The sequence below is a fragment of the Cylas formicarius genome, unplaced genomic scaffold (assembly GCF_029955315.1).
Source record: "Cylas formicarius isolate icCylForm1 unplaced genomic scaffold, icCylForm1.1 PGA_scaffold_7__23_contigs__length_41026272, whole genome shotgun sequence".
NCBI lineage: Eukaryota > Metazoa > Arthropoda > Insecta > Coleoptera > Brentidae > Cylas > Cylas formicarius.
In genome coordinates, this window is record NW_026844352.1 from 40,546,722 (window position 1) to 40,773,420 (window position 226,699).

Below are 226,699 nucleotides of genomic sequence, written 5' to 3' on the forward strand. Positions count from 1 at the left end.
AGGTGGTGTTCCTCAGGGGACAGTTTTGGGACCATTGTTGTTTCTTATGTATATAAACGATATTGTCAATATTTTAGATGATACTAAAGCGGTATTGTTTGCGGATGACATGCAAAGAAAAATGAATGCTGATCTGAAGAATGCTTCTGATGATGAGATTAATTTTATATCTAGAATACGGAAAAATTTATCAATTGACACCAAAATCTTATTGTATAACAGCCCAGCTGCTCCCCACTTAAAATTTTGTTCCACACTTTTGTTCAATATGCGCCTAATTATAAATTAAAGCGTAACAGATATACGCCAATTCAAAGTATGTTGAGTGTTCTTAATTTCTTATCTGTAAAACAAAAAGTAGTGTTTAATATCTACGTATTTATTTTTAAAATTAAACAGCAATGTGTTCCCAATTATGTTTGTGAAAAAGTTACCTATTTCGGAGATATTCATTCTCACAACACAAGAAATTGTGGTAATTTTATGTTGAAATAAATGTTATTCTAGTCATGTACAAAACTCGATATTACATAAAGGCCTAAACCATTTTAACAATTTACCGTGTAAAAACTGTGATACCCTTGATAAATTTAAAAGACTTTTTAAGGAATTTTATATTTTATATTTAGAATTTATATTTCGTATTTTTTATGTAGCATAATACTAAATAAAGATTATATTACGCAGGAGGAAACCAGATTTGTGTATAGGGTGTTTTTTCTTTTGCATTTTCAGGCACTTAAAATGGCCACGGCTCTGGCGTTTTCCTCTTTGCTTTTGCTGTCTTTTGCGAACTCGCTACCCGTGGACGAATCGAAAGAGGCGACTAGAATTATTCAAAATCCATTTTCGCCGTTCTCTATTCCTTTGTTCGTTACCGACGAAGACGCGAACGGATCAAACGAAACGGCGAAAGAGGAGCGTCGAGAGAAGAGAGATGCAATTAACTGGATAGCCAACATCTAATTGTAGAATGTAAAATGTGCTTGCAAAGGAAAATGTTTATATTTAATGGCTACACGATAAATAAAAGATCAGGAGATCATGGATTTCGTCAATTCACGTTCCAAAGATCTATCGAAGCATATTTTGTGTACTCCTTATTGTAAAATACCCATTTTGGGATTTTTTTAAAGGACCAAGCTGTCTAAACAAATGGTGCCAAGTCTGTAGCAGAAGAGACTATTCATAATAACTACGTAATCTCAATGCTATATTTCTTAGGCTAGAAATAGAAGATATATTGGATTCAGATAACAGATAACATTGCTTTAATATTAAAATACATGTATATCATCTTCCATTATGAATAAATTTCAATTTTTATCTTTTGCTTGAAGATGGTAGACAATTGTCGAACTTTCACTTCTTCATGTTATGTTTTGCGAAGTGAAAAGCCCTGAGAAATAAGTCAAAATTTCTGAAAGAAATTATCTTGGAAAAATAAGTGGAAGCCAGAACTTCGGACTTAAGTAAGAGTTCTTGTGAAAAACAAATCAGGATGTCTGAAAACCAAGTGAAAAGCCCTGAGAAATAAGTCAAAATTTCTGATAAAATTTTCCTTGGAAAAATAAGTCGAAGTTCCTGAAAAACAAGTCATAACTTCCTACTTAAGTAAGAGTTTCTGAAAGACGAGTGAAAATTTCTGAAGAATAAATCGAAATTCCCGAAACGTATGCAGGAATTTCTAACTTAAGCAAAACTTTTGACAAATAAGCCAGAATTTTTGAAAAATAAATCGGATTTTGTGAAAATCGAATGCGAATTTTTGAAAAACAAGTCAGAATTTGTGAAAACCCAATCGGGATGTCTGAAAATCAAGTGAAAAGCTCTGAGAAATAAGTCAAAATTTCTGAAAGAATTTTTCCTGGAAAAATAAGTCGAAATTCCTGAAAAACAAGTCAGAATTTCTGACTTAAGTAAGAGTTTCTGAAAGACAACTGAAAATTTCTGAGGAATAAGTCCAAATTTTTGAAACGTAAGCAAGAATTTCTTCCTTAAGCCGAACTTTTGGGAAATAAGCCAGAAATTCTGAAAAATAAATCAGAATTTGTGAAAATCGAATGCGAATTTTTGAAAAACAAGTCAGAATTTGTGAAAAACAAATCGGGATGTCTGAAAACCAAGTGAAAAGCCCTAAGAAATGTCAAAATTTCTGATATAATTTTTCTTGGAAAAATAAGTCGAAATTCCTGAAAAACAAGTCAGAACTTCCGACTTAAGTAAGAGTTTTTGAAAGACGAGTGAACATTTCTGAAGAATAAGTCAAAATTCGTGAAACGTAAGCAAGAATTTCTGACTTAAGCAGAACATTTTAGGGATAAGCCAGAATTTCTGCAGAATAAATCAGAATTCCTGAAAAACAAGTCTGAATTTATGAAAAACAAAAAAAAGAATTTTTGAAAAAAAGTCAGAATTTCTGAGAACGGAAAAATTTCAGAAAAACAAGTAAGAATTTTTGAAAAACAATTCATAGTTTTTGCGAAACCAGTCAGAATTCTTAAAGAACAAGTCAAAATCCCTGAAAAATTTTTTGAGGAAGGGTTAGGTGCAAGTACTTTGATCTTATCGAATAAAATCTGGTGAGAACGTTTGGGAAGAAAGTCAGAATTTAAGGCACAATTACCTGAAGCTACCCCCACCGACCTAGTGTCAGTTCAACCGCCTTTTCTTTAATAGCGTTGTCATTTTTTATAGGTTATGTTGTGCATGCATTTTTAAACTACTCGTTTTCAGATGTTCATTTGACTCCAATAAAAAGAAATCTATCAAAAAGAGAAATAAGTGGTAAAAATTTATTTTTTTTTGTCGAGATCTATACATATCGATCGGTGCTGAGGAGTATAGGTGAATTTATTTGTGACGGTTTTCATTTGCGGCGGGCTCGTAGTCCGCCATGCCGAAAAGATTGACGTTTTCCAACGGCTCGTCATTCGTTTGGAGCGAGAACTGCTGCGTATTGCACGATATCGTGCGGCTCCGCCTAAATTCCTTGTCGTTTTGCTCTTTTATCGAACAGTACTTCCGTTTGATCTCTATCTGCACCTCGCTGTTCAGCAGACAGTAGACTAACGCTGCGAATAATCCCTAAAAAAAAATGGCGTTTATAGACCACTGATAAGGTCGCTATGCTAGAGTAAAGACCTTTAACTTTAACCATATCAAAAATGTTCATCAGAACCACAAACTAAGTTCAAATGTGCAATTAGATGTAAATACATGAACATGATTAAAGGAGTGGTAGGCAAATTATGAGCATCGTATCAACAGAAAGGACATCATCCAAATTCGAGAGGCCTCTATGGGTTTAAGCATTTGCAGCGTAGTTAGCCCAAAACTAATATGTAATTTCTGAGCTACAGGGTTATTCTGTTAAAGCCTTTAGTTCACGAGATATAACACAACGTTACATTTTTTTAAATGGAATACCCCATTTTTTAAAAATAAGTTTTCTAATAAAATTTCCTGTCAAACGATGTGCCATACACCTATTTTTATTAAGTAGTTAAAAAGATATCTGCATTTTTTATTAATTACCACAGTAGGCTGTGCTTAACTCTGACCTATGCAGTTTTACGGCCTCTATCTAGGTAGCTATGATCAGATAAAAACAATTGCCATGATACACAAGCCCAAGTGTGAAAAGTGGCGTCTTCTTCAAGCTACATGATAAGATGTTATATTGAAAGTAAGGAAAATCCACAGACGGCGTTAAATGTATATTTCCAGAGATATCCGGAAAGAAGGCCCCGATTTTACCAGGGAAGTTATAGTTTTTCCTAGTAAAATTTAACAAAATTGCAAATGTTTTGAATAAAAATTCTATTTTAAAAAAAGCAAATTTCCGACCTATAAATTTGCCTAATAATTACTAAATAGAAATTATATAGAAATTCCAAATTTTTCGATAAAAATTTAAATTGCCTAGATGGAAAATTCAATTGAATCAACCTCCCCCTTTTTTCAAAAAGTTTTTTTATTATTTTTTTTTAAAAGGGGGGGGGGGGTTAAAAACTTCCGCTAAAATTTAAAAAAATCCAAAAAATTTGAATTTTCAATCATTTAGATCAAATTCACCTTTTTTTTTTCATAGACTCATAAATTTATACCCCCTCAATTAATTTTTTACACAAATTTGAAAATTTTCCAACCCAAAGCTTAAGATTTTCCTTCAAATTAAAAAAAAATTGCAATATTAATTTCCTATTTAACACAATAATTTAAATTAATAATTTTGTATCCCTCTATATATTATTTATCATATAATAAATTTATATATTATTATTTAAAGTAATTTTTTATAGGTATATAAAAAGTATATTTATTAATATTAAAAAATATATAATTTAAAAAAAAATAAGTAAGTATTATTATATATTATTATATATACTATGTAAAATAAATAATAATCATTATTGAGTAGTTTTTGCTAGTACATATCTATTTCGTATATATCAAATAGAACTCTATCATAACAACTAATAAGAATTGAAAGATAAATAAGTAAGGTTATAATACCCTCAATTGTTCTTATGTTTCCTTCGCATACTTGAACTTGCAATAAATGTAAGTGTCTTTAATGTAACGAAATATCCTTACCTGAAATGCGGTAAAAGTTTGGTCGAAAAACAGCCATGTTACTTCCAGAATTTTACTGCGGTGCACGTAGAACGACGAAACGAGTGACAAAATGTACGGTATGCCGAAAAGCGGTATCAAAATCAATGTGGACTTCAATAGTTTCCTGAAAAATACAAATTATAACTAAAAAAACAAAAATAAATATACAGAATCATCCCGCGACCCCTAGCGTTTCCTCGAGGTGCTGAGAACTTTTTTCTAAGGTCATTTAACTTTAAAATGCCTTTAGTTTCGGTTAACGCTTCTTTTAAATTTTCAATGAACCCAAACTAATTAATTATTTGTGTGTGTGTGTGTTAATTTTCCGAAATAAACCATAGTCAAGCTCGTACCTGTACTTTTTGCGTTGTTGGATGAACGTCGACGTGAAGTGGAGTTTCAACACCAAGACCCTCACGATTATAATGAATAATATGAAATTTATCTAAAACCCGAAACCGTCATTAAGTTAGCGGCAGCAACACGGCTTCCTTACCACCACGGTCACCCCTACGGGAACGTCTATCAGTAAGGAGATGTGTTTGTCGTCCTTTTGGGTCCAGCACAATGTGTTTTCGAAAAGCGCCCTCAGTATCATCCAGGACGTGATGAAAAGCGCTGGCAATGCTGTAATGTAAAAATGTCAAACGGCAGTTGCGTTGTATGTATACAGGGTGTCCAGCATTGGAAATTGTAAAAGATATACCTCAAAAAATAATCTAGCTTTGTTTTATTCTAAATCGATACCTTTACGTAGGTACAGGGTGAAAAAGGAAAATGTTAGTTTTCGAAAAACCACAATATATTTGAAAAATGCTCGTAAAAAAAATAGGCCTACTATGTTGCATGCGGCCGAAGACAATTTTTTTTCTTACGCAAAATTGAATTTCGACATTTTCTAATTGCAAAAATAAGGTTTCGGGATAGTAGGCTTGAATATTGCTATTCGATTTTAAAACACGTTTAAATAATGAGTGGACAAGAAAGGAGTCAAAACCGTTTCCAATATCCCCACGCACATCATCTTGTACGGGACACCCTGCATATGCACGTCAGTGGCGTTCGCGGAGAATCCTGCCGGCTCGCAGGCAAAGTGAAACACTGAGAAGTGGGTTATGGAAATGCCATTGGCGTGCGCTTACCCCATCCTGTGACGCAGTAAGCCGTAGTACCGTGATTCTCCGAAAACAAATTCAGGAAGATGAGGTTGTGTAGGTACAGACCTTCCATCAGCATGAACGTGAAATTCGAAAGGATGAAATAATACCGAACGCTTATTAGTATCCGGCACAGCCAGCTCTGAAACCGACGAAAATTGTTTGTTTCTTATTAAAAAAAAAAAAACCTGAACGGTGCAGTATAAGTAAATTTTTGAAAATCGAAAGTGGTAAGGTTAAATTTTTGTTAAGCCCGTTTTGATTAGTTTATATCGCCGAGTACATGAAATTGGGATAAAGCAGTTGCTTAATGTAATTTTTTCGTCCTTTGCCGCGTTGAAAAAGAGGCCACTCTGTATATTAGCTACCAAAGACTGACAAAATCCTTCAAAATGTTAGTCATTTCGTGAAGGAGATGCCTTACAAGCAAAGGCTTTTTGCAAGACGGCATATAAGTCGAAGAAACACTTAAGAACCAGAGATTTGTTCTCTCTTCTAGTAAATTGGAGTGCATTTTCTAGCAGAGTCCCTGTTCCTGTTGTTCTTTTAGTATCCTCCATCCCAGTTTCTAAAAAAAGATGGTGTTTTTATAATGGAATTTTTTTGTTGTTATAATTTTCGTTTTTGAGATAAAATATTGACGAAGATGATGATGAAATCAGAGATACCAGGTAAAACTACGGAATGACGGTTCCATATCGTTCATCTATTCAAATTCGAAATAAGTGATGAATTGTCAGAACGCGAATGCGAGGGCAGCGCCAAAATTTCCGGCCTGAATATGAAAGAAACAAAGTAGAGTAACATTTTTTTATTATTTTTCAATATAACCTCAATACACTTATTACATCTCTTTATTAACAACTCAATCTCTTTAAAAAAATAATGTTTTGGTTTGTCTGCAAAATGATCTAAAACAGCCTCTTTTAACTCAACTTCGTCGTTAAAACGCCTTCCACGTAAGTCGTTTTTCAAATATCCCAACAAATAATAGTCGCTGGGGGCCACATCTGGACTATAGAGAGGATGATCTATCTGTTGGAACTCACACTCTAAAAATTATCGTGGAAAAAACGCACGCCTCTGGTCAGTTTTTCTCGGCGTTTTACACGTATGCAGTCTCGCAATTTATGTAATACTGTTGTGTAATATTAACCATTGACAGAGATATTAGTTTCTTTAAAATCTCTTAAAAGAATTCCTTCACAATCCCAAAAGATCATGGCCATCACCTTTGTTGTTGACTGGCAGACTCTGAATTTTCTTGGAGGTGCCTCACCATTACGACGATTCTCCATTGATTCTTTTTTCGATAGAGGGTCAAAATAGAGAACCATAGTTTCATCTCCCGCCACAATCGTTTCTATCACGGGCTTCGGTTCCGACCCACAGAGTCTCGACACGGTGTTGTTTTTTAATAGCCTAAGGGTTTTTAGGAACCCATCTTGCACTAACCTTATGTATACCTAATTGATTCGACGAACACTTGTATCAGAAACCTTAGGAATTTCTGAGATTTCCTTGACCTTTAAACGTCGATCACTCAATACCACCTCTTCCACAATCGCAACGATATCTTCCGTTATCACCTCCGCTGGTCGACCACTTCTTGAATCATCTTCAAGGGACCCCTGTCACATTCGAAAGAGATAAAATTTTTCATTAACATAACTGCTTATTACGAGAAAAACACTTAGGATGACCTGGTTCTGAGTAATTAGATTATTAGAGTAAGGAATTCTGAGAAGGTAAGAGACTCTATTAATTACAAGTCAGCCTACATTCTTTACTTTGTTGCCTGATGTGCCCTTTTTTCTTTCGGTATAGAACGTGAGAAATTCGTTATACAGAGTGGATTAATACATAGCTTTGTATGGAGACCTAACAGTAAAACAAATTTTGTTTTACTGTTGTTTTGTAATACTATTTTTATAAATCACAAAAGTAGCATTTTCATTGAGTTGTTGTTAGTTAGTTTAATGATTAATTGGCAACAATTCCCGCTGTATATTTTTTAAGTTTCCGCAGTACCTAAAAATTGTTTCAGTTCAAATATGGCCGTAACAAGTTTTTGAAAATTTTTTTAATTTCTAATCAAACCTGATTATTTTGATATTATCATATTTATTTATTTTATTTATTTTAATATATAAAAAAGGGGGGTGATATCTTCTCGCGGATTCGTTAAAAATTTAGCAGCGTTATTTTCTAATGACTTCACTAGTGTAAAAGTATTTTTCAACATTTCCAGTCAAATTTGCTAACATTGGACGATTGGATTCCTGCATATTTATTTATATCTTTATTTTTTTCCTCTTTGGGATACAAACGGATTAAACCCAAAATATCTAAATACATAGTAATATGCAAACTTTAGTTAACAACAAAAAGAAAGAGACAGAAGAAACGAAAAAATAAATAAATAAATAAAAGCGATGAAGTAAGATTTTTTTTTCGTTTTATTCTGTTTATTTATTAAAATATAAAGGACTACAGCGAAGCTAGAAGTGGTAAATTTCGACAGTTTTCGTATTTTTTTTGTATTTATTTATTTACTAAATAAATAAATAAATGTATTGAAGCGATGAGTTGAGTCTAGCTTAGCAAAAAAATAATACTTCAAATTCAAAACTACAACATATCCACCAATCTTACACAAAGGGAACAGAAAAAGTTTTTTTTTTCAAAAATGTTTGTAAATTTTTTGTATTTATTTATTTATTTCTTCCTTGCAGCACAAACGGATTAAACCCAAAACGCCCAGTGGATAATAATACGCAAAGTTAACAACATAAAAAAAGAGAGTGAAAAAGAAGAAGAAAATATATAAAAGCGATGAATTAGGAATTTTTGTATTTTCATTATATTCTATTTATTTATTAAAATGTAAAGGACGGCATCGGAGCTCTAACTGGTGATTATCAACAGTTTTCGTAAATTTTTTGTATTGATTTATTTACAAAAAAATAAATATATAAAAGCGATGAATTGAGTCTAGCTTAGCAGAAAAATAATATTTCAAATTCAAAACTACTACAAATCCACCAATCTTACACAAAGAGAAGGCAAAAAAAGGATTTTTTTAACTTTCTTTTCTTTTATTAATTTATCAATCAATTTTTTTTTTATTTTTGTATTTACAAAAAAAGGAAAATAAATACATAAAAGCAATGAACTGAGTCAACCTTAGAAAAAAAAGTAAGCAATAAAATTAATATTTTCATTTTATTCTATTTATTTATTAATAAATAAAGGACGACAACCAAGCTAGAGGTTTTTGTAATTTTTTTGTTTTTATTTATTAATTTATTTACAAAAAAAGAGAAACTGATTAAAAAAAGAAAAAATAAATACATACAAATCGATGATTGAGTCCGGCTGCAATTAATATTTCGAATTTAAAAGCGCAGCAAATCCACCAATCTTACACAAAGAGGAGGCAAAGAAAAATTGTTTTTTTTCATTTTATTCTATGATAGCCAAGCTAGAGATGGTCACTTTCGTTTTTGTAATTATTTATTTAAAAACCCCCCAAGTACATAATAATTTAGTTAACAAAAACATAAAATAACGAGAAAAATAGGAAAAATAAATACAGAGAAGCGATGAATTGAAACCAGCATAGAAAAAATTTTTATTCTATTTATTCATTAATATATTTTGTAGTATACTTTAAATAAGTTAAAGTGAGAACGAGAACATCCGGAGGGCTTAAATCCGGGGGTCGTGCAGGACATAAATATCAAGTTATTTTCACTGGAATTGTTCGCAAATATTACTAGGATGTTGAAAAATATTTTTATGATTAATAGAAATGAAATAACACCGTTTTTATTTTTTATCTCGTAAACGGAGCGATATGCGGGAAAAAATCGAGAGACGTAGTTTTAGTCGCTCTATCTCGGAGCAATGCAACTGGAGTCAGTGGCGGATAAGATATCAAATATTGCCGCTTCTTTTTTAAACACCCTGCATATGTATGTATTAAGGTGCTTCAAAACAATTTTTAATTTTTCCTCACCAAAGATGAGCCTTGTAACTCTAACTCTATTTTTATTTTAGTTTCCCATTTAATTGATATGGGAAAAATTCTTTTTTTCACTAAAATTAAATTTACGTATAACGTTCGCGATTTTGATGAAGAAAATGGATTGAAAAGTTTTGAAAATAACGACATTTAAATACTTTTGAATATTTTAAATTCCTTCTCTTATGCAGAATTGAAATTGTCATTTTTTTTTAATTCATTTTTGAGAAATTATGTAGATAGAAAATTATTAGAAGCTATTTCTGAAAAGTTCAAAATTTAGTAATTTTTAATGATAATCACACTTTGTTATACGATTTTGGAAAGCTTAAAGTCTCAACTTCAACAATACAAATTGGTTTTTTGTAAAAAATCGCCAACAATATACGTATATTTAATTTTAGTGAAAAAAAATTTTTTCCCATGTTAATTAAATGGGAAACTAAAATAAAAATAGCGACCCCTTAGGGTTACAGGGCTCATCTTTGGTGAGGATTTTTTTTATATCAAAAAGAAACAGTCGAGAGCTAAAAAAAAATTAAAAAAGTTTTTTGATATAATTACATAATTAAAATAAGCGTCGCCATCTTCGTCGTAGGTAGCGTCGTTCCGTAGGGCGGTCCCTCTGACGTACAGGGCGTCCTTCAAGATGAACATGAGTGCCCTCATGACGAACGACAAAAACAAATTCACGTGCAGCTTGTTTCGCTCGCAGTGTAGGCGTCTGAAAGGAAAAGCACTTGAAACGTCGATCGACGATAATGTTTTAACGGCGTGAGAAAATGGCGATAACGCTGAAGCGGCGCGAAATATTAAAATTAGTTCATATTCGGTCGTCTCCATATTTTTTCCTTATCTCGATCAGCTACTAAGCGAGCGATAAAGCAGTTTCAAACGACAATTAAGTTTACAAGTGAGGAGTTGCAAGATTGCCTACAACAGCAGCCATATTACAGCAAGCAAGAAAGGGTGAGGAAGAGCACCAAGAGGAAGAAGAAGATGAAGAAGTTTATCTGGAACCACCACCAATCATTCAACGAGCCCTTTATTCGGTTAAACTGTTAGAGAAATTTCTTATGGGGAGGATGCCCCTCCCGAAGAAATGGTGAAAATACAATCCAAAGTACGAGATGATCATAAGTTTAGATAAGGTTGGAAGAATGCTGATTGGATGGGGGTCTGAGAACTGGCTGAGACTGTTATTTTTTGCCAATGGTGTGATCAAAGCGAACTTCCAAATACTGGGAAAATAAATAGCCTGCTTCTAAACAGCAATTAATAATATGTGTAACGTATGGAGCGGTAGTATGGAGGGTCATCTGAAGCAATCTAGCAGGTACACAATCAACACCCGCAGAATTTGACTTAAAGTTTGAAATAATGGCTTTAATTGAGTCAATAGTTGCGATTTTAAATGCAAATGATAAATTCGAGTTGAATTTGCGATTTTTTTCATACCTGTTTAGTATTCCTAGAATCGAAATTGTAAGACAAATATGCCGATTTTTCTTTACTCACTGCACTTGTAACAACATTCCTTACTTCTTTATAAGCAATGTAGCCAGCGATAGATTTAGATTTTTTATATTTCGACAATATTTATTTTGACTATTATCGGAGATCATAAGGGGCTCATAACAAAGAAAAGCGCTCAGAATGTGTGAAATGTACCATCGAGATGACGTACGTATATGTATTCTGTACGCTTATGATAACTTAGAATTGCACTCTTTCAGTAAAATTAATAATAAATATATAAAAATTTATCGTAACTTACAATACCAGGCACCACAATAAATTATTTCATGAGTCAAGTCAAAAACTACTTGTAAGCAAGAATTATTATTTAGACTTGTGTCTGTGGTTATATTGATATGTATACAATAAAAACATAAATATGGTTGTGAAGGCAAATGGAAACAATGACTTGTTGTGTGATACTAAAAATAATTGTTGTTGTTATTTATACGCAAGTGTTGATTGCCTACTTGTATTTGTGACGTGGTTAGAACGATTTCTGTTTGTTTTATTAATTCTACCTATATGTCGCAAAAGATTAAATAAAACACTTTCTTAATTGTTAAATCTTAATTTTGTAGTGCCTATGTATTGGGACTACTTGCGAAACTACGCGTTTCACGCACGGAATGTCTCTTAGACATCTCCTACTTACTTGATATTAACGAATATGGCTAGAGCCATTGCCAGTGACAAGATGGAGACGCTGTATCCCACGTAAGCCGTATCTTTAATAATGGGCAGCCACGTTTCGTAGATGGGATCGATGGTTCCGTTACTCAGGCTGTTGTCGAAAATGTAGATGCCGCCACATTGGCTGAAATTGGTTCCCGATTCTCGATCGGGATCGACGAACCACGTGGAATTGTGGTTACACTGTTTGGTTACTAGCCCGTCCTGAAATACAACCCCTCCAGTCATCCGAAACAAAGTTCACGCCCCTTCCGTTAGCTCCGCCCCCCCCCCTCGAACCGTATATAAGCAGGTACAGAGTCGGATGCGAGCCAGTTTCAGTTCATTGAGCTGAGCTGTCTGCTGTCTTGATGTCGTCTTACCTGATTTTATAATTTGATTGATAATTTGAAGAGTCCTTTTACTTAATAACGATACCTTACGTCAAAATGTCAAAAGTCCACGCACACACAAAATTTTTAGAAAACATTGCAACTTGATTGTTTGTTCGGACGTCGTAGATCGCGATAAATATTCATGGGACGAGGTGTTTCCTCAATTTTGTGAATATTTCAGTTCGGCGATGGCGAAACCAACACCCTGACTTAAGTACGTTCATTCATCAAAGCTTAGATATAAAGGACGGGGCATTTTTTGTATTAAAATACTGTTTATTTTGAGATAGATCTAGCTCCGGGATTGCTATTTGGCCGTTTCTTTTTAGCTCTCCGGGCTAGAGACCTCGCAGATAGTGAGTTGTTTTCGGATGTGAGGTATATATGAGATGACGATAGCGGTTACGTTGATGATTCGACGTTGCCCGAGAAATTAAGATAAGATAAGAACGGACACGCAAGTGATTGATTAAATTTGTTTTTTTTTAAACCGTCCCGTGAGTGACAAAAATAACGTAGTTTACACGAAAATGACGTCAGAGCCGGGCAAAATATGTTCACCTTTCGGTTTCCATAGTAACGAAATAAATAGACTACCATTCAGGGGATATCTGACACATTTTGTCTTGCCCCAAAAAGAAGGCAATTAATAGCTGGAAAAAAGCAATCGTACACTGCAAATTGTGGTCCTTTATTCTATTCGAAGCATTACTAACTCTGTTCTTAAGAACTATGGCGTCAAAAACAATTTTTAAAAAGATCAAAGTCCAGCCCCTAATTTCATAGCTACTTGTATCTTAACTGACACACTATGATAGATACTGAATATATCGACATATTAACATGAATACAAAAAAAAAACAGTGTTCACTATCCCATTAACAGAACTCCATTTCCGGTAATTATCTTTGAATAACAGGTATAATTATTTCTTGTTTGACATTAATATCCAAAAATGATGTTCTGTTTTTTATTAAATAAGTTGTTAAATTTCAGCGTCGAAAAAAACTACATTATTTTTCGTCTGTTCTCCGTCCCGGACATTCGTGAAGTTTTTGAAGCCGGATTACATTCGATGGGTTAGAACTACAGGCTTCAATATTCAATAGATAATACTAAAAGAAACAATTTAAAATTATTTTCAATTATACAGGGGGACTCATGAATATGTGTGAAACCAAATGTATATATTTTTTAAATGGAACACCCTGTATATTATTGCCTGAGTAGATGCTCCCTTTTATATACTCAATATGGTCTATACCGAATGTTTGCGGATTTATGTCCCTTTTTCGTCAAAAATAAGATTTTGCGATATAATTATTGTTAACTTGAACTAAAATACTTTTTAACAGAATATACAAAAAAAATTTTTTTTGCTATTTTTTTAATTTCATATTTAATCTCATTTTTCGCGTACCCTGTATTATCACGTATCGCCCAATGAAGCAATTGGCAGATATTTTACGTCTTGCAAACGTCATTTCCCACATAAAAATTTAAAATTGTTATAAACGGTTAGACTTAGATATGGGACACATAATATGTCTAGAATTTTGTATTATACCAGGCGTTCCATTTAAAATTAGGAATTTGATATTCGACCACTACAAAAGAAACACATTGTGTAAAATAAATTGAAGGTTTGTAATATCCCCATTAACTTTTGTATATATAGGTTTTGAGATAAGGTAGTAGGCGCGAAGATCCCTGAATAGTACGCCACCGATGGTGCCGTAAATATCGCCGTTAACGCGTTTGCGAAGCCCAAAACGTAAACCGCGAAGTCGCGAACAGCTGTGTCGTAAACGAAGCGAAAACACGTCCGCACTTACTTTGTTCGTTGCCCGCCAGTACTCGTTGGTGCAGTTTTGAGTGGCTAGCGCACCGGGTTCCGTTTCCGGCCAGCAGTAGAGGCCGTCGAAAACCCTGCGGCATCCCTTCGCCACGAGCGACGTGTTCGCCAAACATTTACGCCCGACGATCGTCCTGATTCGTTCGATTTCCATGATATCGTTCGAAAGTTGCGCCCAAACTGATCGGGCACGGTAAAACAACACCAAGGGGGCGGAGATTTCGATATTCTTTATTTCGCTTACGTCGGTATTGTTTTGAGAAACATCTAGCCGGCCGCGATATTGCACGTTTTTAAACGGGCTACTATTATTTTTATATCGGTGCCGCTTCGTGTGTGTGTTTAATAAACAGTGCGCGTATGATCGATGGTTTCAATTGAACGTAAGTGATTCTGTAAAAAACTTATCTAATTTTCGCGGGACGACGATAGATACGCGGCGTCGGCGTTTTCCGGGCCGCCGCGTCTTTGTTTGTTTCGAACGCTCCCCTGTTTACAAAATTACCGTAATATGTTGACACGGCCGGACGGACTAATAATTTTTCGACGGGTTTGTTTATTTTTTCCGTGTGCTCGTAAAAGAATTGCGTTCCGTAAAAGTCAGAGTCGTCTATTTCTCTAAAACAGGGGTAAAATCAACCGCAGCTCGCGGTGGGCGAACGCCCTCTGCTAATTGGCTTTGCGTACGGAAAATCGTCACGGACCGCTAAGAAGTTCTTGATATTCCGTGCTGGATTCTGTGGTGGAGCATTGCACGCGGCGGTTTAACCTCCGTTCGCTCCCTATAGAATCCTTTGTAATCGTCCAAAAAAATTTTGAAATCAGTCTCCACTAGGTGGATTTAGTGTTTCAAGTGTTTAGTGAACGTTTTAAAGTGATAATCGTCGCCGATCCCTTCGCTTTTCCCCGTTCACGCCGGTATGGAGGTCGGATGGTCAGAATCCAGATATGTCTTTGGTACGCCTTCCAGTAGGTAATTTACTTGGACTGCCGGCCAACAAGACCTGAACACATAATCCGAAAGAGAAAAGTTTTAAATTGTATATTTCGAAGTATTTAATTGAAAATGGTGTGAGTGCTGGTAATTTTGCGGAGCGGACGAGCGTAGAATTTTTGCACAGTCAAGCGTAAACTTGAAACTGGTGTACAAAATTTAACTGTGAGGTTGCTAGGCTCCAACACTATCGTGCACTTAGTTGTACTGATTGCTTTGAAATGGACCTTTGTTCGCTTCCATATACCACACGACACAAATCTTAAATGTCTCCTTCCAGCTCCAGCTTACGAGATCAATTTACTATTTGGATTATCTTGGGATATCTGCTCCATCCCCAAACCTTGAAGAAATTTGATTGGTAGTTTATGAACCTTTATTATGCAAAAATAAATTTTAGTAATTAAGATGTCTTTTTTTGGTCGGTAATTCCTCCAATGAAAATTTAAATAATTAAGTATGATCATATAATAGAACACCGGTGCGCGCTATCTGTTGGTGCTCGTTGTAACCAATTAATTCCTCTGCCAAACGGGAGATGACAATACTAGCGCATCATCTATTGTTGTTTGCGCAAACTAATCAGTTCCGCCATTCGGTAAGAGATGGCGCCACTACACGGCCATCTAGTGGTGTTGGATCAAATTACTTACGTGCCAAATTTATCGAACATGGCATCGCTGAGGCGTTAAACGCAAGAATCGCCATCCGTTGGTGCTTGGCAAGTGGCATCGCAAAGGAAACGACCAGAAACTTTAGACATTTATTACATAAACGTATATATATAGCTCTGCCATAATGCTTTCGGCAAAATTCTTCCCGGTGGAGTGCAACAAGTGCACGAGAATTCTCCGAATAGCAACTGGTTGCCTCGCTACCTTTTTGTTTAGATTGTTACATTTTGGAAAATTATGTATGCACAGATCAAGACTGCAATTAAAATTTAAAATCACAGAACGATGTATATCCTCTTCTTTTGAATGACGGCCAAGTAGTCAACTGCAAATGGACAGGAACTATGGTTTAGGTTAATGAGCCAAAGTAAAAGTCAACTTCAATTAACCATGCCCTAGCAAAATAAAAACGATACCTAGTGCATTCTAGCGTTCTACGTTCACAGATGGCAACCGCACGATACAAGTCAACCGGACATTCTTTTACGACACACGACAACGCCATTTCTTAACTTCCCACATACCTACATTCTTATTTAGTTCTAACCCGCAGAACATAATTCGGTAAAGTTAATAAACTCCTATCTAAAATCTCGAACGAGAGCTTCAAAAAATGGCTTTCTTTGCCCTTTTAACTCTTTCTGTGGTTTTTAGCACAACACAGATGAGGTTGGTTGCGATGCATAGTTATTGGCCATGAACGAAAATAATCTGACTATAATATTCAGCTGAAGTTTTCGATTATGAGTTTAAGGTTATCGATAAAATAAGATACCCCTATATGTATCATAATCGACACTCATAAAAGGATATTCCTGATGATGTGTGCAAAAAGAAGGCATGGAATATTATTTTTATTTGTAATACATGGTCTGTGGATTTAACCTAGAAATTTTGGTGTTTGATAAATTACCGTAAAGGCGCCAAACCGGCCGATATAACAAGCGGAGCTTAAAGGCGAGAATGCCGCATATCGGCATTGACCGTATCGTTAGCTTCAGTAGCGAAGATTCCGCACACGCGGCTAAAAACTTATTATCGAGCGACCCCGCTAAAAAATGGAAATGCAAAACGGCGGGCGAAAAAAACGCCATCGTCGTGTTGCAATTCGAACAACCCACCGTTATCACCGGCGTGGATATCGGAAACGAGCACTCTGCTTACATCGAAATTCTCGTCTCTCGTTCCACCTCCGACGATTATAAAGTACTCTTGGTGATGTCCTCATTCATGACGCCGTTGGAGTCCCGACAAAGCCAGAATATCAATAAGGTTTAGTAGTAGCCCCGTTATTTTCACCAACGTTACTGACTCTCACGTTTGACCAGGTTCGAATGTTTAAAACGGAAGATTTTTCAGATCCGGAAAGAAACGAAAAGTGGGATCGAGTGAAAATCGTCTGCACACAGCCTTTCAATAGACACGTGCAGTACGGTTTATCATTTGTTCGCTTCTACGCGAGCACTGAAAAAGATGAAATGAAACCGGCATGTTTAACCATAGGAAAGTTTGTGGTTCGACCGGAATCGCCAGATAATATCACGGCGGGTAGTTTGTTTGCCCGGAGGAAGGAGCTACAAGAAGAAACACTGAAAGGTGGCTTACTGGACCTTTACAAATTAATTTGAAAAAAATTCCAAAATTTCTTTGATTGCATGTTAATCGATTTTGCACATAACTGTGTGTAAGTGACATGGGGTACTCCGCAGGCCCGATCTTGGGGACCCTGCTTTTCTCGATACAGTGTTTTAAACTAAAGAGAAATATGTAGGGTTATGGATTCAACAAATCATGAAATATTGGTTACCTTCACCGATCTTACTTAATTGTCTAAAAAGCTTGCATTGTTTGATTTTTTTTAACATCTTATCATTACGTAATTACAAAAAAAAGGTTAAAAATATGTTTTTAAAAATGATAACGATTTTTTGGAAAACTTCTAAATCGATCTACTAGTAGATTTTTTTAAACGACTTACCGTTACTTAATGACAAAAAAAGTTAAAAATGGTTTTTTTCAATAATAAGAACGATTTTTTCAAATTTAGCGCCTTTTGAGTGATGCTATTACCCTTTTTTTTTTTATTTATTGATGATTAAATTGTTAAGCTTCTTGCTTGTTCGTTAATAATAAAGTATAACTACCACAAAACTAAACCAACGTATTAATTATTAACTAAAGGTCCTTTTCTCTGAAAAAAAAAAGACTGAATTAAAAACAAAAATTATATTTAAATAAAACACTTTTTTCAACTTAAGAGAGATAATATTTTTTATGTGTAGTTTTCCGCGTAGTATAAAAATTAATTTTCAAAATAGGGTGAAATGTTATTTTTATTTCTAGGTGCGGCTGCTATTAGAGAAGCAACATTATTGGCGCATATGGGATCACCAGTTAATAAAAAACTAAAACATAACCTGCCCACGACTCCAAAGTTGAGGCCCGACCACTTAGGGGAAAAAAAATCTCCAAAAGCGAGAAACCGTGATGAGTTATTGTACACTAAAGAAGAGGACGAGAAAAACGATAAAATAGACGCCATAATCGAGAAAAAAATGAAAGAGAAGGGGGAGACAATGCAAAAAGAGAAGGAGAAAAAGCAAATGAGTGGGAATAAAAAAAATGTCGATAAAAAAGAGTCGAACAAAAATTCAAGTGACGCGGAAACGAGCAAACGAAGGTTACAACCTCGGGACGATCACCCAAAGTCGAAAAAAATGAAAAAGACGCGTCAAACGAAACCGTTCGCAAAATTATTGGACGGTGTCGTTTTGGTAATAAGCGGCATACAGAACCCGGACAGGGCAAATTTACGCTCTATGGCTTTGTCAATGGGCGCCAAATACAAATCCGACTGGGACAACACCTGCACCCACTTAGTGTAAGTTATACATCTATATATTTACGATTTTAAAACAACAAAGTCGTTTCTTGCGCCTCCAGTCCTCTTGGACTATTTTTTGGTCATCTATCCTTCAGCATTCAATATACGCGGCATGTCAGCTTCAACCATATCAAAAATGCTAGTGTCTATTAATCTTTGCTTCATCTCATTGTTACTTATTCTATCTTGCACTGTTAGTCTACAGCAGCGCCTGCAATAGTCTATTTCCCTTTCCAACAATCTCTTTTGTAAATGTCCAGTTCTATCATAGGTTGTGATACTCTCTATATTCCACTATCTCTTGTAAATTTGTTTCCCATGTCTCGCATTCAACATATGTGGTCATACTATCTCAAACTTTCAGCATCAATATTATCAACAATACATTCTTTGTTTCATTGTTATCTATCTTGCAGTGCTTTTGAAAGTATCCAGTCATTTCCCCTGTCATAGGTTCTTTCTACATCTCACTCCCCAACGATTTCTGTAGCTCCATTCTTCTTGTGGATTTCTTTCCCATGTCTAGCATTCAACGTACGCGGCCATACTATGTCAAACTCTCAACACCTACAACATCAACAATACATTCTTTGCTTTATCTCATTGTTATCTCTCTTGCAGTGTTGGTCTACTGCCAGCGTCTCTAGTTGCTCACTTCCCTTTCCAACAGTACTGTCATAGGTTGCAAAACTCTCTACATCTCACTCTTGTAGATTTATGTCTGACACTCAACACACTATTTTAGACTTTCAGCATCAACAACATTCTTTGCTTTATTTCATTGTTACTTATTCTATCTTGTAGTGTTGATCTACTGCGGCGTCTCCGGTAGCCCATTTTCCACATTATAAATCATACATGTTTTCCTTCTCGAATGTGGTTGCTAATTTCAGGTTCACTAGTGCCACTTTTGACTACGTTTGCTTCCCAATCCCCTGTTATAAGAACACCTCATGCCTTGTTCGCCTCGGCAAGTTTCCTGATGATATGCAGGAATTTACCATTACCATATTTTGACCAATGTTTTAGGACTTTCTATCAGTGAATAAGTTTTTGATAGTTTCTGTCAGCTTTTCCAAGTCCTCTATAATTTGAGCATAATTTCTTGTCGCCTTTTTTTCTGTAAATTCAGTCTAGATGATTCAGTTGAGGACAAAAGCAAATAATTGGAATATGGAGTTCATTTTTAAAGTTCGAAGCTAATTTTCTTTTGGCCAAGGGGCTTTCTTACCTCTTCCGTGATTAGATTTTGTACCTACGATATTACTCTCATCTTGACTCTTTCTTATCAATTCTGAGCAATTTTCAGCAACATAAGGCTGACTGGGACTGTTTCTTTTCTGTTTGTCCTCATTGGTTTTAAAGTTTCCGGCTTCACCGGGTCTACTGTGATTTTTTTGCGTTTCGGACATCCTCGTATTATATCATCATAGGATCAGCGAGAATTCAATTTAACGCTACTTGTAGTCGGCATGCTTTTTCTTTTTTATCAATTGTCCGTTTCTCTAGGCTAGGTTTCAATTTCAACCAGGATTTATCCTCTTGGACTATTTATTTTTTGTTGTTTTTTTAAAATATATTGCCAACGGAATGAATGCTTTTGCCTTTTGCGAGGAACTATCTGTGCCGCCCTCTACATGGTTTGTCTAGTTGATGGTATCTCATCGTGGTGTTTCTGTTTGAGTTCGAATTTTAATACAAATTCATCTACACCACTGTATAAATGTATGCAGTCCTCTGGTTTTTCCCTCCATCCCTCATGCGTATTTCTTGACACATCCCTCATTTTTACATTTAAACAGGTGCGCTTTCGCAAATACCCCCAAATTCAATCAAGTTAAAGGTAAGGGTAAAATAGTTAAAAGGAGTTGGTTGGAAGATTCTTACAATGAGAGGAAAAGGCTGCCTTGGAGGAGGTACGCTTTGGATAAGGCAGACGCTGGAGCAGAGAGCGAAGAAGAAATTTGGGAGGAAGTAAAAGACACTTTAGAGCCCGTCACGTTATCAGATAGCGAGTTGTGAGTGATCGAAACAGACTTCCCAATGTTGTGCTATAATTTTTTCACAACTTAGAGTAGAGGAAGGATCGGATACTGAAGATAGGGTGAAAGACATACTAGCAAGGCGCCAGGGCGAACCGCCGGACATTTTCAAAGCCGATACCGACTTCGAGGCCACTGACAGTGACGATTGCCTCGACGATCGTTCGTTAGAAATTAAAGACGTCCTATTAAAAGATTTTTTTCGAAACAAAATTTTTTATATAGACAGCGCGTTGGACGAGGATTATAGGAATAAGATCAAACAGTACGTCGTGGCATATAACGGGTAAATATTACCCAATCAAGTTGCTTCCTCGTCCGAGCGTATAGTTCTAGGTTGTTGGTGGAAAATCTGGACGCCTCGATAGAGATAATCATCACGCGTAAAGATAACGCCAACGTTTTTAAAGATATGTTACCGAATGCGGTTTGCGTGTCGCCCGACTGGATCTGGCGTTGTCACAATTCGAAAAGCGTCGTCGAGATGGACGAGTTCATACTATAATTTTGATTAATTTATATAAATAATTTTTCATAAAACGATGTTTCATTTCTCAACCACGACGTAACAAAGATCTAAAAACATCACTACTTATTGGTATTCAAAATTTTATAATACAAAACGAGATCCGAAGGGAACTTCCACAAATAGTGCTTGACAGTTCTGAGATCCATCGAATGGTCCACAACCTAGAATTAATTAAAAAAAAAAGTGCTTCGTCCATTGCGATTATGGTTCCATCCATATAGCTACTAGATATATATATATATATATATATATATATATATATATATATATATATATATATATATATATATATATATATATATATATATATATATATATATATAAAAGCCTCGAACGCGGACACTTTTGGAACCACCATGGAAATTTGAACAATTAGAGGCCTTTTTTAGTTATTTCTGTCACTTACACTTCTTCAGTTATTCAAATTAGATGACTTATTGAAATCAGATATCTCAAGGAACTGATGGTCATTAGAGGTATTAATAAGGGAATTAATGTCTGAGGAAACCTTTAGAAGTGTTACTATTAGCTGGGCGTAATAGGATTAGTAACGGAACTAGTGGTATTACAGGTTTTAGTAAAGTATTTCATACGTATTGGAATAGGAATAGGAATTAATAAAGATCAGAGTTGTTAGTTATGTAATAATGATGTACTAGGAATTAATGTAAACATTTTTGAATTGGGGAATTAGTAGGCATTAGTAGCTATTGGTTAAGGAATTGGAGCTTAATTGACGTATTAGTAACGGAAACAGTGGGTATTAGAGGTTTAATAATAATTAATGTATATTGGAGGAATTAGTTATCAAATGCATTACTAGGAATTAGTATACAAATTTGTGAAGTTGAAAATTAGTAGGTATTACTTATGGAATTAGACCGTAGTAATACTGGGTATTACAGGTATTAATGAGAAAATTAATGTGGATCGCAGGAATTAGCCATTTAGAATTGGAAATTTAATGGAATTACTAAGAATTAGTATACAGATTTTTGAACTAGGGATTAGTAGGTGTTAATAAGGGAATTAATGTATATTGGTGGAATAAAATTGGTGTGCAGATTTTTGATCGCGGTTTACCCCCCACTGAGTATTATATTGTCTAATAGCTATATGGTTGAATCTATGACAACATATTCAAAAGAGATCTTGTTATTATTTAGAGGGTCAATAATCAATCAAAAACGTGTTTTGGTGAACAATTCTCGAAAATCCCACCTGATCGTCGCAAGTTAACTGAATCTGGTCTACAGTATAGCCGTTGTTCGAAGCCGCCTGAACGTCACCATCGCCGTTGGGCGACGTCGCCGACCCCTCCCCCAATATTTTGTCCAAAATGTGCTCCGCCACTTTCCTACACTGGATAAAGTCGTTCGCAACCAACCTGTCCGGCTGGAAAAGAAAATGGATCTAGCACGAGTCCTACGTTCCACCGTAATCGTTACTTTTTTAAGTCGATCTTGCTTTAGCAAGTGAGACGGGACGGTCGAATGCGGTTTCAAATAGAACTGCAGTTTGGTGAATTTATTGGTGCAATTCTCTTCTATGTTCGAGACCACCCAATTGGGCACCGTCTCGTTTAAAAGGGCGTTCTCGGTTTCACCCGAGGTGTCTCCGACCAGTACGCGGTATAGGGTCCTGCCGCCCACTTCACTGAAATAAAAATTCGTTTCTGACAAACTTAAAAAAAAAAGATGATGTTACGAGATTTTGTTTTTTCAAAGAAACAGGCTACTGTAATACTACTTAGAAAAGTTTTGAATTCCTCCTGCGTCCGTTATTGTCGAAAAAAATTATCATTTACAAGATGGCAAAAAAAATGCCTTCTAAAAACATCATAGTGAAGTTTTTCCAACTGGTCCATGTAATGTTGTAATAAGTAATAAAAATAATGACCTATGGTGGGGGAAGGAGGATTAATTATAATGGTTGTGTTGAAAAACAAAATTTAGAAAATATTTACAAATTGTTCCTTAATCGTCACAGATCCCTGGAGGGTAGGTCGGTAACTCACTTACGAGGGCAGCGGCAAAATTTCCCGGCCTGAATTTCAAAGAAACAAAGTAGAGTAACAACTATTTATTATTTTTCAATATAATCTCCCTTAACTTCAATATACTTATTACATCTCTTTATTAACATCTCAATACCTTAAAAAAATTATTCTTTTGGTTTGTCTGCAAAATGATCTAAAACAGCCTCTTTTTACTCAACTTCGTCGTTAAACCGCCGTCCAAGTAAGTCCTTTTTCAAATATTCAAACAAATAATAGTCGCTGGGGGCCATATCTGGACTATAGGGAGGATGATCTATATCTGTTGAAACCCACACTCTAAAATGACAGCTTGTACAACACCCGCATAATGGACGGGTGTACGATCGTGCAAAAGACGCACCCCTCTGGTCAGTTTTCATCGACGTTTTACACGTATGCAGTCTCGCAATTTATGTAATAATGTTGCATTGACAATTTATACACTTTTTGTATATAAATTAGCACTAGTTATATTCCAAAACACTATTTTTGTGATTTTTGAGATTACAATAATAAATTGTGAACCTTCATCTTTATTGCCAAGTTTTTTTTGTATTGTAATCAAAGTTTCTTTTTTATACTTTTGCATTGACAATATATACGCTTTTTGTATTTAAATTAGCACTAATTATATTCCAAAACACTATTTTTGTGATTTTTGAGATTACAATAATAAATTGTGAACCTTCATCTTTATTGCCAAATTTTTTTTTGTATTGTTATCAAAGTTTTTTTTTTATATTTATGCATTGACAATTTATACGCTTTTTGTATGTAAATTAGCACTAATTATATTCCAAAACACTATTTTTGTGATTTTTAAGATTACAATAATAAATTGTGAACCTTCATCTTTATTGCCAAGTTTTTTTTGTATTGTAATCAAAGTTTCTTTTTTATACTTTTGCATTGACAATTTATACACTTTTTGTATATAAATTTGCACTAATTATATTCCAAAACACTATTTTTGTGATTTTTGAGATTACAATAATAAATTGCCAAGTTTTTTTTGTATTGTAATCAAAGTTTTTTTTTATACTTATGCATTGACAATTTATACGCTTTTTGTATATAAATTAGCACTAATTATATTCCAAAATCCTATTTTTGTTTACCATGTTCTAAAATAGTCTTCCTAAATAAAAATCACATTTTTTCAGAATTAAGTTTTTTGGACCCTCATCTTTTTCCCCCTGTGCTCTTTGACGACTCCAGGACTGCGTCCTGGGAAATGATCGGTCCTTTATTACCTTAATATCAGAGGTATGTGTTTGGGGACGCTGAAATACAGTTTGTTGTCCGGATCGGTCTGGACGCCTCTCCAATGCTCGAACAACGCTTGCAACAGTAACTTTCCGTAATTCACTTTGTGATCGGGCTCGGGATGATCTCTAATTCCGGCGTCTTTGGCCGAAACCCAGGCCGAAAAACAGTCGACTTCTTCCTGGCCCAGGTGTATGGTGAGCATCTGGACGAAAAAAAAAAAAGAATGCTAAAAGTGTGAAGTTTTTTATTTCAAGACGTTTGCAATACCCCGGTTTTCAAATCCACATTGAACCAGTTAGGGACGTACACTAGTTTTTCGCTTTCCCTCGCCTTTATCTCGTTTTGGTAGTTCACTTTGCCCAAATCGTCCACTTTGCGCGCCTAAAACGCCATTGGAAAATGAAGCTATAATATCGTAAGATTAAGAAAAAAGGATTTAAAACTACTCTGCGTGTGTTTATATACGGTTTGAGGGGGGCGGAGTTATGTGTATGTGTATGTGTATTCAATAAATATACACATAAATATTCTAAATTTGCACATGAAAATTTAACCAAAGAAGAAAAGAAGAAGAATAGGAAATCAAAGTGTCATCTCAAATCAACATGGAATCATAGAAAACCATGAACAGCTAGTTTTAGTATAGTATGCTTTCTTCGTAATGAAATCAGTTTAGGTTTGGATAGAATCTGAACCACAAGATAAGGTTTTTTGGATGTTTTCCAGTCTTTTTCCAAAACAAAACAATAAGAGATAGTTTTAATAGCTTTAACAGAGGTGGGATCCTTGAGGGTCACCCTACACCAATATTTGGAAGTTTTTTTTACAAGAATCATATGAAAAACCTTGTCGAAATTTTAGTGACATCTGTTGTCGCATTATTTTTATTTAAACAAAGAAGAGTGGAAAGTTACACATATTAATATCATCAACATTTACGCTTATTTGTTAGTCGAAAACGTTGGTTCGTCAATCTGTCGAAAGTTATTTTGTAATCAAAACTTACGTAATTCACATTATTGCATTAAAAAAAAAAAAAAAACACTCACCCTCAAAACGTCATAGACGGAAACGTTTTTGTTAGAGTCTTCAGTCAGAACGTGGCGTTTATCGTTTAAGACGTGGGCCCTAACTATGGACGCGTCCCCTGGAATTAAATAAATCGGTTGAATGGGCATCGGCAACGAATCTTTCATTTGTTTTTCGTTCGGCAACCTCCAACATCTGATATTCGAATTCGAAGTGGAAACCTGAAAGAGGATCAATTGTTATTCTGAAAAAAAAAAGAAAGGGTAAAGGCACCACTATAGGATCTAGAAAGTGTCGAGCGAAATGTTGTAACGGTTAATTTTTTTCTTCATTGTTCTTTATTTTTCGAGTATGAAAAAAGATATTCTTCGCGTTTTTAAATAAAAAAAGACATTTTCAGTAGTAAAAATCATGTTTTTCAAATAAAGCCTTCATTCGGCTTTAATTATTTTTCTTTATTACCGTTTTTTTAAAATAACAAAAGTCAAGCCAGAGATGTCAGAAGTTATTGCGAAAAAAACAATTAGTACGAGTATTAATGTACAAATAAAAAAACTAACCAAAACTAACCAGAGCGATTTTTGAATTTAACTTTTTGTTCGATCTCTTTCAATTCCTGTAGTGTTGCCTCATGTATGATATAACGAAAAAAGTTGCGTAGGAACACTAAAAAAAACTCACCCAAACTGCCGTTTGGTCCGCGGTGAAACACATTTTCAAAATTGGTGCGTCCTCGGTACATACCAACTTGGTGTTCTGAGTGTTCTTTAGCTCTGTCATTATCACCTAAGATATGTCTGTCAAACGCTTTACATCTCGCTATTTTACATGTTTACCTTTTGATCTCTGCCCCCGGAGATAATGTACGCGAAATTCTCGGTAGCAAGCAATGCCCACACGGAATCACTGTGCACCATGATCGTTTGGGTACACCTAGAACGAGTTATACGCTGACATTTTTACGCTAGCACTGCTTTTTAAAAAAATTGCCACATAACTGCTAGAGATACAAATGCCGTGTCTGTGCTGATAATACATTATCTCAAAATATGTCCAGATCCCGTTAAATCTTCACGCCAGAGAACTAAACGTCTCTTCTTTCCATGTTTCTTTAAGTCATCTCTGACTATTGCATCTATGCAATTTTTTTTTGTCTGTCCGTTCTCCGTTCTCGTCTTTGTCTGAAAAATTCTTGAACCAGAAGGCGCAGAAGAAACGACTCCATAAGCTTTTATTCTTGACAATTTTTCAAAAATATACAGGGTGCGGAGCGAATTCAAAAAAACTGAAAAATGGGTCTTCCTATTATTGAAAATTGGCAATAATTTCAAATCTGTGTTTTAGATGTCAGTTTCTTTGACATGACGATATAGCCCATATAGGCAGTGTAAATTTTTGTATTTACGGTTTTTAAGTATTGTACAGGGTATTCGCGATATTACATGCAATATTAAAAAACATAATTAGTACTTCAAATTTGCAGCTACCGACTTCAGGGAGAGAAGTAGAGAAGTCTGGACCAGCATTTAGACTCTTTAAATTGAGAAGCAATAAAATAACGGGAAGCTTTTTTTTTATTTTTTTTTAGGTTATTTTGGCATCTAGAAAAACAGCTTTTCCTCCAAAGCCATTCATCCGATTCATAAGCTGTTCGAGTTATTTGAAATAAACCAAATGAAAACCACTATTTCTCTCTCGCCCTCAATTTAGACGCGATGACGTCATTTACAATTACCACGTACTACATGGATTCGGAAAACAAGTAGTTTTTTGAAAACCATTTATTTACTCCATTGGAAAAATTCGGATACCAGGAAACTAAAAAGATCCAGGGCTATATCCTCTATTTCGAACATTGTTGGAATTATATACAGGGTACGTCGTTTGTGGGCAAAAAATTCTAATGGATAATAGAAATTGTGGGTGAATTATTGGCGATACATGAAAAACTTTTAAAGATGTGATAATTTGGTATGAACGGTATGCAATTCAATTACCAGTACAAATTTTGATATTTACTGAAGTATTACATCGATTTTGCGAAAGTTCCATAGTGGTCCGCAGGAGCACGATGAAAAAACAATGCGTCCCTCTAGGACAAGAATCCGCGAAGCGCCTTGTATTTAAAAAAAAAAAAGGTGATTCGCGCTATTTGCTACGAACTTGCCCCGCTCACCGGCGATTTTTCGAAAGCAATCTTGTTCCTTTCCTTGTCTGATATTTTGACGTTTGTGAGTTCGCAATTTTGTCCATATTTTTCTTCGTAACCTAACCAATTCATCTCCTTTGCTTGGTACTAATATCACAATCCGGATTGAAGAGCTTAGTTTAATAATTCTTGTTGCTTTGAGGTTAGGTCGGTACATCTATACTCTGTTCTTCCGTTTGTAAGTAATTTTTAATTGTGCAGTGTTTATCTAGTACTGCTACATATTTAATGATGGTTTTTGCGTTGCCATCTCGTTACTGCAATAAATTATCCCTTTCCTTATCTGCTATTTGATGTTTGTGTCTTCGCAATTTTTTCAATAATTAACAAGCAAAAAATCATCAATTATTACTTTAGTCACGGTTTTTGTCTTATTGCTATCCGTATCAAAGGCTTTTTCGAAAATCTGTTATGGGTTTATATCCTCTAAGTCCCTTTCTTATCTCAATCTGATACCTGTTATTGAGGATTTCTTGTGATAATTTTTGTTGTACGTTATAGAGATTTATATAATATTCTTCCGTTATTCGTATACTTGTTTGCTCTGGTATCATGTCTATATTTTTTTTTATTTCTGTTTTTTTTAATAGTTTCAGCTTCTCCGTATCTAATTTGTAGCTGTTCTCAATTTTCTTTTATATTTTTTGTTTTAATTATATAATTTTTAACATAACAGTGTTTTTTTTTTTTAATTAAAACCAGAGAAAATGGCACACTTTTTCGATTTTGAGACAAAAATTAAAATTTATTGAAAAGCGAAAAATGGCAGAAAAACAGACAAAATTTCCGCTCCATTTGACTTTTTTAATCATGTACTATACATAACGATTGATATACATGATGTCTCGTTAATCGATCGACTCTGTTTTCAGTATTGCAGTGTTGCCGATTCTATCGTAAAGTAGCGACAAATTGGATTTGTAATTTGTGACCATTTTTGTAAAACAGTATAATCAAAAATTACCAAATTTTTGCAAATTCTATATACAGAAGGATCAAACATTTCGAAATCCACTGTTTAGGGCTTTCCGAGGTATATGCACAAAAAAAAAACAATGCAAATGCATCTCTTAGTAGCTTACCTTTGTTGCCCTATATTCCACACTTTTATCGACCCGTCGCTGCTTCCGGATATACACTGCGTACCGTCTTTTGACACAACCAATGCCTTGACGGTTGCAGAGTGACCTTAGGAAACCGCCATTGCAAAAATTAATTCATCGAGAACCTTGAATTACCTTTGAGCTTGCACGACTTTACGCAAGTCCTCGGGTCCCACAGCCTCAAAACTTTCTCCGTCGATCCGCTGGCTATAATGCTACCGGGCGGGTTCATGGCCAAACTGTAGATGGATTCTTTGCTTCCGATTAAGCTAGAGGCTAAAAATTTTATTCGGCATTTCGACGGAATCATTAGATCCATCAACGCTTACTGGTAACTGTGTTATTGCTGGCGGTTAAAGCGGTTAAGGTATTAATATCCCATAAATAGATAGACTTATCGAACCCCGCAGACGCCACTTGTTCTTTATCTTTCGCGTACGCTAACGCCTTCACGTAATCCTTATGCGTCCTCAAGGTGGACATACAAAACCCCTTATAAGCGTTCCACACCTTAACGGTGGTATCCGAACTGGCCGATATCACTAAAATTTAATACGCATTACAGGGGCTGAGATCGTAGGCGTAGATAAAATAACTATACAATGCCTTCCGCCACAGCAGAGGACGATATCATTAACCCAATCCGTGTGATGTTCCATTCCGTGGAGAAACTTCTCGTGTTCATGAACTCGAATAATAGAATCTCGTCCGGCTGAATATAGCCGATCCAGCTGTGGATCGAACTGCAAAGCATTGACGCCGGATCGATGTTTTTTCTCTTCAGGATCACATACAACCATCGATACCTAGTCACGAACTTCGATTCGGCTAATGTTCATCATGGCCGCGTCTTTCTTACCTGCACTTTTTTCCTTAAATTTTGACCTGTCTTTAAGTTGGCCATTGCTTAATTCGTTTGACCCATAACAAAGTTTTCCTGGATTAAAAGTTGTCTAATAGCCGTCTAAAACATTTTCAAACGTCAAAGAATAAAACTCAAAACATTCAAGTGAGGTTTGTGCGGCACCCTTCTTCTTTTACTTCCATTGTTCAAGATCGGCATGATCAATCACAAGACCAGGCTCGCTTGATAATAATAATAATAAAGTTCATTCACATTCGGGATTTACAGGAACAGAAATACGAAAATAAAATTTAACAGTGTTAAACATTTTTCTGTACACTGTTTATAAGCAGGTACACAGCCAACACATTGACAAATTTCTGAAAGAGAGCTATGGTTCTTCTTAATTTCTATTGGCCACATAATTTCTAGGATCATCAGTCAGTTTTCGTGGCAAATTTTATATTTGTTAAATATTGTTACACATAAATACATAAAACTAGCGAACAAAACGATTTACTTGTAAAACTTTGTGTTTCACGGCAATCTACCATTTTAAATATACAAAAATCAACAAATACTTATAAACTAGAAATCCCTATTTTTGGGTATATTAAAGAACGTATTAAAAAACAAAAAATCTATTAGGCATACGTAGCAACTATTTATAGGTGGTACGTAAATAATAATATGTATTTATATGTACCCTCGTATGTAGATAATATAAAAAATACATATTACTACATATACATAAATCTTTATTTTACTATTTTACCATACTTTCTAATTTTTTTCTGCTGGTATCATCTTGAAAAGATTTTCTTTTTAGGCTAACGTTTTATTTTGCTTTTAAATTTCTGAAGTTCATACGAATTATCGTAATTATTTTCAGTAAAATGAACTGAGCAGACATAGCTTTTATCTGGATTAAGTTTGTCCTCTCTTCTACATCGAACTATCCTTGCTTTCCGAATAGGTCAGGATACTAGATCTTTCCCTTTGGGAAAGCGATGAAAACTACATTTTCGAGAACTTGCTTTTTCATCAAACTAGTTGTTATGGCTCCGCTCCTGTCAAATAAATTCGTGAGTCAAATTCCGTTTACCGCACTTGTTGCATAATACACCATTAATTGTTCAAAGAACACAAAATACAATGCATTGACAGAATACACAAAAACTGTCGCTTACGTCACAAGCGACGATGTGCGATTCATAATTTTGGCGAACGTATGTCTTATGGGATTGGGCAATCCTATTAGGTTTACGATTCTTGTTATAAACCGATCTTTATTGTATGTGTGAAATGTCAAAGTGAATAGCGATAAAAATCAGCATAACCTCAAATAATGTTTCGACAATATGAAAACAATATTTCTAAGTATCTTAGTATCAAGTATATTATGCGGGGGAACCACTGAAACAGTAACTTTTGAGGACTGCAGCAAGTTGAAAATGGGTCAGTTTTTGTGTCCAGATCCTTCTGTTAATGATTTAGTAGATCCAAAAACTCAGCAGATTCGTGGTTGTACTAAGGAGAATAAAGGAAAACGTGGGTTGTTTTATAGTTTTTGCCTTAAAAATCATGTTACTGTTCTAGTCCCTTGCATAGCAGTCGAAGGTATTGTATGTTCGGAATCGCAAAACAGAACATTTACTAAAGAAGTTAATTGTAAGTGGACGTAAGTACAAACCCGATATTATAGGTTACAATCAATTAATAATTACAGAAACATGGTTTTTGACAAACTTTTATGCAGGATGATAATTCTCTATGAATTAAAATAGCCAAAGTAAATTGATTTAAACTGGATATTTGCAGAAGTTTGTCAAAAAGAAGTACGAAGCAGTTCTTTTTTTTTATTGATTTTTAGGAATGGATATTCTTACGAAACTGCTCTGCTGCTTTCAGTATTTTTGGGAATGTTCGGAATAGACAGGTTTTATCTGGGATACCACGCTATAGGTTTAGCCAAATTGTGTACCCTCGGATTCATGTTCTTAGGTCATCTCGTAGATATTATATTGATAGCTACTCAGGTGGTCGGACCCTCTGACGGGTCGGCATATGTAATTCCATATTACGGTCCTGTGATAGAAGTGATAAGAAGCAACAATGAAACTTATAGGTTAAAACAAGATGACTGGTAATATAAACTTATTAATTAGTAAACTCAAATGATTTTTTTTGTAAATTAACCATTTTTGCAACAAATTGTTAAGTGTATAATTAAAAAAAGTGTAATAAAAATAAGAGCATCTTTATAGTGTTTTACTGGTAATATACCTAAACCTTTACAAGATCCCTAAGTCGTAATCCTCACGTTACTTATGATTGGTCTAATCATATGTTACCAAAAAGACATCTGTATAATAGGAATTAATTAATACGGTGTGTTGATAACTTTAAGAAAAATATTAAACATTTTTGCCTGTAAATTATGGAAAAAAAATTCTCTCAGACTACACACAGCCACCAACCTTGATCAAAGCACAGAATACCAATCGCAGATGGTTAGGACTAGTCCATGACAAACGGTAAATATCTCGATCTTGGCCTTAGAGGAAAAGAGAATAATCAATCAATATAACACTTAACAGCGCCCTTTCGTAGCCGTACTAAATTCAAGCTTAAATTATTAACTTTCACTTTATCTTCAAACCAAACGCGCGGAACATACGGTTCAATTCAATTTCAAGTTTGAAAGCTACAATGTGAAAAAAAAATGTTGAAATAGATTTAAACGTTTTTTACAAGCTACTGCAATATTTTCAGTGTGACGCATTACTTTAAACCGCCATAACAGTACTTTAGTACTTCGACACAAATTATAGATGGCATTCGTAACAGTATACGCGACCTTCCCCTCTCTCTTATACTCTTTGCTTGAAACAAGTGACAAACATAAAAATCAAAGGATCTGTCGACTAAATGCACAAAAAAACTAATGAATTGAATGTCTAACCACTGCGTCGAAAGTTTCATCCTTATCATGAGGCCGGCAAAACTCGCAACTTATATCAACACACACAGGGAATTGTGTGGCTCTTTTAAAAATTCAATTTGATTTTATTTTCAAACCGTGGCTATATTTTTTTGGCAGGGATTTCATTGAATTGTAAGGATTTAAGGAATCGCTTTCCTTTTTGTTTATATTTACAAAAAAAAAATTAAATAGGTAATTCGATTTACCAATCGTTTTGTACCGGTTTAAATTAGTGATTCAATAAATTCGCCAAATTAAAAAAAAAAAAAAAAAAAAACGTACTCAGTATAAAAAGTATTTTATTCTATATTACATAATCACAATTATTCGCATAATTCGCCCCAGCTTTTATATGAAAGTTTTATAGTTTTTTCTCAAGTTTTCGAAATTTTTTTAAACGGATCACCCTGTATATTTTTTTTAAACCGAGGAACTCAGAACATTTATACGATTATTTCTTTATTTTCCAAAACGGAGAATAACAGACGTTTGTCTGCGCGATTCAATATACAGGACGTCCAATTTAATACGAATAAATCATCTTTTTTATTATTTCTCTCTTGACGGTTTCGGAAAGTTACGAAAAAGTTTCCACGCAAAAACTTCCTTTTCCGTCTGTTCGTATAACAAAATTAGGGCGACTCTTCCCTAGGGATAACTTTAAACTTGAGCTCACCGTCCGGCGCGTACATGAAGGTCACCTTGTACCGCAGGGGTTCCCGGTTAAACTCCAGCCTGTAGGATCGCACGAGCTTAAAAAAAAAACGACCGATTACACGACGACGGGGTCTCGAAAAGTGTAATAATCGTGTCTCACTTTGGCCAGCAGCACTTGGATTTCCAAATCTGCGAAGCGTCTGCCTAGGCACATCCTTGCCCCGTAACCGTAGGGCAGCGACGCGAACGGATGCGTTCTATAATCGCGTCCCTCTCCCTTCATCCACCGTTCCGGTGCGAATTTGCAAGGTTCGGACACGTATTCCTCCATACTTCCCGTCACTAGCGTCGGAAAAACGACCTGAACCTAATACGAGGGACAAACTATCACCTTTAGTTTTAAAACCGCACGGCGATATCTTCGCTACCGACCCAGAGATGGTGCGTTTTTCAATTTGAAAATCGCCGACGACTTTCTTATTGACGAAAGTTATGGAACCGGATAAAAACATTATCGGGGCATTTTTTAAGGTAAATGCAGTGGCGTACTCAGATTTTGTCTACAGAATACAACTTCCTTATTTTATAGACGCCATATCGGTTTGTCGGTATCTGCGATGAAAAAAGGCGGAAATTTAGCAGACCTTGCATAATATGCTCAAAAAGACGTCACTTTAATGAACACTGGAACTTTAAACAAGATAAGATCAATTTAAAAAGTAGTTATAGTTATTTTAACCTAACAAATTTTAACAAAACAAACTTCGCATTAAAAAAGGGGACTCAAACGTCACTATTTCAGTTGATTTTTTGGTTAATATATTACGAATTTTATTTTTTACGATTAATGAGGCAGATATGCCGTAAGCCCGTCGGCAATCGCCGAATTTAGTTATAAATATAAAGTGAACTGATTTAAATTTTGAAATAAATTATCGAGCTTACCCCTTTGGGGACCCTGTATCCCAACAGGACAGCGTCTTCCTGGAGTGTCCTCCCGTTTCCTATCACGGTCGAATACATTCTAATCAAAATAAAAAAAAAATCACAACCCAACAACCGAAAATAATACAGCCATTTTAAGAAATTAAATTGACAATTTACTATTTAAGAAAACGATGTTTTTTTTACGTTTCTGTTTTTTATAATTTAATCTTTTCAATGTCGAACAATGTCCTAGATTTTCAAGAAATCTTAATTTTTTTTCAACATAACCTCAACTCCGTACAAAAAGAGGTAAAATATGAGACTGAATCGTTTAAAAAACTTGAAAATTAATAGTTATTATAGTAATTGTTATTGTTATATCAAAATTGTCGATAACTTCAACAACCACGCCTATATATACGGGGTGCTCAAAAAAATGACCCATAAATGTAAGAGATAGAAATAATAAATATAAAATTTGTTAAATACCTGCACAGGTAAATTCTTTCCATTCTATAATTTATTACTGCCGCGATTGTTTTTGTGGAAAATCACTTTCGGTAAAAGCGAAAGTACGTTTTTCCATTTTTATTTTTACCGAATGGTTTTCTATAAAAAAAAGACTACTCCTTCTGGAAATTCTTATTTAAATTGGAGCTACCGTATATGGATTATGCAAAAAAGGAAAAAAGTTTCATTTGAAATAAGAAAGCCGATCTCACTTCCGGCAAAACCGGATGTGCTATTCAATTGTTTTGCGTGTGTGCATAACCGCACTTGATTTCTGAAACAACTCGGAATTTCATATTTTTCCATTCAAATTTTTGCTTTCTGTCGCAATTAAAAAAATATAAAGTAAAAGTAACATATAAAAAACACGATTTTCCAGACAGTGCGAAAGAATATCCAAATATCTTATTTTTTCCCCCTTTTCTTAGACTTTTTTTTTACTTGGAAATTTCGGTTATTCTTAATTTTCTGTCGGCAAAAACAATTACAATTAGGACCAAAATAAAGTGATTGCCCTACCGCAAAATATTAAGCAATACTTTTTCAACTTACCTGAACACTTCCTTGACGAACGCTTTCAAATAAACCATCTGGTCCAGTTTGCGGGCGTCCAGGGGCTCGTTTTTATCGGGAAGTATCCGTTTCAGTTCTCGATATAATTTTTCTTGTTCCGCAGGCCGCGTGGCCAGCTGATAAAGGATGGAACACACCGCCATAGATATCTGCAAATGTACATCCAACAAAATTTCGAATTTATCTTTACTTTTATAACTAAAAATCTTAGGAGACTGTCCGAGGGTGAATATTTTGAAAAACAATAAAGTTATATTTGTTGGTAGCTTATAGTTTTTGTATGTAGTATGCAGTAGTATATATTATTTTGTATCATCTCAAAATGTAAACGTACTATCCAACTTCTGTTTGTAAAACATAAAAGAAACGAAAAAGAAATAATCCATGGTTTTCGTTTTACCGTTGTGTTGCAAATGCCGGTGAGACTGGCCGAGTGATTCTGGCCGCTTGGCCATAGTAGTAAAGAAGAAGAAGTGCTGCGACGACATATCTGAACGCTTGGTTAGTTTTCTGTAGATGTTAATCGATTCCAATTGTGATTTGCAATTAATTCCGCCGTATATGTTAGACACAGCTAAAGAATGATAAATTGGTCTATACCTTTACGAATTTTGAATTATGGTTACGCTGAAAAGCATCGGACATGATTACCTTGTCTAAACGCCTGGAGCGATGTATCTTATTACTTCGTCGATGTCATCGTCGGTGTTAGCCGAGGTATGTTAATTATGATTAAAATTCCGACCGGATTATAATGACCCTGAATTTTTCGCGTCAATGTCTTTCGGATATGCTGGTCAAAACAAACTGATGACGATCTGATGATAAACGAGAACAAATACCGACAACATTAGAGCAAAGAGCAAAATTTGTTATTTTGAACAATTTAAAATTTAAAATTATTTTAAAATATAGAAGTGACGAACAAAACGTACATTTTTAAAAAAATGAAGCATCCTATTTTTAAATTTTGTTCCGTTCCGTGTCCCGGGTTTAAAAAAAAAAATGCGTGTTTTAGTCGTCGTAATAATTCGTGGTTTGGTCTACCGAAGGGTTTGGAATAATCAACGAATTTCAGGGCCGCCGCTTGACCTTTTTCCGCTGCTCTGTGACATTTAAATGACGGATTTAAAAGAAGTACAAAATATGTTTGCAGATGCTCCGTAATCTGATCATTCACCAATTTTTGGATGACTTTTGATGATACGACCAAAACTGAAACTATCCCGCGGCACAGTTAAAGACACCCTTTATATAATCCAAAGAAGATTAGCCATATTTTCTACGAGTTTTGATTTGCGGCTAATAAGTTACTCTATAAGAGAACAATTTTTTTTAGATTAGATAATTGAAAACCCCTGTATATAATCGAAAAAATGCTTTTCGTGAAAATATTTTTTTCTGCAAGCCAAAATAATCAAAAAACATCAAAATTAAAAAAAAAATACTTGGCGATATTTGACTTGACGTGGGTAGCTGCAAATTTGAGACACCTATTACATTATTGAATATAGCATAGAATATCCCGTACACTACGTGACAACTTTAGTTTTAGCTGTCCATACGGCCATGTTATAGGAGCCTTTTAGTTATGGTCACTTATAATTATAGGGGGACCCAATTTCCCTTTTTTTGCACACGCTGTACATTTTTGAAAGATATGAAAAATAAAAGTTCATAGAATTTGATCTTGCCGATCTTTTCGTTCAAAAATTTTTGGCAATCCCATAAACGGTTTTCGAAAATTGATTTTTTCTTGGATTAAAAAAAAACTTCCCGGAAAAACTTCAGGAGATAAAGATATTACAGACTTCACAAAAATTTCACAGATTTCCCAGGGGTATCAAGGTTTTTAGAAAGATATATCACAGATTCCATAAAGATTTCACAAAATTTCCCAAATATTTCACAAAGATATCACGAATTTCACTAAGATTTCACAGGTTTTAGGTAAAGATTTCTAAATGATTTCACCGATTACACAAAAATATCACAAATTTAGCAAAGATTTCACAGGTATAAAAAGGTTTCGCGGATTTGATAAGTATATCACGGATTTCACAAAAATCACATATTTCGCAAATATATCACGGATTCCACAACGATATTACGGGTTCCGGAGAGATTTCACAGATTTCACAGATTTCCCACATGGTTCAGCGATTACACGAAAATATGACAAATATAACAAAGATCTCACAGGTTTGAAAAGGTTTCGCGTATTTCATAAATATATCACGGATTTTATGAAAAATTCACAAAGATATCACTGATTTCACAGATTTCACGGATCACACAAAGATATCACGCCAAAGAATATTCATTTTTTATGAAACTAACCAATCGAATTAACGAACTTACCGTATCGATCCCCACCAATATCAGATCCAGCGCAAGGATGTACGCCGTTTTCGGGTCTTTCTCGTTAGCGAGTATCCTCTCTATCAAGGACAAGTCCTCGTCCTCGACGTCCCTTTTCTCTTTCAGCCTTTCCATCGCCGCGTCGATATGTTTCATGCAGATCCTGGAAAACGAAGAAAACTAACATATGAAAGGAAATTTCGACGAGCGACCTTACTCGACGAAGTAGTCCATATTTTTCACGTAACGCGTCCACAGCGAGGTCGGAAAGTAGCGCCAAAACGGGAACCTCAGCTCCATGATAGCGATGTTTCGCAGCGCGTATTTCGCGGCGTCGATAATTTTCAACGCCTCCGAATCCGAGGACAAGTTCCGATCCAGGCAACCCAACCTCACGTCCAGAGATACGCGGCCTATGCCTGAAAAAGGACCTCAGTCGCGAAAGTAAAAAATGCAGAAGCGTTCGACTTACATTCTAGCGCCCATTTGTGGATCTCGTTGTCGAAATCGGCTGGCGTTTCTCCATTTTCGTCTCGCATTTCCATCATTCTGCAACGGAAAATGGAAAAATGTGCACTAAAATATAAATAATAAGTCAAAAAATCGAATGAGAACTTTGTAAATTTTTCAAAGAAACTTCCACCATTCCTAAAACTTCTGGATTCCTGCTGCGTGGGTTGCTGTCGAATCGACTCCGAAGAAGCCATCAGGATGACTTTAATTCTAATAATTTTTAGAATCATTTAATGTAATGGAAATGTGGAAGTCGTTTCAGAAGAATGCGGAGTAAATCGGAAAAATAAATAGCCGTGAAATCTTTGTGACATCCTTTGGAAGATCTGTGAAATATTCGAAGCCCGTGATATCTTTGTGTGCTCCGTGATATGTTCCTAAAATATTTGGGAAATCTGTGAAATCTTTATGAAATCCTTAATATCCTTGTGAAATCCGTGATATCTTTGGGAAATCTGTCAAATCCGTAATATTCTTGTGTGTTTGCGAAATATTTGAAAAATTTATGTTGTCTGTGAGACGAATCTGTGAAATCTGGCGTTAATTTGTGAAATATTTGAATAATCCACGAGATCTCTTGCGAAATCCTTGAAATCTTTATGTTGGCTGTGAGACGAATCTTTGTAAAACGCGAAATGTGGAATCCCCGATATCTTTATGAAATCTGTGAAATTCGTGATATTTTCGCGTTAATTCGTGAAATATTTGAATAATTCAAGAAATATCTTGCGATATCCTTGAAATCTTTATGTTGACTGTAAGACGAATATTTGTGATATTCGATATATCTTTTGCGAAATCCGTGATATCTTTATGAAATCTGTGAAGTCCTTAATATTTTTGTGTTAATTCGTGAAATATTTGAATAATCCACGAAATATCTTGAGAAATCTTTGAAATCTTTATGTTGGTTGTAGGACGAATATTTGTGATATTCGATATATCCTTGCGAAATCCGTGATATCGTTATGAAATCTGTGAAATGCTTAATATTTTCGTGTCAATTCGTGAAATCTTTGAATAATCCGCGAATTATCTTGCGAAATCCTTGAAATCTTTATGTTGGTTGTAGGACGAATATTTTTTATATCCGATATATCCTTGCGAAGTTCGTGATATCTTTATTATTCGTCTTATCTTTATATCAAGCGGAAAGTTAGATCACCGCCTGAAACTGGTAAGATTACCCTGTACACAGATTTATTTGTTACTTTTTGGCGACCATAACGTTATCCCTAATTTTCTCAAAATATCCCATCGTGTCAAAACCTCATCCGCTCATAAAATTCTTCGTAAATGTAGTTTCGTTTTACTTCGAGAAAGAATTAATTTCATTTTGAAAGGTTCTTACATTTTCGTGATTTTTTTAAAAATATTCTTTCTCTCTGGGGAAAATGTAAAATCCACTGAACTTACTCGTGTGGGTTTAGTTGCACTCTTGCCCTTGCAACGTACATGCAACTATATATTTTTTGAATAAAGGTTTAAAAACAAAAATCAAAATGGAACCGTAAACAAAGATTTCAAAAGGGCGGGACACACTGTGTATGGCATATTTTATTTTTAATTCAAATGAAAATTGAAAATAAAATTAGATTAAATTTCTAAAAAAAGTGATCTGAAAATCTGACCACAAATACGAAAGGCACTCGTAAAACCTATAAGGCCGATTAGCTTTTTTTTTTGTTTTCTTTTTCCGATTGACAGCTAAAACGTCAAATTTTCTTATGGAAATCTGCCGAGACCATCTATTTTCGCACTCACCTTCCGATGAAATCCGACGTGACTTCTTCGATGGGACTTACGTATTTCATGACGGTGCTCATTTGCAAAATCGGTTTTTGCACTTTCGTCCTGAATGTTTTCCACGGCTCACCGTGTCTGAAAATGTTTCCGATGTCAACGTCGAACCCTATGAATGTACCGTGCGTTCAATTTGTCTTGATAATATTTTAAGGTACACAAAACAACGAACACGAACAATTAAATTGTTCGTGTTCTGTTTTAGGTTTCGGATAAACATAGCCGTTGTTCAGTGCAATTTGTTTAATGATATTAAGTTTTTTGTTGCAATTTTCTGTTGAGAGTGGCGTATTAAGAAGTCTGTGTATAAAAGAGTGAAATTCAGCCATTTTGTGTATATATAGGTGATTTGAGCTGTTATGTATGATTGTGTCCGTATCATACCACTTTTACATTACGGACACAGTCATACATAACAGCTCAAATCACCCTTGTACATACAAAATGGCTGCATTTCACTCTTTTATATACAGACTTCTTAATACGCGACTCTCAACACAGAATGCTAACAGCAATGTTGCCACGTTTACCACTATTAATAAAGACGTTCTCAGAATTGTTGGCGTTTTTGAACATAAGAAACTTTTACGCGCCGTGTGGATCTCCTTGGAAGTTTAATTTTAATCGGTTTCCTTGGGCGCGATGTGAATTTATGAATACGCGGAACTGATTCGATTTACTAACTGAGAAACTGAAACATATGTTATATAAGAAAATAAAGCTTACACTCCGACGACTCCGCCATATTTGCCGAAAAAATCCCTCCTCACTTCGCTCTTGTACTTGACCAAACACGGCATCGATGGCCTGAAGGGGGTGGGGCCTTCGTTCCTGTCGAAACAAACCTATTGCTTTTGGACTTCCCACAAGTTTTCCACATAAAATTGAGGAAATACCTTCAACTGAACCGTAAAACCGTTACGGTAACTTAAGAATATAAACCAAAACAATTCTTATCCTTCTTCCCGTTGAAATAGGCGCCTAACCACAGATTTTTTTTTGCAAGGGAGACGTACGAAAAATAAATATGTCGGAAATTTAAGATAATTAAGAAAACGCGAAGCGTCTTTCTACCAAGTTTAAAAAAAAAGCCAAAAGTTAAATACAAAAGTTAATCGAGGCATTACTAACCTCTAATTTATTTTAATGTTGTATATACAGGGTGTTTATTTTTTCGTGGGCGAATATCAACTTTCCTATTTAAAATGGAACAACTTGTATACTACTTCATTTTTGAATTCTTTACAAAATTCTAGCGTGCTATACCTAAGTCTAACCGTTTTTGACATTTTTAATGTTTTATGAGAAAAATGACTCTTTCTTCCTTCAAAGTTCCATATATTCTAAAGTGTTGGTAAATCCATTTTTCTGTGCGCCTCCGTAAAAGCCAGGGTCCGGTTTTTATCGTTCAATAATAATAAATACATAAATCAATAACGTGTTCAAAACATATTTGAAGTATGGCAGTAATCAACAACCAACCCCGTGCCCAAGGGTGCAGCGTTCCAGCACTTGTTTTGTTTAAACGCCGTCATAGCCACCTCACACTAACTGAACTTTGATGGCAACGGCACATTAGTTGTAATAGAAAAATGTTTAAAAGGCAATATTTCAAAAAGTAAAAATGTTAGGCATATATAACCTTTTATAAAATTGAATTAATTTTTAATGTTAAATATGACAAGATTTTTTTGGCATTTCTTTAATTTCATTTTTAATCTTATTTTTCGCATACCCTCTCTTAATATGTATGGAAATTTCTTATTAAATCCGTTAATGAAATCCTTTGTCTACAAGAAAACTTACTCATGTGAAACAATGATGCCATCGGCAGATATTTTACGTCTTGCAATAAAAAATTAAAAACGTCGAAAACGGTTAGATTTAAGTGTAGGACGTTATACACAAAATATGTCTAGTATTTTGTATAGAATTCAGAAATGAAGTAATATGCCAGATGTTCCATTTAAAATAAAAACGTTGATACTCGCCAACGAAAAATGAACAATCCTGTGTATAAAACATTAAAATTAATCGAAGGTTTGTAATACCCGAATTAACTTTTGGCTCCTTCCCTACAGTTTCTGAGATAAGGTAGTGTCCCAAGACCCTATACATGGTACATAGCTTATTTCAACATATGCGTATGAAGTAAATTGTTCAAAGATTAAATAAAAGTAAACCATGTTTAACTTTTCACACATCAAACTTAAAGATGGCAAAGAACAAAAATTAAAAAGAAAAAAAAGACAAATCGTCAAAAAACAAACTACCAACTTACCAACCAAACTTAAATGTTTTAGATAGATAGGAAATAGATAAAATGTTAACTCGTAAAAGTAGAATAAAACTTTTAATGAATAAAACTTAAGAATTTAACGAAATTTGCTGTTATTGCTCGTTTTGGTTGGTTAGTTAAATAGCGAGAATTACAAAATGGCCGACGCGTATCCCCAGCGCCTAAAAAATCGACTTGTTTATAGTTTTTACACCCTATGTAATCGCCCCAGTCGCGTGAACGTCTCGTATCACGTCCTTACCTGTAAACCTTTTCGATTTCGTCTGCGTCGTAGATAAACAACAAATCCGGCCGTCCCACGAGTCCCGACAGTTTTACGATTTTGCCGTACTCTTTGTAAAACAGTTCGGAGAGCCTCGCGACGTCCGAAACGTCGTATTGGCCGATCACGGGCAGCAATCGCCAGGTATTTCCCAGAAACGGGATCGGCTTCGGGCCGGGAATTGCCGAATACGGTTTGACGAATTTGTGCGAATTCGACGCCTCGCATATCGCCGTCGTCGCTTGGGAACTCTGCCTGGTCGCGTATTTGCAAACGTCAACGCACGCTCTGTAAGACTTCGTCATCTTCGTTTAAGCCTTGGAAGTTTCTGGAAAGACAAGGAAGACAAGGAAACGGTTAATTACGCTCTTTTTTTTTTAAGAAACTTTCACAGACCACTGTAATACTATATACTACAAACTTCTGTGTTGTGTTTCTGCGTGATAGTTTTTTTTTTGTTGAGCTATCGAATCGATTTTGTAGTCTTTATTAAAATGTGTTACTTTTAATGATTGCAGAAGTTGTTTTTTCGTGTAGCTCTCTTCAAAATATAAATCATTTTCGTACAGAAATTCTTTAATTTCTTCTTTACTTGAAGAAATATTTGCAATTTTTCTAATTTGGGCTGAACAGTATTTGGCGATAGGTTTCGCAACAGGTCATGGTAATCCACACTTGAATCTTTGACATTTTTGGCAGTATCAATGCCTAATCAAATTTAAAATTGTCCATGTACGTTTCAAATAAAAATTTCATTAATGCAGAATAAACATCTTTCGGGACGGGTTTTACCACGAAGGTCTGTAAAATTCTTAAAACGTAAAAGCAATAAATATTTTTGGACGTATTATAACAGCCAACCACAGAATATAGACTTAGACAGTAAGCAAACAACTTGGGATGCAATGCACAGAACACAGAAACTATAACGGTATTTTGAAACGTTGCATTTTATAAACGTTATTGACGGACCGTTTTTTGCTGTCTTAAAATACGCTGTCGGTCTTTAAAACCATCTGAAATATATTTTTTTCTATTACGCTTTAAAAGCTAAAAACTTCACCACGACGTCTCATCCGTCATTCTTCAACGTCGTTTTTGTTTACGCAATTGAAAAATGAGAAAGATAATAAAAGCTATATCCGACTACTTACTTTATTTGTTCAAAAATCTTTCAAAATCCTTTTAAAACACGCGCGCATTGTTCGCCGAAAAAATCAACTGAAACCGGTCGGCCTCAGCACCGACGAAGAACTGCGATGGCATTGTCCCGATTTCATTCAGAACACTTTCCCCGAAAATAACAGGTGGTGGAAGGAGTTTCTTCATCGGTGCGCGCTCGAGCATACTTATTATTTAGTAGGATTCACGATGAACCACCGTTTAGCAAGCATGTGAGTCTTTACGTTGGTTCGTCAAAGAATTCCATAAAAAATGAATTATTATTCCCACAAACTTAGCGGGTTACAACTCGCCAAAACTAGATGGCGCCGCGAGCTGCGATCTTAATTTTAAATGTTTACTTATATCTCGCGTTCGTATAAATAAAACACAGGGCGTGTAATGTCAATCACAAAAAAGGCGAATAAAAGCAGTATAAACACAGCGTCTCGTTTATTTTAAATCTCGTAAATACAATTTCTATTAGTTTCCGATTGGTCGGCACCGTTAGAAAATTAACATTAATTTATGCGTTTCGTTAAGGCGTAGATGAAAAAACCATAAATGGCCCCTTAACATTTTTATCAGAAAATTGTGGCGTTTTGTGGCACAAAGCCTCTTAAAATTAGAAGCAAACGGAGCAACTCCTATTACTTTATTCTCGATATTTTGCGGAAATTACTGCCTTCTTACTTCGTCCTCGGGCGAATGTAGAAAAGCTTGTCTGGGCAATTGATGAAGCGCCATCAGGAATTTCAACTTAAGCAAAATTCTACGAGATGTTAAAATAATTACTCTGGGGAAATGTCAGTAATAAGTTTTTTAATATAGTTAATGAATAAACTTGGATAAAGGAACGAGTCTTTACCACACGAAACATATTAATGACGAAATTGTTGGGATTATTAATATTTTAAATGGGCAAATCGACCACGGACACTCGCCCATCATAATGAAATCTGACAGCGCCGCGTAGAACTCCACCCTAAGCACCAAGAGGTTAAGTGTTCCTAATAAAATTTCGTTACGGATTTTTACGCTGTTTTCGATTATGGAAACGGAAAATAACACTAGCAGCGTAAATTTCGTGCCGTGCCTGCGCTGGGTGAAAAGGGGCGCCGCAAGCCCCAATCCCGCCAAAGTGAGCACGTTTGACATAACCTTAAAGATGTTTTTCAAATTCCATCCCAATTCGTAGGTTCAGTTATCGAAAAACGAACTGGTTGAGATTATTAAGGACACCAAGCATAAGTTACGGTATCGGCTTTACTATTTATCGGTATAATTTTCATACACGCTTTAGAGTTACAGACAACCGCACTGGATCGGAGGATGTTGCGATAGAAGATGCTTCCGACGAGTTTAATTTCGAATCTTACGACAACGACGGTAACAGGGTAAACTAAATCGAAATCGAGGAATTGACCGTTGATTTTAAGACGAATCAGCGGCTCAAACTTTGGGCATCCACACTCTTGCTGAGCTCGAGACAGAGGCGGAAGAGCACTTTTCAGAGTCTGACGATTCCGAGCGGGAGGATGACGTTTTTAAGCCGAACGATAATCTTATTTTAGTGGGACACGTGGAAGGAGACGCGAGTATTTTAGAAGTGTATGGTAAGTAAAATTTTTGGGATGTATATGAGGTGTTTGTTGCGTAATGTGTCCAAAATTTGTGCCGTATTCAAAAAAACATGCACAAAGTTAAATAATTACAGACTCGTCAGGATAAACCCAATTGTATCCAAAATCGATAATCGAGAATTGACTTTATTATTATTTTCAAAATAATAATTATATATTTAGTAGTTATGTTGGAGAATTTTTGTATTTTTGATTTCACAAATTTCAGATTTTACAGATTTCTAATTGTAATTTCTAATTTGTAAGGGATTTTTTTTTCATTTTATAGTAACTAAAAAACATTTAAAGCAAAAAATAATAATAAATATCCTTAAAACCTTGTTTCAAAATGAGGCAAAGTTATATAATAAATAAATATAAAAAAATAATTAATGTGCACAATTATTGTGCTCAGTTGTTGGATATACTTGGTTATAATTTTAATTTTATATTAGTATGCTTATTAATAATAACTAAAAAATTTCCAAAATTGATTATTAATTTTTTTTTATTTCATTTTTGTTTCAATACCTAGTTGCTTTAGCTCCAAATAACTTTCATTTAATTTTTTGATCGTTTGACAAAAATCGTCATTGAAATATAAACGATATTTTGGTACGAAGCGAAATATACAAATTCAAACATTGATTTTTGTATTTTATATTATTTTTGAAAAAAATATGTTATTGTTAAGTTTCTTGATATGAAACAAACGCATTTTTGAAGATTGTTTAATTTAAACCTGATTGATGGATAATAGGAGATTTTTAAATCGCCACAAAATGATATTAAATTTTAGACTTTCATATTCAATTCAAACGTGATTAATCGATTAAAAATTACGACTTTTTGTATTTACTCGCTTAATCGATTAAAAATTATGCCTTTTTGTATTTAGAAATCCCAATTTTCCATTCCTTAAGCAGTGCATCTACATAGTGGTATATTTTACATATTTAATCGATTAATCGATTAGAAATGATACCTTTTTGTATTTAGAGACCCCAATTTTCCATTTCTTAAGCAGTACATTGACGATTTTTGACCGATTCAAAGGTGATTAATAATTATGACTTTTTGTATTTAATCGATTAATCGATTAAAAATTATGACATTTTGTATTTAGAAACCCCAATTTTCAATTTCTTAAGCAGTACATTGACGTAGCAGTATATTTGACGTATTTTGACCGATTCAAACATGATTAATGATAATGGCTTTTTGTATTTAATCGATTAATCGATTAAAAATTATGACTTTTTGTATTTAGAAACTCCAAATTTCCATTTCTTAAGCAGTACATTGACGTAGCGGTATGTTTTACGTATTTTGACCGATTCGAACGTGATTAATAATTATGACTTTTTGTATTTAATCGATTAGAAATGATGACTTTTTGTATTTAGAAACCACAGTTTTCAATTTCTTGCGCAGTACATTGACGTTGCGGTATATTTTACAAATTTTGACCGATTCGAACGTGATTAATAATTATGACTTTTTGTATTTAATCGATTAATCGATGAAAAACGATGAATTTCGTATTTGGAAACTCCAATATTCCGTTGTAGTGTATAATGCGGAGGAGGAAGCGCTGTACGTCCATCACGACATTTTTTTACCCGCGTTTCCATTGTGTCTCGAATGGTCGAACTTCGAACCTAACCAACCCAAAGGGAACTACTGCGCCGTGGGTTCCATGTCGCCCGTTATCGAAGTGTGGGACGTCGATATCATTAACGGCGTCCGGCCCGCGTTCACGTTGGGCAAGATGGCGAACAAGAAGAAAAAACGCGACCACGTCGGGCACACGGACGCCGTTTTGGCATTGGCGTGGAACAAAATGTACGAACACGTGATGGCCAGCGGTTCGGTCGACCAAACGATTATACTGTGGGACATGGAGAATCTCGCGCCCAGTAGCACGATCGACGCTTTCAACGATAAGGTACAGTGTTTGGAGTGGCACAAGTTCGAAGGGCAGACGCTTTTGGCGGGCGGGTGCGATAAAAAGGCGAAAGTTTTCGATTGTCGTACGCCTGAGGAGCATCAGACTTGGACGTTGGACGGGGAGGCCGAGAGGCTCGCTTGGAACCCCCTGCAGCCCTTTAGTTTTCTGGCGGGCACCAGCGGCGGCTCCGTGGAATGTTTCGACTGCCGGAAGGGTAATTTTTTTTGTGGAAAATTCGAACTTAACTATTTAGGAAAAAAAGACGACTTGAAACGTTTTTAAATTATATAAAAAAAGCCATTAAAACTTTTTTACAGTTAGTTTTGTGATTCAGTGGTAATTAAAAAAAAAATGCGAAAAATACAATTGAAACTTTTTTTTTTAAAGAATTTTTGTAACTTGTTAAAAATCAATTAAAGAACTAATTAATTAATTAGAAAACTATCAACTTATAATAAGAAATACACTCGAAACCCTTTTTTTAAATAATAAGTTAGACAAAAAAACACTTTCTACCTTTTTTAAAACAATTGTTTGTATTTCGTTGTATTTAAAACAACCATTAACGTGGAAAAAGTGCACTTAAAATCTTTCTCTTAAATAATTTTTGTAAACCGTTATTAATTTATTAAAGAACTTATTAATTAATTAGAAGACTATTAACTTATAAGAAGTAATACACGTTAAACTCTTTTTTGAATAGTTATTTAAAAAATAATTTTTGTATTCCGTCATAATTAAAAAACTATCGGCTTAAAGAAAGATACACTTAAAACCTTTTTTTTTAAATAATTTTTGTATTTCGTCGTAATTAAAAAAACATTAATGTGGAAAAAGTGCACTTAAAACCTTTTTTTTTTAAATATTTTTTGGAATCCTTTATTAATTACTTAAAGAAGTAATTAATTCAAAAACTATTAACTTTTAATAAGAAATACACTCGAAACCTTTTTTTTATTAATCTAGGCAAAAAAAACACTCTCAACCTTTTTTAAAAATAGTTTTTGTAATCCCTTATTAATTAATTAAAAAAAAACAATTAATTAATTAGAAAACTATTAACTTATAAGAAGAAATACATTTTAAACCCTTTTTTTTAATAATAAGTTGGACAAAAAACACTTCCAACTTTTTTTTAAAATAGTTTTTCTATTCCATCATAATTAAAAACTATCAGCTTAAAGAAATACACACTTAAAACTTTTTTTTTTAATTTTATATTTCGCCGTAATTTAAACAAAAAATCTATTTAAATCCATTAAAAAAAGACGTATTGTATAATAGTTTAAAACTTTTTTTAAAATAAGTTGTGCAGTGCGCTGTAATTTAACAAAACTCACTTAAAACATTTTTTAAAAATTATTTTAGCATATCGTCATAATTAAAAAATCTTTCGACAAAAAATACAATTAAAACCTATTCATATTTCGTTGTGATTTAAACAAATAATACACTTAAAATATATTTTTTAAATAATTTCTGTATTTCGTCGTAATTAAAAAACCATTAACGTGGAAAAACACACTTAAAAACTTTTTTTACAATAATTTTTGTATTCCGTCTTAATTAAATAAAAAACACACACTTAAAAACCTTTCTTTAAATATTTATTTATGCCGTATTAATATTTAAAAAAATACTCTAAAAATAATTTTTGTTTTCCGTCGTAATTTACGAAAAAATAAATAAAAAAATAATAAATAATAAAAAAATTAAATATAAAAAAACACTTAAAAAGCCTTTTTTAAAATAATTTTTGCTTTCCGTCGAAATTTAGAAAACTTAAAAAAAAAGATACACCTAAATCTTGTTTAACATATTTTTTATATTATGCCGTAATTAAAAAACCATTAACCTAGAAAAAAATACACTAATAATAATTGAGACAAAACAAATATATACATAACCTTCAATTTTTTTGTAAAAAAACTTGGAAACAAAAATTTTAAACTTCTTAATAATTTTTATACTAGGTCGCAACTTAGAAAAGAAATACATTTAAAGCGTTCTTTTTTTTTAAATTATTTTTTATATTCTATCATAATTAAAAGGCCCTCAACTTTTAAATAAATACGCTTTTAAAACATTTATTTTTGGAAATGTTGGAAAGAGAGTGTCATTAACGTCAGTGAAACAAACATATTTTCTTCACAAAAAAGGGCACATTTAGCGTCTTTAGATACGAATTTCGATAATAATAAAAAATGGCCATCATAATTTTTTTAAACAAAAACCACATATGACTGACTGTCTCATCCCTCATTTTTATAACCTTACAAATCCCAAGTTTATCTATCACAGTAGAATATCTACCGTTATTCTGTTATGCTTTTTAGACCACTGCTATAAGTGAAACTGTGTATTTCTATTGAATTATTGTGTATTCCTTGTGATTTTCTACTTAAATCGAATAAATATAACATTCCCATATGTTTATGAAATGTATTAAGAAGAAGAAGATTACCGAGATTTGGGTTTTAGGTAAACTTTGGGGCGTTCCGGCACATAATAAAGAAGTAACGGGATTAACAGTAAGTGACCAATGTCCCGGGTTGTTAGTCACCGCCTCGCCGGACGAATTGGTAAAAATATGGGATATTTACGAGGGACAGGAACCGAAACTGGTGTTTGAAAAAGTTTTTTCGATGGGAAACCTGCACTGCGTCGAGCTGTGCCCCGATTCCCCTTTCGTGATTAGTTTGGGCGGCGATAAAAAGTCGAACAATTTTACCGTATTCGATTTGAGAAATATCGACGAAGGTAAGTTTAAGAAGTTGTAAAATATTTTTACGAAATAAATATGCTTTATTTCTAGTGACGAATACGTTCGGATCGAGGACACTTATTCGGTTGGAGCCGGATGCAGAAACGCAATAAAAGTTGTTAAATCTATTATGTGTGATTTTATTTCTAGATACTGATATTATAAAAGAAGACGCTAGTAATATGAAATAATTTATAATAATTTTTACTGCGACAATATTTGTAAGCAGAGTTACATGTTTCCTTTTTTATTTCGAAACTAACAAAATTATATATACAGGATGTCCGTAAATGACGTTTTTAAAAGGTGGTTCTACATAAATAGAAATGGAATATTTTTCTCTTTCAAGAAAAAGAACTTTAAATAAAACGTCTTTTCGTTGTCAAAAAAAGAAAAACAAATTTATATCCCTAATTGGCAAATAAATCTAAAAAGTTTATTATTACCTTCAATATTTTTTTTGTCTAGAACAAGAATTTTTAAAAGTTGAGCGCCCTGTATCTCGAAATGACGCATTTCGAAACATAAACAAAACCGTGCAAAATTCGTGCCCTTCGCTTTGAAAATAAAAAATTGAAAAATCTCCGATTGGAACTACATTATTCTCTTCTCTCAAAGGAATTGCCCTTTTTTTATTGAGTTACGATGTTCTCGCCTCGGACTACTAAAAATAAAGTGGTATTCTCTGCTGATAATGCCAAAAGCTTCTTCTTTTTAATGGTATGGTGAGGGCAACTGAACAACATAAAATTTTAAATTGTGAATGAGGTTTTTAGGTTATGTCTACTTAGTAAATTGCCGCTACAGTTTTCCGGATATTTGAAAACTTTTAATTTGGCAAATGACCGTTATTAAACAAAATTAAGAGTAAAATATGAAGCGTCAAACAAAGGACTTTAATCATAAATGGTTTTAGATCAATGTGTAAAGATACCATTTTTACAGAAGCCACAAACTAGAATATCTCTAGAAAACAACAGAATTTTTATCTAGAACCGAATGTTTTCATTAAACTATTAAACACTTCAAAACTCCCAGAGTATACTCCCTTCGTTTTTGAGCAAAAAAAAGATTTATTGGGTTTTATTTTTTTTATCGATAATGAAGCGAGACATGAAAAAAAAAAAATATTCAACGTTACTTTCACACACCCTGCGTAGATGATTTTTGTTACTCACATTGAAAAATCATAAATGTTACTATTAAACAATTTATTTAAACAAAAGGCAAGTAAATATACAAAACCGCTGCTCAAACCAATATGGTCCATAAAGTTCCTGATAACCTTTTAGTAGCGATATTTTGTAGAATAATCTTTAGGAGACACGACTAGACCTCGGCCTTTCCTCGCACCTCTATATACTGTTTCGATGATATCTATCATTTCCTGCTTGTCTTCTAAAGGCCAGTTAATTTTGTTATTATTGCCCGTCCCCAGATCTATCATTATGTGCTTATTGCGAAAGAAGAACATGACCGTGCAGGGATCGTACAATTCGTACCTACAAACAGAGAAATTTAGATCGGCAAACTATGAAACTCGGAGGCATTTTACATTTTATTGAAATCCGGAACTTCCGTGATATCCACTAAATATATAACCGCAAAGTTCTTTACTTTCTCCGCTATGCTGTACAACACTTCGTCCATTTTCATACAGGACGGGTCCCAATCGTGTCCGAATCGAATTACCTGAGGAATAATTTTAGTAACAAAACAAAATTTTATTTAATATCGCGATATTTACCACCACCCTATCCTCTTCCGACAATATGGCTTGGTCGACTTGCCAGCCGTTGTGTAAATGCGCGAGCATATAAGACATCCTGAATTTGCTGTTTAACGAAAATTGTTAACAAATTTGAAATTGGTGTTATTTAAAAAACAAGCAGGTTAAATACGACACCATTGACTAACGTCTAGGAAGGCAGTGAACGTGGCTTCCGTCAGTTCATGGTTAGAAAAATGTGTGCATTTTCATAACTAACAACTTAGCGCTACGCACTATAAGAATGTTTGACTAGGACTCTAAAACAACTGGCAACTTCCCAAAATACATTTTGGGTTGCATTTTTTTTGGGTAATTTTGTTCTTCAATAAAGTAGGGAGCCAACTAAAGAGACTAGCCCATTACTGGCACCCGTTATTTCCGTTATCCACCGACACGCACATTATGATTTAGTTCAACAAATAATTATCTCCATTGAACAGTTCATTCGAATTTGCGATATCGATCATAAAAGATTTCTTGGGAACAAAATTTTGAAGTGGTAAAAAACTCTGGTGTTTAATTTTTCTTAAACTGACCAAAACTCTCACTAGGAGTGTAACCCAAGATCAGCTGATAATGTTTTGGCAAAGAGCGTTGTAAACATTTACATCCGAATAACAATTGCAGCCAAATCGACAATGGAAGCTGTAAAGTCTAAACAAAAACTTAAGGTAAACTGGATATTTTTGCTGATACAATACCGAAATTTTTATTTTAGAAAAAGAAACGGGAAACTCAGAAGGCTGAAATTCTCGGAGAAAATGCAATCGAAAAGGCTTTATCCGAAAGTTTAGAGCCCCAGTCGTTCCCCGATCCTGCCGGAAATGGCACGAATATAGTTCCGGCCAGTTCCCCAAACGTATTCGTTCAAAAGAGTGATAATATTTTAGCGACAAACGAAACAATAGAGAAAAGTGACGATGACCTACGGGGCAGATCCACACAAACTAGTATGGAGAAATTTTTGGACATGAACAAACAAATTTTGAAAACGGTCGACGACATCGGCGTGATCGTGAGCTCTTGCGGCCCCAAATCCGGAGAGACGCGGCGGGACGTCGAAGCCACGGCACTTCTAAATACCAATAGGATAATTTTAAAAACCGTGGAGGACAGCGACGTCTATAACAAACCTTCGGAGCAACTGAAACAGTTTCCGTATCAAAGGCCCGAGATAAAGCCTTACACCGAGCAACAGCTAAGCGCACTTTATCACAATAGCGAATTGGACTCGTTGGAACAGTTCCGCAGTGACTTTCTCGAGGCGGAACTCAAGGGCCTTGCAGTGAAACGTCACCACCTCTTCGAACTGTTGACGAATTATTTAAAAGTACGCGAAAAAATAACAGGTAGGTGGGACTTTTATGTAATTTCAAAATTGACCAAAGAATAGTGAGATTTCGTTTTAGTCGTCATATGTAAAAGTTTGGTGAACTATTATAAAATTAAAGTAGGGGCACAAATTTTGACGCACAACATTAAAGTAAAATAAAAAATAAAATTAAATTGGAACTAACAAATAATCAACTATGATCACTCCCTGACACAATAGGGATTTTGGGTTACTAATTTCAAAATTTCAGGAAAAAAATTATGCCTTAGCTTTCTATAAATTAATTTGTCCTTGGTTTTGACTGAACCTGAAATTCTTAATGTACCTCTGAATTCTTAATTATCAAAAAAAAAGACAAATATAAATATGTATTTCTTCCTAGTCTATAGTCTTTTGGCCCTTAAAAAATCTTCACGACAAATATCCTGAATTCGCACTAACTATGGCATTCTACATTTCGCAAAACGAGGGGATGCACTAAATAAACATTAACCACGTTGTACACAGCGACTGAGTGGAACCTACAGCTTTATCTAAAAGTCTTAACCAGCTTGTCGTCATTTTTACGACCAGAAACACAACACCAAACACTTGAAAAAATCAAAACCCCAAGAGAAAAATTCGTTAATGACGCGCGACGCTGGCGACAAGCGGTTGTTGCGTAAACCACGGTAAATTTGTTTTCCGTGGGTTAAGAATAAAAGTCGGGTAGGGGTAATCCTGCGTTTTGGTAGACGGGAAAGTTTCAACTGTGAACGCCGAATGTCATCCGGCATTGCCAAATCGCTTTGGTAAAACTACGATGTTTCGCGGAGAACTCCGGTTCCGATCCGAGAACAATTCGCGTTGATATCAAAATTAGCAGTAATAGATAATATTTATGTACATTAGTTGTTGGCCTTTGAAAATTAGGATTATTGTTTAAGAGTACTATAAAAAGTATATAAATTTATATCTAGGAAATAATAACTGAATATTTGGCAACACGGGGTGAAACAATTGCATAACGAACTGTGGCCGGGTCACTTACCATTTTAGTATCTATGGCCCCGTCCACTGGTCGATGTATAATTCAAAAGATTACTTTATTCAGGGAACGATTTGGAATTAGAACAGATCCGAAAGGAATATCGACATTTGCAAAATGAATTGTGGACGATCGAGTCGGCCGAAGTTAGCGGACGGGCTGAGTGCGACGACGGTCAGATCGTCACGGCGACTCACGCTTACAGGAAAAGTATCTTTCACAGGTCCATCTTTCAAAGCGTTGTCCGCATCCTCGGGAACGTAAGACAGTTGCTGTACGACAATCACGTGCTATTTTCGTACTCGGCAGAGGACCTCAGACTGCAGGTAGGATTCAACGCGAAAGTACATCTCCCTACATGGGCGGGCGTGAAAACTTTTTAAACAAGCGGAATATAATATAATTTGGCAAGTCGTGGTCGAAATTGACCCTCGTCCGTATGCGTATCGATCGAGTTGAAATTTAACTTGTTGGGCGGAATGTGCAAATGCAATGCAATGCAAATTTCTCTGTGTATCTGAAACAGTAATCGGATTTGCGGCTTATAAGTAGAAAACATGTGCAAATGTTACGAAACAAAAATATTTTTAAATTAATAATAATAAGAATTTAATTAATATTTATCATAAATTTTTTTACGTACTGAAAATTGAAATGAGCGAAATTTTTGTCAAAAATTCGGAATATTTTTCCCATTTTTGATTCATGTTGCTTTGTAGTAACAGATTCTGTTGTTTGGAATCAAAAGTTGAAATTGTGGGCAAATTTTATTATTATCAATTTTATTCAGATCGCTATGTGAACGGTCTAAAGGTCTTTTTCTATCCCAAAAATATCCAAATAATTCCTGCTAAACATTAACATGTTAAATTTGTTAAACTATCTAGCACGCTTTGTTTTATGATAGGGTTAAATTGTCTCTGCGCGAGAATATTGTCTATTGGTGGAATGGTAGGAAATAAGTTTTGATCATCGAATGAAACTAGAATTGCGGTACGAGGAATTTTTATGTCTTTAATCTTGTTAATTAGTTCGAATGAATCTTTGATAGGATATCTAGGTTTAAAGGCAGTATCGTGTTCTAAAATTTTAATTAATCTTGTTGAAAATTTAACTGATGGTGCGGTTTGTGTAATTTAATTAAAGAATATAGCTTTGGAGTTGGTATTTATCCTTGTCATTGAACAGAGTTGAATCGGTAATTACTGTTATGATTTGTTTTTGATATAATTCGGTGAGATCATATTGCATATTTATAGGATACCCACGTAGTCCACTGCTTGCCGAAATTTTCATGGACAATTTAGACAATGTCATACATAAACATTCTCTGAGTAAAGGATTTGTCTCGTGGTGTAAATACGTAGATATTGTTTTTCTAGACTTAACTATTACTAAACTACAGAACAAGTTAGATTTTTCCATTTATGATAAACCCTCACACATGGATAATAAATACATAATAACCCAAATCACCCTTACACACACAAAATGTGTGCCTTTTATGCTTTTATCAACAGACTACTTAATGTACCACTTCCTACAGAAAATTTTGAAAAAGAATTTAATATTATAAAACAAATATATATAAGATTATAACTAAAAAATAGTTTCAAATGACTGTGAACTCTATCTATCCCATATTAAATACCGAAAACAAAATTTAGAAAACAATAAAATACACAGGAGAACCTAGCAAGAAAATTTCGAAACATCTACCATAGGACATTTTCTAAAAAACAGTAAAATTAAATTACGAAAAACTTAAAAATCCGGAGTCTACAGGTTGAAATGTGGATCTTGTCCCAAAATTTATATCGGACAAACAGGTAGATCCTTCGAGAAACGCATTAACGAACATAAAAGGGCGTATAAAAATTAAAAGTCCTGTTTCTAACTATGTCATTCATATGCTATTCAGAAATGCACAACTTTGACGATAATTTTGATATTTTACATAATCATTCAAAAAGCAAAAAAACTAAATTTGTTGGAAGCTATGGAAATTTACAAAATGGGATCTTCGAATTCATTACTTAACGGCTTATTGAATTTAAATGCGTCTCTGTTGTTAAATTTAACAAAATGACAATTGTTTCGACAACACGGTGTTGTCGAAACAATTGTCATGTCATAATACATAATTGCGTGAAAATCTGAACTTTTATTTCTTATTTATTTTGATAAATGGATTTTCATCGAGTAAAAGCCACCTCAGTTCAATTGTTAAATTTAAATTTATAACCCTATACCTGTAATTAAAAATCTATTACTACCTGTTTTTATGTATGTGTCCGAATATAGTCATATTTTGTATCTGATAAAGGCACGGTGTTGCCAAAACAGCTGTCATAAAGCGTTAAAAACTAAAAATCTGAACTTTTTTTTTTTTCTAATTTAATTTGTAGAAATGAAAAATTTTAAAAACGCACAGTGATGATAAAATGTTTTGGAACTTAGTCGATGAAGATGAGGATCATATTTTAAGGAAATTTGCGCTAAAAATGTATTCATATTGTGCAACAACACACAATTGCGCGTCTTTGTTCTCAAATATGAAATATTCGAAATCAAAATACCCAACATAGCGTAGTGACTTTCATTTAGATAATTACTTTTTACAAAACTTCTGGATCCTCCTGTATCGGTTTTTGCTAACTTTTGGCCAATCATCCTGTTGGCTTTTTCAGAGCTTGACTGAAACTGGTTCGTATTTTACTTTGTGATGTCTGTTCATAGATATAAGAAAGTGAGGGATGTTAAAATCTTCGGTTTCTATAAGTTTGAGGACATTGGAGTTAACACGGGGAAAAACATTGTTACGACGAATGGCAGATTTCAGTTGGTGCCAAACATGTTCAATGGGATTAAATATACAGTGGTAAGGTGGAAGCCTTAAAACTGTATGCCCTAGATTTTTCGTATAATTGTCACAGACGTACTCCTTTTGTAGATTCAAGCTTTGTAGAACCTCAATTAATTGCTTTTTGGTATAATCTTCGTGAAAATATATGTCGTTATTACACATGTACTTTTGGATTGTTGCTTTTGTGTCACATGAGGTAGGGGTTTTAGTCAACTGTCTACTGTAATAACTTGCATTGTCTATTACAATTACGCTACTAGGAGGAATGTTTGGAACTAGTTTGTTTTTAAACCAACTTTCAAATAAATCAGCGGTGGTATCTTCATGGTAATATTTTTCGCAGACAGAGAAAGTCCATTTGGAATCCAACCATCTTTAGAGCCAGCATGCAAAATAGTTATTCTTTTACCTCTTTTTGATGGCGCGTTTGTTTTACACTTATCAGTTGACTCAACACATCCCTTTTCCGGGGTATAAGTTTCGAAGCAGGTTTCATCCAAGTAAATAATTGGCCTTTGTTGTTTTCTGTAAATCCTAATTTTTTCTAGATATTCCAGTCGCCATTTCCGAATTCTAAAAGATTCCATTAAAACATGCCTTTTGTCAATTTTTATTTAACACCAGTGTCATCTTTTTCAAGCCTCCTAATTAAGGTATCTAATGTAGGCACGCTTTGTTCCTCGTATAACTGGTAAATTTTACGCCGTATTATATCTTGATCACTTTCATCTACACTCGAGAAAATGTCAGCATCGCTTCTTTTTTTCCTCGCTGAAATGGGATTATTCACAATTTTCCATAAGTTGACGTTGAAATTGTCGGCAATGTGGCCGTTTCTTCTAAAGATGCTTGCTGGCACTACGTTCAATGAGAGTCAAATAAACATTGTTTATAACTTCCTTAGTCTCAATAGAATAGGGGCAGGAGCATTTCCTGAGATACACTAGACTCGCACATATTTTGCATAATTCGCACACGATTCAACACACCCTGTATTACACACGAAATAAGAATGATTACCAATAAACTTAAACTAAGTAGTATACCAAACCAAAGAATATTAAACACAGGCAGGTATAAAATTATTTTCTATTACAGATTACAATTTTACCTGAATTTAAATTCTGAAACTTTAGGTGATAATCTTAATCTTAATGACCACCCATGGATAATTCCATTCAAAAGCAATTGGTCACTTTCTTATATCTATGAACAGACCATACCTGCTTATATATTGTTTGAGGGGAGCAGAGCTAAATGAGAGGCATAAACACCGTCTCGGATGACTGATTCCTATATTGGTGACCTGAGTCGCGGTTAAGATTGTTATTGTTGATTAAATGCTTAGCATCTCAAATGGAATTTTGTTTTTGATGGATGGATGATGTTGAGAGATTTTTGGACAAGTGGTTTTCACGTTATACTTCTTTAGAACTTTTGATATGTGGTCAGTGATATTTTGAATGTAAGGAAGGACCACAGTGCCAAGTTTAGGATTGCTTTCGGTATTGCTATTGGAAAGTTGTGGTGAAGTGTATTTTGTGATGGAACGCTTAATATCTTTAATGTTGAAATTATTAGAGAGAAGAGCGGAGGTAAGGGTTTTAATTCTGGTTTCAGTGACTCGAACCGAGATGGTTTTACGGCCCTGTAGATAAGAGAGTTGATAACCGATGATTTTTGGGCCGGATGGTGGATGGAAGGTATCGGTCTGTGTGCATAAGTTTTCTGTAAAGGTATTTAAGAATGGAAGATTACTATTAGTTTCCAACTCAATGGTAAAACGTATGTTAGGGTGTATAAAGTTTAAATGACTAAGGAAATCTACTAGAGTCTCCTGACCACGAGGCCACATAACAAAAGTATCGTCGACGTAGCGTTTCCTTAATTTTGGTTTTAGATGAAAGATGTCGAGAGCTTTCTTTTCAAAGGCTGCCATAAATATATTATTCATAAGAAAAATAGTGAAATAAAATATAGTAATAAAAATAAAAATGCGATCCAGTTTCAGTCAAGTTCTGAAGAAGCCAACAGCAAAACCGACGCAGGAGGAATCCAGAAGTTTTGTAAAAAGTATTACAGTAGAATGTGGAAGTTTCTTTGAAAAAATTTAGATAATTATTTAATTTATTTTATTATTTATTTAATTATTAGAAATTAGCTGAAAATATCTGAATCATATGTATCATTTTGTATGACACCAACCAAATAAAGTTATAAAAAATCCGTTTTTTTTTAATGCCTATTAATACCTGTTGATTGTGTGTGAAAGATGCGTGTTGCGCCCTTAAGGACAAAACGGAAGAACAAAACTGCAAAACAAAAAGGAACCAATGTCACGTGACCAGCTTCATCACTAGTTGCGACCGTTGTACATGCGTTTACTTTCTCACGTTCCAGATCGATTTGTTTGTGCATTCGGTGATTGCAAATTGCGTGTCCGCCACCGGGATAAGCGCGAATACGCCGGTGTCTCTTTCGGTCGGACGCGAACCGCCCCATTTGACCGATCGCATCGCCGAAATAAGGCTCTGCATCTCGATCCTGTTCGCCTTTCAAAGGAGACTCGTGCGCGACCCGACGTTTTCCGACGAGACGAGGGCGTGGCTTAAACAATTGGTGGCCGTTTTGCTACGCGTCGCCAACTATCAAGATCATCTGTTTATTATCAATCACATATTGCGGTAAGTTACTGGTTAAAAAAAATTACTACTAATACAATATACAACTAAATAAATACTAAACTAAAAGTTCATATTTTCACGAAATTATATATTTTGACGTGACAATTGTTTCGACAACACCGTGTCTTTATCAAATATAATATTTACAAACTACCTGCTACTATTTATAATGAAATTTTGTTGCGAATTATAATCTAATATAATTATTCATCAGGTGTCCCGCTGGGGTGGGTTCCTGGGCATCGAGTTTTGTCCAGGTGCCTTTAGATATACGTTCCGGACAATCGCCATTTTCTAGTTACGAGGTGAACCATCTGCTGGCGATATTGGCCGTTATTTTGAGTCCGGTCGAAGAGCGTGAGAATTTTTTAAACGACGTGAGTTAAAATAATGCCGTTTTAATTTTTTACCTTTATCGATCCCCGCACATTTTCGGAAATATTCGATTTTATGTGACTGGTTTTTGAAAAATCGTCGTATTTATAAAAACGACCGCACCTGGTAATGTTTTTCCACTCATTTAATGAATTTTCGCGATTTATGTAATATATATATATATATATATATATATATATATATATATATATATATATATATATATATATATATATATATATATATATATATATATATATATATATATATATATATATATATAATAATAAGCATTAAAACTAAATAACTATCCGGAACGATTAATTAACACCATTTTCAAAAAACGTATACACCTATTCTATAACCAAACTAAACAAAAAAGCAACACCCAACAAAAACAAAAAAAAAATTATCTTTCGCTTCCTTATATACCCAGTATGTCCGAAAATTTTAGCAAAATTTTTATGAATCACAACATTACTATTGCTCACAAAGGATACAATTTGGTAAAAAACATTTTCAGTAAATTAAAAGACAAGATACCGGACGAAAAGAAGAGTCACGTCATTTACGAGATACCTTGCAACGATTGTGAGGGTGTGTACATCGGTCAAACAAGCCAGTATCTTAAAAACAGAATTAATGGTCACAAATACGACAAAAAAAATACGACTGCCCTGAAGAGTCATTGCGCGGAAACCAAGCATTCTTTCAACTTTGCGAAAGTAAAAATTCTAAAAACCGAAAATAATACAAAAAAAAGGGAAATTCTGGAAATGGTTGAGATCCAAAAAAATAAGAACTCTATAAATTCGAAAACAGACACCAACAATCTCAGTAAGTTATATTGCAACATTCTGAAATAAAACAACAATGGAAGTAACAACATAGGGATATATTAATATAAAATTATAATATATAAAAATAATTTAAAATAAATAAAAGAAAAAAATTATAAATTAACAAAAACACTCTGTATATCCTCTGAACCTTGCACCAAAACAATCGTGCATCGTACGATGTTTTTACAGTAACGTCGACGCGAGCAAACCTCGCGTATCGGTATTATTATTATTATTATTATTATTTTAAACTCTTATATATATTTTAACTGTTTCGTTAAATTTGTGTGTATTAAACCAAGCATTCTTTCAACTTTGCGAAAGTAAAAATTCTAAAAACCGAAAATAATACAAAAAAAAGGGAAATTCTGGAAATGGTTGAGATCCAAAAAAATAAGAACTCTATAAATTCGAAAACAGACACCAACAATCTCAGTAAGTTATATTGCAACATTCTGAAATAAAACAACAATGGAAGTAACAACATAGGGATATATTAATATAAAATTATAATATATAAAAATAATTTAAAATAAATAAAAGAAAAAAATTATAAATTAACAAAAACACTCTGTATATCCTCTGAACCTTGCACCAAAACAATCGTGCATCGTACGATGTTTTTACAGTAACGTCGACGCGAGCAAACCTCGCGTATCGGTATTATTATTATTATTATTATTATTATTATTTTAAACTCTTATATATATTTTAACTGTTTCGTTAAATTTGTGTGTATTATGTGTGTGAGTGCCGTATACAAATCATTTTTTGTTGGACTTTTATCTTTTATCAAGGGTATGACTTTTTTATTCTCATAGTTGGAAAAAACCAAAACAATAATATTTCTAGGCACTATGACAAAACCAAACGCTTTTAAAGTATAAACTTTCATATGATGCTACCTCTTCAATTTTAAGATTTGTGTTTGTCTCTTTTTGGTAAGGTTCTTTGTAATTCCGTTGTGTATATGTAAAAAAAAAGAACTGTACTATAACATAATTTTAGACTGTACCCCTTTCTGAAGAAGGTCATAGAAGACCGAAACGTCAATATATGGACAAAAAAAATTTTAATCGCTTTTAATACAAAGACCTATAACCCAAGAACCAAAAGCTAAACATATATATATATATATATATATATATATATATATATATATATATATATATATATATATATATATATATATATATATATATATATATATATATATATATATATGTATATGTATATATATATATATATATATATATATATATATATATATATATATATATATATATATATATATATATATATATATATAGATATATTATTCAATTCCTACATGAATCAATTTTCAATTCTTTCGGGATTTACAATAAAAGGATGCTGGTCACAAAAATCCTTTCGCCGCAACTTCCCAAAGAAAATAAAGTTCTTAAGAAACATAGAAAGGCAAACAAATTAGGCAACAGTGGGAGGCAAAGAAATAAAAATAATATGCCGTGCTGATGACGCAGTCGGATTTACGACCAGAGTGTAGAACAAGTGATGTCCTTCAAATAGCAAATGGCGTGAATCACCTTTTTATTTTAAAAACAAGGCGCTTCGAGGATTCTTGTCCTGCTCCTGCGGACCATTATGGAACTTTCGCAATGTTATTTTATTGTGGATTCACCCTGTATAAAGTGTCCTTCATATCTCGTCGAACTTCAAAGTTACGGCACACTTCAGTAAATATTAAAATTTGTACTGGTAATTGCAATTTAAAATTATATTTTTTCAAATATCTCGCGCCCCCTGTATTATAGACGAAACCTTAAACTAACTCTCATATCAAATTATCACATCTATAAAAGTTTTTCATTTATCGCCAATAATTCACCTACAAAAGCGGAAATTTCTAGGATCTATTAGAATTTTTTTCAAAAATAAAAAAAAAATACTTCGCGTTATTTTGTTGCTCCCAATTTAAAGAGTCCAAATGCGGGTCCAAACTTCTACTTCTCTCCCAAGTTTGAAGTCGGTAGCTGCAAATTTGGAGTACTTATTATGTTTTTTAATATTGCACGGAATATCGCGAACACCCTGTACATTACTTAAAAACCGTAAGTGCAAAAGTTTAAACTGCCAATATCTAAAACACATATTTGAAATTATTGCCAATTTTCAATAATAGGGGGACTCATTTTTCAGTTTTTTTGGAATTTGCGGCGCACCCTGTATATTTTTGAAAAATTGTCAAGAATAAAAGTTTCTGGAGTGGTTTCGGAGGCTTATCGTGTTTCATAGCAATGTCCAAAAAACAGTCGATCAGGGCTATTTTTATAAGCTTATGTGCCTCGTGGAGGGTTAAAAAGGACACAAATTTCAATTTTGTAGTTCCGAAAACCAAAAGACGATAATGGAGAACGGACAGACAAAAAAAATTTTCGAAAGTAACAAGTGATAGAAACCTAAAGAATGAAGTAATACCTAATAGGTTTAATTTGACGAAATAAATAGTAACTAGAGCGGAGGACACAACCACTAAACGGCTCTTAAGAACAACGGAAATGCGAACCCTGAGATCAATAACAGGACGTACGTTGTGCGGTCGGGAGAGAAATGAACAAATAAGGGACGTGTGTAATATTCAGGATGTAGAACGATTAGCAAAAATTGCAAAGGAAAAGAAACCAGACACGACCCGATCTACTTGACGACTACCTATAAGATGGTATGGAAGCTGGTTCTCAGCGTCCCAAATACTCCTGGCAAACCCTTGATGATAAAACACAGGACCCAGTCCTAATGTAAGAACAAGAAAAAGAAGAAGCACAGAAATAGAAGCGGCCAATCTTAACGGTGATTCAGTAGGTCTTTAACGTTTCTTTCTTTTAGCTACGCCCTCTCAGACCGTATATAAGCGCGTACAGAGTTGTACGCGAGTCAGTTTCAGTTAAACTTTGAAGAAGCCAATAGTCCTGACGGAAGAAGAAGAAGAATAAACATAGAATTAGAAATATTTAGGGAAACAGCGGTGATTCACTAGGTCTTTATATTTCCTTTGTTTTAGCTCCGCCCCCCTCAGACCGTATATAAGCGCGTACTGAGTGGGACGCGAGCCAGTATTAGTTGAACTTCGAAGAAGCCAACAGGACTGGCAACAAATCGCATAACCTTTAAATATTTCCTAAACCGTGCGGAAATCGATAACGATCCTTATTTTTCCCACTAAATCCTAAAGTGCCATAAAATATCGAATATCGAATAATTCAAAAATTCTCTTAAATACAAAAAACATCCGTTTTTACCGGTACGGGTAGCGATTAAAAAAGAAGAGAAAACCATTTTTTTTATTTCTATCCAGATTGCTCACAATAAAGAAGGCGCGACGGACGCGTTGTGGATAATAGTGGATTCCGACGGGGAAGAGGACGACCAAAATGCCGGCACGTCTTTGAAAGAGAACGATCTAGTATCGCTATTGAACCAATTGCCTTTGGACGACATGTTTAGAATGTTGCTTTTGATCGGCAAGAGGGACGATCAGGTACCCGTCGTAGCGTTTCCCATTGAGTTACTCCCGGTGAAAGTTGTTATTTTAGGACTTTTACGATTCCAGTCTGGTGTCGGAACACCATTTGGTTCGTTTTTTCGCCTTCGGCACCATTTTGCTTCGATTGATTCACCGCGGTTTGCAAACGTACAATCAGCCACGATACAATCAATTCTCGAAGAGACTGAGCCGATTCATCAGGCACGTGGTGCAGTACACCACCGACCAATGGGAGCAGTTTTCGAAGGTATCCCCCCCCTATCCCTCAACGGGAATGCGGCCCGAGTCCATTTAATTAATTAATTAAAAAAATTACTCACGAAACTTTGATGGTTTACCCGGTTGCGTTTATTTGTTTTTCTGTTAAGCTCCGCGCTAACACAGTATAACAGACGAATTTTTAATTAAAATAAATAAGAACTAAAAGTTCAGTTTTTCACGAAATTATATATTTTTACATGACAATTGTTCGGACAACATTGTGTTTTTATCAAATGTAATATTTGCCAACTACCTGATACTATATATACCGAAAAATGGCAACAAAAACCTTAATTAAAGTTTTTGTGACAATTTAAGTTCAATAAACGAGAGGTATTTAAATCTAACTTAACGTTAAGCAATGCATTTGAATGTCTCATTTTGTTTATCTCCATTGATTCGAATAAATTTAATGTAATGGCTCCAGCAGTTAAACTCTCTACAAAATTAGTAAATATTTTTAAATTCCACACAGATTTTAAACCAAAATTTGCAATAAAAAATTCTTTCGAATTAACCAACAAAATTAAAGATATCAAAATCCCTTCTAACGCAACACTATTGTCTTTTGATGTACAAAACTTATTTCCCAGTATTCCACCTATAGGTGTGATAGATTTAGTAGATTTCACCCTCACTCGGAAACAGATTAACCCATTGGTGAAACAAGATTTATTAGATTGCTTAATAGTATCTTTAGACCAAAATTATTTTGAATTTAATGGACAGATTTACATCTCTAAGGAAGGTTTGATTATGGGAAACCCACTTAGTCCTTTGTTAGCCGAGACTTTTATGGATAATTTGGAAAATATCATACTAGAACATCCTTTAAGTAAAAGTTTTCTATGGTGGTATAGATACGTGGACGGACAACTGAATTATTTTTTAAATTACATTAACTTATTACATAATCGTATAAAATTCACTATGGAGATTGGACAGGATAACTCTATTAATTGTTTAGACTTAACTATTACAAAACCGCAAAACAAATTAGATTTTTCCATTTACCATAAACCTTCACACTCAGACACAGTCATACACAACAGCTCCAATCACCCTTATACACACAAAATGGCTGCATTTCACTCTCTTATACATATACTTCTTAATACGCCGCTCTCAACAGAAAATTACAACAAAGAACTTAATATCATTAAACAGGTTGCACTGAACAACAATAGGACAATTTTTAAAAAAACAATAAAACGAAATGTCCAAAATCTCAAAAATCCGATGTCTACAGGTCGAAATGCGCATCTTGTCCTAAAATTTATATTGGACAAACATTTAGATCTTTCAAGAAACGCATTAACGAACATAAAAGAGCGTTTAAAAACAATAGTCTAGATTCTAATTATGCTACACACTTATACACAGAAAAACACATTTTTGACGACAATTTTGATATTTTACATACAGCCACAAAAAATATAAAATTAAATTTATGGGAAGCCATGTAGATTAACAAAATGAGACATTCAAATGTGTTGCTTAACGATTAATTAGATTTAAATACCTATTTTCATTTTTCGGTATATATAGTAGAAGGTAGTTTGCAAATATTATATTTGATAAAGACACGGTGTTGTCGAAACAATTGTCATATAAAAATATATAATTTCGTGAGCATCTGAACTTTTACTTCTTATTTATTTTGAAAAATGGTTTTTCATCAAGTAAAAGCCGGCTCAGTTGAATTTTTAATTCTGTACAATCGCTTTCCTGCCCGTACCTCACGCACTCTGTATAATAGAGGCAAAAATCGTAGCCCTCGACTAGAACTGAAATCACGCTCAAACCGAACGGCGCCGTTCGCTAAGATTTGACAGTTACTACCGATGATTTACACCGAAAAATTGAAAATTTCAGGTTTTCGCCTATAACTGACACACCCCTTATATATATTTGACTAAACTGTACGTTCACGTCGTTTCCCCTATTCTAACGCGTCTTCCGGTTCAAGATTTATTTCGATCGGACATATCGTTTTCGAAGAATTATTCGCGTTACGGAGAACAGACGTCCAAGAACAGAGAACAGAGAGGTGAATCGATTTCGCGAATGTCGAAAAGAAATGGTAACTGATTGTAGAAATAGTAATAGAAGTTTAGAACGATACGAAGGCAATGAAGAAAAGATCGATGAATCACACATTCAAGAGAAGATCGAACGGAATTCAGGCTGAAGGTATTGTGCTGGACCCGGCACCTAAAAAAAATAGCAAGGTGCTTTAAAGATGGGTAAAGTAAATTTATTTATTTTTTTACAAAACTGCGTCGGTGTTTGTTGGGGCAAAAACCACCAATAATTCGCTTTTAAAATTTGAAAAATTGTTTAAACGTTGCTTCTACTCTACACCCACGTGTATACGGTTTGAGGGGGGCGGAGCCAAAGTAATAACACTAGTGAATATTGGTGACTTGAGTCGCGGTTAATACATTTTATCCCAAGCATAAAAAAGAATAAACAAATCCTTTTTTGCTCTGAAATTATTTATTTTGTTGTCGTTAAGAATACATTACATGTGTAAACAAAAAATTTAAACGTACAAAAAAATACTGGTGCGTAAACGAACCTCTGGGATAAAACATTAAATAATGTTTTGAGGCGCATAAGATGTAACATATAATATATACATAAATATACTCAAATTCGACAGAAAATAACCAAAAGTACAAAGTGATACAAAAAAATAACGCATAATATTTTATGGTTCGCCAGCGTACAGACTAGTCGTACCAGTTCCAGTCGGTGATCCTCTGACTTTTTGCTTGTGTTCGACTCAACAAAAAGAAGTTTAGTAGAAAGCATTACGGTAGCCTGTGGAAGGTTCTTTGAAAAATTTATTATCGAAGCATCTTGAATTACGTCTAATGCAATCAGGGACTCGGGCCATTAAAAAAAAAAAAGCCTCACCTAAGCTCGAACCCTTTGCAATTCGAAGGCGAACAAAGTGACGGACGGCGCGATGCTGGAAAGGATCCAGATCGAGTACGACGCGTTCTTCCTGAGGGCGATTTTCTACCTGTATTCGTCGCAAAAGTTGGGGGCGTGGCAGTTTCTCGCCGTCGTGCCCTATAACGTGGCGACGATAAAAACCCTGTGGAAAATTTTCTATTTCCTGCACAATTCCGACGAAAAGGCGGACGACATCTTGAATCCCCAAGACTCGAGCGATTACAGCGGACTGATATGGGAGAGAGCGTTGAGGGTGCAGTTCGAGGAGAAACTGGAGCGATTAGAGGACGCGGAAATCTACTATCTGCTCAATACGTTCGCCAATATGGCGTTGGCACGGGGGGATCGCGACGTGGATTTCGTCAGGGCCGCTGTGCTCGATCTCCTGCAGGTAAGTTAAATATTCAAGTCAACGACGCATAATAAAACAGAATGTAACATTTCTTTTACTTGCACCTCTTATACGCTCCCAAGTTGATCTGAAAAGACTGATTTTTTTATTGGGGGTTTGTTTTCCTTTGCTTTAATCGCTAGTGAGCCTAATAGTGATTATAAATTTTAATTAGCATTATATATCTATTTCTCATGGTACGAGACTAAACCCGTGCTGTGGAACTCTCGAGTTATTAGATGATTTAGTACAATAATTGCGTAAAGCATTTTTTATTTTTTCAATAAATACTTGCATATATAATACTAATGTTTCGATTTGCAATGGCCCTTGCGAGAGACAACTAGTTCTAAAAATACTCTGACTTATTTTTCGGAAAATTGACTTAGAAACTTTTACTTGTTTTTCAAAATTTCTGACTTTTCAGATATTTTGACTTATTTTTCAGAAGTTCTAAATTATTTTTCATAAATTCTGACTTGTTTTTCAGAAATGTAGACTTGTTTTTCAGATATTGTGACTTGTTCTTCAGATATTGTGGCTTGTTTTGCAGATTTTGTGTGACTTATCTTTTAGAAATTGATACTTTATAAATTTAACTTAATTTTCAGAAGTACTAACTTGTTTTTTTAAAAATTGGCACTTAATTTTCAGAAATTTTGACTCATGTCTGACTTTTTTTTTATAGATTCTGACTTATTTTTCAGTAACTATAATTTATTTTTCTGAAAGTTTAACTCGTTTTTCGGACATTGTTCCTTGTTTTTCAAATGTTCTGACTTGGTTTTCAGAAATTTAGACTTATTTTTCAGAAATTCTGACTTGTTTTTGAGGAATTCTTACTTATTTTTCAGAAAATTGACTTTTGTTAGAATTTCTTGTTTCTTGGAGATTGCGGCCTACCTTTCAGAAAATCCGACTTGTGTTTCAAAAAATCTGATTTTTCAAATATTTTGACTTGTTTTTCAGAAATTCTGACTTAGATAAGAAATTATGACTTGTTCTTCAGAAGTGTAGAGTTGTTTATCAGATATTGTGACTTGTCTTTTAGAAATTTGGACTTTATAAATTTAACTTAATTTTCAGGAATGCTAACTTGTTTTTTAAAAATTTACACTTAAAGTTCAGAAATTTTGATTTATGTCTGACTTGTTTTTCAGAATTTATAATTTATGTTTTATAGATTCTAACTTATTTCGCAGTAATTATACCTTATTTTTCAGCAATTTTAACTAGTTTTTCGGATATTTTTACTCTATTTTCAAATTTTCTGGCTTGTTTTTCAGAAATTCTGACCTATTTTTTTTCGAAATTATAACTTGACTCATGTTAAAAATTCCTGAATTATTTTTCAGAAATTCTGACTTATTTTCTGGAAATCCTGACTTGTTTTTTTTTTAAATTTCTAACTTGTTTTTCAGAAATTCTGTATTATTTTTCAGAAATTATAACTTGACTTGTGTTAAACATTTCTGAATTATTTTTCGGAAATTCTAATTTATTAAAAAATATGTTTTACTATAATTAAGTAAATTTGTAATAAGTCAAAATTTCTGATTTAACTCAAAAATCTGACTTATTTTTCGGAAATTCTAACTTGCTTTTCAGAAATTCCTGAATTTTATTTGCACTAATTCTAACTTAGTTTAAAAATTCCGAATTATTTTTCAGAAATTCCGGTTTACGAAAAAATGTTTTAGTTTAATTAAGTAAATTTTTAATAAGTCAGAATTTCTGTCGCAAATATGACTTATTCGTTAAATATTTTTCTAATTAAGCTAAAACATGTATGTTATTTTTGATGGACTTTCGTTTTCGTAATATTGAAAGGATAGCTTTTGATTTTCGATTAATTCTTTAGATATATAATTTAAAATGCGTTGGGTATGTTACGTGCTGGAAAAAATCTGTTAATGTGGGTCCGATGAAAGAGACCAATAAAGCACATTTCGTATGGGCGTAGGTAGGATTTATTAGCGAAACGACTCGAGACAGTTGTTACAAGTCAGCACGAATCCTCTTGACTCACTTAACATCGAAACACCCGCATCTCCTCTCCGAAATATTGGCGTCTGTTAAAGATAACATCGACCGGATAAAATCTTTGGCTCTGTACTTGTACGAAGAGCTGCCCCTGTCAGTTTGGACGCTTACCTACAATGATTTGGAGATAATCGCTGGGTGAGAACTTATTTTTTTCTGCCAATAATTGCTTTTATTTACAAATATTCTTGATTCCTCCTCAATCGACGTTTGGTCAATCATCCCATCGGAGCTGAAACCGATTTGCATTCTATTCTATATCTGTTACGTACTGGTTGTGGAGGGCGGAGCTAAATCAACAGTCATCAACAACAATTTCTGAAGAATCCGGAAGATTTGGGGAAGTTTCTTTGAAAAATTAATAAGCCCTTGAAGGTCTGACTCTTTCCTTACAGAGACCATAACATTACTATTTTTCTTAATATGATGGGTTACATATCAAAACCTCACGTGATTATAAAATTCTTCGTCAATCTAGTTTCTAGTTTCTAGCCAAAACTGATCTCAATACAAGCGAAACTGTAAAAATCCTTTAAAAAATCCAACCTCCAAAATCTTATGAAGGAATGTAAGCTTTTGAGAAGAAAGCCCTCTAAAACCAAAATCATGGGCACTCTACGTTGATGATACTTTTGTTATTGGGCCTCAATAATTATGACAATTCCCATTCGTAGATATTCTCATGAATAAAAAAAATCTGACCTAACATTACAGTTTAGAGTACACTTAAGCATAGAGACTGATAAAGTCTGTTCATAGATATAAGAACTGATACGAATTAAGGAAAGACCCGGGCAAGCTGTAAGATTGAAATAAGGCCGAACAGGTCCGTACTTTGCTTAGAATTTAATTATTGGGAGTTTTGTTAGGAAAGATATTAAACAATATTTATTTATTTATGTATGTATTTATGTTTAAATCTAAAATAAAATTTCAAATAAGTTTTATTACCTACTTAAATTACTTAAAATTATTCACATAATATATCAGTATCACTATCGCTATCATCGCCTGTTCTAATTATTATTTTTTCTATATTATTTGCAATATGGATATACGATTGTTCTGCTTTTTCTATATGTTTAACAAAATTTGCCCAACTTTGTGGAGGGATGTTAAAAACTTCGGTTTTCTCTAAGTTTGAGGACATTGGAGTTAACACGGGGAAAACATTGTTACGACGAGTGGCAGATTTCAGTTGGTGCCAAACATGTTCAATGGGATTAAATATACAGTGGTAAGGTGTAAGCCTTAAAACTGTATGCCCTAGATTTTTTGTATAATTATCACAGACGTATTACTTTTGTAGGTTCAAGCTTTGCAGAACCTCAATTAATTGCTTTTTGGTATAATCTTCGTGAAAATAAATGTCGTTATTATACATGTAGTTTTGGATTGTTGCTTTTGTGTCACATGACGAAGGGGTTTTAGTCAACTGTCTACTGTGATAACTGGCAATGTCCATTACAATTACGTTATTAGGAGCAATGTTTGGAACTAGTTTGTTTTTAAACCAACTTTCAAATAAATCAGCGATGGTGTCTTCATGGTAATCCAGAGAAGAATCTTTAATATTTTTCGCAGACAGAGAAAGTCCATTTGGAATGCAACCATCTTTAGCGCCAGCATGCAAAATAGTTATTCTTTTACCTCTTTTTGATGGCGCGTTTGTTTTACACTTATCAGTTTAGTCAATCCAACCCTTTTCCGGGGTATCATAACTGTCGAACCAGGTTTCATCCAAGTAAATAATTGACCTTTTTTGTTCTCTGTAAATCCTATTTTTTTCTAGATATTCTGTAATTCTATAATCCTGTTCAAACATCATCACTTATCCAAAAATTCCGGCAGTTCGTGCACGATGTTCCCGCCCCCCCCTTTAGCTCCGCCCCCCTCATACCGTACGTAAGCAGGTATAGGGTGGAGTCAAATCAGTTTCAATTCGCCGGCAGTTTCTTCTCGAAAAATTCAAAGCGCCTTTATTGTTGCGCCCCCAAGGTTGCTGCTGAATAGTCCAGTGGCGTCCGACGAGAGCAAACTTGCGAGGATGATCTTGTCCCGGTTAAATTGGGACTTGCTTCCGTACGAAATGCATTGCGACACCGCCCTGTTGGTATTGAAATCCGTAGATCAGGAGTTAGGGTATCTGCAGTGGGGGTGGCAGACGATTTTGAGGCTGAAGCTCCACATCAGCGACAAACACTTTAAGGAGTTCGGTAGAGTTCAGGAGCCCGAGAGGTTCGACATTTTAACCAAGGGTAACCGACTCGCTCGCTCACTTGGAAATGTCATTTTTACTATCCGATTTGAAGGAATCAAAGAGGGACGACCGCTGGCCAGTTTCGTGTCCGTCTTGATGACAACTTGGGGCCACCTTATACCCCCGATATGCACCCACGGCATGGATCAACTGATCCAAATCCAAAACCATCACAAACACGAGGCGGTGCTGTTCGCGTTGTACCAAATCGTGCCGCTGTTTATGTCGAGCCAAGAGTGCCTGGTCAATCTGGAGAAGTATCAGCAAGTGTTGGTCAATCTTTTAAACGCGGACAGGGGTTACATTTCCATGGCGAAGAGTTTGCTGGTCGGTCAAGACACCGTTTTGCAACAGTTCGGCAATATGATCGAGACCCAAATCGCGAACTATCGGTATTACGAACTAGACGGTCCCCGCCCCTTGGTGCGCCATGTCGGTTCGACGCTCGGCGGCCGGGTAAAAATTTCAAAGTTTCAGGTACGATTGTGGATGAACTCTTTGGTTTCGATGCCTAATTGGAACAGCGACGGCGGCGTTCTATACTTACTGGACGTGTTAATTGGGAACGCGTTTTTTCACAAGGACGGTCTCGAAGTGGTTTACGAAATCCTACGGAATTTACACCAGGTAACGGATTTCAAGTTATACAGGGCAGTTTTTATCGTGCGAAGCGAAAATAAGAAGTTAACCTTACCATAGAAGCCCAAAATAGCTGTCACTCTAAAAATTGAAAAGATACCGAACTTTCGTTTCAATCAGTCAATCAAGTTGTTATCTAATCTATATACGCACTAATTTCTAGCCCTTCAGAAGCTCATGTATTTAAAGGTATATTAAATAAAAATGTACCTTATTTAAATACATTTTTCTAGTATTTAAAACAATTTGAATACAAATATCCTTAAAATGTTAAATATGAAGTTGCAATTACAATTAAAACTTGTATCCAAAGTCCTATTACCTATGTACCTGTTACTTTTTAGACTTTCGAAGTTCTCTAAACTCAACGAACCCGCGATAATTTTCATTATTAACCGAACTTTGAAGCAAATTACATTTTTCTTGTATTTTAAATGTAATTTAAATATCTGCCAAAACCAGATTTTTATTACGGGAAATTCGCGCAATTGTAATAAGATGAGATAGTTAGATCAGACGCAAATCTGCATTGGAGCTAGAGGAAAAAACGACTATAATACAATAATACAAAACTTAAATTTTTAATGAATATATATTTTTTATTTTAGTCCTTACACTTTCCTACTGTTTCATTGTTAAATTTATGATCTAAAGTATTTGTATTTAAATATTTTTAAAAATCCATTTTAATAATTCGGATGTCTACAGGTAATTAAAAAAAATATTAAAATTTTAAAGTGTATTTAAAATACTGTTAAATACATTGAGAACGCATTCTTTGGCGGAAAAGTATTTGTGTTTGTATTTAAATTTAAAAATGTATTTTTAGCAACTCTGGTTCTCTAAAATACTTTTTAGCGCTAATGTAATTGTCGGAAAAGTATTTGTATTTAAATACTTTTAAAAATGTCTTTTTAACATCTTAAATCTTAAATAAGTGCTAATATAATTGACGTTGCACTCAAGTACAGTTTCAAAAATTGTTAAAGTTGAAAACTTTGCCGGAAAATATTTGGATTGTATATATTTCTAATAAGTACGTATTTCTACAGAGGGTTAAAAATTATATTAAGATTTTAAAGTGTATTTAAATACTTCTAAAAATGTATTTTTAATAACTCCGGATTTCTGCAGATGGATAAAAAACATATACTTATTAAAATATTAAAGTGTAAGAATGTATTTTAATTAATCCGGATTTCTTCACGGGGGTAAAAAATATATTAAAATTTTAAAATCCATTTAAATACATTTAAAAGCTTGCAAATGTATTTGAAATACAATGAATTGTTTTGCCATAAAAGTATTTGTATTTGTATTTAAATAATTTTAAAAATGTATTTGTAATGTTTCAGAATTTCTACAGAGTAATAAAAAAACGTAAATGAAAATTTTAAAGTGCATTAAAGTAGTTTTAAAGACGTTCCTAACGTATCTGAAATGCAATACATTATTTTGCCATAAAAGTATTTGTATTTAAATACTTTTAAAAATATATTTTTAATTACTCCGGATTTCTACAGGGGGATAAAAAATGAATTAAAATTTTAAACTCTATTTAAATACTTTGCTAATGTATTTGAAATACAATAAATTATTTTTCCATAAAAGTATTTGTATTTGTATGTAATTTTTGAAAATGTATTTTCAATGACTCAGGATTTCGACAGAGGGATTTAAATACGTTACTAATATATTTGAAATGCAATTAATTATTATTATTATATTTAAATGCTTTTGATACTAATATATTTGAAATACAGTTTATTATTGTGCCAGAAAAGTGTTTGTACTGAGATATTTTTATAATATATATGGTTTTGTACGGGACGATAAAAAAATATAGATTAAAATTTTCAAGTGCGGTACACCGACAGAGGCGGGTTCGATATTCAGCGTGTTAAAATGGGTGTCCGGCGTCAATACGTCGAACAGTCTGATTGCCAACTCGCTGGCTCCCTATCCTTGGCTCGCTTACGTTTTTCTGGAAATCGAACACCAAGAAAGGGAAGTGAGAACCGGGTTATGGAGGGAAATACTGATCGAACTGTCGAAGCAAAAGGGCAAAATAAACGTCGATCACGCCATTAAGGTCGATTTTCGCGCAGTTTGCATTTAAAAAATCGAATATCGAATCCTTTTAGAAAGCTGCTGGGACCGTAAAAGTTAGTCCGTTCACATCCGGTTGGCTCTGTATTTACCGATGGGCACAACAAGCTCTGGACACTCCGATCGATCACCAGCTGTTGCCGCTCATCTGGCAAAAATTTTTCACACTCTTCTTGACCAGGATAACAACATCCACTGGGTAACGTTACCTAGAAAACATTATTCAAAAAATTAGAAATATTCCAAGTCAAAACCGTTCTAGTTAGTTTTGGTTAGTTATTTAAAAAAAAATCTTCTATCTTCTCTGTAAACCAAAAAAAAAAAAAGATTGGGAATGTTTTTTGCCAAAAATGGCTTTTTTTAAAAGAATCTTCCACTGACTCCCACAATATTGTTTGCAAGTCTTCCTGAGTCGATAGTTTGATTAAAATAACAAATAAAAATAAAAAATAGTAATTTTATTTAATTAATTTAAATTAGACTTAATTCCCTGTAAACAAAAATAATTTGCAAGGTTTTTTTTTTGGCAAAAAACGCCGGTTTTTTTACACAATCGTCCCCTGACTATTGCAATTTTATTGACAAATCTTCTGGATTTGTCCTCGGTGGATAGTTTGATTTAATAAAATAAAAAAATAAATTTAATTCATAAATTTCAATTAAATCTTGCCTATAGGAAAAAAAATTGGAATATGTTTTGTCACAAAACGCCGTTTTTTCTTAAACAATCTTTCCCTGACTATTGCAATTTTATTAACAAATGCCTTACAAAAAAACGGAGATTTCTACGACTATAATATACGCTACAAAGATTGTTTTTCCGTAAAAAAATAGACTAGAATTTTCAAAATAATATTTTACGAACATCGGTATTAGAGTCTACAATAGACTGTCCTCAGAGCTAAAGAGCAGTAGTAATGTAAACATTTTTAAATCCAAACTAATGCCTTTCCTCCTAGAAAACTGTTTTTATAATTTAAACTAATATTTTACCCATTAATATTTGTCATCACTGTATTGTTGTGCTCTGTCATATTAATGACCAATGACGGGTGACCACTAACGAATGACAAATGACGCATGACGAAAGAGGAATGACCAATGACGAACGACCAATAACGAGTGACGAAAGTGCAATTGTTCATTGACAATTAAAAAAAGAAAACAGCAATTTTAGGCCGGTTTTTACTTATTCACCTAAACCATTATTTGGGAATTTGCAAGGCGCAAAAAACGATACGTTTCAGACTATACGTTCTGAGTCGCATATCGAAAAAAATTACGTTTTAGTGCGTCGGAAAACGCTTGCGTCGGACCGAAATTCTTCGACGGCCTCGTCAACTTCGCTTACCAGAAGAGAATCAAGCGACGGCTTCAAGAAACGGTCGAACACTACGAGAGCGACGACGGGAATTGCGACGGCGATCCGGACGCGAAGGAATTGCGCCAATCGTGTCGCAAGTACTCACAGTGCGAGTCGCGTAATTTTCCTCCGAAAGAAAATCGATCCCTTTTGCAGACTATTCCAGGCGTTCCTGTTGTGGTTGGACGAGCCCGGGCTGCGAGAGAACACGATACTGCACCGCCTGCCGCCGCAGTACGAGCCCGGCCTCTTAACTCTAATTGTTCAAAACGACAGGGTAATTAATTATTTTTATTTATCTATTTAAAAACCAGAACAGAAAAACGAGAAACTGCCACAATATTTAAAAATCTCTTAACGGTAATTGCTTTTATACGGTCTGAGGGGGGCGGAGCTAAAGAAGAGACATGAACTGACGACTGATTTCCATAATGGTGAAAGGTTGGATAAGGATGTATGTAAAGTGAACCTGAAGAAGGAGCGTTAATGAATTTTGATGAAAAGTAAAGGCCTGGGTTGCGGTTAAGATTTCTGTGGATTTTTTTTGCTAGAACAATCGATGACGTGCAAGAAATTTTCTTATTCGGCCTCATGATAAACTATTTAAACTCTAAACACAAAAACATACGTTTGTCAATCGTTTATACGAACTCCCTAAGGTTCATTGTTGGTTCCATTGGTTCTCCACCTCATAGGTTCTGACATTTAAACTTTGACACTATAAAGTCGAACCGTAGGAATAAATATTCACTTTTCCATACTGTGCACAGTATGCATTGAAGGAAAGTAAAGAGCAAAATCAGGATCTAATTTGTCCTGAAGTATTAATGTCACACGACCTCAAAGGAATCAAATGGAATCAAAATTATAAAAAGGACCTAAATTGCGGTTAAGGTGGTTCGATTGTCTAGAGATTTCTATTCATTCTTTGAATTTTCTTAGCTAGAAGAATCGACGACGTTCAAGAATTTTTGTTATTTTTCCTCATGGTCAACCATTTAAACTCTATACTCCAAAAACGTACGTTTTAGCATTGAATTGGATACTAATAATAATCTCTTAATGTAAAATTAGTTTCCACATCAGGAAACCCCAGTTGCCACTGTGGTCTTTCCTTACATTCATCCGACAGCCGCAGATCCGGAAAAACCATTAAAAAAAAACAAAAATTTATTATTTAATCTCCGAATCATGCTTATGCATTTTCCTTTGATACCGTACTTTAACGAAACAAAACTACACGCTTGTTTTGAACCTTTTTTTTTTCAAAAAAAAATCTTCTGTTTGCTTCTTCAAAGCTGTACCTGCTTACACACGGTTTGATTTCGCCCCCTCCAGACCTTATATAAGTAGGTGCAGAGTAGAATGCTAGGCAGTTTCTGTTAAGCTCTGAAGAAGTCAGCATGGTCGATTCAATTTGCACTACGTCGACGACAAACATTTAATTTCAGGTATTTCTGTGATAAACAAAACAAATGAACAATCTTTCTATTGCGGTATAGATTAGTATATAACCATAAATAGCTGCGTTCAGGCGTCACAATAACTTTATTGTGAAGAAGAATTGATTTTAGGTATAGTCGTTACGCCAACCTATAATTGACTGAGTTGATATATATTTTTTTACCTTTTAACTCATCAAACACAAGTTTAAGATTAAGTGAGTTCGTTCAAGGTAAAATTAAGGGAAAACCACATTAAAAAAAATCCCTTAAGGAATGGAAACCGTGAATAAGCGATAGGCTTTTGAGTTTTCCTTTTTTAATGTGCGTTCAGAGCCCGTGGTATCAGTATCTGGACTACGAAAAGTTGAGGCGACAACGTGAGGCGTGTATAAGGACGTGGAGGGTCGCGAATTTCCGCGAGAAAACCAACGTAAACCGGCCCTTATTGAATCCCGGAGGTAATTCGGAGAGCTCAGATCCGGTCGAGAGGATTTTGCGCAGGTAATATGGCATTATTTTTTAAAACGGAAAATGATGGATTAACGTATGGTTTCAAACACGAATATAGTTTCTTCAACAAGACAAGTCCTTCTTAGTAAACTTCTTTTTGGAAAAATTTCCGTTATGGTTACTTTTAAAACTTCGCCAAAATGTTAATACGTCTCCATCTAATTCTTCACGCCTTGGTTTTCGAAGCCTGACTTCATGGGGCACCTTTTTTAATATGCTTGGCATGCTATGGACTCCAGATACTCTTGAGTCCACTCCAGCTTAGGCAGTGCGTAGCTTTAGACATAGCTCTGGCATTAGTTTCGAGGCTGTTGGTTCTTTTAAAAGTAGTTATTATAGGTTAACGTCGTACGACGCTCCGAAACCACCTCCGGATTTGGTCCAGAGGGCGCCCGTCATGCCGCCCGTCGATTTTGCCGACAAAGATTCGATGTTTCGAAGTCTCGAGCCTTGCTTCAAGACGTTGAAACAGTTCGCGCAGTGAGTACCGTATGGTATATAAATTTCAATTGATTTGTTTCTTTTTCACGAACAGTGCGGCTAATAAATCGCTTTTAAAATTCGAAAAACCGTTTAAGCGTGTCTTCGCTATTCTACTCTACACCTGCGTATGTACGGTTTGAGGGGGGCGGAGCCAAACTAACCGAGTCGCGTTTATATATAAATTTCAATTGATTCGTTTTTTTTTCACTAACAGTGCTTCCAATAAATGGCTTTTAAAATTCGAAAAACCGTTTAAGCGTGTCTTCGCAATTCTACTCTACACCTGCGTATATACGGTTTTAGGGAGGCGGAGCCAAACTAACCGAGTCGCTTTTAAGAATGTTTGGTGGTTGCTTATAGATTTCTGTGGATTCTCTGGTTTTTCTTTTGTGGAAGAACTGATGACTTGGAAAAACTGTTGTGCATTTTAACTCTATACACCAAAACGTACGTTTATCAATCATTTATACGAATTCCCTGAGCTTCATGATTGCAAAACAAACGGCAAAATTGGGCCTGTAGTTTCATTTTCTCACGACCCAAAAGTGTGTTTCCTTTTTCGGAACCAAAATCGGAATTTCTAAGCGACACATCAAACGATGCCAATTGTATATTCCGACTTCAAAACTAAATCAAAGAAAAGAATTAGGTAGACTCCTCCCTTTTTGTGTTTCCTAAATTTTCGTTTGATAGTGGTTAAGGCGACGATCGATGTGATAGAGTGAACTCCTCAAGACATACCAGAAGTATAATCAAATTTACAAACATTATCAGAGAATCTAAGCTCTCAGTCAGTTTCAACATAATAACTTAGTTTAACAAGTCTTTGCGAGGGTCTAAAATCCGGAGTTTATAGTTTTGCACCTTGAAAGCGTAGATTTCATTGGATAAAATAACAATGTTTAATGATTTTAGAGAAATGAAAATATTAACTCAGAGTAGCTTTTATAAATATATTGGCAGCACGAGATTTGTCGCCATATATTTTTAAGAGTATTTTTATTCAGAGTTAAGGGCATGTATAGGGTCCAGCACAATAAAAATTTCTTTAAAAATGTTTTTGCATTTTCGGTTTATAGTAATCACACGCTAAAACTGTCGGAGCACAAGGCGCTCGATTGCTCGTATCAAGAATTGGCGCCCCAGCTATATAGATCGGTCCTTAACAAAGTGAAGAAGAAGATACCTTGCAAGGGTCGTAATCAAACAGTGCATTGCTCAGGGGCAGCGACCGTTGTGCTAGAGATGCAGGTAACTATCTTCTTCCTCTCAAATTTGTTAGGTTAGTTTTGGTGAGTTGGACCATTTCTACTATTGTAAACCAATATATCCATACTAGAAAACGACAAAAATTAAACTTTTACTTGCTTGTGGAAAATTGGCCTTGAAAGTGTCATTTCAGCTAAGTAAGAAAAAAGATAACAGTCAACATAACCTCAAAATAATATGAGTTGGTTGCACTGGGAAATGACACTTTGAGATGTCAAATAAGTTGGTTTAATGCAAGGGTGACAGATGACATTTTTATTGGTGGTTACTAAAACAGCGCCACCGTACGGCGGCCCGGAAAACTATGTGCGTTTTTGACCTACCAAAACCGGCTCTTGCGTTCCGTGGTAGTATTTGACTTTGACGCTCGCGGTAGAAGGTCGTTGTTTATGTCGAGAAATTGGGGATGAGGGAATTTCGGCGAAAGAAAAACGTGCCGTTTTTAGGAGGCGCGTGTCAACGAAAGGATAGAACACCAGATCGAAATCAACCGGAATGCGTACGAATCGCTCGTCGCTAAGACTTTGGAAAAGGACTCGGCGAGTCTTTGCGGCGCTTCTGTCGCGATTCAGCGGGCCGTGGGGCAAGTAACACGTCCGGTTTCGATTTTTGCGACATCGTTATCGGTTTTCGTGCCCGTTTTAGAGCGCTCCGGTGTCGAATCGAGGCGGACCCTTCGTCCGCGGAGATGGGCGTGCGACTCTTCTACCACATTCTGTCCCTGTTCGACGAAGAGACGACGGCGTATCCGCCGACGAGAACGCTCTTCGCGATCTGCTTGGAAAAACTCGGCCGGAGTCACATTTACGGCGTCGAACGGGAGATGCCCGGGTTGCTGCGTACGATCTTGACGGAACCCCGGCTCGCGTGTTACCTGGCGCCCCATTTTTCGCCCGCCAACGTCGGCACCGCCCGCATGCTCTCCATGTACGTCACGATTTGCGACGAAACGGACCGGAAATGCGACGTAGTATTCGCTCTGCTATCGAAAGTGAGTAGTAGTGAGTCGTGGAGGCTGTTTTACGTTTCCCCGCAGAGATTTCGCGGAACGAAATGAAAACCGCATCATGGAATCTATAAAACATCTATAAGACATGACCTCAACACCTCAAATCGTATTATCCAAAGAGAAAATCAACCGAAACAAAAACAATTTTTTGTAGCAGAGGATGTTTTACAATTTTTGAAAATTATTTGTTCATTCACATTTGCCTCGATTTCGACGTACAGGGTGTTGAAATTTATGGTGTATTGTTTTTTCTCTAGGTGGATGGCGTTCGGGTCATTTAAATTCAGTGTTAACTTACAACGTTAAATAAAAACGCATCTTTTTTTTTTTTAGTTTGTGACTACAACACGGTACTCACTTTTAGCTGATATATTTATTGTAGGTTATCACTAAATTACAGATTATATAAAAAATATGATGAAATATGTTCGTGGTCATCTAATTAATACAAAAATTTCATTATTTGATTGTTAAAAATTTCAGATAGGGACCTCAAATGTCATTAACCAAAAAAAATTTTTGAAAATTCCAATTTTTTTAAGGGTTTATTTATTAGGATGCTTTGAAACTAGTCTTTTTATTTATTTATTTTTGCGTATTCATCTATTTTAATGTGAAAATAAATGCCTGAAAGGATTTTACGACAACTTCAAAGCGTCAAGAACGAGAAATCAGTTTCAAATTTGCTAGAACCATACAAACTCTGCACTATTTCATCAACTCCTTGTTTGTAAACAGTCATTTACCAGATGCGTTTTGTAAGTCTCAAGGTAGATGACGCCTTGCGCTTTTGAAGCTTGGCGGGGCTTTTGAATTGGTACAAATCTAACCAAATGGTCATTTTGCCTGTTGTTTCGACCCAAACTATTAAAATATGCTAAAACTCGTTTTATGTCTGCACTGGTTATATTTCCCTTCTTTTTCGTGAGACTAGTCGTAATTTTTTCATAACTTTAACCATCTTTCCGGTTTTCGTCCCCTTTTTCGTGCCGTCACCGTCATTTTTCCACTCATCACTATCGCAAGACATTTTTTGCATACATACGATCTAAACAACCAAAAGTGCACATATTTATTCTTATTATTATTATTTATTCTGCGTCGGTTTTTGTTGGGCCGAAGTTGCTAACGTTTCGCCAACCATCCTGTTGACTTCTTCAGAGTTTGACTGAAACTGGCTCGCATTTTACTCTGTACCTGCTTATATATTGTTTGAAGGGGACGGAGCTAAATGAGGGTCATAAACACCGTCTCGGATGACTGATAACCTGAGTCGCCGTTAAGATTGTTAGGTTGCTGATACATAGAATACATGTATCAGCATGAATACATGGAAGAATTTTAGTTTTATCGAATGAAATTTTATGTGATTGTGTTCTGCAACTGCTAATATTTGTCTCAGTCTTAAGGCTCTTTCATGTTCTTTCAGCCTAGTTGATACATTTCGTCCGGTCTCTCCGATGTATTCTTTGACTAACCAAAGCTAAAATTATTGCATGTAATCCGAGAGTCTATAGAAATCTATAAGCAACCTAATAATCTTAACCGCGACTCATTTCTTTACCTGTCACTAATATCAGAATCAGTCATACGAGACGGTGTTTATGTCCCTCTTTTAGCTCCGCCCCCTTCAAACCACATATAAGCACGTACAGAGTAAAATGCGAACCAGTTTCAGTCAAGGTCTCTGAAGAAGCCAACAGGATGATTGGCGAAACGTTAGCAAAAACCGACGCAGCAGTTTTGCCTACCAGTCTATGACAAACAATAAACAACTACGAGGTTAGCGCCAAAATTTTCCAGTCCGACATAGATGCAACTACAATATCGCGAAAAAATGAAGAAGTCTTGCGTCAAATAGTTTTTATTGACAGCATTTTAAACAAGACGTGTCCGAAAAAATGTCGCAAATAACGCAAATTGAGTATAGAGCAGTCATTTGACAAAAGAAGATGGTGTGTACGGCCAAAGTTCTCCTTCGTATTCTGTAGTGAAAGAATGGGCAAAACGTTTTCGAATGGGATGATTCAAAAACTGGTCGACCAGTGAGGGTCATAACGGAAGATATTGTTGCGATTGGTATTGAGTGATCGTTTAAAGGTCAAGGAAATCTCAGAAATTACTAAGCTTTCTGATACAAGTGTTCGTCGAATCCTGCATGATCATTTAGGTAGGCATAAGGTTACTGCAAGATGGGTTCCTAAAAACGTCTTTGCTATTCCAAAACAACGCCGTGTCGAGTGTTTTTGGAACTCTGTGTGTCGGAACTGAAGCCTGAGATAGAAATTATTGTGACGGGAGATGAAACTATGGTTCTCTATCGAAAAAAGAATCAATGGAGTGGCGTCGTAAGGGTGAACCACCTCCAAGAAAATTCAGAGTCTGCCAGTCAACAAGAAAGGTGATGGCCACGATCTTTTGGGGTTGTGAAGGAATTCTTTTGATAGATTTTAAAGAAACTAATACCACTGTCAATGGTAAATATTACGCAACATTAGTACATAAATCGCGAGACTACATACGTGTAAAACGTCGAGGAAAACTGACCAGGGGCGTCTTGTTGCATAAGCTGCCATTTCAGAGTGTGGGTTCCAACGGATAGATCATCCTCCCTATAGTCCAGATATGGCCCCCAGCGACTATTATTTGTATGTATATTTGAAAAAGGACTTACGTGGACGGCAGTTTAACGACGAAAGAATATATTTTTTTAAGGGATTGAGTTGTTAATAAAGAGATGTAATAAGTGAATTGAAATTATATTGAAAAATAATAAAAAATTGTTACCCTACTTTGTTTCTTTTATATTCAGGCCGGGAAATCATGGCGAAGCCCCCGTATTACATCTTTCGACCTCGCTACTAGCTCGATTGTGGCGTTGCTTGATTTTTTCCCTTCGCCCTTCATTTTAGTTCGAAATCGATAAGTGGTTGAACGCGAGACAACCGAAACTGAGCGAGAGGACGCGGTTTATCGAGGCCGTAGTCAAAGGACTAACCGTTTTGGGCTACGACCCGCCCGTAGAGACGCTCATGCTGCACGGACTTTACCGTAAACACCTGTTGATGGGTAGGTGGGGTAAAATCCGGGTCGTTATGTCACTGGCACCGCTCCGTTTTTCCAGTTTTCGAACACCAATTTCCGGAACATTACGGGGAAATTCTCGTCCGTCTTTTGAACGCTAGCGACGGAAACTCCGAGTCCGCTTTGATCGCCAAAACCGTCTGGCTGGATGTGCTGAACTCGTTGTCCAAACCCGCGAGGATCGACCCCAAGACTTCGCTAAGGTACGACCTCATTTATTGTTTACGTTTAATAATAACTAAGTGAATCTAATATCTTAATAAACCAGGTTTTTTATCGACAAAATTAATCATACGTCTTAGATATAAATGGTAGATTCTAAAATTACCTACAAATATAGGAGGAAGAGCAAATGGCCACGAAATTACAGATAAAGACACAATTATAATCCTCGTAAATCCCTTTAACATCATGTACGCATCAGGAGTTATTCCAAGACAGTTCCAGAGAATACAACGATAGAAAGAGTAAGAAAATACAAATAATTGGGAACATGGCTATACGAAACAATGGAATGAAATCAAATGTCACGTAGAGATAGCCAGAAGTGCATTTGTAAAAATAAAAAAGTTTTTTTGCAACAGTGATATAAATTTCGAGTTAAGGATAAGAATGCTTCGATGCTACGTTTCTTCAATGCTACTTTGCGGGTCGGAAGCATGGACACTGAAAAAGGCAGTTATGGATTTGGAAGATGGTGTTATCGGCGAAGAAACAGAACAAGAGGAAACAATTAACTCTCTAAAAAGAAGGATATTGGAATACCTTGGCCACGTGATCAGAGGACCTAAGTATGCCTTGTAAACGATTTTTGAAAAATGGTCTTTTTTGTAGACTCTTGCACACGCGATTTTTATATTTTTTTTAAATACTTCCCGACTCCCCCAGCCCCCCCCATTTCCAATAGGTTCCGTCACGGGGCAAAGCTGCATGGATGTGCCAAATATGAAGTCGATTACTTTAAATTTCGGACACATCGTGTTTCATAGCAAGGTTCAAAAAACAGTCGAAAATTGCGGAAAAAAGATGGATACCGTCGTTGAATCAGGGCCATTTCGTATAAGTTTATGTGCCTCGTGGAGGGTTAAAAAGTAGGCAAATTTCAATTTTCTAGCTCCAGCGGTTCGAAAGTTATTCAAGAAAAACCAAAAGACGAGAACAGAGAACAGACAGACAAAAAAAAATTTTTTCGACCTTGATCATTTCTGTACCAACGGCGATTCCGTAGGACTTACCGTTACCGAGTTATGAAATTTTTATACGAGCGCGGATACTTTCGAAATATTCGATTTCATCAATTTTCGAAAGTAACAACATTAGAATAGCCATAATGATACCCAGCCTCCGTTAGGAGAAGAAACTAGAAGAAGTAGAAGAGAAAATAAACTAAAAGACGATACTGGTTATTTGTTTCGCTATATATCACATCAAAACGCTAATTTTACCCTAAACAGATCGGATCGGAAATTGGGATTTCGGGGTAGTTTTCCAAAAGAGGGGGTAAAGTTTTGCAATTGCAATGTACCTGGTACGTTTTAAGTATATGTTTTTTTATTCCTTTTTGTTTGACGTATGTCAATCATCTGCGATAGTAACATTAATAAAGTATTCGTATTCGTACTCTTGCCCTCTCCTTTCAATAGAGATCAGCTCAGGCAGTACGCGCAACATCAGAGTCTCCTTCAACACCAGGAGCTGCTGGACACTGTCGAATTGCTTTCACGCCATTTCACCAAAGAGCGCCTTCAGTACGGTTTGTACGGGTTGTACCCGAAATGCCGCAACTATATGGACGTGTACGTGCTTTTGGTGGGGATGTCCGGCCACGCCCTGATCGTGAGCATGCTGAACACGCATCAGGGCACGTTGGGTGACAAGTTGTGCGAGAAAATTTGGCCGTATATAAGGGACGTGTTCGCGCCCTGGCTCGTGCCCTACTCGATGCACAACTTGAAGGATAACATGGCGGCTTGGATACAACAATTGGCCGACGATCGGACGGTACTTCTTCCATGGATCCCGTCCGATAGCGGCCAAGCCCGGAAGATGTTGGACGCGTTCTTCGAGTGTGTCACCTTCGTTTTGCACACCCTACCGAGTAAGCACCTTTTTTCCCCCCCATCTGATTCGGTAAATTCGACGCGACGTGACGTCATCGCCTGCGAATGTGTCCGACTTAAAAATATGAGAATGTGGCAAATTCGCTCTTTCAGATTCTGGCAGCGAAAAAATTTCAGGGTGTAGCCTGTCACATATTTGTGAACTAAAAAAAATTATTAGTAGCGGGAACCTTGACATAGCAACCATATGTATATTGATAAACTTCCAATAACCATAGTTCATCCGAAAACATGAGTGTTACATCGATCAATATCACCAATTTAAACACACGTACATGTTGTTTTTTCTCAATTTTTACGTTTTGCTATCTATCTACCTAAGCTAGTAAAAACAACCTTTACCTTTCTAGCAAACAACAAAACTTTGGAAATGGCACTTTCGCATTCAGTTTCTGGTTTATACTAGTGAGCGAAGAACATTTCATTGCTATAGATCGTAGGTAGTTAGTACTTCCATTTTGGAGCCATCACGTAATCATTGCTGCTAAACTCTGTTTTTCGCCTCATATTTTTGCATTCCTTTTTTCTCGACTTTCACCATGCCACAAGAATTTGGTCTTTGACTCCATACGTATACCCACGATGAATAAAAATTTTCACCATCAAAAGAACGAAGAAAAGAAAACAAAAATTGAAATGCACAATTTCTTTCACCCTGTATATATTTTTATATATACTCTAGTAGACTGAATTCTGCCTTTTTAATAACATCCTATTAGTCCGTACTGTTACATTGTCTGTAACTCAAATAAAGACCTTTATAATTGTTATCATATTTTTCTAGTGTACTATGAAATGGCATTCATATTTTTTGAATTATACTCAATAATAATATAATATATTAATCAATATAAGAAATATTTTTGAGTTGAAAATTCTGTGATAGTATATTAAACGCTTTTACCGATATGTTCACTTTTTGACTTTACAACCATAATTACGTCGCAATTATTTTATTTATTTACTGAACCTTGTCTTTGATTTTTTAATGTCTTCTTCGTGTGTTATAATGGCATCAGTAGAGCAAGAAGAACGAAAAAATGCAATTTATCTAGTTGTTTCTGGCTTTTTGTCTCTCGTTTTAGTCTTCAAACGAAATTACAAAGTATGCCCCCACCATTTTTGTCGTCAAATTCAAACACAAATTTTTTCATCTTTCAAAAATTTATTCTAATTAAATCAGATCCGATTTCGTTAATTTCGAGCTTTAAATCAACACACCTTTTACGACTTTTACGACGGTAATTTTATTAGTTTGTATGTATTTGTGTAACTGAACAGCAATAAATAATACCAATGTGAATTATTATACAAACATTAAATAAATAGGAACTTTATAAATATTGATATCCTAATTAATATACAATAAATATACAATAAGTTTAGTAGACCGAGTCTCGCTTGTTGGTGTATATTAATATTTTTTATTATAAATTAAAAATTCAATTTAATAATATTCTTCTGACTCGTTCATATTTTCATTTATTATCTTTTTTTTGTCTTATTTTCATCTTCCAAAGGTTCGATCCAAATCTCATTTTCACTGTCAGATTCCATTTCATACTCGCTACTACCCTCTCGAAACTTTTTTTCCCTATAAATCCTGCAGAATACCCTTAACTTTCGTCCCGTTTTCAGCGTCCACGAGTATCCTCAGCTATTTGTGGCAGTGGTACGTAGCCTCGTTTGCCCACGTCTCCGTCAAAGATCACGTTTTACTGCCGGTACATCAGTTGTTTGCCACATTCCCGTGGCACAATTTTTGGCCCTCCGTTACCGACTTGGAATGTATGCTGAAAGTGAGTTCGAATTATAGTCTGTTTGCTAAACAGCTTGCAAAAGGATTTAGAAAAAGTTATCTTCGGTTAGGTTGGATATATTATTTTAAGTTCTTTTTAAAGTTATAATAAAACTCAGACATTAAAATGAAAAATCCTGACTTTGACAGAATTTTTCAACATTGGGCGCCTAGATCACAAAACCTTGCACACCTAGATTTTTCTATCTGGCACGGACCATGACGTTTGACACCTTGCCGCAGGCTTCGCTTCTTTCCGTAATGGCGTCATAAATTTCAGGGCGTAAAATCTACACAACTCGAAGGGCTATGATTGCCATTTTGTATTGGTCATTTCGTAATTATTAAGTTCAATTGAGTCTACAAATATTAATCAATATCAAAAAAGAAATTTATCAAAAATGATAACTTATATACTGTAAACTGTGATTTAAACAGAACTTAATAAATTGTAATATAGTAAATAAGTGAAGAATGATCCTATTAGACTGTTTATAATTTCATAACTATTATGTCCGAAAAACCCCTTTTACAATTTGCCGTTAACTTTTTAAGATAAATTAGTGAGTTTTAAACAAAAATTTGTAGATAGATATTTTGGAAAATTTTTCGGAAATTAAAAAATCTCAATATCACCCTAATGGTTGGCATTTACCCTTCAATTTAAGTAAATGGAATCTCTTTTTTTCTTCAAAGAAACTTCTACAAGCCACTGTAAATAATACTATTTACGATCTTCTGGATCGATTGTTACTGAACATCCTTAATTTTTTATCATTTGTTTTGCAACACCCTGTATATAAAACTATATTCTATAATCAATCACGTGAACAATTATAACGAGAAGTTGATTAAGTTTGCACGCGTTGCGAATAGGTCGTGGATCAATACTTGCCCGATTGTCATTCGTTTCTCGGACACGTTTTCATTTCCGTCCCGTGGACGAATTGGTTCGGACACTATGCGGACGCCCCTGTCCAAGTGAAAAGCCGGATCCATCATTGTTTCCTCAACTTAACCGTCAAACTGATCAACGAACCGAAAATAAGGGCGAACTATTCGGAGAAAGCGAAGGCTCTGCTGGTGCAAGCGGAAACTTTGGACTGGCCGACGTTAGACCCTGTCCTCTATCAGCACGTCATGGACTGGCTCGTTATGTCCTACGAGGCGTCCATCATATTCAAGAGGGACCCGCTTGACCTGGATTGCATATTATTGCGGTAAGCGACCTGATTAACATATAACATAAGTATACTATAGTTAATGGAGATTCTTATAAAAGTATAATGGAAGTGACCAAATTTTAGCCCCATATAAAACTTTTACTAATTGATTTGCAAAAATTAATAAGTTTTCGTTAATTTTAGATTGACTGTTTTATTGTTCTTATAAGATCGCTGTAGCATTTCAATGGAGAATCTTATGAAAGCATAATGGCAGCGATCAAATTTTAGGCCCATATGAAACTTTTGCCTACCGTTTAATTTGCCATAATTGATGAGTTTTCGTAAGTTTTGTTCTTATAAGTTTTATTCTTATAAGACCCGCCGTAGCACTTTAATGGAGAATCTTATAAAAGTGTAATAACGGTATAATTAATAAGTTTTCGTTAGTTTTAGATTGACTGTTTTATTATTTCTATAAGATCGCTGTAGCACTTTAATGGAGAATCTTATAAAAGTATAATATCGGTATAATGAATAAGTTTTCGTTAGCTTTCGATTGACTATTTTATTATTTAGCTTTTTAATGGAGAATCTTATAAAAGTGTAACAACAGTGACCGAATTTTATTCTCATATAAAATTTTTACTCACCATTTAATTTTAGTAATTGGTTAGTTTTCGTTAGTTTTAGATTAGCTATTTTATTATTTTTATAAGACCCGCTATAGCACTTTAATGGAGAATCTTGTAAATGTGTAATAGCAGTGACCAAATTTTAATGACATTTAAAACTTTTGCTAATAATTGATTTGCAATAATTAATAAGTTTTCGTTAGTTTTAGATTGACTTTTATTATTCTTATATAAAACAGTTATATCGCTGAAATGGAGAATCTTATAAAAACGGTGACCAAATTTTAGTCCCGTATAAAATTTTTACTCCTGAAACTATTTGCAATAATGAATAAGTTTTTATTAGTTTTAGATTACCTGTTTTATTTTTCTTATGAAACAGTTATATCACTGAATTGGAGAATATTATAAGAATTATATAAGTATAAAAACGGTGATTAAATTTTAGTGCCATATAAAACTTGTACCCTCCATTTTTTTGCAGTAATAAGTTTCGGTTACTTACTTTTAGGTTACTTGTTGTGTTATTCTTATAAAACCGCTATAGCACTTTAATGGAAAATCTTTTTAAAGAACAATAACGGTGATTAAATTTTAGTTCTAAAAATATTTGCGATAATGGATAAGTTTTGGATAGTTTTAGATTACCTGTTTTGTTATCCTATAGCACTTTAATGGAGAATCTTATAAAGTTATAATAACGGTGTTCACATTTTAGTGCCATATAAAGCCTTTACTTTTCATTTGTTTGAAATAATAAACAAGTTTTGGTTAGTTTTAGTTTACGCGTTTTATTATTTTTGTAAGGCTTCTATAGCACTTCAATGGAGAATCTTATAAAAGTATAATTGCGGTGACCAGATTTTAGTTCCATGTAAAAGTTTTAATCTCATTGTAGAACTGTAAAAACTTTTATAAAATCAACGGCTTCTTACAAGCACTTGATAAATATTTTGCTATAAAACGTTTAGCTGTTATAAAATGACAGGGCGGGCGACTTAGCGGATCTTCCTGTTTTACACGTAACACGTGAGGGGTCTTTTCTTTATTTCCAGTGAGAAGTTCTGGTCTTTGGAATGCTTGACCCATAGCTGAGAAAGCAGTGTTAGTTTCATTAATAATAGTTCCCGGGTAATTATATTGTGTGACTCTTTGGATTCTTGTTTGGTTTATGTATAGATTGGCCCCATTGATGTCTTGCTTACTTTTTATTAGAAGTTTGGTTTTGGCGGTGTTTATATCAAGTAAAACTTGCATATTGAATAAGGCCTCTCTTGTGTCTACAGCGTTCACCAATCCTAGATCCTATTATGAAAAAGTAATCGCCAGTATCTTGGCCCGAGCTTCTTTGGTTTGGTTTATCGATTATAGATTTCTATCGATTCTATGGTTTCTGCAAGAATTTTATCGAATAAGATTTTATTTGGTTTAATGATCGTGTTCGGCATCAGCTGATGCGTTCAATTGTCGTAGTCTTAAGGCTTTTACGTCTTTGAGCCTGGTTAATATTTTTCGTAAGCGGGAATCATGTTATTCCTTTGGCTCCGCCCACATCAGGTTTCAGTTAAGTCCTGAAGACATCAACAGCGGCGTCAATATGGATTCTATGGATTCTTGAATCGATTACATGCAAGAATTTTAGTTTTACCGAATAAAATTTGATGTCCGGTTTCGTGATTGTGTTCGGCAACTGTTGATGAGTTCATTTGTCGTCGTAGTCTCAAGATTTTTATGTTCTTTGAGTCTGGTTGATATTTTTCGTAAGTGGGAATCCTGTTCCTCCATCAGACCGTATATAAGAATGTATAAAGTAGAGGCTCCGCCCGCCTTAGACCGTATATAAGCAGGTATAAGATAGAGGCCCCGCCCACCTCAGTCCGTACATGAGCACGTATAGAATAGATGCGGTTTCATTTAAGTACTGAAGACATCAACATCAACTGTCGCTATCGGCATCGATATTTTATAGTTTCTTGGCAACTGTCGCGGGTTACCACGCGACCTGGCCGGAAATGACGCCCGCGCTGCTCGCCAAAAGGCAAATCTACGTGAGGACCGTGGCGAAGCTGCTGTCGATATACGCGGGCAGACGCAAAAACGCGATCGCATCGCGTCAGAACGAGATCCATAACGTCGTCTTCGACCGTTTGAACGAGTTGGAACGCGTCGTCGATACTCGCGACGAATTCGACACCTTGCTGAGAGAATGGACGGCCGTGGTCAATATCGACGGCGTAGGGGTCGCCGCGACTCAGGCCTTCGTCAAATGGATTAAGAACAAACCTAGCGACGGGATGGCGCTGAGGTCGCTGCTGCGCACGCTCGGCCTCTGCGTAGACGATCCGAAGTGTCTGGCCGAACTCTGCGAAGCGACGTTGACCTCTTACTTCTGCAACGTTTGTAAGTAATAACTCGATCGATAATATAGGAACCTTTTGGTTATGAGAATTAGAAATACACTCGAAATGTTTGTTCGGAAAGTGGGGATGGCAAATATAATATTTATAATTTTTTCTAATTTTTTTCCCCTTTTCTTCGACTTTGATTAAGTATTTCACGGTTTTTTCGAAGATTTCACTGATTTTCAAAAACATTTTTATATGTTTCTGTCGTAATTAATAAAGTGTTAAGTTAGAAAGAAAATTTTATAATTTTTTTATTCACGTTTTTCCGTTTCTTCAATTTTAATTAAGTATTTTTTTTCATAGAGACGTGTACACGTTTAACATATTAAGTTTGGAATTTCGATTGTTCGTCAGGATTTCACGGGTGTTCTAAAGATTTTACACATTTTGAAAAATAATTTTTGGGTTATGTGGATTTTGTTTCCGATTTCTCTCGTGATTAAAAAACTGTGAAGCAAAAATAAAAAATACACTTAAAATCATTTTCTAGAAACTGGAAAAAATGTATTGTCAGTGTCAGTGGTTAATATAAATTTTATTTTTATTTTTTAATGTTTTTCCTTTTCTTCAATTTTAATTAAGTATTTGTTTTTCATAGAGACGTACACGTTTGACATATTTAGTTTGGTATTTTGATTGTTTTCCAGAATTTCACGGGTTATCTAAAGATTTCACAGATTTCCAAATAATCTTCCACATCAATCGATTTTGAAAAATAATTTTTAGGTTATGTGGAATTAAAAATCTATTACGTAAAAATAGTTTTTCAAACAGTGGGACGGTGTATTGACAGTGTCAATGTTAAGTTATTCAATATAAATTTTATAAATTCTATGAAAGCGGACATATTTTTCAATTTTTTTTTTGCTTTTTTTCTTTTTCTTCAATTTTAAGTAAATTTTATTCCTAAAAAAGTGTAACACTATGAGTTAGGAATTTCGATATTTCACCAAGATTTCCCGGGTTCTTTAAAGATTTAGTTTGCAATTTCGATTGTTCGTCAGGATTTCATGGGGTTTCTAAAGATTTCACAGATTTTGAAAAATAATTTTTAGGTTATGTGCAATTTTTTTCTGATTTCCTTTTCTTCAATTTTAATTAAGTTTTTTATTCAAAGAGACGTGCACGTTTGACAAATATGGCATGGAATTCTGATTGTTTGTAATTAAAAAAACTATTAAAAATAAAACATTTTCCTTTTTTTCAAAAAGTGCTTTTCAATTTTATCAAAGCCGATCTATTTTTGATAATTTTTCCTTTTCTTCAATTTTAATTAAATAATTTTCTTTGTAGTAATAACACATTTAGTTAGGAAGTTTGATATTTCGCAGATCTTTTATTATATTTGGAAATTTTTTTGTAAAATCAAAGCGGACATATTTTTCATTGTTCCTTTGTATTTTTTATTAAGAATTTCTATAAGTCTTATTTGTTTGTCAATGAGAATCACAAAACTAACCGAAACTAAGCAAGTGGATTTCTTGAATTCAACAATACCAATGCTTAGGTAATACTTATGTAGTTATTAACTGCTATAATGGGTGATTCCGCAGAATATTTTTTGTTCTTGTCATTGCTGCGAATTTTCCTAAATTACATACATTTTTTGAAAGTATCCTATCAATAAAAAGCGTGTTTCGTGTCTACTGATCGTGGTTTTGACCAAGGCACACGATTCGTGACCAACATTCCCTTCAGCAATGGCAATCGTTAAATTTTCGCTAATTATTGAGGTTATAACGTTTTGTTTTTAACCGATAAATTGAGTTTTGGTCGCGGTATTGCAGTCGAAAATTGCGCGGAACCTACGTGGCAAGAAGTTGTCCGTGAGACGACGATACAGTCTTCGAAACGAACGGAGTTGGAAGAAGTACTCACGACGAGCGGCTCCGTGTTGACACTGAACGTGATGCTGATGCAGCGCGCTCAGAAGTGCACCGATAAGGAGGCAGTTTTGAACACGTGCATCGAATGCATCGAACGTGTCAAGGTTAAGTACGTACATATTTCAGCACTGCGTGTGTTGCTGATGCCTCGCCTGTTTGCTAAAACTGCCCCTTATTCTATCCTGTACCTTCTTATATACGGTCTGTAGGGGGCGGAGCTAAAGGAGGGGCATAAAAATTGTTTCGGATTTCAGTATTGGTGAAAGGAGTCACTTTCTATTCACCCTCATTCAAACTTTCGCCATTATGGAAATCAGTCGTCAGTTCATGTCTCTCCGCCCCCCTCGGACCGTATATAAGAAGCTACAGAGTAGAATACGATCCAGTTTTATTGGAGCTGCGAAGAAGGCAACAGGATGATGGCAGAGGATCTAATAGCATTACAATAACTAATTTGTGTGTTGTTTAGATTTTTTTAAAATTTTTTGATTGAGGTTGTCGTTTTGTGAGGGAAGCGACAGTACATACTTGACACTGGGTTTTTGTACGTGAAAACCGTCGAATCTCCCAAAACTGTCAGCGCCCATGTTGATTTTAAGTGACAGTTCTTATTGGATTCAATTTACCACTCTCTGCATTTTTTTAATGATTTGTCCGGTGGAGGTTGTGCGGTATTCGTCTTTGTCTTCTTCTTCTTTGCTTGGCCGCGACTGCTAGGATGAGTTGGCCATTGGACATTATTAAATTTAGTACGTGCAAATGTTAAAGTATTAACTTTGCATGAACGATTCGTCGATTACCAAGACCGAAAAGACCGAGTTTCTGCAACATTTTTCGGAAAATTGCACATTTGAAATAAACCGAACGAGGAACAACTTTTTCACATAAAATTTTTCGACATTTTTAATAATCCTAATTTTTTATATATGTATATATTTTTTAAAATGTTATTTCTGAACCTTATTAGGTTAATTTTGAAAAAGCCAATAAGAATTTTATTATTTTATTGATTTGTTTACGTCGACTAACGAACTTCAACTGTCGTTTTCCTACCAACTAATGCTAATGACACACGCCTGTCACAAAACAAAAAACTTGACTATAACCTTCTTGCTTAGCATTTTCGGTCTAGGATATTAAATTTTTCCTACATACATACATTGTGTCCCAGATTACTTGTAATCACAAGCTGTTAGTTTTTCGTAAACAGAATTATGACATTTTGTTTTGTTCCCCGAGATACAGGGTGAAATAGAAATTTTGCCCTTTTGGGGTGGTATTGTGTTACAAATACCCTGTATGATAGAACAACTGTAAAAACTGCAATAGGTAGTGATGTAGAATCCTTTTTTTTCTCCAATAAACCATTTTCGAGATGTAGCTCAAGTATAGTATTTTCTAAATGGAGCTGCCCCTATTTGTGATGCCAAAAATTCGTTCTTTTGATGTATTATATGAAAAACGCAATTTAACCGTAAAATTAATTACCACTTTTAATTCAGTTTAAAATTTATATTTTTGTTTTTTTCAATTGTCTCTGCGATTGTCAAGATGATCTTTCATTAATTAAGATCTATCCACTATAGCGGTGTTTACCTTTTTTCGATACCCAAGGTCACAATATTTGGTTTCGAAAGTGGAGGGCCTCCAAGTATTTCTCCTTTTAGCGAATCGACTGAACCAAAGATCCCTCTAGTCTGGTTTACAATTTTACGACTCGCCCTGGATCATTGCGACAAAGACGAAACCGGATCGGCCATTTTGCTTTACAAATTCGCGCAAATTTTACTGCATATGTCCGAGGACAAGTCCGGGAGCCGCTGGGGGCGGGGCATCTTAAGTGCCATCGGTATGGCGAGACAGGAGTGCGTAAGCGTGAAGTAAGCCGTCCAGAGTACTAATTCGTTCGAGTTATATTGTCACCCCGCCCTAGTTTTAGATTCCTTTGCCGGGCTTTGGGCGGCTACATTTTAGCCCAGTTGCCCGAGATGAAAGGCCATCCTCAGACCGTGCGACGGACAGGGAACGCCCCATGCGGGGCGGGACAACCGGGGGGAAACACCGAATGTTCCAAAGTTTTGATGGTACTGGATTTCGGGCAGTCGCAGGGTAAAATCAAAGACTGCGCCGTATTAGCTCTGAATCAGGTAATTTTACGTTATTACCAGCGCAAAGCCCTTCAATTTACTTTCGAAATTTGGTCTGTAGATTCAGGATCCCGGCAATTCCCTTCGCAACAGCAAAGCGTTCTTGTGGCTGCTGTTGAAGCAATTTTACGTGAAGCCGTATTTGAGGGACATCGGGTAAAATCGGTGATGTGATATACGAATAAGTTTATTGTGTTATTTTGCAATTTAAATAAAACATCAATGAAACGACCCGATTAATTTTCTTTGATTTTTATTTTTCAAATCGAATACTAGCGAACTTAGGCCTAACATAGTGATATAGTGAGTTAACAGAAAATAAATTTATCACAAGCCAATGTAATCCGGATTACCAAATAACATATGGCGTTGTAGGTATATTTATGGTATATATATATAAAAAAAGGAATATGAAAATTTTCCGCGACCACGAGTTACAAGTTCAAATAAAAATCGAATATACATCAGGTACAAATGAACTAATCGAATAGGGTTTGCACTGTACATTTCAAGTAGTTTTCCGGAGCCAATTTTTCGATGACAGACAAAACATTATGTGGGAAAACCGCCAATTTAATATTTCAATGTATAAAAGAGCTCGCTGGTTTTGTCAATCGGCTTTTCGTTGTTGTTAGTTGCAAAGACATTATATCCACACGAAATTAGAAATATCAGAAATCACGTGCGTTTAAAATGCGGTCTTCTATCTAATTAGGCCTAAGGATAATCCTCTGTATATAGGCCCCATCTTCTTTTATGCCGTTTAACATCCGTCTTGGCAAAATAATGCGGTCTTGGAATTCCACGGTCTCTATTATTCCATCGGTTATATTTTTGGTATGCTTTTATTATTTACAAATCTTCTGGAATCCTGTGCAGTTTGTTCTGTTCCTGCTGATATAAGGTCTGAGGTGGGCGGAGTTATAGGAGGGTGTGAACATTGTGACTAATGTCCTCCGGCCCCTCAACCAATATATAAACAGGTGCAGAGTAAAATGCGAGCCAGTTTGGATGATGATGATTGGCGAAACGTCAGCAAGTTTGGTTTGGATTGGTAAAGAGACCAAGCAGAAGGAACCCAGTAGATTTGCGAATAATATTATGGTAGCCCGTATAAAACGACCATATACATATACATCCACACAATCCTTTATTTCTTTTTAGTTGGGATAATGTAGCGTCTACGTGTCTTAATCCCTCCGTTTATCAATACTCCATGTTTGTTCCATTAGTGTAATAGTTTTGGTTAGTTAGGAATTTGAGAATCGCGGGCGTTTGCAATTAATATTTTTAGAGTTAAAACTACCCGAGCTGACATCTATCGATTTTTGTATGGTACGCTTGGATATAATGCCTTTGGGCGTGTCAGTGATTGTTAAAACCCCGAGATGAAAATTGCGATTATTTACGACCACCCAAAATGTAACTACTACTACGTTTATTATCGCAGTACGAAAATGTTTTATAAATCTCAGCTTCAGCCTAGGCAAACTGACTAGCTAAAAATTTTACAATGCTGCAAAAGACCACATTCACGATCAACACTTCCATCAGCACACCTTAGATATACGACGAAGGAAAAATTTCAATTAAATCACAGTCTCAATAATCCGTTAGCGGCACAGCTCTAACCCACGCTGCCGCTGGCACCACTGCTGCCGCTCATTTTCCTCCCGGGAACGCTCGACATCGACTTGAACCCCACCGAGGTGGCGCTCATGTAGAATTCCTCTTCGTCCGCTGAAGAGGGCGCGGGTGACGGAGACGGAGGCGAAAAGATCCGGTCCTCTTGGTCCTGCAGCATCTGTCGGAAGTCTTGAATCGATTCGTTCAAGGACCACAGCTGGGAGAGGAGCGAGAGGTCCTGCTGCCTGAGACTGTACTGTAATGAAAATCAAAGGAAATGAATAGGGGCGTATCTGATCTATCTATCATTCCAACATATAGTTATTCGCGTTCGTATGTAAAATTTATTTTGGGAGGTCTGCAAAATAGTCAAGAAGTGACAAAGTACTACAGATCGCTGATTATAAACAGTATATATACAGTTTAAGCGTAGAAATCCCGATACTCGATAACGGTCTACCTTTAAAGATACACTGAATTCTCTCATCAGAGAGTCTCAGGAAAGAGCATACAGAACAAAGTCAAGAGAAAGAGCGTATCAAACAAATACCCTGCGAAGGAACACACACAACTCACAAATCGTCCGAAGCTCAGCTATATAAGCCTTGTAGCTTTAGAATTAATTAAAATAAGTGGTGTAAACAAAAAATAAAGATAATTGACTTGCGAGAATCTTTTAGTATCTCTAGTTTGCATTCTACTCAGTACCTGCTTATATACGGTCTGAGAGGGAGGCGGAGCTAAAGGAGGGACGTGATCATTGTCCGGTTTTATATGCTGGAACACTACAAACTCCTGGTGGAGGATGTTCAGAGAATTTTGGACAACTTTTGATATGCGGTGTGGGGTTGTATTTCTTTAGGTCTGATTTTCTATCGATAACAAAATTTAAGATGGGAGATTATAAAACCTATGTTAGGACGTAGTTCCAGCGGTTAAGAAAAAAAATTCTCGGATTTTTCGTTGATTACGTGCAAGAATTTCAGTTTCGTCGAATCTTATCCTAGCCTTGACGCTCTTCATGTTCTTGGAGCTTAGTTGATATTTTTCGTATTCCCTGCCGCCTGGTATCTGAAACTGAATTTTGTCGTTGACGAATCAAATATGTTGAGAGATTTTTGGCCAAGTGGTAAATCCTGGGATGCTACAGAACATTATGGAAGAAAAAATTAAGGACAGAAGGTGTCAAGGGAGAAGAAGAAACCTCGTGGCTCAAAAACTTAAAGGAATGGTGTGGTGCGACACCAAACCAACTATTCATAGCAGCTGTTAACAATATTAGCTTAGCCATGATAATATCCAACCTCCGTTAGGAATATTTCTTAAGAACTTTTGATATGTGGTCAGTGACTTTTTCAATGTAAGGAAGGACAACAAACAGGGTTATGGTTAAGTGTATTTTATGATGCATTTCCATAGTTTTGGTTTTAGATGGAAGATGTCGACTGCTTTCTTCTCAATGGCTCCCATAAATATATTCTTTCTTTCAAAAATTAGGACTCCAGCGAATAAGGCGAGTTATGGATATGCTGATTATAATATAATTCTAATCGATACGAGGAAATTGACCGCCTAATAAACCGCCGCGAGTCAAATCGCCGACGGACCTGAGCGTTACTCGGTGACCTGGAAGTCCGCTAACAAGATAATCTCCCGATTTAATCGCCTTTAAATACGATTACAGCGTTAATCATTGGACCGGATGTCCCACTAATAGCTCTCGTTTTTATTTCGACAAAAACGATTCCTTCTGTTGGATTTGGGAATTTAATTGAAACTGATTTTTGTTTGCTTGCAAGAAATTATATATTTTGACATGGCAACTGGTTGGACAACACCGTGTCTTTATCAAATGTAATATTTACAAACTACCTGCTACTATATATACCGACAATAAATGACAATAAAACCGTATTTAATGTTAAGAGGCACTTAAATCTAACCGATCGTTAACCAACACATTTGAATGTCTCCTTTTGTTAATCTCCAATAAATTTAATTTTTTACTTTTTGTGGCTGTATGTAAAATATCAAAATTTGCGTCAAAAATGTGTTTTTCTGTGTAGCGTAATTAGAATCTAGACTATTGTTTTTAAACTCTCTTTTATGTTCGTTAATGCGGTTCTTGAAGGATCTACCTGTTTGTCCAATCAAATTACATCGATTTTGCGAAAATTCCATAGTGGTCCGCAAGAGCACGATAGAAAAACATTGCGTGCCTACAAGAATTTAAAATAAAAAAGGTGATTCGCGCTATTTGCGACGAACTTCCCGCTCACCGACGATTTTTCGAAAGCAATCTTGTTAAAATTGCTAAAGTTATAACCGTCCCAAAGAAAGGGTGTCCAAGTAGCATTAATGATTTTAGACCAATCAAAGATTATTGAAAAAATTGCAGCTAAACAACTTCGTCAGTTCCTATGCGATAACAAAATCCTCCCAGACACTCAATCTGCTTTTCGACCTCTTCACAGCACTATTTCTGCCTTGCTTCATGTTACTGATGATTTATTGAGGGCAGCGGATTCTAAATTAAACTCTTGTCTCATACTCTTGGACTATAGCAAAGCGTTTGACACCTCGGATCATCACCACGTATGTTAAGGAAATAGGACCGCGTATGTTTGTGTGTGGCTTAAGGAAATATGACCACGTATGTTTGTGTATGGCTTAAGGAAATATGACCACGTATGTTTGTGTATGGCTTAAGGAAATATGACCACGTATGTTTGTGTATGGCTTAAGGAAATATGACCACGTATGTTTGTGTATGGCTTAAGGAAATATGACCACGTATGTTTGTGTATGGCTTAAGGAAATATGACCACGTATGTTTGTGTATGGCTTAAGGAAATATAACCACGTATGTTTGTGTATGGCTTAAGGAAATATGACCACGTATGTTTGTGTATGGCTTAAGGAAATATGATCGACCACATGTCCCCTAAAAAGTCTTCTATTTAAAAGATAAGCTAGTTTTTCGCTCCGAAACCTATAATGAAATATTAGGGAGAACACTGTGGCTCAACACAGGCATGTGTACACTTCTTTGCCTTATCCATCTTGAAAACTATTTCGGAAGAATATTAAAGGCATGTTATTAGATACATAAAGTGCTGATTGGGTTTTTCGTCTTTTAATTAATCACAGAGTTATTTCTATTATTACGTTCTTCTGTTTTTATTTTATTTTTCTATAGTACAGGTTATCTCGTTACAAATTGTATTGTCAAAAAGGTGTATAATATATAGATTAATTGTGTTGGGTTAATGTTGAGTAGCTGACTTCGTCCTTGGAGAATTTAGTGTGTATTATGTATATCTTTTTTTTGTAGAGATGATCAACAATTTTTGTCTGAACCATTTTTGCTGTAAACGTATTTTTGCAAACTTTCACCACAATAAAATGTTTTGCGCAAGACGTATTGATAGGGACGGACTTTTCACAACTGATATTTTGAACATTCATAGCGATTTATTAGTTTTACGACCATTATGGGATCTTAATGGGCCAAGAAAAGTAGCGCTTGAATATTCCGATCGTTTTCGTTATTATTTCGCTATAAAAATGATCCGAATAGCAAACGGACCGACGAAAAACTATTTGCCAGAAGCGATTGCGGTATTATCCGTGCCTCGGTTCAGCTATAGAAGGAAAAAAAATCAACCTGTTCGTCGGTGTGGGCAACAGTGAAAGTTCTCCGACATTTCGGTTTTGCAATAACGCAAAGGCTGCGCGATTTTCAGCTCCCGGCGGATAAATGTACCGTTTTGTGGGAGTAACGGTGTACGACGCGCATTGTTCTCGCTCTGGGAACCGAATATATATATACGTAAATTAGATTTCCATCTCTGAAAATTAAACGCGAGACTTCTGGGTCCTTGGTTAGTTTTGATTTTATTACGTTCTGCGTCGTAAATCGTTTTTTCTTTTACAATCGCTGAACATTTAAAAACAGACTTTTAATTTATTAATTGACAGATATGCACCTCTACTGAAAAAAAAAATGGTGGACACCAGAAATCGACTTAAATATTCAGGAAAGGGATCGGTTGCACAGCAATAGGATTTAATGAATATAAAGCTCCAAGAAACGAAGTAAGCGACTAAGCAAAAAGAAATATACTTTGAAGGCAAGATATCTGCTGTAGACGCAAAATTTAACAAGTACAGTCGAGACTCTATATGACGAATTTGAAGGGACTGCTTTCTTTTTTTCGTTATAAAGAGTTATAGGCGCTTAAAAAATAACAATACGCATATGTGTTCCATAATATTTAATTATATACTTAGGAACATTTTATATAAATATTTAAGAACTACATTTAGTGTTTCAAATAATCGGTTATTTTCTTGTGAATTTTTTTAGTATGTCAATACGTATCTCGTATATTGGCTTGTATTTTCACCATTTCTTCGAGACGGGCATCTTCTTCTTCCTCTTGGACAAATTTTCCATTAATATGCTAGATGCAGTCAACTTTATTAGTAAGGCTTGGAAAGAGGTGACAGCAGAAACAATTCAACACTCCTATCGTCATGCAGGACTTATTACCGGGACAGAATGCGAACAAGACTTGGAAGATGATCGATCAGTCACTAAGCGAGTGGATAAAGCAGTTTCAACCAACAATTACGTTTACAAGTGAGGAGTTGCAAGATTTTATGGTGATATATCAGGACTTGCCTACAACAGCAGACTTGACAGAGGAAGCCATATTACAACAAGCAAGAAAGGGTGAGGAAGAGCACCGAGAGGAAGAAGAAGATGAAGAAGTTGATCTGGGACCATCACCAACCATTCACCAAGCCATATATTACGTAAAGCTGCTAGAGAAATGTTTCATGTATCATGGGGAAGATGCCCCTCTCGAAGAAATGGTGAAAATACAAGCCAAAGTACGAGACGCGTATTGGCATACTAAAAAAATTCAAAAGAAAATGACCGATTATTTGAAACATTTAATGTATAAGGTTGTTCGGAAAGTCATTTCGTTTTTTCCCGTCAGAGTACTTCATTACGTTTCTTCGAAACCAACTTCACACTTAAGCCGCATAACCATTATATGTCTTCAGAGCTGATATTGCAAGGCTTGTGTGTGAAAAAGTTCTATTAATTCTACGCAGTAGTTTTAGGGTTGGTGCCCTTTTAAATATGGAGAGCAATAAGCAGCATTTTCGTCATATTTTACTTTTTTACTTCAGAAAAGGTAAAAATGCTGTCCAAGCGAGAAAAAAATTGACGGATGTATATGGAGAAGGCGTGTTAACAGTACGCCAGTGCCAGAACTGGTTTGCAAAATTTCGATCCGGCAATTTTGATGTCGAAGATGCACCACGGTCTGGAAGGCCGGTCGAAGCTGACAAAGATGCGATAAAGGCATTAGTTGATGCAAATCGGCGAATAACCACACGAGAGATCGGTGAGAGATTAAATTTGTCGAATTCGACTGTTTATGGCCATTTGAAAGGCATGGGCTTAACCTCGAAGCTCGATGTGTGGGTGCCCCATGTCCTTACGGAGCGAAATTTGTGTCGTCGCGTTGACGTGTGTGATTCGCTCGTCAAACGTCAAGAAAATGATCCATTTTTGAAGCGGATTATTACTGGGGACGAAAAACGGGTTGTATACAACAATGTTAAACGCAAGAGGTCATGGAGCAGAAAAGATGAACCGGCTCAAAGCGTGTCAAAAGCCAACATTCACCAAAAAAAGGTGATGCTCTCCGTTTGGTGGGATGTCAAAGGAATCGTTTTTTTTGAGCTTTTGCCGGACAATACAACGATTAATTCAGAAGTCTATTGTCATCAACTGGACAAATTGAATGATTCACTTAAAGAGAAGAGGCCCGAATTAATCAACAGGAAGGGTGTAGTGTTCCCACCAGGATAATGCGAGACCTCACACAAGTTTGGTCACTCGCCAAAAACTTTTACAGCTTGAATGGGACGTACTGCAACATCCACCATATTCTCCAGATCTGGCGCCTTCCGACTACTATTTGTTCCGGTCCCTGCAAAATTTTTTGGATGGCAAAACCTTTACCTCATATGAAGATGTCAAAAACCACCTGAACCAGTTTTTTGCCAGCAAGGACCAAAACTTTTATGAGAGGGGAATTATGTTACTGCCAGAAAGATGGCAAAAGGTGTTGGACCAGAATGGCCACTATATAATTTAATAAAATATTTATTCATTATACGAAAACTGTCTTTCATGTTCCCCAAAAAAAAACGAAATGACTTTCCGAACAACCCAATACTTCTTAACTATGATTGGTACAGTTTGCTGTAACTTTGAAGTTCGGCGAGACTCGAAACACACTTTATACGGGGTGTGTGCACAATATAATTACATCGATTCTGCGAAAGTTCCATAGTTAATAAATAAAAGAAATACAAAATATTCTTCTTTTGTTCGTTCTTTGTATAAGCGCAACTGCTAAAACTGCCACTTTTACGATAAGTTCAAATCAGTTCATTAGTCTCGCGAAGAATTTAATATTTCCTTAAATTATAAACATTGAAAAAAAAAAAAAGGAATTGTTCCAAAAAGTTACAATAAATGAAATTAAAATTAAATTTGCGTAATTGGTCTCAAGTATGGCAATTAATTATGCGATATTTAAAAGCGTTGTGTGTGTGTGTACGGTATATAACGGTACCTGTGTGATAAACGATAGCGTAGGTTTTGCTAATATTTGTAATATATTTCCCGGCATAGCAGGAAGAGCTACTCATTTACTGTTATTATTAGAACGCATCGGATCCGTAGCAAAGAGTGGTTTTATGTACAGAGCGTTATGTTTAAATCTACTAGAAACCAAGAAACCATCCTTGCCATCTCAAACAGCTAAAGAAATTCGATTTGAAACAGCAAACACCCTTAAAATATCAAAATTTAATAAAACTAATGTTGCAAAGGTTGAAAAAATCAAGATATTCTTACAGACCGATCATATTTTCCTCACCTATTGTCGAGCTCTTAAGTTAAAACAATTTACAGGAAAAACTGACAGCTTCGTGCTTAATTCTATTTCGTTTCATTGAATAGTTAAAAAATCCAAACGATGTTTTGGATGGTTAAATCCCTCTTTATTAAAACCCTCAACATTATTTCTGATATATATTATTATATAACTAACCAAAGTTAACCAACCTCTCTCATCTTAATTGAAAAAAATGCTTGTGTGGAACATATTTTTCTTGTAACGGTAAAAATTTGATTGAGAAGAAAGCCCTTGACACCATCCGTGTAGTTATTGGGCCTAATGGTCAAGAATCTTCTTCTTCTTCCAATGCGTATCCATTAATGGATGTTTGCGATAACATTTTCCATTGCTTCTCTGATTCTTGCGATATGTATCAACGTCTGTACATCATGCAGGCCAGTCCACTGTCTGATGGTTCGAAGCCACGACATTTTTTTTCTTCCGATCCCCCTCCTGCCTTCGATCTTGCCTTCAATCAACAGTTGTAAAAATTGATATTTTTTGTTTCGCATGATATGCCCCAGATATGCCATTTTCTTCTTCTTAATTGATTCAAAAAGTTCACGTGGTTTGTTAACACGTCTTAGAATTTCATCGTTGGTCAATCTAGCCGTCCAGGGTATCTTGAGAGTTCTGCGGTGTAGCCACATCTCAAAGGCCTCTAATTTGTTTATTGTAGTTGTCTTCAGTGTCCACCCCTCCATGCCGTAAAGGAGCACCGACCAAACGTAGCATTTCACGAATCTCATTCTTAGGTCAAGGTCAAAATCGGAGCAGGTTAGCACTCTTCTGAACCTCAAGAAAGCTTGTCGGGCCTGTTCTATACGGTATTTTATTTCGTTGTCCGATGTCCAGTCTTCGAAAAGCCAGGTACCCAAGTACTTGAATTTGTCCACTCTTTCTATGGGTCTAGCGTTAAATGTTATGGTGGAGTTTTGAAACGTGTTTAGATTCCTGGATATGATCATGAATTTTGTTTTTTTGGTGTTAATATTTAAGCCCATTGATTTACTCTGTTCTCCTATTTTATTGACCAGTTGTTGTAGGTCGTGTATATTGTCAGCGATTAGGACCGTGTCGTCCGCATAACGAATATTATTAATCCAATGGTCAAGAATCTCTACTAGATATTCTTAGCCCTTTAAACTCTATACACCCCATTAGAAAATGAGACTTTCAAATGTATTGCATGTTCAATCAATTAGATTTAAATACCTCTTCATTATTAAACTTAAATTTTCACAACAACATTAATTAAGGTTTTAAAGTTTAACGGTGGGCATTTTGAAATTCAACTGTCGTTAGCGTTGTATACTGTTTAATTCCCGATTATTATTAATATTTTTTATTTTAATATGTATTTATGCTATTTAAATTAAAAATGTTAATTTGTAACGTACTGTTTTGAAAGATTTACCGCATTAATCCTGCAGGTTAATAATGCTAGTCTGCATTTCCGCTTGCCTTTCCCTAACAGAAATGCATATCGCGATACCCATTATAACCTTTCTGTAAATTAGAAGCGCGGGCAGAGAATAAAAAAGTCGTTAACACCTGTCGACTTAAAACAAGAGTAACAATTTTTGTGGATTTGTGATTCTAAGGCCTAAGGCAAACTGTTCTATTTTGCAATATCAGTCTAAATAAATAAAATACAGGGAAAATAAAAAAAATGTATTAGGTAAAGTGCCCTCTAGTGACGGACTTCCGAAACACTTTTATTTTATAACGACGACTTTTACTACATCAGGGCTGTGTATAAAATACCAACTTATTTCGCTGACAATTAAAGCCACTGTGTTATCAAAAATTCTTGAAAAATATCACGGCAAAACCTGATTTACCGCAAAATTCCGTTCCATGCATATGCGGCAAAGAATCCGTTGGAGAAACCGGACGAAAAATATCAGCTAGACTCAACGAGTAGACCGTATAGCAATAGCAACGAAAATTATTGAACTGTGAAATCCTAACCAAAACCAGAGACTAGCAGCGTTTATTTCCCATGAAAAATACGATAGTAATCTTGGAAAAAGCAGTTTCGAATGTCTAAACAATAGGTTGTTTATCTATTAAAAAAAAATGAGCAGAATGTTATTCATTCGAAGAATCGGTATACACCCTGTAAGTTTACGCCGAAGCATCTCGAAAGTAGATTTACATGTAAAACACCGCGACAGAGGCCGACGGGAACGAATTTATTATGTTTGTTCAAACATATTATTAATATTCGTGACTCATGCCTTTAAGTTCGTACGCTGGATCGGTGCCGTCGTACATATTGAGTCGACAGAATGGACGATCGATTTTGAGTCGATAACAACCGGATATTTCGATCGAAATTTACGATGTTAACCGAATAGTGCAAAGGGCCGATGATTCATAGTTTCATGAGATGCCTCGGGTGAAGACCGGTAAAAAAAACCCCAAATTTTTATCTAAAATATCCACATTCAATATTCAAGGTAAAGTGTGTTCATAGATAGAAGAAAGTGACTAACTGATACGACTTAAGGAAAGACCCAGGTCCGTACTTTGCTTAAAATTTAATTATTTGTAGTTATATTAGGAAAGATACTAAACGTTTAAATCTAAAATAAAATAAAATTACAAATTATTTTTATTACCTTTATTATTATTAAAAAATATGTTTTACTATAATTAAGTAAATTTGTAATAAGTCAGAATTTCTGATTTAACTCAAAAATCTGACTTATTTTTCGGAAATTCTAACTTGCTTTTCAGAAATTCTTGAATTTTATTTTCACTAATTCTAACTTAGTTTAAAAATTCCGAATTATTTTTCAGAAATTCCGGTTTACGAAAAAATGTTTTAGTTTAATTAAGTAAATTTTTAATAAGTCAGAATTTCTGTCGCAAATATGACTTATTCGTTAAATATTTTTCTAATAAAGCTAAAACATGTATGTTATTTTTGATGGACTTTCGTTTTCGTAATATTGAAAGGATAGCTTTTGATTTTCGATTAATTCTTTAGATATATAATTTAAAATGCGTTGGGTATGTTACGTGCTAGAAAAAATCTGTTAATGTGGGTCCGATGAAAGAGACCAATAAAGCACATTTCGTATGGGCGTAGGTAGGATTTATTAGCGAAACGACTCGAGACAGTTGTTACAAGTCAGCACGAATCCTCTTGACTCACTTAACATCGAAACACCCGCATCTCCTCTCCGAAATATTGGCGTCTGTTAAAGATAACATCGACCGGATAAAATCTTTGGCTCTGTACTTGTACGAAGAGCTGCCCCTGTCAGTTTGGACGCTTACCTACAATGATTTGGAGATAATCGCTGGGTGAGAACTTATTTTTTTCTGCCAATAATTGCTTTTATTTACAAATCTTCTTGATTCCTCCTCAATCGACGTTTGGTCAATCATCCCATCGGAGCTGAAACCGATTTGCATTCTATTCTATATCTGTTACGTACTGGTTGTGGAGGGCGGAGCTAAATCAACAGTCATCAACAACAATTTCTGAAGAATCCGGAAGATTTGGGGAAGTTTCTTTGAAAAATTAATAAGCCCTTGAAGGTCTGACTCTTTTCTTACAGAGACCATAACATTACTATTTTTCTTAATATGATGGGTTACATATCAAAACCTCACGTGATTATAAAATTCTTCGTCAATCTAGTTTCTAGTTTCTAGCCAAAACTGATCTCAATACAAGCGAAACTGTAAAAATCCTTTAAAAAATCCAACCTCCAAAATCTTGTGAAGGAATGTAAGCTTTTGAGAAGAAAGCCCTCTAAAACCACTCTACGTTGATGATACTTTTGTTATTGGGCCTCAATAATTATAGCAATTCCCATTCGTAGATATTCTCATGAATAAAAAAAATCTGACCTAACATTACAGTTTAGAGTACACTTAAGCATAGAGACTGATAAAGTCTGTTCATAGATATAAGAACTGATACGAATTATGGAAAGACCTGGGCAAGCTGTAAGATTGAGATAAGGCCAAACAGGTCCGTACTTTGCTTAGAATTTAATTATTGGGAGTTTTGTTAGGAAAGATATTAAACAATATTTATTTATTTATGTATGTATTTACGTTTAAATCTAAAATAAAATTACAAATTATTTTTATTACCTACTTAAATTTAATTATTATTTGTTCTATATTATTTGCAATATGCGATTGTTCTGCTTTTTCTATATGTTTAACAAAATTTGCCCAACTTTGTGGAGGGATGTTAAAAATTTCGGTTTTCTATAAGTTTGAGGACATTGGAGTTAACACGGGGAAAAACATTGTTACGACGAATGGCAGATTTCAGTTGGTGCCAAACATATTCAATGGGATTAAATATACAGTGGTAAGGTGGAAGCCTTAAAACTGTATGCCCTAGATTTTTCGTGTAATTGTCACAGACGTATTCCTTTTGTAGATTCAAGCTTTGTAGAACCTCAATTAATTGCTTTATGGTATAATCTTCGTGAAAATGAATGTCGTTATTACACATGTACTTTTGGATTGTTGCTTTTGTGTCACATGAGGTAGGGGTTTTAGTCAACTTGTCTACTGTGATAACTTGCATTGTCTATTACAATTACGCTATTAGGATGAATGTTTGGAACTAGTTTGCTTTTAAACCAACTTTCAGCGGTGGTCTGTCTTCATGGTAATCCAGAGAAGAACCTTTAATATTTTTCGCAGACAGAGAAAGTCCATTTGGAATCCAACCATCTTTAGAGCCAGCATGCAAAATAATTTTACTTCTTTTTGATGGCGCACTAGACTCGCACGATTCAACGCACTGCATTACACACTAAATAAGAATGATTACTAACAAACTTAAACTAAGTAGTATACCAGACCAAAAAATATTACACAGGTAGGTATAAAACTATTTTCTATTACGGACCACAATTTTACCTGAATTTAAATTCCGAAACTTTAGGTAATAATCTCGTTGCATTGTACGTTAATGACCACCCTTGGATAATCCTATTCAAAAGCAATTGGTCACTTTCTTATGTCTTTGTACAGACCAAACGCGTGTTCAATTAACTTGCGAAATTTTCCATTGCAATTCGCTTCCGTTCGAGCTTCGGTTGTCTTATCAGGTGGCGGAGAATATTTTTACGATAAAACCCGAAACGGGGACGACGACTTTGATAATATAGTTTTTAACCTTTTATCTATGCTAGCAAGCTAATTGCTTTTACTATAATATAACGTGCAGTCGTATCACACGTCTCCGAAATAAAATCGGTCAATTTTTTTTTACGTTTAAAGACTTCCGACATCATTAAATCTCGATTATACCCGGGAAGGTATACAGTTATAGTCGTTACGTAACTTCAACGGGCGAAGAAGAAAGGACAGAGACGATGGACTAGTTTTAACTTCGCTTCAATCGCCAACGGCGGAGGTCGTGGTTTCATCGACCGGTCCTATCGTCACAATTTTAATTGAGTTCTTAAGCAATATAGCGTCAAAACCAGATTTACCACTTGTCCAAACATCTCCCGACATCTGTCATCCGTCAAAGACAAGGCATCCTGACTTGCTTCTATGAAACTCCGTCTTAGGTCAGAAATTCTAATTTGCTTCTCAGAAAATTCTTAGTTAAGTCAAAAATTCTGACTTGTTTCTCAGAAATTCTGCCTTTTTTCTTAGAAATTATGACTTGTTTCTCAGAAATTTTTACTTGAGTTAATTCGGGCTTGTTTCTTAGGAATTCTGTTTTGTTTTTCCAACATTTTGACTTGTTTCTCAGAAATTCGGTCCTCAGTCTGAAATTTTGAAGTGTTTTTCAGAAATTTTCAGTTGATTCTCAAAAATTCTTACTTAAGTCAGATATCCTGACTTGTTCCTTAGAAATTATGACTTTTTTCTCTCAGGAATTCTGACTTGTTCCCCAGAAATTTTTACTTAAGTCAGAAATTCGGGTTTATTTCTTAGAAATTTTGCCTTGTTTCTCAGAAATTGTTACTTAAGTTAGAAATTCAGCCTTGTGTCTCTGAAATTCTGAATTGTTTCTCAGAAAATTCTTACTTAAGTTAAAAATTCTGACTTGTTCCTCAGATATTCTGCTTTTTTTCTTAGCAATTATGACTTGTTTCTCATTTTTTACTTAAGTTAGAGATTCGGATTTGTTTCTTAGAAATTCTGTCTTGTTTCCCCGGCATTTTGACTTGTTTCTCAGAAATTCGGTCTTAAATCCGAAATTTTGGCGTGTTTCTCACAAATTTTCACTTGATTCTCAGAAATTCATACTTAAGTCAAAAATCTCGACTTGTTTCTTAGAAATTATTCCTTTTTTCTCAGAAATTCTGACATGTTTCTCAGAAATTTTTACTTAAGTCAGAAATTCGGATTTGTTTCTTAGAAATTCGGCCTTGTTTCTCAGAAATTGTGATTTATTTCTCAAAAATTTGCATAATCAAATTAAAACCCATATTTTATTTACGGTGACCTTTCAGCTCTTTCTTAAAAGATAGGGACAAATACGAAAAAATAACTGAAATAGTGGTATGCCAATGGTTTGTATCAATTTTGGATCTCGATTCTTCTCAATTCTTTTGGCTAAATTATAATTGGGTACAGTATATAGTGTATGTCTGGCTGATGTCTCGTAACGCTAAGTCGCACATCGTATTCTTCGGACCGTGGCCGACGTTGGGACTAGTCCCATAAAACCGACCATTAAATAAACAAATTACGTTTACGTAAGACTAAGCACGAGTAGCCAGGATCATTAAGGTCAACCCCATTTTCTGTTTTCCTTTATGTAACTCCTTACAGCAAAGGTAATATTTTTGCGCTTAAAGAGGTCTAACGCACATATACGAGAGAAATTAATGGTTATACCCGCTTTTCGTTAAAAACTGTCACGCTAAAGCGCAAATATAGGAAAACGGAAGATCATAATAATCGTAATTCGCGTTACGTCAGAAGTGGGATTCGTTGCAAACCGCTCGCTGATGTGTGCGAGAATTTGGAACGTTTAAAAATCATTCGTCTACGAAATATATCTGACCTTTTTGAGCATTAACAGCAACCACTTCCGAAAAATTACTCAAAATGTTTTCATTAATTTTTTATGTATTATTCTTTGGCTCATAAACAATCAAAGCTACATGAATTATGTGGAAAATATGGGGCGGAATTCGAAAATGGATAAAAAAATGCGTTTTACTTACAGAAAGGAACTTAGTATTGGACATCTACTTTTTGATCCACCATGTATATTTTCTGTTTGCTGTGAAAAATTATTGTTATCATTTTTTATGAAAACATTTAAAATAAGTTTTTTATATTTAAATTAAAATATACCACTAATAACATATCATACGGCATTTTAGTCACAGGGTTGATTAAGATTGTTCACTTTTTAGATTTTTTTTATTGATTAAAACGTTCATTTTTATTGATTAAAACATCGGAAATTTACAATATTCCATTATTTACGGAAACGAGGCTCTGTTGAACTCGCGTTGATAAGAGTCCAGCTACTCGTGTTTCGTCGAGCGCATCGCGTCACGCTAGGCGAGATAAAGTAACAAGCAACCGCTGCTCCTTTTCTTTCGATCTGCACGGCCAAACGGGAAATCAAATATATAATATCTAACACATAGGACACTTGCTTTTTGCTTAGCGACTTTTTTTTTTGGAAAATTCGAAAAATTTTGCTTAAAAGTAGATGGTGGCAACGTCTTAACCCGAAACAATTGCGCTGAGTGGTAACTGTATTTTTATGACCGATAATTAGTTCGGATTTTTGATAAAGGTGGTGTCAGTATTTATTAAATGTCAGTGAAGTCCATTTGACAAAGGGAAAATTATTACAAACGCCCATTTTTATGCGAGTTCAAACAAAAATGTTCTCAGAAATCCTAACCAATAATGTCGAGGTCAAATTCGATTTATTTACTTTTCGATGTGGAATTGACTTATTAATATTCTTCTTCTTGTTATTATTATTATTATGCTAAAAAAATCGAAATCGTGAGTTTCTTTAAAAAAAAAATGTCTCATGATTGAAACAAAAAATGTCAGAATTTCCGAGAAACAAATCAGAATTTCAGAGAAACTAGGCTGAATTTCTGATTTAAGTAACAATTTATGAGAAACAAATCAGATTTTCCGACTTAAGTAAGCATTTCAGAGAAACAAGGCTGAATTTCTGATTCAACAAACAACAATTTATGAGAAACAAATCAGAATATCCGACTATAAAGTAAGAATTTCAGAGAAACAAAGATCAATTTCTGATTTAAGTAACAATTTCTGAGAAACAAATCATTATTTCCGAGTTAAGTAAGAAGTTCTAAGAAACAAGTAAGAATTTCTGAAAAACAAATCAGAATGTCTTAATTACTTAAGTAAGAATTTCAGAGAAACAAGTCACAATTTCGAAGCAACAAATCAGAACTTCTGACTTCAGCAAGAAGTTCTGAGGAACAAGTCAGAACTTCTGAGAGACAAGTCACAATTTCAGAGAAACAAGGCCGAGTTTCTGATATAAGTAACAATTTATGAGAAACAAATCAGAATTTCCTACTAAAGTAAGAATTTCAGAGAAACAAGGATGAATTTCTGATTTAAGTAACAATTTTTGAGAAACAAATCAGAATTTCTGACTTAAGTAAGAATTTATTAGAAACAGGTCATAATTTCTGAGAAACAAGTCAGAACTTCTGACATAAGCAAGAAGTTCTGAGGAACAAGTCAGAACTTCTGAGAAACAAGTCACAATTTCCGAGAAACAAGGCTGACTTTCTGATTTAAGTAACAATTTCTGAAAAACAAATCAGAATTTCCGACCTAAGTAAGAATTTCTGCGAAACTAGTCGTCGTCGACTTCTTATATGATGATAACAATAAAAAATGAATAACGATATTGACGAAAATCTTCATTTCGTTTGGACTTTGTCTAGTTTGTGACAGGGCACTGTTGTTATTACTAAAAAACATCGTAACCTCCAAAACTGGACGTAGGTTTCGCAGTGCCTGCAGGATGTTTATTAGATTCTTTTAACCAAATGGTTTTGCTTATAAACCTATAATCTCTTACAATAAAACACCGAGCCGTCATCCTAATTCCCTTTGAATAGTTTCCACCGATATCCTGCTTGCCGATTAAACATTTTATAGCGACCCTTATCACGTCGTCTTGTCATGACATTGTTTTCTACCGTTTTACATTCGAAGGTGCCCGTCGAATTTCAATCGACCACATGCGAGAGAAATTTTTACACGAACGCGGCTACACGGTATTTTCTCCGATTTTGTTTTTGTTTTTCGATCGGTTACGGAATGTTTCGACTTTCCGTTAGACGGTTAAACGATTTTCGACAATACGGTTCGATAAGTCGTTGTTCGATAGACCGGTAAGTTACCATAACATAAAAAAAAGATTACGCTTTTATCTGCTAGTTCATATTAGTTCTTTCAAAAGGTTCCGACTTCGTCCTTGCCCCACGTATCATCCCAAAAGGGGGAAAGCATTTGAAATGTAACAAACTGCCATCTCAAACAGCTAATGAAATTCGATTGGAAACCGCAAAAATCATTAAAAAATCAAAACCTCCTAAATCCAATATCGTAATCCTAAGAGCAGATAAAGGAAATGCTACGGTGGACGCGGACACAAATGAATATCAGGAAAAGATTCAAGATATTCTTACAGACGTTAAAAAACGTCATCTATGGATCGCGACCTTAAATCTGTTATTAAGGCTTCTTCTCTATCAGACTCCGTGAGAAAATCTGTCACTCCCCACCACTCTAAAATTCCTCGTCTCTACGGACTTCCAAAGATCCACAGACCAGGATTACCCCTTCGATATATTGTCAGCACCATTGGTTCTCCAACATATTCTCTAGCAAAATATCGAGCTTCCTTATTAAAATCCCTTACAGGGAAAACTGACAGTTTCGTACTTAATTCCTTTCACTTCATTGAACAATTAAAAAGCATTACATTAGATGCACAAGATATTCTAGTTAGTTTCGACGTAGAATCCCTCTTTACCAAAGTTCCAATTCCTGAAACTCTCTACATCATTTCAGATATATTCTCACCTTAATTGAAAAATGCTCGTCTGGAACATATTTTTCCTATAACGGTCAAATTTTTGAACAAACGTCGGAAACAGGTACGGGTTCTCCAGAGAGGAAAACTCTCGGCACCTTTTCGATCCTCACATTAGGCAAAATTTTTTAAAAAATCGGCTCACGTTGACGTTTCTGTTATTGCTGCCGTTTACTTTTACACAGGGTGTTCAAAATTAAGCCGCAAACTTTCGCATCCCGCTAAAGGCTACTAAAGGCGCAATATACAGGGCGGACCATTTGGAAAATTAAATATCTGCGATAAAATGCTGAATCTGACAACATCGCTCATTGAACGAAATTAAACAATTAAAATGCCAAAGTAGGTGCCTGTATAGTACAAAAGCGGACAATCCTTAAATATAAACAACTTTTGAATTGTTGCAGGATTTTTTTTTACCGAAATATTTATTGAGACGTGTGAGTATAAATACCTTTGATGCTTTTAAGTTCTTTACCGAATAATACAATTTTTAATATTTATTAATATTTTGTGTAATTAAAAACGGTTATTAAAGTTATTAATTTTTAATTTTTACCCATTAACCTTCGATCGAGGTATGTATTATAATGTGTGCGACATAAAGAAAAAAAAAAACGGTACATTAATAAACAAACTAAAGTGAAACGTGAGCCTGGTTTTTACATCAATCACGTGCATTGGATTCAAATACACACACACACACACACACACACACACACACATACACACATTCATTAAACTTGACATTAAAATAGGAAAGGCGGGTAATGCGTATAATACGTTAGCACGGAATTAAATTTGTATTCCACGTTCCCGAATCGTACACGAGCAACATTCAAACGAGGTACGATTTTATCGGACCGTTTTATTAACAATTAATTAATAATTGCTGCTTATTTATTAAGGCCGTGTTATACTTACCGCTCAAAATAAATTATTGGTTACACAGTGACAATAGACGTGAAGGTCGTTGTTATTTTTTAGGGTCCGCGAAAAGCCATACTTCGGGACACACCATACACGTGTTTAATCTTAGTTTCGTATTAGCGCGTTTCACATGTCTTTAACGATTTGTTACGAACGTTACTGAACATATAGAGACGATGCAAAATCAATATGTTATATTTTAATATACAGGGTGTTTTCTAATTGAATGTAAATTTTTGGGTACATTTTAAAAAGAAAACTTCATATGAACAATGTCCTACAGGTCTTAATTTTTAAAAACTTTTTTTAACTTTATTTTTAACGCAATGGGCCTAATTGTCGACAAAATAAGCTGGTATTTTACACACAGACATGATTTAGTAAAAGTCATCCTTACGAAATAAAAGTGTTTCAGAAGTCTGTCACTAGATGGTACTTTAGCTAGAATATTTCTTTTATTTTTCCTGCATTTTATTTATTTAGACTGATAATAATAAAACAGGTTGCCTTAAGAAGAATCACAAATCCTTAATAATTGTTACTCTTGTTTTAAGTCAATAAGGCTTATCCTTTAGCCATAAATCTATTGCTATATTCTTGGTCCGAACTTTACCTGTAAATGTGGATGATATCAATGATCTACGACAAAAAATAACGGTTGCGAAATCATTAGAAATAGGCCGGGCGTATTTTTTCGTGTTCGATTGTATTCCTTAAAATGTATAAGGAAATGTTTAAAAATGAACGGTGGGTATTTTGAAAATGAATTGTAATTAACGTTGTATACTGTTTAATTCTCGATTATTAATAATAATTATTTTCTTTTTTCGTGAGCGTTTCGTACAACGAACGTTTTCCTTATCACAGACTAATTAAGTAGGCCGTGAACCTTCACAAAACAAGCCATTTAAGTCGTCTTGTTACCATGGAAACATCAACAACAATTTAGTAACGTTTGTTGTCAGTACCATTTTGAGAATGTTATATTTATACAATTTAAAAGTGGAGGGGAGTTTTTTAAACAAATTAGCTTTCGGAACTAACAACACAATAGAAAATTTTTAAAAAACAATAAAATGAAATGTCCAAAATCTCAAAAATCAGGTGTCTACAGGTTGAAATGCGGATCTTGTCCTAAAATTTATATTGGACATACAGGTAGGTCCTACAAGACACGCATCAACGAACATAAAAGAGCGTTTAAAAACAATAGTCTAGATTCTAATTATGCTACACACTTAAACACAGAAAAACACATTTTTGACGACAATTTTGACATTTTACATCCAGTCACAAAAAGTAGAAAATTAAATTTATTGGAGATTAACAAAATGAGATATTCAAATGTATTGCTTAACGATCAACTAGATTTAAATACGTCTCCATTATTAAACTTAAATTCTCATAACAATATTAATTAAGGTTTTATTGTCATTTTTCGGTATATATAGTACCAGCTAGTTTGTAAATATTACATTTGTTAATGTCACGGTGTTGTCGAAACAATTGTCATGGGAAAATATAAAATTTCGTGAAAATCTGAACTTTTAGTTCTTATTTATTTTGTTCTATTTTACACTATCAGCCTAGAATACAGGGACAATAAAAAAAATTTCTAGGTAAAGTGGCCTCTAGTGACAGATTTCTGAACACATGTATATACTTCGAGACGCACTATACCTAGGAGATCGCGTCGGGTGTAAAAATCTACTCTAATTACGGGGCTTATTGATAAGAGAAAATGCGGCACCGCATGATTAACGACCGACGACGGGATCGCGCGGTACGTTCGCGTCTAACGCCGCTTTCTATAACGTCAACTTTGTAAATAATACCTTATTTATTGAAAACCGCGGCAAAAGCAAAACGATGGACATAATTTATCCGACGTTAGTTCGCGTCGTGAAAGTGAATTTTCCATTTGTTTCAAAACCGCAACCGAACAAGTGACGGAGACGGTCGACGTTGCTTCGAAATAATTATCGACTTGCGGATCGATTCGAAGGGAAAGCTCTTCGAGTACTGCATCTAGAAGATAAGATTTATGAGCGCATGGCAATAAGTGCGACACTGTTTATTGTTGTACTAAAAAAAACATATAATTTTATTTGACCGCCCTGTATATAGTGACAATTGAAATAATACGAAAAACTCGATAGATTAATGGTATTTTTATGTAGATAGGGTGTCCCGTTCCTTAAACTTTATTTGACCGCCCTGTGTATAGTGAGAATTTAAATAATACGAAAATCTAGATAGATTAATAGTATTTCTATGTATCTAGGGTGTCCCGTTCCTTAAACTTTATTTCACGGCCCTGTATATAGTGACATGGTTCAAAATTTAGTAATTTTTAAATGACTGTAATTAATTTTTTTTATGTTAATCATACTTTGTTATACGGTTTTGGAAAGCTTAAAGACTCGACTTTAACAATATAAATTGTTTTTTTGTAAAAAATAGCGAACATTATACGTAAATTTAATTTTAGTGGAAAAAGAATTTTTCCCATGTTAATTAAATGGGAAACTAAAAAAAAATAGCGACCCCCTAGACTCAAGCTACAGGGCTCATCTTTGATAAGGACTTTTTTTCATATCAAAAAGAAACATTTAAGAGGGCGAGAGCTAAAAAAAAAATTAAAAATTTATTATAGAGTGTTCCCACTTTCTTGTGTCGCCCATTGTGTTCCCATTTAGACGATAGGTCTCAAACTGTACAGTGTGATAATATTTTATCTGATCGGTTACATATTCCGGGGTTCCGCAAGGTCGCATCTTAGGACCCTTATTCTTTCTCGTTTATACGTCGTTGTTGGGCAAGTTAGTTAGTTAATATTAGATTTTAAAAGTAGTACCCAATTTTCTTTAGACGAATTGTAAATCAATTTCAATTGTGATTAATAAAATCATTTTACTATGAATATTGTGACCTGACGAATAAGACACAGTGATAAAGAGACGTAGTGAAGAGTGATGACGAACAACAAAACTATGGCTGCCATCAACAAGAATCAAAGTGACATAATAATAATAATAATAATAATAATAATAATAATAATAACAATAGTAATCAAGAGAACTAGAGAGATGCTAAAAACTATAACAAATTTTTTATACAAAATGGCTTGCCGACTAGCAGACCTCCCTTTCGACACCTAAACGAGCACATTCTTGCGGATAAAATTAATTCAGCGAAATGGCTTATAATTGGACCGTACGTCAATTATTTTATAGCGACCTTCGCAGATTCGTGTCGACAAAAATCACGCGAGCTCGAATTAAACGCTAGCCTAGATTCCAGGAACGACATTTTGTACATTTGTTAAGTAAATGAACGCTCAAATATTTTTTTTTTACACTTTCTCAATGTCGAATTTATCGGCACGTTTCTCGGGTCGACAAATCAATATCTGGGTGTAAAAAAGAAAAATACGTCAACTGGTTGACATTTGACATATGTAGGTCATGTAGGTAGCCATAATTTTCTTCAAGTGTTCTTCAATTTTCGCATTGTTCTGACGCTTTATAATAATCAGATGGACTACTTCCCTCTAAGAATGTTAGTTATAGCTATAGTCAAATCAGATCTTATAACAAGTCAGAATTTCCGAGAAACAAGTCGTAATTTTCGAAAAATATGTCAGAATCTCCGACAAATATATCGCAATATCTGAAAAACGTCATAATTTATGAGAAAAAATTAAGAATTTCTGAAAACCATTCCAAATTTTCGAGAATTATGTCAGAATTTATGAGAATTATGTCAGAATTTATTAATGAAGTTGGAATTTTTGAGAAACAAGTTAAGAATTACAGAGAAATATGTAAGAGTTTCTGAGAAGAATGTCAGAATTTATGATTTAAGTCAGATTTTCTGAGAACTAGGTCAGAATTTTCCACAAATATATCAGAAATTCTGGGAAACATGTCAGAATCTATGAGAAACAAGTAGGAATTTTCGAAAAATATGTCAAAATCGCCGATAAATATATCGAAATTTCTGAAAAGCGTCATAATTTGACTTAAGTTAGAATTTTTGAGAAACAATCAAGGATTTGTAAAAACCATGTCAGCATTTTTGAGAAATATGTTAGAATTTATTACTGAAGTCGGAATGTTTGAAAAACCAATAAAGAATTATCAAAAAATATGTAAGAGTTTCTGAGAAGTATGTAGGGATTTATGATTTAAGTCGAACTTTCTGAGAACTAGGTCAGAATTTCCAAGAAATATATCAGAATTTCTGAGAAACGTCACAATTTATGAGAAACAAGTCGGAATTTTCGAAACACGTCAGAATTTATTACTAAAGTCAGAGTTACTGAGAGACAAGTAAAGAATTACCGAGAAATATGAGAAACTTCTGAGAGACATGTCAGAATTTATGATTTCTGAATTTCTGAAAAACAAGTCCTAATTGCTGACATAAATCTTCGTTAATTCATAAAAAATATATATAAAATGGAGGAACTATAACAGACCAAAATATTACGGTTGATGCCTCATACAAGTGTTCTTAAACATTTTAATTTTATTTTAATTTTTTCATTAATTTACATAGTTACATATAACAAAAGTTGCCAGTTTCATTGAAACTTATTTGGGCGTTGTTGAAAAATACTTAAAAATCGAAGAGGTACGGGGAACAGTAAAAAAACTAACATTTAACAATTTTGATAGTCGTAAAACTTGAGGACCATTCAAATATCAAAAATTTAACTTATTTTTGTTCAATAATTATAATATATATGTTATTAAATATCTTGCAAGTTTGTGTAGTGTTTTACGAGAGTTAGACGAGTGGTGGAGGCAAATAAATTACCATAATAATTCTCGCGAAAAATAAATATGCTTTTTGTAAACAGGATAAATTCAGAATTAAAAAAACAAGGCAAATCGAACTCCGATGAAATTGCCGTGTTCCTGGATTCTTGCTCGTCCGGACAAAAAATGGCGGCCATTACAGACGTCTTCGCCGTCAGTAATAATAGTTCTTTTAGTAATTGTGGTTCTAAATTGCCGTCGACGGTTCATGTTATGTTAAAAAAAAATTCGCCTCAAGCCGTGGGAAATTGACCGATTATTATGAAATCGAAAGAAAAGCGACTCGATTCCTAGCCAGCGTCAACACTCTGTATGTTGTCGGATTTTAATATTATTCAAAAAGAAAGAAAGAAAGAAATAAATTGTGAGTATGAGATCAACACGATCTTTCGTCTTATCAAAAAAACAAATTACCGGAAGTACCACTGAAAATTGTATTTTGCAGTAGTTTTTATTATTCCACATTCAATTTAGCATAATAAATAACCCGTAAAATAAAACAAAATATATTTCAAATATTTTTTGTTATACGGTGCAAATTTAGTTTCGACTTTTTTCTTTTCCTTGTTCTTCTTCTACCCTACTTCGATTTTCCAAGACCGCTCAGCAATGTCTGTGACTTTTAAATTAAAATCCCAAATATCCCTCAAAAGTATTGGAGATACGTAAAAACGCTGCTTGACCGTGGGACTTTTAAGGGGATATTCATGCGATGAACTGCTACAATATCCAATTTTCAGTGTAATACTTCCTGTAAAATCGAAAGTATGTTTTTTTATTCATTTTTATCAAATTTGTTTCTATAAAAAATACTCCGACAATTTTTGACCAAGGAAAAATAAATATTTTTTTATTATTATCTTCAAAACGATTAGAGCTATCGCAAAAAGATAAAGAGTAAATGCCACTTGGATTTATCTGTGTAATACAAAAATGGAATAATATCTAGGACCGGAAGTACTATTCGTTTGTTTTTCATGTAAAAATCTAGCCATACTTTGGCACCTGTACCGCTTGGTTAGTAGTTTCATTGTCACCCGGTATATGCATATATATTAAAAAGATGAAAAAACGGAAAAATATACTGGGTAAGTAAATCAATCTCACTTCCGGCAAAACCGGAAGTTATATTCGATAGTTATACATGTCAAAATGTACTTTTATTTACGTTACTCCTTAAAAATTTCAAATATTCCGATTTTTTTTGGTAAAAGATTCTTACCATCTCCCTCCTCAAAATGGCGAGCTGCGCGTCCAGGTTGGTCATTTTTTTTCCGTGTCCTTGCTGGGCACCTATATGGGTAGGGGTGATTTGGGGGCCCTGATTGGACGACCGCATAGAGCTTGTCCGCACGGGGGTCGGGGGACTCTGGTGGCGCTGATCCAGAAAATTGAATCCCGACAACGATTTCGGGAGGGGGGGCAGGCCGTGGAGGTGGGACATTTTTGTTATTCTGAAAGTGACGCGTCGAAATAAAAAAATAAAATAGGGACCAAGAAAAATTTTTTTTCAAAAAAACTAATTATTTTTTGAATACTTTGAATGTTTTTTTTGATTTTTTTTTTGTACTTTTATTTATGAAATAATTAGTTATTTAAATCGAATAAAAAAATAATAAGCTTCGCTTAGTTCGTTATATCAAACAATTGCTTGTTTGATTTGGATAGATTTATTAAAAGCAAATAAAATAAAATAAAAATAAATACAATTTTTTTTAAAATACAACGCGTTATTCTTCAAGTGACGCCTTGATATTAAAAAATAAAATAAAATAGGGAACAACTAAAAATTTATTTCAATAAACTAATTATAATTTGAAAATTTTCATTGGTTTGCTTGATTTTTTTTGTATTTTTATTTATGACAAATAATTAGTTATTTATCGCCTGTTTGATTTGAATAGATTTATTAAAAGGAAATAAAATAAAATAAAAATAAATATAAAAACAATTTTTAAAAAAATACAACGCGTTATTCTGAAAGTGAAGCATTGAAATTTAAAAAATTCAAAAAGGAAATAGCTAAAAATTATTTTAACAAACTAATTATTATTAGAAAATTTTCATTGGTTCGTTTGATTTTTTTTTGTATTTTTATTTATTGCAAAACAATTATTTATTTAAACCGAATAAAAAATAAATAGGGTTGGCTTAGTTCGTTATATCAAACATGATTTAAATACGTTTATGAAAAACAAACAAAATGGGCGGAAATACAAATAAAAATAAATAAATAATAATAATAAAATAAAATAGAGACCAACAAAAAAAAATTGTTTCATTCAAATTATTGTTATTTGAACATTTTTATTGGTTTGTTTAATTTGTTTGGTATTTGTAAAAAGTAATATTGTTCGCTTAGTTCGTTATATCAAACAATGGCTTGTTTGATTGAAACACATTTATCAAAAACAAATAAAATGGGTTGAAATACAAATAAAAATAAATATATAAAATAATAACAATATTTTGAAAGTGACGCGTCGAAATAAAAAAATAAAACAGCGAGCCACAAAAAAAATTGTTTCAATAAACTAATTATTATTTGAATATTTTTAATGGTTTGTTTTTTTTTGGTATTTTTATGGCAAATAACTATTTATTTAAATCATATAAAAAGTAATAGGGTTCGCTTAGTACATTACATCAAACAATCGCTTGTTTGGATTAAATACATTTATTAAAAGCAAATAAAACGGGTTAAAATACAAATAAAAATATTTAAAATTATTTGAATATTTTTATTGGTTTGTTTAATTTCTTTTGGTATTTTTATTAATGGCAAATAATTATTTATTTAAACCATACAAAAAGTAATAGGGTTCGCTTAGTTCATTATATCAACCAATAGCTTGTTTGATTTAAATACATGTATTACAGGCAAATAAAACGGGTTTAAATACAAATAAAAATAAATGAAACAACAACAACATATAATTAAATTAATACAATTTTATTATCATCATTAAACAATTTCGGCAATGTGTTGGGTATAATAAAATGGTTGTTGTTGGTATTGTTTCTCTTACAACTCGCTCCTTGTGCAATCTGTGGGGATTTATTACATACAGTATGCATGGTACAATTCCACTTATTTTGCGAAGCCTAGTTAAATAAGTTCGCACATTCTATATGCATTCACTGTTTACAGCTTATTAAGGATTTATAACGTAAAACTGATCGTTTTTATAGCAACCATTTTTGTTACAAAGCCCTTCACATCCCGACGTCAAGTCGGAAAAGAAAATTACGAGGTGTAACGTAAAAGTGCAAAATCTGCCAACACCGCTGTTAGGATTTTCGCGTGTTCCAAAATCCCCAGTTTTGGCAGTTCCGGTTGTTTTTTCAAAATTAAAAAGGTTTCAAGGAACCAAAAAAAAAAACGTCTTTTAAAAAACCTTCAAGTTGTCACTTGAGTTTGACTGACGTTTCGTAGATTTCGATCATTTTTATTTTGGATCGGGCAATCGAAAATAAAACTCTGGCGGTGAATTCTGAAACAAATTTCGCAAAAGTTAACAAAAAGCGATACATAAATTTGTATTTTCAAGTCTGTCTGTATTTAAACGTCGTATTTTTTGACAGTAATAACTAAATATTTGTTATATGTATAACATTCTCATGCTATTTACTATCAATGTACATAATAGGTGCTCCTCTGCACTTTATTCTTTGTAATAATAATAATTTAAAAATTTATTACGCAGAAAGCAATTTCAAAAACTGGCTTACATATGGCAAAATAAAACTGTTGAGACGATTCCCATTAAATGAAATGTTAACAGCATAAATTTTCTTACGTCGGGTTACCTCATCCGATTCGGATCGTGAGGAATGTAGGGTACGAGAATAATATTATATACGACTACGGTATATCTCGAGTTGCATTTCGCAATTGAGGAGCGAAGAATGCCTCGGGATACACGACACGGAAAGGTTAAATAACAGGGAAAAACATCGGACGACCTTGCCTTTATGTAAAGCCCGGACCACACGATACAATTTGTACGTATTTTCATTGAAGCGTTTAATGACCGGAACGATTTTTTTGTTTCAAATAACTTATTATGGAAAATTTTTTTTTTTCTTTAATTTAGACCAATGCATTATTTTGTTGAATTCAAGAACAAATTGTTGCATTGTAATTTTTGTCGAGAGTTTGCTATTTATAATTAACGCTTATTACTATAACTATTATTATTAAGTATTACAAATTAATCAACTAAGAAATAATAAAGCAATTTGATTCTGTGTTTAGTACGAATTACTATGATATAGTGGGTAACTATTATCGTTACTTATATTTAATAATCCTTAAACATTATAATATTTAAAACAAAAAATAATTTTGTGCTATATTCAATCCATAGGATAGGATGCGTGCATGCACACACAGTCAGGCGTTTATATATTTTCCCTTGAACCCTGCTCGCAACTATTTTTTTCATTTTACATTTGTCTATTTTAATTAAAAAAAAAAAGGACATATCGTACTCTGGGCACAAGATATGGCAAATGGATACGCAAAAACGTATGGATTGCCTTATCTAATGATACTCCCAGAAGAATTGAAAAATGTGTCAATATCAAATAATAACATTGTAAATGTAATAGCCCTGGATCTCCCACGTTTCCAGGTAAACGATCACGGCCATTTTGCATACGCTCGTGTGTCTCGTAGGCTCCTCGATGGGAGCCGAATTTCAGTCCCCCTCGGTTAAACCGTTCGAAAGATATTCGCGTTTTCATTAAGCGTCTACAGAGAACAGAAACGGGGGTAATAGAGAACAGACTAAAAACGAAAACGTCCTCGTTTTCGACGCCGATCCCGCCTGTACCGATAGCGACGATGTCGAACGCGCCGTTTCCGAGAAACGAGTTTGGTTAACGATAACATATACTTTCGAAAAATTCAATTGCATTGATTTTGCGAGACGGTTTTCTTATTTTTGCTAGTGCCAATAGAATAAACCAATGTCGAGCAAATATTTATTTTCTCACACTATACAGCACTATGAAATAACGTTGTCGCGTCTGGATTGAAAGCAACTTCCATTTGGATCTTTTCAAATATCTCCAGCAGGGTACGTGATAGACGAAAACCGCAAATACAAAAATTGTAGCCCTCGATGTGGCCTATAACACAGTTCAAACCAATTGGTCGAATTTTTCACGAGTTTTAATTTACGGCGAATAATTTACGCAATTTTCGTGTGGTTTTTAAATTTTTGAAAATATTTTATGTCTTCCCCAACCAGGCTCGATAGTTTCCGTTAGGAAATTAATTCTATGCGTTTTAACGCGATACCTTCAAATGTCCTATCGAGCTTACCGCACAGAGAAAATCGTTAAAAAAATATGAACGCCGCTGTACGATGGCGGCCATTTTCCATAGGCTCGTGCGTCTCGAGGGTTGCTCGATAGGAGCCCAATTTCATCCCCCTCGGTTAAACCGTTCGGACGTTATTCACGTTTTTATCGAGAGAACGGAGAACAGACGCCGGGGGAACAGAGAACAGACGAAAAACGAAAACGTCCCCGTTTTCGACGGCGACGCCGCCAGACGGTTACGAATATCGGATACACTATTCGCGGCCCCGCCTACCTGTCGAAATCCAACCCCGATCCCTCTTCTTTATGGCGAGCGCTTCGTGCGTCCTCTATCGTGATGTGACAGCTCGACATTTTCACCTCTTTGCCCTCGTCGCTCACCCCGTACCAATCGTTGGTGTGTATATTCTCTTCGTTCTTTAGCGTCGCGTCTTCGACGCCGTTCATGCGTCGCAACTCGCTAATCAGCAGCTCGTGATTCAGGCGATCGTTGAATTTCACTCTACGCTCGTCGCTCGAGGCGCTCTTGTTGTCGTCGTCGCTGATGACGATCACGGTGGACAGGTTTTCGCACGAAACGTCGTCGTCGCCGACCGTTTTGTTCGATATCACGATACGGTTGCGCCCTCTGTCGACGTCCAGCACCGACGCGAACATCTCGTCGATGAGCGTGTTTACGTGGTTACGATCGTCCACGATTGCCGCGTCGCTACGTTTCGGTTCGCCTGAAACCAAAACGAAAAACACTCTACGTATAGTACGACCAAAAATATGGTGCGTTTATCGCTTCGACGTTTCAAGACCTTCGACAAATGTTTATTAATTGTTCATTTTAACGCCAAGTGATATGTATCGTTTAACCTAAATTGCAATATCGTCGGTATACGAGAGAAAGTGCAAGTAAAATATTAACAGTTAACAAATATAAAATTGACACCAAAATATTATTGTATAACAGCCTAGCTGCTTCCCATTTATAATTTTTTTCAATTTTTTTTTTTATTTCGGAGATATTCATTCTTACATTACAAAAAATTGTGGTAATTTTATGTTGAAAGAATGTCATTCTAGTCATGTACAAAACTTTATATTACATAAAGACCTACTCTTAATAAATTTAAGACTTTTTATACGCCACGCATTGTCCAAATTGTGATTTCTGCGTGCTTAGCTTTTGGTTTCCGTTTATCTGGAAGTTTATATTTTATATTTACAATTTATATTTGGCATTTTTTGCGCAGCATACTGCCAAATAAAGATTATATTATTATTATTAACAATTTAATTTTGTTGTTACAGTGTATATCTACGAGTGGCATAAAATATCACAAAGCGTTCAAATTAGAGTGGAGTACAAATTTTGACGGCGGTACGACGAAGGTTAAAGGTCAAAACTCGTATACTGGCGTGTGACGTCACTGCGCACTCACCTTTTTCCGCCGCCGGCGGCTCCTCCTTCGCATCGGTGACGACGACGGCGGGCTTATCCGACAGTTTCGAGTTGACTCGCTTCAGGCTGGACGTTTTCTTCACGATTTCGTTCTTAAAACTGTCCACCTTCTTCAGTATCGCCGCCGTTTTCGATTTTTTTAGGTTATCCGATTGGTAGACCACCGGACGCGAGCTGACCTTGTTCAACGATATGGCGCGCTCGCAAACCGGAGGCGGTTGCTGCGGCTGCGGCGCCTGTTTTTTCACGCCGCCCGTCTGATTGTCGACGGGGCGCCGCGACGCCGGCGGGGGTGGCGGCGGGGCCGCCCGATTCGGCGGCTTCGATTGACTGTGGGATAACGTGTTTTTTTTTTTTTTTTTGGTGATCGACCAACGTCTTTCGATTTTTATACCAAGGCTAAATCATACAAAACGATACACTAATCCTAAACCTTTTTGATTTGGGCAGTTTCCTTTGGGTCAAAGCAATAAACAAATTCCAACAGAAGAAAAAATAATTAATAACTAAGCACAAATTTTTACGAAATCAAACGAGGCCGTAACGACATTTTCTCTGGGATTGAAGTTGAAGAAAAAAACAAAAAAATAAAATAATTCAAAATCTGGAAAATTATTTATAAATCTGTGAAATCTTTATAGGGCCCGTGAAATATGGAAAATCTTTGTTAGTCGAGCACATTCCTTTACCTAAATGATATTTAAATAATAAACAAATTAATTTGAAAAAATTCCATAACACCAATAATAATAATGCCTTATAACTGGAGGATTTAAGGGCAAAAAATTATTCAACAATCTTTTTCTATGAATAAAATTATCTAAAGTTGAAGAAAAAGAAAAAAAAATACAGTTTTGAAAAATTATGATTTCTGAAAATTAAAATTTGTTAATTTGACAGTTTCCCACCAAAAAAATATGACGCAATTCAAAAATTTTTCGAATAACCTAAAAGATATTCGTCGCAATGTGGAAAATTATTTATAAATCTGTGAAATTTTTGTTATTTATATGGGAAATTTTTGAAAAGCGGCGCTTCCATAGTGCTCGGCGCTCTGTCATAAATAAATTCATTTTGTTTAAACTAATGATGAGCAGTGAAATTTTCTTCCGGAATCTTAAATTTATAAAACAAATTTATCTCTTACGGTTGATTTTTAATCCATTTTTTAATTAAAAGTGCTTAAAATTTTAATTATAAAAAAAATGTTAAAATCAAAATTTAAAAAAATCGTTTGGGGGATAAATTTTCCATCATAAGTACTTATAAAAAATATATATAGAATATTTTTTTATGATCAAGTGGTAAATGGGGGGCCCACTTGAAGTGATCTTACTCATAATAATAACTAATAACGGAAGTAACGATTTAACGATAAAAAATTATTCAACATCCTGCGTTCGTTTTTTGAATTCAAGGAACTCACTCTTTTTTTTTATTTTTCTATGAATAAAATTACATTGTTAACGTTGAAGAGAGAAAAAGAAACGAAGAAACATATTTTTGAAAAAAAATATATTATTAATTTTTATCAATTTAATACCTTCTCAAAAAAGAATTATGTAAACAAGATATTTCGAACAAAAGGTCAAAGTGCAAAGGTTTCACAAAACCATGAAATTTCACATTTTGAACCAAAATAACACAGAACAAAATCCCTTTTCAAAAAGTGGGAACGTTGCCAATATTCAGCGTTGATAATGGATAAACACAAAATCGATTAGTTAGAAAATTGTCATTTAATCACATAGTGGTATTTTAGAAAGTTTTGCTTCGTGTATTACTTAAAAATAGTTTATTTAAAGAAATGTGCTCGAAAATCGCGACAAATTCCGTGAAACTAACTGACTCCTATCAATTTTTCGGTAAGCGTTTAATTTTTATTATTTCGCCAAATAAATCGAATGCCGACGATCAATTAACCATTCAGTGGTAATATTTACATTGTGGGATATCTTTGAAGTATTGACGGATCGTTTCAAAAAAATGCTAGAAAAACGTTGGTCCCCTACCCGTTTTGTTTTTACCCAACGGTCACGACCTTTAATTAATTCTCATCTATCCGTCACACACAAACTACAATAAGCTGATTCACGTTGAGTGTCCCATTACAAGCGCAGTAACAAGGCACAAATTGATGTGTGTTTTTTTTCATATTTTGATTGCCCCATATAAAATTGTGTTGTGACGCTACTGATCTAAGTATTGCAACGAAAATTTAACCACAGACTAGGGAGATGATGCACTACGCTTGAACTGAGGTGGCTTTTACTTGATGAAAATCCATTTATCAAAATAAATAAGAACTAAAAGTGTAGATTTTCACGAAATTATATATTTTCACATGACAATTGTTTAGTTAAAACAACAAATGAAAGTTAAAAATGTTCCTCTTAAAATGCTCGTCTCATCTGGCATCAAAATAACAAAGAAATATCAAAATATTTAAAAAAAGGTAGCTGGCTATGACATCCCAATTTTTTTTGACGCATTTGACATTTCTGTTTTTTTTTTGTTAGTATATATTTTATTTGTATTTTAAATAAGTTAAATTTTTTCGCTAACAATGCCCCAATATTCCGCTCAGGAACGGCTAAACTTGTATGAATGCTACCTGACCAATGGTAAAAGTGCAGCCTTAGCATTAAGGGAATATCAAAGAAAGTTTCCGGGGGGGGGGGGGGGGGGGCTAAAATACCAACAAAAACAATATTTAATAGAATTATCCAGGACCTGTCAAATCACGGTGTTCTCAAATATACAAAAAACTGGGTTGGACGTTTTTATTATACTTCATTGAATTTCCCGAAAATACTATTTCAACAGTATTTATAAAAGGCAACAAAATAAAATCTCACAATTGTTTACCAATTCAATCCGACCGTGATTTTGATGCCAGAGGGACCGATGAGGCGACTTTTACGACGTCTGGCATGTACAATAAAAAAAATGCCCCTATTATTCAACAGAGAATAGATTTTTAATGAAAAAAAAAAATTTGCAGGGCCACCGAAGTGTTAAAGTGTGGTACGATATTATAAGGGATAAAATTGTTGGCCTCATTTTTTTTAAGTATTTAACAGGACACAGTTTTTTAATTTTGCTTCAAAATACAATAATGTCAGAAGTAAACAGCTTTATATTTCAGCAAGATAGAGGGCGGGCTATGTTGCTGAAACATAAGGTTCATGTTATCATCAAGTGATATATTTTGAAGAATAAATTTACAAAATATAATTATATATTGAACATATATCACCATATTTAAGTTTTTTTTTAGTTATTTGTTTCTGCCCCCAAAAATGAGGAAATATACAGGGTGTTAAATTTAAAATAATAAACTTGATGCCGGGGGACTCACGTTTGGGACACCCCGTATCAAAAAAATTATAATATTTTAAATCTTCAGGACAGTCCAAGAAACTTTTTTAGGAAACTTTTTTTTTGGCACACATTTATAATAATAATAATATATATTGCTCAAAACAGGGCCATGAGAAATAAACTGCGATATAACAGATATATTGAATACTGAATTCGAAAAGTACTTAATTTTTTAAATTAAATTAAATTAAACAGCAGTGTGTTCATATTTATATTCAAAAATTTCAAGGTTGTATTTTTATGTAGTAAAACGCTAAATGAAGATGCCGCACTGTATGCAGAGCGCCCCCGTTATGGTAAAAACAAAACGTCACACGCTTTACGTCATATTTACCTGTTCGGCGGCACCAAAGTGTGCCGCGTCTTGGCCAGCGCCTCCTGGACCAAACTTTTGTTCGGTCTAGGGGGCACGGGCGGCGGCGGCTTGTTGATTTTTTGCGGCGCCACGTTGTTCGGACGCATCATAATCATTTCCGGCGTTTTGTTTTCTTCCTCGCGAACAACTCACATGTCACTTCACTCGTATGATTCACGGAAAATACCGCCCAGGGAACGACGTTTTCTATATTTAAGATCAAGTGTGCGGGGCGCTCGACACAGACCACGGAACCGCGAACCGATCAAAGTAGGCGAACGACTAACGCGAAGGTGATCGAGCTACGCGGAGCAATCGACAGGTGTTCGGGTGGGGGTGGGGCGAGTTTGTTGTGGAAAGTGCGCCAGGTAGATTTTCGCATTGCGAGCGTCACGCGAGGCCGCGCGTGTCTCTCGCAAAAACTTACCCGCGACCGAAACGTGAAATGCCGTTTAACGGTTCTTACTTTGAGAGAAATAGTTGCGTATACTTGCGGTTTCGATTTACATTTTATTTGTTGTTAAATTTCCACTCCTGTCTGCACATGGGACACTGCTGGTTGACCGGTTGCGATTGTAGCCACTTGACGATGCAGTGCATGTGGAAACAGTGCGAACACTGACCCCAAACCAAAGGGCAATCGTCTCCCGGCAGTTTGCAGTCGGGACAGCAACCGTCGAACGGCATGCGACAGATTCCGCAGTTGTCGTCATTCGCTATCCATTTCCAAGAAGCCACCCCAGTCCACTCTTAAAACAGGGCACGATTAGAGTTGATCGTTTCGTGCCGGGCGTCGCGGGCTTACGTTTAACGGTCACTTTCATTATTCGAATTATTCTGATTAGGAGTACATGTCACAAACACAAAATAGCCACCCTCGAATCTTTCGGTAACCATGGAAAAAATCGATAAATTGCGGTCGAGTGACGCAAGCACGGATCGGATGTGAAAGTCGATCCGCGCAGAGCCACAGAACAAAACGCGCGACGTCCGCGATAATTATTCATTAATAACAGAAATATTAATACGCCGCTTGCGTTTAATGAAGCTGGAACCAAAAAAAAAGAACGATTTTTCCTGGTACTTCACGTATCTAGTAGATATGGCCGTATTTATACGTTCACCCAGCCCTCATTCTTGGTGGCATTTTTAGTTCCCTGTTGCCAAATATTCAATGATCATTTTATAGCTTGCGTTCATTTTGCCTCGAATTCCTCAGTTTTGGGAATTGATGGACTATGTTAGCATTAAGAATCTGATTTTCGTTTATCTGTCACAGTATAATTTCTGTCGTTCACGATCCAACAAAGATATGACGGATCGCCGATTTAAATTAGTCCGTCGCGCGCATGACGTCACGCAGAGCTAAAATTTTGAATTAGAGCGGAATTCTTGTTTATAGGTTAATGTAAAAATCAAACTTATCAGCATTTATCAAACTAAGATTTTTGGAAAAAGTATTTAAAATAAAGTTTTTAAATTAGTTGGGCCTTCCACTGAACACCGCATTTTGATAAAAAAAAATAAGCCAAACCGCAAAAAAGCATCCTGTCTTTGTTTGTTGTCACATGCCTATCTATTACTGTTATATTTTGAAACGTTTGATGTTTCTAAGATAAACATATTGTTCTCGCATATAAAATTGCCATTGCTGTTTGCGTTATTGGAATAACTAAATAAAACGCAACCATTAAAAATCTGCCATATTTTTTTTTATCTCGCAAACGTCTTGGAAAACTTGGGTAAAATTTTAACGCGGATGACAGTTAAATTTTTTGAGCGAATGGCCTAAATACATTTGCCCCGGCAGAAACGCCGGCTACGTATCTCCGTGCGGTAGTTCAAATAAACACGTTTTGTTTTTGTTTTGAATTTGATTGATAGATCGAAAGCAATTTCAGGACATTAACATTTTTATAGCGCACTTAAAGTTAAACAAACAAGCGGCACTGCCATTTTAGGTTCGTCGGAGTTACGGATAAAGAACGTTCGTTTGGAAGATACATTTCAATTCAGGTTTGGATTTCTTTTGATGTTTCTGTTAGGCGCTTTGCCGCAACACCTCGTTTCGTATTGTGCATTCATTACATAACTTGAGCCACCGTTTCAGGTGAATTAAAAATGGAGGCGCAAGAAAACACGAAAAAAAGCCGTGTCGACTTGAGCAGTTTACCCACAAGACAATATCTGGACCAAACCGTGGTGCCGATCCTTATGGGGGCCCTTTCCTATCTGGCTAAGGAACGCCCCCCCGAACCGATCAATGCACTCGCCGAATTCCTACTCAAAAATAAATCGTCCTATGAGGCGGGGGGGACTTCTCCTACAACCGAGACGACTGAAAGCAAGTAGATAAGGGGATTTTTTTTTATTTATTCGGCACGCGAGATTGTACGTAATAAAAATTTTCACCCGAGTAAACGGCGGCGTATTTTTTCACAACTCCGGCAGAAGGAAATAAAATATCCAAAGTGGTAATGGTATTTTATTGGACATACTTGGCTTAACAACGTAATAAAATCTTTCATTCGCTAGAAACAAGAAAATATCGAGCGTTTCGAGTGACGAAATTACACAAAAAAAATCCGATAAAATGTAGGTGAGTCACATTTTTTTTATCACAACACTATGCAATGCTTCAAGCAAATTTTTCTTTATACGGTTATTGATTTTTTTGTAGTGAATGTCTCGAAAAGGATAATTGTTTGCTTACATAGTAGCAACACATATTGCAGTTTAAACAAAAAATAAATACGACTAGAAATTAAATTTTAAGAATGTTCGTTTTTTTTATATTTGCAGCATTGTTGAGGAAAACGATAACGTAATATTTTTCCCTTTGATAAGTCCATCATTTATCACAATATACACTTAGAAACACCTATTCATAGCTGAGTACCTTTAACTAACTTAAAACAGTATGCAAAAAGTCATCTTAATAACCTTCAGTTTAAAAAAAATAAGTCTTAACTAAAATGCATACCGTTTTAGCTTAGAAACAAAACATACAATTTTAGCAGAAACCCAACAGTCATTTCGGGACTGTCTAACTACTGAGAACGGTTATCATTGCTACAGCACTTAGTACAGTCGAAGCAACATTGCTAGCTTTTCGAATTCCACTGCCATCTGGTGGTGTTAGCGAGCTGACTTTGAAGCGCCCCGATTTCGTCCAGAAGCTTCCTCTTTTCGTCCAAAAGTCTAGAAACCTGCATACGCAAAAAATAGGTCAATCGTTAGGGGTGTGAAACAATTCCACCAATGGTCGTATATTCCCAGAATTAAAAACATCGATAAAATTTTCCGAAATATCTTTATCCTTACCTAAAATGTGAGAAGAATTTCACGCGAAAAAAAAGTTGGATTTGGGGAAACATTTAATAAGTATGAGATATAAAAAAATATTTTGAAGTGTCTGAATTATTTTTATCCTAACCTAAAAAGAGGAAAAAGAATTTTAAGCTAAAAAAGTTGAATTTAGGGGCTTAACTGTTGCCGTATTTAAGTAGTGTTAGATATAAGGTTTAAGTACTATGAGATATACAAAAGTATTTTGAAATTTCTGAAATATTTTTATCCTATCCTAAAATTGAAAAAAAAAAGAACTTAACGCTAAAAAAAAATTGGACTTCAAGTTTTCAAGTTTCAAGTTTCTGAAATATCTTTATCCTAACCTAAAAAGAGAAAAAAAAAAAAGAATTTAAAGCTAAAAAAGTTGAAACAAATTTAACGCTAAAAAAATGGATTTAGGGACTTTACTCACGTATTTAAGAAGTATATATATATAAATATTCTGAAATATCTTTTGTATAACCTAAAAAGAGAGAAAAAAAAAATTAAAGCGAAAAAAGTTGAATTTAGGGGCTTAACTGATGACGTATTTAAGTAGTCTGAGATATAAGGTTTTAGTATGAGATATAAAAAATTATTTTGGAATTTCTGAAATATTTTTATCCTAACCTAAAATTGAGAAAAAAAAGACTTTACTTATCTATTGACATATGTAAGAAGTATGAGATATAAAAAAATATTTTGAAGTTTTTGAAATATTTTTGTCCTAACCTAAAACGAGAAAAAAAAAGAATTTGAAGCTAAAAAAGTTGAATTTGGGGGCTTGACTGTTGACGTATTTATGAGATATAAGATTTTATGTAGTATGAAATGTAACAAATTATATTGGAATTTCTGAAAAATTTTTATTCTAACTTAAATTGAGAAAAAAAAAGAATTTTACGCTAAAAAAACTTGGATTTGGGGCTTTACTTATTAAAAATTATTTTCAATTTTCTGAAATATCTTTATTATAACCTAAAAAGAGGGAGAGAAAAAAAGAATTTAAAGCTAAAAAAGTTGAATTTAGGGGCTTAACTGTTGACGTATTATGAGATACAAAGTTTAAGTGGCTTGAGATATAAAAAAATATTTTGGAGTTTCTGAAATGTGTTTATCCTAGCCTAAAATATGAAGGAAAAAAAATGACCTCCAAAAAAAATTGGATTTGGGTACTTACTTAACTGTGGCCGTATTTAAGTACTAAGTGGTAAAAACCATTAAAAAGTGAATAATAATATTTTAATCAGTTTAAATATAAATTACATTGGCATCGTCTGAAATTCATCGTAATCCAGGGTCTAGGAAGAAAAAGATAGCGTATCGAACTGCGTTTTGCTTCTTCGAATTTCTAATCCACTTGACCAAAACCTAATTAATAATTGCAGAATAAATGATAACACCCGATATTTGATAACGGCCAAGCGAGTCAAAACGCCAGTTACGGTGTAAACGTACTATTTATTTATTATTTGAATTGTTTTTTTTGGGGTTCCTTTTTCAGAAAATTATTATTTTTTAAATTTTAATATAGGGTGTTTTCTAACTGAACGCTAATAATTTGATTTGATTTTTCAGTCTTTTTTAACACGAAAACTTTTTTTTTAATTAAAAAAAATTAAGCGCCTCTTCTCTGCAGAGAAATTCGTTTTTATTTTTTAGTGAAAACCGTGCGGCAGTTTAAAAAAAATTATCTGCTCATAAAGGAATGCAAATGTTATTTTTTCTTTTTGGAAATCAGTGAACAAATAATATTTTGGTGAATTAGATCTCCACTGCACAGGCTTTTTATTTGTGAAAAATAAAATATCAATCTAAAACAAAATGTTTTAGTGTCCTTCAGAAAAAAAAAGTTAGAAGACTCTTCTTTTTACTTTTACTTTTTTAATGAAATAACATAACATCCCAACAACAAGATAAATAAATTATTTAAATTTATTTTATTTATTTAGGTGTACGTGTAGATAGACAATTACTTAAGTAAGAAATGCAAGTTTTCTTTTTAAAATGGACGCAAAAGTCGCCCCCTTACATTATTGACATTCAATTAAGAAACACACTGTATATGTGGCATAAACAATCTAAATTTTAAAAAAAAATCCAAATTAAAGATTATAATAATTATATAAATTTTACATATTTTTTTCAAAATAAAAATTTCTAATCGCAAATGATTTCTTTTTCGCCTAATACATTTTTTACCGTATTTTCCTCTGTCTTACCTCGTCTTGAGAGGATTTGAGGAAACCTCTGAGCACGTCAGTTTCTTCCTGGGCTTTCCTCAAGCCCCTGTTCTCCTCCGAGATCCTTTCGAACGCGAGCAGCCTCCTTTTCAGTTCTTCGTTATCGTCGAGCAGCTGCGTCACCTTCGCGTCCTCCGTTTCACCGTTGCGCCTCGCTGCAATTGGATAAGATAAAAAATGAAACGGGAAAACTAAGCCGGAGTGAACTGTTTCAGACAGTTAAAAATACGGTCATACAGAATGACCTCAAGTATTTTAGAAAAATTGCATAAGATTGTGATAAGCCTATAGCTGGTTACGTGATTTCTTTCTCCACTTTTAAAAATTGGACAGGGCCTGGATTCCTTCCAACATCGCGGATAAACTTTGGAGGTTAAATATTTTAAGTAAAGGATTCGAAAAGACGCTAATACAATCTTTTACTAAAAAAGAAGGAATTCCATCGGTCATTTTCTTTGCGGCCTTTATTATTTCATTCTTCTCAATATATCAGCAGGTACAGAGTAAAATGCGAGTCAGTTTCAGTCAAGCTCTGAAGAAGCCAATAGAAGTTTCGTAAAAAGTATTACAGCAGCCTGTGGAAGTTTCTTTGAAAAAAAAAAAAAGAGAGATAAACGTTGTAAATCGCGACATTAGTTGTGAAAAAAGACCCAACCTGCTTCTCCGCCGGATACGTGGAAAACTCCGTCTTTTCCGCGAGTGATGTGGACGACGTCGACGTCCAAATCGATCGGAACGGAACCCGGTGAGGTTATGTTCACCGGCGGCCTGTCTTCCACGAGACGCAGCTGGAGGTTTTGCACCAGCAGCTGCAGCGGAAGCGGAACGGGAATGATCTCGTCTTCGCTGAGGTCCGCCAGTCCCGTGACGGTGCTCATGTTCAAACTCAAAATCAGATCTCGGACTTCGATAGCCACCATGTCTTCGAACACTCGCGCCATGACCTCCCTCTTGGTGAGATCGTGGTCCGGCAACGTCCTCGGGTCTTCCAACGTCAAGGTGTGGTCGAAGCGGAGCTTCACTTTTGCGGTGGAGCACGTGTTTTCGGGATTGTCGGTCCAGCCGCGCGATCTCGTGCTAAATTTGCCCTGGGTAAAAATTATCTCCGCGGTTAGATGGATTTTACCCGCCGCACCGGAGGGTCAATTAATTTGTTATCGTTATTCATTATTTACGCGGAAATAGAATTGTTCCTCAATACTTACTTATAAGAGGCTACCGTGCATTCGCATCCAGCAACACCTATTTGCGAAACATTTAATTTGCTTTTCTAAAGGACTTTGGGTGGCCTTTATTTTTTTCTAGATCGTTCAATTTTTTGAATGTTTACGAAACGACGAGCGACAAATGGAGGACACAAAAAGGCATTAGTTTTGGTTAGTTCAATTTTTTTCATGTTTATGAAGATAGTCATTTATTAGTTTTGGCTAGTTGCCCTTCATTTTTTTCTCCTTCGTTCAATTTTTTCAATGTTTCTGAAACGACAAATTCAATGGAGGGCACAGAATGGTATTACATTTGGCGAGTTAACCTTCATTTTTTCTATAGTTCGTTCAACTTTTTGAATAGTTACGAAACGACAAATAGAGGACACAGAAAGGCATTAGTTTTGGTTAGTTAATTTTTTTTCGTCTTTATGAAGCAATTCATTCATTAGTTTTTTTTTAGTTGCCCTTCATTTTTTTCTCCTTCGTTTTTTTAAATGTGTATAAAACCACCAATTCAATGGACACAGAACGGTATTAGCTTTGGTTAGTTGACCTTCATTTTTTCTCCTTCGTTTAATTTTTTCAATGTTTATGAAACGACAAACTCCATAGAAGACTCACAAAGCCATTAGCTTCGGTTAGTTGACATTTGCTTTTTTTTCTTTGTTCAATTTTTTTCGAGTCTATGAAGAAATTCAATGGAGGGCAGAGAAAACCTTCATTTTCTTGCTCCTTCGTTCAATTTTTTGAATGTTTATGAAACGACCAATTCAATGGAGGTCACAGAAGGTTATTAGTTTTGGTTAGTTGACCTTCATTTTTTCTCATTCATTAATTTTTTTTCATGTTTATGAAGAAATTCAATGGAGGGCAGAGAAAAGCATTAGTTTTGGTTAGTTGACCATCATTTTTTTCTCCTTCGTTCAATTTTTTCAATGTTTATGAAACGACAATTTCAATGGAGGACACAGAACGGTAATAGATTTTGTTAGTTGACCTTCATTTTTTTTTCTAGTTCGCTCGTTTTTTGAATGTGTACGAAACGACAAATTCCATAGAAGACAGAGAAAAGCATTAGTTTTGATTAGTTAACCTTCATTTCTGTCTCCTTTAATTTTTTGAATGTTTATGCACAAATTCCACGAAGAACAGAGAAAAGCGTTAGTTTTGGTGGAAAAATCGTGACCACAATATTTTTTCGTTTCGCATTAAAAAAATCCTGTTAAAAAAGTGAGCAGATTTAGGAAAAAAAAATGGAGCGGCTTTGAAAGGATATTATTTCAGGGGTAAATTCATTTCGAAATTTTTGGGACGGGAGCTAAACCAATCAACGGAACATTTATTCGTCAAATTTTTATATCGACCTCGTTATTATTTCCGAAAATGAAATATTTTACTAGCATTACGCAATAAATTGTTAATTGTAATCAGCGTCTAAATCTACTACATAAAATGAATGACTTGAGAGCATACTGTGCAAAATGATGGAATAGGAAAGTTCATTATTACGATGATTTAACAACAAAACAAACAACATTTTTCCGAAAACTACTAAATTACTACAAATTATATTATTAAACAAATGCAAGCACTTTTAACAGCAAAAGTTTAGGCACATTCACTCAAATAGGTTTTGACTAAAAAAGGGGCTTTTGTTAATAAAATAATGAGCGAAAAAAAAAGGTATTTAAGAAAAAATAATCCAGCGTCATGAAATGACCAGTCGAAATAAATTATGAGAAAGTGGGGGAAGCAATCGCACACACATACACACTTTAAACCGGTTTTATTCTATTAGTAAGTTTTTTTCTTGACACACTTTGTACCTGCTTATATATGGTTTGAGGGGGGCGGAGCTAAACGAAAGTCATATTGTTCAAGGGTTGATTAGTTTTATGGCTCTACAAACAAGAGAGTTGATAAATATTCATGTCTCCGATTAGCTCCGCCCCCCTCGAACCGTATATAAGCAGGTATAGAGTAGAACGCGAGCCTGCTTCGGTTAAGTTCTGAAGAAGCCAACAGCATGACTGGAGAACCGTCAGCAAGCAGAAGATTTTTGTATAAAATATCTATAATTTGTCATAACGAAACCGTTATTACACTGAACTTTTTTAATGTCACTGTGCTTAGAATTTTGCTCGCTACTGTATATATTCAAGCAATGATCCGACGCACATCTAAAGCATCTAAACAATCTAAAAGCGTAAATATTTTACGTCAAATACCTTCGTGGCGGCCTGTGATACAAACAGCAATTCAGAGACATGCAAAAGAGTAAAAAAAAGACATAACATCAAATGTGATAAAGAGAACCTGAAAAAGTATTTTTATATGTGTGTGTGTGAATGTATGTGGACACAACCTCTACAATAAGGCACAGAAACGACAGAGCTACCCAAAGTCTTTGGTAGCTGGAGACAGAAGTAACGAAAGGAAATCGGTGGAAAATGTCCTAATCTTATTCATTTTGAGGTGTGTGTGACTAAGAGCGATGTTAAAAACTCCTAGCAGCGCCCTCTGCGCATGGAATGCGGTAAAAATTGACAAGACATCAAACTCTCTGATCAACCTGAGGCAGATGTCGCTTTTGAATGGTTAATTTTAGTTAACTAGTAAGTGCCTCCAGAACTTCAAATTTGGATCGCGTAGGAAACGAATGCTGCCTTAACGTGATGACTCATACGTTAGTAGCTATGCGCTCATATATCTGTGCGTGTTTGTGTGTGCGTGTTTGTGTGTGTGTGTGTGTGTGTGTGTGTGTATATATATATATTGAAAACATCCAGCTCAATTAAAATGAATAGCGGACGATCTACTCACTTGAAATTCGTCCCAGGGAATGCTGGTGCAATCTTCGCTGGCAACGTTACCGACTTGGACTTTGATGGACGAAGAGTAGCCGCAAGATTGTTGTAAAAATTCCACTTTGTTTAATTTGAAAGTCGACACGCACACCTACAAAACGGTAAACGATGTCGCCGACTACTCACACTGCCGACTCGACAATGTCGGGATCGTTTTAACGGTAAAAGTGGGCACATATTTTCGTTTTTAAGAAAGCAATAACTTCTGCGCGAGTGTAATCCGCAATTAAACAGTTTAAACGATTAAATTTATTGTTGTTGTTCAAAATAACCGGGCGGTGGTAAATAAAACGATAAAAATAAACGTCTTAACTATTTACAAATCTCCTGGGAAGAATCCAGAATCCTGTATCCGCGTATATGCAGTTTGAAGGGGGCGCAGCTAAGCGAAAGGCAAATTGTTGAAGGGCAAGGGCCTCAGATGTCAGAAGCTCACCAGGTCTTTTCTTCTGCAGCTGCTGGTCAAGCTGTGGTCGCTGGGTGACGTCATAACGCTCTCGTCCTCTATAACCTCGGCCGCCTCTTCGGCCTTCTCGTACTCCACCATTTCGTCGATGTAAAACATCCAGTCGATGCCCCTGACGTCTTCCTCGTAATTAACCATGACGATTTGCTCGGAATCGCTAGACGCGTCGCTACGGATCGACAGGGTATCCGACATGTCGTCCGGGCTCGATTTCAGAGCACTATCTATCGACGACATTAAACTGGAAAACCCTTTTTTCACCGACGTCAGACCTGAAATTTACGAGATCGTGTAGCGATGAGCAAAAAATATATACCGGGTGTTCAAAACGCTGTTTTTTATTATAAATACGGATTCTACGCCACCAAAGCTAAGTTTTTGATTAGATTTTCTGTAGGTGGCACGGTAATCGCAAAAGAAAACGTCTTGTCAAGAAATACATGCGCCTTCGTCGTAAAATATTAATGAAGCTGGCGTTTTGAAGTTAAGCGCCAAAGCTTGATGGGGGTATAAGGTACGGTGAAAACTCCCTTTAGCGAAACTCTGTATAACCTAAAACTCTGTATTACAAATAAAAATTTTTGTACTATTAGGTCTCCATACAAAGCTATGTATTAATCCACTCTGTATAACGAATTTCTCACTCCCTATACCGAGCACATCAAGTAACAAATTAAGGAGTGTAGGTCGACTTGTAATTAATAGTCTCTTAGCGTCTCAGAATTCCTTACCCTAGTAAAAAAATATATCTCTAGATGATAAAGTTGCTTTAATTCGGGGAACAGGACGGGGAGAAAAGAAAAGTGATGTGGGACGTCGATACGGACTTACACCGTCGACTGTATCCACGGCTACGTTTACAAGTGAGAAGTTGCAAGATTTTATGGCGATAGATCAGGATTTGCCTACAACAGCAGACTTGACAAAGGAAGTCATATTACAACAAGCAAGAAAGGGCGAGGAAGAGCACCAAGAGGAAGAAGAAGATGAAGAAGTTGATCTGGGACCACCACTAACCATTCAACAAGTTAAGCTGCTAAAGAATTTTTTTATGTATCAATAAAAATGACCGATTGTCTGAAACATTAAATGTGGTTCTGAAATATTTATATAAAATTTTCCTAAGTAGATGTTAAAAAATGTATTATTACAGAACACATGTGCGTATTGTTATTTTTCAAGTGCCTATAACTCTTTATAAAGGAAAAAAAGCAGTCCCTTCAATTTCGCTATATAGAGTTTCGACTGTATTTTAATTGGTTCTTTTTTTCGACTACAGCGCCCCGTCAATAAAAAATATTGGGGGGGGGGGGGGGGTTATAAGTTTTCCAAACTTTTTCAACACCCGGTATGTACATATGGAGCCAAACCCGACTAGCATGCACGAAAACAATCTACAGTTTGGGTAGTTTAAAAATACAATTTTCGTAAATGGGACGAAAATAATGTTTAATATTGTTTTTTTTTTGCAAGGCTGCGTTAACAATTTTATCTACATTTTACATTAGCGAAATAAGCGAAAAAACGATTGTTTACTAATTGGCAAAATTTAACAAACAAACATTTTTCCGTGTAGCGTTTAACACCCAAATTGAACTAATATTAAATTGGTAGTAACACACTACGTAATTAATGCAAAGAAAAATCGAACATAGTGATGAAATTTGTACCACCAAAAAACAAAAGATTGTATTACAGTCCCGGAAAATTTTTACATTTCCCACGTGAAAGATCTATTTTTAATTTAGCAATTAGCAATAATGCATAGGGTGATATATTCAAAATAATAATAAATTAGAATAACTGAGTAAAGCTGGCATTCCTGAAAAATAAGTCGGAATTTCTGATAAATAGGACAGAATTTCTGAAAAACAAATTAAAATTTCTGGAAAATATGCGAGAGTAAAATCAGAATTGCGGAAAAAAAAACAAGTCAGAATTTCCGAAAAAATAAGTCAGAATATCTGGAAAGACAAAGTTTCTGGAAAATAGGCAAGAATTTCTGAGTAAAGTCAGAATTTCTGGAAAATAAATGAGAATTTCTGAGTAAAGTCAGGATTTCTGAAAAACAAGTCACAATTTCTGGAAAATACGAAAGAATTTCTGAGTAAAGTCAGAACTTCTGAAAACCAAGTCAGAATTTCTGGAAAATAAATGAGAATTTCTGAATAGTCAGAATTTCTGAAAAACAAGTCACAATTACTGGAAAATTGTTAACAATTTTTGAGTAAAGTCATAATTTCTGACTAGATAAAGTTTCTGGAAAATAAGTAAAAATTTCTGCGCAAAGTCAGAATATCTGAAAACTAACTCATAATTTCTAAAAAATAAATAAGAATTTCTGAAAAATGGGTCAAAATTTTTGACAAACACGACAAAATTTCTAGAAAATCGGTAAGAATTGGCAAGTCGGAATTTCTGGAAAATACATTAGAATATCTAAGTAAAATATAAAACATAATTTCTGCAAAATAGGTAAGAATTTCTGAGTAGTCAGAATTTCTGAAAACGAAGTCGGAGTTTTTGGAAAATAAATGACAATTTCTGATTCAAGTCAGAATTACTGAAGAATAAGTCAAAATTTCTGACAAATAAGACAGAATTTATGGACAATAGCTAAGAATTTTTGAGTAAAGTCAGAATTTCTGGAGAACAAGTAAGAATTTCTCGAAAATAAAAAGCAATAGCATTTGAGTCAAATCAGAACTCAGAATTTTTGCTAAAACATGTCAGATTTTCTGACAAATAAGACAAAGTTTTCGGAAAATAGGTAAGAATTTCTGGAAAATAAATGAAAATTACTGAGTGAAGTCTGAATTTCTGAAAAATAAGTCAAAATTTCTGACAAATAAGACATAACTTCTGGAAAATAGGTAAGAATTGCTGAGAAAAGTCAGAATTACGGAAAACTAAGTCAGAATTTCTAGAAAATAAGTATGAATTTTTGACATTAACACTGTCCTTAATAAGTCCCGTTTCGATTCGCAATGTCCCTTACGACAGACTTATGTCAGAAATATTGATTTAGATAAGAAATTATGATTTTTTCTAGAAAGTCTGAAAAATATTTCAGAAATTCTGACTTAACTCAGAATTTATGACTGGTTTTCCAGAAATTCCCAATCATGTCAGAAATTCTGGCTTGTGCTTCAGAACTTTTCACTTATTCTTCAAAAATTTGCCCCATTAAACTAACACCTATATGTTATGTTTTGGTCACCTTTCAGCGCATCTGTATTTTATTAAATTATTTTTGGTGGTACAAATTAACACAAAAAATATACAGGGACATCGTTATCACAGTTTATACTGTAATAACCTAATATCACAATGCCAAGATATGTTCAAAGACAGAACAATATACCGGGATTTGTTCAAAAACAAGATGGCGTCGTATATTCGGACTTACTAAATGCGATGCTCCTGTACATATAGAATATTTTGAATATTTTTCGGAAAGGTAAGACACAAAGCACGCCAACAATTAAAGAAAAAACCAATCACCAACACGTATTCTATGAAGCGACTAACCCACATTTATATTACTTTGTATGTTATTCCCGAATTGGTTCTGCGGCGGATTCTGGATCTGAATCGGTGGGCCACCTTGCGCTGTAGCGATTAATGTTCCGTTAATCGAGTCCGTGGTCGAGTATTGAACGGCTTCGGTGTAAGAAACCGACCTACCGGAGTTCTCCAACTGGGGGATCGATTTTATACTGTTCCTCAATATACCTGACCGCAAAGAGACGGAAACAATTGGCGCGCGGAAACGGGCGTAAATATTTTCTCGCGGTAATCCTGCAGTTTACGTTTTTAATGGCAGATCTCCAACATGATTTCCATTAATTCTCCTCGCGACTTTGACACATTGATCGCGGTCATTTCTTATAAACTTATGTGCCTGGCAAGCTGCTTAAAAGGAGCCAAATTTCGTCGGTGTGACTAGATCCGTTCGGAGGTTATTCGCGTTTTTATAAAGCGTCGACAGAGAACAGAGAACAGACAAGTGAGAACAGAGAACAGACGAACTGACCAAAAAATGAAAACGACGTTGATTCCGACGTTGAAGTTTCAGTACTTATAGTTCTTTATAGCATTTTCCATAATTTCTTAGATCGCGTCCCTCCTGCGTGCCATCCATTATGAAAAAAATACACCCTGGCTTGCGGAGCTAAGTTTCTTTTAAATTATATTTAAAATAAAAAAAAAACACTTCATACTTTTTTTCCTTCATTTTCAATTATGCTGTTGCCATACACGTAGAGGTTTTGGTGACGATCCCCACCTAACAATTTAATTCATTAGGAAGGATTCTTACTTTCCGAGGCTAGGTTAGGTCACAACACCACTGGGAAAAAAACCCGATGGTTATTGGAGGTCCCAATGATGGTTGGCACATCAAAATCGGTAGAAGTAGATGAATCCATTTTTTTTTTTTTGGTTTTTGGATACATTTCTCAGTTTGTTATTAAATGAAGAGGTTATTTTTCAATTTTAGCTTGTTTTGTTATACCTACATGTCATTATTTGGTTAATATTTAATAATTTTAAATATGTGGAAATAGAGGAAAATCGGATTGATACTACCGTTGTTTAAAAAGGTAGATAATAAGAGAACCAACAATAATCCTGACTATGTACGCCACTGTTTAAACAAACAATTCAAAATACACTATCAGAATCGGCTCTGGAAAATAGTGCCTCGTGGCCTGCTAAAAAGAATCCAAATTTCAGGTCCCTCACTCGAATTGTTCGGAAGATATTCACGTTTTTATGGAGCGTATACAGAGAACAGACGGGGGGGGGGGGGACAGAGAACAGACAACACCTAAAAGGTTATGATTTTTGTTTGTCGGACTGGAGTTTCATTTTGATATTATGATTATTATGATATATATATAATTTCATGGTGAAACTGAATAACTACAGCAGTTTCATTCGGCGACCACGGTTAAAATTTACCAATCCACTACGTGCGTAAGTAGCAGGATTACCCTTTTTGGTTTACCGAGCCGGCTTATACCTTGCGTAGTGACCGCGATATCGTCGATGCTGGAAAAATCCGGAACGAACGATTCCCCGTCGCCTCCGGAAGACTCTTTTCCGGGACTTTGGGGAGGCATCACGAACGTCACCTCCAATTGGGGGATCAACGCGCCTATCGCCATAGAACTGTTGACGTTAGTCTTAAATTAACGCGGATTATTGATCGACCCGTCGATTGAAACGGAAACGGTTCGCTCACTTTCAGTATTCGATCGGAGTCCATAGTTAAAAACGTGGTCAGTTCCGACGCCTGCTCGGCAAGTCTCAGCAGGAACAGATACTGATAATGGTTGATTTGTATGCTAACCAAGTTCGAGATGTACGCCAACGCGTGTATATCTGAAAAATAAGGTCAGGAACTGCGATGAAATAAAACTTTTTTTATTGGGTGGTATATTTATGATGCCCCTATGCCTTATATCAATAAGTACGAGGAAAAAAAGTTCAATAAAAAAACAAAAACTAAAATTGGGAGTTTTCATTATGGATCCATGGAAAATTTCGTACGCTGTCTTTGGTTACTGAACACCCTGCATACATAAAAATACTAAAAATAAAATACACAATTTTTGTATTTAACTTTTTTTCCTATGTGTTGCACTTATTCAGGTAAGATATGGGAGCAACTCAAACGTATCTTTGACATTTGACAGAAATGACTCGACTTTCTCAACCAAATTGACACGGAAAACATTTAAAATTTATATAATTCCCAATTGGTCGAAAAATACCATAAGGGTGTGTCTTCTACTTCTTGCTTTTATTGGGCCAGTCTGCCATGGATACTTGCCACTAAGGTAAGTAGATGCATAAGGGGCGTTCTGGAACACAAAATCTCGACAAGGGAGTTCTGGTCCACATACGCACGTGTGGAGTGACGTATTTTGTCAGAATTCTCCTTATATGTTGTTCAATGTTGTAGAATAAGAAGAAACTATATATACATATATAAACTTTGTGTCTATTTTTTTTACAACATTCATTTTAGCTTAGTTTAAAAATTCATTTGCATTTGATAAAAGTCAAATAACGATTTGTCGATATACATAACAAATGGTAATTTGACTTTTACCTATTTGTTTTCGAAACATTTTCCACACAACGGTAACGCAAAAAATTATCTCTGCAACGTATCTCTGAAGATGGCCCGTGATTTTAAAAACGAAATGTTACGTTTTACGCAAAAATAAAGCGAGTTACATTTGGTAATTCAAATGAAAAGAAAATCATTCCAAACGGTGAACTGATGATAAACACGTCATCCATATCTTCGTGTTGAATTTTGAACGTTTAACTATGGAATAAAAAGAAATTATTTAGACTAGACCAGTCCTTTGACCCCTCCCTTTTCAGACCCTATGTAAGCAAATATAGAGTACAATTCAGTTAAGCTCTGAAGAAGCCAAAAGCTGTCTCAATATTTGTGCTGCTTTATTGCATGAGTGTTTTCTAGAAGCGATAAACAATTTCCTAGTTTTTTCAAGGTAAAGGTCACTATAAAGATGTAAATTTGCGTGATCATTACTGAAAACTGATAGCATGTCTGTACAGGTCTGAGTTTCACAATAACTTAATGATTTCAACATATCAGATGCATAAATAACTGCCCAAAATTGAACCTCGAATCACTCCAGTCAAAATTTCAACACTTCACTTTTTGAATAACCGTTCGTAATGAGATGCGCACACATTACCTGCGTTCAAACTATCGGCGTTTTTCGTTTTGATGGTACTATTGGGATCCAAAGTGGCGTGGAGCCAAACCGTAACGGGTACCGCGTCCAGGAAGGGTACCGGTTTGTTGGAAGCGTCCCCACGGGCGCCGCAGAAATCGCCGAAAACGGGATCCAAAGAAACGTACCAAATGTCTTTAGCCTCCACCCATAGCAGTTCTTTGCTGAGCTGCCGAACCTACGAACGGTACACGATCAATTGACGGTTCTGGTTTACGATCGGGCTCAAGAACCAAGTTATCCATGGAGGAAATATCCAATTCCTTGGGCTCCGCACGGACATTATCCGCGGCAGATATGTGGTCAAGGAATTTCTGGGTCACGATGTAGAAATCTCCGGGGCGAGACGGAAAATCGCTACCGAAAAAAAGGGAACCCATGTGGAAGGAGTCCACGCACTTAGCTACAAACGATTAGGGTTAAAGTGAATTTTCGATTGTTTCGGTCGCGTATACCGAGGTCGGCTCTAGAAGAATGCTCCAGCGTTCTAACGTTGGTGACCGTCGCCCTAGTTACTTGAATACTGAGACATTTAGGCCTGTCCCGCTGCGACGGATAGTCCAAATGACTCTCGAAATTAACCTACGATGGTGAAAATAATGGAGATTGAGCGGAAAACTGGCTCGCATTCCTACTCAGTGCCTGCTTATATACGGGCTGAGGGGGGCGGAGCTAAGAACGGCTAAGAAAACGAAGGAGGGGTTGTTTGCCAATAACAAAAGTATCATCCACGAACACAATCAAATTCAAAATCAAACACCAATTTAGGAGTCGGTCATCCGGAAAATTTCCATGCCCCTTCTTTAGCTCCGCCTCCTTCAAACCATACATGGGCAGGTACTAAGTAGGATGCAAGTCAGTTTCAGTTGAGCTCTGAAGCCGGGGCAGTTTATTTTTTCAAAAATTGACATTCGTTTAATTGTACCCTCCCAATAAAAGACTGAAGATATGAGGGTTTTATGATTTATATCGATCTAAAACCAATGTAACTTTTCTAACCCTAAAGAGTTTTGAATATTTTATTAAAATTAGATCGACGCTATAAGAAGGAAGATTTTTATGCGAACAACCGCAGACAGTTTTTTTTTGACGAAACATGACGATGTAAACAAATTTGGATGATCCGTGAATTTTAAAAAAACAATATAGTTAATTATTTTTATGACGTACCTGAAATGCCGAAAAAAAAAAAAGTTCGACAATTTCTTAGTATGCCTACTGAAACCTTGTACGTACCTTTGGTAGAATAGACTCGATTTTGACGTCGACGTATGTGTAATTAGAAGTCTGTACTTCACTTTTGGCCTGCGCCAATGACTGGTAGAGATTCAGGCCGAACGAATTCATCCACAGGATGGTGTCGACATCGAAAACGATTTGAATGGGATTAATTTGGACGTAGAACTTGGGGGCGGGCACTACGAATACCAGAACCCTCTGTTAAACGCGAATAATTACGGCATTAATGAAATCTTACGTGGGAAAGGCATGTCGCTGGGATAATAATAATGGATATATTCGGCGTGTACGATGCTGGCTTCCTTTGGCAACGACATTCGATTGCGGTCTCCTATAAACAATTATCAATGTCGGTCGTTTCTGTAGACGGCCTTGAACGCATTTTTTTTTTCGAAATTGTCAGATAAAACAAACACTAGTGTCACGCCCGCCGGAACGACTCTGCGCAAAATGTCCGACATTGGGCAAAAAATTAATCTTAATCTTCATCATATGGTCTGAAAGGGGCGGGGCTACGAAGGCCGCATGAACATGGTCTAGCATGACTGATTCCTATGCTTTTGATATGCGGTCGGTTATGTTTTTTTGATATTATGGGACGCGTAGTACCTCTAATGTGGATATTATTAGAGACAAGAACTAGAACAGGTTAAGTGGGAGCGATATTAGAAGGACACCAGAATTTTTTAGAAACCCACGAATATTAACAACAATACTATATGAAAAAAAAAAGTAAAAAAGACAGACAAAAACTAGTTGCTAGTTAACTCTAGAAAGCACTTAGCAGGTATGAGCTCTTAATGGCAAAATTATCCTCACTACAGTTTTGCATTTTCAATATAGTTATTGACTGAAACATCATTATTCTTATAAAAAGGTCCGTTGTGGTTTATTGATTACTCGAACCATTTTGAAGATATTTGCATTGGAATCCCAATGGGTACTTATATTCATAGCTTTTAATAAATCAATTAATAACAAGAAATGAATGAATAACAGAAATACCAATTTTTTTAAAACTAACAGTAAATTATAAAATTTGTGGAAAAAAAAAGTTTTGTTTTAAACGAATCCGTTGAGAAATATTCAATTTACAGTAAAATTATAAAAGAAAATATAGCTAGAAATTCGATTAGGAAGAAATATACTCCAAAGCGAATTGTAAAAAATAATTTAAAAACTGTCATTTTATCAAAATAAACTCCAATTTTTATTAACGTTGTGAAAACTCGTCAATTTAATGAATACATCGAAAATATTTATTAAAAACTGTGAATACAAGTACCCAATGGGATTCCAATGCAAATATCTTCAAAATGGTTCGAGTAATCGATAGGCCACAAGAGACCTTTTTTGTAAAGCGTTAAATTTCCTATAAGAATAATTGAATACATTTCACGATAATTATTTTTCAGTCAATAACAAAGTTCAGAACAAAAAGTTATTTTAAAATCTTCAATCTTTGATTTATCGAAAAAGAATAAGAAATCATTTTTTTAGAGCGTTCATATTATCAACAAAATTGGCTTAAAGATCTACTCCTATTCTGTACCATTAATATTAAGAGCTAGAGGTATGGTCTGTTCATAGATATAAGAAAGTGACCAATTGCTTTTGAATGGGATTATCCAAGGGTGCTCATTAACATACAATGCAACAAGATTATTATTATTAATTACTGTAATTAATTATTAATTAAGGTAATAATCTTGTTGCATTGTATATTAATGACCACCCTTAGATAATCCCATTCAAAAGCAATTGGTCACTTTCTTATATCTATGAACAGACCATAACTAGCAACTAGTTTTTATGTCAGATCCAAAAAACAATAATCGTCTTTTCTAGACCGACCTTAATTTACACATACATATACTATTTTAGTGTAGGAATCGGTGAATCCAGGCGATGTTCATGCCGCTAATGTAGCCCCGCCCCCTTCAAAGCGTATATAAGCGGGTATAAAGTGGAATGCAAGCGAGTTTCGGCTAAGCTTCTGAAATATCCGGATGATTTCCAAATAGTACTTGGAGTATTGTTTATTGGTAAAACCGAATGTCCGACGGTTGACATAGGATCGTTCCGCAGTGGCGGGATATCATGCTACCAACTATCAGAAAAAAATCGTAGCAAACACAAAAGAAAAAAATTCGGGGGGATACAAAACAAAGAAAAACCATAACCATGAGGGGTTATTTTTCGAAAATGTCGGTGCTACCAAGGGCTAAGTTACGATTCTATCGGTACCTGAGGGATTTTTGTCTCTCCTCTTTTGTTGAGCTGAGAAACGAAATAGAAAGTATACAATAGACACCCAGACCCGAGAAACGACGCTACAAAGGCTTACCGCTAAGGAATTCCTTAAGCTGTTGTTTTTTCCCCGAGGTGGTCACCCTGTATATCGCGAAATCGTCTATCCTAATAATGACGCAGGTCGTCATCAACTTTGCCAGTTGCAACTCTAACCGTCCCTTGATTTCTCTATGACTGGGACTGGAAGGCTTCCTATGTTCGGGACTCGCGGGATTAAAAGCTGGGGAATATTCGGTTTGAGGGGCCTACAATATTCGGTAAGTCACTCATGAAAGATGCTCCAAATTCCAGAGGAAAAATTTGAGGTTATTTTTTTTGGCCCAATAGCGCGTTCAGAAATAAATACGGCCATTGACGGTTCGTCAATTTCACAGTGTTCTGTCAAAATGTGTCCATATCTAACGATTGTGTTCGAATTTTTACTTACGGCGTAGCTAAAAAGGGCTTTTCCACGCTATAAATCGTGTTATAAGTGACTCAAATAAAGGCCATACAATCCAGTGAAAGCGGTATCTCAATATCTTTATCCTAACCTAAAATATGTATCAAACAACGCTAAAAAAAAAAGTTGAATTTTGGGAAAATTTGCCAATTTACGGGTAGTTATTGTCCAGAGTGATATATACAATCAAAATCATGCATCATTATGGATTTTTTTGCAATACGTCTCAAGGCTAATATTTCGAGGTTATCAAATATTTTGTATTATCACTCGTACTGGAATTATTCCCAAAATCCAACTTTCTTTGGCACTTCTTTTGTTAATATTGACTATCTAACGCCATTAAAAAGCCGCGCTTTCCAAACAAAAAGGATTTGAATTTTTCTCAACTTTTAAAATCGTCGAACGTCTAAAATCGGAGATTACAGGTAAAAATACCAATTTTTTTTATTCTGATTTGTTTTAGTGTCAAAGTTTTTATTTGAAAAAAAAAGTTTTTTTTTTTATTAATTATTCAAAAGTTGTCTAAATATGAAGAGAAACAAAACAATGTGGAGACAGAACTTCGAAAAAAAAATTATTTATTAGTTTAATAGTATATTTAATTATTTTTAATTTTAACACCGACATTGAGAGAATTAATGGTATTTCTTTAAAAACACGTTTTCGAATTTGCGAATTTCGAAAAAAAAATTGAAAATAAAATTTTTAAACCCGTTTTGAAATTGTATGAATTTATTTATTAGTATATTTGATTATTTTTTCATTTTAACACCGACCCTGAGACAACTTGAACGAAAAAAATCACAGAATATTAAAAAAAAAACGATTTTTTTAAATTTATTTACATATTTATATTTAATTAACTTTTATTTTAATACTGATACGCGGTATTAAAAAAAAAAGATTATATAACGGCGTATTTGTTTAATTTATTTTTAATTAAAAAAGTAAAATTATTTGAAAATCTATACGTTAGTGAAATCCGTGGAAAAAAATCAAAAATTAAATTTTATTATTTATTTATTTAGTAGTATTCTTAATTATTTTGTATTTTAATCTCGACACTGTGGTATTTTTTACATTTTTTCATTTTAACACTGACCCTGAGACAACTTGAACGAAAAAAATCACAGAATATTAAAAAAAAACGATTTTTTTTTTAAATTTATTTATATATTTATATTTAATTAACTTTTATTTTAATACCGATACGCGGTATTAAAAAAAAAGATTATATAACGGCGTATTTGTTTAATTTATTTTTAATTAAAAAAGTAAAATTATTTGAAAATCTATACGTTAGTGAAATCCGTGGAAAAAAAATCAAAAATTAAATTTTATTATTTATTTATTTAGTAGTATTCTTAATTATTTTGTATTTTAATCTCGACACTGTGGTATTTTTTACAACTCGTGCAATGTTAGTGAAATCCATGGAAAAAATCAAAAGTTCAAATTTATTTATTATTATTTTTTATTATTTATTGTTATTAATTATTTTTTTATTTTAATACCGACTCTGAGAGAACTTGAACGAAAAAAATCAGAGATATAACGGCGCATTTGTTTAATTTATTTTTAATTAAATAAAAAAAAATATTTAAAAGCATATTTAAATATTTTTTATTTGAATCCCGACACTGAGACAACCAGTAAAAACTTTTAAAAAGGGGTTTTGAAACGGAATATTTTTTAAAATATTTTTAATTAAATAAACTTTCAGTAAAAATTTTTGACAATCTACACGATGTTAGTGTAAAATCGGAAAAAAATCAAAAATAAAATTTTATTTATTATTATTTTTTATTTATTATTATTTATTTTTTATTTTAAGACCAACTCTGAGACAACTCGTGGTATTTTTTTTATAAAACAGCGTATTTTTTATACATATATTTTATAATTAAATAAACTTTTAGTAAAATTATTTGGACATCCATGCAATGTTAATAATATCCGCAAAAAACAAAAAAACTTACTTTGGGCACTCTGCTCAAAGGCGCGTGTTGCGTTTTATTCCTGTCGAATAGGTCTAGAAATTTACTTTTAAAAGCGGCTAGGGCCTGTTCCTGCCACAAGGAGTGCGGGACTTGGGACGCGTTGTACGTCGGCCAGTGCTTCCGGTCACCTGCGGAAACAACACGACACGATTTTTCTAAAAGTTGCCGCCGTTCCCAGTCCCGTACCTTTGGCCAAGTGATAGGGATAGAAGTCGACCTGAAATCGCCTGACGCTAATCTGCAAGGCGCCGCCGTCTTTCAGGTTCGGATGGCCCGATCGGCCTTCTGAAAAGGAATACGGCGAAACCCTCTTAGAGTACGGGATTGGGGCTCACCTCCGGGATCGTCGCACAAATGTAACACAATATGATTGGACATGAAATGATAGGAAGTCTCGATTACGTCGTACTGCGAGAACATACGACCCGACGGCTTGGCGGGCCTCTGTCCGACGTTCGGACGGCACTCCTGGGGCAACTGGGCCTGGTATTCGGGCAACTCCTGCCAGAAAGTTAACATCAGTTTAAAAAAATGCAATTTTTATAATTCACTCACGTCCAGTTTTCTGGCCGCTTTCGCTTTCCTCGTAATCTGGGTGGCCTTTTGTATCAAGCCCGTTAGAGAATCCAGAAAATGTAAGGCCGCTTTCAACTGGGAATCGGTGAGCACCCACAGCAAATCGTCCAGTATTATCACTAACCTCGACCCCAGAATGAAACAATCTGAAACACAGAAACGGGCGTCAACGCAATTCGACGGAACACGGAACACCCCCCCGGAACCGACCTGACAAGCGCTTCTTTATGGTTATTCGGCACCGGGCCTGGTTCGTCAACAACCGCAACGGGGTCAAATTTCTATCCCTCGTTGATTTCGCCTCTATCCTCACCGTTTGCCACTGCAACTCTTTGAAAATCAAAATCTGACCCTTCTCGGGGCTTTTCAGTCTCGTCAGGGGCAACTCCATCCTAGTAAACTTCGGTGTTACAGATTCGACCACTATTCTCTGTATCTAAAACAGTATAATAAATTTTCCGTCTTTACTCAATCATATCCAATATACCAACCTGAACGGTAGCGATAAATGCCGGACTATTGAACAACACGTTCACCGTGTTCACCGTCACCGTTATTCCGTCTATGACCTTATGAATAAAACTATATTTTCCGGGAGCGTACGAGAGCGCTCCCTGAGGCGACACGCATCTCAACTCTTCGCACGTTTCGACCGTGATGTTCACTTCGTCCAGGGACTGAAACGTAAATTCGCACTAGACCATTCAATAAAACCATAAAACCTACTAAATGGATCGGCATCGTTTTCAACTTAGTCCACGGAATTCGGAAGGTAACTCTGTTGCACCAAGCCTTGGTGAGCCTGAGCCACGAGGGCAATTCCAACAGGTCCGTCAAAACCACCTCGTTCAACTCCAAGTTGGACAACTCGCCTTCCCCTTTGAAGGTGCTCAGGTTTATTTTATCGGAGGAGAGATTTTTGGTAAATCTGAAAGAGGGCGTGAAAAGTCCCGCAACGTGACATCAAAGGTCACACACACTCACCGGGACAAATGTTTAAGTAACTGGTTTTTTATAATAGAAGCCATCCTTTAACCAGAAAATAACATGCGATGGGATCGAAACAGATATAACACCGAGCAGCTGTTTTTGAAAGCTGCTCTGGGATATACTCGCCACCGCAGTAACATTTTTGGTCGGTTGGGGATTTGGTCGGATTAGTTAAGTAGGGTTTAAATAAATTAAAGCTAAAAAAATCGTTAAACGCTAGTCCATTTATAAAAAAACGATGGTGTTCTTGTATCGTGAAACCAACAAGATAAAATTTAGAGTCGGCGTTCATTGATTTCTCGTAATATTGGATTATGCCTAATGCGGAAGTAAATTAAATTAGCGCGCACGAAAAGGTTTCCTCCAGAACGGCCCCCATTTTACGAACATTAAGTATATTTTTCGGTTCCAGCCCGCAGGCAATATTCAGTGTACGTGGGTACGTTAATAATCAATATTCGTAACGTAATAAGCCCTGTATTGATCTACGTCCGAATTAGGACAAATTCAGAAACGACCTAGGGAACAGTAATTCCCAATCGCGATCAAAATATTTTCGTGGAAAACAAATACGTTCCCGATTTATTTCGAACGTTGTCCGGAAAAATAGCGCAAACTCCGCGGGATATAGCAATTTTTTTCGCGTTTTGAAGAAGAAGAAAATTTATTGACGCGTGACGTCACAAGAAGTCAAAACGTCGGGAACGCGAAGTAAATAAACATAATTTTTTTTGCGGTTTCGCGAAAAAACGCATCTCGGTTTCGGTTGCCCGCGCGCGATAGCGTTCCGCGGGAGTTGTTCGAACCGAGTTCACTCATTAAACGCAATTTCAGGATCGCTGGGATGTAATCGGAGAATCGAAATTTCCATGCGCCTTGGACAATCTTCTATGTGAACCAAAATGACCAAAAAGTTCGAATTCGACTGGCACATTGCTGTTCCCGAGCCTTTGTTGAGCGGTTGTGTTGTCGATCGCTGGACCGAAGAGAAAGATAATGTGGAATACGAGCAGAAAGCTACGTTTAAGGTCGACGAGTATGGTTTCTTCATATACTGGAAGAGTGATGGACGAGTGAGTTAATTCGTCACTATTTGGTTGCAACTGTATTATTTTTCTACCTTAGGACGGCGAGGTTATAGAACTGTGCCAAGTAAGCGATGTGAGGGCCGGCGGAGTACCCAAAGACGCAAAGCTCCTTAATAACTTGCTTACCAAACATGGCAACAATCTGGACGATAAATCCCTTACCATTTGCAGCGGAACCGATTATATAAACGTAAATTATCAGCACATTGTTTGTCCTACGCCCGAAACTGCCAAGGTAAGATGATAATTGTATTTTGTTTTCTACAAATTTTAATAATATGTGCTTCACAGTATATTTGACAAAAAAACAGGATTTTTGTTTTACCTTTACTGTAATATTTCTTATCGATTATTCATCCTCCTTGTATCATAAAAAAAAAAACTTCAAACTTTAAATAATAATCTAGTTAACTTATAGAAGCTGATATATGAAATTTTTTTTTTTTTAACAATTTACTAAGAAATTTTCTCACCTTGTTTAAGGATTGGTTGGAAGGTTTAAGGCAAATCACTCACAATGTAAAAGCTAATAATATATGCCCTATGACGTGTTTAAAGAAACAGTAAGTTTAAAATCTTATGTGTGCATGTCGAAAGCTTAGCCGAATTGCTCATTTTGTTGTGAGGATTTGTGACGTTTTTCTCTATTTTTGCAAGCTGTTTTTTTTTTTTTAAATTCAATAAATAACTTGTTTCGCATGCTTTCTTTGTGTTGCATGGCTTTTCTACCCTAGATATGGCAGCAGGGCCTGCGGCAAATCACCCACAATAATAAAATGGCGAACATTTGCCCCAGAACTGCCCTCATGAAACAGTAAGTGTTATCGTTTTTTTTATATATATAAAAATATATATTGATGGATCTACGAAAGCGCTAAAAGGCCACCAAAAATAAAATATAGGTTTTAGTTTAGTTTAATTAGGTAACCTTTTGAGGAATAAATGAGAATTTTTTACTAAGTCATCATTTCTAAGAAACATGTCAGATTTTCTAAAAAACAAGTCAGAATTTTTGATATAAATGGGCACACAATTAAAACATCAGAATTCTGGCATTTGTCCCAGAAGTTCTGGCTTAAATAAGAAATTTTTAGCTAAGTCAGAATTTGTAAGAAGTAGGTTCGAGTTTGCTACTTTTTTAGCAGAAATTTTGCCTTGTTTTGCAAAAATTCCGATTTAAGTTGGAAATTCTTAGTGAAGTCAGAATTTCTGAGAAATAAGTCCTAGCTTGTTACTTGTATTTGCAGAAATTGTGCTTTCTTTAGCAGACGTTCTGACTTGAGTTAGCAATTTTTGCTTAAGTCAGAATTTCTGAGAAATAACTCCAAGCTTATTACTTCTTTAGCACAAAATTCTTCCTTCTTTCGCAGAAGTTCTAACTTAAGTTCGACATTTTCGCTTAAGTCAGACTTTCTGAGAAATTAGTTCTAGCTTGTTACTTGTTTTGAAGAAATTGTGCCTTCTTTGGCAGACGTTCTGATTTAAGTTGTCAATTTTTGCTTAAGTCGAAATTTCTGAGAAATAAGTCCGAGCTTATTACTTCTTTAGCACAAAATTCTGCCTTCTTTCGCAGAAGTTCTGACTTAAGTTCGACATTTTTGCAGATATCAAAATTTCTGAGGAATAAGTCCGAGCTGGGTATTTATTCTGTTTGTTTTCTCAAAAATTCCGGCTTTAGTTCGAAGTTCTTACGTAAGTTGAAATTTCCAGAATCCAGAATCCAGAATTTGTTACTTGTTTCACATAAATTCTGACTTAAGTCAGAAATTCATACGTAAGTCAGCAGAAATTCTGCTTATTTGCGCAATCAATCTGACTTAAGTTAGTTGACTGAAGTTTTACGTAAGTTAGAATTTCTGGAAAATGAGTGCAGAAATTCTGCCTTCTTTCGCAAAAATTCTGGCTTGAGTTAAAAGTTCTTACTTAACTTGAAATTGCAGAGAAATAAGCCAGGATTTGTTACTTGTTTCGTAGAAATTCGGACTTAAGTCAAAAATTCTTACTAAGTCAGAATTTCTGGGAAATGAGTGCGATAATGTTACTTGTTTCGCAGAAATTCTACCTTCTTTATCAGAAATCCTGGCTTCTTTACAAGAATTCTACCTTAAGTTAGGAATCTTTACTTAAGTTGGAATTTCTGAGAATTAAGTCAGAATTGCTGAAAAACAAGTCAGTTTTTCTGAGATAACGTAGATGCATATTGCAAAAATTTTGGCTTTAGTTCGAAGTTCTTACATAAGTTGAAATTTCACAGAAATAATCCATAATTTGTTACTTGTTTCGTAGAAATTCCTACTTAAGTCAGAAATTCATACGTAAGTCAGTAGAAATTTTGCCTTCTTTGCGAGAAATCCTGGCTTCTTGCGCAATGATTCTGACTTAAGCTGGGAATTTTTACGAAGTCGGAATTTCTGAAAAATAAGTTCGAATCTGTTATTTGTTTCGCAGAAATTCCAACTTACTTTTGAAGTTCATAACTCGGAAAGCGAAATTATTTTAGTTGGATGCGACTCGGCTTCTTGATAGACCAGAAAGGTCAGATTCCCGTGAAGGTAATCGCGAGAACCTTCGCTTCCGGCCGTACCGAGAAATTGGTGTACCAATTTCTGGCCGAGCTGGGCCTGCCCAGCGGCAAAAACGACGCCATCGAGCCCGACGCCTTCACCTTCGACAAGTTTTACAGTCTCTACCATAAAATCTGTCCCCGAAACGATATCGAGGAACTCTTCAGGACCATGTGAGCCGTTAATGTGGTCGTTACTAGCCTAGGGACCGCGGTTGAGTTTTTACAGAACTGAGGGCAAAGGCGATCACATGACCGTCGATCAGCTGATCAATTTTCTAAACGAGAAGCAACGCGATCCGCGTCTGAACGAGATCCTCTACCCGCTGTACGACGAGAAAAGGGCGACCGAAATTATCGAAACGTACGAGCAAGACGAAACGGCGAAGTCTACCAAGAAAATGACCAAGGACGGTCTTATCAGGTATAGGGGAAGAATCCGGAGAAGTGTTTCGCGATCTTGTATTAGAAGTTTTGAGAAATAAATCAGAAATGCTTAAAAACAAGTCAGTGCGGACATAAGATTGCGAATTAAAAAATCAGAAGTCTGCCTTCTTTGCCTCAGAAGTTCTGACTTAATTGAAATTATTACTTAAGTCTGCGAAATAAGTCCGAGTTTGTTAATTGTTTCGCAGAAATTCTGTCGTGTTTCGTAAAAATTCCGATCTAAATTAGAAATTCTTACGTAAGTCGGAAATTTTTACTTAAGTCAAAATTTCTGAAAAATAAGTCTGACTTTGTTATTTTTTTCGCAGAAATTCTGCCTTGTTTCATAAAAATTTCGACTAAAGTTATAAATTCTTTTAAGTAATTTGGAATTTTTGAGAAATAAGTCAGTATTCGTGAGAGTTTCTGATTTAAGTGCGAACATAAGGGACATTGCGAATTAAAACATCAGAAGTCTGTCTTCTTTCGCAGAAGTTCTGACTTAAATAAGTAATTTTTACTTAAGTCAGAATTTCTGAGAAATAAGTCCGAGTTTGTTAATTTTTTCGCAGAAATTCTGTCTTTCGTAAAAATTCCGATCTAAATTAGAAATTCTTACGTAAGTCAGAAATTTTTACTTAAGTCAGAATTTCCGAGAAATAAGTCTGGGTTTGTTAATTTTTTCCCAGAAATTCTGTCGTGTTTCGTAAAAATTCCGATGTAAATTAGAAATTCTTACGTAAGTCGGAAATTTTTACTTAAGTCAGAATTTCCGAGAAATAAGTCCGAGTTTTTTAATTTTTTTCTCAGAAATTCTGTCGTGTTTCGTAAAAATTCCGATCTAAATTAAAAATTCTTACTTAAGTCGGAATTGTTTTTGCAGAAATTGTGCCTTCCTTCGATGTAAGTTGGAAATTTTTGCTTAAGTCAGAATTTCTGAAAAATAAATCTGACTTTGTTATTTTTTTCGCAGAAATTCTGCCTTGTTTCGTAAAAATTTCGACTAAAGTTATAAATTCTTTTAAGTAATTTGAAATTTTTGAGAAATAAGTCAGTATTTGTGAGAGTTTCTGATTTAAGTGCGGACATAAGGGACATTGCGAATTAAAACATCAGAATTCTGTCTTCTTTTGCAGAAGTTCTAAGTTATATAATTTAGAATCTCTAAGAAATAAATCCTAGTTTGTTACTTTTTTAGAAGGCAGTTTGCTTTGTTTCGCAAATATTTCAATTTAGGTTAGGAATTCTTACTTAAGTCAGAATTTCTGAGAATTAAGTCCGAACTGGTAAATTGCTTTGCAGAAATTCTGCCTTCTTTTACAGATGTTCTGATTTAAGCTCCAAAGTCACAACTTCTGAGAAATAAATCTTAGTTTGTTGCTGACGGTTTTATCACGTGATATATGGAGGCGCGTCTGGGATGGAGGAATATTCCGCGATCTTGTGTTAGAACTTCTTATATAAGTCGAAATTGTTTTGTGGAAATTTTACCTTCTTTCGCAGAAGTTCCGACTTAAGTGGGAAAATTTCTGAGAAAAAAGGCCGAGTTTGTTATTTTTCTTCGCAGAAATTCCGCCTTGTTTGGTAATAATTCTGACCTAAATTAAACTTTTTTTTGCAGAAATTCTGCCTCCTTTCGCAGAAGTTCTGATTTAAGTTGGAAATTTTTGCTTAAGTCAGAATTTCTGAGAAATAAGTCCGAGCTGGTTATTTATTTTGCAAAAACTCTGTTTTCTTTCGGACATGCGCTGACTTAAGTTGGAAATGTTTACTTAAGTCACAATTTTTGAGAAAATGGTAAAAGTTTGTTACTTTTTTAGCAGAACTTTTGCCTTGTTTCTTAAAAATTCCGACTTAAGTTAGAAGTTCTTACGTAAGTTGGAATTTCTGAGAAATACGTCAGAATTTCTGAAAAAAAAGTCAGAATTACTGACTTGTCAGGTTTTCTGAGATAACACGTTCTTACAAAAGTTGAAATTTCAAAGAAATAGGCCATAATTTGTTACTTGTTGAGCAGAAATTTTTCCTTCTTTCGTAAAAATGCCTATATCAATTAGAAATTCTTACGTAAGTTGGAAATTTTGAGAAATAAATCGGAATTTCTAAAAAGTAAGTCAGTATTTCTGAGATAAGTCAGAATTACTGACGTTAGTGCAGACATATGGAACATTGCGAATTAAAACTTCAGAAACTCTGTCTTGTTTCGCAGAAATTCTGACTTAAATAAAAATAAGAAATAACTAAGTCAGAATTTATAAGGAATAAGTTCATATTTGTTACTTTTTTAGCAAAAGTTTTGTCCTGTTTCGCAAAAATTCCGATTTCAGTTAGAAATTCTTATTTAAGTCAGAATTTTTGACTCAAGCTGGAAAGTCAGAACTTCTGAGAAATAAGTCCCAGCGTGTTGCTGACGTTCTTATCAGGTATATAGAGAGGTTAGTTTCTTTAAACTTCTTTTCTTCTATGACCAAGATTTTCCCATTGCTCAACATAGGTGAACAATTATTGACATATTTATATGAGGCTTAAGCATTTTAATGCAGAGCATTGCGACCTATATGTAGTCTCGGTGAATTTTTCTTGATGTTTACGAAGATTTAACAATGAAATAAAAAAAAATTAAAAACCATTTATTGACACATGAAAAGTGAAAAATTATATATTGACAAAAGTGACGGGCAAACTAATTAAGGTTGAACTGTTTTTTCCCACTATCTATCCAACCTTCTTCATCTTCTGACGAAACTTTACTCCTCCTCGTTGCCTTTTTGGAAACATCATCCAGTTGTTGTCAAAATTATCTTTTTTTTGTGTATCAGAACGTTATCAAAACCGACATTCTCATTGCCATTTTCTTCAAAAACAACCTCCTTTACCTTATCCTTTTTTTACGCAGATGGAACGCCCGTATACTATGGTATTTTTTCTATACATTCTACTACTTGTTCCTATACCAAAGGCGTGACTTGTATGTCGAAGTGACGTTTGTAATGCAAAACACTTTTTCTTATAATGTAGGCCCTATTAACTTAATTTTGTCCAATAATGTTAATAACGTCCAAACATTCGCGCAATATTTGTTGAAGGTATTTGATGTCCGACGAGAATGCACCCGTATTCCTCGATCGTCTCGACATCTACATGGACATGGATCAGCCCTTGTGCGCTTACTACATAAACTCCAGCCACAACACTTACCTGATTGGACGGCAGTTCGGCGGTCGGTCTTCCGTCGAAATGTACCGTCAAGTTTTGTTGGCCGGTTGCCGATGCGTCGAACTCGACTGTTGGGACGGTAAAGTTCCTGAAATTTTGTTTAGAAAACAAAATATTTACTAGGACCAACTTAGTACCTGCCTATAAACGGTCTGAGGGGGGCGGCGCTAAAAAAAAAAAAGAGAAGGGAAGCGCGTGTTCGGCAACTGTTGATGAGTTTATTTGTCTTAGTTTTAAGGCACCGTCCCCCTCAAACCATACGTAAGCAGGTACTGAGTAAGCGCATAGTTTGGATCAAGCTTTTTTGTTCATTGAGTTGAAACCTTTGTGTTATTTTCAATTAACTTTCCTAAAGAATTGCGACCGTCGAAAGTTTTAAACATTTTGAAAAAAAAAAAACATTTACCTTGGAACTGATAACCGATTGAACCACTGTAATAGCGTTTCGTAGAGATATACTCCCCCAAGTATGGTATTAGAAATTTGAAAACAAAAATTGTAGTTAAAATGGGCTTTTCCTTGACAAAAAAGAAATTTTTCATATCATTAGATAGTCGAATAACTCCCCAAAAACCCGTCGAAACCCGCATCTCAATATCTTTATCCTAATCTGAAATATGTATAAAAGAACGTAAGATGTAGTTGGATTTTGGGAAAAAAACTTTTTTGGGCTTGTTCTTAATGTATTATCTAGAATTTAAAAAATAAGACTCTAATTTCAGAATAAAATACTAGACTAATCCTAATCTAGTGATAAGTTTCGGTTAGCTGACCAAACCTAATTATTTTAAATTATCATTTTAAATATCCCAAAATTGCCAAGCAAGTCAAAACATAGGAGAATGCCATTCGAATGTAAGGTAAAAAATAATAAAGATAAGTGATAACATTCCGTAAAATTATTGTTTCCAGAAAAATAAAAAGCAAACTTCCATCGAAAATTAAAAAAAGTCCACTTCCGCCAAATGTCTTTTTTTTTGCAAATTTCAACTTATGCGAAAGTCGCGGTAAACATTTTGTTTTCATAAGAAAAAGAACATTATCGTTTTAATTCAGTGGCGGTTTGCAACTCACAAAAACTGTTTAGGTGGATTTTCGTTTGCCGTGTGTTGCGTAATCGCATTTTTTTTTGTTAGTTGGTGTTTTTAAATATGAATTCTGTTGAACGTTTACTTTCGAAGCCATCCTGTAGTTGATCATTCATCGAAAAAGCTGAAATAAAGCGACTTGGGAGGCCTATTCCATATTTAAAAATAGTACAGTCTGTGTCTAGCAAAAAACGCCCTTTTTTGTTGCCCTCGTTTGTTATTCATGAACAAAAAATGGTTTTACCGTCTTAAATCATTCAGAAGCATACATCGTCAGTAAAAAAATGTATATTAAAAAAATCTATATCATTTGAAAGTTAGTTGGGCCATCTTCATCTAATGCAAAGCGTCGTAAGCTGGAATATTTATATGTCATATGTCAAACAAAGGAACGATTCAGCTTTACGGGCCACTTGATAGCAGCCATTCTTTTTCTTTTTCTGAAGAGTACGGCCAATATAGTATTTGTTTTCCTGAACAAAGATTTAAAGAGACAATCCAAAATCGAGCAATTTATGCACACAGAAGAATTTAAAGCAATTTCGGGACTCATTCTCCTTTCTGATTTTATTCCTCAAAATACCGAGCTAAGTGAAACTCATAAAAATTTGAATAACAATCCCTATGGCGTCGGCTGAAGCAGTAAGGTGCCTTTCAACAATCAAACATTTTTAAGAAACACCATGAGCCAACTTTCAAAAAACTTTGCCTCATTCTATAGCCGCCCCTGCAACCCTGACATTTTTATTATACGAGCCGCCACTGTTTTAATTGGTCCCGAGTATCGTTCAACTCCAATGTCGTAGGCAGGGGGGAGGACGAGGAACCTATCATCACACACGGTCGTGCCATGTGCACCGACATCTTGTTCAAAGACGTCATTTATGCCATAAGGGACACCGCTTTCGTCACGTCCGACTATCCCGTCATACTGTCGTTCGAGAATCACTGCTGCAAGACGCAGCAACACAAGCTCGCGAAATACTGCGATGAGATCCTGGGCGATTTGCTACTTAAGGAGCCTCTCGAGGACTTCCCCCTGGATGCTGGCGTTCCCCTTCCGCCCCCGTCCTTCTTGAAGAGGAAAATCCTGATCAAAAACAAACGTCTGAAACCGGACGTCGAGAAACAGGAATTGGAGTTGTTCAGGCAGGGCCAGTTCGTCATAGAGGACGAGGAGAAAGAAGACGCCAATGCCAGCGCGGATCGACCTATCCCGCCGGATATTTCGGCCGAGGTCTGTAGCCGCCATTATTAAACTTTCTTTAGAACCATAAAATCATACTTAAAACACGAAAAAGGTGATACTATTTACGAATCTTCTGGAAACTGGTTTGCGTTCTACTCTGTAGAAGTTTATATACGGTCTGAGGGGGGCGGGGCCAAGTGAGTGGCTCATCTCAACTACCAAACACCGTCCTAAATGGTGCAAAAGGTTCTAACTTTGTCCTTGTCCCATGTATTATTCCATATTAGATTTTAAACCAGAAATCTAGTCGATTGACACCTACAAACTCTTTCTTTGACAGAAGTAAATATTCATTCAATTAAAAGCAGGTTTTAAGGGGGAAACTGGTTTGCTTTCCACTCTGTAGCCGTTTATATACGATCTGACGGGGTGGAGCCAGGTGAGGGACTCATCTCTACTACCAAATGCTGTGGTAAATGTAATCCGAAAAATCTTTTGATGCAAGAGTTTCCAGCTTTGTCCTCGCCCTACTTATTATCTCATTTTAGATTGTAAACACAAAATCCAATCGAGTGAAGCCCACAAACTGTCAATTAAAAGCGTAACAGGAAATTACTTTGCCGCTTATATACGGTCTGAGGGGCGGGGCTAAGTGTGGGACTCATCTCAACTACTGAACCCCGTGGTAGTTTTTTCCAAAATTTATGAAAAAACTTATTATACTAGGCTCCTTCAGTGATGAAGAATCTCATAGTTATATAGAGTCAGTTCTTTCCTCTATAGGAGTATTTTTATAATCTATTCAGGAGAGGAAACCATTAAAATTGTTGGACATAAACTTAGATTTTAACCTATTCGTAGCACTTTAGCATCGGCCGAAGGTCACATTACTAGATCGCGTAATAACTTGCGAGTTTCCTACCATGAAAGGCAACTACGTAATGCCTATCAAAATTTACAATCACTCACCGAACTCTTATTACCAAGGACAGCAAATTGAAAAACGCGCTAAAAAAATTATTACTGAGTAAAACAATATACTCCTTGGATGAGTCCTGGCAAAATGGATGAAGGAATAAGTGAAAGAAATCATATTTTTGTGTGCCAGTTTGATTAAATAAATTAACAAATAAATTTCTGTCATAATCAAAGTGCTCAAACGGCTAATAAAATCTGATTTGAAACCACAAAACTCCTTAAAAAGACCACGCCCAAATCTAATGCTAAGATAAAGAGTACAGATAGGCGCTTATCTACGGTCTGAGGGGGGCGGAGCTAACTGAAATATTCATTCCAATTACTAAACACTGTGGTAAACGTCTCGTCATACCATTTTCCTGAAAAATCAGTAGGTCTGTAGGGACCAATATATATAAAAAAAAAAACAGAAAGGATAGCAAGAATATGAGGCAGTGACTTTGCTCTGCGTTTTTTCCAAAAAATAAAAAAGCTTGTCATGCTAGACTTATAAGTTCCATAACGTGTTTGAGGGTCAGTTCGGCTTCCAAAAAAGGGTATCATAAAAGTTATAAACTTCATCATTCAGAAAAGCTTAATGATTCCACTCAGAGTAGTTCTCAGGCCGCTCCTTTTCCTGTCGAAGACATGAATATATGGCTCTTGTTGTGACAAGTTCTGACATTCAATAGTTGAGTGACAGCATCAGTTCTTTTCTCTTATAGGAGGATTTTTATCTCTTTTGTTTTGTGGTAACTGAGAACTTCTGTAAATAGGGAGGTTATGTTAGGAAATTATTTGTATATTTTGTTCAAAACGTGCACCACTTATAAACGCATCCAAAGCTCCAAATCTTAATAAGATAAAATACAAATTCAGGCTGTTCTTACAAAAGGAGCCTGTCGTCAACTGTTGCGGTTTTTTTGTAACGTCTCTATTTATATCCGTCAATTATTTATATTTGTACGTTTCGGTTTCTCGTTCCGACTGACTGACGACAGTGTACGTTTTTTGCCGTTTGTTAAGTTTCCTTGCGATTTACTGCAGATCCCTGCCCCCGACGCCCCGCCGGGTGAAGGCGGCGAAGCCGCCGCCTCCGCATCGTATACCCCTTCCACTACCAACGTTCACCCTTGGTTAAGTTCGATGGTGAACTACGCACAGCCGGTGAAATTTCAAGGCTTCGATGTAGCCGAAGGTGACTAAAGTAGCAGCCCGTGCCACGCGAAATGTCCGCCATTTTCGCGACTCGTTTCAGAGAAAAACGTCCACCACAACATGTCGAGCTTTTCGGAACCGGCGGGCCTGAATTATCTAAAAACGCAGGCCATAGAGTTCGTCAACTACAACAAGAGACAGATGTCCCGGATATATCCCAGCGGCGCCAGAGCGAATTCGTCAAATTACATGCCGCAGGTGAGTCCGCACGGTATTTCATACTAATTTCTGATGGAAATTGTTAAGCCCTTTAAAAAAGTTATAAATTAAAAGCGTTAAAAAGCCACCAAAAATAAAATATTGATTATATTAGGTTAATAAGTCTCAATTTCTGAAAAGCAGGTTAGATTTTATGCAAAATAGGTCAGAAGTTCCGGAAAATGAATTTCTAGAGAACAAGGTAGAATTTCTAATATATATAGAATTTCTGAAAACTAATTTGGAATTTCTGGAAAAAAAGTGGGGATTTCTGAAAAGTAAGTGAAAATTACTGACTTAAGATTGAATTTTAATAAAATAAGTAAGAATTTCTGGAAAACGGGTTAGAATTTATGAAAAATAAGTCAGAAGTTCGGGAAAATGAGTCAGAATTTCTATAGAACAAGGTAGAGTTTCTAATATATATGCCAGAATTTCTGGAAAACAAATTAGAATATCTGAAAAATAAGCCAGAATTTCTAGAAAGCAAGATAGAATTTCTGATATATAATCTCTGGAAAGTAAGTTAGACTTTCTGAAATATGTCAAAGTTGTCTGAAAATAAGTTACAATTTCTGAGAAACAAATCAACAAAACTATTGATGTCAGAATTTCATGAAAATAAGTCAAAATTTCTTACTTAAATCAAAATTTCTGGAAAAGACGTAAGAAATTCTAAAAAAAAATCAGAATTTCTAGAAGGCAAGGTAGAATTTCTAATATGTAAGTCAGAATTTCTGGAAACTAAGTTAGACTTTCTAAAAAATGTCAAAGTTGTCTGAAAATAAGTTACAATTTCTAGAAAGTATATCAGCATTTCTGACTTAAGTCAGAATTTTTGAAAAATATGTCAGAATATCTGGAAAACAAGTTAACAAGTTTGAATTTCTAAAAAATGTCAGAATTTCTGAAAAACAAATGGAAGTTTCTAAAAAACAAGTCAAAATTTCTGGAAAATAAATCAATATATCTCTACTTAAGTCAGAATTTGTGATAGATAAGTAAGAATTTCTAGAATATCTAATTAGTAAATCAGAATTTCAAATAAGTCAAAATAAGTCAAAATTTCTTACCTAACTCAAAATTTCTGAAAAATCATTTAGAATTTCTGGGGAAAAAGTGGGGATTTTTGAGAAATAAGTCAAAATTTCTGGCTTGAGATTGAATTTTAAAAAAATAAGCAATAATTTCTGGAAAACAAGTTAGAATCTTGAATTTTTAATAATTCAGTGCTTAAGTTAACAGAATGTGTCTAAAATTTGCAATTATCTGCTTGAAATTTGAAATCGTGAAAATGTTATTCTATCATCGCTGACGCAGCGATGGAAAAAACCGTAATTAAGTAATACCAACGAAATCCGTGATTTTTTCAAAAAACATTTTTTTTGTCCAAAATTTCTCAGGCTTCGTGTTCTTAAAATATTAATTATTATATTAATTAAAATATTCATTATGATTTAAATATTGATTATATTGATTAAAATTTTAATTAATTAATTAAAATATTAATTACATTTTTTTCTGCAAAATAAAAGTATGTCAAATTTGACTGACATATTTCTAAAAATATTCAAAATAAACCAGTGACTAGGGTAGGGTATAATAGCCGGGTAATTAAATGCCAATCCCGTTTGCCCGGCATGCTCGCGTTGACGTTTCCGATTATTTACAGGTGTTTTGGAACGCGGGCTGTCAAATGGTCTCTCTGAATTTTCAAACGTCAGATTTACCGATGCAACTGAACCAGGGCAAGTTCGAGTACAACGGCAACTGCGGCTACCTGCTCAAACCGGATTTCATGAGACGACCCGATCGCACCTTCGATCCGTTCGCCGAAATTCCGGTAGATGGTGTCATCGCCGCCCAATGCTCGGTCCAAGTGATCGCCGGTCAATTTTTGTCGGATAAGAAGGTAAGCGAAAATAATGATACGGATTTTCGGCGGCTTCAGCGTTTATAATTTAAATAATAAATAATAAATTTTTGCGAGACCGACCTTGGACAAAAGATAAATTTCGCAAACGGTGGTTTTGAAGCGACAGTAATGTTCGGTTGTGTACTTTGGCGGCGTGACCTGTTCTGTGTGTGAAGATGTTGTCGATTTATTCGTGCAGACTGTTTTTCGAACGTGTATAGTGAATTACTGAAAAATAAGCCAGAATTTCTGGTAACAAAGATGGACTTTCCGAAAAACGTCATAATTGTCGGAAAATAAGTGACAATTTATGAAAAATAAATCAATATTCCTCTGACTTAAGTAAACCACATATTGGCATGTTCTTACGCCAACTGCATTTCCCCCTTTAAGAGTTCCTACATTCGTATTTGATGTTTAACTGTAGCCAAAGAGTTCATTAATATAAACTAAAAATAATAATGGACCCGTAATGGAACCCTGTGGAAGTCGGCGCATTATATTTCGTAAATTTGACATTTTATTACTGCAAAAAACCGCTTGCTTTCTATTGGTTAGCAGTTTTTCAAAGGCCTTGGAAAGGTTTAATGTGTTATGCTCACCGCCTTAAGGCCCTCAACTATGCCACCGACTCTATGTAATAGTGGTCGGGTGGTGGAACGTCCCTTTCTGACTCCAAACTGATTTGGACTTATCAAATTATACATATACAATTTCGGTAACGCTCCGAAGAAAACAACATTCATTCGTCAACAACCAACTCAGCAGCGACATAAAAGTTTTGTAAAAAAAAACTTCTAAAATCAGGAGGGTAAGTTTACAAACGTTTTTACGATACATAGTATGTTTACAGCACGTCTAAGTACCAAAAGAGAAAAAAAAATTATAACATATATATACATAAGATTAGATAAAGTCTACAATAGTAATAGGTATAACAACGCAATACATAACATATAAAAACAAACAGGAATAAAAATGAAAAGAAAAAGATGTGGGCACCATCAAGAATCGTGTAATCAGGTAATATCTTTTTTCCTCTGTATAACAACAATGCTACCAAAAAAAAAGATTTTATTTGGGCTTTTAATTTTTTTAAATAGCAATCTTGATTTAGGATTAAGTTGTTTAAACTTAGGTCACGAGAATTTTTCATGCTTTTAGTGTATTTAAACTTCCTAGTTCGAAGCAAATTTGAGGGGGAAGTCGGCTATTTATCATTAACCTCAAGATTCTGATACAGCGGTTGACAAAGGCCTCCAAATCCTGCGTTGGATATAATTCCGATCGCTCTTTTGTGCATACGAAAAAATTTTCAGGGAATCTATTGAGTTTCCCCACAGTATAACAACGTACGACATAGCATAGCATTGTAGCTCGAGATTAGATAATCCTTTCCGATTAAATTGACACTTGAGAGGTGCTACACACTACCGAGTGAGTTTTATCCTCATTCAATTTTTGGCGATTCGCTGTAAACCACATATTGGCATGTTCTTTTTAGAGTTTTTACATTCGTGTTTGATGTCCATATGGCCAAGGAGATCATTAATATAAACTAAAAACAATAATGGACCCCGAAGGGAACCTTGCGGAACTCCTTACATTACATTTCATGAACGTGACATTTTACTGCTGCAAAAAACTGCTTGCCTCCTATTAGGGAGACAAGAGGACGATATCTCTAAAATTATACATATACATATATATATATATATATATATATATATATATATATATATATATATATATATATATATATATATATATATATATATATATATATATATATATATATATATATATATATATATATATATATATATATATTGTTTATATTTTGTTTTTTCTTAGACCTTCTCTATATTTATGTTTAGCTTTTGGTTCTTGGGTTATAGGTCTTTGTATTAAAAGCGATTAAAATTTTTTTTGTCCATATATTGACGTTTCGGTCTTCTATGACCTTCTTCAGAAAGGGGTACAGTCTAAAATTATGTTATAGTACAGTTCTTTTTTTTTACATATACACAACGGAATTACAAAGAACCTTACCAAAAAGAGACAAACACAAATCTTAAAATTGAAGAGGTAGCATCATATGAAAGTTTATACTTTAAAAGCGTTTGGTTTTGTCATAGTGCCTAGAAATATTATTGTTTTGGTTTTTTCCAACTATGAGAATAAAAAAGTCATACCCTTGATAAAAGATAAAAGTCCAACAAAAAATGATTTGTATACGGCACTCACACACATAATACACACAAATTTAACGAAACAGTTAAAATATATATAAGAGTTTAAAATAATAATAATAATAATAATAATACCGATACGCGAGGTTTGCTCGCGTCGACGTTACTGTAAAAACATCGTACGATGCACGATTGTTTTGGTGCAAGGTTCAGAGGATATACAGAGTGTTTTTGTTAATTTATAATTTTTTTCTTTTATTTATTTTAAATTATTTTTATATATTATAATTTTATATTAATATATCCCTATGTTGTTACTTCCATTGTTGTTTTATTTCAGAATGTTGCAATATAACTTACTGAGATTGTTGGTGTCTGTTTTCGAATTTATATATATATATATATATATATATATATATATATATATATATATATATATGTATATGTATAATTTTAGAGATATCGTCCTCTTGTCTCCCTAATAGGAGGCAAGCAGTTTTTTGCAGCAGTAAAATGTCACGTTCATGAAATGTAATGTAAGGAGTTCCGCAAGGTTCCCTTCGGGGTCCATTATTGTTTTTAGTTTATATTAATGATCTCCTTGGCCATATGGACATCAAACACGAATGTAAAAACTCTAAAAAGAACATGCCAATATGTGGTTTACAGCGAATCGCCAAAAATTGAATGAGGATAAAACTCACTCGGTAGTGTGTAGCACCTCTCAAGTGTCAATTTAATCGGAAAGGATTATCTAATCTCGAGCTACAATGCTATGCTATGTCGTACGTTGTTATACTGTGGGGAAACTCAATAGATTCCCTGAAAATTTTTTCGTATGCACAAAAGAGCGATCGGAATTATATCCAACGCAGGATTTGGAGGCCTTTGTCAACCGCTGTATCAGAATCTTGAGGTTAATGATAAATAGCCGACTTCCCCCTCAAATTTGCTTCGAACTAGGAAGTTTAAATACACTAAAAGCATGAAAAATTCTCGTGACCTAAGTTTAAACAACTTAATCCTAAATCAAGATTGCTATTTAAAAAATTAAAAGCCCAAATAAAATCTTTTTTTTTGGTAGCATTGTTGTTATACAGAGGAAAAAAGATATTACCTGATTACACGATTCTTGATGGTGCCCACATCTTTTTCTTTTCATTTTTATTCCTGTTTGTTTTTATATGTTATGTATTGCGTTGTTATACCTATTACTATTGTAGACTTTATCTAATCTTATGTATATATATGTTATAATTTTTTTTTCTCTTTTGGTACTTAGACGTGCTGTAAACATACTATGTATCGTAAAAACGTTTGTAAACTTACCCTCCTGATTTTAGAAGTTTTTTTTTACAAAACTTTTATGTCGCTGCTGAGTTGGTTGTTGACGAATGAATGTTGTTTTCTTCGGAGCGTTACCGAAATTGTATATGTATAATTTGATAAGTCCAAATCAGTTTGGAGTCAGAAAGGGACGTTCCACCACCCGACCACTATTACATAGAGTCGGTGGCATAGTTGAGGGCCTTAAGGCGGTGAGCATAACACATTAAACCTTTCCAAGGCCTTTGAAAAACTGCTAACCAATAGAAAGCAAGCGGTTTTTTGCAGTAATAAAATGTCAAATTTACGAAATATAATGCGCCGACTTCCACAGGGTTCCATTACGGGTCCATTATTATTTTTAGTTTATATTAATGAACTCTTTGGCTACAGTTAAACATCAAATACGAATGTAGGAACTCTTAAAGGGGGAAATGCAGTTGGCGTAAGAACATGCCAATATGTGGTTTACTTAAGTCAGAGGAATATTGATTTATTTTTCATAAATTGTCACTTATTTTCCGACAATTATGACGTTTTTCGGAAAGTCCATCTTTGTTACCAGAAATTCTGGCTTATTTTTCAGTAATTCACTATACACGTTCGAAAAACAGTCTGCACGAATAAATCGACAACATCTTCACACACAGAACAGGTCACGCCGCCAAAGTACACAACCGAACATTACTGTCGCTTCAAAACCACCGTTTGCGAAATTTATCTTTTGTCCTTATATACCCAGTATGTCCGAAAATTTTAGCAAAATTTTTATGAATCACAACATTACTATTGCTCACAAAGGATACAATTTGGTAAAAAACATTTTCAGTAAATTAAAAGACAAGATACCGGACGAAAAGAAGAGTCACGTCATTTACGAGATACCTTGCAACGATTGTGAGGGTGTGTACATCGGTCAAACAAGCCAGTATCTTAAAAACAGAATTAATGGTCACAAATACGACAAAAAAAATACGACTGCCCTGAAGAGTCATTGCGCGGAAACCAAGCATTCTTTCAACTTTGCGAAAGTAAAAATTCTAAAAACCGAAAATAATACAAAAAAAAGGGAAATTCTGGAAATGGTTGAGATCCAAAAAAATAAGAACTCTATAAATTCGAAAACAGACACCAACAATCTCAGTAAGTTATATTGCAACATTCTGAAATAAAACAACAATATTTCTAGGCACTATGACAAAACCAAACGCTTTTAAAGTATAAACTTTCATATGATGCTACCTCTTCAATTTTAAGATTTGTGTTTGTCTCTTTTTGGTAAGGTTCTTTGTAATTCCGTTGTGTATATGTAAAAAAAAAGAACTGTACTATAACATAATTTTAGACTGTACCCCTTTCTGAAGAAGGTCATAGAAGACCGAAACGTCAATATATGGACAAAAAAAATTTTAATCGCTTTTAATACAAAGACCTATAACCCAAGAACCAAAAGCTAAATATATATATATATATATATATATATATATATATATATATATATATATATATATATATATATATATATATATATATATATATATATATATATATATATATATATATATATATATATATATATATATATATATATATATATATATATTACATTCATTCGTCAACAACCCCGACTCAGCAGCGACCTAAAAGCTTTTTAAATAATAAAAAAAACTTCTAAAATCGGGAGGGTGAGTAAGCAATCAGTGGCGTTTACGAACGTTTTTAGGTGGGAACTTACGTGGAAGTGGACATGTACGGACTTCCTACGGACACGATCCGCAAGGAGTTCCGTACGCGATTGGTACCTGCCAACGGTCTGAACCCGGTGTATAACGAGGAACCTTTCCTGTTCCGCAAGGTGGTACTACCGGACCTCGCGGTCCTGAGGTTCGGCGTATACGACGAGAACGGCAAACTGCTGGGCCAAAGAATTTTGCCCTTGGACGGTTTACAGGTGACCCCCCGCTCGCCGCTCCTCCGGTATATCATATCTATTGTTTTTACCGCGTACTCAGGCCGGCTACAGGCACATTTCGCTCCGTACCGAGGCGAATTTCCCGATGTCGTTGCCGATGCTGTTCTGCAACATCGAACTGAAGATTTACGTGCCTGACGGTTTCGAGGACTTCATGGCAGCGCTGAGCGACCCGAGGGGGTTCATGGGGGCGCAGCAGAAACAGAACGAGCAGATGTCTTCGATGGGCATCGAAGTACGTGTCAGAATAGTAATAATAATAATATAATCTTTATTTAGCACATGAAAAACACAAGATATAAATTCTAAATATAAAACATAAAATTCCAGATAAACGTAAATCAAAAGCTAAGTACGTAGAAATCAGAATTTGGACTTAAAAGTCTCACAGTTACACTTTAATTTATAATTATGCATATTGAACAAAAGTGTGGAACAAAATTCTAATTCTAGATATAAAATTAATCTTTTTAGAAAATTTATTCATTGTGTAATCGGCATGAAACGTCAAATTTGAGACAAATATAACACCCAGATAATTAATTTCGTTTTCATAAATTATTTTTTTGTTGTTAATATAAATGTTTACATCAAAATTTAATTTACTCAATTTATGTCGTTTACCAAAAATACAAAATTTTGACTTGTCGGTGTTTATACAAAGGTTATTATTGCATAGCCATTCAGAAGCCTTCTTCAAAATCAGCATTCATTTTTCTTTGCATTTCATCCACATTTTCACCCACAATAAAAATCTTTTTTTGTGGGTGTTTTTTTTTTAGTATCATCTAAAATATTTACAATGTCATACTTATTACAAAACTTCTGGATTCCTCCTGAGTCGGTTTTTGCTGAGTCTAAATGAGAAGAAAGCTCTTGACACCTTTTGACACCTTGACAACCTTAACCGCGATTCAGGTCTCTACCTGGCACCAATTTCGGAATCAGTCATCCGAGACGGTGTTTATGACCATCATTTAGCTCCGCCCCCTTCAAACAATATATAAGCAGGTACAGAGTAAAATAGGAGCCAGTTTCAGTGAAGCTCTGAAGAAGCCAACAGGATGTTTGGCGAAGCATCAGCAATGTCGACTCAGCAAAAACCGACGCAGGAAGAATCCAGACGTTTTGTAAAAGTATTACAGTAGCCTGTGGAAGTTTCTTTGAAAAAAAAATATATTTACAATATCGTTTATATACATAAGAAACAACAATGGTCCCAAAACTGTCCCCCGGGGAACACCATGATCTACAATTATGCAATCAGATATGCAATTTTTATATTTCATTTTTTGTACCCTATCTGTTAATACGCTGTTCTCTTGATACCCATTTTGTACAATTTTCTTAACAGTCTCTTTCTACTTATTGTTTCGAAAGCACGCTTAAAATCCAAAAATACAGCCAACACAAATTTACCATCCTCCAAGGCCCTCCAGAAATCATAACAGACAGTAACAACGACAGATTCACATGAATGGTTGGAGCGATAGTGATTAAAACAATTTATCGTTATTAGAAAATCGTTATTCGTTTTTTTTTTCAGGTAACGGATCAAAAAGCGGAGAAGAAAGAGAAAAAAGAGGAGAAGAAAATCGGTTAGTGCATTACGTTTATGTCTTCTCCGCCAACTTGTGAACCGTTTTTGATCGAGACGCGTTTCGAAATTAAAGAATTTCATTTTCAGTTACTGCGGCGTAATTAACAGTTTATAAGTTGAAAGGAAATCAGATAAAACTCGTAAGGTTGTGAAAAACCACCGCCGGCAACGTTGGTGGATAAAAACTCAGGTCAGTCTTGAAGAAACATTTTTGAAAAATCTTAAAACTAGGGGGATCTCAAATATTTACCAGACGTCGACAGACTAACAAAATTGAAAACAAAGAGAGTTAACTCTTATAAAACTGAAGACAGGGTTAACAGAGTTAATAATACATTTAACGAGACGTGGACAAACTTACAAAACTGAAAAAAAAACTGAGTTAATTGTTACAAAATTGAAGACAAACAGAGTGAAATCTTACAAAATTGAAGACAAACAGATAAAGTTAATACATTTATTGAAAAAGACGTGAATAGACTTACAAAACTGAATAAATAAAAAAAACAATTAACTCTTACAAAAATTCTTACAAAACTGAAGACTATAAAAAAATTGAATTCTCTCAGGCATTTAACGAAGAGAATTGCAAACTTGAGAAAAAACGGAGTTAACTCGTTCAAAATTGAAGAAATTCAGAGGTAATTCATACAAAATTGACAGAGTGAATTCTTATCAAATTGGAAAAAAACAACAGAGTTAATTTTTACAAAACTGAAGACTATCAGGGTTAACTCTTACAAAAGTGAGTTAACTCTTACAAAATTGAAGATAAACAGAGTGAACTCCTACAAAATGGAACACAGAGTTAATTCTCAAATATTTAACAAAGAGGATTACTAAATTGAAGACAAACATAGTGAATTTTTACAAAATTGAAAAAAAAAAAACAAGAGTTAATTCTTACAAAACTGAGGACTATAAAAAAATTCTCTCAGGCATTTAACGAAGAGAATTGCAAACTTGAGGAAAAACGGAGTTAACTCGTTCAAAATTGAAGAAAATCAGAGGTAATTCATACAAAATTGACAAACAGAGTGAATTCTTATCAAATTGGAAAAAACAACAGAGTTAATTTTTACAAAACTGAAGACTATCAGGGTTAACTCTTACAAAAGTGAGTTAACTCTTACAAAATTGAAGATAAACAGAGTGAACTCCTACAAAATGGAACACAGAGTTAATTCTCAAATATTTAACAAAGAGGATTACGAAATTGAAGACAAACATAGTGAATTTTTACAAAATTGAAAAAAAAAAAAAGAGTTAATTCTTACAAAACTGAGGACTATAAAAAAATTCTCTCAGGCATTTAACGAAGAGAATTGCAAACTTGAGGAAAAACGGAGTTAACTCGTTCAAAATTGAAGAAAATCAGAGGTAATTCATACAAAATTGACAAACAGAGTGACCTCTTATCAAATTGAAAAAAAGAACAGAGTTAATTTTTACAAAACTGAAGACTATCAGGGTTAACTCTTACAAAAGTGATTTAACTCTTACAAAATTGAAGACAAACAGCGTGAACTCTTACAAAATTGAAGACAAACAGAGTCAACTCTTATAAAATTCATGACAAACGGAGTTAACTTTTACAAAATTCAATTCTGTCAGGTATTTAACGAAGAGAATTGCAATTTTTTTTTTACGAGGAGGACGTGGACATAGTGAAGGTGAAATTCTTAAATTTTCGAAACTTGTCTCGATTAAAAAACGTTTTGTAAAACATCCTTTCTCAAGTTGATGGATAAGTTTATTTAGTCATTTGAAAATTGGAAATCAAAATATCGTATTAAATCAATACGGAATCACATAAAATCATCAACAAAAAAAAAAAAAATTTCAAATTTCCATTCAGTTTGAACATTTTTACGACATAAAATTAGGATTAGCACTTCTACACTCCGTATTTCGCCGCTTTAATTTCGGAACACCCCGTACGGCAAAAGCAAATTTCTCACTTGCCTTCGATATTTGCAAGCGAAAGAAGCGAAAAAAAAAGATGCATCGTCGCCCCTTTTCAGAGCCGATAATTTTCGAACCGATCACGATAGAGTCCATAAAACAGGACAAGGGCTTCCAGAAGACAACGAAGAAGCACCAGAAAGAGTACGACGCGCTGAAAAAGAAGCACAGCAAGGAAAAGATGTCGGTTCAGAAGGCGCAATGCTCCGCGATCGACAAGCTCATCAAGGGAAAGAAGTAAGGAGTGGTGTTGTCGATTCGAGGTCTGCGACGATAGAGTTCGCGTTTTGTAGCAAAGCTGACCTCGCGAATGATCCCACTGTCCGCAAGCTCGTTACGGAACAGACGCTCGAATGGAGTTCCCTAATGGAGAGACACCGCAAACAGGAATGGGAGTTTTTGAGGAACCAGCTCGACGATCAGAGGGACGTTCTTAGGAAGCACATGGAGCTGCTCCAGAGCCAGCAGATGAAGCAGCTGGAGGCGAAGCACGACCAGGAGATGAAAGAGATGAAAAGTCAACAGGCCAAAGTGGCAGTGGAAACGAGCAAGGAAGTAAGTCCTCTCACCAATTCTACCCTCTGATTTCTATTTTGTCTTTGGCCTTTCTTTCTCTCCCTATTTTTCCAATTCCCGCCGTTTCAGGTTCATTCCAGAGGTCTTTTCGTTCTTCTCCCACTCCCACTCACTCCCATACTGCTCAGTAACAATTTTCAGTAACCTCCCACTTTGGCGTTTCTGGAAATCTCTTTACTGTTGAATATTCGTCCGTATTTCGTCCGTCACATCCAGCTAGTTATACTTTTCCACTTCTTTTTTGTGAGTTTTTGAAGTCTCTGTGTGTGTGGTCTTTCCTGTGATCGTCATCCTTCAAAGGCTTTAGGCCAAGTGTGATGTGTAGCTGTGTGTGTGTTCTTCCAAAAAAACGTCAGCAAGTCCGTGCTGATTTTTCAGTCTCAGAAAATTCAGTACTTGAAATTAGTAAATTCGTAAAATTAATCAATGTTTTGGAAAAAACGTCAGCAAGTCCGCGTCCACTGGTCCACTTTCATTTTCCATTTACGTCGTAGATCGCCAACGATAAGACGTTGAAAACGAAAAAGGACAAGGAGCGGCGCCTGCGCGAAAAGCAACAGAACAACACGAAAAAGTTCGTGGAAGAACGTAAGGTGGCGCTCGTGAAGCAGAGACGCGAACAGGAGAAACTTCAAATGACGCACGATAAGCAGCTCGAGATGCTGTCGCACGACATCCAGAAAATGATCGACATGTATAAGAACGAGGAGATAGAATACGACATGTCGTCGAAGAGCGAGTTTTTCGCCTGACTAGAGAGGTTTTTGTACGGCGACACGTTCGGACCGAAGCGGTCGGACAGCGCGGACGAATTGGACAGTTGAAACCGGTTAGTTTGTCCCGAAGCGATTCTGTGAATTCCGATCAAGCCCTTAGAATAGGTAAAAGGCTAGGGATGAGTTGTTACCTTAATCTTCATAGTTGGCCTTTCGCGGACGCGTCTCTTAATGCTCGCGTTATCCTCTATCTTTCTCTCTTCTAGAACGGCGAGATGGTGACGAGCAAAAAAAAAAAAACGAACGATACGGTGTTTTTCATTTCATCTAAGATCTGACATAGACTATAGAAATTCTGGTATTTATATATATATATATATATATATATATATATATATATATATATATATATATATATATATATATATATATATATATATATATATATATATATATATATATATATATATATATATATATATATATATATATATATATATATATATATATATATATATTTCGGTGTCGATGTTGATTTGATATATGACTATAAATACGCGGAGTTCCCCTAACTCGATGGCCCATCAGAAGGAATAAAAAAAGGAAAGGGCTTGCTGCCATAAGAATGATTGGTTATTGTTCAGCTTCTTTTTTTTATGGAAAAATTCTACGTAACATTTTGTATGTTTTGTGGGTTCGGGGAACCCCAATTTAAAAATTTCAAAGAAATATTCTTCTAGGTGCGCCACCCAAACTAATAGTTCCACTTCTTAGAGGTCCACCGATACGGTCTGTTCTAAACAGTGACTAGGAGAATTAAATAACTAAAGCTAAAGTTAAAAATAAATGTCGTATATTCAGAATACTAGATGTGATGTTATGTCGTGTAAATTTTAACGCTTGACGCGCCGTCAGCCGGCTCTTGCCTTTTTTTTTTACGACCCGACCGGATCCGGGTGTGCGCTATGCCGTATGGCGGAAAACACAGTTACAGAAAGTTAAAAGTGATTCACTATTGAAAAATCGGTCATTTTTACATCTCAAATGCCACAAGAAATTTGAAAATACTATTTACAAATCTTCAAAGGTATCTTGCGGTAAATCTGAAAGATTTCAGGTTAAAGAATTTTTGTAGTTAGAAGAAAACACTCAAAAATATTGTCGAAGCAATAAAAAGCATTACATTGAAAGGTGTTTTTTAACATTTGGCAGAGGATTGAAGTCTTAAATTACACTTCTTCAGTCGATTTGTCTGTCAAAGCTGTGTGCTAGGCTTTTTCAGAGCTTACCTGTAACTGGTTCGCGTTCTACACTGCGCCTGCTTATATACGGTCTGAGGGGGGCGGAGCTAAAGTAAGAACGTGAATATTGTCTCGGATGACTGATTATATTGGTGAAAGTTGGAATGAAAAGTGAATCTTAACCACTCAATTCACCCAATCGATCATCCGAGACGACGACGTTCGTGCCCCTCCTTTAGCTCCGCCCTCTCGGACCGTATATAAGCAGGTGCAAGTAGAGGCAATGAATGTTGAAGTGAAATTCTTTAGTGCGCGAGGTTTCTCGTGCAACGAAAAGTAAAAGTGGATGAAATTCGTGCCCTATATCGTCGAATATTATTATATCGTCAAAAGAGATAATTTTAAAAACAGCATTCAAGTGCAAACAATAGAAAAACTTTTTAAAAAATCATATGAATGATTTTATTGATTTATTTTTCGGATTTTTTTTTGTGCGACAGCCGGCTGGCAACGTCGCCGAAACGGCGATTCGTTTAAATGTTACTATAACACACGCCCTCGTTTTCAATATCCTGCCTTACAGGAAGAATTGTGATAGAAAATATCTTAGGAAATCGTTTTCGTTAGTGCTAATTCTGCGATGCCCACGGACTATAAAATAGCATCGTCGCCCTGAGGATTTTCAATTATTCCGAAACGTTGACCTCGAACCATCATCTCTCCATTATCGACTATTGCAAAACAAAATAATGAACGGACCATTTTTTTTTAATTTACCGAAATTTTAATATGTTATAGTGCCAGTTTTTCGCCAGCTTCGCATTTACTCTTTCCATACATTATATCTAGTACATGCATACAAAATGTGTATTATTTATAAATGTTAATGATAAATTAAATTTAAAAAAAAACTTAAATGCAAAGATGAATTGGAAATCTATTAAAATGGAATTGTGTTAAATATAATTTATATTTTCATATTATGAACAAAAAAAACTTATACTTTCTTATTCAAAATTTTGTTCCCACCTAGAAGCGACATATTTCTTTCTATTCTATGATTAAGGTTAAAAAAATATTACATGTTTTTATTTAAAGTTTTATTCTTCAAGATGCTATTGAAATATTGCGAAAAAAGTGTTGTTTCCTATTTTTAGAAAATCTTTTGTAGATTCGGTTTAAAACTTGGTATTCTGGATATTATTGCCATTTAAAATCAAATTTATAGCATAGATGTCTTTGGTTGAACCCGTTGACACGATTTTTTCTACATGGTGGTATGGTTAAAAAAAAACCTTACACGTTATATATTTAAAAAAAAATTGTATCTCTTCAAGATTCTGTTGAAATGTTGCGAAAAAAAATGTTGGTTCCCATTTTTAACAAAAAAAATTCTAGATTTTGCCTTCAGACATTCAAATCTATAGCATAGATAGACGACTTGTCTTTGTTGAATCAGTTGATGAAACGATTTTTCTGCACCCATCTCGAAATAAGGCATTTTGATATATTTCGTATTCAGTTTTTTCGATTCTATAATTGCCAAATAGTTAAAAAAAACCTTACACGTTTTATATTTTAAAAAAAATTCTGTCTCTTCCAGATTCTGTTGAAATGTTGCCATGGTTGCTATTTTTAAATAAAAATTCTTGTAGAATTTGCTTTCGGACTTGGTGGGTATTATTTTCACATAAATTGAAATTTATAGCGTAGATAGACTTGGTCCTTGTTGAACCAGTTGATGAAACGATTTCTTCGCAATATTTCTATACCCATTTCGAAATGAGGCATTTTGATATATTTCGTATTCAGTTTTTTCTATTCTACAATTGCCAAATGGTTAAAAAAACATTACACTTTTTATATTTAAAACATTTTTTAGTCTCTTCAAGATTCTGTTGAAATGTTGCCAAAAAAAGTGCTGGTTCATATTTGTAAATAAAAATTCTTCTAGATTTTGCTTTCAGACTTGGTTATAGCATAGATAAGCGTGTCTTTGTTGAATCAGTTTTTTCACAATAATTCATATTCACGTATCTCCGAAATGAATCATATTTGATATTCATTTTTTTCTATTGTATAATTTCCAAAACGTTAAAAAAAAATAAACTTTTTGAGCCGTAACTTATTTACTTATTTTAGTCTACTGAATACGCCATAAAAGTTTCTCCATTATAATTCGGACCACCCTGTATAAATAAGAAAATTTACCACCCCCTAGATAAATGTTAAGTCAGACATTAAAATAAATATATCTGGTACTATACACATCAAAATATTCGGTTACTTTACTTGCAACTTTTTATGTCCAAACAGCTTTATTTCGTTGCCACGATGCGAGTTTGTCTTATGTTTTTATGGGCTGTGATCGCGTGCAGAGAATACGAACGAATTTTTTGTTGTGATGGTTCGGCCCCATTTTTTTTAATTATTACCGAAAGGTTCGTTGCGCAATTTTCGCAGTCCGTGCGACCTGAATGTGATTAATATTTTGTTAAGTTGCTTTTTTATTGTGTTAGACTGTTACCTAATAGTTGTGGAGTTTAGTCGATAAAGCATTTATTCTAGTTCCAGAACTGCTTGTTTCATTTCTTTGACCTATTTTTCTTCCACTCGAAATCAACCGAAATCCAGAAGATTCGTAAGAAATGGTACACTAGCGTGAAGAACTTTAAAGAAAGTTAGATGAAACTGGTAAGATTATTCTCTACGTTGACTTTTTTGTTACGTTGATTTACTTAAAATATCCCACCTTATCAAAACGTCGTCTGCTTCTTGAAGCTAAAAGTCTGCGTGCATCTTCTACATATTCTGCATATTCAAAGATTTGAAAAACTAACCTAGACTAAGAAAGGTATTGCGTCATATGGCTCTTCTCTGTCACTCCCCACTGTACTAAAGTACTAAGATACACAAACCATTCTTTCGTCTTTTCTCTATATCTCCCATCTATAAATGTAAAATGTTTAATATGTACAACCATTGAGTTGGACCTCATCCTTAGATATCTTTATTAATAGAGAACCAGACCTTCCTTCCTTACACTGAAAACATTACTGACCACGAGTTTAACAAATACAATGTCAACACCAGATTTGCCAATTGAGAAACGGAAAGTCTTTTAACAAAGAAAAATCCGAGAATCGGGAGCCTCTAAACAACCTTAACGCTTCACGAATATGGCCGACGACGATATTCGAGACAAAGCTCCGCCCCCGTATACAATAATTATTGACACCTTTGTAAACAAATTTTTCAAACATCATATTTTGTCACCAAAAAGGAAATTTTGTGTTCTATGTCATCTGTCAACTAGCTTCCTTCAACCACAGTGGAGACTGAGATGGTGCGGTGCCTTTCGTAGATACTAAGGTTATAAGGAATGAGGACGTTAGTAGTATGTTGGATTTTAAAAAAAAATTGAAATTTTGTTAACTGAAACTGGATCGCATTCAAATCTGTACGTGTTTACGGACGGTCTGAAAGAGGCGGATCTAAACTAGACAGGTCGACATTTTCTCAGATGACTGATTATATTGGTGAAAGGTGAAATTAAAAGTGAATCTTAACCTTTCAACTCAATCAGTCAATCGTCTGAGATAACGTTCATGCCCTAGTATAGCTCCGCCCCCTTCAGACCGTAGAGTAGATCCAATGATTGTTCAAGTGAAATGTGAGGTGTTTTGCCAAGAAGTTTCAGAGTCCAGCAGATTTGTAAAGGGGAAAAAATAGATATCTTTCAAGACGGGCTTTTATTAGAGTTATATGTACAAAAACCGATACAAACGTGAAAATGCAAGAAGATATAAATCCTAACGGTAAACGAGTCTCGTTTTTACGGCACCAAATATCACTCAATCCGGATTATTTTCATTTTCGTGAATGTTGAACAGTTTGGCGACCTCGTTGAGGTCGTCGTATTTCCTCTGATCTTTGAGCACCTGCCTCGCTATGGACATCCGGTTGAACACGTTCCACAACACGATGCCGACGACGACGTCGTCCCGCAAGTAGAACACCACGCCTTTTCCGAAATCTTCGCCTTCGTTCTTTTTGGGCGCCAAACTTTTTTGGGTTTCCTTCAGTTTTTCTTTCTCCTCGTCCGAAAGGAACTTTTCGCACTCCTGAGGCAGCTGGAAGAGAACGTAAAAGTAGCCTCGCTAATAAAGAAACGCGCGACTTGCGAGACTGCAAGGCATGTATGTCTGTCCCAAAGTATATCGTCTTGGGTTTTTGACGCATTTAAGGCGTTTTAAAAACATTACGTACATTAAAATTGTCTAAAAAAAGTACCTTTTTATCGAAAATCTACTCGAGATTAATTACTAAGTAAAACCTTCAATGTATAAAATGTACTCTACTGCATAGGTATTGCGGCGTTTATAGTCTAGATTTTTCTTTCGGGTGTGAATTGTGGGATGTTATATTTTTCATTACGAACTACTCGTTCTAGATACTCCGCTTTTTCTGACAGTTTGGGGGTCTCTAAATCTCATTTTGCAAATAATAACTCTATCGACGGCGACAAGGCTGATAAATATTTCTGTTTCATTCCTTCCAGCTTGCTTTTCAGCTCCTTCTCATCACATTGAACTACTCAGTAATAATTACTCTTTAAGAGAGGCTCCGTCAAAAGCGAAGACTTTGAGACGCGCTATTTTTTTTTTGAAGAAAAAATAATATTAAAATTTTAAAAAATGTTAAACGGCACTTTTTTTAGTAAAAACGCCAAATAATTATCGCCTATTCTATACGTCTATATAGTAAATAAAACAACATTAAACGATCGTTCGAAAATACTAAAAATAGTTTAGCACTGTTTGTTGTAGACAGTTATAATACGACCAAAAATATAGTGCATTTATTGTTTTGACGTTTTAAGTATTTGACAGTATTTTATGGTCCGTTTTAAATTTGGTTAAGCATTGATACTGCAGGGTGTTTTCGAATAAGTAGAAGCGTCCATTTCGTTCGTTTCGTTTCGTTCTTAAAAGTGTAATCTAAATTGCAATATGTATATATTCTAGTAAGTACGTATTTATGTACCCGGTTCTCGAGCTTTGACCTTGCGAGGTTGTTTTCACTGGATAGTTCAAAGGGTAAGGATAAGTACCTGTACCCTATTTATCTTACAGGTAAGTTTCAAAATAATCATTTTTGTCTTGTGTGCCTCTCGATTAACAACATTCTTCTTCTTGTATTTTTGTTTTCGACATAGTTACGTCATAAGAACACAGATAAATATTTATTGGAATCTTCTAGTTTCCTGTTTTTTAACGCTTTAAAATGTGGAATGAAGCGGATGTTCCCTAGTTAGAAGAAGACGAAATAGAGATGCTAGTCGAACCTAATTTAGAAGATGAACCACCTCAGCAAATAAAAAAACGGATCCATTTGTCTTCGCATGCCAAACAAATTGTTTTGAATGTTTACAATTTTATATGAAATTCGGAAGGGGAAGTGGGAGCAGCAATACAAAACAGGTGACATGACCAAAGTTCCGAAGTCAACTGTAAAAAAAATCGTTGCAATCGTTGGAGTAATAAACAGTAGGCAAAGTTAATGACGGGATCGGTTGGAAAAGCACTATATTTCTGGTCGAAGTATATATGGAGTCATAATTTTTCAAAATTCCAGAATACAAAAAAATGGAATGTTTTTATTTGAGAAAAAAAACTTACGACACACGTGGGGATTAAAAAACGTTATTACCTGTCTAACGAAAATTGAAACATCCTGTATATATAACGATATAATTTTTATAACATAACATATCTTACATTATTTATTATAATTCTTATCTCTTGTGAGATAGGCTTTTACTTTTTACTTTTGTACCAAAATGTAATATAATTCTGCATTTTTTTCCATAAGTTTTTACGTAGAAATATATAATAACCAAGTAAATTCGGAGGCCACTCACGTTTTCCGTTTTGGATCTGTCGCCTTCGTTCGATTCCGTCACGACCGCCCGCGGGGTATCCCCCTCGGTCGCCTTAGCGAAGACCCCCACCGTAGGCAGAGACGAATCGACTACGCCGATCGCTTCGTAGCCCACGTCCGGCCCCAGATCTGACCAGAACATGCTTTGGTGGTGGTACGGTTTGCGCGCCCCCGCCATGTTTTCGCCGGCCAGCCGGCCGGAAACCACCGAATGGTCGTGATGTTCGATCCGTCTACGGCCGAGTTTCGGATCGTAGAAGCAGGCGCAATCTCCGGCCGCGTAAACATCGGTTCGGGCCTGACGAGAGAAAAGAAATATTCCAGCCCATTACGGAGAACAGAGAACAATGAATCTTCAAGTGGATGTTGTCGGTATCCCTTGGCATCTCATTATTTACGACAATTATATTGATCAGAATTTCTTCATAACTTCATTATTTGATAAACATGCCCCTTTTGTCGTTTCTAAGACCACCAAAACCTATGCCCGCCATTGCACCTAGCTTTTACAATTGAAATACGGGGGTGGCTTGCTCTACCACCCTGCCAAATTTGAAGTCAACAGCTGCAAATTTCGATAACCAATAGCATTTTTCAGCATAACACGACATAAATCGAACGCCCTGTGCAATATGAGAACACTTTAGGTCTCTTTATGAACTAGAGTGTCATGTAGAAGAAACCGCATTTTACTTTCAAAACTAACTTCAATTTTCAGTTATTTGGAAACACCGGCACACCCTGTATATTTTCAAAAAATTCTTAAGAATAAAATTTTATGTGCATCAATATTCCGCGTCCCGGTGGTTCATGATTTATTTGGTTTTTGAAAAAAAATGCTTTTGGAATTTTCAAAAATACTTCCCATTCGGCGATCGTTCTCAATTACAATATCTTCCGTCACGAGCCTAGTTTCTATACTTTTGCAAAATCTCAAAGCGGTAGATTCAAATTTCGGACACTTACCGTGTTCAGTAGCAAAGTTTAAAAAACAGCCGAAAATCCAAAAAAAAATGGACGCCGAGGTCCGATCATGGTCATTTTTACATGTATTGTGTGAATCGTGGACGGTAAAAAAGGACCCAAATTTGAACCCCCCACTTTAATCCGTTCGAAATTTATGGCCATAAATGAGTTCGGTATACAGAGAACAGACGGACAAACTTTTTTTTTTTTTTTCGAAAGAACGAAATAAATTGAAGGACTAAAGAAAACGGATCACCTGCAATTCGGTGTTCACCAGATAACCGCCCAGTTCCGGGTCGACTTCCAAATCGGACATTTCCGCTAGTTCGGTGTTTGGCTCCACCCCACAACTGACCAAAACGAAATCGATCGTGATCGTTTTACCGCTATTCAAAGTCAGCTGAACCGCGCCGTTGACGTCCCGAATTCCCACGATTTCGGTGCTCGGAATGACCTGAAACGTATAATCCGCTAGTTATGTTTAACGGACTTGTAATTTATTGCTCAGGAACTCCGTATAAAGTGTATTTCACACAACTAAAATGCCACACTCTGCGAAAACTCCATTTAATCGAAAGTCGATAGCAAAATACAATTCCTGGTTACAAGCCAAGACGCCATTGTTTATTTTTATCTACAGTAAGACTGTGAGATGGCGCCACTAATATTATCACGGAACATAATATATAAATCTTTTTTGAAAATTGACACGAGAGGTTTATGGTCACTATTAACTGTGATATTTTTCAATTTCGCTATATAGAGTTTCGACTGAAGTTTAAAAATATATATTTGTCTTAGAAAAGTTGAAATATGCACAAAAATCCCATATAAAATATCTCATTAGCGCGGGAATTTCATAATAATGGCTAATAATAATAATAATAGCTAAGCATCTTGAGTATTTACGGGATGAAGTTCTAACAAGATTCAACGGGGAATTGCCTTTTTTGTTTAAAATTCTGTCTGTGAATAAACCTTTTTCCATACAGGCACATCCGTCTCATTTACAAAGACGCAAATCATAAGCCACAAATGGCGATAGCTTTAACATATTTTGAGGCATTATGCGGGTTTGGACTTCTAGAAGAAATTAAAAGATATGTGGAAGGTAACGGATCAAAGGGATCAAACATGTATTAATTTTATACCATTTTGGGCCAAAAACAAAAACATTGTCTGGTCGAAAATTACTTTCTCCTTTTCAGCAACACGACACTTTCACACAAATCATACATTTATCATACAAATATCATTAAAAAAATAATAAATAAAAAAAAAAAAAACGGAAAATTCTATTCAGAGAAAGGACTTACGTTTACCCCCTCCGCCCTAACCTTCTCGGTGGTCCACACGCTGAGATACTCCGGTAGGATTTTGCCCATGTTTCCGCTTTCCCTGAATATCTGGTAGATTTCCTTCGCTTTTCGTTTATCTACGGACGCACGGTCAGCGGGGTTTTCACAAGCTGGCTTACCTTACCTTTCCTGCCGAAGGCGCAGGCCAGCTCGCTGCCCAAGAATCCCCCCCCGACGATCGCTATCGATTTCGCCTTTTCGAACGCTTCGTGAGCGTCTTGAAAATCGTGGATGTTTCTGAACAGTTTCACTCTATCTTTGAGGTTTTCGTCCGTGACGGCCACCCGGAATACGGGGGGCAGCCTCGGCGTGGCCCCTAAATTTACATACCTCGTGAAATATATTATTAACGAGATTGATTTCGAAAAATCGTCGATGGGCGGGGCAAAAAAAAATGGTAGCTCTCAAGCCTATAACACTGTTTAAACCAATTGGCCATATTTTTCGCGAGTTTTGATTTACGGCTAATAATTTAATGGCGAAAAGAACGATTTTCAGTTTCCTTTAGATTTTTGTATATAATTGAAAAACCCTGTATACAGGGTTTTTCACTTAAAACTCCGCACGCCAATAAGTCCAAAACGAAAAGAAATATTTAATTTATGTAAAAAGTAGTCAAAGTGTGGGGTCAAGTAGATATTTCCTAAAGTTTAAAAAATTCGACGCCCGCAAAGAGCTGGGCGTCGCGACGCGTCGAAAAATTATTCGATTGCGGAGACTTTGGAAATACGCGCATACAAAAGTACATATTATTTAAAAACTTTTTTGTTATTTACTCAAACTTATTTACTTTACCCGTTTCTAAGTTATACCGATTATTTTTACAAGTATGCCATGAATGTTAGTTACTATGGCAACCATTGTTATCGCAGTTGTTTTAAGTGCAATTACAAACGTAACTTGTTATTGCTGTATCAAAAAATTGTCACATTTTGTCACAAGAAATATCCAAATTTGTTCGGTTAAAAAAAACTAAGAATTATTATGTGAAAATGGTGCAATTTAGCACTGAGGAAAAAGTAGACATGTTACTGGTGTTTGGAGAATGCAGATGCAATTGTAGAGAAGCAAAAAGAGTTTACGCAGGGCGTTATCCGCATAGAAGAGTCCCCGATGCAAAAACCTTTTCAAGTTTATGTAAAAACTTAAGAGAATATGGCAGCTTCATAAAACCTAAAAGAGATAGGAACAGGACGGCCACAAATGATGAAAATACTGCTGCTGTAATTCAGCAGGTTGATAATAACCCCAAGATATCCCTATCAGATATAAAAGAAAATACCGGTGTTACCATAAGTTCTTCGTGGAGAATTCTACATAGAAACTCTTTGCACCCGTACAAAAGTAAACTAGTTCATAAACTAGAACCAGGCGATTATGCTAGAAGAATGTATTTCTTAGCGACATTGTCCGATTTGTATAGCCAAGATGCAAATTTTCTCTCGAAAATTTTATGGAGCGACGAAAGTCGATTTCAAAATAATGGAATCGTTAATAGACACAACTGTCGTTTTTGGTCCGAAAACCATCCTCTTTGGATTACAGAAAGAGGTAACCGACGAATTTTTAGTATCAATGTTTGGTGCGGCATATTAAATGGATTCCTTATTGGACCTTACTTTTACGAAGGAACTTTAAATGCAGATCGCTATTTAAGATTTCTTCAAACTACACTTCCGGAACTATTAGAAGAAGTGCCTCTTGACACTAGAATGAATATGTGGCTACAGCAGGATGGAGCGCCTGCACATAATGCCCAAATAGTAACGAGGTATTTGAACAATCGAATAATTTTTCGACGCGTCGCGACGCCCAGCTCTTTGCAGGCGTCGAATTTTTTAAACTTTAGGAAATATCTACTTGACCCCCCACTTTGACTACTTTTTACATAAATTAAATATTTCTTTTCGTTTTGGACTTATTGGCGTGCGGAGTTTTAAGTGAAAAACCCTGTATAATGGAAAAACGCCTGAAATAAAAGTTATGCTCCCGAATCTCCCCCATTTCGTGGTTCACAAATTTTGCCGATCGGGTTAATAGTTTTCGAGAAAACATTTTTTTCCTGGAAGTCAAAATATACCAAAAAAAATTTCATTTTTTTTTTAAATTCTTTGCGAGATGTGAGTAAGTCCTTTTTCAACAAATGAAATGCGGGTGTGGACTTTTACCCGCCTGCCAAATCTGAAGTCGATAGCTGTACCTTAAATATAAAAGTTTTAGCTGTTTATGCGGGCTATATCACTATATATAACTGACATCCGAAGCACAGTCTTTCAGTTATAATAGGAGGTCCCATTTTTCAATTTTTTTGAATTTGCGGCGCACCCTGTACATTTTTGCAAAACTTTCAGGTATAAAGTTTTATGGAGCCGAATCTTATACGTCTTCACATTCAAGAATATTTTTAGTTGCGTAAACCGTTTTCGAGAATGATATTTTTCTTGGATCTTTGCAAATGGGGTTTTTATTTTTTTTAAATACTTCCCGACCCTACCAACCCCCCCAATTTCAATAGGTTCCGTTAGGGGACCAGGCGCTATTCGTCTGCCAAATTTTAAGCCGACAGCTTCAAATTTGGGACACTTATCGTGTTTCATAGCAACGTCCAAAAAACAGTCGAAAATCGACAAAAAAAAAAAAGATGGACGCCGAGGCTTGAACGCAGCCATTTTTACGTATCTTATGCACCCCGTGGACGAATAAAAAGGAGCAAAATTTGAAGAGTGTAGCTCACACCGTTCGGAAGTTATCGTCGAAAAACCCTGGAACAGAGAACGGACCAACAAAAAAAAAAAACGTTTTTTTTCCCGATGCTGATTCCATCTGTACCAACGGCTAGACTGTAGGATGCACCGTTATCGAGATTTTTCAAAAGTAATAAGATTGCCAAACCAAAAAAACCCAAAAAAAAAATCAAAAATGTATCCTGTAGAATAGGTAAAAACGCTAAATGCAAAAAAGTCGATCTATATTTTGGTGTAAAACAAATTGTTTTCTGAATCGCAGTTTTCTAGTTATGATACATTTTCATTAAAAGGAGAACCCCATTTTCAGTTTTTTTGCGAATACCGCACATTTTCAAAAATTGTCAGGAATAAAAGTTTATAGCGGCTTATACCGTTTTCGGGAAGTGATTTTTTTTCTGAGATCCATGCGAACGCGGTTTTTAAATTCAACTCATTTTTTAAAAAATACTTTGAAACAAATATTTAAATATATACCCGGACACAAATGGTCCCGCACTTTTTTCCATTAGTATTGCCGTCTCCCTGATATGGCGACTCAAAGAATTGAAAAAATTATTTTATACACTTCCTGTGTAAATCATGCAATTTGTAAATGAAAAAATAATTTAGCATTCATAACAATCCAGTTTTATTCTTTTTCTTCTTCCTGTTTAACTTCTTCTTTTATTATTCTTGTTTTTCTCCTTTTTTTGCTGCTGCATACATATATGTTGTCCCAAAAGTAACGCATCATATGTCCCATCACCGATATCGTAATTATCCTCGTCTAATATCGATTGAATCTTGACAATTAGCACAAAGCAGTCCGACCTTTTTACAACCTTTATACAAAATCTTGTGTAAAAAAAAAAACAAGAATACGCAAATGTTTTGCAGTTGATATCCCTATAATTTTAATAATCGATTCGGATCGGAAAACTGTGTTATAAGGAACATCATTTGAGAAGTTCAAAGAACCAGCGGCGAGCGATTTAGCAACAACAACGTACCTGTGTACCCAGCAGAAAAAAGAAGAAGAAGAAGAAAAGAACAATAGAAGTGCCGTTAGAATGTTATGAATCGGAGGATTAATTACAGTAGCCAGTGAAAAAAAAAATCATGTCACCTGTTGCGATAAGGCATTTGTCATACTGAATGGCGGTCCCGTCGTCCAAGTAGGCGACTTTTTCCATCACATCGATACGGGTGACGGTCCACCCGCGGGCTACTGCTACGCCCCCGTTCTCGCTCTGCATCAGGTCTTTGCAGTTTGTGTAAAAATCTTCCGGCTCGTAAAACAAGCTGAACATATTTAAACAACTTTTTAATCGGACGTCAATTATAACGGACTATTCGCTACCTTCTCTCTGAACCGTTCCACTGCCTAAACATTAAATTTTTCACCGAGCCCTCGTCCTCGTTGAACCAGATTTCCTTCGAAAGGGGCGGCCTCATGTACGGATAGAAAGATTCGTTGGATATCATCAACACCTGCATGACAAAAGGCAATAGGAAATAAGCGCGAATGGGAAATTACCTTGGCGGTGGGCTCGCTCGATTTGATAGCTCTGAACGCGGTGAACGAGGCGGTGCCTCCACCGATCAACAGGTACGGAACCGCTTTGGGAATGTCCTTCGATTCTTTCGGATCCCTCACTTCTATAATGGCTTCTAAAAACATTCGCCAAGATCAACAAACCTCGAAACAGTTCAACCGTAACCGTACTTTTGACAGATTTCGACTTTTTCTGTTTCGCCGCGGGTTCCTGCACTTTGTCGCGTCCCAGTACCACGAAATAGAGCTGAAAACCGAAAATACGCGCGATCCAACGTGACAATTAAACTCACTCACGGCTCCGGCGGCAACGGCCGCGACAATAAGTCCGATTATAATTTTACTTCGCCCTTTTTCGTTGCGATTGTTTCCATCGGAAGATCCATCCGGCTGCGACAATCCCCCCAAATCGTTTCGGCACTCTTGTATCGACGGAATTCTCTGGAAGAGAGCGAAATTAAACGCGCAAGTTCCTATAAGAGACAAGCTACCTTTTTCGGTTCAGAAGGATTAATGTCCACAGGCTTGCAGTCTTTCAAACGAAGAGTGTCGCTGCTCACCTTCTTGATTTCATCTTTACTGCAGTAAAATTTTTTCGATGAGATGCTAGGACACCGCCCTTAAAGCACACAATGAAATTGAGCGATACATTGAAAAAAACTCACTTTGCGGCGGACCATTGACGAAACCACTCGTAAACGCGGAACGAGTGGGGAGCAAGCACGTCGCTTTGGACAAGTATTTCGCACGAAACATGTCGCCGCAATCGGAAGACACGAATTACAGCAATCGCTTCATAATAATGTCACATTGTCACGAATCCTTAACATTCGTTTATTATTGCGCGCGTCTGCCATTCTAATTGTAACTTTCCGTCTAGGCAACTTTCGTTTGGCGAAAATAATATAGCCGTCCAAATAATAACTGAAATCAACTGCAATCCGCCTAAATAAGTTCCTAAATTTTAGTTGAAATAGGTTATGTAGTGCCGCGCCACAGACCAAAGACCGTTGCCAACTTTCAACCCGTCACTAAAATCTGCGCTTTCCAAAATTGCATTGATTAAATATTTCTTTTATCATTAAAATTAGTTCAACGGACGGGTAGTTTGATTTTAATTAACAGTGACATTGAAATATATTTCAAAATTAGATAATGGAACTTCAACTCACCAATTTGGGTTCAAGGGTGTTGACGTTTTTAGGCATGGCTCTAGGGGACTTATTTGAAACCAAAGAAAATCCGTTGGTGTCGGTGTAGGCATTGAGAAACTGGAAGCGTTTTTATATTTGGAACATACATTTATTAACGAGGGAAACTAATTATTAAAACACAACTATTCGTTTAACCAATCTGTAAGGTACGTGCACACCTTGGGATTAATTAATCCAGTGCTGGCGCAACGATTGGCAATCAAACACACGCCGCAAGTTGTTTTCACTATTCCTTGCGGGGGCAAAAATCGATTCACGGCCTTGTAAACGAACGAGCCATTGGGAGCGACGATCCTTTCCGCATTGTTGTCTAATACGACCGTGTAAAGGATACTTTCGATGTCGGTAATGCTCAGGGACACTTTACTTATCCCCAAATCGGAAATGAATTGATGCACGTCTCCCGCGGTCGCGTAACTACGATTCCTGATAAGGAGCGGGCCTCCGCCCTGCGTCAAAGCGTCTTCGAATTTTTGTACCAGATATCGGTGACATTGTTGATTAAGCACGTCGACAAACTCCGATTCGAAATCTTGGTCTTGGTACCACGCACCTCCCGTGACCGAGCTGTCCGGCTCCAGTTCGTAAAGCATATACACTTTCTTTTTGCTGGCCGAGACTGACTTTACCGCCTTAATAAACTTCTTGGTCTCCAAGCTTTTAAGCACTTTATTGAGCTGCGTCATATTTAAGTTCGACTTAAATCGGATATCCCTTATCCATATTCCCTTATTACCGGCTTCCTCGATTATCTTGTACACGACCTTCTCTTCGCTATCGGCGCCCTTCGACGCGACCTTTTGGGAAGGGTCTTTGTATTTGTACAACAGACTGTCCTTGGTTTGAAAGAGCTCTAAGATGCCGCTCCTTAAACACTTGTTAATGATTCGGGTAATGTCCGCAAGCGGTACGTCTGGCAGGTGGTCCTTAAGGTCTTTATTAGATACTCCTTCCGGTTTAGACTTGGCTAATTCTAATAGTTGATTTTCAACAGCACCATTTTCAATAGAGTCGCCCATTTCTCTGGTGACGGAAATTTCAATTCTTTCTACCGTAAAATTGAAAACGCACACATAACCCAACAATCAATCTTCCAGGCGATCTTATCTAAGGCACTCGAATTTTTAGAAAGCTCTAAATTTTCGACTGTGGCCCGACGTTGCCGTTCAGACTTTTAATTTCGTTGACTAGATAAATAAGCGACGTCATTGCAAATGGGTGTCATTTTTATTCGAAATGCTTACTAATATTATGTCCATTTCCATTGTAACGTATCCACGTTTCGCATAAAACAGTGGATTTATTTAAAAATTGAACCCGCCCCTGCTGTTCACATTTGGTTCGGTTATAGTCCTTTTTATAGCGGCGACATAACATTCGCACATCGAAAGCGCTATGTTTCTTTAGAGTTTTTTCAAATTTATAAAAATTGGGTTTTCAACAGAATAACACGATTCTTCTTCTTTCTTTGACGTTATCGGGCCAGTTGTCTTTAAATACTCGTCCATGAAAACTGAATTAACGAAATACTCATTACTAGCCAAAAATATTTAACAATGGTGGATCGTCGTCAAACATTTACCGCATTCCATCAAAAACCTTTTCAAACTAACCTTTCGTGTCGAAATATAGCGAGTAGTTTAGGTAGTCCGTTGTCGAGTTGGGTCGACGCGAGGGAAGTGATGTTCCAACTTGGCAACAATGGCTCAAGTCAAACGTGAAACTATACGGGCTCAGCTCTTAAAATTGCGGGCTAAATTAAAACCAACGTAAAAATAAACAAGATAAAACTAATACAAACGTGAAGGAAGAACGATTTTGACTGTAGCAAAATCATAGTGTCAGTATTCTTCTTTTTTATTTTAGTCGGCAAATTGGACACTCGTCCATAATAACTAGATTTTTTTTCTGTTTTTCTATAAAGTAAGAGTTGTTGTATTAAAAACTATGCAGTAATTCTACAGAATAAGACAAGATAGGTCATTTATCCTTGTTTTAATATGGACAGTGACAGTTCCAAAAGACTTACGAAAACTGGAATAATCTTGTTCTTGAATAAGCAGTCACTCATTTGGGCACATATTATTTTTTCTCGAATTTTTAATAAACAAGTCAGAAATTTTAAGACACAAGTCAGATGTCAGAATTTTCCCAAAGTCAAAATTTTTAAAAACTTCTCAGTTTTTTAGAATTCAGAATTGGAAATCAATTTGTCATAATTACTGAGGTTTTCACTATAGCAATAATGTCATTGTATCATTATTCTTTTCTTGGATTTTAGTGGGCAAGTCTACGCGGGACACTCGCCCATAATAAGTGACATATTCAAAACTAACCAAACTTTACTATTTCTATACAAAAGTGTTTAGTCAATTTCTGTTGTCGAGTCGATGAGAAACAAGTGACGTTACACCTTGGCAACACCGGACTCGAGTCTTCTTGGAGGAAATTAAGACCAACGTTTCTTAACCACTCTACTTTATTTTACTTGAAAACTTACGCTCCGAATATTTTACAGATAATCGGCGAAAATGTTTCCCAAGGGGCGAAATAAATATAACACAATTAATTATCCTTAAATATCACAATACGATTTTAATAAGTACCTAGAGAGTTATCCGAAAGGCGTTTGACGTTTGACAGCGATCCAGCGGATTCTATTTGTTTCGTTTGTTGGTAAGTATCCGACAAAATACTGACCGGCAACATCGGATCGCTCTCAAACGTTTAACGCCTCGCCTCGAACTTAATAACGAGGCTTGTTTTTTTCTTCGTTTCTAACAACTGCTTTTGATCTTTCGCCTCAGGCTGCAATACGCCAAAAACCTGAAGAGGGCGGCGTTCAAGACCATGTAACCGACGTTGGCCCAAAACGGCAGTTTGTCCATTCCAATTTCGTTTAGTATATCGGACGGCACGGTGTACAAGCAAATTTCTTCCTCTTCGGGACAAATGAGGGCGGACCTGTTATGGCCGTAGGCCGCCTGCATCAGTCCATCCATGCAGTAGCTCATGTAAGAGAAATTGGTGAGGAAATACATGGCCTTGGACATGTGCGGGATCAGACACAGGAATCCGGCGAAGCTGAACATGAGGGCGGTGGTGACGGCGGCGAAGAAAGTGCCATTCTGCAAGGACAACGGTGCAAAGACGGCGTCGAGTTTCGGGTTTTTGCCGAATGGGTACAAGTAAAAAAGAAGTTCTCTACAGTTTGTATGGTAATCTGTATTTGGAGCTCAGTAAGTGTCAACGGAAGATTTTACCGTTTTTTTTGCCTGTATTAGTACCGTTTAGCTGCATAAGATTTTTAAACAAATGTTTTTGGACATGATTAATGACTCACACAGAGATAATTTAAGGTTGGAACCCGTTATTCCACGATTTGGAGATTCTTAAGTAATCCATCAAAGTATCAATTGAGTCAATTGACATGTTTTTGTGAATCGTAGATTAGTATCCATCCATACCTCCAGATTTTCAGTTTTGTTAAGTTTAGATAATTATTGATAAAGTATGTGTTCCAAATAATTTGGTCTCTGACTTATTGAAGATATATTGAATACAGAATTGAATAAATATTTCAAAACAGAATAAACTTGGGAGATGTATATTGAAAAGAAGAGAGGTCCTAAAATCGAGCACAGAAAGGGTGGCAGATTTACTATTGTTGCGACGCTCTGTCAAAATAAGAATCGTAAGCTATCCTGTAATACAGTTGAATAAGACAAGTTCAGTCATTTAGTAATCACAGTGACAGTATCAGTAAGATACTAATTCTCTTCCCAGAAGCAGAAAATAGGCAAAATTTTTGAGAAATAAGTCAGAATTTTTGAGAAATAAGTCAGAATTTCTGAAAAACAAATCAGAATTTCTGAGAATAAAGTCAGACTTTGTTACTTAAATCAGAATTTCAGTAATACGTCAGATGCATGTCAGAATTCTTGAGAAACACGTCAGAATTTTTGAGAAACAAGTCCGAATTTCTGAGAAATAATTCAGCATTTCTAAAAAACAATATAGAATTTCTGGCATAAGTCAGAATTCCTGAGAAGCCTGACGGAATTGTTGAGAAACAAGTCAGAATTTCTGAGAAACCTTTGCGGATTTTTGAGAAACGAGTAACAATTTCTGAGAAACAAGAATTTATTAAAATAAAAGAAAATTGTTTCGACAACATATTTGATAAGGACACGGTGTTGTTGAAACAATTGTCATGTGAAAATATATAATTTCGTGAAAATCTGAACTTTTAGCTCTTATTTATTTTGTTAAATGGATTTTCATCAAGTTTCAGATCTAAGTCGGAGAAATAATTCAGAATTTGTAAAAAACCAGTCCGAATTTCTGTCATAAGTCAGAAGAAACCGGAAAAATTTTTTGAGAAACAAATCACAATTTCGAACTTGGTGAAAAATTTTGAAACATTTTATAAATTACTAGTAATTAATATAATATAATAATACACCTACCTTCAATAGAGAAGAGGCAAAAGAGCCAGTCCATCATATTTTACGATTTTAGGTTCATAATTAGCTCTGTAAAATCGAATTTGTTTAAAATATTAAGCCCATTAAGTAGGTATTAGGTTCGAAAGTAAAGTTGTACGAAGATTTATGTCAAAAGATGGCGTCATTTATTCTAAACGATTAGGATCAGCTGTAACGTCAATACCAAACTCACTACTAACGTTGTGTCAACTACTTAGTGGCGGAAGCTTTAGAAATGAACGACGTTAAGGTTGGCAACATCCGCACCGAAACATTTTAGTTTTTTTAATATAACAACGAAAATGTCTCCATAATCGTTTGAATTTCTATTACTTATTCATCAATTTTTGTCGTTATGTTTGTGGTATTTGTTTTTGAGAACAAATTGATTCGCTTTTTTTTCTCTTGAATCTAAATTTATGGTTTATAATCCACAATTTTTGCAACAGTGTTAACGTTCACTTACGATCGGATTCACGAGCGTCCCAAACATCAGCCCCATGGCCGACGAAATAACCCCGACCATCGAGAGCATCACAAACACCATGAGAAACCTAGAAATTTCCAGAGGCTGTGAGCTGATGACGTAGGACATCGATTGGTATATCAGCGCGAACAAAATCTAAAATCGGGAAAATTTAGAACACCCGCCATTTTACAAATGGCCCGAGACTCACCTGCATCGGAATATCGGTGACCATATGGGCGATGTAATAAGTTTTGAGCTTGTACCAACGATTGAAATGCTCTTTTTTGATTAGGGACAACTCGGAAGGGTCTGAAAGGGGCGTGGCAGAACAATATAGTAAACTCCGGACTTTGATTTACTTCGAAAATAAAAAATTTATTATCGGTAAGAGCGCCCTCTGACAGCGCGGATAGAGAACAGGCTGGCTAAATAGCTAAATACGTTTTCAAACTTACATCTGAGAACTGAGGGCATCAGCGCCGTATAGCTGACGTAGACCACGCTGCACATAAAAAAAGACACGTTCGTTATGACTTTTGACGCGTCGTAACCGCACTTTTGAAAATTCAGTCCCAAGAATATCCCTACAAGAAAGTGGAGAAGGATCTTTAGCTTCGACACGGTCTGAAAATAACAATTAAAACATTCAGATATTTGCCGCTCCGTCCGTCGCCGTTCAAAAAGTGCAGCCCGATTAAAAACTGTCACATTCTAAACTTTATAATTGAACTCTACTAGTTGCTGGTTTGTAGTGTATTAAACTAGGCGCACGTTTCTTAGTAAGTTCAATAACTCGTTGGAGGTAGATCCTCACAGGAGGCCAATAAAAACATAGTAAACTTTATAATTCGGAAGCGGGATGAAAGGTATACTGGCTAAATAAATAAGAACTAAAAGTTCAGATTTTCGCGAAATTACATATTTTCACATGGCAATTGTTTCGATAACATCGTGTCTTTATCAAATCGCATTTGAAGAAGAAGAAGCAAGGTTGGGAGAAAGATATGAACACGCGGTTTTCACTGACTTGTGAAAAATAACTTTTTTTCCAAATTATGTCAGAAAACCCCACCTAGTTGAAACGACACGGAGTGTATCAAAATATCTCTTGGCCTTTTAGAGATATATTTAAACAAAAAGGATTTGAATTTATCGCAGCTTCAACGGTGGTTGAGGTTAGAAAGTTTTCTAATTTTCACAATTACGCCGAGCTGACGGCCATTTCAGACAGTCGAATATAATTTTTTACCTAATATTGCTATTTACTTTTACTTATCATTAATAGAAGCTGATAGACGTACCCAATCCCGATTCAAATACACCATCTGTTTCCTGAGCAATATGAAGAACCTGGTCAGTTCGGATGGGCTCTGGTACGATACATCGTCTTCGTAGTAAACGACGCCCGTGGGGGTGGCGATGACCTCCATTTCCTTTTCGGTCAGCTGGACTGCAAAAAAAAATCGTCCAGAATTTATCATTATTTTCTAGATAAAAAACGCGTTACTTTCTTCCGATAGAATATTCGATCTCCACTTGGGATCCGACGCGGCTTTTGACAGCAGTTCTATCGAATCCCCGTGCTCGCCAGACGTCACCTCCAGTACTACAAAAATAACATTTTTCCAAGATCGAGTTATAAACGCTTTAATACTGTAAACTGCTGAGTAAAGGTTCCCATACATATTATATTACTTGTTTCTCAAAGCGTCAGCAATTTGTCTGTATAAAACCACGGTGCGAACCACGTCGCTAGCTTTTTTGTCATCTCGCTTGAATAAAGTTTTTTAAAAAATCAAATTCGTTTTCCACGACGAAAACTGGCGCAGTCGGTAGGATTTCCGTGAAACAAGCATTCCAAAATCGACACTGTTTGGTCTCTCTCAAGAGTTTATTCGCGAAATCCGAACAACACAAAAAACTGTTCAAGTGGGTGCAAAGTGCTCAATTGGCCAGGGGAAGGAACAAGCATCGTCCACAACCCTATTGGTGCGAAATAAGGAACAAAAATCGTCCGAATTTCATACGTAGCCCAGGGAAGAGACAAGCATCGCTCATCCTATTGGAAAACTAGATTAAGAAACGAAACAACCAGGAATGAAAATCGTCGTTCTCTCACTGTTAATGTAAGTTTTTCTTTTGTAAATATTTTTCTGATTCAAACTGGAAAGATTAATTTCTCGTTTTGAAACGTTAGAGTTAAAACCTAGAGTAGCTTCTGTCGATAATTTTAATACATCATCTGATTCCGATTCCGATTCTGACATTAATTTAAACACAATGCCGGATACGGTGAATCTTCAATTAGTTAGGTACCAAGCGGATAACATCCCTCATTTCGACGGCAATCCTAAACAAATAAATCGTTTTATTAGAATCTGCGAAAATTTTCTAACTAATCATCAAAATGTAAATAACCCAAATGCATCAATAAATGTTTGTTTAATAGATACAATAATTAGTAAATTAATTGGTAGAGCAGCTGATTTAATAGCTTCTCGTTCTGAACTCGATAGTTGGTTAAAAATTAAAACAGCCCTTCTGGCAACGTTCTCCGATCAAAGATCAGTTGATTGTCTTTTACAGGATATAATTTCAATGAAACCCAATAGTAGCGAAAGTGCGCATAATTTTGGTTTACGCTTGCAAGATGCCCGCAGTATTTTATTTTCAAAAATTAACTCTACATGCGAAGATATCAATATAAAAACTCTAAAAATTATCCAATTTGAAGATCTAATTTTAAAAACATTTATAAACGGTCTTAATTACCATATGCAGTTAGTTGTACGTTTAAGAAATCCAAAATCTCTCGAAGAAGCCATGTCGTTCTCGTTAGAAGAAGAAAATTTTATCGCTTATAAAAATCGTGTTGATATTTCAACCAAAACTACACCTGTTGCAATGCAAAATAAGCCAAAAACTCTATTAGGTCAATACCCAATTAATTACCCATTAGCTTCACAAAATTTTACTAGCCCATTTCAACCGCCAACAATTCGACCAAGTTTTAATAATTTTAACCTCCCGAGATTTCAAAATAATTTCCAAACAAGACCTTATTTTCAGAATATTCCAAGACCAAATTTCCAAAATAATCAAAGACAAAACTTCCCGAATATTCAAAGAATTAACCCGATGATCCAAAGACATCAATTTAATCCAAGACCTTACCCATTTATGCAAAGACCTATGCATTCAATTACAAGACCGATGTTTAATCAATATAACCAAAATCCAACCCCAAAATTTGACAAACCGGAACCTATGGATACTTCATCAGGCAATACCCGTATAAATCAAATTCAACCAAATAAAAATTACTATCTAGCAAAAGAGATTGACAATCAATCCACAACCCCCCAAGCTAATTCAAACAACGAAATATCAAATTTTGAAAGTGAAAATCCTTATGATTTTTATTATCACGAATATCCCATCCTTGAAGAACAATACACCTACGACACAAATTATGATACACAAGAATTTTCCGATCAAATATATCAATTAGACGAAAATAACTACTGTTATAATGAACAGGACGGAAATTTTCAGGAAACTCCGAATACAAGCAACCAAACTTAACGCAAAATTTTCCCCAAAACTACACTTCAATATATGTTAATAATTATAATCATTCTGATTTACCAATAGTTTATTTTCCTGAACTTGATGCTCAATTTCTATTAGATACAGGTAGCGCGAAAAGTTTTATAAATCCACAGTTAGCTTACAAATATTACCCAGACTTTATAAATATTGAAAATTTTTCAGTAATGTCAGCTCATGCAACATCCGTTCATAATGAAGTAATGACAATACCATTATTTCCTTCTTTTAATTGTCCTGATCAACAACATAAATTCTATCTTTTTAACTTTTCCCCAAAATTTGATGGACTTATAGGAGTAGATCTTTTGAAACAAATAAAATCAAAAATAAATATTAGCGAGTCTACACTGGAAACACCGAATGTAATAATTCCACTGTATTACCAACATAATATTAAAAACACCCCAGCGGATCCAAAAATAAATAAAAATTTTGACGAATCCAAATTTACATTCGATGAAATTATTATTCAACCAAGAACAACACATAAAGTTAAAATACCCGTGACAGAACAAAATGGTATAGGAATCTTAAAATATGAAAAATTTGTAAATGCTGAAATGCCCGAAGCTTTAGTAAAAATTGTCGATTCATTCGCGTTAACAACCATTACTAACACATCTGAAAATCCTGTTAGTATACAATTTATTAAACCTCTAGAAATAGAATTAATAAATGAATGTGAAACTAATTTTATAACAAAAATAGAAGATAACAATGAAAATTTAATCGAACATTCAATAAGTAATTTCGACAATCTGCAAAAAGAAAATCTAAAAAATTTAAGACTGAATCACTGTAATAAAGAAGAATATAAAGTAATTAGGAAGTTATGTTACGAATATCGAGACATATTTTATTGTGATAAAGTGCCATTATCTTTCACGAATCAAATTAAACACAAAATTAATCTAACTGACGAAACCCCCGTTTACACAAAAAATTACCGTTATCCTGAAATACATAAAGCCGAAGTAAATAGACAAATAGACGAAATGCTAAAAAATAATATAATCCAACCCTCACATTCCCCTTGGAGTAGTCCTATATGGATCGTACCAAAAAAATTAGATGCATCAAATAAACGTAAATGGCGCGTTGTCATAGATTACCGGAAACTTAATGAAAAAACAATTGATGATAAATTTCCCTTGCCTAATATCTCAGATATTCTTGATAAACTCGGTAAAGCTCAGTATTTTTCAACTCTGGATCTAGCTAACGGTTTTCATCAGATAGAAATGCATCCCGATGACATCCCAAAGACAGCCTTTTCTACTGGTACTGGACTTTTCGAATTTAAACGCATGCCTTTCGGATTGAAAAACTCACCCTCGACGTTCCAACGTGTTATGAATAATGTGCTAAGAGGCTTCCAAAACGAAATCTGTTTAGTATATTTAGATGATATTATAATTTTTTCCACATCCCTACAGGAACACATTGATCGATTAAGAAAAATTTTTCAGAGACTAAGGGAGGCAAACTTTAAAATTCAATTAGATAAATCAGAATTTCTACATAAAGAAGTAGCGTATTTAGGTCATAAAATCACTAAAGAAGGCGTTAGTCCAAATCCTGACAAGATAAAAGTAGTAAAAAATTTTCCTCTCCCCCAAACACAAAAAGAAATTAAGTCATTTCTAGGATTGGCAGGATACTACAGAAGATTCATTAAAGATTTTGCTAAAATCACAAAACCAATGACCTTATGTCTAAAGAAAAAATCTAAAGTAGAACACAGCCCCGAATTTATTACAGCTTTCAACCATTTAAAACAATTACTAATAAATGCCCCAATATTAAAATATCCAGATTTTTCAAAACAATTCGTGTTAACTACAGACGCATCAAATTACGCGTTAGGTGCCGTATTATCACAAGGCACACCACCAAACGATAACCCAGTCGCATACGCGTCTCGCACACTTAATGACACCGAGCAAAACTACTCTACAACGGAAAAAGAATTACTTGCCATAGTATGGGCCTGTAAATATTTTAGACCGTATCTTTTCGGTAGAAAATTCCAAATTTTTACAGACCACAGACCATTAGTCTGGTTATTTAACCTAAAAGAACCAAATTCAAAACTTATGAGATGGAGACTTAAACTAGAAGAATTTGATTATGAAATTCTTTATAAAAATGGTAAACAAAACACAAATGCGGACGCCTTGTCACGAATAAAATTAAATGCTTTAGAAACCGACTCTATTTACAATAATCCTGGAGATATTGATCTTGATATTAACAAATTTCTAGACAACGATTTTGATCCGAATAAATTAGACTCAAATGAAATTTCGAAAACACTCGAAGAAATAGAAAATAAACGTCCTAAGAGCCCAAAAATAATCATTCTCGAAAACAAACTTTTAAGACCGGCTTTTGAAAATACAATTCATAGTACAAATACTGACGAATCTTTACAAGGAATACCTATATTAAATGAAATTATTAACAACAAACCAAATCAGATAATACTTCAGAAATCTCCGTATTCTACTTATGTTAAATGTAACTTTAAAAACTTCGACGGTCATAATATATTACATGCAACAATTCCAGAAGAAGAAATTAGTTTAACAAAATTCTTCAAAGAACATTTAAATAACAAAAAGACGTATATTCACTTTTTATCTCAACAACTAAGACCAATTGTACAAAAAGTAATCGCCCAACATTTTCAAAATTATAAACTAATCGAATGCACAAAATTAATAAATAATGTTGAACCGGAAGAACGAAATATATTAATTAAATATAAACATGAAGGTAAAACTAATCACAGAGGCATAGAAGAAACTTGTAAATTCTTAAAAAATAATTATTACTGGAAATCCTTAAAGTCAGATGTTACAAAATATATTAACGAATGTGAAATTTGCCAGCGAGCAAAATATCAACGAAAACCACCAGATCAACCTTTAATGTTAACTGAAACACCCTCTAAACCATTTGAAATTATACACGTCGATACCTTTATTGCCGGCGGACAAAAATTCTTAACTATAATTGACAAATTCTCTAAGTTTGGACAGGCATTGCCCTATTTTGGAACTGCGATTTCAGCATGTCAACAATTAGTACATTTCTTTTCATTCTATGGAATACCAAAACAAATTGTTTCTGACAACGGAACAGAATTTAAAAATGACGTCCTAGACTCTTTATTAAAAATACATAAAATTAAAATCCATTTCACAACGCCGAGTCACCACGAATCCAATTCACCTATCGAACGTTTTCACTCAACCCTCATCGAACACTTACGCCTATTGAAAGAAATAGATAAAAATTCCGATATTATTTCACTTATGCCCTATGCGATCATTGCATATAACAGTACTATACACTCAAATACTAATTTTACGCCTTTTGAATTAACACTAGGACACACTGATACACGTGACCCTATGAACCTAATTCCTTCTCAAATATATTGTGAATACGTAAATAACCATCAAACAAATACTAAGCTTCTTTACGAAAAGGTACATAATGATTCCCTTTTAAAAAAACAAAAAACGATCGATAAAATTAACAAAAACAAAACTCCAGTAGAACTAAAAATTGGCGCAACAGTGTATAAGCGCACCGAAAGTCGAAAAAGTAAATTAAACAAAAAATTTTCTGGACCATTCATATTAACAAAAATTTTAGATAACAATAAAATTGAAATAGAAAACCCAAAAACAAATAAAAAAGAAATAACTCACGTTAACGAGACTAAAATAATGAACATTGTTCCAGATGGCTCACAAACATCGGAGCAAACGAAGTAAAAATCCACAACCTGAACAAGTATCCAGGAATCCTTCCTTATAAACTAGGTACCGCAAAAATAACCTCCAACCATTTTTCCTTTATACAAATTTTTGATTTAAACCCAGCTGTTGCTGAATTCTATGTAATCTATAATCAAGTAAAAATATTAATTAGTCAGATTAAAAATAATACTAATTATTTTCACGAATATTCTAATTCAGTCATCCCTCTTGTAACATTAGAAAAACGCATTGAAAATCAAATTAGTCAACTCAATCCATTATCTATAAGAAGTAAAAGAGGCTTATTAAACCCAATCGGTTCTATTATTAAATGTATTACTGGAAACTTAGACCAATCTGATGCGGAAAAATACGATGTAGAAATCAAACAACTGCAAGAAAACCAAAATAATTTAAGAATCAATTCAATTAATCAAATAAAACTGTTAGAAAAAACAATCAACTCATTTAAAAATTCGATATCAAATATTTCTCATAACCAACTTATCCTTAAATCTAAAATATTACAAATTGATCAAGTAATTAAAAAGATAACCATTGAACAAACGAATGACTATGAGTATTTCCAAATACATGTAGTAATGAATCAAATTACCTTTATGTATAATTTAATATATAATATTTTTGAGAAAATTGAAACCGCAATTAGTTTTGCCAAATTAAACACTTTACATAATTCGATAATTGATCCGTCTGATCTATTCGAAGAAATTAAAAACATAAAAAAAGAATTAAAAGAAAATCAACTGCCGTTCGAGTTATCTATCGAAAATATATTAAATTTTGAAAAAATTATAGAAATAAAAAGCTACTCTAGAGGACTAATAATAACATTTATTTTGGAACTACCGCTACTAGAATCAGAAATTTATCAATATTACCAGTTGTATCCGCTACCAGTTAATAGTGAACAAGAACTGCAATATTACGTTAATATACCGGTCAAACCATATCTTGCATTGAGTGGAAATATGTACTCATTTATGGACTCTGAATGCGTAAAACTATTAAAAAATGAGTTCATGTGTAAAAATATACATATTACCTATATGAAGGAACACCCGCCTTGTTCAGTGGAAATAATAACTCACAAGACTAATATAACAAACTGTAAACCAATTAAAATCCAACTTCAAGAAATAAAAATTTTTAAAATCCAAAATGGAAAATGGATTATTGTGACACCTAAGAAGATAATAGCAACAGTACAATGTAATGACGACATTAATACTGTTCCATTATTTGGATCCCACCTTATCGAATCCTCCCCAATTTGCAAAGTACAAATTGGAAAAACTGAACTAAGAACCTATACCCCTAATCGATTGAGATTTGATGACACTCGTCTACCGGAAGTGAATCTCTCACTACTACATAAACAGAAAATAATCTTCGATCCACCAGAACTCACATTGGACACGATTAACCTAAAGGAAATAAAGGAGCTGCAAATCCAAATGGATGAAGCAAAAGAAAACCTTGGAAAGATGTCATCACGTATATATTCTACGAGAACTAGTGTTTGGACAATTTTGTTATACGTAATACTTATATTAATCTTGATTTATTTATTATATAAATATTTTCCATTTAAATCTAAAATTAATAAACAAAAAGAAAATATTGTTATTTAAAAGCACTTGTTGTACCCGTGCTTTTATCTAAGGGCGGAGGAGTTATAAACGCTTTAATACTGTAAACTGCTGAGTAAAGGTTCCCATACATATTATATTACTTGTTTCTCAAAGCGTCAGCAATTTGTCTGTATAAAACCACGGTGCGAACCACGTCGCTAGCTTTTTTGTCATCTCGCTTGAATAAAGTTTTTTAAAAAATCAAATTCGTTTTCCACGACGAAAACTATCGTTATTAACGAGAATAGCGATTCGTGACGTCAGTGTTCGCCGCTGCGTAACTAACCAAGTAACCAATTAACACCATCCAGGCTTAAGTCAAATAAATCGATTATTATATTACATGAATTGAATAAATTACGAAATTAATCATTGATTGATCAAATTAATTATTACCTTATCACAGGGGATTATGAAAAATCAAATTATGTGATATTAAATTGAATAAATTAAATTGATTACTTTACATAAAAGTATTAAATTACGTGTATTCGATTAATGATTAATTTACATCAATTAAAATAATATTTAAAATCAATTTAATTGCCCGAGTTAACTATTAAAATGTTTACATCAATTCAATTAATAATTACATTAAATCAATTAAAATGATTTTTAAATTCCTCAAATCGATTTAATTGTTTGAATTAGTTATTAAAACAATTACATTAATTGATTATTGGTTAATTATTGTGATTAAATTAATTAAATTAAACTGATTAAATCACATAAGATTATTAAATTACGTGTATTCAATTAACGTGTAATCAATTCAATTGTCTGAGTTAACTATTAAAATATTTGCATTAATTGATTAATGGTTAATTTTTGTGATATTAAAATAATTAAATTAAATTGATTGCTTTTAATATTACATGAATTCAAGTAATAATTGAATTAAATCAATTAAAATGATTTTTAATTTTTGCATTAATTAAATTAAAAAATTAAAATTAAATTAAGGAAAGCACGGCGATTTATAAAACAGAAATTGTTGTGATATTAAAATACATACATTAACATAATTAAATTCGATTATTAAATCACATTGATTCAATTTATTATTGAATTAAGTTAACTAAAATTATTTTAAATTAATAAAATTGATTGCTAAATTATATCAAATTATATAATTAAAATTATTGCAATTGAATTAAATGGAATGATAAATTAATTAAATAAATTAAATGCTATGTAAAAATCTTCTGCATTTTTCCTGAGTCGGTTGTTGATGAATCGAGCCCGCAGACGTTTGGCCAATCATCCTTCAGTTTAGCTTCTTCAGAGCTTTAATGAAACCGTTTCAGTTTCTTCTTCAATTTAAGCCCTGAAGAAGCCAACAGAAAGACTGACGAAACGCCCGCGACTTCAGTTCATCAACACCTGACGCAGAAGGAATCCAAAATATCTGTACATAGTTTCCTTGAAAAAAAAAACTAAAAAAAGAAAATTAAATTAAGGAAATTATGGGGGTTTATGAAAAATCAAATTGATGCGATATTAAATAAATTAAATTAACTTGATTGTCGTATAATATTAATTAAATTGAACGAATTAAATTAGTCATATTAATTAAACTATATTGAACATTAAATTAAACAAATTAATGATTATTAAATTATACCAATTAAATTAATTTAGGGAAAATGAAATTGTTGTGTGATCGACGTTCCGGCATTTTTTTCTGGAATAATACTGGCGATTTCATTTGTTGCTGTACAGAATGTTTCAAAACAAATGCCAAAAGCTTAAGGACGAAGTTTAGCGCATAAACTATTATATTGCATATGAAAAGAAAATTGAAAAATTGAAACTGATGATGGCAACGCCGTAGGACTTTTCTTTCTCTTTTTTTTTTATTACGCGAAGAGAATTTCAAACAAGATTGAAATGCCTTAGATAAATCAGTTTAAGCAATGAAGACGAACGTCCATCATCCCGAAATGCGTCGTTTCACAAGTATATCAATATTAATACACTGGGTGTTCCGTGAGTGAAAATTGTTACGGATAAAATTTGTACTGTAAAAATGCAAGAATTCCATGGAATGACAATGTCGGAAAATATTTTCCCTTCGAAAAATGACAACTGACATCTAGTAAATGTTACACTGACGCCACAGTTCCTAAGGTTGTTTTAATATTGGGAGCACATTATTAATAATATTGAACTGAGGTGGCTTTTACTTGATGAAAATCCAGTTATCGAAATAAATAAGAACTAAAAGTTCAGATTTTCACGAAATTATATATTTTGACATGACAATTGTTTCGAAAACACTGCGTCTTTATCAAAAGTAATATTTACAAACTACCTCCTACTATATAAACTGAAAAATGACCATAAAACCCTAATTAATGTTGTTTTAAGAATTTAAGTTCAATAAAGGAGAGGTGACTTTATGTAAAATATCAAAATGAGATATTCAAATGTATTGCTTAACGATCAATTAGATTTATAATTTATATATATATAATTTCGTGAAAATCTGAACTTTTAGTTTTTATTTATTTTTATTAATAATACTTTGGATCATTTAATGCGAAAAACACTGAGCTGACTACCGAGGCCTTTTTTCCAATTTTTTTTACTTACAAAAATCGGCAGGGTTATGGTACTGGGGACAAACGAAACCGACCGAGGCCAGATAAGGTACCGTGTTGGTCGGCGATCCCTGAAAGGCGCATCTACCATCGGCCATAACGTACACGTGGCTGAAGGTCACGTACAGAGGCGTGCTGGGCTGGTGTATGGTGCATACGATCGTTCTGCCTTTCTTGGCCAGATCGTTCAACATGGACACGCACTGGTTCGCGGAACTGCTGTCCAGCCCGCTGACAAGAAAAAAAAAAGTAAAACTGTTTGCTGCACCCTCTGTTTCTTCTTTCTATTCCAGAAACTAACCACCTTTGTGAGCTTTCAGAGTAGTAGTATCATACTCGACAAGGGGAAAAGAGACGAACTTATGGAAAGATCATAAAAAGACAGACTTGAAAAAGAGACGAAGAAACCAAAGAATATTAAACACAGGTAGGTCTATTACGGACCACAATTTTACCTGAATTTAAATTGCGAAACTGTAGGTAATAATCTTGTTGCATTGTATGTTAATGACCACCCTTGGATAAGCCCATTCAAAAGCAATTGGTCACTTTCTTATATCTATGAACAGACCATATCTATATAAGTTGTTATTAAGCAACGGGGTTTTAAAAGTTTCTTGGAACTTTTTTAAGCACGCACGCTGGGGTCCTGATCCGGCTCGAAGGACCAAATGTGTGGTGCTAATTTTTGTTTTTTTTTTGTACGGGTATACTAATAAAAACAGCCTCACGTGGTCGGTTCGTCTAGAAACATGATGAGGGGATCGTCGACGAGTTCCAGCGCGATTGAAAGACGCTTTTTTTGACCGCCAGACAGATTTCCGCAGGGCGTGTTCTTGGACGTGTACAATCCGATTGTGGTTAGAATGTCGTTGATCTTAAAAAAAAAAAACAACACGAATTAAGTAATTAACAGGCATGAAGCCCAACTAGCATTACAAATTGGCTGTAATGAGCTGACTGTAGAGACTGGAGATTTGCTCCAAACTATGCTGGTGACTGAGATATTCCTCTGAACAGTTATATGACTGACACTTTGTGATCTAACCTATCAAACGCTTTCGAAAAATGAAGATATCAGAAATATACTGAGACATAGTAGTTAAATTTTCTAAGGTGTTGTTTAGGGACTATTTGGTTCTCCTATATGTAGGAAGGCTTCTAAAACTTCTCAGAAATTGAGAATAATGGAAATAGCCCTTCAGTTTGTGATTTGCGATTTTTGTGTGCGTGAACATATACAATTTTATTATTTGGCGTTTTTCTTTCTCTTTAGTTTTGATTAGTTGTCAAAACAACCAAAACAACGTTAAATCGATGGCAAATGTAGACAACATGGTTGCTATCAAGGCAGACTTGACCATTTTTAAACAATATGGCCATTGTCCACAAATCGAATGATAGTTATCTTTAAACTGAAATATCTGTATGTTTTTGAAATCAGGAAAAAAAGATATACGATTTAAGCTAGTAATATATAGGGCATTTAATTAAAAAAAAAGATGTTGCTGTTATTTTGACAGCTTGCGATTGTTTTTTTTTTCTATTTTTCAAAATTAACCAAGTAGGTGGGTATTTTGCCAATTTTTTCTAAGACATAATTTGCGAACCAGGATCGTTCAAGTACGCACGGACTTACCAAAAATTCTTCGACTTGCTTCGAAACGCGCGAGATTTTCAATCGGGTCGCCAGTCGCATCGACTCGGCGACCGTCAAATAGTCGGGAAGATGGTCGTCCTGCAGAATGTAACACGAGTGTTTCTTGTACTGTGCACATCCGGTTTTTCTTTTGCCGCCGCTGACGCACCCGATTGTACCTTCCACTCCCGATACCCTGGAATACCGCTTTCAGAGTAACTGAATTTACGCACAAATGTCATGCAAAAAGCTACCAACAGACGTTATATAAAAAATCTGGTCGATAATTAATAAATAGCCTTTTATTCTGCAAAATCTTCCCGATCCAATGTCGAGTCTAGACCTTGAAAAATTCATTGGAGTTAACACGGGGAAAAACATTGTTACGACGAATGGCAGATTATATGTACAGTGGTAAGGTGGAAGCCTTAAAATTGTGTGCACTAGATTTTTTGCATAATTATCACAGACGTTTTCCTTTTGTAGGTTCAAGCTTTGTGGAACCTCAATTAATTGCTTTTTGGTGTAATCTTCGTGAAAATCAATGTCGTTATTATACATGTAGTTTTGGATTGTTGCTTTTGTGTCACGTGAGGAAGGGGTTTTAATCAACTGTCTACTGTGATAACTTGCATTGTCCATTACAATGACGCTATTATAAGGAATGTTTGGAACCAGTTTATTTTTCAACCAACTTTCAAATAAGTCAGCGGTGGTGTCTTCGTTGTAATCCAGAGAAGAATTTTTAAAATTTTTCGCAGACAAAGTCCATTTGGAATCCAACCGTCTTTAGAGCCAGCATGCAAAATAGTTATTCTTTTACCTCTTTTTGATGGCACATTTGTTTAATACTTATCAGTTGAGTCAACCCAGCCCTTTTCCGGGGTATCATAAGTGTCGAACCAGGTTTCATCCAAGTAAATAATTCGCCTTTGTTGTTCTCTGTAAATCCTAATTTTTTCTAGATATTCCAGTCGCCTTTTCCGAATTCTAAAAGATTCCATTAAAACTAGCCTTTTGCCAATTTTTTTAAATCTAAAACCCATGTGTTGAATACACTTCCATAAGGTAGTTCTGCCACATTTAACACCGGTTTCATCTTTTTCAAGACTCCTAATTAAGCTATCTAATGTAGGCACGCTTTGTTCCACGATACGGTTTAAACTAAATCATTCCAGCTTTTATAATTTTTCATTTACGGATAATATTTTACCCATCGAAACGGAAATTTTTAAGGTGTTCTAAATTTTTTGCGCACCCTGTACAGTGAATGGTCATCGAAAAAATACATTCTCGCATGGATTTTTTCAAATATCTCGAGCAGCGCGTGTGATAGACGAAAACCGCACATACAAAAATTGAAGCCGCCGATGCGATCCACAGTACAGTTTAAATTAACGAAATTTTGCACGAATTTTCATTTTCGGCAAATAACTATGCTTCAAATTTCGGACACTTATCGTGTTTCGCAGCGTAGAGACTTAAAAAAAAAATAAAAAATTTATAAAAGTTATTTATAGCCATATACGGCATTTTATTAAAAAATCTGAAGACTCCGATAAGCCGGAATCGACTGCGAACCTTGAATTTTTGGTTGGTCGTTAAAATTTTTATTGGTCGAAACCACTTAAGTTTGAAAATGATTAGAGCGTAATTGGGCGGTAGGAAAATCGTTCCGGCGATTATTTAAATAGATTTAATGGGCCGTTAATCACTGGCGAATTTAATTATGGCCTCATCGTAAACGAATATGTCGATTATGCCATATTAAACTTGGAACTTGGGTTTGTGCAAAGTTTAAAGAAAAAAAAACGCCGCAAATTAGTCGTTTTTGTGCGAAATTCGATGGAACTTTTCGGTTTTTGAATACGAAGACTTTAAGAAAAGAAAAAAAAAATGTTTCCATACAAAATTTTTTTACTAAAAAACAAACAAGAAGATTAATAATTAAAAAAGTTTACTAGAAAACAAATAATATAAAAAAACTTTAGTAAAACAGTTTAAAAATTAATGATTTTTGATAAACAAAGTTTACCAGAAAACAGGCAAAATATAATGATTCTAAATAAAAAAGAAATGGAAAAACAAAAAAAATGTGTTCAATAAAAAAAATTACTAGAAACCAAAAAATATATATTTTTCGAAGAAAAATAAATTATAGTTTTCAATAAAAAAAAGTTAACTGGAAAAAAAAACAAGAACATTAATAGTTCTCTGTAAAAAAAGTTTACTACAAAACAAAAAATACAACAAGCAAAATAGTTTCCTATAAAAAAACTTTACTAAAACAGTTTAAAAATTAATAACTTTCAATAAAGAAAGTTTGCTAGAAAACAAACAAAATACAATGGTTTGAAATAAAAAAAATTACCGGAAAACAAAAAAATATATAATATTTTTCAATGCAAAATAGATTACAGTTTTCAATAAAAAAAGTTTACTGGAAAACGAACAAGAATATTAATAGTTCTCTCGAAAAAAAGTTTACTAGAAAACAAAAAATTCAACAAACAAAATAGTTTCCTATAAAAAATACCAAAACACTTTAAAAATTAATAATTCTCAATAAACAAAGTAGAAAACAAAAAAATAAGTAATTATCTACAAAAAAGTTCACTAGAAAAGAAATAAAATAGAATGGTTTTTAATAAAAAAAATTACTGAAAAATAAATAACAGTTTTCAATAAAAGAAAATGCTAGAAAACAAAAAAATATATATAATAGTTTTCAAGGATAAAACCACTAGAAAACTAAAAAAATAACAGTGTTCAATAAAAAAAAGTTTATTAGAAAAAAAAATTCAACAAACAAAATAGTTTCCTATCAAAAATACTAAAATACTTTAAAAATTAATAATTCTCAATAAAGAAAATTTATTAGAAAACAAAAAAAAAATAGCCTTCAATAAAAAAAATACTAGAAAACAAAAAAAAAGTATTTTTTAATGAAAAATAGATAATAGTTTTCAATCAAAAAAAAGTGTATTAGAAAAGAAAAATACATATAAGTGTTTTCAAGGACAACTAAAAAAATAACAATTTCAATAAAAAGTAAAAGTTTACTAGAAAACAAACAAGAATTAAAGCATTAAAATTTAAAACATTATTTTTATTTATTTTTTTATCTTTCGCATTTTTGGTATTGTTAACCAAGCTTTGCTTAACTTCCTTTGCGGAACACTGTTGTGGGTTTAACCTGTTTGTGTCTCAAAGATCAAATAAATGAATAAAAAAGTACCTTATGATATTTATTTATTTTTTAATTTTCCTTTAAATAAAATGATTTTAAACAGAGTATTTGTTCACAGTTTACCCTTGAGGAGAGAGTAGTTAGATGTTTTTAGATTTATATCAAAACCGTCTAAGGCTCTTGTACTTGCAATTGATCATTCTTTTTATTGTTTGTAAAATTTTTCGATAAAGAAATATTAAATTTCAACATGCAAGCAAACATGGTCTAAACTATCAAGAAAACAAAGGTAACAGTTGTAAATCCTTACTGATATCCGGTGAGTATGTTGAGCAGAGAGGTCTTGCCCGCCCCCGAGGGGCCCATAATGGCGGTGAGTTCGCCAGATTTAAATTTTCCCGAAACGCCTTTGATGATCTTCTTGGCATCTGAAAAAATTCGACAAAACTGTATAAGACCGCCAAGTTTCTAACTTTTAACTGTTTAAAACTCGGTCAATGCTTCTTTGTGTCAAGTTCTTTAAAAAACTGTCTCACTGCTCACTGATAGCTGTTGGGAGACCTTTGGGAAACACGAAACATTTCACCGCAAGATCTACCAATTTCCTTAATTCCTTAATACATAGTAATTTCTGCATTTTGATTCGATACCAAGTATTTATAGCATCGAATCAATCTTTCGATATTTACTCGGTATCGAAACAAAAGTACTTAGTATCAAATCGAAACAGCCTCACCATTAAACAAAAAACCGAACGCATCAGACAAAGATAATCTCTATCTGATCTATGGTGACGCGTTGTCTCGAGCCAGCCAAGCCGAACTCGTCCGACTTCACTCGACCGAGCCCGAGCCAAAAGCGAGAAAGACCCTTCATTTTTTTTTCATTGACAACCAACATAAATTGTCAAACATACAAGAGATTGCTTACGAATAATTTTATTTATCGTAATCATCGGCTTATTATTTCAATGTTATCATGGAGTTTTTTGTTTAAAGTACGTGCCTAATCCGTATTTTTTTTAACCGCCTCATCTGGAGTGTCAATCTATACCCCCATCTGGCGCAACACCGTGAAACTAAGAACATGCAACGGATGCTTCGACGGCCGCCCGTGAGTTGGCGCGCAAACATTGCATTTTCAATTTTTAATAAATAACGTTTTAGAAATAGAATGTGCGTTATTTATATTTCGCAGTTTTTTAGAATGTGCTAGAAATGCTTAGCACGACATGCAGAAAGTGCATGTATTATAAAGTCTACTACTGTTACTTATATAAGAACAATCTAGTTGTCTTCTAGGGGTTACACTCTGTGTTTTTCGGCAAAGAAAACATATATTTAATAAAGGCCTGGCGAAATAGCTTAGGGCAACATCCCGTCGGCCCTAAACGGTTTTGCCTCTACACCAACCATATTTCCAATTTACTTGCATGAAGGGTCGCCACTTTGCTAATCAACTTTACCATCGACACAAACAAAAACTGAAAAAATGATCATAGACAAACTTTACGATTATATTGGTTAGTTGCGATTCCGTAGGAACATAGGTGAAACAGATCTAGTTGGTTGTTAACCAATTCATATTGTTTTTAAAATAATTTCAAGTATAATACGCTTGAACTTTACGTGAACATACTCAAAACGCACATTTTCACACGTAACAGCATTTTCAGTTCAAGCTACGTAGAGCTAAACAATTTTTTTTTTGCATTCTGTGGTTCGCCCCCGACATTGCGAAAAGAAGAAGCCCGATTCTCTGGCACGGACGGCACCAAGCGTTATTCCATCCCGTGTATAGCGATTGATGTTTGTTAAGTTTAATAAATAAGATATTAAGCGAGTGTGCACGTTATTACGTTATTACCGATGGCGAGTCTTTGTTCGGTACTGTTCGGGTTCATAATACAATGGTTCTTTATTTGCCGGGAACATTATCCAATTGTGGAATTTTTTAAAACCTAACCTCTACGATTAGAAATCAATGGGGGTCATAGGAGCCGCCGCCGATCGTTCGAATTTGCAAAGCAGATTAAGCCGAATACACGCACTAGGACATCGAGGAAACAGTGTTGTGCGCAATATTTACCAAAACAAAAAAAATATTCATGAGCTTCACTTTGACGTGGCGATTATAAAATTGGCCAGAAAATTTATGCCCCGTATTAACTTTAATGGCCCGATATTATTAATAATTGCCAAGTCGGTTTTCGGAAAAAATACCACGTGTATTGAGCGTTTTTTTTTTTCATTTTTATCTGCGTATTTCATTTCGGCGTTCGTTCAGCGTTACTATACCGGGTGGAGGAAGAAAGTTGGAACGCTATGCAACGTTCGAACGGTTCAGTCAAGCGTTTTGAAATTTAGGGGACGTTTTGAACTTCGCAAAAAAAACAAAGTTTTGAAAAGGCCATTAGAAACGCGTTGAAACGATGACAGTTGGCGTTATTGCAAATTTTGAAGATAAATTTGCAAACTCGATTTTGAATTAAAAAAAAATTCCAATTTAAAAAAAAATCAATTTCGTTGATTTTTCGAAAGAAAAGAAAGTCCACTGGATAAACCGTCGCCTTGTTCGATCCAGATGATGGAATCTCGGTAAACCCAATTAATTAAACTTCCTCTCTACACACTTTACTACATTGTTCAAACCAAATTATCTCATCTTTAACAGTTTTTCATTTATGGCCAATAGTTTTTTTTCCATAAACGACACACCCTGTATATAATTGAAGCAATGTTCGAAATAGAGGTTATGGCCCTATGTCTCCCATGAATTTTCCGGAAAAATAATTCTTTTCCGAATGACGTCATCGAATCTAGATTGAATGCCGGAAATAGCGAATTTCATATGGATTTTTTCGAATATCTCGAGCAGAGTATGTGATAGACGAAAACCGTAAATACACAAAATTTGGACCATATTTTTTACGAATGTTGATTAACGACTATTAATTTACTTTGGAAAACGACTTTAGAATTTGACCCATAATTTAAAAACTCTGTATATAGTAAAAAATCCAAAATTTGAAAAAAAATACTTCCCAGTTTCTACAGTTTAGATGTGAAATTCAAACGTTTTAGTTCTATACAGTCCTATGAAACTGACAACTGGTCACTGAAAAAGGTAGCCCAATTTTCAGTTTTTTGCAAATTACCGACGCATCCTGTACATTTTCAAAAAATCATCCAAAATAAATGTTTTTGGTCCGGATCTCGCGCGTCTTTTGGATCAAGAATTTTTTTCGTCGTATAAACCGTTTTCGAGAAACGATTTTTTTTTTATACCCCGAGTATGCGGTTTTTAAATTTTGAAAAAAAAGAAAAGACGGACGCCACTGTCAGACAGGCTGATATGTCTCGTGGGGCGTTTAAACGGAGAAAAATCTCGGCGCACAGGCTTAAGCCGTTCGGCCTCGCGTTTTTATGAAAGGTCAACAGAGAACAGACAAGTGAGAACAGAGAACAGACAAAGAGATCAAAATTTAAAAAAAAGATTATTTCTGTAGCAATGGGGGTCTCGTAAGACGATTTAGTCGATTTTTCTATAGCAATAAGTTAAAATGTCCACACATCCATGCCGCTGGGGAGGGTGTGCAAAGCGGCAACGTCTTAAAAACGGGAAAGCAGAGGACAGAAAGTCCACCAAAAGCACAATCGTATTGTTCGAACCACGGTTTTCTGATTGGAAGCTGAAGCCAAGCTGAATTAAATGTTTGTTTAGAGTGGTGGCCGATAAACGAGTCAAAACAAAACAAACAAGTTACCGAAATGTGTCAAAGTTCACGCCACGCGCAGCGATATTTTTAATTCCCACTGGCACCGAAAAATACGCGATTTTTTCGTTCCCGTGCGCGTACATTTAAATAATGTATACCGCAGCCGTGAAATTTGCAGAATCACGGTCGTCAGGTCCGCGGAGTGGCTTTTTCATTGGACCATCGTCGTTTTTCGAAATACGATTCGTTAAATCTGATTTCGCTGTTCGGCAACGGCGGCGGAGGTGATTATAATAATTGATATATTACCTAGTCGTCGTCGGCCAGTTTACGGAAGGCAGAAATGTTAAGCTACGACTTCGAAACAACTCGAAAAATTTTTATATATTTTTTTGTTTTTGTATTTTTTCTCCGAAGCAATCGTTTTTTTGCAACTTGCAACAAGAACCTCCATGGATGAGGGTAACCGATATCTTAAATTCAACTGAGATTATTTCCAGTAGCGTTGGCAGCCTTAAAAAAGTATTTCCTTTATTGGAAAACAAATAGGACTGTAACTTTTTCCTTTTTCGAGATATCAAGCCAAACGACAACGACAAAATGTAGGGTTAGCAGCCAAGTTTTTTTCCAAGTGACGTATAAAGCACTACCAATTTTCTGACATACAAGCATACATAATATTTTTTTAATGGCACGCGCTGTATACTATATGTGTTAAATAGAATATCTTATTCATAAAATTGAACTGAGGTGGCTTTTACTTGATGAAAATCCATTTATCAAAATAAATAAGAACTAAAGTTCAGATTTTCACGAAATTATATATTATGACATGACAATTGTTTCGACAACACAACACATATCTTATTCCGATTACAATGATGTAACACACTTTATATTTTAGTCGACTAGTTTTTGACAAATCGGCAAAAATAGGAAATTTTTATATAGTTTCAAAGAGTGCCATGACTGACAAATGAAAATACGTTTATGTTTGACATATTAGTAAACAACGTTGATTGCTGAATTATTGTCCAAGTCAATATTGTTAAAATGGTTTGTCCAGAGCGCTGAGCTCCGTCAAAGCAGATATTTCCAAGGCTGGCAAACAAATTTGCACAAAAAGGTAACTTATTAAATGCTAAAAAGGTATGCTGGAATCAATGTCTTAAAAGAAGAAAATAAGGCGCACATTAGGATTCTATGAAGCACAGCCAGTTTCCTCTAGAGTATACAATGGGGATCATTCTAAGCAGTTTTGTCATTTTTAGTGTTTTTATTCCACTTTAATTTGTAAATAATTATTGTTGTTGCAGTCAGTCATGGCACTCTTCGTAATTATATAAAAATTATTTTGCTTTATATGTCACTAATCTACACAGATGACTCCATATTAATTTAAATGGTTTCCCGCAAAAAGTTTTAAATTTTATAAGTAAATATGAGTCCCGCATTTAGTAAATAATAATAATAAAATAAAATAAAACTAAGGAACCCGCAGTTGGTTTATTAATACACGCATTTAAATAAAAACAAAATACTATTAAAATTTCGTTCGGTTTAAATAAATTACTATTTACCAGCGCTTCTATCAGCGCTGCTGATAGAAGCGCTTTGTTTCTGTTCCAATTTTCGACGGTTCTTGGAATACAATGTGCCGAATGTTTTGGTTTTTTTCTTGTAACCGGTTCGATCGAAACTTATTCGATTTGGTTAGTAATAACGAGCCGTCTCGAAGTAGGGAATAATTTTTGGAACGGCCAAATCGATACCCAATTGAGGGATCCATTTCAAAAAGAAAACTTCATATAAACATTCGTCCTAAACGATTTAACCTTTGAGACACAGAGTGGTAAAATTTTCAAATTTATCTTTTTTCTAATATCTGTAACACCAGTTTGGATATTTTAATGAAATTTGACACAGGCGTACTATGTATCAAGAGGCATTATTTAGTGTATTATAATTTTTTAAAAACACACCAGTGGCGGACGTACGGAATTTCACATGTCTGTTTTGGCGACACTGATTTCCCGAACAATAAAAATAATTGAACTATTGAACTGAGGTGGTTTTTACTTGATGAAAAGCCATTTATCACAATAAATAAGAACTAAAAGTTCAGATTTTCACGAAATTATATATTATGACATGACAATTGTTATATTTAATATAAATGTCAACAAAACAACTCGTCGAAGATAAAATTAAATAGTGTGAATATGTGTGAACAGTCAGCAATGTATACGGGATGTCCATTTTTCGACTTTCACTTACTGGACAATGAAAAATATAAACTTCAACGTTTTTCAATAATTCGGAACCAACACAGAACGCGTTCCAATGGACTTTATTTGAAACCGCAAACTGGCAATTGACGGGTTAATTAACCCGTGAACACCAATAAAACGAAACAATCCGTTTTTCAAACTAAATTACATATTTTTTATAAAAGCATCTCAAATGGAATTTTGTCTTTGACGGATCGAAGATGTTGAGAGATCATCTGGTTTTGACGTTATATTTTTTTAGAATTTTTGATATGTGGTCAGTGATGTTTTGAATGTAAGAAAGGACAATGGGAGGTGTTGTTAGCTTCTATTTCATTGGTAAATTTCAATTTTGTAGCTCCAACGGTTCGAAAGTTATTCAGGAAAAACCAAAATACGAGAACGGAGAACGGACAGACAAACAACAAATTTTTTTTGGACGGTGACCATTTCTGATTTCATCCATTTTCGAAAGTAACGAGGGTGATGTCAGGTGAGACACTTTCGGGACACCCTGTATCAACAAAATTATAATAATTTAAATCTTCTGGAGAGTCTAAGAAACGTTTGTGCGAAACTTTTTTTTTGTTTCTCCTATGGACTGTACATTGGAAAATGTAAAACGTAAAAAATCTTTTTTATAATAACAACGCTCGGCTATTTTAAACACCAAATTAATGAGACGCGAAGCACTGAATTTGACAGTCGTTCGACGTCGAACAACTGTCAAACAATCGCCTTGACAACGGAATTAATAATTCTTACAGACACAGCCTACTGCAACGGCAGGAAATGAATGAAATGAGTATAATTAATGAAACATATAGACAATTCATTAAGTAACTTATGACAAGTTAATGTCGATTGTAAGAACAATTTTTATTTTGATAGAAATTAGGGTGTATTTGAAAAAACAAACATTAGTAATATTTAAAATTTCGTTTTTGTGAGTTAAAGTTCGGAAGTATCAAACGCTTTGAAAAAAAACGACTTTTGGCATGTTTCGGTGAATCGTTAAAAATCGAAAGACTCACCTTTTTTCCGTTTGACGGTAAACGAGAGGTCCTCGAATTCTATATCGATCGCGTTCGATTTTTCGTAAATGCTTTTGGCGTTCTTCTCCATGGCTGACAGCACGGGTGACTACGGATCTAGCAGGCTAAGGAACACCATCAAACACCGTTTAAATAACGTAACGTAACGTCTCGGAAAGCGCCCCGCATCAAGTAGGCTCAATGTCTGGAATCCAACGCGCACTGCGATGCGACCGCTTTTTTTTTTGTTTCGATTTCAGAGGCGCGCACTGCACGGCGATCCCGTCCGGTTCATTGCAAACCGCCTATTTTCAAACGAAAGCGTCAAAACAGATCGGATAGGGTCCTCCTCACGTGCCGGTCTCTGCTAGATATGTCTCGGCTTTTATCCGTCGACGCGCTTATCACGGCCTCTTCGATTGCCACGAAAAGCCCAAGACGGTGTAGGCCGGGACCGCCAAGGAATCAAAAATTGTCGACAGACGTTGCCACGTTTACGGTTTTTCCATTAAATTACCAAACTTTCTTGTTTTGGATAATAATAATAATATTTATTTCGCAACAAAACAACACCTCCAAATTGATAATTATTAGAGGAGCAGACTTGAAGTGTTTTAATTATCCATAATAAATAATTTTGGTTTTAGAGGGTGTGGAGGGATTTCCTCCCAAAGCCTTGGTGATAATGGAGAACACAACGTACGTTCAAAAAATGTATTCCAGACTTTTCAATGAAGGTTTGATTCCAGATTCTCCGATTTTAACATATCGGAACTGGGGGATGCTATCAGTTTCCCCTATAAAGGGTTTTAATACAGAGGCTAGAATACAGAATACAGAAAGTATCACAAAATTTGCAAATACGATTGCGAAAAAGGAGCTAAAAACAACCACAACAAGTTCAAGTTCAACAACTAGAAAGCAATATTCAAACAGATAATTGCGTATTCTGCCCAATAACAACACCGTGTAATTATCAAATGTAATATTTTTAAATTACCTGCTAGTATATATATTGAAAAATGACTATAAAACCTTTATTAATGTTGTTGTGAAAACTTAAGTTTAATAATGGAGAGATATTTAAATCTAATTGATATGAATTTTAGGACATGATCCGCATTTCAACCGGTAGACACCTGATTTTTGAGACGGCGATCCTGTAGTAACTAACATTAAGTGAGATCGAAAAATTTTAGGAAAAAAACTAATAGTGGAGCGCCGTAAGGCATAAAAATGGTAAAATCTCGGAACCCAGGGCCAGTCAATGAATCTGTATAACAAGCGTTTGATTGCATTATTAAAACCTCAAATAAAAATGTTAAAAAAAAAATTGGCCGATCTCGATTACAACAATTTTTATAAACAATTTACTGAAAAATGAAAGGCGCAAGGGGCAAAAAAATGTTTACAGTAAAGATCTTAATTTTATATGTAATAAATTATGTTTGCGGAGTAAATTCAATGTTAATTTATTAATATTTAATATAATATATTTAATATAATATAATATAATTAATATATAATATAATTTGTTAATATTTCATATTGTTGTTTTTCTTAAACATATGATTGTATTAGATCCAAATTTACTGGAGAATACAATATTATCCTCATAATGGTTCATTAACGTCATTTTTATCGTTTTATCATCAGGATTATGATCAATTGTCACTATACTTTTTAATCATCAGTCATCATTTTCTTCAATATATTTGAAAATCTGCTCCGTTGCTGCATCTACTTGTATTGTGACTGGATGAATTTGTTTATCCCTCTGGGTCTGTTTTACGGTAGTTTTCAAACGCATATAACAATCCGCGTCCTGAGCTACTAGATCTAACACACCTACAATCCTTTAATGGATATTGCGACAATATTCGCTTTTCTCTTCGCTTATCAAATTTAAAATAGTTTGCTTGAACTCAGAAGTAGTTACGTAGCTGATTTGCTGTCTTACCGATTTGGACTTTCTTCTTTCCTTCATTTCATCCGCTTCTTTTTCACAGAAAAAGCACTTATTTTTCCAATCAAAATCAATAGAAGTAGCCGTTCACAGTTTTTTTTTAGGTGGAGGGCATGTTGATGTAGTGTTCTTTTTTTTTAAATAAGCATTGTTTGCATCCTTTATTGATATATTTTTGTCTGCATACTGAATGCACGTAGACTGAGAAAGTCCATCCCCTCTTTCCACAGAAGCAGCTTTCAGTGTTGTTATTCCTCTAGTGACTTTTATAATATCTCTTAGTTCAGTTTTGTCACAAATGAGGCAATCATTATTAATATTATCACTATTCGACGGTTCGCCCATTTTGATACGAGGCTGTAACAATAAATGTTACTAATATCAATAACTAACCTTTATATCACAATTAATTAAAATTTCAGATGTAAGGATTGGAAATTTCTTTTTTTTTAAATGTGACAAAATCGGAATTTTCACTATTTTTCCGATTAATTAAATTATTATTTCTGCATAAATAAAATACATAAAAATAAATCAACTGTTTGTGTAAGCACTATCTTATAGGAAATTTCACGCAGATTCCAAATATATATTAAATTTTACCATTTCATTCTAACTTTTAAGATCGATCTATTATAAAATATACTGTTGAATATTCACAGTTGTTTTCAAAACCATGTAATACAAATAATAAACAAATAAGCAACTACTACGTATCAAGCCTAGCAAGTTGCCACGTGTACTATTCTGTTAGGGCCCGCGTTAACAACACCCAACAGCTGCTGTTGTCCCCTCTATTCCCCTCCGCGCCCATCATCCTTATACCTGCAGTCCCTTGAGACCCAAGATGAAGTTTGTAATAGTTCTTCTTCTTAAAATCCAATTTTACACTAATATAACTTAAGGAAAACTCCAAAAAATTAATAATTATTAAAAAATTAAGATCGCACAAAATATTTTTTTTTAACATTGACTGGCCCTGGATTCCGAGGTA

At 34.9% G+C, this 226,699-nt stretch overlaps 15 protein-coding genes and 2 long non-coding RNA genes across 25 annotated transcripts; 6 read left to right on the forward strand and 11 right to left on the reverse strand.

The window, feature by feature from the left end:
- Positions 1 to 2,792: 2,792 nt before the first annotated feature.
- On the reverse strand, positions 2,793 to 14,601 carry LOC132704394 (parathyroid hormone/parathyroid hormone-related peptide receptor-like). Its single transcript, XM_060674363.1, has 8 exons — positions 14,225 to 14,601; positions 11,978 to 12,219; positions 10,369 to 10,528; positions 5,763 to 5,919; positions 5,117 to 5,247; positions 4,974 to 5,065; positions 4,600 to 4,744; positions 2,793 to 3,087 (listed from the first exon to the last, which is right to left on the reverse strand). Exons 1-8 carry the CDS (start codon positions 14,396 to 14,398, stop codon positions 2,854 to 2,856), a joined length of 1,335 nt encoding a protein of 444 aa, XP_060530346.1. The 5' UTR covers positions 14,399 to 14,601; the 3' UTR covers positions 2,793 to 2,853.
- A 2,051-nt stretch (positions 14,602 to 16,652) lies between these two features.
- LOC132704393 (DNA repair protein XRCC1) lies at positions 16,653 to 21,343 on the forward strand. Its single transcript, XM_060674362.1, has 6 exons — positions 16,653 to 17,184; positions 17,241 to 17,508; positions 18,256 to 18,793; positions 20,599 to 20,814; positions 20,870 to 21,124; positions 21,175 to 21,343. The coding sequence occupies exons 1-6, from the start codon at positions 16,876 to 16,878 to the stop codon at positions 21,341 to 21,343; spliced, it is 1,755 nt and encodes a 584-aa protein (XP_060530345.1). The 5' UTR covers positions 16,653 to 16,875.
- A 45-nt stretch (positions 21,344 to 21,388) lies between these two features.
- LOC132704392 (WD repeat-containing protein 48 homolog) lies at positions 21,389 to 30,012 on the reverse strand. Its single transcript, XM_060674360.1, has 13 exons — positions 29,875 to 30,012; positions 29,617 to 29,821; positions 29,345 to 29,557; positions 29,151 to 29,291; positions 28,995 to 29,100; positions 26,540 to 26,636; positions 26,385 to 26,489; positions 25,724 to 25,924; positions 24,942 to 25,055; positions 24,659 to 24,876; positions 22,816 to 23,023; positions 22,589 to 22,762; positions 21,389 to 21,528 (listed from the first exon to the last, which is right to left on the reverse strand). The coding sequence occupies exons 1-13, from the start codon at positions 29,917 to 29,919 to the stop codon at positions 21,427 to 21,429; spliced, it is 1,929 nt and encodes a 642-aa protein (XP_060530343.1). The 5' UTR covers positions 29,920 to 30,012; the 3' UTR covers positions 21,389 to 21,426.
- Positions 30,013 to 31,034: 1,022 nt separating this feature from the next.
- LOC132705012 (TM2 domain-containing protein CG10795-like) lies at positions 31,035 to 32,114 on the forward strand. The gene is made up of 3 exons (XM_060675408.1): positions 31,035 to 31,410; positions 31,459 to 31,540; positions 31,733 to 32,114. The coding sequence occupies exons 1-3, from the start codon at positions 31,221 to 31,223 to the stop codon at positions 32,007 to 32,009; spliced, it is 549 nt and encodes a 182-aa protein (XP_060531391.1). The 5' UTR covers positions 31,035 to 31,220; the 3' UTR covers positions 32,010 to 32,114.
- Positions 32,115 to 33,126: 1,012 nt separating this feature from the next.
- On the reverse strand, positions 33,127 to 44,677 carry LOC132704518 (probable cytochrome P450 301a1, mitochondrial). Of its 2 annotated transcripts, XM_060674542.1 has the most exons (11): positions 43,905 to 44,677; positions 42,730 to 43,078; positions 40,916 to 41,020; positions 40,151 to 40,267; positions 38,346 to 38,422; positions 38,091 to 38,292; positions 37,874 to 38,036; positions 35,492 to 35,661; positions 34,448 to 34,526; positions 33,663 to 33,869; positions 33,127 to 33,597 (listed from the first exon to the last, which is right to left on the reverse strand). In XM_060674542.1, the coding sequence occupies exons 2-11, from the start codon at positions 43,053 to 43,055 to the stop codon at positions 33,478 to 33,480; spliced, it is 1,566 nt and encodes a 521-aa protein (XP_060530525.1). In that variant the 5' UTR covers positions 43,056 to 43,078; positions 43,905 to 44,677; the 3' UTR covers positions 33,127 to 33,477. The 2 variants fall into 2 exon arrangements, with proteins under 2 accessions (XP_060530525.1, XP_060530526.1); XM_060674543.1 differs by lacking the exon at positions 43,905 to 44,677 and having other exon boundaries at positions 40,151 to 40,298; positions 42,730 to 42,869.
- LOC132704519 (periodic tryptophan protein 1 homolog) lies at positions 35,729 to 50,511 on the forward strand. Its single transcript, XM_060674544.1, has 8 exons — positions 35,729 to 36,229; positions 44,743 to 45,052; positions 45,110 to 45,168; positions 45,215 to 45,300; positions 45,351 to 45,527; positions 47,105 to 47,698; positions 49,966 to 50,244; positions 50,300 to 50,511. The coding sequence occupies exons 2-8, from the start codon at positions 44,963 to 44,965 to the stop codon at positions 50,359 to 50,361; spliced, it is 1,347 nt and encodes a 448-aa protein (XP_060530527.1). The 5' UTR covers positions 35,729 to 36,229; positions 44,743 to 44,962; the 3' UTR covers positions 50,362 to 50,511.
- A 944-nt stretch (positions 50,512 to 51,455) lies between these two features.
- On the reverse strand, positions 51,456 to 52,355 carry LOC132704652 (thioredoxin-like protein 4A). Its single transcript, XM_060674792.1, has 3 exons — positions 51,996 to 52,355; positions 51,804 to 51,940; positions 51,456 to 51,750 (listed from the first exon to the last, which is right to left on the reverse strand). The coding sequence occupies exons 1-3, from the start codon at positions 52,071 to 52,073 to the stop codon at positions 51,537 to 51,539; spliced, it is 429 nt and encodes a 142-aa protein (XP_060530775.1). The 5' UTR covers positions 52,074 to 52,355; the 3' UTR covers positions 51,456 to 51,536.
- Positions 52,356 to 52,534: 179 nt separating this feature from the next.
- Positions 52,535 to 96,885, forward strand: LOC132704650 (ectopic P granules protein 5 homolog). Its single transcript, XM_060674790.1, has 31 exons — positions 52,535 to 52,690; positions 52,738 to 53,368; positions 54,446 to 54,705; positions 59,646 to 59,929; positions 60,144 to 60,306; positions 64,484 to 64,666; positions 64,722 to 64,919; positions 67,884 to 68,288; positions 70,252 to 70,469; positions 72,330 to 72,589; positions 72,644 to 73,014; positions 73,069 to 73,218; positions 75,092 to 75,322; positions 75,375 to 75,538; positions 76,630 to 76,800; positions 76,859 to 76,979; positions 78,479 to 78,648; positions 78,997 to 79,137; positions 80,220 to 80,391; positions 80,856 to 80,992; positions 81,055 to 81,400; positions 84,331 to 84,487; positions 84,543 to 84,705; positions 86,146 to 86,600; positions 88,261 to 88,421; positions 89,297 to 89,640; positions 92,188 to 92,618; positions 94,411 to 94,618; positions 96,177 to 96,389; positions 96,443 to 96,656; positions 96,718 to 96,885. The coding sequence occupies exons 1-31, from the start codon at positions 52,658 to 52,660 to the stop codon at positions 96,814 to 96,816; spliced, it is 7,254 nt and encodes a 2,417-aa protein (XP_060530773.1). The 5' UTR covers positions 52,535 to 52,657; the 3' UTR covers positions 96,817 to 96,885.
- Positions 96,886 to 97,258: 373 nt separating this feature from the next.
- LOC132704651 (uncharacterized) lies at positions 97,259 to 132,115 on the reverse strand. The gene is made up of 5 exons (XM_060674791.1): positions 131,602 to 132,115; positions 127,864 to 128,213; positions 126,708 to 127,158; positions 122,325 to 122,556; positions 97,259 to 98,538 (listed from the first exon to the last, which is right to left on the reverse strand). The coding sequence occupies exons 1-5, from the start codon at positions 131,736 to 131,738 to the stop codon at positions 98,284 to 98,286; spliced, it is 1,425 nt and encodes a 474-aa protein (XP_060530774.1). The 5' UTR covers positions 131,739 to 132,115; the 3' UTR covers positions 97,259 to 98,283.
- Positions 132,116 to 132,129: 14 nt separating this feature from the next.
- On the reverse strand, positions 132,130 to 132,586 carry LOC132704653 (anaphase-promoting complex subunit 11). The gene is made up of 2 exons (XM_060674793.1): positions 132,428 to 132,586; positions 132,130 to 132,371 (listed from the first exon to the last, which is right to left on the reverse strand). The coding sequence occupies exons 1-2, from the start codon at positions 132,444 to 132,446 to the stop codon at positions 132,133 to 132,135; spliced, it is 258 nt and encodes an 85-aa protein (XP_060530776.1). The 5' UTR covers positions 132,447 to 132,586; the 3' UTR covers positions 132,130 to 132,132.
- Positions 132,587 to 134,092: 1,506 nt separating this feature from the next.
- LOC132704401 (bridge-like lipid transfer protein family member 3A) lies at positions 134,093 to 156,208 on the reverse strand. Of its 5 annotated transcripts, none has more exons than XM_060674377.1 (24): positions 156,076 to 156,208; positions 155,818 to 156,019; positions 155,583 to 155,768; positions 155,302 to 155,527; positions 155,071 to 155,237; positions 154,851 to 155,016; positions 154,702 to 154,800; positions 154,495 to 154,643; positions 152,105 to 152,315; positions 152,005 to 152,037; positions 149,996 to 150,088; positions 149,755 to 149,936; positions 148,974 to 149,100; positions 148,752 to 148,921; positions 148,480 to 148,696; positions 146,985 to 147,124; positions 146,763 to 146,925; positions 145,283 to 145,471; positions 141,707 to 142,008; positions 141,227 to 141,361; positions 140,632 to 140,643; positions 137,851 to 138,283; positions 137,175 to 137,350; positions 134,093 to 134,831 (listed from the first exon to the last, which is right to left on the reverse strand). In XM_060674377.1, exons 1-24 carry the CDS (start codon positions 156,117 to 156,119, stop codon positions 134,727 to 134,729), a joined length of 3,927 nt encoding a protein of 1,308 aa, XP_060530360.1. In that variant the 5' UTR covers positions 156,120 to 156,208; the 3' UTR covers positions 134,093 to 134,726. The 5 variants fall into 5 exon arrangements, with proteins under 5 accessions (XP_060530360.1, XP_060530358.1, XP_060530361.1 ...); XM_060674375.1 differs by having other exon boundaries at positions 145,268 to 145,471; XM_060674378.1 differs by lacking the exon at positions 152,005 to 152,037 and having other exon boundaries at positions 145,268 to 145,471.
- Positions 156,209 to 156,693: 485 nt separating this feature from the next.
- Positions 156,694 to 180,662, forward strand: LOC132704915 (1-phosphatidylinositol 4,5-bisphosphate phosphodiesterase). 4 transcript variants are annotated; one of them, XM_060675241.1, is made up of 17 exons: positions 156,694 to 156,792; positions 156,916 to 157,154; positions 157,207 to 157,404; positions 157,653 to 157,732; positions 159,670 to 159,906; positions 159,962 to 160,156; positions 163,245 to 163,453; positions 165,269 to 165,699; positions 167,656 to 167,806; positions 167,867 to 168,024; positions 169,697 to 169,936; positions 175,181 to 175,408; positions 175,470 to 175,664; positions 176,976 to 177,027; positions 179,054 to 179,231; positions 179,288 to 179,549; positions 180,065 to 180,662. In XM_060675241.1, the coding sequence occupies exons 2-17, from the start codon at positions 156,984 to 156,986 to the stop codon at positions 180,320 to 180,322; spliced, it is 3,243 nt and encodes a 1,080-aa protein (XP_060531224.1). In that variant the 5' UTR covers positions 156,694 to 156,792; positions 156,916 to 156,983; the 3' UTR covers positions 180,323 to 180,662. The 4 variants fall into 4 exon arrangements, with proteins under 4 accessions (XP_060531224.1, XP_060531222.1, XP_060531223.1 ...); XM_060675239.1 differs by having other exon boundaries at positions 156,767 to 157,154; XM_060675240.1 differs by lacking the exon at positions 157,653 to 157,732 and adding an exon at positions 157,904 to 157,983 and having other exon boundaries at positions 156,767 to 157,154.
- LOC132705344 (uncharacterized) lies at positions 170,048 to 171,621 on the forward strand. Its single transcript, XR_009619394.1, has 3 exons — positions 170,048 to 170,962; positions 171,104 to 171,376; positions 171,444 to 171,621. It is a non-coding gene; the product is annotated as an uncharacterized LOC132705344 (long non-coding RNA).
- LOC132705445 (uncharacterized) lies at positions 172,634 to 174,037 on the reverse strand. The gene is made up of 3 exons (XR_009619431.1): positions 173,249 to 174,037; positions 172,836 to 173,108; positions 172,634 to 172,768 (listed from the first exon to the last, which is right to left on the reverse strand). It is a non-coding gene; the product is annotated as an uncharacterized LOC132705445 (long non-coding RNA).
- Positions 180,663 to 185,275: 4,613 nt separating the features above from the next.
- LOC132704826 (apoptosis-inducing factor 1, mitochondrial) lies at positions 185,276 to 195,047 on the reverse strand. The gene is made up of 12 exons (XM_060675100.1): positions 194,741 to 195,047; positions 194,567 to 194,694; positions 194,373 to 194,516; positions 194,247 to 194,322; positions 194,058 to 194,191; positions 193,881 to 194,011; positions 193,647 to 193,822; positions 189,919 to 190,110; positions 189,753 to 189,871; positions 188,693 to 188,890; positions 187,451 to 187,768; positions 185,276 to 185,660 (listed from the first exon to the last, which is right to left on the reverse strand). The coding sequence occupies exons 1-12, from the start codon at positions 194,829 to 194,831 to the stop codon at positions 185,382 to 185,384; spliced, it is 1,986 nt and encodes a 661-aa protein (XP_060531083.1). The 5' UTR covers positions 194,832 to 195,047; the 3' UTR covers positions 185,276 to 185,381.
- Positions 195,048 to 195,240: 193 nt separating this feature from the next.
- LOC132704827 (probable DNA-directed RNA polymerase III subunit RPC6) lies at positions 195,241 to 196,844 on the reverse strand. Its single transcript, XM_060675101.1, has one exon. It carries the CDS (start codon positions 196,306 to 196,308, stop codon positions 195,412 to 195,414), a length of 897 nt encoding a protein of 298 aa, XP_060531084.1. The 5' UTR covers positions 196,309 to 196,844; the 3' UTR covers positions 195,241 to 195,411.
- Positions 196,845 to 197,762: 918 nt separating this feature from the next.
- LOC132704963 (ATP-binding cassette subfamily G member 4-like) lies at positions 197,763 to 224,107 on the reverse strand. The gene is made up of 11 exons (XM_060675323.1): positions 223,740 to 224,107; positions 217,028 to 217,145; positions 213,528 to 213,723; positions 212,620 to 212,765; positions 211,881 to 212,119; positions 201,753 to 201,851; positions 201,547 to 201,695; positions 200,701 to 200,869; positions 200,454 to 200,554; positions 200,243 to 200,398; positions 197,763 to 198,417 (listed from the first exon to the last, which is right to left on the reverse strand). The coding sequence occupies exons 1-11, from the start codon at positions 223,828 to 223,830 to the stop codon at positions 198,067 to 198,069; spliced, it is 1,815 nt and encodes a 604-aa protein (XP_060531306.1). The 5' UTR covers positions 223,831 to 224,107; the 3' UTR covers positions 197,763 to 198,066.
- Positions 224,108 to 226,699: the final 2,592 nt, after the last annotated feature.

Excerpts from the sequence above, each read along its gene's own strand:
- LOC132704394 (XM_060674363.1), bottom strand. The coding sequence starts at position 14,398 with ATGGAAATCGAACGAATCAGGACGATCGTCGGGCGTAAATGTTTGGCG. Across the intron at positions 5,248-5,762 it reads TTACTGCGTCACAGGATGGG|CATTGCCAGCGCTTTTCATC; the intron begins GTAAGCGCACGC and ends TTTACATTACAG. Across the intron at positions 3,088-4,599 it reads AAACTTTTACCGCATTTCAG|GGATTATTCGCAGCGTTAGT; the intron begins GTAAGGATATTT and ends ATTTTTTTTTAG.
- LOC132704393 (XM_060674362.1), top strand. The coding sequence starts at position 16,876 with ATGCCGCATATCGGCATTGACCGTATCGTTAGCTTCAGTAGCGAAGAT. Across the intron at positions 17,185-17,240 it reads AAAGCCAGAATATCAATAAG|GTTCGAATGTTTAAAACGGA; the intron begins GTTTAGTAGTAG and ends ACGTTTGACCAG. Across the intron at positions 18,794-20,598 it reads AACACCTGCACCCACTTAGT|GTGCGCTTTCGCAAATACCC; the intron begins GTAAGTTATACA and ends ACATTTAAACAG.
- LOC132704392 (XM_060674360.1), bottom strand. The coding sequence starts at position 29,919 with ATGGCCAACTTAAAGACAGGTCAAAATTTAAGGAAAAAAGTGCAG. Across the intron at positions 29,101-29,150 it reads AAAGTCGTGCAAGCTCAAAG|GTCACTCTGCAACCGTCAAG; the intron begins GTAATTCAAGGT and ends CGGTTTCCTAAG. Across the intron at positions 26,490-26,539 it reads CCGGGGGCAGAGATCAAAAG|GTGATAATGACAGAGCTAAA; the intron begins GTAAACATGTAA and ends GACATATCTTAG.
- LOC132705012 (XM_060675408.1), top strand. The coding sequence starts at position 31,221 with ATGAAAACAATATTTCTAAGTATCTTAGTATCAAGTATATTATGCGGG. Across the intron at positions 31,411-31,458 it reads TAAGGAGAATAAAGGAAAAC|TCCCTTGCATAGCAGTCGAA; the intron begins GTGGGTTGTTTT and ends TTACTGTTCTAG. Across the intron at positions 31,541-31,732 it reads GAAGTTAATTGTAAGTGGAC|GAATGGATATTCTTACGAAA; the intron begins GTAAGTACAAAC and ends ATTGATTTTTAG.
- LOC132704518 (XM_060674542.1), bottom strand. The coding sequence starts at position 43,055 with ATGACGAAGTCTTACAGAGCGTGCGTTGACGTTTGCAAATACGCGACC. Across the intron at positions 41,021-42,729 it reads GAAATCGAAAAGGTTTACAG|GAACGAAGGCCCCACCCCCT; the intron begins GTAAGGACGTGA and ends TTGTTTCGACAG. Across the intron at positions 34,527-35,491 it reads TTCGTCAAGGAAGTGTTCAG|AATGTATTCGACCGTGATAG; the intron begins GTAAGTTGAAAA and ends TATTTTGATTAG.
- LOC132704519 (XM_060674544.1), top strand. The coding sequence starts at position 44,963 with ATGGAAACGGAAAATAACACTAGCAGCGTAAATTTCGTGCCGTGCCTG. Across the intron at positions 45,169-45,214 it reads GACACCAAGCATAAGTTACG|AGTTACAGACAACCGCACTG; the intron begins GTATCGGCTTTA and ends TACACGCTTTAG. Across the intron at positions 50,245-50,299 it reads TTTGAGAAATATCGACGAAG|TGACGAATACGTTCGGATCG; the intron begins GTAAGTTTAAGA and ends CTTTATTTCTAG.
- LOC132704652 (XM_060674792.1), bottom strand. The coding sequence starts at position 52,073 with ATGTCTTATATGCTCGCGCATTTACACAACGGCTGGCAAGTCGACCAA. Across the intron at positions 51,941-51,995 it reads CGGAAGAGGATAGGGTGGTG|GTAATTCGATTCGGACACGA; the intron begins GTAAATATCGCG and ends ATTATTCCTCAG. Across the intron at positions 51,751-51,803 it reads GTTCCGGATTTCAATAAAAT|GTACGAATTGTACGATCCCT; the intron begins GTAAAATGCCTC and ends CTCTGTTTGTAG.
- LOC132704650 (XM_060674790.1), top strand. The coding sequence starts at position 52,658 with ATGGAAGCTGTAAAGTCTAAACAAAAACTTAAG. Across the intron at positions 64,667-64,721 it reads TCGGCAAGAGGGACGATCAG|GACTTTTACGATTCCAGTCT; the intron begins GTACCCGTCGTA and ends TTGTTATTTTAG. Across the intron at positions 70,470-72,329 it reads GATTTGGAGATAATCGCTGG|GTTGCTGCTGAATAGTCCAG; the intron begins GTGAGAACTTAT and ends TGCGCCCCCAAG.
- LOC132704651 (XM_060674791.1), bottom strand. The coding sequence starts at position 131,738 with ATGATTATGATGCGTCCGAACAACGTGGCGCCGCAAAAAATCAACAAG. Across the intron at positions 128,214-131,601 it reads ACTTTGGTGCCGCCGAACAG|TCAATCGAAGCCGCCGAATC; the intron begins GTAAATATGACG and ends GTTATCCCACAG. Across the intron at positions 98,539-122,324 it reads CCATTTTGAGGAGGGAGATG|TACAGTCTCAGGCAGCAGGA; the intron begins GTAAGAATCTTT and ends TTTTCATTACAG.
- LOC132704401 (XM_060674375.1), bottom strand. The coding sequence starts at position 156,119 with ATGGCTTCTATTATAAAAAACCAGTTACTTAAACATTTGTCCCG. Across the intron at positions 155,769-155,817 it reads AAACGATGCCGATCCATTTA|TCCCTGGACGAAGTGAACAT; the intron begins GTAGGTTTTATG and ends TTTACGTTTCAG. Across the intron at positions 142,009-145,267 it reads ACAAAGTAATATAAATGTGG|GTCTGACGTCGGTGAAAAAA; the intron begins GTTAGTCGCTTC and ends CGTAAATTTCAG.
- LOC132704915 (XM_060675241.1), top strand. The coding sequence starts at position 156,984 with ATGACCAAAAAGTTCGAATTCGACTGGCACATTGCTGTTCCCGAGCCT. Across the intron at positions 165,700-167,655 it reads CGCCGGATATTTCGGCCGAG|ATCCCTGCCCCCGACGCCCC; the intron begins GTCTGTAGCCGC and ends GATTTACTGCAG. Across the intron at positions 177,028-179,053 it reads AAAAGAGGAGAAGAAAATCG|AGCCGATAATTTTCGAACCG; the intron begins GTTAGTGCATTA and ends GCCCCTTTTCAG.
- LOC132704826 (XM_060675100.1), bottom strand. The coding sequence starts at position 194,831 with ATGTTTCGTGCGAAATACTTGTCCAAAGCGACGTGCTTGCTCCCCACT. Across the intron at positions 190,111-193,646 it reads CAAATGCCTTATCGCAACAG|GGGCCACGCCGAGGCTGCCC; the intron begins GTGACATGATTT and ends ATGTAAATTTAG. Across the intron at positions 189,872-189,918 it reads CTGCGCCTTCGGCAGGAAAG|ATAAACGAAAAGCGAAGGAA; the intron begins GTAAGGTAAGCC and ends GTGCGTCCGTAG.
- LOC132704827 (XM_060675101.1), bottom strand. The coding sequence starts at position 196,308 with ATGGGCGACTCTATTGAAAATGGTGCTGTTGAAAATCAACTATTAGAA.
- LOC132704963 (XM_060675323.1), bottom strand. The coding sequence starts at position 223,830 with ATGGAGAAGAACGCCAAAAGCATTTACGAAAAATCGAACGCGATCGAT. Across the intron at positions 212,120-212,619 it reads TTTCTAGACGAACCGACCAC|CGGGCTGGACAGCAGTTCCG; the intron begins GTGAGGCTGTTT and ends TTTTCTTGTCAG. Across the intron at positions 201,852-211,880 it reads CCATAACCCTGCCGATTTTT|TACTGGAGGTGACGTCTGGC; the intron begins GTAAGTAAAAAA and ends TTATTTTTGTAG.